The 288,358-nt window shown below is 37.0% G+C and overlaps 1 protein-coding gene across 11 annotated transcripts; it reads left to right on the forward strand.

Moving 5' to 3' along the window:
- Positions 1 to 4,124: 4,124 nt before the first annotated feature.
- TAFA2 (TAFA chemokine like family member 2) lies at positions 4,125 to 199,074 on the forward strand. 11 transcript variants are annotated; one of them, XM_084492880.1, is made up of 8 exons: positions 4,125 to 4,862; positions 139,918 to 140,024; positions 171,571 to 171,723; positions 172,787 to 172,911; positions 184,664 to 184,865; positions 185,370 to 185,488; positions 186,702 to 186,942; positions 196,904 to 199,074. In XM_084492880.1, the coding sequence occupies exons 2-5, from the start codon at positions 139,919 to 139,921 to the stop codon at positions 184,748 to 184,750; spliced, it is 471 nt and encodes a 156-aa protein (XP_084349006.1). In that variant the 5' UTR covers positions 4,125 to 4,862; position 139,918; the 3' UTR covers positions 184,751 to 184,865; positions 185,370 to 185,488; positions 186,702 to 186,942; positions 196,904 to 199,074. The 11 variants fall into 11 exon arrangements, with proteins under 11 accessions (XP_084349006.1, XP_084349008.1, XP_084349007.1 ...); XM_084492882.1 differs by lacking the exon at positions 4,125 to 4,862 and adding an exon at positions 11,652 to 11,671; XM_084492881.1 differs by lacking the exon at positions 4,125 to 4,862 and adding an exon at positions 80,447 to 80,470.
- The last annotated feature ends 89,284 nt before the right edge of the window (positions 199,075 to 288,358 follow it).

The raw sequence follows: 288,358 nt of genomic DNA on the forward strand, positions 1-288,358 counted from the left end.
AGGTGCCTTATGATGATATATAAAAGGCCTAAAAAAGAAAAGCTCACTGGTGACTTGACAAGGTGTAGCAAACGAGAAATGAGTAGTGAAAGTTTTAAAATCTTTCCCCTTTAGGGAGCTTAGGTGCTTTACAAAGTATTAGAAGGAAGCATCCCTGCTTTGAAATAGCTACAATGCTTACAGCCCAGGGAATTTTGCTCTTTTTGATGAAACAGAGTAAGAAGAAAGATCCATTTGCGTCATATTCCATGCAAAATGTCAGACAAACAGCATTCACCCCAGGATTTCTCAATCTTTGTTTAACTCTGCTTTGAGGATGAGTTTGGGGGAGCATAGCACCACCTCTGATAGAGGAAGAACACAGCCCTCTTAAAAAAAAAATAGACTTAAAATAGTCTATGGGACCAGGTGCACTGAGTGCATCCAAGTGGCTGATGCCACTGTGAGACTGCTCTCTATCATCTGTCATCATGGTGACAGGGGAAGACCCCAAATGATTGGAAAATGGCAAATGTGCCCATTTTCAAGAAGGCAAGGAGGATGTGGGGAACTACAGGTCAGCTGCCAGGAAGGTGATGGAGAAAATTATCCTGGAAGACATTTCCACACACACGAAGAACAAGAAGGTGATTTGGAATAGTCGATACAGATTTAACAAGGAAAATCTACAATGAAATGGCTGGCAGTGAGGGGCAGGGGACCACAGTACCTGTTTGTCTTTACTCTGATGAGGCTTTTGACATGGTCTACCATAACATCCTTGCAAACAAATTGGGCAGATATGTACTGGATATCTTATAATGTGGGTGTAATTTGGTTGAAGTGCCAGGCTTAATGAACAGTAGCTAGTCACTTGTGGCATTTCTCAGCGTTCAATACTGGTCGATCTGCTTACAGTCCTCACTAACAACCTACAAGACAGAGTGGAAACACTCCCAGCAGGTGCACTAAACTGGGGGGAGCATTCAAATACACTGGGGGGACAGCACTGACACTCAAGAGGGATCAAAATGGGACATCTGATGCTGCACTTCAGACTCTAAGACACTGTAGGTCTCTTATGCTGAGGTGTTCCTGCTTATCTTGGAACTTAACTCAATGCTTAACTCAATGGAAGGCCCAGGTAAAAAAATATTTTTTTATGAACCAAATGAGAAACTGACAACCTAACTACTAATCTAAAAAGCAGTGCCATCACTGGCACTTTTAATTAAAATAAGTTACTAGCATGGTGGGTAAAGAGAGGGGAAGGATACCATGGTGAAGATAAAGGATCAAACTCGTGGGTAGACATTAGTGAACTTATCAGTTCTTAGAGGCAAAATCTACATGTGTCTACCAACATATACATTTTCTTTTCCACCGCTTAGAAGCTCAGAAACAAGTCTGCCTCTGGGTAAAATCAACATATAAAAATATACTAGATCAACATATATACAACTATTACATTCTGAAACAAATGTTTATTTCCCTGCTTTTTATGCTCTGATGTTCCTCTTCAAATGAAAATGCTGAAGTTGTTCCAAATATTACACCTGTTGTGAGTGCCAATGCCCATTTTTATGTTTTATGCTTTTCTTTCAGTGTGTAGAAGAGCCCTACAAAGTGATGAAAAGTAAGATGTAGTGACACTAACTCAAAAACTAAACAAAATGAGGAAAGAAAGAGAGAGAGGACATTCATACAATAACTGTGTTTTGTAACTGGGCTGCGTTCTAAGGCCACAGCATTCTGTTGGGGATTTTCCAGTCAGAAAGATATAAATACAGGCCGTGTAGGACAAAGACAGCCAATCTGGTATTTCCAGAAAATGGTAAATTTATCATATTGTGTATGTACAGCATGCACAAATGCACCTTTGGAGATGAGTCAGACTTACTAAGTAGGCATCTGTAAAACCAGCTGTACAGCATAGGTGTAATGGATCATTTCAGTTCTTCCCAGGAGTGTTGGACTTAGTATGAAAGTACATAGAAAAGCTTTTGAAAGCACATCTTCCTGAAAGAACATCTTCCTGCACGGTGTCACGCAACCTGTGCCTGAATACTGTGCACACGTTCAGAATTTCATGTGTCAGGCAAAGTGATCAACTGCTCATGTGCAGCAGCATCACACAATAAAGAATAATTACATTTTCCAGAGCAAGTTGTCACTTATCCATTGCTTTGTATGCCTTTTTTTTTTTTTTTTTTTTTTTTTTCCCCTTTTATTTATTTATTTTTATGTGACTTGTTGGTATTGTTTTAACTAGGTTATAATAGTTCTGTGTCTCAGAAGTGTTTGCATAATTCTTGTAACAGCAGGGCAGCAACATGAAACTACTGAGTATTCTCTGGTCTCACCATACACAGTCAGGGTAATGATACATGCAGCTAATATAGGTCTATGTGCTCCTATAATTACAAGGTGCTAGCTATGTCTGAAGTGCAGTAGCTGCTGTAGCTGCATTTTAGCTGCTGTAGTTGCATTTTTGGTGTACTTGGGCTACTTTTAATCTAGTAACAGTGTTTGTGGTCCTACATTGACCCATGCGACAGTAAAAGCTACCCTATTCTATTACATATTCTGGGTCCTCCGTTATTTTGCACTTCTGGGACAGGAGCATCTGGCCCCAGTGGATTCACATTATTTTTGGTCTATCTCAACATACTGAAATTATGCTGCTGATTGCAGATCTGGTTTCAGTTCCTTCTGCATTGTTTTAGCTGCTTGTGATTGCAGAAACACAGCCACTGACTAGGGAAAGTGTGATGTTATTGTATCAGCTTCTAATGAATGAGGTAAGACCACATTTATCTTTATAACCAAACAGGCTTTTAATTTGGCTCCAGTTCACACCCAGGCATGTGTACTGCAGTGCCTGCTGCAAGAGTGTTTGTGACAACCACACACCAGGTTATTTTCCAGGCAACCTTTCCCACACCAGCCTCTTTGTATTTTGTCCTACTTGTGTGCCAGGTAGTCAACATCCTTACTGTTTCTTTATTTTGACTTTTCTTTCTGATTGCATGGACCTTTAGGTCTGTATTTGCTTTGAGAAAAAAAAAAAAAAAAAAGAAAATCAAACATTCTGCAGATCTTTACTCACACAGAAAAACTCTAGCGTGAAGAATAACAATCAGGAGAGTGTTTCACTCCCCTCTTCCATTTCTCAGAGTTGACCATCAGCATCATACAAGATGGGATGACAGCTAAAGGCTCAACAAAGGCTTCTTTTCTCAAAAGTGTGCTGTTATACAAGCTGATGCAAATTACAATATATACATGTATATGAAGACAATGGATAATTAAGTATATCAGCACTACTTAATCCAATATGCATTCATTCCTATTTTAACCCAGGAATGGACAAGCATTCTGGGACAACAGCAAGACTTTGGCCCTCTGTTTTATATCACTGGAATGACTGAGGGCCCTTTCTGCCCACCTCTGGCCCCCTCCCCTCCACTTCTCTGCATCCCCCTTCAGACGGCTCAAACCACGCTGCAGTAAAGGAGCAAGCTGCACTTTCACTTATCCTCAGCCACCACCATTTCCCCTATCCATCAGCAGCCGTGGCGAGCCACCGCTGGGCTCTCCCGGCTTTGGGCAGGAGGAGAAGAGCCCTTCAGGCTCTGACCCCTAACAAATTCCCCTAAAACCCCCCAAGCCCGGCAGCACGGAGCCAGCCCGGGAGCCCACGGGCAGGCACCGCCGGGGGAAAGCGGGCTTCCCCGCTGCCGGGAGTGCCTCCCTTCTCCCTCTGGAGGGAGACACAGTCCAGCTTTTGGCTGCCGGCGCCGCCGCGTCCCTCCTGCCCCTACCCTGCCCCTGCCCCAGCCGCCGCGACCCCTGCCCCGCGCCCCGGGGGAGCCGTCGGGGGTCCCCCTGCCCGTCCCGTCCCCGTGTCCCCATCGCGGCGGTCCCGGGGGAGGTGCGAGGGTGCCCCTCTTCTCCCCGCCGCCTCCCACGTGTGTGTGTGCCGAAACTTGGCAGCCCCCCGCCCGCTGCCCGGCAAGGGAAGGGTGGGCACGGGAGGGGAGGGAGAGCCGTGCCGAGCCCAGCCGAGCCGTGGGGGCGGGCGGCAGGCGGCCGGAGCCCCGCTCCCCGGCCAGACCCTCTCTAAGCGGGCTCAGCAGGGGGCCGACGAGCGGAGAAAGGAGAAGGGGAAGGAGCAGGAGTAGGAGCAGGAGCAGGAGCAAGGCGGGCTCCCCCTCCGCCCCCCGGCTGGGCGGCCCCTGCGCGAAGCTGCTGCTGCTGCTGCTGGTGCTGAAGGTGAAGCTCCGGCTCTCCAATTACTTTTCCCAAGAGGGAGAAGGAGGCAGCAGGAGGGGAAGGCGAGCCGTGTGGGGAAGGCAGGCCAATCAGAGCCGCGGCAACGGAGGGATTGCTGCAGGACGCCGCGGGTTTTCCTCCCGTCCTCCGCCGCCGGGGCTGAATCGGGACCGCACGCAGCTGGCGGAGGGGCCGGAGCCGCACCAGGCTGCAGGACTTCCTCGCCCCACAGCCAGCCCCTACTTCTCCTCCTCCTCTCCGTGTTTTTATTATTATTTTATTATTATTTTTTTTAAATACTCCGAGCCACTTCGAGTCTCCCCTCCCTCCCCACGCACTTCGCCCTCCCTCCCGCATCCTCCCAGCCGGATTCCCGCTCCGTTCCCCGACAGCCGGGGGACAGCCGGGCACCGACCGCCGCCTGCCTGCCTGCCTTTCCCCTCCGTGCCGTGCCGTGCCGTGCAGAGCCGAGCCAAGGGGAGCCGAGGCGGGCGCGGCGCCGCTCCATGCCCCCGGGCGCCGGCGATGCCGGGGCGGTGAGGCCGGGGCTCCCCCTCGCCGGGAGGCGGCCGCTCGCGGGGTGCTGCCAGCTCGGAGCGGGGCTGCAGGTAGGTGAGCCGACAACCGTGGGGCCCAAAAGTTGCGGGAGGCCGGCTGAGGGGGTCAGCTGCCGCCCTCCCACCGCGTTTGATTTTTTTTTTAATTATTATTTTATTTTTATTTTTTTTTCCCTCATCGTTTGGGGTCTTCTTATTCGGGCGCAGTACCTCACCCGCGGGGGCTGGGGGAGCCAGGGGTCTGTCAGCCCCGCTGCTCGTGAGGGAAGGTTGAGCGCTCACTCGCTGCGCCCCCGGGGAGTTGGGGTTTCAGAGACCGGAATCTTTGTCGGACGGCTCCAGACAGGGGTTAAAAAAAAAAAGAGCGTGGAGTCGCCTTGAGAATCCTTTAAAACAAGAGCGATCAAGAGATGGGTCTTGACTCCCTTTCCGTGTGTAGCGCTCCCCAACTTGTGGTGTGTAGGGCATGCAGCCCCTCTGCGTGGCTTTCTTTCCATTTCAGGGAACTCATTTGCCTCCTAAATACACCACAGGTTCGGTATTCTGCAGTGGAAAGGCTCTTCCCTTGCTCCCTGCCATTTATAGCTTTGCAAGAGTGAGTTTTAAAATAACCCGCTTTGTTCCCTTGAACTGTAGGATCGGACACCCCGTTATCTGGGCAAAGGATAAAGAGCAATAGCTTGCACTGCCTGGTTAGGAGTTGCCATTCATGTCCCTGCTGTGTGGTTCATTCTTACCAGGAGTTAAAATCATTGCTTGAAGCACTTGAAATTGTATGTGTACTTACAGTTGTCTCTTTCCAGCTTTTGCTCGGAGATTGTCAGTATTTTTTTAAGGCATGAAGCACTTCACTGCCACCACTCTCCCCCCTAGCATGCTCCAGCTCTGTATTTAAGGAACAGGGCTTTGACTCTTGAAGAACAGCCAATTTGAATAATAAACATACTCAGCCCCTATCCCTGGAAGCCCCATAAAGCATTCGGGGTCTTAGGGTCTTCTCGCAGCACTGGATACATTTAAATGACTATTGACTGAATGATAATTGTTATCTGGTTTCTCTGTCTTACCAAGTGGCTTCAGACATTAGCATTCAGCCTGCTATATGTTTAACACTTCAAAGCTGCTTTATGGGCTGACCTAAGTGATGTCAAATTGATAAATTAAGATTATTTTCTGTAGCATAAGGTACACACTAAAAATGAGCAGTTCAATGGTACTGTGAATATAGCTGAGCTGAAGTTGGGAAAGAGCATACTAAGGCATTTTTATCAGGGGTTGCAAGGGTTACATCTCTTACACTTTTTCTCAGTAATTGCACAGTCATTTCATATTGATGTCTCTAATTTATTTTGTGCGTAATTAAAAGTAGTAAAGTAATTCATATAAATTTCATTATGAAAAAATTATTTTGGGGAGCTGATACTGCTGAGGCAATATTGAAAGCTATGTGTTTTTTGGTTTCATAAAGTCCTGATTCCCCAAACTACACTACTGCTACTGTTATAAACTATACAAGTACCACAATTTTAGTGGAAAGCTTGGCTCAATTAGTTAATTGCAGATCAGGATTACTATTCAGTGTTTCCACATGTTGTCTGAACAGAAGGGGGCTTTCAAAAATGTGGTATTAATTTTAGATATGCTACTGGTAGTGGGTGACTTTGAGATAAAATCTTGATTCCTGTCAGACGGTTTTAATCAGAGAATGACGTCTAATGTGGCAGTGTCTTTTATCATACCAGATATGAGACCAAGTAACCTTTTCCTCCTTCTCTTCCTATGAGCAGAGAGATCTCATGTAGGTGCTTGTGATGCACTTGAGAATTCTGGTGGGGAATACATGAATAACTAGTTCTGTGCGGAAGTAAGTGGATGTGTCTACAGATGGGTATTGGCGATTGCTTTACTGGCAACTTGCAAAGTGATGATTCATTGAACCCCGTCTAGATTTACATAAAGCAAATAATACTTTACACTGAATTGTGACAGCAGAAAAACATGCAGCAGCCAAGAAGTTCCGTAATTTCATCACAGGTGATGACAGGCTTGATAAAGGACCTCTTTACAAATGCAGGCTATGTGTTTCTGATGAGCAAAACATACTATAGAATTTTTTAGATCTGAGCATCTTTGCACTCAAATTTATTGCAGGCTGTATTACTGTTTGCCAACCTGTGTGAGGCATAAATAGTGTATTAGCAATATATTGCATTAATTATATCATATGTTTTACTTACTATAAATAAGTAATAGAAAAATGCTAAATAGTTATCATGTTAAAGGAAATCACTGACTTTGGAAGGCAGAAAAATCACATTACCTAATACTGTACATCTACACAAAAAGGTGATCACCATCTTGAAAAATTGTTCTGAATAGTACAACTATCAGTGAGCAGGCAGTTCTATGTCCCTGTTTTAACTTCTGCAGTATTTTATTAGAAATGCTTCATTAAGTCACATTATTCTGCAGCTGTTTGTTCACTGAAAATTAAAACAAAAATCAGAAAGTTTATCCAGCACAGCAGTAGTATTCCCTTTGTCATGTACTGAAAGTTCAAACAACAACAAATCCTTTAGCCTCACTGTGCCAGAAACACTGAGTACATTCTATTTTTGTGATATATGGATGGCATTTGCTGAAGCAATTCATCAATGTATTTATTAGTCAAACGTCATCAAACAAAGAAAATAAATGAAAGTAAACAAAGACTGCATGATGATACAAAGGCTACAGCAAGTGAAGACTCCACAAATCTAATTAATTAATGTTCAGTCTTATATTTACAGTCTGTATTTAAATATCTCATTCAAATGACATGTTTGTTGTCTTTCTCCCATTGATTTTTTAGTACAGCTCCAGATAATTCAGGTAGCAAGTGCTTTTCATTTGAAAATGCATTTTCCATTTTTGTTTTGAAATGCTGAATTTTAAAGGGATTGAGATGAAAGTTGGGTTTGGATGAATATAACAGAAGGGTCCTCTTGTGTCAGCAGAGCTCAACACTGACCTGTCCCCATTCATGACAATTTTTATGTGTTAAGAGGGGCGTCCTCAACTGATGTGGATTTCCCTTGCTCCATTGAAGTAGTTGAAGCTCTGACATTTTAAAGCAGCTGGAGATTTGCTCCATTATCTTTAGATCACTGAATTTAAGTGTGCCCTTAAAAAAGGATTTCTCTTACTTTTTTTTTAGGGTGAGAAAACATTTACATACTGTACTGAGCTTCACAGAATCAATTGTAAATGGATTTGAAATAGTTTTTAAATACAGAAGCGCAGCGTTGGAGCTGTTTCAGCAGGGAATTTGGCCCAGTTATTCAGTTTTGTGAGCAATCAGTATATACTTCAAAACATTCCTCATAACTAAGTTGGATATATAAAACTCATCAGGCATAGGAATGAATGTGGAAACATCAACAATAATGTCATTTGTTTTCCTGGTGACAGCTACAGAGCTGTTGCCTTTTGCTCTGGGTACAACTTGGAAAGGTAGTGATTTCTGTGCTTTGATTCTTTATACAGCATTGCCAGCCATTCTTATTTACCATACAGAGTCAGTTATTTATCAAAAGAGAAGACAAAATAATAATGGCCACCTAATGTACTTTTTCCTACTGCTACTGGAAAAAGAGTCACATTTTTAAGATAAACAGTTCAAGGTATTTTTTTATAGAGCTTCTTTCATACAGTGTATTTTGAAAAACACTTTCAAAGAAGAGAGAAAAAATAAAGACAATGCTTCACAGTACTAGTTGTGGCAGGACAGTACATACTCAAATAAAATGGGAAAGAGTCACTAAAAAAAGCTTTCTTAGCTTTTTCTTGTGTTTTGCTATGTTGGAATACTGATTTGTAGAAAGCATTGTAGCAGTAGCTATTGCTTGATGTAGCACTAGAAAATGCTTTGTATGGATTTAGAAGCAATTGTGTATATAACTGCATGTGTAAAAATTGGGAAGTTGGGTTTGTCCCTTGTTTAAAGCTCATCAAACCTCATAATCTGAACTATGTTAATGGCTTACATTTTCGAGTAACCCCACTTCACATCTTGCTGATCTTGTAATAGGAAACCTGAATACAGGTCTCATTGCACCAGGACAGCCTTGCATACAGCCTCCTCTACTGCAAGCATCCCTCTAACAATGCCAGGGGGAGAGCCATAGTACAGGGAAGCACACAGATGAAAGCACACAGAGGGTTTTTTTTTTGTTTATTTTTAGACTCTTAGTTGTTTGGTAATCTATGCTTAAATCATGAATCTGAATGAAAGCTGCAAAAGGTGCTTTAGATTGCCAAACATTGCAATCTAATAAATGCATGAGCATGGCTCAATAAACCCCTTTGGTTGTATAAATAACAAAATGATTAAGAAATGAGCTGCTTAGTGCGAAACATTTTTGAAATAAATAACCAAACTTTTCCTTTTGGTAGCATGCTGGCCTCTTGCTGTGTGGAAAATTTCTTGCCTCTGTTGTAATATTAACAGCCACTATTGAAGATGAGGGACAGGACTAGACGGACCATTGGCTTGATCCGATAAAGCAATTTCCTTTTTGAAATGCAAGGAGGTGCAATCGCAGTAGTCTATATTTTGACTGGCTTATTAGAACGAGACTGTAATAGTCTAGCATTCTGTTTTTTTTTTTTTTTTTTTTTTTTAAGAATGATATAATGCATTTTAAAATAAATCTCTCAGTAACATACAGTCTCACACCAGCTCCTTTGGAGACAGGAGCACAGACCTGACAAGTCTCTCACATTTGCCGTGATGCTCCCATGTCAGATTTTTCCTCATGCTCCCCCACTGCAGTTTCTCCATCCCATATTGATAAGACAGAGCGGTGGCCTCCAGCCCATCTCACCACAAACTGGTTAGCTGTGTGGTGTGTGGCTCTCTGCTTGTCTCTTACTTGTCATGTCATGGAATGGGGCAGAAGATAAAGTGCTGCCCCTGGATCACCAGGCTGCATTTCATGCTCCTCTGAGCACATTTATATGGGTCACTCTTCCTGGTCACAGTCTCCCCCTGTGACTTCTGCCTCACCAAAGGACACCACATATGAGGGAACCTGTCCCAAAGCCTCTGATGTGCAGGCTGGGTGTCTCCTGATGCATGGCCACACAAATGAGGGATCTGTGAGCACTGGGTTAAAACCACACACTAGATCCCCTTCCATTTGAGACTTCTCTCGTGTTTGTTCCTATGTAAGATATCCATTTGGCCTTTTGAGTTCTACACTCAACCCTAAGTCATTGCTAGCTGGTGTATCGTTGGACTTCACGACACGCAAAATACGTCACAATGGCTTGGTAGCTCTCAGGAAAGATAAGAGTCTTCTGTGCTGTTTGTATATAGCAGTCTTTGAAATTTGGATCTTTTCCAGCAATGGATGAGCGTTAGTACAATCTGAAGCTTGTTTCATGGTTTATCTGAAACGAGTCAGTAGTCTTAGCTTGGATTCTAGTGTACAACTGCCCAAGCCACAAAAGTCACCACTGGCAAAAATGATCATGTGCACCTGCTGTGTGCACAGCAAGGCAAAAACCGAGCTCTGATCAAGCAAGGCATTTCAGCTGCAAGCATGTAGCTTCAATGGGACTAGTCAAATTAATTATGTGCTTGCAGACTTTTCTGAAGCGAGCCTGAATAAACGTTGCCAACTGTTCAGAGTGATCGATGTTGAAGGCATGTGGGTGGGGTGCTGCTGAAATGGCTATGTTTGTGTCTGTATTCTGGGTATAAATTTAAGACTTGAGCTTTGTTTCGATGGATTGTCAGTCCTACACCTTCTATAAACATCCAATCCCGTTATATTCAGAACAGAGACTGCATATCAGCAGGTCATTCTCAGAAAGGTGCTGCAAGTACCCACCCTGTATTATAGCATTAGAAACTACAATTACAATCATGTAATTCTTCAGATGTGATGTTACTGGCATGGTGCTGAAGTAAAATATCACTTTCTGACAAAGTATATCAGGCTATGGTATTCCTGCAAGAAACGAGGTCATGTTTAAAGCTTAACTGCAGAAAAAGGATCTGTTTCTGTGCCATAGCAGGAGAAGAATAGTCTCTCTGTGTTACCTGTGGTTATTTAGTTTTGATTTTATTTTTATTTATTTTTTTTTTAAATCTATATATTATAACAAATAAGCTATGATTTAAATAAGATGGTAAATTTTTCTTGAGGTCTGGTAACAGTAGTAAATAAAGTGAGATAAGTTCTGGTATATAAGCCTACTGGAATCAAGACAAGAAAGATCGTATTTGTATGCTAACATAACATGCTATAAATTCAGATATGATGTTATCAGCCAATATGGTTAATGTTGCCTGACACTTCTCATTATATGATCCTGCTTTTTTTTCTGTTCAGTCTAAAATCATGAGGGATATCGCTTACATTGGAATTAAGATCATACTTCAAACACACAGCCAAAGTGTCCAGATCTTCATAACCAAGGCATTACACTGGTATTTGTGTAATGCTCAAAGAAATAAGTAGCCATGAATCCAGGCGCTGGCTGAACTCCAGCTATAGGAAATGTTTTTTTCTTTCCCATGTGGATTCATTCTCCTTTAAGGCAACATGATTTTATTATTTTCTGTTTATAAACATGATAATCTGATAGAAGTATTCTTGGTGATTGTACCCCAGTTTTTCCTTTACCACATGGATAATCTTGTGGTCAAAAGCTAACAAGAAAAATGAACGTAACTGTGGGCAACTCTCTTCCTCTTTTCAGATGCATGTGCTTCATCTGGAAATCTGAGCCCACATGCTGCAGTGCATCACTTCATGCTTTTAGATGACTATGTGAAGATGTATGGGGCTTTAGCTCTCATGTTTGTGGAGGTCAGTGTGGCCTGCATGGCCTGATGTGATTGTGACCAAGCTGGTCATGTGCAGCTGCCTTGTCCCATTCTGATCATGTTTGCATCCTTTCATGTAATTGTTGGGGTCACTGCTTGTGTGGAAATCTATTAGGAGAAAATTTGAGCTTAGCTCAGCCTTTCTGAGCTTTTGCTTTGAGGCAGTGATGTAATTTTTTTTTTTTTAATTTTTTTTTTAGCATTATTCCTAAATGTTTCAGAATTTCTTTGGCATTGCTTTGATTTGTTGCATCTGTTATAAATACGTATTTGATGTCTGGCAAATACACACTTCACACTCTTATAAAATGAAGTGTGCTTTTTAAAGCATATCCAGAGCAACTAGTATGTAACAGTTGCTATGTTTTCTTATCAGAAGACAAATTATAGAATTGCTAATTATTCACCTATATGAATCCTAAATAAAACCCTGTGTGGCAAGAGTGCTGACACAGCTATCGCAACAGCTGCATGAATGCACTCTCTTCGATAATTTTGTTCTCATTCCCACTTTAAAAACTGAATCCACAGTAATGACACTTGTATTCTCCTCTTCCTCTTCATCCACCCAGACACTCATAACCTAACTTTTTCGCCTCTAGGTCTCCTTGCCTGTCCTTTTCTCTTCATTGTTCATCTCATCTGCATTGGTGTCATATAATCTTTCCGAATGTCAAGTAAATGTAGTCTGCAGTCAGTATTACCAAATTGCTTTCCTGCCAAAAAGTCTCTTTTCATATGCCATGACCCATCATCTCACAGTTAGCTGCAAGTCATTCTGATTCCCAAATATACAATATATTTTCTATTTAATGAGCTATTAAACATTATGCTCTTTTAAACTTCATCTTTTCTGACTAACTGCATTCCTCCTGATAATTAGAGCTTTAGAGAGAAACAATTAATTTGAAACCAATTCTGTGATAGAAGTGACATTATTTATATAGCATTCCTCCATATCTATGCTCTAGGGATTATCTCATTAGAATATATTTATATTTGGTCCTTAAGACCATTATGTCAGTCCAATAGCCACCATGTTGTCATCAATAATATAGACATGACTAGTGCATATGCTATTTTAATGTGACACACAAAATGAAAATAGATACATGGAAGGGTGAGTAGTTTGGTTTTGTTTTGACTAAATAAAAAAATAAATAAACCAGTTTATATCCTTCCTCCAGCTCAGGAGAACATTTTGAGAAAAACTTAGGTTAAACACAAGCACAAACAATATTTCATACATATTGCACTGAAGTAGTCATTTTGGAATTGGTATGTTATTCCCATGTCTTTTTTTATTAATGGTAATATTCAATTTGTTAGAATAATTTTTCAAATTAAGTAGATATCTAATAAGAATTTTGTAAAAATTGCAGATTACTCAGTGATGATGAGTGAGTTCAATCTTTGTAGCTCATAGCTTACATTACATTAATGTATTTATTAAATCCAATAATGTCTACTAGTTTAGGCTATATAATCCCATTTCTGTCATTGTGGTTAATTATATCTAGTTAATGGATACGAACTAAATGCTGTAAATGCATATGCATTCTGCTAATAGCTTAGCTTGTGACAATCCCAATAACTTTTCCATGAATTCTAATCTTTTTTTTTTTTTTTTTTTCCTCTGCTGCTTAGAGCTACACTGTAGCAAAATATGAAAATGATTAACAGAAGGAAACATTGTCCATGATTTTGCCATGGCAGCAGGTAGAAATGTACATTTTAAAGTTTTCATCTTTCAGCTTTGAACCCTGTGTTCAAGTAGCAGTAACAGTAAGTCTCTAACAGCCTTCCTTTGTTGCCTGACAGAGCTAGTGCCTGGTTCTCACAGTTACTTTGTGGGAACAATATCCAAAATATTACTGGGGGAATTTCTTGTCTCTGAATCGGTAAATACTATCAGGAAATAATACCGTATTAAATACTGGGTTAAAATGAGTACAATATACATATGATACATGTTATACATATGGACACTCTAAGTTCACTGCTTATCTGTTGTTCATTTTAGATGCCTTTCCATTCTCTTTTGAGTGAATAGTTACATGCACAGTTAAGTGGTTCAGTCGGCAGCTTCACTTTTCTCATTTTTCTCGAAGCTGGAATGCTTTGGTCCAGCACTGTTTCAGTTCAGTTGCAAACTTTTCTGGTTTCTTGGCAAAGTAACATGACAGGCCTTATTCTGTCACCTGAGATATTTCTCACCAGTGAACAATTAAGGCAATTCAAAGCTGCATTTATATATATTGCATATATTTTAAGCAAAAAAAAAGTATACCTCTGAACTTCTCAGCAGTTAAACAAAAGGATAAAAGTCTGAGTGTACCAAATCCTACCTAAACTTTATTATTTTATCGGAAAAAAACAACAAATTATTGTTTAATCCTTATGTCCACCGCTATTCTGAGTTGTATATTTCAGTCTCAGTGTGTCTTTCTGTCAGCATTATAACTCAAGCACTTGTTGGTAACTCATGGCCCCCTTCCTGGAGACAAAATTTGAAGCTGTTTCTTTTAAATTCTATAGGTATTCTGGTCTTGACCAGAAGGTATGCATTTATTAGGACCTGGAAATACGTCTTTCAAATTACTGGCCCACATACCGTGACTTCAAAGTCACTGCCTCTGCATATATATATATATTCTTTTTATTTACATTTGGCACTTCCAGTTGCTTACAAAAATCTTTTATGTCACAGTAAGTATAACAATCCCAAGAAAGCTATTAACTGCTTATATTTGAATAGCTATGTGACGTTCAGAAAATTAGTGTGTATCAGTCTACATTATCAACAGAAACCTAGAGAGAAACATGCATAATTTTGCTGTATACACAATACACTACTGATTCAGCAGTGTGCTGTGGAGTTCAGATCACAGTAATGATAGATTATAAGGATTTAGAGAGGTACATTTCTGTTATACCACCTTCGGGGTTGTTGTTTGTTGGCAAAGTACCATTTTCTTAGTTGGTCTTTGCCACGGGATGATGAGTCAGGCCCATCATGAGGGCTTCAGGTATTAGATGGCTGTTAGTTTTGAAGGCAGAGCCAATGCTGGAGCTCACTGCATAATGATATGTTGGCTCCCACAATGTAATTGTTTCTAGTAGAAATTCTCATTTTTTAATCCTTGTTCTTTTTAGTCTGTTCTTTCTCCTCATCTCAGGAGAATTCTTGAACTCATTTAATTGTCCATGAAATAAGAAGCCTGTGATTGGAGCCCGCTAGAAAAGGAAATAGCAAAATGGGCAAATACTTTCTCTGTTTTATTTTGATCAGTTGCAGCTAAGGTTCTCCAGTGACAACGGTCTTGATAAAGACATTTAGTTTTTACCCAGCAGTACTCTTGTGAAGTTGCTCTATTACGGAACTTTAGGTCTGGCTGGAGCCAGAGAACAAATAGGAACAGGCTTTAACTAAAGAAGGATATCAGAAAGTGAGACAGTGAGAGAAACACTGCTTGCTTTGTCATATTCTTTAGATTGTTGGAAACAATGGTGGTAGACAGAGTGTCACGTAACATTGTTATAAGAGGAATTATGTAATGCTAACACTTACAGATATTGAACAGTTGTTCCCATTTTGGAGGAAAGAAACTGTCCCTGACCTCTGTCTTTTGTTCTATTTCTATTTTATTCTCTTTTCATGTTTGTTGAAGTAATTTCATTTGTGTTTCCCAGAAAACTCTAACCATATGTTGGAGAAAAGAGTGCCTGCCTACGACTTTTCCATGGAACCCTGGTTTGTTTCAGGCTAGTTCATTTTTAACCATTGTAAATACTGCCTAACAGTCAGAAAAAAGAAGACAAGACCATAATTGGAGAAGAGGAGAATGAGAAAGAAGAGATTGTGCCCGTCCTTCCTTTTTTAATTTAAGCAATCTTTAGTTTAGGTTCCTGTACAAGAAACGCTTAGAAAAATGAAACCAAATCTTTTTTTTTTTTTTTTTTTTTTTTTTTTTTTTTTTTCCATTAGATGTATTTCCAGCTTTTTTTTTTTTTTTGACTGTGATTGAATGAAAAATTGTCTTTGATCATTACCTTCATACTAACAGTTAAGAACTGTATACTTAGAAATACATGCTTCTACAAAAATTGGATTTCTAAGTTAGATTAATAGTAATGCTGGATTACTTTAGCACTGGTGAAATAATAGAGCACAGCTCCTTGCTTTTCTCTTTTTCTGGGCTTACCAGCATAATAATTTATAGTAGTAATTTTCTACAAGAGTTTTAATTTACCAGTTAAGTTTCCAATAAACTTGTCATGATTCCTGAAGTAAGCCTATTTTTCTTCTCTTCACTATCTGGGAGAATTTCTTCCCATCTCTGAATAATTTCAAGTCTCTATTACTCTTTGAGTGTAGCTATTATTTTGCCAGTCCATTGTACACACAAACCTTCAACACCAGGCTTCCTTGGCAGGTCTAAATGGTCTGCAATTAGTTCTGAATAAAATTATAGTTATTTTTAATACTAGGAATCAAGTATAGCAAAATATAAAATGGATTTTAAAACAGGGACTCTGCTCTCTGTCTTACTTTTCAGTTTCTGTCTTCCAATTGTTAGCCCAGGTTGGCTTGGCTACTGCATTTGTTCTAAGATTGATGTAACATAGCAGTTTTTCAATAAAAAGTTAAAGGGATTCAGCAGCAGGACACAGATGCATCTAATTTTGTAACTGATAACAATCTTGTTAGTGTTGGTTATTAAAATAGCATCATATTCTTTCATGGTTAACTCCATGTGTTCAGTTTCTCTGCTAGAAGATGAAATCTGAAGGGATTTCAGCCTGAGTGCCACATAACTCCTTTTTAATTTTGGTCTCTGAGGTGATGAAGAAACTTGAAAACCTGCTCAGATGGCCTAAATCTGTCAGAGAAAGAAGAGTGGAGCCCTTCACATAACCATTGCAGATACTCTGAAATTCACTCTATGAATCTCAGATAATAAAAGCTGTTGGGGTGGCTGATTGTGATTGAAAAGGTGAAGGTGGAGTCACCTTTCTGCATTTTCAACACTAATAAAATTTGTAGCCGGAATTTATCTTTTAACTTATATGAGCAAGTCTGGAAGCTGGGGAACAGCTACAATTGTGTTTTACCATCATTTTTTGTTACTTGATTGGCCTGAAAATCTTCAGTGATTAAATTTTATGATTTGGAATGATACAGCTAGGTGTAGCAGTAGTCTTATAGCACTATGTTTCCTTGCCTGTCCAAAAGTATTGTGGTAATTTTATTTTTTGAAGTTATTCTTTTTAATTTTGAAGCCTCTGCTCAAAAACATATTCAATCCCCTGGTATTTTGAGAAAAGTAATAACGGTGTATCATCAAATAAAATTCTTGAGCAAGCGTAAGGAATCTAAAATGAAAATTTTTCTAGACATCTTCCTTTCCTCAAACAGACAAACAAATAAAACCCCAAATAAATTACGTGGGATTAAAATTAAATTGGCCTTTAGTTGTGATTTTTTTTATTGCTACCTAAAGAACCTTTGTAATGATACATTCAGAGCTACAATTTCCTAATTTAACAGTAATATAAACTCCTCCTTGAGAGACTTAAGAGATGTGCCAAGGGTAAAAAAAAGTCTATGTGTGTTACCTTTGTGATGTTGTAAAGTCCAGTGCTACTTGTTTTTTGATGGAAATTTGGTCATAGCCTACCAACGAGGACATCAGAGACAGAATTCAAGTTGAGACTAAACCTAAAATATGTTTCTACTTGTAACTATCTACATGTGAGGCGGTTGCTTTAGCTTCATAATGGAGGGAGATCTAGGGTAGGGTTCAAGTGCGTAACATAATTTTAAAGACTCTAGAGCATCTTGTCTGGCCTCCAGGTGCTACTCAAGATGGGTGCAGAACATGATATGCCTTGCCAATTCCTTCCTTGCAGGCATCTCAGCTGACACAACATGGTTTTGTTTAAGTACCTGAACTGCTGAATCCTGTCCCTTATCAACAGATGTGTAGAGTGATTCTAGTTGCCTAAAAGAGATACCTACTTTGTATCAGCTGAACTGTACTTCAAGTCATAGTGAGTTGGTCAAGTTAAATACTTTGCCCTAAACTTGTGATTTAACAATTGGTAGTGAAGTGAGCATTTTATGTGTCAACGTATCTAAGATACTTGGATGGAATGCATAGTACTGTTTCAGATCTATAACATGAGACTCATGGGTACGTCAGATATTGTGTTTAGTCAATTCAAATAAGTACTTACATTTCAATGCCCAAATTTAAGTGTCCTGTCTTGAACTGAATCCCGTCCCAAGACCTGAAGGTAATACGAAGAATGATAGCATCATAGACAACAATTACACAATTAATTAATCTGGGGGACAAGCTCTGCTAAAACTTTGTTTTCATCTCTTTCTTTGTATGCCATTTAGTAATACATGTATAATCTGATGAAAAATCCTAGCTTGTGAAAAAGTACCTCCACACTCAGTTCAAAGTCTGGATCTTCATCTGAGATCTGAAAAAGCTCACAAGAAAGTTAACTTGATTAGCAAACTGGGTAAACTAGATTTAATGTTTCTGATAATTCCAAGAGGAATGAACAGAGATACTTTTTAAAAGTATCTCTGGAAAGGGTTAATTCAGCTTTCATTCTAAACCATCAAGTTCATGGCATTAATTAAATTTTATTTCCGAGGTCAACTTTTGTTGCTGAGAGCATTGTGTAGAAGGATAGTCAACTTCAGAACAAGCATTTATTGTATTGTAGTGTAATAGGTGGAAATGAGAGGAAGAGTTTCCACATGAATGAATAAGTATATACTGAATGAGGGTGAAAATCTACTTGTGGAGTTTTAGAGCAATAAACCAAATTCATAGTCTTAAAAGAGGTATATTCTGTGTTCATTATTTTTGTGACAGTGGCACTTACCAGAACCAGTCAGGACTGTGGTGCTGCACAAATATAAAACAAAAGATTTTGCTGTCATCTATTTCAGTTCAGCTCAAAGACCGACCCCTGCAAGAGAATCTCCTAGTCAGTCCTCATGACAGCTGCCTGCCAGTGGGGCTATAGCTGTAAGTCTTAACATTCTTAATATTGTCCCACATGCAGCAGTGGTCCATGTACCTTGAGCCAGGATTAAGAAGTATATAATTGCCAATGTCTACTAGTATTTGATCAAAACAAACACGGAGACTGTTATAAAAAGTTTCTTTGTGGTTTTGATTTTCACATTAGTGATCTGACTGTGATTCATTAGGTTTCTTTAGTCAGGCTGTTATGTAGAATATACATGTAGATCTACTGGCATCAGTTCCCAAACTCTTTTTGCCCTCATTGGAAATAGAGAGAATCAACCTACAGAACTGGAATTAGAAAGAAAAAAAAAAAAAAACACAAAGCAAAACAAAATACAAATATACACACTACCACCACCACCAAAAACAAAAACCAGAAAACAAAACAAAACAATTCTCTTTTGTCTATAATCAGAGTAAATAATGAAAGAAATAGTAGAAAAAAAGTAGTTTTGCTTGTCATTTTTCTTGTGAAGGGATTCTTAGGGTAGGCAGCAACAGCTGAAATCACTAGTTTAAAAAAAATGCTTGCATCCCAACCCTGCCAGGCAGGGATCAGGCAGTGTACCCTCTCTCCTCATCCCATATCCTCCTCTTTTTTTCTTTCACAGTATTCCTCTCTTCACTCCTTCCTATCAGCAAAATAATTTTTGACTGCATATTAATTTGGTGGGGCTCTTCAAGGCTCCTTACTATTTCTAGACTACTAAAAACATGTCTTGATTTCCCCAGTATCTCTATTTGAGAAGCTCTTGTTGCAGGTCACTTCTATTAGCAGAACGTCAATATGTGACTAATTAGAGATGAAACGTCCAATGAGTATTGAGTAATGTAGTTTTCTAACTTTCTAATTAATGGCAAAACACACAAAAATGTTAATTATGTTTGGAAAGATCCTAAGTACCATTTTGTGAAGAGTTCTTTTAATTTTAATTGCAAGAAATGATGCAAATAACTGAAGATAAAATATAAGAAAAAAAAAAGGTTTCTCATGCTACATATAGTACAGATATAAAATATTTTATAGCATGTAAAATCATAAACTCCTGCTGGAATTTGAGAATATTAATTTTCTCAGGAAATAAACATTATACTTCTTACATACTTAGCAGCCTCCTTTTAGAACAACAGCAAAAAAAGATTTGCTTTTAAAATACTTATAAAATGAAGAAACTTTACAAAATTTCTAGTATATTATCTGTGATAATATGCGATAGCTCTTATTGGAGGTTTCATAACTAATGACCTAATCTGTCTTTAAATGTTAGAGTGGATAGATATATCTAGATTGATGGATACAGTTTAAAACCCTAGGGCCTGTCTATAATAGAAAGAATTAGTGTCAGCAATTTGTACAGCTGAACTGACGCTGAACACTATTTAGGTAAAAATGAATGAAGAACGAACTTTGTACAGCCCTATTTCAAAGTAACTGTTACAGGGTTTTAACCAAGCCAAAAGCCTGCATATGGCTGGAATGTCCATGAACAGTGTGATAACAATTTTAAAACAAGACATCTAACAGTATGTAATAAGGCAATGCTACATCTGCTTTGGGCCTTTTATTTATTTATTTATTTATTTTTGCTGAGTTCATACAAAAACATTTCACAAAAATGAGCACAAACAGCTGCCCAGCAGGACTTGTGCAAAGTGGAACATTTCTGCTGAACTTACTTCATTCCACTCTCTGTGTCATAAATGGGATAAAAGGACTTCAAGGTTATAACACAAAATCATTTCAAAGAAACAGTTCACATGCTGTATACATGCTTACATACCTGCTGTAAACAACCACAGGCTTTGAAAATGAACAGAAAATAAAACTGATTTTTATACTTTTTGACTATTTACATGGGTGTTTTTTGTAGGACACGTATTAATGGGGGTATAGATAGATTGTATTTGTAGTGAATATCTGTCAGGAGTCACTTTCTTTCATATTCATATATATTCATATACATACTCATATATATATATTCATGCAAGTCCTTTCTCCATCTTAAGCTGATTTCTCTATTAACATGGGTTCATTATTTGCATTGAATTTGAGCAGTAACTCTGTAACATTTTGAAAGTTTTATTTCATTGACTATACAGATGCTTTTTTTTTTTTTTTTTTTTTTTTGTAATAAAAAATGAGAGAGGTAACAGAAATTTGGAAGCCTTTCTAATTTGTTTCAACATTTTTTTTTCCTAACAGACATTCCCAAATGAGTACATTAGCATCTTTTCCTGAAAGAAATTTTGCTACTCTTAGTTCTGAATATAGCTCGACTTCTTTTTCATAGCAGTGTAGAAGTGAGCATCAGAAAAATTCTCACTATAATCTTGACTTTCATCCTATTTTGACTCTAAACATAGACCAAGATGTCTGCTTTCTGGTGAGCTTTCTTCATTTTTTTTTTTGTAGTGTCCAGATGACATGCTTATGCTGAGCTACATCAGCAGTACTGCTTAGTGCTAACAGGAATGAAACTTCAACAGGAGGACACAGCAGATTTTACCTTGGGTGATGCAGATGTCTTTCTCAGAGTCAATAAACCCAATCTTACATCTTGCTCCAGTTAAAGTATTTTTGGACATTTTGATGCATGAACATGGTACTTTATGTTGGGGATATCCAGTCCTTATAGCTTCCACTGACCTCAGTTTTAATTTGCAGTTCTGCAATTCCAAGTAGAAACTTTCTATAAACAGAAATTAAGATAGCATGTTTAAATTGTAAGACAGCCTGCATAACTTACTGTCATTTGTGCATGTAAAAAGATTATATACGTACAACAAAGACCCATATGCTAAAAAAGCAACTCTGTATTTTAATCAAATTCCACAACTAAAACCAAATATCATCTACTTGTAACACTATCTGCCCTGAGGAGTCCTATCTCAGATTTGTATGAATTCTTTCTCTACACTAAAGAAGCAAGCATTGCCAGATCAAAATTTTGAAAAAGTACTGGAGATACAGCTTACTCCAAAGGCAGTCAGGAAGCCCTGGAAAAATGAGATGAACCTTAACAAGGTTTGTATTCAAGTAGTCCACTCCAAGAAACTGGTCCCCATCTCCAATCTTCACCTATATAATGTGTTTGCATAGATTTACTATAATGGTAGATGCAGTGGGTTTTAATTCCAAAGACTTCTGCAAAGCATTCCAAAGAGAAAGTAGTTTGCTGACTACAAGTAGTGTTGTGTGCTTAATTCCTTCCTTTCCATCTTTCCATCTTTCCATCTTTCCTTTCTTCCATCTTTCCTTCTTTCCATCCTTCTTCCTCTTCCCTTTTGTCTTTTTCTCTCTCTTTCTCTTTTTCTCTCTCTTTCTCTCTTCCTTCCTTTTTTTTTTTTTCCTTTCTTTCTCTAGCATTTAATTGAAAAATTTGGCTGAAAGCCAAATGCGATTTAGAACATTTTTATGTCTCAATCACTGAACAAGCTGTTGTAAGAACTGCATCCTTAATGCAGAGGGTGAGTTGGCATTTCTAGTTCAGATTAGTTAGTTTGGTGATTGTAAGCAATTCTCAAGTACAGGTGACAAGAAAGACCTTTGCCTTTTCACTGTAGTCAGAAAGCTTAGTTAGCCAGGAGATGCTGTCACGTCAGTGGAGGCTCATCCAAAGCTAAGGATCACTGTGGACTTTGGATGCTTGGGAGAGCTGTTACAGCTCTGAGTTATAATGATGTGGCTCTTTAGTGCTAGATTTGATATTAGATACATTTTTAGCTGTGACATTTACTGTTTCAATCCCTGGTAAACCAACCTTGAAACAATGATCACATTAGCTAATCCCAACAGTATTTGAATTCCTTTTTCTAAACTGGACAAAGCTATCATGACAGCTGTGTACTGTTCTGAGGACCAAATCTGAGTTTTCTGCAGGGACTTTTGATTTGTTGACATAAATATGCCTGAGCTTGGGCTGCATGCAGAAGAATTTCAGCTGATCAAACTTGCTTATTTTCCTGTAGTTCAGGAGTATCACATCTTGGCCCTTGGTATATACTGAGTTGTTCAGAATTCTACAGAGGAGTGCTTTTATGACCTTGCCTGAAATTATTGAAAATGATGTTTCCACATCACAGTTTTGGAGAGCAATTTTCCAAATTGTAGAAAATGAGAGTTTGGATAGCTATGCAGTCACCTGTGATGACCTGGACAATTTGTACTGACCTGTTTTAATTTTAGAGGAAAAAGTATTTCCTTTTACAAATCTTACCTGGCTTACACGTTGTGTTTGATTTCATGGTATTGTTGTATTGTTGATACTTTTGTATATAGGAAGTTTGCCATCTGTAGCTGGGGATATATATGGTACCTCTCAGATCACGTGCAGCAGTGCATTATTGAGCCTTAATGATGACTCACTCAGACTGGAGCACCTCATGTTGCAGAAGGATTGGTGAGTCAGGTTTCCCTTTCTTTTAGGGCTGAGCTGGGGTTACAGTGGTTTGAAGTGCTGAAACTTGTCCAAAAACAGTACAGAAGAGTTGTTATGTATAAAACTTGTTCTTTTACATAGGACTAGTTAAGGTTGAAGGAAAACGTACTCCACTGGAGACAGTGTCTTCCATTTGGGAGCTGCTTGGGGATAGCAGACTTGCAAAATGACTTGGAACTCTCCATAAATACCCAATACTTAGGAATACTCCAGGGCAGTATGCAATTCCTGTGCTCTCTCTGAAGGTGAGTAAGTGCTTTCATCTTTACATTGTCAATTAAAATTACCTACTTCAATTATAATGTGTCCTTCAAAAGGCGTACAGAGAGACAATGTCCATGAGATGGGAGTTTGTAGATGAAGGTCACCCCACGTTAACATAAAGCGTTTTATAGTAAACACGGGGGCTAAGCAATTGAGTCTGTACATCTCAAAAAAGGTGATAGATAGATAGAAGACTGTGACGACATTAAATAAATAAACAAACAAAAAACACATAGTTTTTCTTTTCAGAGCTCAAGACTTGTTTTGAGAATAAAATCTGCCATTGATGACTTGAAACAGAAATGAAAAGAAAGCAGTGAGGATGCTTTTTTTCTTTTCTTTTTTTTTTTTTTTTGACCTTTCCCACTTCATACATCTCAGCATAATGCTGTTTACAATGTAAATATGGTTAAGTATTTTAGGAACAAGAAGCAAGATCTCAGGTTCTGGAAGGAATTGAAAAATGAAGAGAAACTTTTGGCTGCCCTTCAAAAACTTCAGATTCACAAAATCTTAGATCAATGAGCTTAGCTCATCTAGAGACTTCTTAAAAAAGTGCTGTATGTATGGATCTGTGGCCTAAGCAGAGATGTTTTCTGAACCATGCCTGTGAAAAATGGATCAAATGCTAGATTTCATGATCTGCTTTCTTTGATTGACTAAAATAGAAGACTGTTCATAACAGTTTTGCTTTATTTCTGTTTTCAAAAATATATATATATTTTTGTGATTACACGGAAATTACTGAAATTGATATATATATATATATATATATTTTTTTTTGTAATATCCTTGAGGAAGAATTAATATATAACTTTTTTCTTTACTTGGATATTTTGAAGACTTTTAATTGTAAATGTCAAAAGAAAATTGCCATGCCAATATGAATTACCTATCATAAGCTAATGTTGATTAGATTTTTTTCTTGTCTATTGAAATGCTGTAATTTACTTTCTTTGGTTGTTACAGAAGGGAAGAAGAGTCAGCTTCTGTTTTGAGTGCTCTTGGGGTATTTATTTGCAATTCAGCGTCTCTCCAAAATGCAATTTGGGGTGTGGGAGAAGTGATTTCCACGATGACATTTGTGTGTGAAGCCAAACAGATGACAGAGCCCTTTTCACTGTCACATTGAGAACTGACTGAGAGCTGTTGCAAGGGCAGTATGACAGAAGCAACTCTGTCACCATAAGTGCTGGTGATTTTGATCACACTCAGCTAGCTGCTCCCCGGCATGTGGGATGCCTAGCACTAAGGTAAGCATTTGAATAGGCAGTGCAGTGCTAGCTGCTGGAAAGAACACATGAAGGTTAAAAAGAGTCATGGTGGAATGGAGGGAGCAACAAGAATACAAGGGCCAGCACATCAGTAGTTTTTGCTTAGAAGTGTTTTTCAAAGTCAATGAAATGTATTAGTATATAAATTAGAAATAGGGGTTGCAGATGACTCAATTTATTTTTGCAGCGTTTTTATTCCTGAACATATAAATATGTAAGATGTGTATGGACACATAAAAAAATAAAGGTCTAAAGTCATCGCTGGCTGTAGAATTTGATAGGAATTGGAAGTGCTGAAGCAGAGGTGTGTCTGGATGTGTTCTCTTCTCCCTCCCATAGACTACTCACGTCAGCGTAAGCTGCTTTGCTCTCTCCCCACACAGAGCTGACCTTGTTCTGACTGGCCTTGTACTTTCTCATTTCTTTGTCTGTGTTAAAGCCAGCTGGTTCTCTCTATGGAAATTCACAGCTAGGACCCTTTCAGCAGATGTCTACATGGCTTCAGCAGCTCTTTTCCTCTGCCCTTCTGTGGCATCATTAGACTTTTACCCTCACATTACAAAGTGAAAGCTGGGTCACTCAACTTTCTTGAAATGTGTTAGCAATTTGAAGCCTATTTATAGCTGGACTTCAGAGCATATGGAGTGAGCATAGCCTGAGTATTTATGACCTCCAGATCACTGCCCTTTCTTCACTCAACATTCAGATTTACGTAAGACATTGTAGCCTTTTATTTTGGAACAACGATCTGTCCTGGTGCTTATTGTGATTATACAAGAAGGTTTTCTACTGGAAACTGCAGATAAGTTAGACTGCTTTCCAGCTGCATAACTTCACAGTTTTTGCACGGTATATAAAAATACGATAACGGTGAGAAGGGTACTATTTGTTCAGCGTGCAAGAAAGACTTAAGATAGGCTTAGGAGATGGTATCACCTCTGAGACAGACTGAAAAATCAAATAATAGCACTGTCAAGTGGGTGCAGCAAAGATGTCTCTATCTCCACCAGCTTTGGTTAAAAAAAAAAATAAAAAAAATGATGGTATGTACTTGTTACATTTATTGCATGTTATATATAATAAAAGAATGTTTGCTGATTTAGCAAAAGGCAGGCTCAAGTCACAACAAACCTGGTGTTCAGACCTCTTTTAGAACACCTTGCCCATGCCAGACAGTGAGCAAAATTTTGTTTGGCTTTTCAGCTTCCAAGAATGACTGGGAAACTTACCCTTTAATGTTGTGGTGTGAACAGTGATGTCAAGAAGCTTTCTACCTTACACAGCTCAAATTTTACAGCTATGCTTGGAAGCTGGCAAGTTGTGTCCATTTAAAAGACCTCAGACTAACTTTTGAATCCTCAGGTTTAAAGTGTCCATCAGGGGCATTCCAAATGTTCTGTCTGCAGAAGTAACAAGACTTTGAGATCTTGGTACAAATACAAATCTGGGCCAGCCTTGTTTAGAAAATTTCAAATCAAAATTTTGTTTAAGTTTTGTTACAGTTAACAAGAATCTCAGCAAAGCTTCATGTGACAGTCTTTCTCTGATTATACTCTTAGGAGAAAGAAATAGCTTTGTAAATGGACAATAAACCCAATGACATAATGTATAGTAGCAGTAGTAGTAGTAATCATAAGAGCTGAGTGTTTTTTTTTTTTTTTTTTTTTTTTTTTTTTTTTTTTTTAGTATATTATTTTGATGGGCATTTTCAGTGTCTTATCTAGTTTTCACTAGAAGATATCTGGCTAGAGGAATGTTATATATTCAGATCTTCTTATGCTTCCCCCTGTATAGGGGGATATCCTTGAGAGTATTTTTGAGATAGAAGAAGGCAGTGGCTCAAAATTGCTGAGCCTAGGTAGGACCCAGATTCATTTTATGGAATATATTGAGTGCGATTCCCAATGAAAGCTAAAAATAAGAAAAAGAAATCATAACTACTACTGAGAGTACCAACTCCATTTCATATTCAAGCTTTACAAATTTGTTATTATTCTGATATGAAATTGAATAAAATCCCATTTCTTAAAGTTTTCCTCCAAAGTAAAAAATCTATTTTGGACTTCAGCAAGAGATTTTTTGAGATAACAGGTGTCTCGACTAAGGTGGCCTTTTGGTTGTGAGAGGTGCTTAGGCTCAGGTTCACTTAATGTGATCATTCTGGAATGGAGACTGTTTGCAGAAAACTGTTGAAAAGGCATTGTGGAAGGACTTCTTTCTCTGGTTAGTTGCTTGCCATCTGCCTGCAGTGTTATGACCATTTGTAGTTAATTATTCCTTCAGGCTCACAACAGATCTTGTACCTTCCAAGGTGATGCTCTGTGGAGGTTATGGTTTCCTTCAGGCACTAGGCAGAGCATGTTCTCATAGCTGGGGATCTCATTCAGACTCCTGTAATTGAAAATTTTGTCATGGCTCCTAGGTATTTGTCTCATATGCTTAACACTGTGGGTTGTATTGCAACATTCTTCCAAGATTGATTGGCTTTTTGTTCACTTTGGTGTTATGATTCAAGGTGGTGCTATTTGATCTCTGCTGACCTGAGCTCGCATCTTAACTACCTGAGAAACCAGTAAGACAAAAGGTGCAACAGACTGCAACTATATAACCCAAATAAGGTGATTCTGTGACCTACTGTTTCCTCACATAATAAAATTAGACAATGAAAATATTAAAGATGGGAGCCTGAGTGGTCTGTCAGAGGAGTCCTGACATTCATCTTGATTTAAAGATGAACGTTACAGGCAAATGTCATGTGTAATTTACGTTTGGAAGGATCAAGCTTTGTTGTAGGACATCTTTCATGCAGGATTGATCAGCTAAGAATCAGGAGACTTTGAAGTGTCCTGGTTTGAACAGAGCACTGAAAGAGAATGAAAGAAACCCTGGAGCCATTGTGGGAAAGAGGAAGAAGGAGTACAGATTTGGGTTGGGTCTTGCAGGGAGACAGATGATGTTGCATGGTTCTGGTTGAGCTGCAGAACTGCTCACTGAAGCATGCTGTGGGCTCTGAAAGTTTACATTGCTTTGAAAAAGACTTGGCACTTGCATGAAGAACACTCCACCACGTCTTATTACAATAACGCCCTCTCTGCCTGATGAATTTCATGAGGTGCAAATTGCTCACGTTCTGGGGAAATTATCACTCTAGGTTTATACCCTGTTACAAGCTCTACATAAAATTATGAGGCACCTGCTGCTGGCTGACGACAGTTAGAAACTATGTACTGGAGACGTGCTTTCAGTCTGATCCTGTATGATTGTTCTCATGCGCCGGCAGTCTGGGTTTCAACAGTGAGAAATTTGTGAAGAATAGATTTCCCTTTAGTAAGTGGAAGGACTGTCTCATGTCAGTTTTCTGTAGATTATGAAACAAAACAAAAGATATGAATCAGAACTGGAAATTACATGTTTTATTGACAAGAGAGAATGGAAAAATGCCTTTAGCATTTTTATTTTATTATTATATATATACTTTTTTTTTTTTTTTTTTTTTTTTTTTTTTTTTTTTTACCCTGAAAAGGGTGATTCCTGGTACATTTATAGGTTGCATTGGACCATATTCGGTTCCCCTAATGTCTTATTCCAAGATTTGACCCAGTAGAAGCTGTTTCATTGGAGGATCTGTGAGCTTGGTGTCTGGGAGAATGTTTTTAATTTCTCTTGTTCCTCTAGTTAAGCGTGAATGTAAGGAATGATATGGATACAACACATGACCTCTACAACAAACAGGATAAAAAGTGTTTGCACCTTCACTGATGTTTAAGCTGTTGATTTTCTCTAGTAATAAAACTAATATTGAATTATTTTAAATGAATCATACCAGATATTTATTTTTAATGATGGATTTTAAGCACAATTCAAGGTGCCCACTTAAACTGATAATCTCTTGCTGTTTCTTTACTGCAAATGTGATTCCCATTAATTGTAATTTCTTCAAAACTTTGCATCGATCTCTTTTTTGAGGTTCCATAACTGAGATCAAAATAAGCTCAAATCAGAAAGTATCAACCACAAGTGTGAAAAAATCTGCCACTGTACACAGAGGTCCAATTTGAGAAATACAAAGCCAAAATGGACTTTTTAACAGAACGTTAAGGTTAATGAAAGGTTATCTGTTTCAAAACAGGTTCCACAAAGCTTACTCTCAAGTTTTTATTCTGCTCAATCAAAAGTGGATGGCACAAACATTTTGAAATATTTGTTCTCAGTGATTGGGGTTTTAAATTTTGCATTAAGTTTTTGTACTTTTTTGGTGGAGATTTTTTTTTTTTCCTTGAATACAATTTGTCTAAATACAAATATAAGCTTTCATTATATCTAACTACTCAAAAGTTAGTAACCTTTAAATACTTTAAATGTATGCTTGAGGGATTCACTGCTGTCTCTGGAACTTAGCCATGCAACTCTTACAGAAATCTTCCAATGGACTTGGGAAAACAACATCAGAGAAGTGACCAGAGCAAGCAGGCACAAATCATGTGTGCATGATTTTATGCATACCATGATAATATTATTGGTATGGAAGGACATTTACCTATCTCACCCTAAAGTGAATTCCCTTCAGAGCTTGATTGAGCTGAGATTTTTTTTTCCCTGGTCTTCTACTGTTTCCTGTCATGGTTTTGCTTCGTCAAACATCAGATTACCAGTGAGGTTTCTCTATAGATGTCATCACAGGCATTCGACTTACAGGTGACATTTTGCTAATCTTTTATGAGTCATTACATTTGTTTTGACTTGCTCTCTGTATAATCATTGCAGAAGAGAAAAATACTGTTGAGTGTAATGTTTGCCTCACCTCTCCTTCAGCCTTTAAATGCAGTCCTTCAAAAAGGGAATGATAGAAAAGATCAGTGAACAGCAGTATGAAATAACGTAGCAACGATATTTAGAGATTGTAATTTACACAGTGTAGCCTTTTTATTTTACATATCCTGAAACACATTTTCAACTGATTTACAGGTTCAGTGAGATTGTGTAAGGAGAGGCTGAAATATGAAATGGGATGCAATGTGAGAAACACATTCATTTGGGGATAAAAGGGTAGTTTTGAAAACATAAAATTGTTCTTAATTTTTAAGGTAAATGTCTCATGAATACATGGAATGGTCTCATGTTATAGAAATGAAATTATTTGATTTTTACTTTGAAATTACATTTTCCTTTTGAAGTGACCTGAATTCTAAAATGGCTGAATAACCTGACACCAAGACTGTAAAAATCTCCTTGTGAATCGGATGAAACTTCAGAGTTTATACAGAATTTTTGTAGGTCTTTCTGGTTTGCTGAACAGATTTTTTTTTTTTAATTTTAATTTCTTTGACCACTTTCTTTTATTACATATAACTTATTATATTTATTTCTTTTATTATTGTTTGTTCAGACTTACTGAAGAATTTTATTTGATACATTATGTGGGGCCTGACTACTTTATCCTATTTAATAAAAATATGAAGGGATTCTTTTTTTCCATATATGCGAAAATCACGCATAATACTTTTTTTTTTTTTTTTCCTTTATTCTCCCTTTCTCCCTCTTTGTTTTTGTTTTGTTGATTTTTGGTATTGATGCAGATGAAGTAAGGAAATAACTCATATATTCTGGGGTTACTTTCTAAATGATTCTCCAGTTCTGATTACCAGCAGTTTCTCTTGACAGCTGCTACTTTATTTCTGAAGGAGGAGGGGTCAGAAGCACCTCTTCCTTCCCAAAGAACTGTACTGCAAGGTGAGAAAGAGTTTTTGGGAAACATAGGTGGCAAAGCTATAATTTATTAGTTTACATGCCAAATTTTTCAAAGTAAATTTTCTCATACAGTAAGTGTGATGTGAATAATTCAACCCTGACAGATAGTTTTCAGTAAAAAGTAGCAGTAATTTGAATAAACCCAAATTACCAAACCATCAAGTCACTTTGCAGAATCTGTGTTTTTCTTAACATTATGTAGGATTACGACAAGTTCCACAAATCTTTTGGACAATAATTTTCCATGGTAATATCAAAAGTAGATCCCAGGGGATTCCACTAGAAACAACACCACTGGATAAGATTTTTTTTTTTTTTTTTTTTTTTTGAGAACTCTAATTTAATCATATTTTTTAATCCAGTTAAGATGTGCTAAATTGATTTTGTGTAATGCATTTTCATCAGAATGTCAGTTAGTGCTGTGTCAAAGGCCTCATGGATGTCTACCTATGTTGTATCAACTAAATTTGAGAATACCCAGCTTCCGCAGATATATTTCTAGTCTATAAGAAATTTAATTTGGAGATATTTAATGAGATTGGATCTAATAAAATCTACTTTCTGACTGAGGACTTGATCAAACATCTTTAAATCACTTCCAAGCAGACACACCTTGCCATGGCAGCTTATGAATCCTGAAAATATCTCATCGTTTATACAGAAGTAGTAGGGACTGCCGACCTTTCCCTTGTCTTTGTGCATTCCTTCAGGTAAACTCAAGCCATGTTAATCAGAAATAGAATAATATACTGAAAAACTCTTATTATTTTTGGTGACTGACATGCTAATTTTAAACATGGTCATATGATGAAGCCACAGCAAAGTCTTGGTTTTCTCACTCCTGCTATCAGAATGATTACAAATGGTTCCAAAGTGTGTTTATCAATGTGGTGATAGGTGATATATCTATATCTATCTCTCTCTCTCTATATATATATATCTATATATATATAGTGTGCATTGGCTAACCTGTGTTATATGTTCCTGTCATCTGCCTGTTTTAGGAAGTGGTTCACCTAAGATTGCTTTAAGCCTGGAATACTTTATGCCAGACTCCTAAATTTCCTCATATGTTAATATTCCCTGGCTTTAAGCTGAGCCACATTATGGATTCTTCTTCTTGTATGCTGCTACAGAAAAAAGGGTTAGGGTACACTTATAAATTATACTTATTTTATACAAGTTACCTAAACCATTTGAGCTTTCTGTGCAGTTATTTTCAAATATGTGCATGAATGTGTTTGTGAACACATTTAGGAAAGGCTTCCCTGGTACTTATATTTACTGAATGACAGAATAAGATGCCTCTGTAAAAGCAGATATATTCTTCTGCACATTATTCAAACTGACAGAGGAATCACTGAAGAGTCAAAACCTGTCACATCATATATGAATTTAGACTGATATCTATCTGACCCATTTGCACCCATATCTGTATTAAATGTTTCATAATTCTTATAGACATTTTGGTTTTAACTAATCTGTCTTCAAAGCTTCACAGTTCCTTGTTCTCTAAACCTGAGAACTTCTCTGAATTTCCCTGACATAATCCTAGACATTTTGAAGAGTATAAAACCATTGATTACAGAGGCTGTATTCAACAGCTCCTTTTGTCTACCTTTGTACCGAGGTATCGCCGCTAAAACTTGAAGAAATATGTTTGTAGTTCAGTACAATAGATGAAAACTATCCGCAGACTAATGTTTTTCAATGATAGCTTCAATACTGTTGTGTCAGCATTGCTATTCTAGCATAAAAAATAATCTCATCCTTCCTGAAACTTCTGACATATTAATAAAAGCGAACCAAGAGAAAGAAGATATTATTTATTCTTCAGAAGACTCTCTGTCTTACTTGTTGTGTTTAATTTATGGTACAATTTACAAATAAAGATTATATGCACCTATATAGACCAGTCAAATTGTTTTCAAGTAGTGGTCCATACAACTTGTCTTTTGCATACACCTGATACAGTGTATGTCCTGTCGCTAGCATAACCTGATTATAATTTTCTATGGGGGCCAAAATAATTGTTAAAAAAATCTTAATATTTGTAGTTAAAAAGTGTTCAAAATATGTAGTTATTATTATTCTCTGTCATGTTGTTTTTTACTTTTTTCTCTCCTTAATTTTCCTGTTTTAAAATGTGGATTCACTGCATAATCTCCTGTTTCACAAGAGTGTGGAAGGCAATTAAGAATACTTTTGGAATGGTTTGGCTCACAAAAGCCTTCCCCTGAGATAATTTCAACATGCTGAAAGCAAGCTCTGATTCTTGGCAGCAGAAAGAATTGAACCTTTTAAAAAAGCAGGCTCCCAGTAAGCACAATTAAGTTATTCGACCAAGCGAAGGTTGAATTTAGCCTCCCAAATAAACAATTCTGCCAGCTGCATCAGTACTGCATTGGTCCCAAATTCCCTCTTCTTTGATCTGGCATGGCAAATCCATGAAGAGGAACTGGTGTGAATCTGTGTGTGTTTTATAGTCTGTCAGATGGAGCATAGACCAAGGCCAAACTCCAGTGCTCCCTGTAGCATCAAGGGGACTCATGCAGAGATCACGGGGAAAACAGAGTTTGCCTCTGACAATTATTTGTGTGTTTTGTCACTTGGAGTCTCTGCTTCTCACCAGGCCATTACATTCTTCTTCCTGCATTTTGCTTTCTTTTTGCTATCTTTCTCTCCTTTCTTCTGTGTTGAGACTTTTCACCCCTTCCCCTGGTGTTGTTCCTGTACCCTGTGGCTGGAGTGGCTGGTGTGGTTGGCATGGTACTATGGGAGGTGTCTGTGTGACACCCAGGAGGAAGCAAGGGGCAACGAGGCAGTCCCTGCCTCAGGTCCTTGTGCAAACTCAGGCAGCCACAGCTGAGAGGGCCTCCAGATCTGCTCCCCTTTGGCTGCTGTATAGACAGAGCCGGGGGCCAGGTGACAATGTCTTTGTCTCTCCTACGATACACACAGTAGTTAGGTGCTGCGTCGTTAATGTTACAACTTCTAAGGCTGGTAATACTGTGATCTGTCTTTATATGATATTCGTAGAAAAATAATAGTTATGAATGAGATAAGCTGTTTGTACCTCTAACGTCTCTTAATGTTATATTCTTACTGTTTAACAATGTTAAATCTTCACACATAGGACTCCTATATTCAAATACCTGAAAGAATTAAGCAGCATCGGGGCTTGCAGGTCTGCACTGGCACAGGAAAGGGTCTTGGTTCTCCCTTGGTTCCTTATTTTGGACAAAGAAACTCAATTTGGGTTAGAGGGAATTTTCAGCAAAACTAGAAGGAAAAAGAGAAGGTAAAAAACTGGAGTAGCCGAATATTTATTCTTGAATATAATCTTACTAACATTTTGTTAATTTTGTCATTTTGTAATTTTGTTCCATCCCTGTTTCCTAGTGAACATTAAATTTTCTTAGACACTATGTGATAAAGAAGATAGATCTGATTGAACTTAGAGGAGGGTATGGTAAATCTAAGCTTCTGTGTATGGGCACACCTTTGTACATGTCCACTTCCTAAAATGCTTTTGAGAGAAGCAAAAACTCAGCAAAGTACACCTCTGTAGTTACACATAACCACTGTGAGATAGTATGCCAATGCAGTGTAGGACACATTGTCACCTAGTATTTAGGTATCCAAAAATCACTGCTATTTTTCTTAAATTTATTGTTATTTCTATACTCCAAACAGCTATATTAGTCCTTCTATGGCTTTTCTTACAGTCAGTAAAGACCATGGGCTCATCCAGAGGGCAGTTCAGGGCATCCACAGTAGGTGCTCTGAGCTGTCCTTTTTTCCCCCTGCAGATGAACTGTACTTCATCGTCATCAGCCTTCAGTAATAAATCTTTTTATTACAGTGAGCTGCTGAGAATGTCATAAGTTTTGAAGATGATTTTATGTGTTAGCTTTGTGCCACTCTAAAATAGTGACCACCTTTCTCTGTATGAAGGAATGTCTCTTATTTTAGTTGCCTTTTGCAACTGTAGGAGGAAACCTGAACCAAAGAGAAAGTTATGCAGAGCAGCACTAAGCATTATATTCGATTGATTCTTTTCCTTTAATTTTATTTAATAATTCAACCTGAAGAATTCTTGTCTTTTATTTGAGTTTTGTATCGTTGTAGGATGCACTATGCTGCATGGATGAAATAGAAGTTACAGTGGCAGCATCATATTTCAGATCTTTCTTGACAGAGTTTGGTATAACACCAGGCTTTTTTTGTGTGTGTGTGCATGTGTGTGTTTGTGTGTGTGCATGTTCTACCTAAATGATTAAATTGAAGGATAAAAATAATATTTAAAAAAATTGTAAAATGCAAAAGTTTGCCAAATGCAGTCATTTGCCACTTTAATTTTAAACATTTAGTGAATATTTTGCATAGGATAGAATACAATAGGAGATCATCTTCTTCATATGGGATGTGGAAATTCCCAGTGGCCTTAATAGAGGCACTGATATTTCCATTTGATTTCTGCAGTCCATAAAATGAAGCTGACCCCATCTCCTATTCATCTTCATGGCAGTATGTTTCTTGAACTCTGAATTGCTCAAATGACAGTTACAGGAGGGTTTCAAGGGCATGTGACAGAAATGGAAAGAGAAATTGGATTCTTTTTCACTAAGGACAAGGATTAGGTGAGAGTTTCAGAGAAGAACTGGGGTAGAAGATTCCACAGATATCAAAGAAGATTCCTCACCAGCAAATAAAGGACTTAGTGAAATATTATTAATACCCACTCTCATAGAAGACCTCTGAGACAGAGCATAGACAGTCCTGTGTACTTGATCTGAAGCAGTAATAGCTCATATTTACATATCACCTATCCAGGAACATGACAGGATCCCACATTTAAACAGCATACACATAAGGGAAATGTAAGAAGATGATTTTGAACATCTGTATTTCCAGAATATGTATAGTTCATCTAAAAGTATTGAAAATTGAATCAAGTATATACTTAAATATTTTGTGTCCAGACATCATTTTATTCCAGGTATTTGTCATGGGGATAAATAGTACATAGAGAAAAATATTTGAGGTTTATTGGCTTAGACACAGGGATGCAAAGGTAACAGAGCAGATAAGGTGTAATATTGGGTTGAACGTTACAATTTTTACCTGGTTGAATTTATTTCAAGGTTGTGATTATGTGATTATGACGGTGATTGTGGCTTAGTAACTGTTAAAAAGTCAGAATGCTCCAGATAGTGGGAGGAAGATTTTCAATTTCCAGAATGAATGAAAAATAATTTTACACGAATTGGTGAAGATTGCCATAAAGCTTACTAGAAGTTTAAAGCTTATCTAGAAGTTTCTTAATTGCTCATTTTTAAGATGTGTTGTGGGGTATATAATCCTAGCATGCAATCAAAGAATTCTCGAAAATTTTTGGTTGTTAATAAATGTCAAAATAAGGAAAAAAAGTAAGGTGATCATTGAAGTAAAATCTGTAGTAACTGATCTTTATGAGTACAAGAAAAATTTAAAATTTTATCTAATCTTGGAATAGAACAGATGTGCACCTCGGTAGTGCAAAGGTTCATGTGTATTCTTCCTTCTCTTTTAGCTGAGTAAATAACTAAAGAGTTTTTGAAAAGGCCGTCAGATTCTACACGGTCAGTAAATCTTCAAACTGTGGAATATCCAGATGTTTTTCAGAGGTATCATTCATTACCAAGCAGCTGAAAGGTGAGAAATCTATTATCTGTGTGACTATTTTCAAAATAGCAACAGAATTTAGGAATATTTGGCAATATGTTAAATGCCAAAATGGAAGTATTTGAACACAGACGGTGTATTCTTATTTATTAATGTTATTTTTAACTTAGAGAGACATCACTGTTTTCAAATTAATAGAATTTATTTTCTTCCAGCTATTTACCCAGCTCATGTATGCTGTATCCTATAGGAAGGTATCAGAGATATTGGTTATCACTTAATCTTAGGATCATAGTCTCATAGGATATTCAGAGGTCTCAGAAGTCCACTGCTGCTCAAAGCTGGGTCAGGTATGAGGTCAGACTGGGTTGTGCAGGGCTTTATCTAGTCTTGTCTTGTTAATGCCCAAGAAAGTAGACTGCACAACTTCTCTGGGCAATCTGCTCCACTGCCTGACTAGCTCATGATTTTTTATTTTCTTAAATCCAATTTGAACCTCTCTTGTTTCAGCTTATGCCTGAGATCTCATCCTTACACCACGAAGAGCTTGGCTATATCTCGCTAACCTCCCTGTCGGCAGTGACTGGCTGCTGTTAGGTACCCCCAAAACTGTCTCTATTCCAGGCTAAAGAAGCCTTGGTCCCTCAATCTCCCCTTGTGGAGCAAATGCTCAAGCCCTAGCCTCTGTGGGGGTCCTCTGCTGAACTCGTTCCAGTTTATCCATGTTTTGTGTTGGGGGGCCCCAAACTGGAGACAGATAAGGCCTAGTGAGTGCTGAGTAAAGGAGAATGATGCCTTTCCTTTGTCTGTGGCCCTTCAAATACAACCCAGGGCATGTGACTGGCCCATGCTCAGCTGCCCAACAAGGCCCCCAGGGCTGCTCCCTAGCTGGTCTCCCCCAGTCTGGGCTGCTGCAAGGGAGCTCCCCTCCCTGGGGCCATGCTTGGCTTTTCCCCTTGCTGAGTTTCGTGAAGTTCTTGTCAGATCATTTCTCCAGCCCACCTAGGCCTCTCTGAATTGCAGGCTGGCCCTCCAGTATATAAGCTGGCCCTCCACAGTTGGGTGCCATCTGAAAATTTCAGAGTCTGCTCTATTGCCTCCTCCAGGTCACTGATGAAAATATTGAGCAGGGCAGGTACCAGGCTAGGCCCCTGCAGTTCTCCATTTCTTACAGGTCTACAGGCAGAGTAAGACACGTTAATCATTACCCCTCAGAGTCCTCTAGCTGCCCCGTGGGATCCCACCTTTCAAACCACTGAACAACCAGCAGTCTGCTCACCTGAGTTCAGGGCCTGTGCTTGGCTGTGCTCCTTCCTCACTCCTCACAGGGTTTTGGACCCTACTATTGCGTGGTCACTGCAGCTGTAGCTGCCACGTGACTCTTGCTTTCCCAGCTCTTTCTTTTTAGTGAATAGCAGATGCTGGCAAGCATTGCGCTGCTTGGCCCACCCAGTACCCTGACAATTCCCAAAATCTTGACCACTTGTGCTTTTCTGTGTTGCCTTTTCAGCAGACATCAGGGCTTCTTGAGTCATAGAATGAAAAATTTCAGCCACATTTCTTTATCTACTAAAGCAGTTTAAGAATTTCAAAAGATACTTCATTTGTCAGTTTTTAAGACATGAAAATATAGAGATGTGCCTCTTCAAGGAAATTATAATTGTTTTGAAGGTGGGAATAATGGAAAACCACTTCCTATGTCTGAATGCAACTTCTATTGCTTCTACAATATGAATCTTTTATTATATAATTATGAAAATTATGATCTTATATACATTGAAGTTTGTGTCATAAGGCATTCACTTAAGTGCGGGTAAAAGCAAAGAATGAGTTACATTTGTCCACATATGTAGCTTTTCTCCAAAAATGAAGAATGAAGAGGAATTTCATTCTGTGGTATAGATAAGTTCCTAGGTCTGGCCTTAGATTTTTATTTCATTGAATGAAGTAATGTAAGCCAATAATCATTATTGACAGGTTGAAACTTGGTAGATCCCTGGCTATGTATTGTTCATATGAGGAGCAGAGTGTAGACAGGTTCAGCAGAGGAGATATGCTGCATCGAGAATCTTATGCCATCAAAGATTCTGTCCTCAGATCCAGATTCTCTCAAATTTTTTAAACATTGGGGAACAGAATATGGTCAGTTCCAGCCTCAAATTCGGCAGTGAAACTACTGTTTTCCCTATGTAAACAGACTTGAATAAATTGCAGATACCAACCAAATATTGATTCTGTTAAGACTGACTTTGAAATTAATTTCAGTTGTCCTTGTAAAGAGCTTTATGATCAGATTTAAAAACAAAAATGTATTAGAGCTGATAACTAACATTTAAAATAATAAATTGAAGCTTATGATAATATTATAGTATATTTGAGGGTGGCAGAAATATACATTGGAGAGAAACTGTGTGATGCCAATGGTGTTTCAGAATCTCTTAAACATAATATCCATCATTTTTTATTCATAAGAGGTCATCACCATATTCCCTTAACATCCTAAGCTCCTAAAACTCTTAATAGCATTCTAAACAACTGTTGGATTAAACCTTGTTGCTAATTTGCCAATTTAATAGGAGATTGTTATTGCTGGCTAGTAAATGTTTCATGTTTGGAAATTTGTTTCTTTTGCCGATCTTTTCATTAAGTGAAATTGCTGCTTAAATTTGCTGTTCTGATGAACATCCGTTTTTCTCAGGGTGATGGCTACATTATTAGTCTTGTTGAGTTGGATTATTAAAGGGTTTTAAGTTCGAGGAAGAAATAGTTCTCAGGATTCTTGGCTGAGCAGGTATACTGCAGAAAAGTAACACCTTCAATGAAACTTTGAAGAAGCCTTCCAGACCATCATGTTTTATGAAAGCAATTTCCTTTGATTTTGTAAGAACAGATTTCAAGCTAGTGTTTTGGTAGAATCTCCTGTTTTACTGTAAGGATAACTTTGTTGCTGGTCACAAACTGATCTCAATGTAAGTTGATAGGGTGCATGTTTAATGTTTAATTTTATTATTATTATTATTTTCCCTGAGTATAGGTGTGTTTCAGTTTTTGGGCAAAGCTAATTTTTTTTTTTTTTTTTTTTGAGAAAAATTCAAGAGGCCAAGCTGATGACAAGCCAGAATTGTACATGGCACTGCTTTACGTGCTAAATTGTTCCTACAGCTTGAGTATTGACTTAATTTGCCCTTCACAAATATGCACTCTCTCTTAATATGTTGTTTACAATGTACTAATGTTCCCACAAAGCCCACTGAAGTAGAGCGAATTGTCCCATTTCATTAGTACAGGGTTCTAACTTTGAATAATTTTATTTCATGTCAAATAGCTTTTTAGCTCTGCATCGTCAATGTAAGCAGTATTTATTGCTGTGTAGAACAAGTTGTTGCTGTTTCCCATTTGTCATCTTTCTGCCTTGCTGACTCACTCTAGCCTTTATTTTCTTGTCTCAAATCATTCACACTCTCCTAAAGGGATTGCAGCTAAATATAACAGTTTACCTTTATGTTTAATTTTCACTCTTTTTATGTGCATGATATCACATGCAAGTGGAGTCATGCAAAGTGTTGGCTCAGGATATCATCCAGATACAATTTCTGTCTTAATTTAGAGAAGAATAAACACTTTTATTTTTTAATTTTTATTTTTTCCCCGATTTACTCTGTTTAGGACAGATGAAAATTACATTTCTTATATAATTACATGTCATACAGGAGTGATGGGAACACTGTCTTTCCAGAGGCGAGGCCAGCACACTTGTAACAGGTAGTGTTGTGTTTTGCAATGTCTCCAGGCTGGTTCTCTGTCTCTGCTCTGTAGGTGAATGGTTATGGCATCAATGTGTTTATGTCCTTTGGGAATGCATGCTCATTTGATTTATAAGAAGCGATTCATATGCTTAAAGTTAAGAATGCGTTTAGATGAAATTAATAATTACAAATGTGTTTAGGTGTTGGCCTGAGGTGTATGTGGAAGCAGCCTGAGATGTTTTCTGTCAGCCCTGCTCTCGCTGTGTGTATCTGATGGTCCTGTAGGAAAACACGACAGAAATTTTAAGTGTAATGACTATATTTTGCCACTAGATGGTATTGTTATATGAGATTAAGTATTTGTTTTGTACAAGGGGATGCTGAAGGGAAGTGGACCTTTGATGGCTGCTAGTCATGTGGGAAGGTGCCAATGGCTGCTTCTGAGCGAAGTGCAGATGGCCTCAGGAATAAGGCACAGCAGTTAATTAAACCATAATTTATGATTTTGTTTCGTGTTATTTGGAGGATTGGTTGAATAATGCAAGTCATTGCAATTGAGTACCCTCACTATATATGCTGGCAAAATACTGGAATATGGGAAATGTCTTCAACTACTATCGTTGTTTTCACAATATTTTACATAATGTTGTACGCTCATGATTTCGCTTTCAATAAGCGCACATCTCCCATGTTTGAACAAGTGGGAATATTTTCACAGAATTGTAGAACAGCTTTGGCTGAAAGGGACGTTAAGGGTCATCTAGTTCCAACCCCCTACCATGGGCAGCAATGCCACCCACTAGATCAGGCTGCCCGATTTTCTTCAGGAAAGGTATGAGAAGTGCAGATACCAGTACTGAGCAGGAACATGAGCAGTTATGACTTTCAACCTGTGTGAGGCAGTGACATATTTATATGCTATGCATCTGCCAGTGCATTATAACTTCCTAAAAATCCAGCGGGGAAATACGTGTGATCTATTCCATTGCTTGGCTGTTTCTTAAGGAAAAAGATAAGAATTATCAGTTGTTAGTTGCTTGGTTCTTAGGATACTCCATTCTGTGAAGTGCCAGGAAATTCTGCACAAACTGTTTTATCTCACTGCTGTGTGAAAGGCATTATTCACTTAGCTTGGGATAGGGAAGCAGTTCCCCTAAGCATACCAAAGCAGGCTCCTACCTTCATTTGAAAAAAAAAAATCTAAATAAAAGGTGGAGATAAACATTTTGTAGCTTTTGCAATAACTTTGAAACTTTCTTACAGCTTTGCTTTCTTAAAAATATTGAGAGAAAGCATTTAACTTCAGCTGATAGGGGGTTTAAATTGCTTTTTCATGCCAGGCTTTGTTTGGAAATCTGCTGATTTCCTGCTTGAGTCAGAGGCAGATGTATTGCAGGATCTCAGTGCCATGATTGACATTTGTATTTTTCCTGTGTTGTTGCTGTGGCAGTGCTGCAAAGACCAACTTCAGTTTTCCTGGGGACTGCATGAACACAGAACAAAATAAGGTACCTGCCTCAGAATTCATATTAGTTCATGTATTTAGATTCAGTTTTCAATACAGAAAATTGCCAGTCAAATGAATATTTTTTAGTCAAGCTCAGCCTTTCTAGTATCCTCCCCAATCACCAGCAGTTCAATCTAATCTTAGGGTAGATGCATATGCAGAATTTACAGTCTTCTAAGAAAAAGTTGGAGCTCTTCACACTTGCTTCTCTGTGAAGCTTTGTTTTAAGTAGACTTGAAGGTGTAGCATGTTTATGATCTATGCAAAACTAAAACCTAGCTTTTCAGGATGCTTCCCTGCTTGAACGGCAATGTACTCCGGAGTAGCCAATAGCACCGTATAGTTGGTCTTCCTCCTTTCATTCCACTCTGGCACGTGCTGCTGCCTTAAATGCACCCTCCTGCCTGCAGTGAGCATCTACAGGTGAGCCCCCAGGGCTTGTCCACATTCTGCTGGCAACGCTGATGTGGCACTGATGGCTTCCCCTCTGCATGGTGGCCAGGTCTGATCTTGAGAAGGGCCTCTGGGATGCTTAGAGAGACCATGTGGACATAATGATTTCAAGTACCTTACACAAAACAAGATTTAAAGGACTGGTCTTCCCACAGTTATATATCACTCCAGTTCTTAATCCACTGGAGGACCTGGCACAGGAGTCAAGCTGTGAATAATTACTAGGCTAAGATGACCTGCAGACAGGAAAGTCCTAAACAGACATGCTGCATCACACGATGTTGCACACCAACCTGTAACAGATATATTTCATGCAAAAAGTCATGAGTATTTTAGAACATGAAGGCCACTGGGATTATCAAATATCATCATATTTGTTTCCTACATAATTTTCATCTTGCATTTTCTTCCTGTTATTTTTTCCCCATCTATTGGATAGTGCTTTTTCCCTGTATTTTATTTTGCTTCACATTTCAATTAATTTCATGATAGTGTTTGTAAACATCTGAGAGCAAAAATGAAATTTGCCCTTCTGTTTTACCAAGGTCTGTGTTAACTGTTGTGTGTTTTCTCTAACAGTTTCCAGGCATGAATCTTGGAAACTGCTGAAGCAGTTTCATTTTCAGTGAAGGAATCCAATATTTTAGATCATTTTCCACTGTTGAACAGAGATGGATAATAGTTCAGGAGTAATCCCTGAACAAAGTCAGTAGCCATTTCTGAATATGTATTTGTTCTTTAAATCAGTGATTTTTGGATTGACTTTTATTTTATCTTTTAACTACATGTATATACATGTATCTCGGACAGGCAAATGTAATAGGTGAATTTTAACCAAAATAGCAATGAATGTACTGGAAGATTGCACTTCTGATTAATGTAATGATACAATTCAGTTCTACCAAAAGACTTTCAGGAAAACAATTATTTTAAGTGTATTGTAAAAAGACAAAACAAAACAAAACAAAACCAAAAACACACAAAAAACACATACAAAAACAAACAAATAAAAAAAAAAACAACACAAACCCTCCCCCAAATGGATTTTTCTTTTTCTTCCTTCCTTCCTTCCTTCCTTCCTTCCTTCCTTCCTTCCTTCCTTCCTTCCTTCCTTCCTTCCTTCCTTCCTTCCTTCCTTCCTTCCTTCCTTCCTTCCTTCCTTCCTTTCTTTCTCTCTCTCTCCCTCTCTCCCTCTCTCCCTCTCTCCCTCTCTCCCTCTCTCCCTCTCTCCCTCTCTCCCTCTCTCCCTCTCTCCCTTCTGAAACCCATAAAAATGTGACCCAAGAACATTCCATGAAAACTTTAGTAATCTGCAGGGAAGTTCAGTACATTTATGTTAAATGATATCAAAACAGACAGTAGTACAACTCATATATAACTGTTATTTTTTAACAGATGTATCACAGGTATGTGCAGTCTTGGTAATTATAAATTAGATCTCCAGTGACTAGCAGGGAGCTTAACAAAGGCAATAAGGTAAAATCCAGTAATTTCAGAGTAACTTGCTCGCTACCTTAGTAATTAAGGCTGGAGAACACTGCATGTTATGACTGAGGGAAAGGGAAGCATATTTTATACATTTTCCATGATTTGCTGGAGAAGAACAACAATTATTTAAAAATATTATTTATTTATTTATTTATTTATTTGTGAAAGCAAAAGCTCACTCATAGCCAGTCTGTTCTACAGATGTGTTCTGTGATAGTTGTTTCATCACCATCAGTGTTTTTGAAAATATCTGAGTTATCAAGAGCCTTAGAAGTTCTTATGACCCACCTTGCATGGTGTCCATGGGGATGTTCACTCTCAGATTTCTGTTTTACTGTTCTCTGATGCTAGTGCTAAGCTGTACATATCCAAAATTTGAATTGAGCCTAAAACTATTAGTAATCATTCAAATAATCCTTCTTCTAAATAATCAGACTGACTGATTGAAGGACCTCAGATATTGCCTCTGACTTCTAGGTTGATTCTAGACTTGCCTTTGGTATTTTCTTAACTCTTGCTCAACCTGCCCAAAAGTAAGTTGTATTTTCCCTTAGTACATGCGCACTGAAAGTGTACCATGTATTCCCTCTGCAAGTTTAGCTACTGTGTTATTATACTGATAATATCAACAGCTTTGATTTATATTCCTTTAGCAATACTACCTGACTTCTTGTTTGCTTTCTTTGCTACAACTGGATACTTGGCTAAGGGCTTTAAAGGATTTTTCTGTAATAACTTCCAATCTCTTTTTATGCTTCAGAATCTTTCTTTTAGCTGATAGTCTGTCAGGTTTGTTCTTTGTTCCAGGGCTTGTCAGTCTGCATTCATCTACATTTGCTTTTGGCAAGACCAAGGTCTTAAATGATAGAAATCTTTTCCTCTTCAGTTCTGTTTTCTGTATGATATGCTGTGGCTCCTCATCTAATAACACTTACAGACTTTGAAATCTTCCCCTTTAACAGTGTTGTCCAAGTCTTTAAACACAAGAAAAAGACAAAAAAAGTCAAAAAAAAAAAAAAAAAAAGAGAGAAGAAAATAAGACATGCAGACATGCAGGGACACATCTTTGACTTCTGTAATATCTTTTAACTCTACTCTTGTAAATCTGTACATGTCCAGAATTTGACCAAAATCTTAAAAGTGATATAGCCTAGATAAGAAGACCTTCCAGACCAAAATATGCTTTTTTTTTTTTTTTTCTTTTTTTTTCTTTTTTTTTTTTCTTTTTTTTTTTTTTCACTAGATGGTCCACCATTTATTTTTTATGCTATTCTTCCTTCACTGTAAGGATTATGTCTTTTGCTGTAAAAAGCACATCTAAATCTAGTATAGTTTTTTATTTTTTATTTTTGGTCCTAATTCAACATAACATATAGGTCTCTTCCTAACTAGAACGTTCAAATGTGTTTAACATTTCTTGAATGCTGTGGAGTGAATGGACATGGTAGAAAAGCTGAACATATTTCTGAAGGTCCTTCTGGTGCCTTGTTTGAAGCCTGTTGTGAGGACCGTGCAGAGCCATGTTGCAGATGTGGTGGGGGCAGCTATGTGTATTTAAGTCCACTCTGTCCATGTGGGAACAACATGCTGCTGGGACACGTGGTGTAACAGAGACTGGCCTTGCTCAGCCTAGGGCCCAGGCAGTGTCTTTTCCACGTCGGCTGTATATATGTATATATGCTAATAAATAAGATGGGCTGGAGTCTGTGCTTTGGGCCAGGAGCCAAGTGATGTGATTAAACTCATCTTTTCCCATTAAACAGGGTTTTTCATCCTTCTTATTGGGAACACAACTGGCCTGGGCATTGCCTGGAAGACTGCTGGTTGGCACAGACCAAAACCGTGGCAGGGTCTGTGCCAATGCTGAAGCAGTGACAGTGATTGTGGGACATCCCTTGAGCCACGCTTTGGTCCTGTTTAGGTTCCTGGAAGAGTGATGCTGTGGCTGCTCCAGGCATTGGTGTCATTGGACTGCTGTGGTCCTCAGGGGCACTATGGCTTGCACGGGGGAAGAGGCCTTCAGCTCTGTCAGCCTGGCACCTTGAAAATCTCTTTAGCCAAACAGCGTAATTTGGGGGTAGTATAATAGGGTGGGAGGCAGAAGCCAATAGGATAGAGAGCTAAAACCTTCTGATTTTCCAAAAAAAAAAAAAAAAAATTGCTGCCTTTTTTTTTTTTTGTGTGTGTGTGTATTTGCAGTTTTTATTACCAGAGACATGTTAAATAGATGTGCAAAAAATATGTTAATTTCTCACGGCTCAGACATGTTATCTTTCTTATCACACGGTGTTAAAAAAGTTTGCTGAATGAAATGTCTAACACTGAGGGTGAGACAATGCCTGTCCTTAGTTTCTAGGAAGGTATTTTGAACACCTGAGAACAAGAATGGATATAAACAGTGAGAGGTCTCAAAGATATTTCTACTTGAATCTTTTACAGCCCTTCTGAATTCTGCCCTTTGGCCTCCTTCCAGTTCAGTGGATGTCACAGTCCTACACCAGGGAAAGCTTCACACTGCTCCATGAAACTTGTCAAATAATTCTCCAGATAAAATGTAACTGACATTTTTTTTTCACTGCTTCTTTTTCACCCTGTCAGAACAGTCAGAGTGGTGATCAAACCATCAAGCCAGTGGCATGGAAACACACCATGCTGGTATTTTTGGCATGGCCCAGAACATCCTTTCCTAGTAAGGCACGTGGAAGGGACATCTGGGTAGAGACTTCTTCCCATCCGTTCCTGGGGAGATGACTGGGGCATTGCAGGTGATGCCTTTAGCTGGGGTCTCACATGTCCAGTATGACTGTTACATGGAAGGCCTGTCACAGCTTGAGCTCCTTCCCCATGTTTATCTTGCCCCACCATGCACCTCATCGGTCACTTTAGATTATCTGTCAGATCACCTCTGAGAGAGAGCTGTGTTCATCATTCCTCAATGGGAGGGATGAGCAAAGTGTGGGCATTGCCCAAGATTGCATTAATTTTTTTGGTGTTGCCAGTTTGTGGTGGGCATTGGATTCCTGATTATTATTTTGCTGCCCATTTTAATCTCACCTGTCACTCTCTGGTGTCACAGGATTGCATGGAGAGGACTCCAGGGACTGTGGAGGTAGATGTACAACCAACAAGTCTGCAATTCATTCACTGCTTTGGCTTGTGCCGATATCAGTTTAGCATGTGCCATGTTTTCCACTGGATCTGCTCAGCTTGGTTAATCTAACATGTCTCATTTCTGAATTCCCTTTTTCATAAAAAGATGCCTCCTCTGAGTTTTTCTAGCACTTGAAGGGTTTTAATCTCTGTTTTGTAACTGGGTTTGAAGATACTGGGTTACATGGTAGAGAACAAGGGGGAGAAGATGGTTGATAGCTTTTTAAGAAACAGAACTAGGAAAGAGGGTTTTCTTAAGGGCTTTAAAGAGTCAAAGACTTCTTCCTGGTCCAAAGAAGGATTAACTGAATCTCAAGCATTCAGGGCCATATTTGTGTAGCTGGTTCATTCTTAAAAACTTGCAATATTTGGGTTGGCCTCCTTCTATAGGACTTCAGCCTTTATAACAGAAAATGCTCCTCAGGCCAACAAATAGATGGAAGGCAAACAGTAGGATGGCTTTGGGTAGCTTAGACTGAAATCTGAAACTTTTAGGCACAAGATGAGTACTGAGTTACTTGTTCGATTATCCCCTTAGCAAGAAGAGAAGTCCAGAGCAGCATCTGTTGTGACTGTAGCTGAATCAGCGTGAGAGCTTTGTATGTCTGGGAGTCCCCTGCAGCACTGTGCTGCTGCCAGTTGAAACCCTTGTGATGGTGTGGAGCACATCCCTTCTCCATAAACCAGCCTTCATTTGGGGAAATCAAAATTGAATACCTCTGCTATTTCACTTTCTTGCTGCCCCTCTATCTCCATTGCTTTTCTTGGTTTATTTGAAGGTTCCTTACCACAGCAAGGAAGCAATTGCCCAGCCTTCCTTGAAGTGCCAGTGATCTCTAGGTCTCCAAAAGGTTAGTTGGCTGGAGAAGTCCCAGAAGATGTTAAACAGTTTTATGTAGCACTAAACTATGGAAGTTTGCAGGAAGGGAAGAACTGGAAGATGAGGGTATGTGAGCTCTTGCAGTCTGTGCTGTCAGTAAATTTTTATAGAGTTGAGATTTATTCTAGTGTCAACCTCATGTAGCTGCATATAGTGGGGGCAGGATGCAATAGCCTGTCTAAATAAAAGCTGTTTGGCAGTGTGTAAAGCCACTCCTGATTTTTATTTTTTATTTTTATTTTTATTTTTAGTCCTCAACGAGTGTTTCTTCATAGTACTTTTTCATTTTTAGACCCTTTCATCATGCTGTTCTTCATTTGAGCGATCCTGTGCATGTTAATTTTTACTAGAGAGAGATAGTGGGAGACAAATATTTAGTCAAAATTCCTTTTGTTTGGCAATGTACAGAAGTGATGTGTCAGTTAAGAGAGAAAAACATAGCAATTACCAGTCCCTTGCTCTTTTTTTTTTTTTTTTCTTTCCCTATTAGATGTGCTCTTTGCTACCTGATTGATTGATGTTCGCTCCTGAAGCCAGCTAGAGGAAAGCCCACCCTGCCATCAGGGTGCTTAGTGGGCTGCGGAGGCATACCCCTGGCAGCCTGGCCTGAAGGCAGCATCAGGGACTGCTGGGGTAGGAGAAAGAGAAAAATATCTAATGTGGCATCCAATGGCCACCATGCAATGATGTGTGAATCCTTCTCACTGATCACATGAAGCTCTGCAGCTGCAGCACCAGGGAGTTCCTGTGAGCTGGCAATTGCAGAAATGATTTCTTACAGAGTGCAGCCCTTCTGCCAGTGTACAAACACGGTCTTGGTACAAGGAAGATGCTTTAGAAGTAAGGCAAGCAGTACTGCAACAGAGAGCTTTCCTTGTGAAAGCCTATGTATTACTTGAAATAATATGAAGATAATGTACGAAAAAGACAGATGAGTTCAACGGAAGAATCTTCAACCAAGGAGTAGTGTTTATACATAAGGTGAATATGCAGTATGAAATGCAGCCAGAGATTTTGATACATTTTTTTGTAATATAATAAATAGAAATCTGAGATTTTGAAATATTTTTGGTCTAAGGTAGAACTACATAGTTTAAACGAGTGTTTCTTAATACATTTGGAAATTATGGCAATTCTTGATGTTTATTTCAGATTCTCTGCAGACAAATGCTGCAGCAGGAGTTAAGATATAGTCAAATTTAAGAGGAATTTAGTGAGAAAAGTAAAATATATTGAAAATAGAAGGGCCTGGCATTTTATTAAGAAACTATAAATATATGATATAATCAGAGGAAGGTATGACTTGTTTAGAAAAGAAAAATCTATATTTAAAAAAATACAAAGGAGAAAATAACTTCAAATTAAAATCAGCATTGTGCAAGACAGAATTACAGATAGAAAATTGAGAGGAAACATCCTGATCTGCTGAAGTTTAGAAGGAAAAGCATTAGCAACATTGGCATTACAATGATCTTTTAAATTAGCTGTAAGCTCACGTAAATTGAATTATCAGGCTTGATGTAGAGAAGAAAAAATAGCACGTTCTGATTAACTTGTGCTGGTGCTTTCTCTCAGCCCCAACTCCAGAAAATATCTAGCTGTAGTGTTAGAAGGCATCCTCACAAATATAACTAATTTAGCTCCAAGTCCGTGATGCTTTATTCATTTACATGATCAGCTCTCACACTATGTGTGTGTGCTGTGTTTCTTGTCCATATACAAAATAATCATTCTTTTTAGATGACATTGAATTTTCTCACAGTTTTCTAATGATCGCAGCTTTTGTTCCTGGCAAAAAGAGTTTGTCTTGCAAAGAGTTAGATAAAATAACTTTGTCTAATAAGATTTATTTTAAGGAATATAAATGCATCTGCCTTTACTCACTCAAAAATAGACTTTAAAACAAACAAACAAACAAAAAACAGAAAAAGAAGGTCTTACAATCTACTTTTTCTTGCTTTCTCACCTGACCAGAGCTCAGAGCCAGCCAAAGACTCCCACTGACTGAAGCAGCTATAGAGGCTAAATGAAGTTTTAAAGTGAACACTTTAAAATGAAGCTGGCTAGGAGGTTCATAAAGCAATTTGAACTCTCAGTGTGTGCATGTGTACATAGGTAACAGTATTTTACTTTATTATTATCACCTCAGAAAAAACACTGGGAGTTGGTGAAGTTTGTTCAGACATTCTCATGAAGAGATAGGGTGTATATATGTCTGGATTTTCTTGTATGGCTTCTTTGGAAGTTTTATCCAGTCATGTTTTGAATACTTTAAAAATGTGTCTGGGATTTAGGGACACCAAATAATACTAGCCAGATATCCCTGATCCAGCTGCTGCACATAAGCATTACATAGCTGTCTCCGTTGGGACTCTGGGCATAGAAACAGTCATATCTGTAGCTTCTGAACACCTAGGCTGTGTTGTACAGGTACACACTTTAAGTTTGACACTTCTGGAAGGTCTTCTGTGCCTGTACTATCTAGACAGTTTATGCATGTTCAATAGTTTTGATCCCTCTAATTCTGTATACAGAAGTTATACAGAAGTTGATTTTGTTCCCACTGTAGTCCTCAAACATTGTTGTAAGCATCAAGGGTCTTAAGGGTCAGATTCAAGTCCTGTACCTTTTCTGGATGGAAGGATGGAACCTTTTTTTTTTTTTTTTTTTTTTTTGTTAGTCTTTAATTTAGTGTGCTCCTGATAATTGGGCACTCAAGTTAAAAAACAGTTTTCAAAGAAATTGTGTTAAACATAGCAAGTGCATTTATTTCTATAACTGGATCATTCATTCTGGTGGTCAGCACCTTGTAGATGCTGGAAGCTCTTTTCTTACATAGAAATGATGTGTTTGCTGGTATTATCACACATAATGTAGGTGCTGTCAGGAATAAAAAGCATTATCTTTTCCCTGATCAGCCTGTCCCAAGTGGCCTGCATTTCTCCTGACCTGGAAATGAAATACTGAAATAAAACTATAATTCAGTAATGAGTTAATGTGCTGTAGATTCATTACTATTTTTGCAGAAATTATTCTCACTTCATTAGCTTGCTCTCCCCTTCCACCCATTTTTATAAGAATTATTATGAAGTCAGAACTTGATTAGCGCTGCCTTTGTCAATTCAAGTTATTAATGATTAGTTAATTCTCTTAAGGAATCTATTTTCACTGTAGCAGTATTCATTTTAAACCACTGAACCTCATGTTTAAACATTTTTAGCACTTACTTTTCAATTATGTAGCCACAGTAGAGAAAAAAAAAAACACAAAGACCCACAACCTTAATACTTCCTTAAAGGTGACTTGAGAAACATGAATGATTTATATCTTATTTTTACAGCTCTAAAAATAGTGCCCAATGTTATGCAATGTATGGGATGCAGCTCACGAGAAAACAAAGAATAAATGAGATTCTAATAAAAAAACCCTGAATCTCTATTCTGTAGAGGGTCAGAAACCAAGCAACTTCTTATTTAAAAAGAAGCTCTTTACTCCTCAACTAGTAGTAGAAATGCAAAAATGTTAAGGTGTTTTTTTTGGTTAACAATGTAAATCTTGTCAACATTTCCTTAGCTTCTTTAGTGCTAGAAGACATCTTTTCCTCCTAAAATTTGCAGGTAAGAGGATTGGTTGTATGTTTAGAATGACCTGGTACATAAAAATAACTGTACTATACTAAAAGTGACTGAAAATTTAAATATGAATCAGCGAGCAGATAATGTAGGACAAAGTAAAGTAGGGCAACTGCAGGGTGAGTTGTCTTTTTCTTGCATCTTTGTGGAACTACAGTCAAGAATAAATAAGTTATGTATACTTTTTGGAAGTTTCAGACTGACCTATTTGCACTTTGTATACTACGCATGGATGTGGAGAAGAGAGAAAAATAGAACTCCCTGCAGAATGTGTGTGAGAATATGTGGCAGATCTCCAGGGAGTGTTTGTATGGCTGTAGGAAAACAATGCATAGTCTGGGGAGGGACTAGGACAGGTGTCTCAGGAGAATATTTTCTTACTAAGCCTTTGCATTACAGTGCAGAAGGACCAAAAGTGACTCGTGAGGATACTTCATGACAAAGTCTGCAGCTGGAAATCTCTTTCCTCACAGCACCAGGGTAACCAGTCCTTTGAGAGAAGTTATAGAATTTGTATTTGAAATATAACAATGCCTGGGATAGTCTGTTTAAGACTCACTACCTCTTGAACAGCCTGAATGAGAAACACTGTGGAGACAGTGCTCTCTGTGTTTCAGAAGCTATATCCTGTGGCCTTTCTCTGGTTATGTTAAAATTTCATCTGAGCTGAAAGGTCTAAGTAGGACTTTCTGGAGTCACTGCTTAAGAAAACAGGGTTGTCAGGCTCTCTCAGTTGGCTCTGAGTCCTTTTCTATGTCACTCAGAGAAATGAAATAAGTGATTAAGTGCATATTTTTAGTTACTGACTGCAGGATCAGATAATGGAAGGTTGCATGGTGTTTTAGGAGATCATCTGCTTTCAGGCGTTGTTAAAAATACCTATTTCCCCATTTTTTTTTTTCAGTCTTCTCATATTCCTTGGACAAATTACATACAATGCCACCTAATATTTCATGAATTAGTAGTAAACGTTATGGGTGTTCTGCTGGGAAGATTTGCTTGTCTGATAAGGAGGGCCATTGTAAATGTACTGCAGCCATGGAGAATATCATGACTGAATAGGCTGGTATACTACTACTATTATTTTCTTTCTGTCCATTGTTTGCTGATTGTTAATGTCAAAGTTTTGGATATACCAGCCAAATTAACAGAATTCCCTTGCAACAGTTGTACTTCAGGTACTTAAATGGTACATCTGAACTCTCTCTCTCTCTCTTTTTTCTTTTTCTTTTTTTTTTTTTTTTTATTCACATATAGTGTATCTAGTATGAAATTTCATTCATTTTGTCAATTTAAGCAGTTTTCCACTCAAAATTGTTAACCGGCTAGACTCCCCATACAAGTAGGACTTTTGGTGGTATATTTGATATAGGATAGTGGTGATATACACTATGATTTTAAATTTCTGGGGTTTTATCTACCTCCATGGAATGCATCAAGGCAAACAGATTATGTTGTCAATTTTTGACAACATGAAGTTAAAGCCACTGAAACTGACTGTTTCTGAAGGATAGCTCCATTACTTACCTTAGCTTTTGAGATTAGCTTTACTCAATGGCAAATTCTTTTTCTGTCTTAATTCATTTCTCATTTGTGTTCAAATAGGCTATGTGCTATCTGAACCAATTCAGATTTTTGAAATATTCCCAATATGCTTTTTATCAATAGCTATGCTCTACAAAGTTATCACTGCTTTCTAACTCCCTCATCACTTTTTTTTTCTAGCTATTAGATGGGATAAATTTGTTCCATGTTCAGGATTTGTCTTAATTTTGTCTCCTTTTTAATATATATATATATTTCTAATCATGTTTTTAAAATAACTTATTCTTTCCCTTACTCAAGGATTAACTAATTTGGTTTTCATTCTCTCATTTCTCTTGTGGATATTTTACAACTGTGCATATTGCTGCCTATATAAATCACCATTTCCCATTTTCAGCAACATTTCTTTTTATCCTCAAACCTCCAATCAATCTCTCTGAAGCTGAACTGACCTTCTTGTTGAGCACTTATGGAATAAAATCCTGTCCCTATTGAATTCAGTGGAAGTTTTGTCATTCATGTCAATGACTTCAATGCTCCACTCACAGTTAACATGCATTAGGTTTTAATTATAATGCCTTTTAGGCACCTCCAGCCTTCTTCCTACTTCATAGCTTTTAATTACTTCCTAGTGAGCACACTATTTACTCCTCTTAATTCCACTCAGCTTGTATTTTCAAATGCTTACCTTTTCTTATGGCTTGTCAATACACTGGAGAAGGATGATACCTTAGGAAAACATAAAGATAGCCAAAAGGGAGTTATGGAAAACATTTAAGCATTGCTTTTGCAAATCACTGTGTGAAGGCAATATACCCCTTACTTTTGGTGGGCTTTATGGGAAACTGAGACTTCTGCATACCTCCCAGTAGTGGAGTGTAGCCTTACAGAACATGATTATCACATCTCAAACATAAAGTTTGATTAAGGATAAATAAATATAAAAAATAAATGCCTGTGACACACCTCTTGGTCCTAAGAACTTCTAAGCTTCTGTTGCTATCTCTTCTAAGATATGGTAACAAAAATGATAAATAGCAATTACCTGTCAAAATAAGACAAAGTGAACTTTTAATCACTTGCTGTTTTTCATTGTTTTAATAACAATGTAATATTTACCAAAGCACTATGGCTTTCTAGTATTTATTAACTCATTTCTTTTTAACCTTTCATATAGTGTTTAGACACTTTTGCTACCTACATTCATATAGAAATATTCCAAGTTGAAAGAACCGATGCATCTATAGGCTGTCTAAATGAAATAAAATAAACCTGAATCACTGTATATTTTTTTTTTTCTCATGGCTGATCTACAGTTGTGAAGTACATAAATTAAACTAGTAAGAGAAAGAAGATGCTTTTCTACCTTTCTCTGTACTTCTCATGATCATATGGCTTATTTCTTACATGGGACAGTATTTGTTGTTTCTTGCATGTCTATATTATACCTGAAAGAAAAAGATATGGTCTTATTTGTTCCTTCATGTTCTGACCTCTGACATTCCTTAGTATTTACTGCATAAGACAATACTGCCTTAGATCTTGAAAAAGACAGATGTAGTGATGTTAAATTTATTTGAGCAAGATGTCCTTCTAAGAAACAGAGCTGCTGGGAGTAGCAGCTGAATATCTTTTTGCTATGACTTGTAAAAAGGCAGAGGAATAATGTCAGGAATAATGGTAAATGAAAGTACTTCCAGTACTTTCCATGGAAAGGAATATGTTGCCTGTAAATCTCTAAGCAGAGAAAATGACACTGGCTTCTGGTAGGTCAGGTAAGTCTGATAATAAGTATAGTAATCCAATGAGGTTATATTCTTTTTAAAGAACATAGTAAAAGCCTTTGTCATGATCTGTCCCAGAGAACTGAAAGGTTATCAAGAATTGGCATATATTTCTCAGACTTCAGAACAGAGTTAAGTAATTCTTGAAGAAAATTTTCTTGTGTGATGACTAAAGCAACTATTCCCTCGGAGAATTATTATTATTATTATTATTATTATTATTATTATTATTATTATTATTATTATTATTATTCTCTAAAGTATTGCTGGTATCTGGAGTTCTATTGCCTGCAGCCATTCCATGGTCCTGGGGTGTCCTGTCCCTGTCCTGGACGCACTTTAGAAGTAGAGAGGAAAGTATCCTTACAACTCAGTCTAAATACAGTTTTGACAATGATCAGGTGACGATAGCTGTCTTAGTAGTGGGCAGGCCAATAGTGCATTCTCATTTGTTTCTCACCGTGGTTGGTACTCCCTAGCTAATTCATTTTTTCAACAGAACTAATCTCCCCTTTGTCTTTGTCTTTGCAGAATTTAGTTTTTGACAGCCCTGAGGCATACATCAATCACTTTGTCTTTTAAGTACTAAAACGTCAACATCAATATTCTGAGATTTCAGCTTTCTCTTTGATGACTTTTCTTTTCTGATGGATAACATTAAAACGTTAAAGTTGAGTCCTCTGAGTTGAAGTCATTCTGTGGAAACAGCTAGAATTAGGTCAATATGTAGTTACTATTATTTTTCTGATAATTGTCTTTTTGTCTTTTTTTTTTTTTTTTTTTGGTGGTATTGGTAAAGGTGACTTAGCCTCTCTCCATCCTTCCCCATTTTCCTTCAAAACTTAGGAAAGAGATTCCTAGCTAGTTAGAGGCCTATTTCCTGGAACTGAACCCCTGGGAAAGAAAATTCCACTGTGATGCCTTTGTCTGATGCATAAAAGGGAACAGGAAACACTAAAGTACTTCTTATGCACTTAGCTATAACTAGTGATAACTGCTTTGTGAAAGCTATTCTGAGGCTTTAAATTCCCTTGTTTGCCTCTTCTAAGCTATTTCTGGTATGTTGCTGTTTGTTAAGGGAAGCTGCAGATCCACTGAAGAAAAAAATCCTGAAAAAATGTCCTGGGGATTGAGGGGAATACAGGAGACTTAAAACATCTGGATGATGTATTTGCTTTAAAGAAGTCATCTGATCCCTCTTTACTAGCTGGGGGCAGCTGGGTTCTGCATATGGGGTGTAAGAGCAAGCTTCTAGTGAGATGATTATTTATTTATTTATTTATTTATTTATTTATTTTTTTTCTATAAGGATTCATACACACTTTCTAGAGTTTAGAATAATTTAGTGCTCTGAATGTTGCTTTCTGGGACATGAGGACCTCAGAATACTTCCCAATTAATGGACTGGCTAAAAATCATTCTTGGGAAAAAAATATTAATCTACTGCAAGGAAGGAATTTTTTACATAGAGGCGAGATAGGGCAGGTATAGACCAACTCCGTCATTGAGTCTAAACCCATGCAATTACTGAGGATTATTGCAATTATTACAACAGATGTCTTGTTCAGAGGTTCACAGAACAGCTGTCTCACAGGATCGGATGTCTGCAGAACATCTGCTGTGCATATAGTCACATAACATGGACCACAAAATGATTCCTACTGTTCTGTAACAAATGCCAAGTCAAGACCAAAGCAGTAAACGAAGAAACACAGAAAACTACAATGCTGCAGTAAAGAAAACGAGAGAGATTGAAATGATTGCCTATGTTCTGTGTCTCTGGGCTGTCAAGGAATTTGCCAGCTACAACTGGTCCCAGAGGACAATCACACTGTCAATAGTACAGTGACATCAGCTGATTCTTCTGGAGAAAAAGTTCCTTCTGATGTGCAACCTGAGAGTTGTATAAACTTGCTGTGAGGTAGTAGCATCCATGCTATTGGATCCTCTCTGTCTTGTTTTAACTGGGGTGAAACTCCCAATGATTCAGGAAGAAAATTAAACTGTCCCTCAAAACAAGTCCAAAGTCATACCAAAGTAGGACCCAGCTCCCTTGATTTGCAGTGTTTTAACTTCCCCCCATCTCTCTGCTAATATACCATCCATCTTCATTAGTGTGAGATATCTATGGCTGAAAGCTGTCAGAATTACCTAGCAGCACAATTTCATTTGAGAAATTACTAATATCAGCTCTTTTATACTATTGTCCCGAGTCTAGATCCTCATTAATGAAATGACAAACACTTGTTGGCAATGTCAGTACTTTAGCTTATAACTTGTTTGCCTTTTTTTTCCTGAAAAATAAATTCTAAATTCTGCTCATATAAATGTATTTTAAGGAAATGATACAGAAGAATATTTTGTAGGAAAATTTCCTCTAAATCTTTTTCTTTGTCCCATGAGCTGGACATGATATACATATACATATACTATATACATCCAGGGCCTGTTTAGCCTGGAAAAAAGACTGAGGGGAGACCTCATCAATGTGTATAAATATCTGAGGGGAGGAAGTCAAGAGGATGGAGTTGGTCTCTTTTCAGTTGTGCCCAGCAAGAGGACAAGAGGCAATGGGCACAAACTGCAGCACAGGAGGTTCTGGCTCAGTATGAGGGGGCACTTTTTTACTGTGAGGGTGACAGAGCACTGGCATAGGTTGCCCAGAGAGGTTGTGGAGTCTCCTTCTCTGGAGATATTCAAAACCTGCTTGGATGCCTGTAGTAGGTTTATGTGGCAAGGTTTTGGTAGCAGGGGGCCATAGGGGTAGTTTCTGTGAGAAGGATCTAGAAGCTGCCCCATGTTTGGTAAGGGCCCCACTGCTGACCAGAGCTGAGCCAATAAGCGATGTTGTTTTGTGCCTCTGTGAGAGCATATTTAAGACAGGGAAAAAAAACGCTGTGCCACGCAGCAGCTGGGAGAGTGAGAAGAGTGAGGAACAGCCTTGCAGGTGCCAAGGTCAGTGTAGGAGGGGGACAGGTGCTCCAGGTGCTGGAACAGAAGTCCCCTGAGGCCTGTGGTGAGGACCATGGTGAAGCAGGATGTCCCCCTGCAGCCCATGGAGTACCACGGTGGAGCAGGGTTCCACGCTGCAGCCCGTGGAGGAGACCACAGTGGAGCAGGTGGCCCTGCACCGACGGAGGCTGCCGCCTGTGGAAGACCCCTGCCTGAGCAGATTCCAGGCTGGACCTGTAGCCCATGGAGCGGAGACCACGGTGGAGCAGGTGACCTGGCAGGAGCTGCTGCCCGTGGGGGAGCCAGGTTGGAGCAGTTTGCTCTTGAGGGATGGACCCCGTGGTACGGACCCATATCTGGAGCAGTTCTGGAAGAGCTACTGCCTGCGGGAAGCCCACGCCGGATCAGTTCATCAAGGACTGTATCCTGTGGGTGGGACTCCACAGCACAGGGGATGAGAGTGACTGAGAAGGAGCGGCAGAGAAGAAGTGCTGTAGACTGACCATAACCCCCATTCCCCCGTTCCCCTGCAACACTTGGGGGGAGGAGGTGGAAGAGGGTGGATGGGGTGGGAAGGTGCTTTTGGTTTCTTTCCTTTGTTTCTCACTTCTCTAGCTTGTTAGTAATAAGCAATAAATCTTATTATCTCCCTATGCCAAGTCTGTTTTGCCCGTTACAATAATTACTGCGTGATTTGCTTGTCCTTATCTCAAACTTTGAGCCCTTTTCATCTTATTTTCTCCCTGTTCCTCTTTGAGGAGGGGAGTGAGAGAGCAGCTGTGGTGGAGCTTGGCTGCCCACTCGAGCGGAACCACGACAATGCCATCCTGTGCAATGTGCTCTAGGTGATCCTGCTGGGCAAAGGGTTTGGACTAGATGAACTTTTGAGGTCCCTTCCAACCTTGGCCATTCTGTGATTCTATGATTCCGTGATATAACTCCATATACTGCATGTCATTGAACATAATAGTTGGTTTAGTGTTCTTTTACATAAAGACAAAATATTACATTAAAGAAGTGTCCTGTTTTGTTCTTTAATGTTCTGGAGGTTTAAATGCAAAGGAAGATTTTTTTGTAAAATATATACTGGAAAATATGCTTTAAAATAAGCAGTGCTATGGCTGGATGCAGGCATCTTTGTTATCAGTGCTTTTGCATGAAAGAGGGCCCCAGGTGCCAATCTGGTATCTTTTCACACGAGACACAAATCTTTCTAGTTTCCTGTCTTCATGACAGTCACAAACCTTGATGAAACCTGGGGCTCTGAGGTCAGAGGAGGTTCATGAAGCTGGCAGGGAGCTGGAGCACTCGTTCTGTGAGAGAAAAGATGGAAGAATTGGCTGTGTTCAGCACGGAGAAGAGATGGGTTCACAGGATCCTCACAGCAGCTACAGTCTGTCTAATGGAGACGTTAAACAGAAGACAGAGTCAGGCACTTCACAGCGGTGTGTGGTGGGAGGACAGGAACTAATTGACAAAAGTTCCAACCTGAGGGACTCAAACTGGACATAAGGGAAGACTACTCCCGTCAGGACAATCAGGTTGCCTGGAGAGGTTTTGCAATCTTCATCCTTGGAAGTCTCCAAGATCTGACTGGATGAAGTCCTGGGCAATGTGGTGTGACTTTGGGCTCAGCCTTACTTTGTGCAAGAGGTTGAAATAGAAATTTTCTGAGGTTCCTTCCAGCCTGTGTTACTCTGAAGTTTATGAAATTCTTTCTCCCAGATGTAAGGGTTGACCTTCAGCCCCAGGGTGGAGGTAGAGATACACACAGTGCTTATCTGGCCCTAAGCATCTTCTTAATCCTTCCCAGGACTAAAAATGGTGTCAGCTGCTTATTTTAACACACAGTCGGATATGTTGTTGGTGCCATTTTATGTTGCCTTTTATTGTTAGGGCACTTGCCTAAGTGGGAGACTTTATTTGAGGCCACCGGTCTCCTCAGGCTGAGGAGGTTCAAATTTACACCTCTTTTGTTCCAGGAGACTACCCTTACCCCACTGCCATAGTCTGTGTGTACCACACACCTTCTTTCTTAAGCAGTCCAACTGCACAGCTGAGAATTCAAAATCCAAGGATTAGAGAGAGAAGCAGGAAGAGCAAGTGAGATTTGCAGGTGAGTTACCACTGCAAGAACTGTCAGTTTGGGTTGAGTCCTGGGTTCCAGTCTCATTCTCCTATGCTACATCTGACTTTTAGCTGGTAGCCATGATTCCCACATTTAGAAGCACTCATGAAAGAAAAATTTGTGTCTTCCAATCTAAGTAAATACCTTGATATGGGGCAATATTAGTCTTTTCCCACTCAAACTGCAATTTTTGTATAAAAGTGATTATGGATCTTTTAGCTAAACTTTCTTTTGTTATTGCATCCTATATCCTATAGATACTTCTTAGATCATACCTCTCACAGGAACAAGAATGCTTTGCTATGGAATTTCTGTTCCTATCTTGCAACTTTCATTCCAATCAAGTATTTAATATCCCAAATTATGTATAGTGATTGATAGTGACCAATGGTCAGGCCACATTCTCATAAATATTGTTGGTTTTGACCATGAAGGACACCCTCTTATAACATCTGCAATATTCTTGGTGTCTTCAGAGAAAGTAATCTCAACTCAGTGAAGCCACTGCAGGGCAGCCAGCTGTTCCTCTTTGTTTTCACTTGTCAAATGCTGCTCATGGCTTCAGCCCCTGAGAAATCCTTGGGTCTGTTCATTTTGCTTGGGGAACAGAATGTCTTCACTTCCGAGAAGTACTAGATAGACGTAGTTTAATTAGAGGGTGTTAAATTTTATAGTTCCTTCATTACATGTGTCAGATTAGTAGTAAGAAAGTGTTTTAAATGGTTGACTTTAATTAGAAGAATGGTGAAGTCTGTCAACAACAATAATCCATTTTTGGTGACCAAGTGTTTAAGTAGTTTAGAAGTTATTCCATTTAATCTTAATCATTTCCTCATTTATTGAATTTTAATCTATTTGGAAAAACACCAGTCCTAATGATATGCTTCATGGATCATGAAATATGTGACAGAATATTTAAAAAATATATATATTTTTTCATTTTCTAGTCTCTGCCTTTTGCTACTACCTTCTGTGATGCTTTTGCATCATTTGGTACATCTGATCACAAATCATTGTACTGCTCTTACATTTACCATTTGGTAATATTTGCATCTGTTACAAAAGCTCCTTTTTACAGCCTTTGAATAACTGCCAGGCTGAGACCTTGATCAACAGTAAAGATACAGAGATGCCGATTAATTCTTTTGTCATCTCAAGGGTTGATTACTGTAATTCACTCTTTTTGGGTCTTTCAGCCCATGCTGTTAAAAAATTGCAACAGACACATTATGCTGCCATGAGGATTCTCTTAAAATGAGATTATTTGAATGTATTACACTGATTATTAAATTTCAAAGGAATCTGAATTTAAGTAGAAAATATTCATATTAATTATAAAATGTATGTGGGGGATCTTAGAGCATTACCAGTATGAGCCTATCATATGAGTAATCATTTTGTTCTGATCTTTCCTGTAGATCATCCATTTTACTGAGCTGTCCTGATGAAGTCTATTAAGATTTGTACATCATCAAGAGAGTAAATTATCTATTGATATTCTCTAAACTGAATCTGCGTTGCTTTTCAATCAACATCAAAATGCTTTTTATTTACTTGAACATCTGAATAGCAGGTTTTCCCATTCATGTTTTTAATTTGTGAGTATAGAATTATGGGCTTGATGAATCTTCCTGAAAGATGATTAATAATAGATACCGAAATTCAACAAATGACTGTCCAGATCGGATGATAGTTTTGAGTTTTAAAAATTAATAAAAGACCTAAAAAGTGCTATTTTAATATTTTTTTTCTCCAGCTATTTTAAATTTTGTCAGAAAAAGGAGATTTTTTTTTTTTCCTTTCCAGTAATTTTGAAGCATAAAAAAAAATTACATGGGTGAGAAAATCCTGTTTTTTAACTATCCTAAGCAGAATAATCAGTGGTTTTAGCAATATGGGTAATAGTGCTAACCTATTTATGTATGCCAATCAGAATCGTCTCATTAACAACCTTGTGTTAGTGAAGTCTTTTTTTCATTTAAGAGGAAGCTTGAATCTGTAAAAAGTCAATTTAAAAGGTCATTTTCAAAAGAAAAGTGGCTTATGCTTCATATTATACTGACTAGATGAAAGCTTTCCATTCTAATGCATTCTTGTGTACTTATTTTTTGGTCACTTGAAAAAATTAAGGTCAAAAGCAATGCACAGATCTTAGAAAAGCTCAGAGAATCCACTCCAGTGGATTCACTGGATCAAATATAATTCTGAGAGTAGATTTTAGCTTGGACTGTATAGCATCTCACATTAGTCTACTGTATCTCGAGGAAACATCTACTGTATTTTCTCAGTGTGTGAAACATATTATGTCATAATCTCAGAAACAACAACAACACAGATGGGCTCCAAAACCTGGTTAATGCTGAATAACTGGTATCTGGCCTTTTTTCCCATCCCAGGTAGTGTGAGGTGAAGAACCAACAGAAAAAGATGGCCATTTATCAAGTCTTGTCTGTTGAAAAGAATGCCTTATTTGCACTGAAATGAAGAAGGAAGTGAAGTGTGGGAGCTGGGTATGCCATGGAGTGCAGGGCTCAGAGAAAGGGCAAAGGCTCAGAGCCACACTCAGAGGATGGGAGGTAGCTGCATAGATCTCTCCTCTGGCTTCAAGCTCTGAGATGAGTTAAAAGATTTTCCAAATGGGTTGCTATTGGAACCATATAATATTTTCTTTTTGTAGCTTGGTTTCCAGCTTGGTAGTCCAGAGGTTGTCTTGTTAAAATAAAAATATCCTATTCTGTAAAGTATGGTATGAGTCTTAGTAAGGCTGGTAGATGGTATATCTTATCTCTCCAGAGGAAACTAATATAATTAAAGCCAAATACATAGGCATTTTGATCTGCTTAGATGCATTTAAGCACCTTGTATGCTGCAGGGAGCTCAGGGCCTTGCTGAGCACCATGTGGGGCTTGGTCAACTGAGTCAGGCTGCTGGTGCAGCAGGCAGCAGAGCAACAAGACAAACAAACCAATTTTAGAACAGATAATCTTCCACTTACGAGAAAAAGATTTTCTTCTCTTGTATTTGGCATTTAAAACTTACTGAAGAAAATAAAAATAAAAATAAAAATAAAAATTAAAATTAAAAATAAAAACTCATTGGGGGACCCTTTGACTGGGTGGTTGATGTTTCAATGCTTGCCTACTTTGTTATTTTTGTGCTGTAAGTTCTTTAAGGGAGAGATCATATTAATTTACATTTAGTTGAGTGTTGTGTGCTTTTTCTGGAGCTTAAATATTATATTTGGAAGGAGTCATCTGTTGACTAGTGAAATCTGTTTTTCAGCAAAGTTAATGCAGAGCTTGGCCTATATAAGAGCTATGGGATTTGGACATAATATTTTGGACATAATATTTTGGTGAATGTCTAGGTTTAATATCATAGATTATATATATTAATATATAATCTTTATATATTAATATAAATTAGTAAGTTTAGATCCATCTTGGTCATTACCTATATTAGGTTGTTAATGTCGTTTAACAGCATTCCTGAAACTATCAAAGTTGAAACAAACAAGTTTCCATGTCCCAAACTCTTGAAAAAACTGTTTCTCACAAAATAGCTGACACCACTCTGTTTAAAAATATTTTTAAAATATGTTTAAAAATATTTTTAATGATCATTATTTATTCTATAAATGTAATAAGTAAAGGTTAACTTTAGCTTATGTACTGTGGTAATGCTATGTGAAAAAATTCCTCCCCCCACCCAAAACCCGAAAGACTAGATACGAAGACTGTGACCCATTCAAAGTCATAATAAATTGCTGTATAGATATGTGCCAATCTTTCTTAATACCATTAGGTCTTGTTCTGGTTCAGTCATTCCATTTACTTTTACACTTTGTAGAATAGAAATGAAAAAAGCTGGTTTTATTGACATTTTGGGTCATTTCTTTGGCTTGGAATAGAAATTAGGCAGGATTGTCATTGCAGAACTAGTTGAAGATTGCCTCTTTAAACAGACAACTTGTACGTCTGCTCAAATAAACTATTCTTTGACATCATACTTCTTTCTACTGGCTGATTTGCTAAGCTACTTAATTTCTGCTTCAGTTCATTTGACAGCAGTGTGTGTTTTCAGTGACAAAAGCTGTAGGCTTGAATCCTGCTGACAGTCGCGTTGTATCTGTACATGTCATTGTAGCTCTGTACTTAGCTGAACGATGCAGCTGAAGTAAGAGCAGAGGATTGTGGTCATTAACATTTCTTTAGTGTTGTCTAACTTTTTTATTGTTAAGACTTGGCAGAACTTTTGCTATATTGCAGTTCATAGCACTGAATTAAGGAGGTAAAACTTTGCCCTGATATGCTGAATCTCATCACTGAATAATGAAAAAAAGGTACAGAATTATATTGATGAAAGAGGTATGCTTGCAGCTGCATAACTGAAATAAAATTCCTTTTCAGCTTACACAGTATCAGTGGTGTATTGATAAAGGTTATGTTTCCTGTCTGGGAAAAGACTGAGTGTAGCAGATAATGTGCAGCTGCCCTTTTTTATGGAGACGACAGTCTGGGAGGCTCCCAAAGCTGATGGAGCAAGTGTGTCTCTGTCTCACTAAGAGGTTGTTCTACCTTCTGAATGTAGAATAATTTCTGTGTAGTCATTGTTACCTTTTCAGATCTGATAGGAGTCTGTAGTGTTTCACTCAGTGTTGAAATTATTTAGAATATATTCAGAAATTCAGAAAGATATAGCATACAGCAGCAAGTTTCTTAAATAGTGTCCACAGTGCATGTTATATGAGACTATTTGACAGCTTTCAGTTCTTAGTTATATTACACAAGACCGCATTCTGTTCTAAAATAATACTTTTTAATCCTCATGGAAAAGTAAGTAATTTCTTTGTGAATGGCTGATGCAGTGAAACTGAATCCCTTGTACAGCAGAGCTGGAATAGGATTCTTCAGCAAAAGGATGATGTTCACTTGAAAAAAAAGGTTCACTTGAAGCTGTTGAATTTCATGGTATGCAGGGTAGTCTAGCTGCTTGTAGAAGGGTACAATGAGACAGGAACAGTTCCCATTTTTGTGATTGAATGGCTTTATTTATTTAGTCTTGGGTTTAGGCTATGAAGACTGTTCTTATGCTATTCTAGTTTTTACAGTAGTATGTTTTAGTTGATATAAAGGTGCCTTATTTTATAGTAAACATAGTTTAAATTTACCATGTTTCTCTAATGCTCTCCAATTATCCCTGTACCTAGTAAATACACCTTTGAAACATCTTCAAAGTTACTTCTACACCACAAAATTGTCCTTTCATTTGTATGGAATTATGAAATAAAAATTACTAAAGCATTTAAAAACCTTGTACTGTTTCCTAATATTTCAAACAGTCATTTGGATTTCAGTGTCCTTGAAGTAACATTTTTTGCATCCATCATTTTTTCCATTTGCTATATACTAGGATCTGTAGTTGAACCATGGCAGTCTGAGGGCTATGAATGTAATCAGGCACTATAGAGGAGGTAATTGAGTTAGGAAGTTTTTAATGGAGTTTTATTTTTTTTTCATAGTCAAAAGAAAAAAAAATAAAAAAGAGAAAAGCCATTGACATATATAACTAGGGCTGTGATTATGAGCTATTAAATAAAAATGAATATAAAATGCTCCTACTATTATATGTCCCAATGCTACAGTTACGCCCTAGGCAACACAGCTCTTTCTGAGGAGCAGCAATTCAGAAATTTCTGACATTCCTCTTCTAAGATGATACTAGTACTGTCAGACCTGTCTATAGTACAATCTGACCAAGTGACTCAAATAACTATAATCCAATGATTTCAAAGCATGTGCTGAATTTTCTCACAGTAGAAGAAAATTTCAGGATTGTTTTATTTATTTGTGACTACGTTTTCTAAGGAACTGATGTACCAGTCATTTGCAAAACTGAACTTTATGTCTTGAGTCTAGCTTTGCTCATATCCCATAAAATTGTTCATTTGTATCATCCCTCTTTGTGAGTATGGGGCTCATCTGGAGGATCTTCGGACTTGTCTGTGGAATTGTCATCTGAACAGGGGATATAAGAACAACTACATTTTTTTTTCTTTTTTTTTTTTGAAATACAGTTTCTCATGCCCAGTGGTCAGCTTATACTCAGTTTCCAAAAAAGATTTTTATTACTTTTCATAGAATAGTAATCACATTCCAAATATAGCTCTGATATTTTAGTGATTTACAGTTCATTAATGATCCTTTCAGTACACTCAAATCTTCGGCAAAATATATCTTATATTAAGACAATGTCTTTCAATCTGCATGTGAGAGACAGGAAGACAGATAAATAGTCAATTTCTGTAGCCTAGGTAATCATTTACCACAGCCTATCTCAGTGAATATTCAAGAAATTGTAATAAGTTCTTGTTAAGTTGTTATTTCCTTCACAGCAGTCAAAAGTAGATGATAGACATTTTAGACAACAGGGTCCTTGCTTTGGTAAAATAACTAAAATTATACCTTGAGGTAGCTGCATAGTGTCATGATGATGAGCGGAAGAGATGCTGAATGAAATGACAAGAAGTGGATTTTTATCATGAAGTACTCTCTTACGGAATGAAGAAGGTAAGATATTATTTGGCTAAAGTACTTGACTGGGAATCAGAAATCAAGCCCAAATTCCCCAGATCAATTCATTTATTGCACAGTGCTTAATGTAAGAAAACAGGACATGAGGGGACTGACTGGATCATCAGGCAAGCTCCACAGTATAGCATCCTTCCCGTTAATTGATTCTTCTCAAGGGGAAAGCCTAATTTCCTTGTTCTTTGACTCCATAGTTGTAAAATAGGATTAGCATTTTCTTTCTTTATGAGGGGAAGGAATGTGGGAGGATATCTTCATTAATTAAAGCATTATGCTTGACAGAAGAATGATGAAAGTCAGACCAATAAACAAATTGGTAAGACCTATTAATATAAACTAAATTTAAACAATTCAAATGCACATAATAACGTGCTTGACTGTCATAGTGCAACTGTGCCTTTTACTGAACTACTGGATTTGGCTGGTAATTTTAAATTTATCCATGAGCCTTGCTGTGTACTGAGAATATGAGAACAGCTGTACTGGGTCAATCCAGCTTCCTCAGTGGATGGAGAACTGTGAAAGAGCAGAGAACAGAACAGTCTTTCACATGTCCTTTCTGCTAGTATACCCTTGCAACAGTCTGCATTTAGGGACTTTCTGTATCAAAGATTGCATCTTTGAGTTTAATAGACTGTGATAGTTTTCTTCCATGAGTTTATCTAAATGAACCCATATAAACTTTAGATATCTATATATCCTGTGACAGTGATGTCCATAGCTATATGCTCTGGCTAAAGGTTGCTATTTTTATGTTTTTAACATTGTCTTATTTAATCTAATACTTAGTATTTTTATTAGTTATGAAAAATAAATGGGTGATAATTCCCTATTCACTTCTGCATGTCCCTGAAAGCTCATCATTCTTACATTTTGCCATTGTTTTTCATAAAATCATACATTTAATTCCCATTTTCTGTTTCACTGGAGAGAATGGAGAATTCAGGAACTATAGAAGACTGCCCTGTTAAACTGCATACCTTTTGAACACAACAGGGAAAAATGCAGTTTTATTATTTCAAGAGCTGAAAGAAGATAGTTCAAAGAGCGTAAGCAAACAATGAGTGTGTTGACAATGCATGAAATCTCTGATGTGGATTGCTTCATAAAATAAAATGATTTTTTCAGGGATGCAAAGGTGGCTGTTAAAACCTCCAGTTATAAACTCACAAGAGAAAAGAATCATCCTTTGGTTTTAGCATTGCTCCCCAGCTGAAAGAGCAATGAATGTTTTTTGATGAACACCTTGTAGTGTGAAGGAGCATAAGAGAAGATATCCTGATGCTGGTAAACTCTTATTATTTTGTTGCTGTTGTTGTTGTTGTTTGTTTGTTTGTGTCTGATTCTTCGGTCACTTTTTGTAGGAAATTAAAATAAATTAATAGGAAGAAAGATTTTTAGATGAAAGGAGTAGGATTCAGGAAACCAGACTGACAAAACTGTTTATTTACACAGTCATGTAATATTTATCGAAGAAGAATAGACTATTACAACCTATTTCTATATCCACTAAAGAATGAATTATTATCTGTAGAGTGAGTGCCCCAGTGGAATCAATGGAACTCTTATTTATTGTACATACCTTAGGCCCAATTAAGGAATTGAAGTGTCCAGTTTGGTTCTATCTTATAGAAACAGCTCTGCACTGGTTGTGTTGTACTGCATGCTGTGGGAACACCAGAAAGCATTCTGTGTTGGAAAAGTTGTGGTTAAGTCTTCTGCAATTCATGAGAGAGGAATGGAAGTGCTGAAATCTGTCTGCTGCTCTCTGAGGTCATCTAGCACTGCAGAGACCGTTGCCTGTGAGAAACCTTTCTAACAGGTTTGGAGGGATGGATATGTTGCTTCCTGCCTTTCTGGCTACAGAGAAAGTCATCACCAATGTGGTTTATTAAAATGAACAATTGCTTTCTGTAAATAAGCTCCTCAAAAGTCCCATTACTTCCCTGGGTGTAAAGAGGGAATTAAACAAACCCCCATCCCAAATGGATGATGGAGCTCTTGGCACTTAACAGGTGATAGATGTTTGTGCTCCATTTCATAGACAGAGTGATGTGCTCAAATTAATGACCTCTTCTTTACTAAAATAAATAGACTGGATACTTGAAAGTAAAAAATAAAAAATGAAAATGAAAAAAAATAATACTTGGAATGAAAATAGCTGGGAGATGGAGACTGTCTTTCACTTGAGCTTATATTTATGGCTGAGTTCCCTAGAGGGAGATCTAAGTCAACTGACATTGTAATCTTCTGGGAACAGCTCTGGAAAAGTAAAGGTAAGACACGGGGTTGGCACGATCTTAGAGAACTTGATATTCTTTATGGAACCTGTGAAAAGCTTCCTTGAAATACAGTCACACACAGGACCTTACATTGTGGCAGTCAACACAATCATGCCCTCCAACTGGAAATATCTGCCCTGGAAATAACCACAAGTGTTAAGAGAATGCTCTTAAAGGAATAGCGCTGTTTTTGTTGTGCTTACAAGTAAACACCCATCAGTAGTGTGTAGGAATAGCACTGCAAACATGAGTGTGATATTTGAATGATAGCCTCTTTGGAGTGGTAGCTGCATTCAGCACCACAAAACTCACTGCAAATCTCCAGAATTCAGACAAGGAATACATTACATTATGTATTCATTAAGGATTTATTTTGTTGGCACATGCTTACTTTTTTATTCCTAAAATTTGCTCAACATTGTTAGGATCTGGCTGATAAAAACAATGAAATATTTTTATATAGTGTCATGTACAGACAAGCTCTAAACCAGATGCCTTGCTCAAGATATGATGTCCTTATTCATGTGAGTTCTTTAAACAATGCTAGCCCTTCAGCAAACATCTCAGAACAAACACAAATACTACAGGGATATCAGCCCCTGATATTTCTAGTGTTAAAAACAAGCACATAAAACAAATAACCAGGGAAAAAATGACATGTACTCAGCAATATTAAGAAGTTCTCTTTGAATCACTTCAAGAACCTCAGTGTATTTGTACCTCTTGGATACATGCTTTGCAGCAGACTCAATTCCCTGCTGTAAATGAGTTTCATTTTCTTTTTCTGTCTCTCAGTATTTACATGTCTACTTCACAATACATCATATTCATATCTAAACCTAATTGCATGTTTATGTATTAGTGGTGTTGAGGGATTTTTGAGACAGCAAGAATCCCATGGCTTGCTGTAGCTGAGCAAACCAAGCTACCAGGGCAACTATGAGAAGTTCCCATGACAGTGTTCCCACATCGCCCAATTGAGGAATTCAGGAAAATATTGTTACCAGTAGCTGGCCTCAAGGACAAGGTCTATGTGACTGCTAATCACAAGGGGGTTGTTTTCTTGCAGGTGGGGTTGTTTTCTTGTAGTTGTTTGTCTGATTGCTTTTGACCAATAATCTTGTGTGAAACACTGTCTGCCCCTGTTAAGTTCACTATAAAAGTTAGGCTATTCGGGCAATAAAATGGAGCATGATCTGACTCTACTGGTGTCTGTCGTGCTTTCGGCCGTGCTTCCTGCAACATAATGGTACTTATATGACCCACCTTTGTTAACATGGTATTCGTGTTTTACAATTTTACTTTGTTCTATAAGATGTTTGTTTATCTTACTATGCCTTCATAACAGCCAGTTTTATGGATGCAGTCTCCTTGTCTGGCTGAGTTTCATAAAGTTCCACAGAAAACTTGCTGTAGTTTAGAGAACTATGGCAGATTCTTCTAAATTTGCAGCTTCTGGCCCAACCAATGGGCCATCTTTTCTTTCCATCTGTAATAATGCTTGTTTCTCAAGGCCAAGGAAATTGAAATGACTAAGCTTTTACAGACTACTGTGCTGTACTGAAAGTAAGATACATGGAAAGCATTTATAATATGTGACATAAATTATTCTACATCTATTTTCTCTATCTATATCTCCTTTTTTATTTTTATTTTTTATTTTTTTTTTTAATAAAAGACTACGGAAATACAAATACAGAACTCTTTCCTATCAAACATGCAAAAAAGCTCATCAGGCATCTGGTACCTCTGAAAATACCTCAATAGCAAACACTTTGTTATCTCAAGGAAAAGGACATTTTACAGGATGAGAACTGAGATGGCTGGCATTGACAAAGTATTTTGCTGAAAAAGTACTGAGCAATATTCAGTTAGATGAAATGAGAATTTTTTGGAAGACCTGGATTTCTGTCAAAATTAACAATGGAAGGGGTAGAAAATTAAATGACGGGGCAATGTCCTTGATATGATACTTTCATTGCAAAGACAGAGAGGCTGGAAAAAGTGTGTGTGCAAGTAGGTGCAACAGAGAGAGACAGATTGTTAGGTGCAGTAGTACACTTAATTAAAACATTGCAGCTGTTCCATTATTGTTTCACCTTCAGATATGACTGCTTTATATAATACATATTTAAGGGAAGCTCACAGCTCTTAGGATCATAGGGTCACAAGATAATGTAGGCTGGAAGGAATCTTAGGAGGTCAGCCAGTCCCTTCCCAGTCTGTGCTGCTTCCTGCCCAAGGGCAGTGCTTTGCATTTCTCCTTATTGAATTTCATGAAGGTCCTTGAAAGACCAGTCAGACCTTCTCCAGCCTGCCTGGGTCTCTCTGAATGACAGTCTTGCCCTCCAGCATATCAGCTGGCCCTCCACATTTAGGTGATACCTGTAAACTTGAAGAGGCTCCACTCCAATGTCCCCACCAGGTCAATGACAAAGACATTTAGCTGGACAGGTCCCAGGATAGACCCCCACTTCTTACTGGCCCCTAAGCAGGGTATGACCCACTAACCATTACCCTCTGAGCCCTATCATCTCAGCATTTTTTTACGCATCTTGTCTGAACCTCCAGACCATAATGTCCTAACTTGTACACAGGAGTACTGTGGGAGACAATGTTGAAAGCGTTCCAAAAGTTGAGGCAAATTACATCTACTGTTCTCCCGGTGCACATATGCAGCCATTTTCATCTTCACATTTTGTGAAATTTTAATCAGAAAACTAAACTATGATGGAGTTGTTATGCATATGTGGACACACAGAGAACACAAACAGTGAGGATGTGGCAAAGGGCAACTCCTTTTGCCAACAGACCAGCCAGTTCTGTTGTCTGACTTCTTCAGTTCAGCTGGAGAAACCACACGTGGGTAACAACACTTAGGGTGTGTGTTTAACTGTTGAAAAGGGCTGTGCAAACATTAATTTATCCTTCTAATCACTCATGTTGCCTTCCTGAAGACAAGACTGGTTTTAGAAGATGGTCACAGAACATGTGCAATGAAAATACATGCAGAAGAGCCAGTAGTAGCTCTACAACTTTGTTAAATTGTGAATAGGGCTAAAACATTACTGGAGTTGTGGTTGAATAAAGATAAGCCAAACTCAGGCAAGTGATTAGCTACAACATTACAGGAATTGTAGTAAAGTAGAGATTATTGTTTATAGCTGGTGTGATCTTTGAGTGGCAATTGATATCACATCAATGCTCTTGGTGTATGCTTAAGGCGATAACTTAATAGCTCTTAGAGAAACAAATAAACAAACATAAAATAAGGAAAACTAATAGTTTTCCTGTGTTATTGCATTACTAGGAAACAACATACAGAACTTTTAGCTAGAACATAGATTTCTCTTAAAAAAAGTAGCCATGATGCAACAGATTGTCTCTGCCACAGTATATTGGGATTTCAAAGAAGTCTTTTGCTCTGTATCAAGAATTTTCTTCTCAGAAAAGGCAAACCTTTGAACACTTCCCAAATTGTTAAATCCCCTCCAAATTGGATCCATTTAAAATACATGAACGCTATGAAATGATATATTGAAATGCTATGATACTTAATCTATTTTAAAAATATCTGTCACGTTCTTCAAGAAATGTATTCATCTAAAGAAAGGGATTATGCCTGCTGAATCATATGATGAGCTAGGCTGTGACTGAAAGAAGCAAGGGATGAATTTTCCTTTTACCCTCCAATCTGAGAGGGAAAAGTGGATGATGCTTGGAAGAACTCAGATGGCATAAGACGGGAAAAGTGGTTCATTGAAAGAGCTCTCATATATAGCATTGGGACCTGCAGATCTCTATTCAGTAAACAACTGGCTACCTCGGTGTTTGTGCACAGTCACTTTGTGTAATCCAAGAGAAACATTTGAGATTCCCCCAGCTATTGCAAAATACAAACTTGTTTGTGGTCTTTTATTGTTACCTATTGTTTTTATTTTTTCACTGCATTGTTTTTGTCATGTGATGCTAACTTGCTGAATTAAGATGAGTTTTCTATTCAAATTGGCAGTTTTATTCTGTATAAATGTACTATGTGTGGCTGTGTGAGATGGCTGTTAAAGAGCAGTATGACGGTTCTGCCTAGAAAGTGAGGCCTTTGCCACATTTCCTCTCTAAATGCCTGGCTCTTGTATTATTCTTCACAGCTGCCTGTGCATTGATTGCTATGTTAGGATTGCATCCTAATTTAAGTACAGGTAATGTGTTTTAAAAGGCAAAATTAAACAAAAAGTTATATTTTTGCTTAATCAGCCTGCTGAAAAATTTTGTGACAGACATGTTGAGAAAGAGATTAAAATGTACATCCCTTGGGTAATGTATGAGGGTGGCATTTGCAAACTTGTATGCTAGAAGAGTTAGTGCTTATCAGCTGGAAATGTTCTGTATATCCTGGTGGAAGCTAAAATGCTGAAGTAGTGGCTAAGTTTCTTTTCACTGCATCTGAAATAAAGAAGATTAAGAAAAAATGTAAGGCAAGTTAATGTGTGCGTGGAGAATGTCATTAATTGTCTTGGTGGTTTGCAGACAGTCCTTTACAGTAATTTCAGTATCACTAGTAGAATAATAATGGCATGCTGCTTTGACCTGCTATCAATCACCGTGATTTGCATAACATTTGCATAGTATTTTGCATATCAGTCACATCTTAATCACTAGATTATATTGCTAGAGCAGTGGATTTAGAGTATGATTGTAGTAGTGTTGCTCCAGAAAAAGAGATCACTTTTCAAGTTTCTCTCCTTTTTTCCTAATAATTACCAAAATATTTAATTACAATATTTTTAGAAAGTGAATGTTATTTTTATCATGATTAATAGCAAGTCTGGATAGACTATATCAATATAGTTCACTGTTAGTCTCATTCTTAGTTCCAGTGCACAAATAAACCACAAGCTGATGATTCTTGTAGATCATTATTATTATTTTGCTTTGGCTTCCTGTCAAGCAACCTCTTGGGACCTATGCTCAGAAGCCAAGACTGTGTTGGAGAGTTTTTAACTTTGTCTGGCTTGTGAGAACATTGCAGGCCTCTGAGCACTGACCCTGTGCCTTGGGAGAGCTGAGCATGGGCTTACTATGCATAGGTTGATGTTAAGTGCACTTGGTCATGACCTTGTCTCATTGCTCAGACCTTGTAAATAAGAATCTTGTTCTAGCTGTATTTAAGTTTTTGATCTCTCTATATTAGTTTGTATTAGTTTTTTTTTTTTTTTTTTTTTTTTTTTTCCTTGACAGTGGGAGTAACGTACCTTGAGAATGGGTTGAATGTAATAGAATGTGTCATAATTCTTGAGACATCAATCTCAAGGACAGCTTTTACATTTAGCTAAGTAGTGATAGGAAGATGGCTTAATGTGTAGTACTTCGCTTGACCCTGTGTATCTAGATTTTTACAGGGATTTGTTGTGACTAGGTACTGAATATGTTGTGAGTAGGTCCAGAGTGGCTAGAAATTTCCTTTTACTTCAGTGTGAGGGAAAATTATTGCTGCAGAATGCCTTTCTTCCTGACTTTTGAAGAGTGTAATATACAGCAAATTTGAATTCCATTGGCCTGTGGTAAAAATCCTGGTTGTGCCAGGTCATTGCATCAAGTTCAAATAATGTATATGCTGAAGAGATCACCTGTGAAGCATTTATTTCTTTTTAGTTGAAAGGTTACGTACATTTGCATTGACATGATGGGGTTTAAGTTAATGTAAGTGCTTTTATAATGTCAATAGACTATTTTTTACCCTTCTATTTTTTTATATATTCTGAAAGAGCTATTACAATTCTCAGTGGAGCTGTCTCCTGGAGTTCCAGTGACATCAAAGCTGTTTTGTTGTTAATAAACTTTCCTCATGGCCATGCTTTGACATCATGAAAGTTTCCAAAGAGTCTTTTGGCTTTCAATGGAATATGCATGAATACTTTTCAACCATTTGTTTTTTAAATCATTTTTACCATCTTTATTTAAAGAAATATATTTTTAAACATCCCCAAAGACCTCTCCTTAAGCAATGTCTGCATTTTTTTTTTTTTGTCATTAAGAAATTTGTTACACAAATCTTGCTTTGCATTAGTTTATAAGAAACATTTTACACTGAAGCCAGCTATTTTTGATGCCCAGTATTGGAGGTACTTTTAGTAGGCCATATCTAGACTTCTGCTGCTCCCTTAACTGCTCACCAGTTAGCTGGGAGGTGTCAAGAGCTCTTCAGTGAGGGAAATTAGAGTTGAAATGGGTGTCTTCTTTCTTCTGCCAGATCCACTTGTGTCACTGCTGCCTAGATAAACTTTTTTCCATGAATCAGGACAAATATTGTCCAAAGATTACTTCTTCTTTTCATAGTTCAGAACCAATCACTTTTGGCTGGCCAATGCAGGTGTTAAACCCTGCAAAGACTTGTCTATGCTGGTCTTTTCATATGGCTACATGTTTGTAGGCTGCTACAGGTCATCTGCTACCTTCAAGTAGTTGGAACCTGTGCCATTACCTGTTTTACTGTTTTTGTACAACTGTGCAGAGCAGCTACAATAATAATTCACTTTCTAACCTTATTCAAGCAGTCTTGTGGTATGCCTGGGTGCAAAACAAACTGGTAATGCCAGTTTGCCTTAAATCGGGCAGGCTGCATGGAGGAAACATTATGTTACACGAGTAGGCCTTCCTGCAGCACCGGGGTGGACTAACATACTATTAATGGTACTATATTGTGTTTGCATTTTCAATAGGACTTCAGCAATCGTAGTATAAATGGAAAAAAAATGGGAAAAAATTGCACAGGCAGGTTGGGAGTGTTTTATTTATATGACTAAAATTTTGCCAGGAAATATTAAATTGCATCTTTTTTTGGTGTGTGTGTGAGGTGGGGGATGGGGGTGGTGGAAGGCATCTAGAGAAAGGATTAGCAGTGAAAAAGATAGGTGTAACAACAGAGTCAGTTTAACCTCAGAACTCAAACTGTTATTCCAAGATCTGATGCACACAGTGGATGTGAAACTTCTGTATTCAGAATATAGTAAAATAGCTTTTCTTTATATTAAATAAAAAATGTATATGTCTGTCTTATAGCATGGTTGAACAAAAGTCTCTAGTCTGCTCCCACAGGATTTGCTCTCAAGCTTTTAACAATTTTTTGTTTTATTTTGAAATATTATAGATGCTACTTTTTTTTTTTTTTTTTTTCCTTTACAAATACCCAAAGGGATAAATTTAGAACAATATTAGAGTATTTAATTTTAGAACATAAACATGCATTTTTAGCATAAAAAAATAATTAGAATGGATCTACATTTTCACCAAGATGGATCTTGCATTGAAACAATGATAGTTTTTTTTTTTATTTATAAAATCCTGAATATCACTGTAGTAGAGATTAAAGTAATATAGAATTACATTTTTTCCTGTTTAATTTCACAGACTTTGTACTATGTATTTGCACAGCTCTACTTTGCTCAAATAATTACCTTTAATTCAAATAATTACCTTTAATTCAGATCCAGTATTAACTGAACCAAACATTATTAACAACATTTTAGATTACAAATACTAATTTAATAAAGCACGATGGATTCATTTAACTCAGCATAGTCTTCCTCTTTGGAGAGTTCACTACTTTGTTTTTAGTTTGCAGAGGCTTGTGGCAAAAATCAGGAATAGGTCATGCATGGTTGCTTACTGGTTTCTTAATTAGTAATTCATTTGAATTTGCAAATATTGTATTTCATTTTGCTGAGGAATCATCAGCACAGAAATTCAAGAATAAGCCCACTAGGGAACCAATAGAAATGAAACTCTGTGTAATCTTGCAAAACATATTTGTTGTATTCTGTTATCACAGTGAACATTTTGCATCATAGCCTTCTGGTCTGTTTTTCTGTGACACTTGGGCTGACATACAATCAGACTGCCAGTCTGTATCTTTAAAGATGGTGCTATCATTCACTGTGGCTTTAGCTAGGACGTATCAAAGGAAAAAAATCTTGCTACAGGTTGGCTAAATATGTAATCTCTGTTAGATTTTTCATTTTTACTAAGAAAGAAAAGTAGAGTGTTATCAGAAAGAAAGCACCCATAGTGTGGAAACATGACTGCACTGCTTGCTGTCTGAAAGCTTTCTTAAAGCATCTTCCATTACATTGCTGAGAAATCCACATGATGATTTTGCATGGTATTGGGAAGCTAGAGGTTGTGTCATTCCAAGTCCTACATCTTGTGGGCACAGGTTAACTGCAGCTTCATGAAGTACACAACTGTGCAGGCATTCCTGCAGGCAGAGCTGACCCCTGTGCTCAGTGCAAAGTGAGGCTTTGGGAGTCCCCCAAATATTAGAGAATAATAATTTCATCTTTTATTAAGACAGAGAAATAAGTGCAGTTGAGATGTATTACCCGAACTGGTCTTGTTTAATGTTAGTCTTGTTGGTCTTGTTTAATGTTAGTTCATTGGATCATGACGGAGGTACAGAGCGCACTGCAGTGCGCTCGCTCAGCACTTGGTCGAAGATTTAGTTGAAGCTCAAGCTGCACAGATGGGTAATAGTTGAAAGCACAGATGGAATTTAAAGAGCAGCAAATTCAGTGGGAAAACTGCTGTATTGAAGAGAGGGCAAAAACTGAATGAACCAACAGCTTGAGACAGAAATATTCAGATCCAGCTGGTTATTACACAAATTATTTCAGCCTCTCCTAGAGTATAAACTGTGAAGACAACTGGCAAATATTTTAGAAGAATTGGCTGCTTCCTCGCTATTCTCTTAAATAAGAAGTGCCTCTCATCTTATTATTTTTTTTTTTTGAATAGTGTTTTATTGGGAACTAATGGAAGAGAGAGACAAGAAAGGGCCTAAAAAGCAAGGCAGAACTAAAGCACATGAGTAGAACAAAATCAAGTGGCTGTAGATCTTAATCCCAGGATTTTTTAATCACAAAACTAAAAGACCAGCCTGCTGAGAAAAAAAGTGGGAAAGACAAGTTGCTGATCTCATCAGTCTGCACGTCCTTCTTGTGTAGAGATCTTGCCCCTTAGCAGGAGTGGTTTATGCCTGAATGTTTCAACAGCATTTTCCTTGCACAACCTCCTGGTAGAGGCAGAGCCCAGAAAAATGTCTTGCTTCCCTTTTCTGAGAAGAGGAAGAATAATCCCAGACAGTTTTTACCTACCTGCTTTTTACCCTGGGCTGTGTCCACTCATTAATCCTTTTGCATGTACCTGGTTTCTGATAATGCCAAAATTAAGTTGTGTCTGAAGTGACTTAATCTCATGCCAGTGCACTGTAGATTTTAGTTCTTGACTCTTTTTGTTACCTAGGGATCTGTTTAATCTAAACCTCCCAGTCAACTTTAGCTGAAAAGTACAGTCTCTCATTGTAATCAAGAAACTGTACTACTGTTTACTTTCTCATTGTCATATCATTTTTTTTTTTTTTTTAATAAAGAAAAGTTTCATTCAATAAATAAATAAGATCTGTTAGGCAAAAAAGAGTAAAGTTTGATAAAAACATGTCTTCTTAGAACATTTACATATTTTATATTATTTTCCAGTTCAATGATTTTCTGTCTGTAATAAGTATGTGGCAGATGTTTTTAGCTAAGCCATGAAAAAAAGAAAATTATTTTTGAAGCACTAAATTCCATATATATGAAATTCCAAGAATAATGTGAGATCCATCATTCAGAACAGGAAGAGAAGCTCAGCAATAAATTTATTCCTTCAAGCACTGATTTAAAAAGAGAGAGAAAGAGAAGACTAAAATTATATAATCAGATGAATTAACACTATAATTTATTGCTGTGCTTTGATTTCTCTCCTGCTGCTAGAGATTGCCTCATAAGTGAAGTCTCTGTGGTCGAGCATTTAAATCCAGAGTTTTTGAACCTGATTTTTTTTTTTCCTTCGAAGTTATTTGATTTCTATACATTTAAACTTTAGCTTATTTAAAACACAGAGCTTTCAAGGTTATTTGCTGAATGTAACTAATTTTGTATGCATATTTTCATAACAAAGATGGCTAATAAGTGTACAAGCCCCAAACAAATGATTCTGCATCACAGTACGTTAATGTCCTATTTCAAATAAACATTCTTTATGACAATGTTTCTGTGGAGCCCTGCTGTCAGAATTAAGTCTTTCTTCATAAATTAGAGGAAATAATATTAAGTTGGTAAGGATTTTTGTATTAGTTTATTGGATCTAATACTCTGGAAGAAACAGTTTCTGGTTTCTGTCTTTCTATAAACTGGGATATTTCTTCCAGAACTGCATTGAAATTTAATGTGATGGTTTATCATTCTGTGATAGTTTATCATTTTTTTTAAATGAATGATTTTTTTTTTTTTCTGTAAAGTGTTTGTTATTTTTTCAACATTAGTAGTAATGACATTTTTGTGGAGTCGGTTTGTTGGTAGCATTACTGCCCTTAATGGTCATGATGAAAAAAGAAATGTTTTTAATTATCAAATTTTAACACTTGTAAAAATGACCTTTTTTTTTTTTTTTTTTTTTTTCTTTTTCCAATCTATTGAGGATTTTTTTATCATAGAGTTTATACTTCCTATCAGACAATAAAGAAAGTGAAGACTATTTGTTTTCTTTTTGAAGGAAATGTTGAAGCTGACAGGATCAGAGAAGAGCTGCTTTTTGAAAGAATCACAGCATGTGATTGTACCTTCTAGCTAAAAGTTTATGATTGAAAACAGAACTGGAGAGGACCTTGCAAGGTCATCTTCCAGAATTTAATAGCGGAAGATCCAAGCATTTATATCAAGGATCCATTGATTCATTTTCAGGACATAAGATAATAATGGTGTTTTCAACTCTCACAAAGAGTCCTCTGAGCATCTAGAAGGCATCTGAAAATGAAAAAAATAATTGCTGGTGCCATTCATGGAAAGAATTCTAATCCTGCAAAGTTAGCATCTGGTAAAAAAAAATCTTGTAAGGGTGCCAGTGACCTAAGATAGTTTTGTCCATGCCAACGTGAACATTTCTGCATGGGACTGCTCAGAGCTGTGCATACTGTGGGTTGGTAGAGACAGCTTCTTTGAAGACTTGGAGATACCGGAACTATCTTTAGCCAAACACAGACAGTTAGACACCACTGCTTCCCGCTCCCTGTATGTGTCACTATGGAAAATTTCCTGCCTGTATTAGACCAGGCTGTACTCGCTGTCCTTTCTGTGGATTTGGTTGCACTTCCAAAGAAATGTGACACTGATTTTAAAATGGTTGTTGTGATGCCTCAAAGCAGAAGTAGTTTTCTGCTAAGCTTGCAGAGTAATGTACGGAGGTCCCACAGTGTGAATCTACATCTGCCTGACATTTAGAGAACAGACACTTGCAAGAAACATTCCTTAGCAGAAGCTGACTGACCTAATCTCATTAGTATAATTAGATAGCACCATCATTTATCAATCCCAGTCATCAGCTTGTAAGAAAATAGCAAGGAATTTCTGCCTAAGAGAAATTGATTGGAACTGGCTGTTAACACTTTGATAACAACCGAAGCAGAGGCTTTATAAATAGTGAGACTGGTCTCCACTGTCTTCTGCTAAACCTGACTGTAAGAAGGGGATTGGGATGAATAAGGTTAAAAACTCTGGAAGATATTTATATTACTAGGCTTTTGGCATGTCAGGTTCCCCATATAGCTATTGGGCAGTGTTCAGCAGCTCATGAGGATGAAGGAAAATCCAGATGCTGGTCAGCCACCAGGCTTTCACCCTTGGTGCTGGGGTCTGTGAAGAACCATCTTTTGCTGTCAGTCATACAGTTGCTCACACAGGAGCCAAAAATTATATGGCATGAATAAACAGAATTGCTCCTGACTTGCTTATGAACATAGGACATATGACTGCAGCTCCCTTGTTCTACAAGAATTCTGGCCACCAACGATGAGTGGCTCTTTCATACAGCCTTCCTGACTTCTGTCATTATTTATGAGTTCTATTTCTTTTCTTTCTTTCTTTTTTCTTTTTTTTTTTTTTCTTCTTTTTGCTTTCTTTTCTTTTTGATGGCAACACAATATCATCAGCTGTTTCTCTGCTATTTCTGTATTATATTTATATATTATATAATATATATAGTTTATATAATGCATATTATAGTTATATATGATATTTAAATATCTTTTTTTTTCCTCCCCCACAATCTTCTTTTGTCATAGTTGAAGAGTGACAAAGGAAAAAAGAATATTCATGAAGTATAGAGGTACATTCTTTTTTCCCCTGCATGGTTGAATATCATTTCTAAAGTCCTGTTGCCTTCTCCACTGGATTGCAGGGCAGTACTTCCTTGTTCTCACAATCCTGAAACAGAAAAAAAAGACTGTGCTTTCAGAAAAAATTTGATGTGCCCTTAAGGCCTACTTGTGTGAAGTAACCCAATTTAAAAGTCATAATTCTTACTAATTTCTTAGTGCAAGAAGAAAAGGCCCTGATTCCCCAGCCTGAGTAAGCAAACAGTGTGTGCATGTGTATGGAGCAGGGATGTTGGCTTGCCCTTGTCATTTCAACCTACCAAGCAGTTTCTGTCACATTCAGTTCTGACTTGGGCTGTGGAAAGGAAAGGTCTCTCTCTAATGGAGAGCACTGCAGAGTTCCCATTTTGGGGGGCCATCGCAAGCAGCATTAAGATGCTGTAATGTCAGTGATCTTGTCTTTGCTAATATCTCCATTGAGCACTGAACTGTTTGGGAAACCACAAGTGACTTCTGTGTAAGCCTGTACATTTTTGCTCTTTTCTATGTTTTTCAAAGAGGAATCAGGGAAGTACTGTATCCTTTTCTATCAAATTTATTTTTTCTATCAGATTTATTTATTTTTTGACCTATGTGGTGTCAAAGTTCTCTCAAGGTACAGAAGAAAAAAGATTAAAAATATGTATAACTTTCAGTCTTCTTTTCTGATACAAAACCCAACTTTTTTGTCAGTCAAGTGTTTTGTAATTAAGTATTTTAAGAAGAAAAGGGTATGTACTTTGAAGTAATTTGATAAATCAAGGAGGATGGGAATTCAATGGGTTTTAAATACAGGCTTCAAGGAGGTCTTCAGGGATTTTACCAAGGGTGGTTTTAGTGGAGTGCAAACAATTGATACAACTGAAAGGGGTTGCACAAGGATAACTTTATATGCTGTATGTCCCTGAAAATAAGATTTTTAAAGTATATTGGAGATAAAATGATGAAGCGTCAAAATCACATCAAAGAATTAAATATTTTTATAAGATAAGAAAACTGTGTGTAATTTTATGTTAAAAAAGTAGAAAGCGTTAAAATACATATAACGTTCTCTTAAGATTAAGCTCATCTTTAGCAATTTAAATCCACTTTTTATTATTTTATTTTATTTTATTTTATTATTTTATTTTATTTTATTTTATTATTTTATTTTATTTTATTTTATTTTATTTTATTTTATTTTATTTTATTTTATTTTATTTTATTTTATTTTATTTTTATTTTATTTTATTATTTTTTTCCCCTATCTGTTTTTACAGTGTGCTAGGGCTTCTGCTATTTTATCACTGACGTACCTGAATTTTTTGCCATATATCATTTTAACCATATTTAACAGACTTAAAGAACTTTTACAAAATCATTTTATTTCTGTCTGATTTTGGAAACGTGCAATAGGCAAGTGGCCCTAGTGTATTCTGCTTTCCCGATTTAAAAAAAATGTTACCAAGAAAATGTTTTTTCTACCAAAGCTACAAAAGATTTAAAATGTTGATAAATTTTCATATTGATGACAAATAACTCATAAATTCCAACTTTCTATAATATTAGAGATTAATATGAGAGAGCTCAGTTTTTCACTGTCCATAGTTGTCCTGCTTTTGAATGTACATCTGTACAACTACTACTTTGCTAATCAGTAGATAAGCAATGAAGCCATATCTTGTGGAGAGGGGTTCTTCAGGTTGACTCCCTGTTTCTTATAATGTTTACACATAAAACAATTGTTGAATAATATGTACTGGAAGAAGACAATAGAATCCAGGATTTGAATTTGCAGATTATGTGCCCATTGAGGAATGGCAGAAATTTGGATGCAGGGATTTTGTAGATGTCCCACTATGACTAAATTGATTAAATGGTGTCCTATTGTTGACATAGACATTAGCTCTTTTGGAAGACAAGTAGGCATTCCCCTGCAGGCTGTCTGCATCTTTAGGTAATTAATCTTAAAATCTTATGTGCCTACGTTACAATTCGTAAAAAAATAGTAGATGATAAATCTTTTTTCAATTCCAGTTGTGGATCAAATTCAAAGGACACTTTCTACAAAAATATTTAATTACAAATACCTGTTTTTCTGCAGATAGTTTCTAACTGATCCAATAAAATTGTAACTCCAACCTGTAATCACTGTCTTGCTATTCCAGCAAAGGGTATATGTGTCCAGAAGTGCAGAAGTGACATCTTGACATCAGCCAGTCTGCATTTTTGGAAGTAAAGAATATGTTGCTTGTAAAAGGGGTTCAGTTATCTTTTCACATATACATATTGAGTTTGGTGTAGTAACTCCTGACAGCAAAGCAAGACATATTTCTCTTCACACTCTAATTTCTGTTATTTCATCTTGAAATTGTTCTTTTTTTTTTTTTTTTTTTTTTTTATTACACAAGCTATTACACAATTACACAAGTAAGAAATTTTTGGGGGTGATTCTTTATAAAGTACTATAAATAAAATTCATTTTAAGATTACAATCTCTAGGAAAAAAAGTCGTGAAACAATTTTTGTGAACAGAAATTTGTTTTATAAGAATGAAGAAAATAGTAGCTTTCACGTAAACTAATTTATTTATAGTGAGAAACAGATTTCCCCAATCAAAGAGCAACTTTACTTATAGCAGTTTTAAAATGTGTTTTTGACACACACAAAGTGTGTTAAAGAAGATAAACTATCTTAAATCTTAATCTAATGGCAAAAGAATACTATTTATAAAAAAAATGTAATTTAGCAGTTGGAGACACGTGAATCCTAATCATTTGTACTCACATTTGTCTCAGCAACCAAAAGAAAAGGGCCACATTTCTGAAATAGTGTTGAAATGGTCCAAATGTTTCACAAACTCTCTGAACTGAGAGCATTGGCTTAATTGTTGTTAATAAATATGAATAACCAATTGCATTTCTGGTATATTTGTTTATTCCATGCTGCCCAAAAATAATCATGGAAGGAACTATTCCTAAAAATATTTCTACTGTTGTTGTACGACTATAAACCACCTTTTGACCATTTTGAATTTGCTTTGGACAGGACATCAACTATGACTTAACAGGAGGAGATCTGAAGCATGGTAAATGAAGCATGGTGTTGTGCCAATATAAAATTTGTATGACCAAAATACTTAAAGGACCATTAGTAATGATAGCTTTTTGTCAGTAAAGTAGTAATTATTGCATAGCAATAATATCTCTCCGCACATTTGACAGCAGTTCTCATTGTATTCAGACTTCCTATTAGCAACATGAATTTTAGTCAGAAGCATTAGCAAAAGAGCTCAGCTTCTATAAATACAATATCCAGATACTCAGATGTTCCCTGCTCTCAGCAGTGTTCATGCTTCATCTTTCATAGGAATAATGGAAACTTCTGGTTGTCAAATGTTTAAGAAAACAGAGTATCCTAATTTGTGTGTCTAACCAGAAGATGATTTCATCTTAAACTCTGCTACTTTGGTAATTAATTGTCCACAGCTTCTTCTGTTTCTCTCATTCTCAATGTGGTGCCGTAGTGATGGTTGACATTTGGTAGCTTGTCAACCCACTGAAGCAAACTTTTAAAAAATGTGCTTGGTAGTAAAGTGGAATTAATGTTTTGTTTGCTATAAAATAGTTGCTCAGGAGCCATGATCATGCAGAGAAATAAACAGTGCAGGTGTCTAGTCTTTCTTGAGTTGTTTTATTTCTGCTGACTTTTTATTTTCATCCTTATGGAAGAAAACTCAGGTCAGAATTTTACCATTGGTGTTTTGAGATGTCAAATGTCTAAGAAAATAGTATTTAATCATTACCAAAGTGCAACTAAGGGGCAAATATGTCATGTTCCATTTGCTGAATATGCAGTGTAATTCAATCTTCAGTATTTGTTCTATTTAATTGTGCACTGTGACCTCTATGTAAACCTGTAAACGGCTCTCCTGTGGCTATGGAAATTGCTTAGTGCAAGTCAACTTTACAGCACTGTATGTTGCTTTTGTACCCCAATTGTTTAAAGTACTTCTTCCAAAATAAAACTAGAAGAAAGAAACATCTGACAAATTCTCACCCTAGAAAGGTTAGAAACCTATATTCTTTCAATTTTCTTAGCATGTCTTATCCTGGCTGGATTGTGCAAACACTTCTTGCCAACTCCAGGGTGCCTGAGTGACAAAACAATATGCCAAGACTTAATCTTTTTTCTTATTATGAAACAGTTATAGCTATTGCGCAGGTAAGGTTGAAGCTAGTTTCCATTACAAACCTGATCTACAACTCCCCATCAACTACTTGTCCCCAAAACAAGCCATTCCCTGTGAAATTTCACATCACATCTCATGCAGAGTTAAATATTTCTATGAAGACTAAGAAAAGAATACAAAAAAAGGACTTTTAAACTTACAAAGCATGATTTTAAACTACAAAACATGATTGTCTGTTGCCCTGAAGAGGTGAACAATGAACATGTACCCTGAGTTTGTATACATACTGGAATTGGGATTGCTAGCCCTGTTTATTGTAAGATTCCATAGTAAGTCCTATCATAGGACTTTTCAGTTTCTTACAGATTATATTAACATTTACTGTCTTGGGTTTTGTTTCAGCTTGATGTTGGTGTTTATGCATTGAGCTATGTGGAAAATGTCAGCCAGCTCAACACAGTTATGGAGAAGATGGGCACTTATGTGGCAGATTGGTCCTTAGTTTTTATAAAATATTAAAATCAAATTTTGGCTTATGAAATTAAATGTAAATGACACTTGGACCAAAGCAATTTCAAAATGAGATCTCACAAAATGTTTTAGAAGAAGAAGAAATGTATAGTGGTCCTGAGGCTTGTGTGTAATGTCCTTTGTTGGCATGGGCAGAGAATAAGCATTGTGTTCTGCTTTGTGGAGCTTACAGCAGATTTCAAAGGGTCCATGTACATAATACTGGAGGTAAACTAGCTTCTAAAAATATTCAAACTGTAATTTATAATAACTTTTTGACAATTTCAGGGCAAAATGACAATTTTGCCCTGAAATCACCTTCTTTTATTCCAACAAGATCTATAGAACAAGCTATCAATGACAAATTGATGGTTTCTTCTGAAGCTCAGAGACTTCCTATGGATTAGCTGGATGAGAACAGTAAAGATAATTTTCAGTCTGGATTTGAACTCAGTAACAAAGAGCTTTTGCTCTTAACCCTCTGAGTCACCTATCTTCTCATTAACAACTTTTCTGTAATGCATATATGAATAAGACTCTTGGTATCATTCTTCAAAATCTGTTCCGTGTTAGACTAAAAGAATTCTCAACTTTTAGCAACTCAGGAAATATCAGCCATCTATCATCTTCATACATTTAATAATGCATTCAGCTATTTTGCACTAAGGGATAAAATAAATTGCTTGTTATGTTGTAGTACTGAGGAAGACAAATAGCAGAAGATATGTCTCCTTATGTATTTGGAATGGGTATATCATGAAAATTATCTAAACCAAATAATAACAAATACACCAAACTAGGTCTTTTACACTCCTCAATATACAGCTATATTGCTATATTGCAGAAATGTAATTACTGTGACTGATAATAGCAGCCAATAGCAGCATGTCTTAGGGAAGCAAGACATGTATTGCTTGAATTTTGTTTGGACATATTAAGTATTAATTTGCTGATTTTTTTTGTTTGCTGTTCTACTTAAACATTGATGGTGTGAAAGGAGATGGTTTTATCAGAGCTGAGATTAAAGCAAAGCTCATAAATTGGTTTAAAACTGTAAGGTGTAGCAGACTGTGATCTTCTTGGGATGACACCACTGGCAAATAGATGTTGAACTGTAGTTCCCTGCCTAAGAAATTAAGACATTACTTTTTTCTCCATTAACTTTACTATTCACATACATTAGAGTGGAATGGTACATTTTTTAGCAATGGGAACTCCTCTTTTTTCCTCTTTTTGTCTTCTGTACATTTATTGAATTTATTTATTTATAAAAAAATGTTTTACCATGAAAAATTCTTGTTCTACTATTAAGTTGATCTATGAGGATATAATAAAATATACGTGGGAGTATAAATCTTGATTTCCTTAGTGCATTCAGAGATCAATGTATCTTCTTCAGGATTTCCAAAGTTTGAATTAATTTATTATTTTCTTATAAACTGTAATCTTGCTAGATTTAATGTCCTGTATTTTCCTTGCTATTTATGAAAGACAGCCCCAGCGAAGCTTGTAGGTGTCTGACAGTGAAATGCGAACACTCAACAATAGACTTAATTTGCTTGACAGCATCTTTAGATAACATAAACATTTCCTTTCAGAAAATGTATAAATTTAATTGTAGGGCCATGAAAGCCTCCTGGGCAAGGAATTAATTTTCAACATTGCAATAGAAAAGCAGTGTGTGTGTCAAGGGTATGCGACTCTTTTGTTAACTGGGAAAATTTTACTGCAGTGTTTGTCTCCAGCACTATACTTGCATATCTGTTCTGCAGTGAAGGTACAATCCTCTCAATCCTCTCATCAGATTTAAAGGATTTTATTTTTTTTTTTTTTTCAGAATCTCAAGGAAGTGGTGAAAAGGAATTTGTAAAATGTCTTTCTAAAACAGAACCCAGAGGCTTTGTTTATTTTTCACTAGTTGGGAAACCTCTTGTCTTCATCAAGGCATTTTATCTAAGAGAGGCTGAAGAAGAAGGGAATGAAGCACTGAAGAATGACATTAATATATTTGTTTCCCTCTTTGGGCAATATCTGGTGACTAATTTTTTCTTTGTCTTTTTTTTTTTTTTTGTGGAAAAATTTTGGGATCTGTGTCAAGATTCTGTGTTTGTAATGATTTGAGGTTTTGCCTTTTTCAATATTTAGGTATGATTATTTACATAGTGTTTTTGAAAGGAAAAATACAGGCAAGACTGTCATTAGTTTTGTAATAATGAAAGCAGTAGTCATTGGTTTGAGAGGCATCCATGAATCTAAACAGGAAAGCAATTTAAAGTGTACAGCATAAATTGAAGGAATATCTTTTCTATTTACTTTATTTTCATATCTGTAGTCTGGAAACTGAAGTGTTAGTGTTACTAACTGAATTATGTTAGCATTAACAAACAAAATTTTAAGTGATTTTGAAAGCTGGGTATGTGAAAGAGAGAGAATATATACATATGCATACATACACACATAAAAATTAAGTCAGTATTTAGTTAAGATAGCAGACATTTTTGAAGAGGGTATTAAATAAGTTGCAATAATGTTAGCACTGCAGTGTCTAATATTTGGGTATATAAGCCACACCCTTCACTATGAAGGTGTTTTGCTATGGCCTAAAATTTTTTCATATGTATCTAACAGAAAGGACTTTTAAATTCATTCATCCAGCAGAGTTCACCTAATCAGTGCCAGAGGAGATTGGCCCCAAAACATGATCCTAAATAATGACAGCTCAGTTTGGCTGCCCTTTTGTTGCTTTCTCTCTTTTGTTCCATGCAAAAGAAGAAATGTTATTGCTGACTGAGCATTTCCACATTTAGCAAATAAAAGGCAGCTTACATCAGTCAGCTTCATCATGCCATGCATAAGAATGTGATAGCATGGTGATTGCTGTTTGATCCATCTGCATATCATGATTCATATTAATGACACATACAAATGTTCTGATGAAGAACTTAGAGCACAAATTCATTTAAAAGACTTCCTCCAAAAGTCTCATGTTCTTTCAGTACTTGAAGATTTTTGTTTGACTAGAACAGTGACACCATGAGGTCAGTTCATCATCTGGGGTAGGTCAATTGATAAGTCAATTGATAAGTCAGTTGTGCAGAGGATAAGGATCTGGGGGTGCTGATTGATGCTCTCCTGAACATGAGCCAGCAGTGTGCTCAGGTGGCCAAGAAGGCCAATGGCATCCTGGCTTATATCAGGAACAGTGTAGCCAGCAGGACCATGGAGGTGATTGTTCCCCTGTACTTGGCTCTGGTGAGTACTCCTTGAGTACTGTGTTCGGTTTTGGGCCCTGCACTGCAAGAAAGACATCGAGACCCTGCAGCATGTCCCAAGAAGGACTACAAAGCTGGTGAAGGGCCTGGATCACAAGTCCTATGAGGAGCAGCTGAGGGAACTGGGGTTGTTTATTCTTGAGAAGAGGAGGCTCAGGGGAGACCTTATTGCTCTTCACAAGTACCTGAAAGAAAGTTGTGGGGAGATGGAGATCAGCTTCATCTTGCAGATAACTAGTGATAGGACAAGAAGAATGGTCTCAAGTTCCGTCATGGGAGGTTTAGGTTGGAAATTAAGAGAAATTTCTTCTCAGATAGAGTAATCAGACATTGGAATGGGTTGCCTGGGAAGGTGATGGAGTCACTATCCCCAGGGGTGTTCAAGGAAATGTTGAACATGGTGCTTGGGTACATTGTTTAGTGCGTAATATTGGTGGTAGGAAGATGGTTGGACCAGATGATCTTGGAGGTCTTTTCCAACCTTAATTATTCTATGATTCTATGAACAGTAGTCTCACATTCACTATCACACATTGATACAATTGAAATAGAATTATTTTCTCAAAGGTTTCTGTGTCTTTCCTCCCATTCAAAGAATATTATCCTTTTAGTATATTATTCAAATGTTATCCTATCCTATCCTATCTATCCTAAGGTCTTCTAGGATATTATCCTTATAGATATCTCCTACATGTTCAAGGCTCTAATTTACATATGAAGTTGTTTGTATACAAATTTTGGTTAACCATTAGGGAATGCTGATATGTCTCCAAACAGTATTAAAGGCTGTGGGACAGTGTGCAACTTCTGCACACACAGATGCAGCATTGCATGTGCAAAACAGCTGCCCTGGTGTGAGAGGGAGAAACCTGCCCTGTTGCAAGGCAGCACATGAGGTGCCCTGGCTGCTCTTTCTGTGATCCTGTAGAGTGTTTCACTCTTAGCATGATCTAAAGAAGCAGAGAGGAACAAGCTGGAAGGTGGGAAGGCAGTTACCGACTTCTTAGCTTTTGTGTGACCACCCCTGCTGGCAGAAGACAAATGAGTGTTGCTACAGCAGAGGTATGAAAATGGAAACTATTTTAAATGCGAACCTTGATCATTAATTAAATTGATAAATAAAAATGACTCAATGTATATTAGAATAATGCTAAATTCTGTCACATTTAATTTGATTTGACATTCTAGTTCTGGACTTATTTTTCAATATTTCATTTGTTTGTTTTTAATTACATAGTAATAATATTTAAACACATTATACAAATAATACAAATATAAAGAGTATTTTATTATTTATTTATTTATTTATTTTTTAAATTAAGGCACAGAAAATGGCAGTTTCTTACTTGTATATTATTTTATTGGGTGACTTTTCCTAGAGCTTGTCAGAGCAGAAGGTCTTTAACAAAGAAGGAATGTGGTGGTGGGTAATTTGAACTGTGCTGCTGATTGGGAATGATTAGCAAGAACTCTGTTCTTGGTTTACAGGTTGACTAGGGCTACTAAAAATGCGAAATCACAATGAAAGATTCACAAGAATCACATATTATGGTTTTGAGCTAAAAGTTAAAAACTGTTGTGTTTTGAATGAAAATGAAATACTTTGGTTTTTGAATATTCTAAACTTTTAAATAATAAGATGTTTTTGTAGGTGCATTTTGAAATGACATAGTCTTTAATAAGTTACTAATCATAGCAGATGCTTGTTTAAAAATTTTTGATTAATTCAACATGAATTCACAAATTAGTTAGTTAATCTGCTTAGAAAATTTTCTGCAAAAAAGTTTTCCTGGAAGGTTTCATGGAGCTGTATTTACACTACAGAGTATTTTTCATTCTGTATACAGCACGTATAGCTGTCACATTCCAAAGCTCTTGTTAAAGATAGACTCAGTCTAAATAAAGTAATGAGATTTTTACAGCTGCCATTAATTTTAGTGAACTCTTTTTGCTGTTGGGTGGTCAAATATTTCTTTCTATATTGATACATGCAGACAATCTTAATAATGTGACCAGTACAGGATACTAAACAATGTGTAAAAATGTGTACTTCTAATCTAGGTTTTATTATTGTATTGTTATTTATAACTCCTATGGATTATTAGGATGGGAGAATGGATTGCTCAGTGAAATAGTAACAGGATTTGAAGACTGTCACTTCTGGGTCACTGATTTATGTTCCAGACTACATTGGCACTGTCTAAATGGAGTTACCACCTCTGTGTTTTGTTTGGCCTGTGTGAAATGCGTCTTAAATTTTTAGTGGAAAGCTGTACAAGTCACAAAAACACCATCAACTTTTGTGCTAATTATGGACTTTGCAGTTTCAGCAAGGAGGCAGAGGATCAAGTAGACACTGAAACTTCCCTCATATGCCTGGTGAATGATGTTCTTTGTTAAGACACTTTCTCAGTATATCCTTGACAGTCATGCTGCTGTCACCATGCCAAAACCTGTTCAATTGGTAACAAAAAAACCTTCAAGACTCAAACAACCATAACACTAATTTAAAAAAGAAAAGAAAAAAAAAGAAAAGAAAAGCCATAGAAAAGTTTTAGGACTAGAATTTTCAACCAAATAGAAAACTATTATCTCTCAAAGACCTGGGAACTGGGAACTCAGTCACCTCAAATAGTTGATTATCACCTATCGGAATTCAGTGAAGAACCAGTAATGCATGCCTACACATTTATATGTTTGTATCTGCTTCATTACAGACTAATGCAATATAGTAGGTTCACTGGATGGAAACAATTCATGCTGGAATATGATAAAAGTTCTACTCCAAATTTGCCCAGGAGAGTATTAAATGCAAGAATAGTACCTGGTCTGCTGAAGAAGGCTTTGCATCTTAGATCATAACATAGTAGGAGAAATATTAAAGCTTTCTTCTGAATTTTCTAAAGATGAATTAGCCTGGGGAGCAAGAATGTGGATCTGACTGAAGCACTCCCTAAGAAAGGTTAATTACCTATGAGAAGACAGAGTCACACTCTTCCTGGAGATGCACAGTGGTAGGATGAGAGACAATGGATGCAAGTTTGAAAATGAGAAATTAGGCTTAGGTAAGAATAATTATTTACTGATTTATTTATTTTGCCAGAAGGATGGTCAAACAGTGCAATAGATACCCAAGCAATGGCCAGTTTCATAAATCAGGATGTATCTTCCTGTTGGGCTGGCAAGAAAAGAAACAGCTCTTGTCATGTGCTGTAACCTTGCCATAATCCTCCTTTTATTGAGGCATAGGGTCTTCCACTATTGAGTCATCTGTGCTGTGTTCTTAGCAGAACACATGCAGAACACATTCTTGATGAAAACATCATGTCCCTGAGTGTTGTGTCCTTGGTTATAAGGACAGGCCATACTTCTTTCAACCTTATTCTTCTCTTTCCTCTGGTATGCACTTACACATTAATTCATTCCACTTAATTCAAACCAGTATAATAATCCTGTTACAAATCTCTACAAGTGTTGTTCAGGGCATGTGTGTTCTGTTGGGCAGGAAGGAAAAACAGAGGAAAATACAAACATTTGAGAGGTCTAACTTTGAATTTTGTATGTTCCTGTGGTATGTAGAAGTGGAGTTTTACACTCTATGAACATGAATAGTGAGCATTTTCGCAGAATAGCTCTGGGGCAAAAAACCTCATCAGTGCTGTGCAAGGTGAATCAGTTGCGTATTCAGGACTTGACAGTCTTCCAGTAGACATCAGTGATTTATTTATTTTTCCTGTAGAATTGGAACACAAAAATGCAATAATATTTCACATTGCAAACCAGAAGGCAGGCTCTCTTTTGTCTCCTTAAACTTGAAAAATGCTGCATTTTTTACAGTTGTTTCTCTAGCTGATTAATTTTGCCAATTAAATCACATCTTGTAGATGCTGCTACTATATTTACAACTATATTTACATCACCATCTCTTTTTATTGTGTAAGCTACTAAATTGATGATTGGTTCTTTGAAATTAATTGTTTATTACCTCATTTGGGTATTTCTTCTCTATCTTTTTTATTTGCTGTAAGTCACCAAATTGCCTCATTTTTATGAAAGCCAGCTTTTAACATAGGCTGGTTTGTTGGTTTCATTAAATAAAAGACGTTAAATGATTACTGCAGTTGTAGGGAGTTATACAGTGTAGCTCCAACCTTTAGTGAGTAAAACTTACTACATATGCAAAATTTTGCTAGTGAAATCTGTTTCTAGCTTCATCAGCTGGCACTGCAATATACTGGCAAAAAAAACCTGATTCTGTTGGGGTAGTGCAGTGATAAAGTATATAGCATAGTCTTTTGGAGAAAACAAAGCTCAAAAGGAAATACACTGTGGCTTTTGTTGCTCCTTGCTTTTTTTTTTTTTTTTTTTTTCACCTCTTTTCCATGCTCTAGTTTTTTTTTTAATGCCTTGAGAAGATTTTTGGCTGTACATTTTGTATAGATCTAAATGGATTTCCCCCCACGGGTTTTATCTTTGCTAGGGACCTTCAATCCCTGCTGACAAGCCTCTCTTTTTAGGTCACTGTGCAACACACGATGTGGCAGGGCCAGTTAGGGTTAGAGAAAATAGTTGCTGTAGCAACAAAATTGACCTGGCCACACAATTGGGGTTTCTGAACTGTAAATTACTTGTATTTCTGAGGCAGTTGTGTTGGGTGAATGCCCCAGGGCACTGGTTTGTACAGGTGAGGGGCAGGTCCTTGGGCTCAGAACTACTGCAGCCCACATGCAGTTGCCTCATCATGGGGTTGTATCCATACTGATGTCACCTCTCATGGTCTGGGCTGCCATTGGGATGTGCTGGGAGGGAGCAGTGGAAGGGCAGGGCCATGGTATTATGGCTTGAATAAAAGAGAAGGAATACACAGCTTACCTGTTGCTTGGTGAGCAGACACCACTGCTCTGCATGTGCATGTGAAAGGTGTAACACTAGGTCTCAGTCAACACTTCCTGTTTCTCCATAGGTCTGTTTGAAAAGATTTGTCACTAAAGCAACTCTATCTACAGCTTCTGGTTGGAGATTCAGCCTGGAGTGTGAGTTCGGGTAGCCCATGACTGCTTGCAAAACAGATATTTCCCATACTGAGCTTACTGAAGAAAGATTTACCTATTTTGCAGGCAGATAAAAGACCTTAATCTCCTGGAGTTGCTGTCAGAGTATTTTGTGATTACACTGAGGTACCTTAGAATAACAGTTAATCATGTTCAGCTCTTAGGATGGGCTCCGTGTTGCTCTCATCACATTAAGGGCTAACAAGGTGACTGTTTTCTCTCTGAGTTCCTTGTTGGACTCTGCCTACTGAGATTGCTGTTTCCACTCCATTTGATAGCCTTAAGCAAGCCTTTGAGTTGCTGTCTACACCCTTCTTTGGTTTGCCTGAGGCAGCAAGTGCAGGAACAGTGACTGGAGCTGGTTCTGTGGGTGCTGCTGCTGCTCTGACCCTGCTGTAAAATTGAGTGGTGGTGTTGGACCTTTGCCCAAGATATTGCAAGAGATTCTGTTGCCCTTATTGGTGTTGATCTCAGTTATCCATTTTAGCAAGGTGTTTAGAGGTGTTTACTAATTCAATGAGGAGAAATGCAAGCACTGCCCCTGAGAAGGAAGCTTCCTTGTGTGGGACTGGCCAGGGAGCAGCTTTCTGGGACCTTGGTGGGCAGCTGAGCATGGGCCAGCCATGTGTCCTGGTAGCAAGGATGGCCAACAGCCTCCTCAGCTATGTGAACAGGGGCACAGCCAATAGATGGAGATCATCCTCCTTTATTCAGCACTCATTAGACCATGTCTAACTGTGTCCAGTTTCGGGCCCCCCAGTAACAGAAGGACATGGACAACTTAGAGTGGACTCAGTAGAAGATCACCATGATGGCTGGGGCTCAAGCACTTGCCCTGAGAGGACAAGCTGAAGGACTGGGTCTTGTTCCACCTGGAGAAAAGGTGGCTCTGGAAGAAGCTAACAATAGTTTGCCAGTACCTACATGGAGGTTAATGATGGATCCAGGCTCTTTGGAAGACTGAGAGATAATGGACATTAATTAAAAGAGGAAAGGTTCAGACTGGACTTATGGAAAAACTTTTTTCACCATGAGGCTGCCCTAGGAGGTTATGTTCTCCGGTGGTTTTTAAGACCTGACTAGATGAAACCCTGAGCAGTCTCATCTGATCTAAGAGCAGACCTTGCTTTTAGCAGGGGGTTGTGCTAGAGACCTCCTCATGTCCCAGCCTTGCCTGGCTAAAACAACCTTTCCTTTGCAGAAGGGAAATGAAGAGGGAAACTGTGCTTGTATATCCTACTTGTGCCTACACCACCAGATATAGCTTTGACATGGTGTTGCCATTGCCTATGTCTTGGACTATTCTGCTAGTCTGACAGACAGGTGCTTTCATAAGGGTTTAACCCTATGGATGGCTCAGTGAAAGTCTGTTTCCTGGAGGATTATTGATGATTCTGAGGAAACTAGGTCCTAATGAACTCATATAAAAACATGACATGATTTTGTTTCCTTTTACTCTGTGTCAGTGTTGCAACCTTTAGGTCAAGTAATGTTTCCAATAGAGGCCAGCTGTTCTCCAGCCTGGGACTGGCTGTCTGTGGCTTTGCCATAAAGAGGGTGGTGTTATTTTCTGTGTAGACATTTATTTGCTCCTATGCTTTTTCTTTTTCTTTATCTTTTTCTTTTTCTTTTTCTTTTTCTTCCTTTTTTTTTTTTTTTTTTTTTTTTTTTTTTTTTTTTCTTTTTCCTGCTGTTTTATTACCTGGCAATGCTGTATTCTATTCATTCTATGAAATACTTTTGTTCTCCAGTACTGTCTTTTGCATGCCTGTGCCTCAAAAATATACCTTTTACCTAATCAAATACTTTGCAGTTCCTTTAATGCTTATGGATCATGGAACATTAGGCACCAAATAAGGGCTGTCTCTAATAGTGCAGAATGAATGGTCCTCCTGCTGCAAGGCCTCACTTATCACTGTCATAAAAGAAGCAAAACAATATAGTGCGGTGGGCGCTGTTTTTTGCTGCTGAAAGAAATCAGCAAGACACTTGGAGCAAGAGTTGGGAAATGAGAGAGAGCCTTGCAGCTGTGTCACAGGTGTTGTGTACTCTGTAACAAAATGCAGCTCCTTTCACAGGGACATGTGAGTACAAAGCTTTGGCACCTGTATCCTTGTGAAACCTCAGCTGCTTTTGTTAAGGGCTAGGATGGAAAAACAAGAGGCTAAGAAAGGAGGTAGCTTTATTTTTTATTACATAAAATCTCTCTGGTCAGAAGTCTTTTGGTTTTGATGAAAAAAGTGCTCATCATTTGTATATTGCTGTCCTCAAATTCAGAAAACAAAGCAATAGATTTATTTTGGAGGCTTTTGATCCAGTAATGCTTTCAACAATCCTAGGAAACAGGTTATGCCATCACATGGATTTGCACTAGAGAATACAGAATTTATTTGATCGTGTTTCAAATGTCTAACCTGTAGATAACTTTTTCTGATTTTGACAGTCTGCAGACAGAACAAAGGAAATAAACAAAAAACAAAACAAAAACCCCAAACATTTGTTACCTTGTCTCAGTGATTATTGAACAGATACCAATGCGTTTTTTTTCAGTAATCGGTTGACAAAATTAACTCAAAAACAACCTACAGTCTCTAGCTATGAAATATAATAGTGTTTCCTTCAGATTGCTTTCATGGTCTTTTAGACACCAACTTCACTTGAAAGAGGTTTTGTCAATACACATCATACTAAATGCAAGTAGTGCTGCACACTTTTTTTTTTTTTCTTTTATTTAAACTAATTTTACTTATATTCAAGGATGCATTGTTTTCTAAGTATTTTTTAGGTAATTTTTAAAATCTCTCCTCTCAATTAAAGACAAACCAATCTGTTCCTTTATTTCAGGAAAACCTATGATTTGTTATATAAAACAGCAACAATACACCTTCATCTCAACAAAAGTTCTATTTTTCTCAAAATTAAATCTTATCAATGAAAGGGTTGGTTGGAATTGCCACTTGCTTTGTCAGAAGGAATCTTTCTGCTATAGTTTATTGTTCTTCTGTAGACGTGTTCACACACACACAAACACACTTCATACATACTATCCTGACTTTAATAGAGTTACAGTCTAAAGATATGATGTTGGATGCTGCAAACTACCTGAATTTTCCATATGTGGAGCTGATCCTTTATAGGATCTGATTTTCAGGCAAATATTTAGATAGTTCTAAGCTCAAATTTGTGATTCAGTTCTCTAAAGGACTGTTAAGTTCTCACCTAAAATAAGATATGAAGTGTAATGAAGAATGAATCTTTTACTGTTTTTCAGTACTTGTTAAGAAATATAGAGTTCACTTCCTTCAGTGTTAAATTTTGTCAATGTTGAGCTCTTTGAACATCCTTTTATCTTGGAAAAAATACACGATTAGATGCCTAATATAATTCAGTGTGCTCTGATATAAAACAAGAAATCCTAACAGTTGCTTAAGTGTTATACAAATAAAAAGAAGGCTTAATTGTATGAAAGACAATAATATTGATTATGAAAGTCAGTTATGACTTTCCTCTGGCCTATGGATTGTGCATATTATTTGCATTTTAATCACTAAAGCAAATGCTTCATTACCAATACTGTAAACTTTTTAGAACAAACAAGCTGGAAAAGATCTCATTAGAAGACTTACATATCACAACATCATCAATAATATATAAGTTAGAGTAGATCAGAGTAATTTTTTGATGAAATATTTTTTAGTTGGAAAACAATGATGGGACTGAACTCAAACTGCCTGTAAGAATTTCAAAATTGTGGAAACATCCTTTTTTGCCATTTTCTTTATGAAGATTTTGGTTTTTCTTACTTGACACAATTGCTTTGAAATGTTTATTTATTATATTGTAGTATCAACAATGTAAAGAGAATTTAAAATTGAAATATTTTGCTTAGCCAAAATATGTCCTCTGCTGGCATTTTCAAATTGCAGAATATATTTGAAGTTTTGGCCTTTATTTTCCTGTCTAATGAAGAGGAAGGCTGCTGAAATCATGAATGTTTTTGTTCAGTAGGAAATTAGTTTCCTATTTGAAATCTGCTACAATACATCCAAAGAGACAGCATGCATCTACCCTAAGGAATCCTCTGCATGGATAACCATGAGGGGAGCTTGAGGCATGTGTGGACACTGCTTTCCCCACATATTTAGTGCTTCTTGTTTATTGTTCTCAGGTATTTCATGAGCAAACATAAGGTGAATACACAACTGATGGTGGGAAAATATGGGGAGAAAAAAAAGGGGTTGAGGCTCCAAAATGGATTGAATGGATACAGAAGGAAAGCAAGAAGCAGGACATGTCTGAGAGAGCCCATTGCTTCTAGAAGATATCTGAGAGTGTTTTGCTCAGAGAGGTGAGGCAACTAAGGATCCTTGCTGTTATTTATTTCCTCCTGGTGGTGTTGATCATCAGCATGCCAAGAGGAGGTGCAATGATTTGTTGGGATCCCAGAGATAACATGAAGAGGTGAGGAGATCTGCACAGTCTGAGTATCTTCAAGAGGATCTGGAGATGCAGGAAGGGAGAAAATGATCTGTAGCTCATGAGATATATGGGTCAGGTCTTTGTCCAGTGAATGGATATGGGTCAGGAATCTCTGAACCACTCCACAAACAACACGTCTGTGCCTTCAGTTTTGGGTGGGATTTGCCCAATGATTTTTTGTCATGCCATGGGAAGACATCTAAGCAGAGGCTTAGGGAATTGCAAGTTCTTTGCCAGTAGAGGGGAAAGAAAGTAGGTACTTATGATAAATCAATGTTGTTTGGAAGATAGAAAGAGAGAAATAGACATGTAGAAATTTAGGAATCTGCCAGGGGAAGATAGAGGATATGGCAGGAGATAAATGTATTGTAATATAGAGAAAGTGTGGAACATAAAGGTGGAAGGAAAGAGAAACAATAAATAGGTGTTATAGCTAGGGTACAACTCTAAACCTACTCAGTTAAGTACAGAATAATAGAAACTAAGAAGCACAAGGAGTCTACTAATGCATACCCCTGCTTCACTGCAAGGTTATTGCCTAACAATGCATATTTAAATCACTTACAGTACTATATTTCTGGTGAGATTTCATGAGAAGCATTCAGCATCATTTTAACAAGTACTGTACTGTCTAAGAGGTTTTTCTCCTTGGACAGGCACAGAACTACCTTCAGACATTATTTTTTATTGTCTTGCAGCAGCATCCAAAATTATCTTTCCAAATGAAATTAAAACAAACAGATATGAAATATCTTCACTAAAAATCTGGAGAAAGAATACTTGGTCAGTGCAATACCTGGAGAATTTAAGCTGTGTAAGTGATCCAAATGAATAACTGAGAGAGCAAAGAGAATTATAATAGAACAGAGGTGCAAGCATATACTGTTTAGAATGAATTCTGCCCAGGCAGAGTGTTACTGTTTGCTGTAAGAGAAGAAATTTTCTTTCTTTATATTTTTATCTTGAGTATTATGCTTTTAGATTTGATCTTCATCAAATGAATTAATGTGGCCTTTGTAAACAAATAGGAAAATCAAATTGTGTTGTTATATATGCCAGTGAGATGAATCAATAATTACTGCAACCTCTAGATTAATTTGCTTTCTTCTACTGACTTGGTCTTTGGAGGAAAAGCAGATTAGCCCTTGATTACTAGGAGTTGAGCAATTCACAGTGAATAATTTATTTGGTAAATAACTTATGACTCAGAATAATTTATTTTCCTAAATGCATCCATTATATTTTGTACAAGGCTTTTATGTGAACAATTTTAATTCTATAGAATATTCATAATTGGTTATACAATTTTCATAATTAGATAAATTTGTAAGATGCAAGTAAGGTAACAGATCAAGTTATTCAAGTCTCTTTGCCCTGCTATTAGATGCCCTGCTATGCCAGAGGCTGAGAAAAGGTGGACATCTGTAACAATCAATAGGAAATCTACCATCTGGGTTCAAATTAAACATTTTCCATGAGTTTCTTGCTATTCCATGTATGTATTTTTGCTAGTAAATATTTAATTTCAACTTGTATCTGGTCAGCATGGATAAATGTTTATTGCAACTATGGAGCTATTTGTGTGCTATATTTGCTGTTTATCTGCAGGTGGCTTAAGGAAAATGTTTACTACTAGTATTGAGCAGTTTTGTGGTAGTTTTGGCAGCTGCTTGTAGTGGCTGAAGCAGCAGTAGAGTGCTGGAGAGCAAGGACAGTGCGCAGAAAAGGAACACAAACAACAACTGTATTGAAGGACTATGTCTTAGATCAGTTTTGTTTAAGGCAAAATGGTGGGAAGAATGGGCTGGTAGGTGCCAACGATGGTGAAGATCGAGAATACTGAGCGGTTTCCAAATATGAGAGTAACCGAGGCTATGTCTTTAAAATTTCTGGAGCTGAGCGTAAAGCCATACTCCACTATGAGATCTCAAATTATTTAAGAGTATGTGGTAACACTGTCCGGAATTGCTACCATTCATATTAGTCTGCAGGTAGCAGGTAAATTGTAGGTAGATATACTGTTTAAGCTTGTGGGATGGATATATATGTTGACAGAGAAACCAGTACTCAAGCACTGGTTCAGGCATTTGTAGATTTGAGAATGTGTGATTGCAGAATTACAGTAGATAAAACCCTGCTGATAGAACCCTATGCATATGAGTTTGTTAAGAGAAAGATGTAATTTTCCATTGAGCTGCAAGGTACAATTGATCACATTTGCAAGGTACAATTGATCACATAAGAAGACTAATTTTTTTTTTTTTTTTTTGGGGGGGTAAGGGAGGAGGAAGAACTCAGTTCTTCATTTGGTGGACATTAATTGTTGTGATTCTTGCTGCTGTTCTGGGTGAAGCAATGACCTTTCACTATCTTAACTGAGTCTTGTTATACAATTGGATTGAGGAAAAGGGTTACTTAACTGCTACCTGCACCCTGGGCAACTGTGCATCTGTGAGAATGTAAGGGAAATGGTGCTACCTACTGACAAAGGTAGGATTTTCTGAACAGTAGTGCCTGGAACCATGACTGCAAAATACCTGGGAGTGCAGAGAAAGCTTTACTACAGTTTGAGAAATAATTTTGGAGACTTTCCAAGACTTACGGGTGACCACTGAGACATTGATGCAAAATTAAAATCGCTAGGGATACCTCATCAGGAATATTTTTTATTTTTGTTTCAAGCAAGTAAAAAGATTAAAAAAAATAAGTAAAATTTCTTTCATTTATATTTAATATTTATGGAAATATCAGCAATCATGAAGCAAATACATGAATGCTTCAGGGACTATATCACAAATTGTTCAGATGTCACTGAAATGCTTTGAGTATGAGCACACTTACCTAATGGGAATTTGCATAGCTGACACTTAATGACTGTATTCATACTATTCTCTTTATGAGTTATTACAGGATTTGTAAAAGAACTAAAGATGGTCATGAGATGTTGCACAGCTTGTGATAGGAGCTCATCTTCCCACTTCAAACTTTATTTATTTTCATAATGTTTTGTGTAGCTTCTCTTGCTTTACTTATGAATATTTCATGAAGAAAATCAAGGAACATTTCTTGTACCTTTAAATATTTTTAAATGAAAATTTGTTCATATGAGATTATATTTTCCTTCTTGGGAATTTTAATGGCACTTTATACAGATTTTATGGCAGTTTTATTAGATTAAAAAATAATCAGACTGAAACTAAAAGTAACAATGAAAATACTTTTATTGCCCTCAGAACCTATGCGAGTATACTGAATTAGAATAGGAAAAAAATAAACAGCTAACTGGAACAACAAGTCTATATCTTAAACCAAAAACGTCTACTAAAACAGTTTGAAATTAGCAATTAGACACTTAGAGGCAGAATGAAATTTGCAGGGCTGAAGACTTTCAGCTCACAAGAAGGAGCTGCCATATGCTCTGTGATTGACTGCCTCAGGAGAACCTGAAAGTCTGAAATGCATTTAGCTTGGATGGCTGCTGATTTTGGGGAGTTGCTTGGAGAGATCTGTACAGGTTACTGATTAAATTTTGGAAAGTTCTCTGCATATAGTAGTACAGGATCTGAAAGCAGTGGTGGCATAAAGCAGAGGAGAAGATTAAACTCTATTGCTACAGCTTCATTCTGTTCATGACAAATATGTTTTTATTTTCCTCAATTCATTACCTCCCTTTATTTCCTCATCCCTGAGACTCTGACCTCTCATTCTCACATCTCCCTGTTTTAGCTTAACCTAGCCTTGTTTATTTGAGAATTTGAGGAGTTCACCTATTGTCGTGCAATTTCATTTTTTTCTCTTCCTTCTCCTACAATTGGCCAGATACTAGTTTAGGTGCCACATCTTTGGAGTTTTGGCCTAGCTCACCACAGTTCCTGTGGAAAGCAAGAGGCACAGCAAGAGAGTGAGTTTGCAGTCTGTTCTGTTCCATGTCACAAAAAATATTTTTCCTCATATTTTTTTAGTATACACCTTCAATTTCCACTGTCTATACACTTTTGAATTTTGTTCATGTGAGTTACTACTCTTGCTGCTGAATTGAAGTACCCTGAGGTGTATGGTTTGTTTTGATATTGAGAAAACTGAGCAGTTAAGGCCACTGGTGGTTTGAGGGGAACAGGTGAGTAATTGGACTTGAACGCCTTACAGTGTTTTGTGTTTTGGGAAGTGTATAGCTACTCCCTGTGGTCAGAAAGCAAAGAAGGTACCTGTCCAGGAAAGCAAAGGGAAGCACTGACACGGATGTCATTAACCAGAATAGTTCTTCTAACTTCCCCTCATAATTGGAAAGACTATCTCTTTTGGACTGAGTGACAAGGTTAGTTTACTCTATAGCATTTCAAGTACTACTGAAAAATTTCAATAGCTAAAAGTCCTGAATTTTCTGTGAAGTAACTGTCTTACAGCAACTGCTGAGGTTTCATATTTGCCTTGTTACAAAGACTGCAAGAAAGCATGCTGACTGAGCTCAATTTGTATATTGATTAGGGGTATGAAGGCTGTGACCAAGCAGAGACATTTTCATTTTTCCTTTGTGATGCTTCAATGACTGAAACAGAGAAATCTCTGCATACAGTTTTACAAATCCTATATATATTTTGTTCATAAAATGTAGCACTACAGATTCAACTGCTGATTTGAAAAGCAAAAGCACAAGGAGGTACTACATGCACACATCATCCAAGTTTGGTATTTGTTTGGCAGTCTTGAAAGGGTATTATGAAACCGCAAGATATACAAATCATGTGGCTGCTCCAAAGCAGAAAAAAAAAAAAGTTTTAAAAGCTCTGAGAAAATAAAGGTTTTACAAAGTTCAGCTAATCTCATGATACAAACACTTTAATGTTGTGGGATTTGTATTTAAGAAGTGGCAACATATTTATAAATTTTAGAATTATAGTGAGTTAAAACGTGGTTAGCATAAAATAGTTTGAAGCTATAGTACTAGCAAACATTTAAATCATAGGAGAGGAGCTAACAATGGCCTGTGCTCCTGGTCTTTTTGCAGTTTACTAATGGTACATTTTCATGCATTTAAGAAATATTTTATTTGTTGCTAAGTTTTACACCAACACTTTGATAGTAAACTTTTGTTTTGTTTTGTTTTGTGTGTGTGTGTGTGTATTGAAGAAGGAGTGGTAAGGAGTAATATTCTTATTATGGGGGAATTAGTTTTGAAACCATATAATAGTGTCCTGGTAAGGCAGCATTATGAGTATATAATGCAAGAAGTAAGCATGTCATTGTGGGACAGGAAAGAGTGAGGCCCATCAGTGACATGCTTTTCAAGATTTGTAAATAAATATGTAACCACTGAATCATTAGTTCATGATAGGATTTCCTCTATTGTAAAATTGCCATTTTTAGCAGTTAACAAGAATATTAGTACTTGGACATTCTACTAACTGCTACTAATGTAGCAGCATCCAGCATGCACAAAGATCCAGAGTTAAAAGGGGATGAGTCCAGAGGGGAATGAGCCAGCAGTAATTCTTTCCTTGAGCTGCTGTGGTGTATCTGTATACCATCCTTTTATATTTCCAGTATCCTCTTGGACTTTCATGTAATGGAGGGGCCCTTTTGACTATTTGCATTCCTATTGGTATTGGAATCCTTGCCATCCTCTACTCACTTGGCATTTTCTCTATTAAACTATATCTCACAGCAATATCCTTGGAAAAAATCATAATGTGATTCCTTTTACATATAGAACAGTGCTGTGAGCATTACTATTTTTAGAACTTAGCTAAAGCTTCTAGGTTGTTCTGTATTCTTTGGTCTTGATCTGGTACTCCTAGGTGTCCTCAGTTCTGACTACTCCATGCCACTGGTTTTGGTAAAGTTTAAAAAGATTTCTCAATGATGATTTTATCATCTCACTAGTAAATTACTTATAAATAATTACATGGAATGTGGTCATTTCAATGTGTAGAAAGTGAAATTACTGAGAACTTGCATCCGCTCACCTACTGCCGTGTATGCAAACCTCTGACCCCTCTCCTCCGTCCTCTCCCCCTTTATTACCTTATTGCTTAGCCCAATTTGTAAAAAAGTTCAGTCTTGTGAAGTACTTTTCTGAAGTACTTCCTTGAATAGAACTACTCATATACTTGAAGTAAAGCTTCTTGCCAAATGGAGACCAGAGAGCTTTCAAAGAGGTCTCTGGAGCACTTCCAGAGCAAATACTGTTATGAATCTCTCTTTATTTTTGGATTTGTAATGTAGCTTCTGCTTTCCTTGAATATTACAAGAAAGATATACTTAACAAATCTGCATGAGTAAAAAAAAAAAAAAAAAAAAAAAAAAGGACATTGTATAATATTACCGAAACGAGCTGCTAGGGTACAAAAAGGCCCAGAAATATATATATATATTTGTTGTATTCAGCTAGCTCAGCTGTTGGCCAACACATAATTCAGCCATCTACTTTCAAGTAGTTGTATTGCTTGCCCATCAAAAAAAAAAAAAGAAAATGTCTAACTGACCTAAGATTTCTGTCTAAGAAAAACTTTATTATAATACAGCTATAACTTATAAGGAATAGCTTATCTGAGAAGATTAACTGAAAATTACTATAATTACTATTCTCATTATTGGATAATGAAACCAAGCAAGACTATATGATCCTGTGTTTTGACTGGTTTAAGCGTCATGTCACAATGGATAAAACTGTACCAGAAGATCATTCTGAGGCAACAAAGTAAGCAAGAATGAAACAGAAATGAAGACTATCATCAAAGTATTTGATTTGAAACATATGTAGTTTTATGGAAAAACAATTTGGTCAAAAATTCAGAAAATGATGTTCAAATTCACAAATAAGTATATTTTTGCCAAAATCACACAAAATATTTGCAAATTATTTCTCCGCTCTATTCTGAAGAGAGAGGTTTCTAGAAAGCCAGTGCAAAACTAAGCTACAGAGAGATAAGAGGGAAGATATTCTCTAAGACTAAGAAATGGTTAAATGTTAGGAAAAAAAAAAATAATTATTATTATTATTATTTTTCAGTAGGGAAAGAGGGCTGGTGGAGTCTAGAAAGAATCTGTGATAAGCCTGTCTGTTCATAAATGATCTGGAAGAAGAGGAAAATAAGGTGAAAAAACGTGCTGATACTAATCTATTCAGTGATGTAAAACTGGAAATTAACAGCAGAGAGTTGCAAAAAATTTTACAATACAGATGAACTGTGTGAAAAAATGTCAGATAAAATTCAGTATTGATAGATGTATAGTGATGCACAATGGGAAAAAAAGCTAACTTTACATACATAATGATGGAGTCTGGATGAACTATTTTCACTGAAGGAAAAAATCTTGGATTTACACGTATAATAGATTGTTCTATGAACAAGTCAGTTCAGTGCTTAGAAATAGGCAATGATTCAACACTGTACAAAGAAGGCACATAAAATGAGAAGAAGTTCTAGGAAAGGAATGGAGAATAAAGCCTGCAACATCATTACAGCATTGTACAAATCTCTTGTCTGTATTTATCCTTCATAATTTGTACAGTTCTAAGGTCCTAGTCTTTAAAACCATATATGAGAATTAGAAAAGCTAAAGAGAAGAATGATGTGACTAATGAATCGTAGAATATCCTGAGTTGGAAGGAACCCACAAGCATCATCGAGTCCAGCTCCTGTATCCACATAGGTCTACCCAAAAACTCAGACTATGTGACTGCAAGCACAGTCCAAACGCTCCTTAAACTCCAACAGGCTTGGTGCAATGACTACGTACATGGGGAGCCTGTTCTAGTGCATGACCACCCTTTCGGTGAAGAGCCTTTTCCTGATATCCAGCCTGAACCTCCCCTGTTGCAGCTTGACTCCGTTCCCTCAGGTCTTGTCACTGGTCACTATAGAGAATAGATCGGTGCCTGCCTCTCCACTCCTTGTGAGGAAGCTGTAGACTGTGATGAGATCTCCCCTCAGCCTCTTCTTTTCCAGGCCGAACAGGCCAAGTGACTCAACTGCTTCTTGTACATCTGCCCCTCTGGGCCTTTCACTATTTTTGTAGTCCTTCTGTGGGCACTCTCCAATAGTTTCATTTCCTTTTTGTATTGTGGTGCCCAGAACTGCACACAGTACTCGAGGTGAGGCCGCACCAGCGCAGAGCAGAGTGGGACAATCACTTCCCTCGTCTGACTAGCAATGCCATGCTTGATGCACCCCAGGATACTCTTGGCCCTCCTGGCTGCCAGGGCACACTGTTAGCTCATAGTCAACTTACTATCAACCAAAACCTTCAGATCCCTCTCTGCGGGGGTGCTTTCCAGCATCTCGTCGTCTAGTCTGTATGTATAATCAGGGTTGCCCCTCCCCAGGTGCAGGACCCAGCACTTGCTCTTGTTAAAATGAAAGGTATGAAAGGAATTTAAACCTATGAAAAGTGACTGTGCCAATCTACTTCAATCTGAAAATGAGACATTTGACTAACCTCATAAAGAAGGCTTTGGCAGGTAGGGAGAGTTTATCATGAAATTACCGTTATGTGCTTTCTCTTATACTGTTCATTATTCTAGGCATCGTTATTCACCATTTCCAGAGACAGGATATTGAGTTATATGAATGTTTGGTCTGACATGCATGCCTCTTCTCCTTTTGTTATGTCATGTTACTATGAAGAGAAGCAAGATTAAACATCTTCTTGTGATCCAGTGTTCACTTGTCACTGAGATTGGACCAGTAATTCTGGACTGAAAAAAAAAAAAAAGCAAAAAAAAAGCTAGATGTCTGTTTATCTGTCTATATATCTGCACAAAATTATCTTGACCTTGACAATATAATCTTTATAATCAGTATTTTCTGTTGTATGCTTGAAAGGCAGAGATTTCTCTCCAGATATGACATGGTAATAGCATGTACGAGGGACTGAGAACCAGTGAAGTGCATATAGAGGAAAAGATTTTATCTTATTCTCAACCTCAGTTTGAAATGTAATATTCATAGTATACATGTAAACCTTCATTTTATCTACCACTTCACTATTGCAGATTATTTTTTGATTAGTTGCAGTTTGACCAGTTTACTGTTGTGATTAAGCTTTCATTTAAGATTTCCATTCAAATAAAAGATTCAACATAAATTAATATTGCACAACTTGAATTAATAAAAGGACAATGGAGTTACACAGCCATAACTTTTTGCAAGAGAGTAGAAGTCTGTAGAAAGCATATTTTAGTGTCACAGCTTGACTGTGACTTGACTGTGACTTCAACTACATGAAGTGACACAAGTGTAACACAGTTTTTATTTTGTGTACATTCTTAGAGAAAAAAAAAAAAAGATGTAATTGAATATTTATAAACCAAATAAATTAAGAATTTGGTTGATGAGGGATATTTCTGAAAAAATGTTTGCATATATACATACACACACACATGTATATACTTTTTTTTTTTTTCTTTTTTGGAAATTAATTATTTTGTACCTCTTGTTTTAAAATAAGAAGACCAACACATGGAATTAATCTGATATAGTTGACTGGTAAATAAACACCTTTTTTCCCAGTTAATGTTTGTTTCTAGTCTTTGGAATAGCTAATAATCTTGCACTTAACTTGAGTAATTAGAAATAAAATGATATTCCATATACCTCCCTGTGTATGCCTTCCAGGTTCATTTCCATTTCTGCATTTCAGGTCTAGCCACCCAGACTAATACATGAAAATGGCTAGTATTAAATGAGCATATCAGTATAAGAGGCATCTTTGAAGTAAAATGGAAAGAAGATAATCAGAGCAAATTGTATTGGTGGAGGAGAAAGTAAATAGAAATGACATAGTAAGTCATGATATGGTTCAGTAGGAGGATTAATTCATGTAAGATACCTTTATTAAAATAAATCACAGTTTTGCTATAGGCTGACATGGCATGCCTAAATAAGAAAAGTTTTGTAATACTGTTTTAATGAATACCTAACCTAAATGCTGACAGTGAATTCCATATTCTGAAGAAATACTGGATGAAAAGGGGGCCCTTCCCATTGCCTATTGTCAAGTTGGTATTTGACAATTTCACTTGAATTTGTGAAAACAGAAAACACAAGAATGTTTAGAGATTTAACTTGCCATTTTATTATCTAAAAATGATAAAATGTTATACTGTACTATTAAGATTAAAAAGATGACTTATGAGAAATATGAAATGTAAAGAAGATCACTGAAGAGAGCAAGAACAAGAACAAAAATGCTTGCAGGTAACCTTGATACATTTAAATAAATGACAATACTAATTAGCGAATAATTTCAAAATACTGAAAAGGTGTAAATAGCAAACAGATATAAACTGTTAGAACATCCATGTCATGTCCAAATGAGGAAAGTAGAAATAAATGTAAACTTACCAATTTAAATATAAAATTGTAATGAAACAAGCCAAAAACATTTTGAGGGACATCTTGCTGAAGGAGACCTACAAATTAAAACCAAACACATGAAAAAGGCACAAAATAACAAATCAGAAATGGGAAGTATGCTACAGAGTCTCTGAGACAGCTAGATAAGTACAAAATCAAACTCAGTATATGTAAGAAAGTCATTGTGCAGAAAACCTGAATAATGGTATACATTTATATTCACTGCAGAGAAGGTTAGGAAAGTAGGAAAATACCTACTTCTGAGTCACTGTTTATGGATGACAAGTCTGAGGAACTGTCTCAAATTTAAGTGTCAATAAAAGACATTTTGGAGCAAGTCATTAAAATAAATAGTAATAAATCTTCATGATCTCATGGCTTTCATCCAAATGTTATATGGAACTTAAATATAATATGCAACCTACAATTTTGAATGAATAGAAAGTAGAAAACGTGATGCCTGTTTTTAAAATAGGGTCCCAGGACAACCTTGTGAATTTACGTACCAAGAAATCTGACATTTGCATTAAACAATTTGATAGATGTTATGACAAAGAATAGAGTTAGTGGGCACAAAGATAAGCATCAAAATGGCTTGGATACTAGAGGAGATTCATGACTCAAAAAGATGCTAGAGTTCTTTGAACTTGTTAACAAGCATGAGGTAAAGGTTATCCAGATGATAAAATGTAGTTAGAACAGCAAAAGACTTTATGACAAGTTCCTTCAACGAAGACCCATACACTGCCAATTTATTAAATTGCTAGATAGAAATCAGTGGTTTCTTCTTATAATGGAGTGTAGTTAAATAAAATCCTGTAGAAGTCTGTACTGAGCCTGTGTAACTCAGTATATTCATAACTTGGAATTTAACAAACATAAATTATTCAGAAAAAGAGATGAGCATTGTAACGCTGTAATGACAAAGTCTGCAGACAAAACAAAATGATGCCTAGCATTTATAAGTCTATTATGAGATTCCAATGGTACAATACTGAGTTACTGGGTATTAAAATAGCAGATGAATCATAGAATCATTAAGGTGGGAAAAGACCTTCAAAATCATCCGGTCCAACCATCCCCCTACCACCAGTATCACTGACTAATCCTTGTCTCTAAGTACCAAGTCCAACCTTTCCTTAAACACCCCCAGGGACGGTGACTCCACCACCTCCCCAGGCAACCTGCTCTGATGCCTGACCACTCTTTCTGAGAAGTTTCTCCTAATTTCCAACCTAAACCTCCTCTGGTGCTACTTGAGGCCATTCTCTCTGGTCCTTTCTCTAGTTACCTGTGAGAAGAGGCTGACTCCCAGCTCCTCACACCTTTTTTTTCAGGTGCTTGTACAGAGCCTCTCCCCTCAGCGTCCTCTTCTCCAGACTAAACAACGCCAGTTCCCTCAGCCGTTCCTCATAGGACTTGTGTTCCAGGCCCTTCACCAGCTTTGTAGCCCTTCTCTGGACATGCTCCAGGGTCCTGATGTCTTTCTTGCAGTGAGACGCCCAAACCTGAGCACAGTACTTGGAGTGTGGCCTCACCAGAGCTGAGTAAAAGGGGACGATCACCTCCCTGTTCCTGCTGGCCACTCTATTCCTGATCCAAGCCAGGATGCCTTGGTCTTCTTGGCCACCTGGGCACACTGCTGGCTCATGCTCACGTGAGCATTGACCAACACCCCCAGATCCTTTTCCTCTACACAACTTTTGAGCCACTCTGCCCCAAGCCTGCAGTGTTGCATGGGGTTACTGTGGCCAAAGTGCAGGACCCAGTGTCAATAAATACAAGGTGATGCATGCAGAGGAAATGGTCTTAATTACACATTCAGAATAATGACCTCAATAGTAGTGTTAGTATTATCATTTAGCAAGATTAGAATCACAGCAGATATTTCACACAGAATGTGGTGTCAATGCTGAACACTGGAAAGTGAAAGTAGCTGTTGGAAATTTAGAATTAAGGTTTTGAGAACAAGCATCCAAACTTCATTAAATTGCTATGATAACATTTTACATGCAAAGTTCATTTATTCTGTTACAAAAAGGTGTAGCAGAACTAGAAAGGTCATAGAGGATTTAACCAAATATGGAGTAGAGGCCTGGAGCAGCTTTCCAATTAGAAAAAACAAAGTAGATCAAGACTAATTTGTTAAACAAGCAGCTGTGAAGAAATGCGAAAATATGTAAGAAATCATAAATGACCACTCTTTCCTGTTATATTGCAACTAAGGAGCACCAACTTAATTTAGCAGTTTAAGATAATGGAACTGCTTTTTCCTACAGCTACTAAGTAAATTCTAAAACTCTCTGATATAGTATGTTCTGAAGGGCAAACACGGACAGTTTCTGAAACCGATAAACCTAATTCATGGAAAATAAGATATTTATAGTTGTTATCCTCAATGGTCTTGTTACAATACAAGACCCAGACAGTCCATACACTGCAGTCTGGGGGAAACATTAGGTGTGACCTCTGTCTTTTACTGATGATTTTTCAATACAGAACAGTGGCCAGATCTTGCAGGTCTTAAGTTGATAACATTCAAGTTCACAACCAAAGTAGACAACCAAATTCTCAGCAGCCTTGTGCTCTCCTCCCCATGCAGTAATCAGCACTTATGCAAAGTATATCTAATATACTGCCATTCTTTGGCAGTTTTACAGTATGGGCAGACTTGCAATGATGTTTCCAAAGAACAGAGAGTTGAGTACAACATCTTGTTTTCTACGATGATTTAGGTATTTAGTCACATCTGTTCATTGTGTAAGAATCCATTCAACAATGAATGCATTTAGTACCATGCAAATGATTTTTAATGGCTTGTTGTACTGAAGAATAAACAAATTCATTTTAACCAAAAATATCTGACAGCATAGGTTCATCATGCATTTAAAATTTTACTCCAGCTAACAGAGTATACATGTATATAAGGCAATGCATACTTGTACATCACAGAGATATCATGTACATGTTGTTTACTTATAAGGTAATATTAATACTTAATTATGTGTAAAATGATGACAAAGGTGGCTAATTATGCTGAAAGGACAATGTAATTATCCAGGTCCAGGCCTCTCCTCCCTTTGAGGAAAGTAAAGGAACAGAAAGTTTATAGTCTGATAGCTGTATTTTATCTACAAGGAATTTCCTCAGCACTTGGTCTCTCATTAAAGTTACCAAGGGACTTGGCCTTAAGTCTCATTTGTGCAATGTAGAGATACTTAATATCTTGCTAAATGAACTAACTTGAGTAACAGAAGTAGTCCAGTTGCAGTGGCATGGCTGGTCCACTACATATAATGTATGGACTGTCTCAGGTATTGGGATTGGTAGTTCCAGAGAGACAAGTGAGACTGAAGGAAAACCAATTATATTTCTTCACAGTGCTACTTCAGTGGAACAAGGTATTCGCTATGTTTCATTTAAATTATAGGTATGAGTGAGATACATATTTGGAAGTATGTGCCATTTGAAAGGGAAAGACTGTTTAGAGCCAACTGTATTTAAATAAAAGTATCTCATTCTTTTATTCTTACATGTGTCCAAAGTTCTGGCAATATGGAACTCTCCTTGAAGGATATCTAAATTACAGTTTCCAAGCAATGAAGGGATAACAGTCTCGGAAGAGGGGAGCATAAGAGGAATGCTTCAGGTCACCAGCACTGTGTCCCTACACGGTGCTTTTGTCCATCAGAAGCCAAATGTATCTGTTGTGTTCATGTGCATGTAGTTAGATTAACTTGAGTAGGAGTTTTATAAGGCTGATTATGCAAAAGAGAATCCCACAAATCTTATTTACAATTGGTACTTTCCAAATAATTTCAGAATCAAAATTTATCATTTATACACACTGGTGATTGAAAAAAAAAGTACTCTAATTCACACCCAAACCCCAAATGAAATAAAAACTGCATCTGCATCTGTCAGTGTTACACACCGTGATAAAATATAGAGGAACCAGGACTGATTTCTGTGTGGGTGCTGTTTTGCTTTGCTTCTGTCTCTGAGTAAGAGGGAATGTAAATTAATTGAATGTTGTTCTTGAAAAACAAAAACAAAAACAAAAACAGAGCAGCAAATGAACCCCTCCTAGATAACAAAATCTTCTGGATTTTTAAAACTTCATATTACCTGGCCTAAAAACTGGGATGAATACTGCAGTGCATTTTTCTTCTTGGATGAGGTTCGGGGCTATATTACTGGAAGGAATGTCTCAGTTGGTAGAACTTGCTGGTGGTTGCAACTCAAGGAAGAATCAGTACTGTTCACTAGTTTAATGAATAAGCTCAGTCTTATGCTTGTGGAGTAAAATACATCTCTTTCTTAGTATGTCTGATGACTTCCTGAGTATTTTTGCAAAATAAAAAAGTCAATACTTAAGAAAAGCAACATCCAAAGAACTAAGTCCTCTCTTTGTTAGTATCTAGTTTGTTGCCTGAAAATATACTGTCATTTTTAGCGTCTGTATTGCTATCATTATGGTCAGAATCTTTGGGTAGGCCTGTGTGAATACAGGAGTTGGACTCAATGGTCCTTATGGGTCCCTTCCAACTTGGGATATTCTATGATTCTATGATTTTGTATTTTTTTTTTTTTTTGGAGGATGGGGACAGGACGGGACTAAAATTTTGTGAGTCAGACCATTGTAGTAATGGCCAAACTTTAGCCAAACTATGTGCCCAGTGAATACCCGCATTGAAGCTGCTGGAACTAGTTCTTAAAATCCACCTGTGGAAATTCTGTGTCACTTCCCACAGATGTAGAAGAAACCAGCCTCTGGTATTGCTTCACTGAAAAGTTGACATAGGCAGCATGTCACAAATGATGCTATCCTCTACTGCCTTACTGGGGGAGTTACCATGTGTGCCAAAGTTTAGTAATGCCATTTAGATGACAATAGATTTTGACTTTGTAAACAATAAGCTTGTAGTGTTCTGTGGTTAACAGGTAGATGAAAACACATATCACATCAATTGAAATTTACATCTGACAGTTTTGAAGACTACAAGTCTTTCCCTGGCAAATTATTTTGATATCCTATTCCCTCTGCATGCTCAAATGTAAAGACTTGCCATAGCTAAAATGGCATTGTTCTGTTGACTGTAGGTTGTGCCCATAATCTGGCATTCATCAGATCTTCTGACAGGCTTATGCATGGCTGTTTATATTTACAGGACCTAACATATTCTGAACATTTAATTGGCTGCATGACTTCCTTATTTTAGTATACAGATTTCTGTTTGACAGCATTTGCAACTGCAGGTAAAACGACCTGGTAGCAACCGATGCTATTACCAGGCAGTTAGTTTGCAAGGGGCTAAGAATTACCAGTTTTGCTATTTATGTGGCACACTAATTTTTCTGCATAAGGAAGTCCACCTTGATGAATAATTTAAATCCCTGTCTCCCTGCAAGTCTATAATCACGTGCCCTATGGAGACTGGAGTACATTTTATTGTGAGCATTGTGCAAAAGATTAGTACCTATGTGGCAGCAATGCTGCTATAACAGTATGAATTGCACTTTTAATTTGTCTTCTCATCTGACAGAGCATCTCATTATACTTTACAAAATCTATTTTAAATTATACTTTTTAAATTCTCATTTGAAGTATATTTACATAAAAAGGTGAACATTAAATAAATTGTTTTAAGTCATATCAGCAAATCATTTTAATGAGAATATCCTTTCTTCCTGCATTTGAAAAAGACTGTGCATTTTGTTCCAACCATATTTAGTTCCAGTCAGTCAAAATTAGCTATGACTGGATACAATTTCTTTACAATACAGTCTAGATGTTAAATGTATGATAAGCCCTACTTTGTGTTATAAAATTATGCAAGCTCTCTAATAACTAACTTGTTAGCTATTTTCAGTTTGAAAAACATTTTATACAAAAGACGAAAACTTTCCTTTCACAAGTAGCACTGAGCAGAAAATTATTACTTTTTGTTAATCAGATTAAATTATGAAGGGGTATACATGCATACTCCTTATGCACAGATTTTAAATAACAATGTTACATTTCTTTCATTCCTTTTAGCCATATTCTTTTTTTTTTTTTTTTCTTTTTTCTTTTTTCTTTTTTCTTTTTTTTCTTTTTGGGTCTGATCTATTTAATGGCATATCATTATCTTCCCATAACATAATGCGTATTATTCATCCTCCTGTATTATTCATTAATCCATTATATTTTTTCTCTTAGTCTTTGTGTGACTGTGTAAAGAATTAGACTTTAGAATTAGAATGGATAGCATTTTCCCAATACTTAAAGATCCCAGTTAATATTAGTGACCTGTTATTTAGATGGCTCATTTGATGGTAAGATTTCATGTTACTTGGACAGTATTTTTTATAGTTCTTGTTAATTTCTCTGGGTATCTATATATTAGAGTTTAGTGCTGTGCTAAGTGTGGTGCAGAAGCCATGGACTGACAGTCTCAAAAATACTGCAAACTCATTGTAAATACCAGTGACATGTTAACAGCCAATGGACATTTTTTATAAGACTTCTGTGTGAATAAGGTTATATTTATGTGAAACAATTGTTTTTAATACTTTTTCTTATAAAATATATGGGCCAGGCCCCTCAAGGTAAGAGGGGGTTTAGGAGGTTGTTGCCAGGGCAAGTTGCTTCTAGCAATGCTTTTCCAGCAAGCACACCTTGTGGGCTTCTAAGGTGGCCTTTGCCAAAGGCTGCCCATGCCTCATTGGCAAGCAGGAGCTTGCTTTGCTGGGGGGACAGAGTCTGAGAGCTCTGGGGTCAGGGAAAGACAGATTGCTCTATGTCTTGTCCCTGTCCCTGTCCCTGTCCCTGTCCCTGTCCCTGTTCTTGTCCCTGTCCCTGTCCCTGTTCCTGTTCCTGTTCCTGTTCCTGTTCCTGTTCCTGTTCCTGTTCCTGTTCCTGTTCCTGTTCCTGTTCCTGTTCCTGTTCCTTCCTTCCTTCCTTTCTCTCTTACTTTTTTTTTTTTTTTTTTTTACACACAAGTTGTGTTAACATATTACTTCACAGCTATTAACAATTGGTAAGGCACAGTGTTGGGGTTCAGATCCAGATTTAAACTTCAGAGACTGCTAGGAGATATTTGGACCATACTTCTGATTGATGTCACCTAATAGGGTTTTTCATATCTCTCATCTGCTAAGGTTAAAAAAAAAAAAAAAAAAAAAAAGTATGTAAATTATTTTTTTTCATCATTGTCTTAGGTTACTTCATTTTGCAGTACCCAAACATTTAGGTTGGGATTTGAAGTAGAATTCATGTAAAAATGATTTTTTATTATATACTTTTTTGAGATAGATTGCTGTAAATTACCCATATTTAAAACTAATAGCAAAAGATATGTATAATGAAAGGGAAATAATAAAGTCCGAAATGGGTACAATTATCATTAAGACCACATGCCTCCCAGGAACACAAGCAGCAGTCCTAGTTCCACAGATACTGGAACATATGCTGAGGTTTAGGTACAAGAAATTGTCCCAGTGTAGACATCTGGGCTAGAATACTTAGTGCTTTGCATATTTGGCCCCTAACGTGCTTATGAACTGATCTTTTGTGTGTGTACTGAACAGAGAGTAGACTTAATAAAGCTATGCAAGCATTTTGGAAAAGAAATCTCACTACAGTGTTAAAAACAACTTCTACCATCTGCTTGGGAAAAGCACGGGATCGTTTCTTGTAAATTTGGCAATTAAATATGCTAAAATATAGTAGTAGCAGGATAAAATGTCTGCCATACCTATTAGCAACAACAACTAAAATCTAGTTAAATAACAACAAAACCTGAGAGAAAGAGCTGCCATCTGGTTACCAGGTAAAAACAAAACTCTTGATACTCTTAAAACAAACACCCTCATTGAAATATATTTTTTGTGAGGAATTTTAGAGCAACAGGAATTAAGTTCAGACTAGAAAAGCAAATTTCTTATTTGAAGTCTTTAAAAAGTTGTAAAATATTTAAGGCTGTGTGGTATGTGCTGCTTCATTTAGACTGCATTTTTCTGTCTCTAAAAAGATGAGAGCAAAAACTGCAGAAATTGCAGCAGCTCTCTGAATTTTTTACAAGCTGAGATCTGTGCAGAGGCATAGTAGACTTAGTGCTCAAACTCTTGGAACAACAAAATCACAGCTTTCACTGAGTGAAATGTAATTTCTATTCCTTACTTACCTTAGCCTTCCTTGCTAAGGAAAGCTACCAAACTTTTTAAGGATATGTCAGATATCCTGGAAAATGGTGTCAAGGACTAGACTGCCATCTAACACTCACTGGATTGTTCAGTTTCCAGAATCAGTGCGTTAAGGTATTCTGTGAAGATTATTTCACTGAAGTAGAAATATTATACATTAGAAATGCATATACAAGTAGAAATATACAAGTAGAAATAGTATACATGATTTCACTATGTATAGTAGAAGAAGAATACCGTAAACATAGTGCTCTCAAACAAATACTTTTTAGTAGCTGGCATTAAGTATGCTGTTCATTGCTGCTGCTTCTACCAGGAGGAGGTAGTTGTCATAACAATGTGAAAGGAAGAGGTCACAGCTCTTTAATCTACCCCTGCTGAATAAGGACTCAGCGAGTGGGCTACAAGGCAGATGTGTCTGCCCATACTGGCTTCTTTAATTCCATTTGTAATCAATGGAGAGAATCTAGCAACTGCAGGTATTATTCAGCAGACCTTAAACACCTATGTTAAGCTGCCATGAACAAGCTTCTGAATGTCTTCTCCCCTCCATCAACTATAAGAGAAAAGTACTTTCTTAGATACCCAATGTGTAAAGTTTTTTGTTAGAACAAGCAAATCCCAGTTTATGTTGCTAAAACTATGTTGGCTGTATGTGAAGAGCAGACTACAGCATGGCTGAGACTGCAGCTGTATTTCCAGCAGTGTACTTGCAGGCTGTTTCCAAATGCCTTCCATAAACACTTATTTCCTGGCTAATGTCTAATTGCTGTGTTTAATAGGGCAAAGGGTACTAGTACATACCTCAGCTCAGTGACATGCGCTTAAATGTTCTGAACCAGTTTGCCTGAAGGTGTTCTCACCACTTCAAGCTGCTTATCCTTTCTGGTGATGTGACCCTCGTGGCCTAATGTCCCTTGGCGGAATCTGTTGTTGAATGTGGCTTTTCTTCTGGATGTTCAGCCATTGAAATATGCTTTTATAGTCTTTGGAGGAGTGCCGGATGAGTCCATGGTCTTAGTTCTGCCTTCCCTCTAGTTTAACACATTCCGATGTAGCACTGAGATTAAATCCATGACCCTGACTTGGCTGGGAGAGAGTGGCAGTTTTTGCAGGCAAAATGTTATTGCACATCATAGTCAAGCGTGTCAACTACTGAACTAAAAGATGTCCCCTCATAATCTATCCTGCACTTAAGAGAGTATTTGCATTTTCTCACTGGAGTCGGAAAAAATATATATATATTTGCACATGATTGGCACCAGATCTCATTTCTTCAGTTAGAAATGATTTCTTCATTCAGTGTTTTTGGGATTACTCTTGCTTTGTCACTTTAGTTTAGCTAAGCTAAATGCAATATAAGTACATCTAATTGCATATTCATGAACATGCCATCAACCTACTTTAATGAAAACAAACTGAAAATTTAGATGTTTTTAAAGAGAGTGCTTCCATGTCATTTGGTATACCATGCATAGGAAGACATGTCAAAAAGCTCAATTAAATCTTTACCAATCTTTGATGAATGACCTGATCTCATGAAAACAAACTTGCAAATAATATCAGTACTTATTTCAAACCTTCAGTGTGTGTCTGCTGTGTAGGTTCTCTGCAGCCTTCTGAACAGTATTTTTTCATCTCATGAAGTGTTAAAACTCAATAATTTTCACAAAAAAGTTGACAGGCTTCTTGTCATTGTGTATGTTTTCAATTTATATTAATACTACTCTGATACTCAATGACACAATCAAAAGTGGTGATTCAGTTTCCCAAATTACTTCTCCAAATTCCCAGATTACTTCTCCCCAGACTGCTCTCTCTACAGAATATCTAGATAAACTTTCTGAGAAATAAGAATCATATTCATTGACTGTTATGACACATCCAGAGATTTATCTTAAATATCGTCTCTCTCCTTGCTCAATGGATCAAAATTTAAAAGCAAGAACAAGTCAAAGTATTTGCAGAAAAGTTAAAAAGTTCAGATTAATTTAAAGCATATTGACAGCATTTCTGTATTTTTCCTAGAGAAATGAAGTTTTATAGAATTGAATGTTCTTTTCTTCAAATTGTGAAGTGCCAGTACTTTGTCTCAAAAGTACTTTTCCTGTCTATAGCCAGACAAAGGCTTTGTGTACAGTTAAAACTTTAATGTGAGAGATACCAGAATTCTGTGTTGTGTGGTCATCAGAGATTTACATTAAAGATGTAAAATGCATTAACGGAATATCTAGTTAATGAGAACTCTTTAAGTTCATGAAAGAAAAAAGTCTGATCTACTTCATCTCCTGTACTCCCTGGTAGATATTGTGGTGGAAACAGGATTAGCATTCTACTCCATCCTCGTTAGGATGTTTATAAATTCTGAGCTATTCTGCATTGTCAGCTAAAAGGTTCCTGGGGTGCATCAAGGAAAAAATTGTCACGCTTTACTCTATGCTGGTGTGACCTATCCTGAGTTCTGTGTGTAGTTTTGGACACCACAATATAAGAAGGATATAAAACTATTAGAGAGTATCAAAGGTGGGCAACAAAGATGGTGAAGGGTCTAGAGGAGAAGACATGAGAAGTCAGTTGGTATGTTCAGGCTAGAGAAGAGGTGACTGAGGGGAGACATCGTAGTGGCCTGCAGCTTCCTTATGAGGAGGAAAGGAGGAGCAGATGCTGACCTCTTCTTTCTGGTGACAGAAATAGGACCCGAAGGAATAGCATGAGGCTGTGTCAGGGGATGTTCAGGCTGGATATTAGGAAAAGGTGACAACACCAACAGGGTTGTCACACACTGGAACAAGCTCATCTGGGAAGTAGTCACTGCTCCAAGCCTGTCTGAATTTAAAAAGCGATTGTACTGTACACTTAGTCACATGGTCTAAACTTTTGGGTAAAGCTGTGCTGTGCCAGAAGTTGTACTTAGTGATCCCTTTGGCTCCTTTCTAACTTGGGATATTCTATGATTCTATAGGTTTGATTTTTGTTGGTCCCGTGTGGTTCCAGGAGTTGGACATGATGATTCTTGTGGTTCCCTTCCAGATTGGGATATTTTATGATTCTGTGATTCTATGACGGTGTTGAAGCAGTGGGAACTTTTGAGAGTGTAGGTAGATGTGCGTGGCTCAGATTTCTTTTTAGTAAGTCTAATCACAGAATCACAGAATCACAGAATCACAGAATTGTCTAGGTTGGAAGGGAACTCAAGATCATCGAGTCCAACCTCTGACCTAACACTAACAAGTCCTCCACTAAACCATATCACTAAGTTCAACATCTAAATGTCTTTTAAAGACCTCCAGGGATGGTGACTCCACCACTTCCCTGGGCAGCCTGTTCCAATGCCTCACAACCCTCTCAGTAAAGAAGTTCTTCCTAATATCTAGCCTAAAACACCCATGGTTCAACTTTAGCCCACTCCCCCTCATCCTGTCACCAGGCACGTGGGAGAATAGACCAACCCCCACTTCGCTACAGCCTCCTTTAATGTACTTATAAAGAGCAATAAGGTTGCCCCTGAGCCTCCTTTTCTCCAAGCTGAACAAACCCAGCTCCCCCAGCTGCTCCTCACAGGACTTGTTCTCCAGACCCCTCACCAGCTTCGTTGCCCTTCTCTGGGCTCTTTTGAGCACCTTGATGTCCTTTTTGTAGCGAGGGGCCCAAAACTGAACACAGTACTCGAGGTGCGGCCTCACCAGAGCGGAGTACAGGGGGACAATCACTTCCCTAGCCCTGCTAGCCACACTGCTTGTTATGCAAGCCAGAATGCTGTTGGCTGCCTTGGCCACCTGAGCACACTGCTGGCTCATATTCAGCTGACTATCCACCAATACTCCCAGGTCCTTCTCTGCCAGGCAGCTTTCCAACCACTCATCTCCCAGCCTGTAGCTCTGCTTGGGGTTATTGTGCCCCAGGTGCAGGACCCGGCACTTGGCCTTGTTGAACTTCATACAGGTGACCTCAGCCCATCGGTGCAGCCTATCCAGATCCTCCTCCAGAGCCTTCCTACCCTCAAGCAGAATAAAACACGCACCTAACTTGGTGTCATCTGCAAACTTACTGAGGGTGCACTCGATCCCCTCATCCAGATCATTGGTAAAGATATTAAAGAGGACCGGCCTCAGTACCGAGCCCTGGGGAATGCCACTAGTGACTGGCCTCCAACTGGATTTGACTCCATTCACCACAACTCTTTGGGCCCGGCTACCCAGCCAGTTTTTAACCCAACGAAGTGTGCGCCATTCCAAGCCATGAGCAGACAGTTTCTTGAGGAGAATGTTGTGGGAAACAGTGTCAAAAGCCTTACTGAAGTCAATGTAGACCACATCCACAGCCTTTATCACCTAATCACTTTTGAAAAACCTTTATTAAAAAAAACCAAACATATATATATATTTTTTTTTTTTTTTCAACTGAGGGAATGCTATAGGGATAAGAAATATTGTGAGTTTTAAAATTGTTTCTCTCTTTCTCTCTCTTTAAAAGTAACAGATTTTAAAAATCTAAATGCCTTTTGTAATCACACTGAATATTTTTCAAGAATGAAAGTTTGCAGAGAGACTGAGTGGATTTTAAATCAGCATTACACAGCACACTAGATACATCATAGACTCATAAAAAGAGAGGTGAATTATTTCCTTGATTCTTGGGTTATAATGGCATTTTGGTGTAGTATCTTTTTTGATTAATATAACTAGGTGATTCTTTTTTTTCTGATGAGCTATGAGGTGGCAGTTGCTTTGCACTGATTCTTCTACTGATAGAAAAATAGTACCTCTGGGAATGCCAATTTGAACCATTTGTAATCATTCTGATACTTTCATTTCTTGGCATGCATTATTGAATATATAGTTAAATATATTTTTCATACTATATATATATTTACAATGTAGCTATAGCACCTATTCTTAGTGCTTGAAGTATGCTGTGCCTTGACTTTTAAATTGTATCTATATCCAAACTTGGCTTTAGCTGTAGCCAACTAATGCATTTTTCTATAGATACTCTAGAATTCTGCAAAAAGGGGGGAAACTGCCTATGAGATTTAACAGGGACTAGATTCACAAGTGTATAGTAGTGTTTAAGACCTTCCACTGGTCAAAAATTAGCAGCTAGATTCTAGAGGTTTTGGGTCACCTTCTGAGAGGTCACATTTATGCAGCAGATTTCTTTTCATTGTTATCCAGTGCTGGCATGGAATGGGTATGTCCCATCTTCTTCCTTCACACACATTCAGATACAGTGGCAATAACTATGCTTATCTGTGGGCAGTAGTTTTGTCCCCCAGAAATGCTGAAAAAAGAAAGTAGGGCAAGTATAAGTAGGACAAATAAAGAAACCTTCAAGATAGATTCATTATGGAGCTCCCTGGTTGGACCATGATAAGGGTATCATGGAACCTGATGAGATACACCCATGAGGGAACTGGTGGATGTAGTCACTAAACCATTATCCATCATATTGGAGAAGTCGTCACAGTCCAGTGAAGTCCACTGACTGGAAGAAGGGAAATATAACTCCTATTTTTCAAAATGAAAAAAAGGAGGACCTGGGAAATTACAGGCCAGTCAGTCTCACCTCTGTGCTTGGCAAGATCATGGAGCAGATCCTCCTGGAAACTATGCTAAAGCACATGGAAAGTAAATAGGTGACTGGTGAAGCCAACATGACTTCACTAAGGCCAGATTGTGCCCAACAAATCTGGTGGCCTTCTATGAAGGGGTTACAGCATTGGTGGATGAGGGAAGAGAAACTGACATCATCTTCCTGGACTTGTAAAAAGCATTTGACGCTGTCCCCCATGATATCCTTGTCTCTAAATCGGAGAGACATGGATTTGACAGATCACAGAATCATAGAATGGCTTGAGTTAGAAGGGACCTTAAAGATAATGTAGTTCATACCCCCCTATCCTTTAATTATCCTATTGAGCAGAGAGTCTCTCTCCATCTTTTTTTATACATCTTCTTTAAGTACTGAAAAGCCACAACGAGGTCACTCCAGAGCCTTCTCTTCTTTAAGTGGAACAACCCAGCTCTTTCAGCCTTTCTTCAAAGGAGAGGTGCCCCAGCCTCTTGATCATCTTCATGGTTCTTCTCTGGACCCACTCTAACAGATCAACATCCTTCTTATATTGGGGGCTCCAGACCTGGATGCAGTACTCCAAGTATCTACTCTGCCTCACGTGCAGAGTAGAAGGCGACAAGCAAAGTAGAGAGGACACCTCTCCTATGAGGCTGAGGGAGTTAGGGTTGTTCAGCCTGGAGAAGAGGAGGCTCCAGGGAGACCTTATAGTGGTCTTCCAAGGGGAGCCTACAGGAAAGCAGGAGAGGGGTTTTCTGTCAGGGAATGTAGTGATAGGACAAGGAGTAATGGTTTTAAACTAAAAAAAAATAGGGTAGATCCAGATTAGACATTAGGAAGAAGTTCTATACTATGAGGCTGGTGAGGCACTGGAACAGGTTGTGGATGAAGTTGTGGATGCCCCATCCATGGAAGTGTTCAAGCCACAGAATTTTCCTCCTTCTAGAAAAAAATAAATTCTACCCGTCTTTTAATGCATTTCATATGCTGAAAACAGGAGTTAGGCTTTTATTTTTAGCTAGTTTGGATTAAGGTCCTCTTCTGGTTTTGAGCTTTGCTAAGACATTGTGGTTCTTTGATCTCAAGGTGTAATGTGGGTTCATCTTTATTTTTATCCCCTAATTTTGAGATCATTAAAGGATATATACCTCTAGGAATCACTCAAACTAGAATAGAAAAATAATAAAACATAACATTTACATAACATTTTCATTTTTAAAATAATATTTGGCAACAACTGTATTTAGAGGAACAAAATAGGAAAAAAAAAAATAAAATAAAAGAGACCCAGAGAGAAACTTTCTTTTGATGTGGAAACTCCTTTTCATGCTGCATTCAGGTGAGTATTTCTGAATTACAACAATCATGAGAATGTCGCATTTGTCTTTTGTTCCATTTAAAAGTTCTTCATCATAATTGAGAAAGAATTGATATTTGATGAGCTTAGTCTGCCTGAGAGTACACTGCACTTTATTTTTATGGAAGCAATACATGTTTGACTGAGTTGTTTTCCCACTACATTCCATAGTTTGTACACGTATATGTTTTGCACATCTTGTATTTAATAAAACGAAGAATAGTGTGCGATGACCAGTAAACTTTCAGGTCATGGCACACAACTTAGGTTCATCAGTCCTTTTATAACTTGGGTGAAATACAAGGAACACATACAACTAGATAATGATACTGGTCTCATTTATTGTGCAAGAAGTGTCCTTTAGACACTTTTCTTTCAACTAGTATTTGCTCTTATTTGTTCTACTGAGGAAGCCTGAATTGCCACCATCAAATACAGTATATTAGGATGAGCATACAAAAACATCCCAGGTACCACTGAAAATATCTGAAAGCAGTAACTGTAAAATTTTGTGGCTCTTCTTTCTCCAGAAGCATGCCCATGGGAATTCATCCCCATTCCTGCCATCCACATGATACTGAGTTTTAATAGCATTTGGTTTTGATGGTGAAACCAGTACACGTATTTCTGTGATTGCAGCAAGCAGAAGGAGTAATTATTACCTTGTATTAAAAAATAACAGAACAGGAGAGGTGAAAGAAATAGTCTAATTTAATAAAATTTTAATTTCCATTCTCCTGATTAATCCACTTATTTTAGTGGCTTTTAAAAAAGGTATGTATTTCTGAATTAAGTACTTTTAATAGTTTTGACAGTATTTTTGAATTCACTTGTGGGTTAAGCCATTTGACCTTAAATTTTAATTCCACTTTCCTCTGAGGAAGTTCAAAACTTATATAGGGAAATGAGGGGATAATTCCTCTCTCCTGAATTTGTTACTTGTTTTATACAAATCCTTCCTATTCCCAGTTGGGCATTTATATTAATTAGACATGAACAATAGTGATGAAAGTGAATTCATCATAGTTAATCTAGCTATTCAGAATAAATTTTCATTCTGCACCTGTAGAAAATTTAAATAAAGAAGCATAAAACAAATACATAACCTCCACTAATTGTTTCCAAACCCAAAATTTGGTAATACTTGCCAAATTTGATTGTACAGAAATTTAGGTTCATTGTTCTTAAATTCTCAAGCCTTTAATACAAGAAAATAGACCCTTTTGATTTGAAGCCTTTAGAAATAACATATATATATATACATATATATATATATTTTTTTGCATCTACAAAAGATAATTAAAATTGCAGTTCCTATCTAATTATTGGACTCTTAGAACTTTCAGAGAAACACCAAATATCAAAGGACTTAAAAAAAAATGGGGAAAACTGTGCTTGGTTACAGAAATAGGGACTTGTTAGCAATTGCAACTGCAAATTATGCAAGGAGGAATATACAAACAGCATACAAAGAGCAAACATCCTTTATTGCATCAGTGTTGTAAGAAAAGTTTTCACCTTTCACTAACAAGGACTGTGGGAAATGCAAGGTAGATAGCTCTTGATATGAAAAAGAGAATTAACTGATGCAGAAGGAAATACAGGTTAGCCTAGACTGTGTTTTGTTTCTCTTTGAGTTATGAAAGTTCTGATTTTACAAAATTATAACAACATATAATGAACTCAGTGTGATGAATATAGTTTCCTGCAAGTCTGGCAAACACATAATAATTTATTTTGGTGGTGATTGCTTTGCAATATCTATAACTGTGGCTGAAATGAAAGGAGAATATTATAATATTCTTTTTTCTTCGTAGGTAGCATATATACAGTATTATACCTGTGCTGTAGAAAATCTTAATGCTCCCTCATTAAAATTAAACCTTGATTTCATAACAGCAACCTTCTAAACCTTTCCATCTTACCATTTATCTTCAGAATTTTGTATAATTTCATGCTATTTTTCATTCATGGCTGTTCCCATATTGTACTATCTAATTATCATTGTTATTTAAAGACAGTCTTCAAGTCTCGAACATTTAGAGAACTATTCCCTCTCTTAGTGTAGAAGAAACATAGAAATCCTTTTTAAGACAGCAGCAAAAGAATTGTAGTGGACTGCAGGTGCTTTTGTGTTACCAAATGTAGATTGTTACAGGAAGCAGGATAGGCATTATTTGACTTTGTTTCTACATAGTGCAAATTAATTATTTTAAAATGATAATTGAAAAAATAAAAAATAGCTCTCTTTAATCATCAATGCTACAAATGCTGGCTTTACCCCTACTTTTAAAACAAAATGTACAGAGCCCTAAACAAACTTATATCTAACAATGGTGGTGTTAATGAAATTATTATGAAAGTATAATGACATAATCTTCTTTAATAATGAAATACAAATGAAGGCAAATAATATTTTTGTTCCACTGAGCATGAATAAGAATGCAAATGTGGAGTTTATTAGAAACAGTTAATCCTGTTGTAAATATGGTAACATCTGAGGATATCCTTGGCTAAGGCTGTATTAGGAAAAAAAAAACAACACCACATTCCTGATTCAGATTTAATTTAATAAACTTCTAATATAAGAACAGTTTAGATGGCTAGGCAGGAGTAAAATAATTTTATTGTAATTATGAATATGACTTTTATTTTTTTGGATAAAGCAAGATGAATTGTACTTGGACTTGGTTAAGTCAAATCCTGTCTGCTAAGGACCACAAAGTGGCTCCCTGTGGGCCAAGGGGCTTAGGGGGGTCCCTATGGAGTTTCAGCCATTGATTTTTTAGACTTTTTTTTTTTTTTTTTTTTTTAACAGTCATTTACTGTACATTTAAATAGGTCCACCCATGCATCTTAACAGTGTGGTAGTGTTTCCCAGACTCAGGGAAATACTGTCAACAGTCTAATATCAGTGAGTGACAGGTATGAAGCCAGTAAAGTATCCAGTCTGACAGTTTTATAATGAGCTGTACTTTTCTTCGACAATAGAGTTTCTTTTAGATTAGGTAGTACTCAATGTGAAAAAAGACAGCAAAACTCTGGTCTTTAATTTTCTTCATTGAAAAACAAGAGATGTGCTGTTTTATAAAATAGGAACAATTCACTGAATAATTTGAAGTAATTTATTCTGTAGTCAGTGCTCTAAATGAGGGGGATGCACTGCAGGTAGCTGTTCCCTGAGTTTGGTACACAAGCTGTCCTTCCCTTTGGTCTAATGTCATGGTAGGACTAATGACCCCAAAATGCAGTTTAGAACTTGTTTAAGGGCCTCCTGAGTGACACAAACAAGTTCCTTTCAGTGACACAAACAAGTTCCTTTCAACACACTGTTGAGATATGCTGAGGATCTGGAAATGCTTTTAAGATTAATCACAACCATAAGGGCATTTTATCCAAGCATAAAATAATAATAATAATAATAATCTCCTTCCTCATAAGACTGTAAGACTGTGTCTACTTTAGCAAATAGTTTATTCTTATAGAAGGGATTCTGCAGACCTGAAACAGCAACTGTTTTTGCTGAGTGTACAAAGTCCAAATTATATTCATTTGTTGGAAAAGAAGGTTGTTTTCAACTAACTTGTCCTCTGAACTGAACAATCCTGAGGAATTGTAGTGTATTAGGTGCACTCCTCGAGCTCATCATTAATTTCATTTATAGATTATTTATTTCATGTCCTTCACATTGTTTCAGATTCCATGATGTGAACCAGATCGTAACAAATGGAGAGAATTGGGAAATTTGTTTGAAAAGTGCAGTCCAGGTCCAAACTGAAAAGCTAACATAAATGCACCCCATTGCAATTATGCGATCTCTGATCCAGGACAATAGAGGAACTGAACACTGTATTTACTGATTTGTTGTGTCATTCATTCTACTGTTGTTTTTCACCTGCAAAACCCAAGCTATACATCACAGAGCAAGAAGCTGAGTATAGACATCTGTAATAGACATAAAATTAGCATTTGAAGGGAGGCAACAAGAAAAGTCAAAGCTCGACTTGAGTTGATGTTGGCCAGTATGGTGTCTGACTAAAACAGAAAAAGCTTTATTAAATATAACAGAAGGTCTAAGGAAAACATTTGATGGATGCTTAATGTAGATGGTCGCTTAACAAGTAGGGATAAGGAAAAGGCAGAGAGGCATTTAATGCCTTTTTTGACTTAGTTTTTACCTTTAATAATAGGTCTCGGACTGCCTGATCCTACGAGTTGGAGGATCATGACTGGAGGAGCAGCAGCTTTCCATTTGTGGTCACCAAAATTGAAAGTGACCAGTTATGCAAGCTGAACATTTTTAAGTCCATCTAGATGGCATTCACCCCAGAGTACTGAAGGAGTTAGCGGATGTTATACCTGGACCCCTCTCAGCAGTTTACAAAAGGTCTTAGGAATCTGAGGAGGTCCTTGCTGACTGGAAGCTAGCTGATGTTTTATTAATCTGCAAGAAAGGCATGAGACACCCAGAAAACTACATAGTAATTTGATATCCTTCTACTATAAGTTCACCTGCATATTGGAAGGAAGTGGGAAGGGAGGCAGTGGATGTAATCTTTCAGGATTTTAGTAAGGTACTTGACACCGTCACTGACAACATAATTCTGGACAAATTGTCCAACTGTGAGATGAACAGACTTATGCTATGCTGGATGATGAACTGGCTCAATGGTAGAGCTCAAAGGGTTTTAGTGAGTGAGACTACATCTGACTGGCAGCCAGTCACCAGAGGTATACTCCAAGGGTCAATTCCAGGGCTGGAGGGCATCCTTAGCAAGTTTGCTGATGACACTAAACCAGGAGGTGCTATTGATTCCCTGGAGGGATGAGAGGCCTTGCAGAGGGATCTTGATACAGTGGAACATTGGGCAGTCATCAACAGCACAAAGTTCAACAAAGTTCAAAATGGCAGGTGCTGCACCTGGGGTGGAGTAATGCCAGACACAGGTACAGACCAGGAGACAAATGGCTGGAGAAAGGGGTGGGGGGATGCTGGTCAACAGCAGGCTCAGCATGAGCAGCTCCTGGCAGCTAGGAGAGCAAACTATGATTTGGGATGCATTAAACACAGCATAGCCAGCCAGTAAAAAGAGGTGATTCACTTAGTGTTGGTGTGACCTCACCTTGAATATTGTGTACAGTTCTGGTCTCTACAATATAAAAAGATTAAGATACTTGAATGCATCTGGAGGAGAGCAAGAAAGCTGGTAAAAGGGCTGGAAGGTAGGTGCCATGAGGAGAGGCTAAAGATGCTTGGTTGTCTAGCTTGGAGAAAAGGAAGCTGAGAGGTGACCTCATTGTTTTCTACAGCTTGGGGGGGGGCGGGGGGGATAGGGGGAGAGAGGAGGAAATAGAGAGGGATGTGCCGATCTCTTTTCCTTTGTAACCAATGACAGGACATGCAGGAATGGCACAAAGTTGTGCAAAGGAAGGTTCAGGCTGGATATTAGGAATAAATTCTTTATTGTGATCTTTACTGTGATCAAGCATTGGAAGTGGCTTCTTAGAGAGGTGAATGATGCCTAATGTTTGCAAATATTCAAGAGACATTTGGATAATACACTTAACAATCTACTTTAACTTTGATTAATCCTGAAGTGGTCGGGCAGTTGGACTAGATGATTTTTGAAGATTCTTTCCAACTGAACTATTCCATTCCATTCCATTCCATTCCATTCCATTCCATTCCATTCCACTCCACTCCACTCCACTCCACTCCACTCCACTCCACTCCACTCCACTCCACTCCACTCCATTTAGGAAGCATGGTTTTTGTCTGGTTTTTAATGAGTTCCTGACCATATTAAAATACCACTGCAAGGCTAACATAATACATGACGAAGTGAGCTTTGTTTCTGGGGGTACGCTTCCCCACATGAAACTCAGTATTGTACAGTCAATATGTTTCTTATATAGCTGTCAGTACCCTTCAAGAGAGGGTGTTTGAAAAGGGGCTGGTAAATGAATAGGATTTTTCAAGGAAGACTGGGTGCCATTTATATACTTTAGCCATCATTATGCAAATCCTGACCTGACTTGAATCTATTCCTAGCAAGCCATAACAGGAATACTCTGATTTTATTTTCAGCATGAGCTGGTTATTAATATTTTCTCCACTGTTTCAGAACACTGATGAGGAAATAGATACTGAAAGGAGACTGTAAAATTGTGCGTTGTATAGCTTGATTCTCAAGACAGCATCAGTAATTATAGTGTATGTGACATTAGATAGCATGCCAGGGCCAAAATACCTAATATTTGATAAAACCCTGTGCACAGACAGAAAAGCTGCCATATTCTCTATCAGTAATTTAAGAATAGAGGTTGTCCTTGTGTGTGTATGTGGGCATACCTTTGCTGAATACAAGGTACTGTTTCTGGATTAGTTGCTGGACTTTATGTTCCACTTCTCAGCTGTCAGCTGAATGTTTGTGCATCCTAGCTTCTTTTCTTTATCATCTCTCATGTTTGCCTATGCATTCACTTCAAGTCATAGAGACTTGCTTTGAGAACCAGAACCATGGGATATCTGGGAAGAACCTGGCCTAACTTTGGCATGCTCTATTTTCCATGGAAGTGGTGCCTCCGCTGGCCTGGTCATATCATAGAATCATATCACAAAATGGCCTGGGTTGGAAGGGAATGTAAAGATCATCTAGTTCCAGATGAATGAGCATGAGTTAGGACTTGATATTAAAAGAGTAGGGGAATGTGTTCTAACTATGTTTCAACTACCTAGTCAGCAGTTTTTCTGTCTTCCTAGTGTATTATGTGATCTCTTAGAGCTATTTGGTCATCGTACAAGAGGCTTATATTTCTGTGATTTGAGCAACCCTCCTTTTTTTACTTACCCTTCAACCCTTACCTTAAAGTGTGACCCAAAATGAGACAGAAGGCAGAAATAAAACATAGATGGGGTTCAGACATGCCTACTGTTTGTCAGAAGTGCTACTGTGTCTACTGACAGATGTAATTGTCGTGAACATAGCAGGAGAGAACTTAGTCTGACTCTTGCTTCCCTGTTCATGTGCAGAGATCTGTCGCAATATTATTTCCCAGAAGAATATTTGGGAAACAACAACAACAACTAACAACAAAATTTAATCTTCAGCAGGGAAGTCGTGCAGTAGAAACTGAATGGGCCTGTGGACACACTAAACTTCAGCCTGTCAAGACTGTGTAACATACATGTAGTCATAGTACTTCATCCATACTCTTGAATACATGTAAGAATCCCAGAAACAAGCATCCAATATTGCTTAAGAGGCATTAAGTTTAGGGTGGTATTCTCTTTAAATAGATTTAATAATAACAGAAATTTAAAATGTATTCACAATTTTAAAACGCTTTTAATTTTGGACTAAAATGTTACTTTTTTTTTTTTTTTTTTTTTTTAAAAAAAAACCTTAAAATGCTTAATTAATTCTTGAAATCATGTAGTTTTTGTTTTCTACATTTGGGCTCTTGAAGAAAATAAGACACCTTCATACCTTCATAATTGTGCTGCTTGCCAGTTTTATGTTTTGATGATGTCAGACTTAAAAACATGAGGATAATATGATTTTCAATTTAAAGCAAGAGTGATGGAAAAGAAGATGAGTTCTAAACAAAGTGAGGGAGTGTTAATCATGGAATGATCACCCATGTTCAACAGTATTACATTAATTTACTGAACTTAGTCAAAAAATAATTTTAGTACTGAATAGTCTTCCAATAAAATTACTATAAATGGGTCGACTTAAATCTTATGAAACAGACTGCAAGTGCACTTTGATAATGTTGAAAAATAAAAGGAGGGATATTCATCTTAATCAGATATTCATCAGCATGGCCTTACTTCAGTGAATTCAGTTACAAAGCTGGTATGGTTGCAGATACAAAGCAAGTATTAAAAATAATAATTCCAGAGGAAAATAGAGATGCAGAACAATTTTTAAAAAGTCCATCAAAAAAAGCTCATCAAAAAAAGTCGAAGAAGTTTTGAAAGTGGAGCTTAAGATCTGTATTTGACATTTTAATATATGTATATTTTTTATGGAAGTCAACATGAGTAAAGGTATTAGGGAGGAGTCTCATGTTTGTTCTTACATAAGATATCATAGACAGAAATGCTGTGATGTTTCTTTGAGGAGAGTGAAATGATTTGGAAAAAAAAAACACTGCACTAAAGCACTTAGAAAGAACTGGCTTATTGCTTTCTTCATGAAAGAACACTAGCACTTGACTTCCCGTACTAACATACAAAAAAGGGATCATGGTATTGATGTAGAAATAAGACTGAAAGTGGCTTCCTGAATCACTGAGCTGAGCGTTCTGATCCTTCCTGCTGGCAAGTTCCTATTTAATCCATTTCTTATGGATATATATTTTTTTTCTCTCACTGTGTTTATTTTCTTTACTCAATCTCTCTGTTTTCCTTCAGCCTTTGCTTTGCTCCTTTGCTTTGCTGCACAAACCAGGCTCTTTTAATCTCCTGCTGGGTTAGTCTTCATTTCTTTGATCATCTTAGAAGACTGTCCTCATATGTTTTGCAGGTTCAGTTTTTCTTTCAACAAGATAGTTGGCTAGAATTATATAGATAAATCTTGGGTGATAGTTTAAGAAATTGCATGTTAACCCATCAATATCGTTATTAGAACTATAAAATTTAGTAATTTGTAAGATTTGTCTTTTTGCCTTGCAGTGGTTTTACCCTGCTGGACTCCACCACAGCTGCTCTATTGCTCCTCTTTTTCCTCTGAAGAAGAGGAGCGGAAAGTATTCTGGAAAGAAAAAAAAAGGCTCATGGGTTGTGATTTGAGATAAGGATAATTTAATTAAAGGGAAAAGGAAGAGGGAAAACAAACAAACAAACAAACAAACAAAATCTGTACAAAAGCCCAGAGAGAGAAAAGTAAAATCATTCTCAACTTCCCACCAATGAATGATGGGAAGCAGGGCCTCAATATATGTAGTGACTGTTTGGGAAGACAGACATCTTCATAACAAGAGCCCCCCTCCCCCACCTTCATCCCCTTTCTCACCTTTTATTGCTGAATGTGACATCAGATGGCATGGAATATCTTGATTGATTTAGGTTAGCTGCCCTGGTTATGTCCCCTCCCCACTTCTTACTCACCCCCAGTCTTCTGGCTCAGCAATAGACAAAACACTGGTGTGATACCAGTGTTGTTCTAGTTACAAGTGCAGAGCACAACACTATATGGGCTGCTGCAGGGAAACTTAACTCCATCCCAGTCAGACCCAGTACAACAATCACCTCATGTCACCTTGATCCTAATGTATTGTTGGTGATCAATTAAAACAAACTAGTTGTTTTTTATATGAGTTGTTTCCAATGATGAATTCCCAACGTATATCAGAAATGTCATTGATCTCTGATACCCCCTTCCAGTATTACTTGCCGTTATCACACTAGATCCACCTTTCAATTCTTAAAGTAATTCACAGAGTCTCCAGCTTAATGTGTAAGTTCCAGAGTGACACTGGAGGAAAAGCTTCATCTAAATCCAGACAAATTATACTTACTTTATTTCTTTGTCTAGGAAATCAGTTACCTTATCAAAAAAGCTGTCAGGCTTGTCTGGCACAATCTACCCTTGCTAACACTGCTGCATTTTATCCCATGTTCTATTTACTTCTCTGGCTTTAATTTATCTTTTTCTTCAAAGCCTATTCTAAGGTCTTGCAAACTGAAGAGGTCATACTAATAGGCTTAGGCTTGCCCAGATCATTTCCGTGTTGCTTTTAAATATGGGCACTTCAGTTGCCATTCTCCACAAATATTTGATGCTTTCTCTGCCTTGATAGTTTTGGAGGCTTATCTCTGCCACTGCAATGGCCTTTATGAAATCATGGTATACTTAACAATTCATGTCTCAGTGAGACATTTTGTTCAAAGCCTATTGAACTTTTTTTTCTTTTTTTCTTTTTTTTTTTTTTTTTCTCTCCATTTAAACTTTTGATTGGTTAGTAAGATATGAATAAAGAAAATTTAAATAACCATCTACAAAAGGATCACATGTAAGATATAAGCAAATACTACTGCCTTGATGATTAAGTGAATAGATAATACCCCCTACAACTTAAAGCCCCTTAAGCCCAGAAACTGGGAGAGAAAGAGCTTAAAGTGGCATAATCATATCAGAGAAAATGATGTGAATTGGAGCCTAAGTACCTTCTGATACTGAACACTTTACTGTGAGAACTTATTTCACAAGGGTGTAGATCATCCCTAAACAGATTAAAGACGGTAGAATATTTTGGATGTTTAAGTATTTTGTATATGTTAGGCACATAAAAGCACAATAAATGGAAAGTGCAGGTCTAGTGCAAGACTATTACTGTTAATTTTATACTTTTATTTTCATAAATACATAGAAGTACAGAATCTAACCCTACAGAAATTTATGACATGTTCTTCCTGTGTATTTAGTAACGTGCCAGCATCATTATTCATTCAAATGAACAATCTTTTGCTTGTCCTGATGAAATGACAAAGAAAGAAATGTAATATATATATATGCAGCTAAATATATCTGTATTGTTTGAATTGAAGCTGGCTAGGAGGACAGTACATTTCTTGTTTGTTCTTTCTTTGTTTTCTTTATTGCTTTCAGTTAGGTGTTGCATCTGAAAATTAATGAAGGTGAAAATTGCAATCAATTGTGTCTACAAAGAACTGGTGTTAATCTGAAAGCTAGTGAGATTAACATTGATAACACTTTAGAGGGAAGACCATTCATCAGTAACATATGAATTTTCAAGGCAATATCATCACAACCATACATACCCATTTGGAAGTAAAAGTTTCCGCTATATTGTCTGTAAGACACATAGGGGTTTTAGCTGTGGCAGTTTACATTTAGGTGGCTACAGAATTTTATAACTCTGGCAACTTAAGTATATCAGATTTTGGAAACAATATATATATGTAAACTTAACATCCAAGTGCTATGAGATACTATAAGTATGTGTAATGCCTGTCTCCAGAGTTCCAGCTAAAGGGAAAGTAATTGCAGTGTGTAAAAAACTATATTTATTTATTGCATATTTTCATATATTCTGTAACTTTTCATATATTCTGTAACTTTTCAGATACTAGAGATATTTTCCTTTCTTCAGACTGTTCAAACTGTCTTCTTACAAAGTTCACTCTGTAAATACTTCAAAAATACTCATGTACATCTATCTCTGTTTGGGAAAGTATGTGCTTAAGTCACAGAGATTTAAATAAAAGTTAAGTATGGGCATGTATGTCAATCATATGCTTATTTACTTTTGCAAAGAATTCATTTGCCTCAGTGTCTTAAGTTTTACCTTTCAAAAACCCTTCTTATGCCTTTAACCTAAAATTCTTCAATATGCTTCCACTACATTTTAGCTGAAAGTAACTGAAAATGTTACCTGTATTGACCTGCCAGCAATGCTTTAACTATTTCTGAATATTACTCAATAGCAGGGCTAAGATCCCTAGTGCTAATTATCCTATGGATAGGATCCCGTGGATCCCATTAAAGGATTCACACTAGTAAATAACTTTTTGAAAAAAAAAAAAAAAAAGTCAAAAAAGAAAAAGCAAAAAACAAACAAAAAAAAACAAACAAACAAGCACAACCTACCACTTCTGCTTTGTATACAGAGAATTCCTGTCTGACTCCCATCTAAGACTTGCACATATTACTAATCCAACCACCTTTTCTCTTTCTTTTCTTACCCACCTAGATCTAACACAGTAGCTCATGAGAATGGGTCTGTAATTTTTCCCCCAGCTTCATTTCAGAATCAGAATGCACTTTGTGTCTGTTACAGGCTGTGATGTATGAAGCAGAAAGAAGATTGATTTTCACAAGCTACCTGGTACCTGAAGTAATGAGAGTGGCAAATTACTTGTTCACTGAGCAAACATGACAGGAATGTCATAGAGGGAATTTATATATATGCAAACACACAGGGGTCACATCGGTGTTACTTTTACAAAGTGACCTTATCCACCAGAGGGGCATTTTTAAATCTGCATTAGCTTACACAGGAAAGGCTAAATAAAGCTGCAAATACCTGCATTGCGTGGGATGATGAAACTAACACAGCTAATAAATAATGTAAGATTCAACACAGCATGGAACATAATTTAAATAGCTGCATTATTTCTGCAGGAGAGATGTGGGGTCAGAAATGATTTCTACTAATTTAGGGTTTCTCTGAAGTAGAAAATAAAATATCTGTTGTAAAAAGAAAAATGAGAGAATGTGGCGCTAATTTTCTATCAAGTTTTTGTCTCGTGTTTTATCAGGATTCAGTAGAGAAATAGGCTTACGCTTCTCTTTATGAACACTTGCATTCAAAGGGTATATGTGTTTGCAGAAGACAAATGGATCTCACTGACACTGAAAGTTTCTGCATATGTGAAACAAGAAAGAATGAATTCTGAAAAGCTTCACAGAATCAGATGCTTGTAAAGAAGAGAAACAAAAGGAGAAACAGAAAATTGCTGTTACTCTTGTGAGAGTTTTATTTGTATATGAGCTCTAAGGGGAAGAATTAGAGCTATTATTTTCTTACATTTTTCCCTCCTCAACAATAAAGATTACATGAGGTAATGTAATTATTTCCTAATGATTCATATTTTCACTTAAAACAGGAATGCAAGGCAATTTAGCATTGGCTAACATACAATGTAAGGCAACTCCCATGTGATTCTCCTCTATTTCTGAACCATTGGCAAGGTGGCTGATCTCAAGCCCAGATGCAAAGAAGGAGGAATGTAGGAGCTCAAAAGGTTATGGAAGCTTCATTCTGCAGTGGATATTGAAAATATACATCTGCGCACGGTAGTTTTAGTATAGCCAAATAGTTGATCCACGTCTGCTGTTGGGAGGGGGCTGAGAGTGAGATGGAGCACCAATGAGGGCAGCCTGTGCAGCCTATTAGCGCAATTACAGTTGGCATCTGATGAATCACAGAGACTGGGCAGAAGGGTTTCTGCTGACATGGTGATCTACAAAGCTTCTCTGCAGCATCAGATGTGGTTTCACCCCGGGAGAAAATCCTGCAATTTTTAAGCCTTTTGTTTATTTATTTATTTATTTATTTATTTATTTATGTTATTTATTGCCAAAATAGTCTATCCTTAAGTCCCTGATACCAGGCTGATGATGGTCTAGTGGGTACATCAGGGGAAAGGAATGTTCTGGAGCAAAAATTAGCAAATTTATTCATTTTGTTATAGTATTGGTGAAGAGCTGGTCACAGCACAATCATCTCATTCTTGAGTCACCACCTGTTTGAATTGTGCTGGTGACATTTATTTGTTTATTTTGAGTGTATTCCTGGGACCAACCACAAAAGGACCTTTCTTTTTCCTTGCCTCTCAGCACATTGAAAATGAACTCAAAAAAAATTAAAAAAATAAGCCTTTTATTTTCTTGTCTGAGTGAACGATCTGAGAATTCATTGGGCTTATTTCTAATACTTTAGGGCTAAAGATTGAAGGAAATTTTTGTTACACATAAAGATTGTATTTTTTTTTTGTGTGTGTGTAAAACTGATTTTCAAATGTAAACATCTTCTATAACATGGCTGTTCTCAGTTTTGTTCACCTCTATGTTATATGGCATTACTGAGGGTTGTAAGGATCACGGTGAGAGAGGTTCTGCAGAAAGAAAGGAAAATAGAAGAGAAAAATGTCTCACAGAGAAAACCATTCAGGTTAACAGCTATAGTTTGTGCATCTCTGAATCACCTCTAGGAAAAATAGACCTCATTTCAGACCTCATTTGTTCCATTTAACACAGCCTGTTATGTTAGTGTAATAATGGTACAGTAATAGACTGAATTTTATTTCCTGGATCCACTTAACTTGACATGGAGCAGGGTTGCAAGGGGCTAATAGTTATGTTTCAAAGATGAGGCCAAATGCTGCCTTGTTGCACTGTCTTCTCAGTGGTACATCTTAGGCTTCTTTGCAAATCTGCAAAAAATAACCAAAATCACAGTTTCTGAGTTCATGTGGTAAGGCATACACTGAGATACTGAGCATAGGTATGCTCAGTAGTCTCTCCTTGTTATCTGTTTGCCTGCTTTTTCTCAGAACTGGGAAACCTGGCAATAGCAATCAGCCCAGGGTTGCTGCATCAAAGCTAAAACCTTCTTCTGCTTTGCAGAACAGTCTCTGCTAGATTCATTGCTGGTTTATTCCCTGTTGGTGTGCTGGGCAGTGGGGAGAGGTTTGTATCCTCACTCTTCCACTTGTCCTGAGGGGCTGTTGTTCACAGGCAGATATGTTTGTTTTCTCTTTTTGCTCCTACTGCTACTGTTTTTCATTGTGTATTTACATTTGCTGCTGTACATTTTCTGCTAGCCTTGCAGCACAGCAAGTGAATCCTGCATCAGCAGAGAGTACAGGAAGTGACTACATTAGAGTCAGCTTTGCTTAATGGTGCAAATCCTACAGGGCTTTGGGTAGGGATGAGTAGGTGAGGAAGAAAAATTTGATTTTAATGAGAGATGACTTGGCACCAGCATTGTAACAGGTGCAGTAAGAGAATGAAGGGAGTGAAAGAGTTAATTCATATTCTGTTCACAGCAATAGCTGTGGAAGAACATATGCTGAATGTGCATTCCAGTTTAATCTTTTTTTGTTCTTATTTACAGTGACAAATAATATATTTCCCTTTAGCTTTGGGTGCTTCGTAAACCTGGAGGTGATGATGAATATGTAGTTTACACTATGAAGGCACTGGAATCAGTGCAAGGAGGCAGAACTTGGTGTGGTTCACAGCCCACTGTGACCTCCACTGTGATTATTAATCAGTCAGGCTTTCATGAGCACATTCACAATCCTAGATACAACACTTGCTTATTCCTCTCTCTTTTTCCTTGATAAATGTGGTATCTGATCTGGGAAACACGCTATAGTAGTGTGATTTCTGTCAAAGTGTGACTTCTGTCAAAGGATGCTGAGTTGTATTTGCTCTGATTTCAGGTTTAAAGGGGTTTGGAATGCTCCTCAGTGGGTTGTTAATTTGAGTCATAATGTATTGTTGCACATAGCCTGGTGTAGAATCTCATCAATGTTTAACAAGATTGTATCAATCTCCTGGAGAGCAAGGTAGACAGTTTTGGGAGAAGTGGTCTGGTTATGAGTCTGGGAACTATGAGCTGTGGGGGTGTTGTGGCTTGCCTCAACAGCATATAGTGTTTTGTTAGAAAGCACTTTGCTCAGAGGAAAGGAATTGCTTTGAAGGATTAAAAAGAATTTTGGGACTTTGAACGGGCTACTGGTTATTTCTACACTACAGCAGTCTGCCTTTCACAAAGCTTGTCATTGCCCAAGATATTGTTGTACATGAACAAAAAGAGATACTTTCAAATTCTTCCAGACTTCTTACGAATGGGAGACATGTGCAATCATGGTGAAGCAATGAAGTTTTTTTTTTTTTTTTTTTTTTCCTCAGAAAGAGAAGTCAGCCTAGCTCCAGGCATTATAGAACAGAAATAATTTTGTTCAAGTGATCAAGTTTGCACCTTTGCTAGTATAAGTGATGTGGAATAGGCATCATTGTTCTATTGACTTATCGGCAGAAACCTGACCATCGTGCAGAGCTGTTTCTTAGCCAGCTCCCTAGGGCTCTCCTGCAAAGAATGAAAAGTGAGAGAAGGTTTCATTATTATACCTCTTGCCACTCTCTGCAGAGCTGTAATCCTTAAGCACCAGAGCCTGTGTTCTTGAACTTGTCTTCTTGGCAGGTGGAGAGGTATTTTGTCTTTGAAGGAGGTTACTGAGAAATAAGCCATGTTACCATGTACTTGAACCACTACAGTAGCCTGCTGGCACAGTGAAAACATTACTGAAGGTAGCTGTGTGCAATTTCTGTGGGTGCAGTAACTCAAATTCTTTCATTACCCCTGGACAGATAGGAGAGAGACTAGAGAATCTGCCCGGTATTTCCAAATCTGCCTATTTGTATTTCCAAACTACTAACATCTTCCTAACAGGATTTCTCCTGTGGACCCATTGGTATAAATGTTGGAGGTTTATTCAAATCCGTTTTCTCCTTGTGACACATGGGCAGAATCCAAAGAGAGCTGCAATGCCAAAAGCTAAAGATTCCACTGCACATGGGCACCTGATTGGCTATGACTGGCCCAAATGCACCAGTGGAACTGCACTTTTCAGGGAAATCTATTGCATAGCTACAACTGCTTCTGTATGGGTATAAATCTGATGCGTGGAGGCCTTGAATCCTCCTGGTACTGACCAGGGTAGAGAAATGCTGATGAACCAGGGAGAGAGGTTGTACTGATGTTGTATATGACATAGCTTATTTAGAGCTAAGCAGAATATAAGACTTAGAGGATATCAGCCAGAAAATTCTAAAAAATTATTGAATTCTCCTTAATTTAAGGAAAAAAGAAAAGAATTCTTAAGAGAAATACTTATTTTTGTGTATTTTTGTTTGCAGGATGAATAAGAGATACTTACAGAAAGCAACAAAAGGAAAGCTGCTAATTATAATATTTGTTGTAACTCTGTGGGGGAAATTAGCATCTGGGGCAAATCATCATAAAGGTAAGAGATTTTTTTAAACTATACTGTTGTATCTGAAGTTTCTGTCAACAAATTCAGAGGTGTTTGGTTTGTGGGCCACTTTTTTTTTCCTAGTGTATATTTGTATGTCCTGGCATTGGTTCACAAATCAGTATCTAAGGGAGGATGTTTTCAATTGATAGACTTTGATCACTTTTTTTTTTTTTTTTTTTTTAATTTAAGTATTTCAGAACCATTTTCAGCATTCTCTTGCTTCATCATCTTCAGCATCTTCTTGGTCACTTTCTAATGATGGTACAGTTGAAAAGATAGTAAAAGAAGACAGTAAAGTCAAGAAATCAAATGATAAAATATGCTTCTATCATAAAAATAGATATGTTAGATAATACCTATATATGCCCCTGAGGAATTCCTGGAAAGAACCTTAGAAACATGTATACTGATACTGTATGTAGTTATCTGCCAAGGTTAACTCCATGGACACTGTGTGTTAAATGTGCTTTTTTCATCATGAATAACAGATCATCGTTTTCCAGTGTTGTCTATCTCCTGTGCTTCATTCCTAACACTGTAACAAAAACTAGAACTAAACTTTGACAATGTGAAGTTTGTTTCCTCCTGGTTGTTCCAGCCCTTACAATGTATACACACAAGGGCAGGACAAGTACCTGTTTAAAAATAATTGTAATATATTTATTTATTTATTTTTGTTGGTGTGGCTGTGAACCCCTAATGCAAGAAACAGGGTCTCTGGATTCATGAACAACTTGTATGCCAATAGAGCTAGAAATGTGATCTGCAGTATAATGTGATTTTGCAGTCTACTTCTCATGTTCATATAGTGACTGTTTACTGTTCATCATCTTATTCAAGACCAGAATAAACTCTAACTACTTAAGAAAAGGGAGAGAGGGACATACTTTTTACTAAGAGCTCAGGAGTTAAATATTACAGAATGATTCTAATGAAGCAAAACATTTTATCTGACTTCATTTTATAATGCTCCCTTTGATGAGAGAATTTTTGGGAGAAGGTATTTCATATGTCTAGCTGTTAGATATTTTTCTGCTATGTGAAGATATTTTTCTTAAAAATACCTCACTGTTTAAAGACTTCAGGATGCAGAGGAACTTTCTGCAAAGTGTTTTGTGAGTTATGATTTGGCTACAGTCAAAACAGATTTCTGATGCAGTCCTGCAGGCCACCAGAGATAGGCATCATGCCAAAGAGGAACGATGCTGACACCTTTTCTCAGCCTTTGTTCTCTCTCTGAACTAGAATGTGGATTTGTGCTCTAGCTTGCCAGTTTGGTTTTCAATTGGAAAAAAGCCAAGATATCTTAGCATGGATTCGAATTTATTTTGTCTTTGATATGGGTATAGGCTTTTTGATTTCTAAAGAAAGATAATCAAAGCAGCTACAGTCAAGGTATTTGAGTGTATTATTCTTTTAAAGCACAAATCAGAGATAGGCAACTCAACTATCACTGATTGTCAACAATACTGGGAGTTTAACTTCCTTTGGGCCAAAGGAAATCTTCCTCCTGCTCTAGAAACAGAAAAGTAGCTAAGGTGCAGTCAAGGAGAACTTGGCACTATTCTCCTTTGCCCAGTGTCCACATACTGAGAAATGTGTGAGTTTCTTCAGAAATAATTATCCCTAGCATCATTAATCTTTATTTATAGAAGTCCTTACTAATATATTGACATGACAAACCCTAATGGCTTTGAAGGAGCCCTTACAATTTTACAGATCAATAATCTACATTTAAAAAAATCTTTACTTTCCTATTGACTTAGTCATATTATGCATCAGTTGCACCAACTCTTAAACCCATCTCTTTTTCTGAAGACTAGAGAAAAGAGAGGAAAAAAAAAGATCATCAGTGTGTGAAAAAATGTTTAATGAGCATTCTGCTCTCCAGACAGACTTCAGCTGACTCTGACAGGCTTGTTGGGCTTATTTCAAGGATGTGGTACAAACAAGTAGTTCCAGGCCAGTAGCAAGAAAAACAGAGGCTCAAGAAGGGGATAGGGAACCAGGCTAGGAGGTTGAGGCTGCAACCACCAAAACTGCAGTCTGGGATTTCAGATTACAGCTTTTTAGTGTCAGGTGAGTGGGTAGCAAGTACACCCTTTTTTCTTTTGAGAAGACTGTCTTACAGACAGTCCTGTTCCCATGTTGTCTTTGCTGATTGTTAAAGGTCCTTCAGCCTGGACAGAAAGACTAAGAGCTAAAAGAAATAAGCACTCATGATGTTCAAAACAAAACACAAAGCCTTTTTTTTTTTTTTTTTTTTTTTTTTTTAATCCTGTATTCTGTAAAGAGGCAGGAATTCTACTTTTTTCTTTTCATTGTACTAGGGTCTTTGACAGTATGGAGATGTGTGCCTTACCTGAACAAGTGTGTCTATGAATCAGCTTGCAGTACCAGATACATTTGTGATGCAGTAGCTGTGCAGAAGACAAGTAAAGCGTGGAATATCAGTATACAAAAGGATGTTGTCAAGGTTATGAGCCTGAAAACTGATATACCTTGAGGGTGGCTGAAAGATTTTTACCTCAAGAAATCCATAAGGGTATTATATTATAAGAGTGATCCTGATCCTCCTACTCATTGCTAGCCCTTGGAAAACAAATAAACCTGTGCAAACATATCATGTTCACTGACAGATATGGCAGGCAGGCATCCGTTCAGCTTCACTGCCTGCTTGCTCTTTCTATCATGGGGAACATGAAATGATTTGGTGATGGTTGTATCACAACCTGCTTTAAGGTTTCAGGTGTAGGAGCGGTCCTTTGGAGAAAGAAGTATACTCTTTGTATGCACTCCTTTGTAGACAAGAAGCTGCTGTGAGACACAGTTTCTAACTTAAAAATAAAAGCTCTCTCGGAATTGGAATTTCTTTGAGCTTTTTGTGATTACTAAGTCTTCTAGTTTGATAATACCACAAAATAATAAAATAAATTAAGCATGTTTTATATCTGACCATAGTTAAATAATTGTCAAAATAGCAAACAATAAACTTAATATTAAGTTTTACATCCCTGGACAAAACTAACATTTATTCAAAAATATAGCTAATCATGAATGCCTACCTGCATAGGGAAAAAAAAAAGTAACCAGAAACCACTCCAGGTGGATAAATAATGTAACTGAGTATTTTTGAACTTACTAAATGAAACTGCAAGATAATTTATTTTCATTTAAAATGTTTCAATTAGAAGCTGAAATTATTTATCTGATGTTTGTCATGTAGTTAAAACAAACTAAACTCCTTATAGTTTGTGATGCAGAATTGTTGCTCCTACTTGTCTGTGGATTTGCATTAAATTAGGTAGAAGTTTGCGGGAATGTCTTGGAGAAAATGAGTCTCGTTTTCTCTCTTAAGTGGTGTAGCTTTTCTGAAGCCCCAAATTTCTGTACTGGTGAAAGGAGCTAGTGAGCCACTGATGCTGCTAAAAATAATGGCAAGAACAAGCTTTGGACATGAGTAAGATGCAAAACTGTGACATTGTACTCAAATTGCTGCCTTCAACACCAGTAAGCTGGTCAATAGAAGCTTCTGTTTAAAAGACAGCATTCTGTTTAAAACACTGCCCCATCGAAGTGAATAAGGCCATTTTGGACCTTCTTTGAGGCCATGGTCTGGCATTCTCTCCACCCATATTGAAATAATAGCAGGATAGTTCAGTCAGAAGATTTTTGTTCTAAGTTAGATTACCTTTCCTGTGAGAGTCTGCCTTTCTCGGTTGTCTTGCTGGGGCAGAAGTACTACTGACACCAATGTTGTGATGTAAGATATAGCCTGTGCTATGGATGTGCCTGGGGTTTGGGGACAGTAATGACTATATAAAATGGTAGCAGCGGCGTACTTTCAAGATGTGTTTTTTGACATGGCTGGACTTCCATTAGCTGTCATCCTTTTGTCTGATCACCAGTTCCCTTTCCATTAGGTTGTGAAAAGAATACAAATAAAAAGTGCAGGACAGTCTGGGAAATCCCAAGGAACTGGATGAAAATTCTGAATTTTTATGGAACTGAGTTAGAAATGAAGATTAATTGTAATTATTGGCCTCAAGTGTTTCATATTCTTAGGATAATTCATCATTACTGTTTGCTCTGGAAGAGCTTTTAAGTCTTGTATCTAGATTTGTCATGTTTTCTATTAGGAAAATGAACCACAGTGTTGCAAGCCCTGAATAAGGCTCCATACAGGCTAACAGAAATACCACATGTATTTTGCATTGTGAATGTAAATGTTTTTTTTTTTTAGGGAACAAAGCCTCATAGGAATGAAAAAATGATCAAATGTGATACCTTAGAACAAACAGTGTGGGCAGAACTATGACTGGTTCTGGAGAGCCACTGGAAGGACTTGTGGCCCCTGAAGGTAAATAGGGCGAGGCAGGTTTGTTCTTTTGGCTTCTAGCACTCAGTGGGGTTCTCTTAGGGAGTGCAATAATGCTAACACTGCGCTGAATCAGCATGTGACAGTCTCCTGACTCTGCCTGACCCCTGGACTGTGGAATTGATCTGTTCTGAGGAGAGATAATATAGCACTTTGTTAAAAAGTACAGTAATGGTCTGTGTGCATTGCCTTGGTGCCCTCGTATTTGATCCTGCACAAAGGTTAAAATTCATTGGTGATTTAGGACAGCTTTCTAGGTGGCTTAATCGGTGATTTATGTCATATTTATTGTTTCCTTGTATCACAAAAAAGTGTGAGGGACTTGAGGCATGATGGTGAATCTTGTGCAATGCTTTGCAAACTCTTAGTGTTGTGAATTGCACCTTAAAGATACAATTGACCATCTGATCCTTGCAGTACATTTTCTTCTAGCTAAACTTTCTCTTTACAGTTATCCATTGACTGACATTCATCTCATCGCTCTTGTGTAACTAACACTAATACACGTTTAGCACAAATGTCAGTGTTTGAAGTCTAGTATTGGCTTGCACACACTGGGCTCCCTGGACAACACCTAACCATCAGAAGTATCATATATTATAGACATAAGTAAATGTACCTTTATATACTCTATGTACTCTATATTATAGACACATGTAAATGTGCATTTGTAGTTCACTAAAGATGATGCATAAGTGGAGATGATTCTGAACACAGATGATTAGTTCTGCTTATTTTTCTTCCTGCTTTGCTGTTCGCTGTATGTTTAAATCTGAAGCAGCAGAGCAGAAGACACTGCCTTTTGCTGACTACTTGCTACAGGCCAAATGAAACTTCCTTGAGTGGGCTGGGAGGAAGGCTCCAGAAGACATGGGTGGTCAGGTAGGAAAGAAAAGAGACCAGTGTGCAGAATGTCTACAGAAGGAACAAAGACTTGAGGATGGCTGAAATCAAAGAACAGACAAATAGCTAGACTTTTGAGGTGATGGAAATAAAGGTACTTAAGGAGCCACATGTGACTGTATTAAAGGTTTCTGCTCTGAGGGCAGACTTGGAGAAAATAATCTGTCAGACTAAGGGCAAATTTGTTTATAAGATTTTTTTTTTTTTTTTTTTAATCTGTTGAGCTTTAATCAGCACCACTGAGTATTCTCTGCTTTAAAGTATTTATTTATTTATTTATTTATTTATTACTAATGACTTTGAAATCAAAGTTCTGCTGAAGTTTTAGAGTATTCTATGAAAAAAGACCCACCATAGACCTGTGACTTTGATCTGGTTACATTTTGTATGCAAAATCATATCAAAAGTTCTTGAATATTATGTAAACTGCAATACTGCAGAATATGTATAACTGTTTCTACTGTTGATAATCACAGAGGAGGTAACAGTAATTCAGAAAAGCAGACTTTGTCCTTTATCAGTCCTTTACTCTGGTGTCTTGTTATTGAGTTCAGACAGTGCAGGTTTTTGGCAGTGATGTTCAGAATCTTGGGTGAATACCTGCAGCACATTGCAGCTATATAATGCTGTCTATCTTGCTTTAATTAGACAAAATAGGGGGTTGCCTGTCTTTCTGGTGTTTAAGATCTATATTCCTAGTATTTAGAGTCTCAATGTCTAGATAAGAATAGCCCTAATTGAAATGTGGGAGTCCTCTGAAGTATTCAAATTTTTATCTTTTTATAGAAGTATCTTAATCATGAGGCTATACTGATTTAGTATTAATGTACCTATATCCTTTCTGTTGAGGATTTTACACTGTGTAGAAGGCAGTATTGATAATGCAGAAATAGTGTGTTTGCATTGAATTTTAAAAGCAATATCTACTGTGGAGGACATATCCAGGTCACAGATATCCCTCCTTCCAGCTAAGTAAGAACAAGATAGCCACATGTTCCTTCCTGAAGGAGCCCTATTGAATGTAATGGCATTCTCTGGGGACATAAGAAGTGCAGTTTGAACATTTTTGAGCTAAGGGGTGCACTGAATGCAGATCTCCCAGTTCCATGTTATGGGCTCTAATAGAAAGGATTGGCAGCAGCAGTACCATGTCTCTCAGTTTACACTTTTTGGAAGTGTCTGTACTATAGCATTTTGTGAGGGATCTGATCCCATGGGTAAATTGTATGTATCCAACATGTGTCTTGATGTGTGGGCCTATCAAAGGATGTAAAAGTTGTTCTCCAGGTTCTTGACTGGAATTAGGTGAGAGAAAACAGAATTTTTAGATGAGGGAAGTTGCAAGTATGCGGAGATGTGTGTGGATGCATTAGGAGCTATCAGGTGAGGCTGAAAAATGTCAGTGGGGTCTGTCAAAATATTAGATGGAGGCATCCATTCCTCTATTGTTGACCTGTCAGTCCCGCTTTATGAAAATCTTTTGTCATATTTGCTAAATGTGCTCAAACATAGATAATCTTATCTCTTGTGGAAGTTTGTCCCAGAGATAGATTCTCTTAAATGAGAATGCTTTGTCCGCATCTTTCACTAACTTAATTCTGAGTGTAATTAATGTTTAAATATAGAAACAAAGGAATATGATAGTCATTTTAGCAGACATGGGGAAGAAGGCTATTAGATGTTCTTATCTGGCTTCAGCATTAATTGAAACTTTCAGTTATATCAGGATCAGAACCTGATCCCAAAATTGCCATTTGCTTGAAGATAAAATAAAACACTGTCAGTCAAACACTTTTGTATCAGTATCCGTCATTACAATCTAAAATGTTAATATAGTATCTGTTAGAATTCCATAGATAGTACTCCTCGGCCTTCTGCCATGGTATAAAAAAAAATAATTTTCTCTGATCACCAAGATACCAATAGTTTTGATGGTTCATGGGGACGTATGTACAGAAGTCATGGCAATAGCAAAATTATACCTATTTATTCTCTATGTTACCAGTTCCATCACAATAAATGGCTGCCTTTATTTTTGTCTCCTTTTCCACTACCATCTTTAGAAATATAGTTGACTGTCCTTGAGGTAGCCATGGATAGAGAAGTTGGAGAGTTTCAAAGAGATATCATGCATTTGCTTTTATACTGAACATTTTTTTTTTCTCCTGTTTATATTTAGTTAGTGTCATGGATTCTTGATGCTTTTCTGAGACAAGTGAAAAGGAAGTGCATTGGGGTTCTTTATTTTGGGCCTGATTTTGTAATCCCAGTGTCAATTTTTTTATTGGATATCCATGAGTGAGTACCCAGAATCTTTTCCATAAATACATTCAGATTTTATGTTACAGTGGGAAGGAGAGGATTGCACAAAAGATTATAATCTTGTAAAAGTTACATACTTCATTGATTTTACAGTTAGAAATACCAGACTTTTTAACATTTTTCAGCCCTTTCATTTAATTCTAATGTTATCTTCCCTTGGGTATCTAGTCCACCAGTCATATAATTTTTTACCTGATTTTGGGAGACAAGTCTTTCCCTTGCTTTTTTTTTTTTTTTTTTTTTTTTTTTTTTTTTTTTTTTGTGTGTGTGTGTGTGTTAGGAAAATACTGGAGAATGTCAGAACTGGAAAAACACTGATAGGTACCTGTCTATTACTTGTCCTATCATGGGTAAATATTACTCTTTTCCTAATACTGGAATATGATCTACTTTTCCAGTTTCATATTCTTGGTTTCAAACTAATCCTGCTGATTTGTTATGTATACTAAGCATTCTGCTAAATTTATCTTTTACTTAAGAAAACATCATGCTTACATTTGCATGCCACAGTTTTGATGGACTGTGTTTTGCCAGAGTTTTGACCACAAAAATAGTATGAAAGACATTTTTAGGCCCCTAGATAGTAGTCTTTATTAAATTTATCTTGTTTTACTAGGACAGTAAACACTGGGAGTATGGGTGCATAGTTGGCTGAATATGATCCAGTGGTGTGCTCAGGTGGCCAAGAAGGCCAACAGCATCTTGGCTTGGATAAGAAGCAGTGTGGCCAGCAGGGCTAGGGAAGTGATTGTCCCCATGTACTCAGCTCTGGTGAGGCCGCACCTCGAGTACTGTGTTCAGTTTTGGGTCTCTCACTACAAGAAGGACATTGAGGTGCTTGAAAGAGTCCAGAGAAGGGCGACGAAGCTGGTGAGGGGTCTGGAGAACAAGTCCTATGAGGAGCAGCTAGGGGAGCTGGGTTTGTTCAGCTTGGAGAAAAGGAGGCTCAGGGGCAACCTTATTGCTCTTTATAAGTACATTAAAGGAGGCTGTAGCGAAGTGGGGGTTGGTCTATTCTCCCACGTGCCTGGTGACAAGATGAAGAGAAATGGGCTAAAGTTGAACCATGGGTGTTTTAGGCTAGATATTAGGAAGAACTTCTTTACTGAGAGGGTTGTGAGGCAATGGAATGGGCTGCCCAGGGAAGTGGTGGAGTCACCATCCCTGGAGGTCTTTAAAAGACATTTAGATGTTGAACTTAGTGATATGGTTTAGTGGAGGACTTGTTAGTGTTAGGTCAGAGGTTGGACTCGATCTTGAGTTCCCTTCCAACCTAGACAATTCTGTGATTCTGTGACAGCTACAGCTGTCCTAGTATATAGCTATATATCTATATCTATATCTATCTATCTATATATATAGCTATATACCAGGACAGCTGTGTATATATATATATATATATATATATATATATATATATGTCCTGTATATAGCTATATATTCTACCTTTGACTTCAAGTCTAGTCTTATGGTCTCCTGCACTACTCCTCAGATTTTCAACTTGCATTCCGTACACGCAGTGATGACTACCCCATACATATCTATTGCACACACCTGTTATCCTACTCGGAGGATTTCACATACTGAGGTTAGGAGGTTTGTGCTTGGAAAGTTTTGTCCCACATGGAGATTACTTCTATAGCATCTGGGGGTATGTTAATCTAACTTTCATCTGCATTAATTTTCTGCTGATGATATCTAAAGATTATGCCCTTCTCTCCTGACACTCTTCACTGAATTTACACTATAGCAGCATTAAGTGATTGCTTGTACAATGTCATATTTTAGAACAGCTGTTCTTTAGTCATGCAAGTGCCAAGAAAATGTTCAGAATCAGTCAGCTATTCTGGGGAATAACAGGAGAAAAATCCTTTATGTGTTTCTGGGTTGCAATTTATAAAGTTTCCTCCGGCTACAATTTCTTTAGTTTTGTTCTTTGGGGGATTGGGAGGGATTTACCATTTTAATGCTCACTGCGGCAGTCTTCACTGTAGCTGAGATTTGTAAAAGATCAGGGGATTGATCTGAGCCAAAGCTGCACAAATGAACAGCTCCAAAGCAGCAAAGCCTGTGTCTGTATGCATTCATATGTGCAAGCATATGAATGCAAAGATAGGAGACTTGGATGATAGAGAAAAATGCAAGGTCTTCACTGAAGAAATAGCTGATGTAGACAATTTCAGTGTTTTAAAAATGCTTTTCATCTGTTTATGATAGCTTTGCAAAAAATTATGTGCTTTTCAAACATAACTGAAGACTTGGAGAATTATTCATATCTGGTTTTAAATGTCTCACTTAGGTTCTCTGAAACACCTTTCAGAGCTCATCTCTTTCACAAAGAAGGAGTTTAAACCTTTAGTCTAGGTGTGAATACTTCCCAGAAATCAATGAGCCTACAAACTATTGTAAACAGTCTGGAAATTTTGGAATGTCTCTTAGCAGGAGGTCTGTTTGGATGCTCTTCTTTTATCTGCCTAAAAAGTTTCCTTCTGTTACAGTCATAATGTCCAAATAAAATTGTAAAGATCTTATTTTATTTCCACCGTTCAAATGGAGTCATGTGTTACAGGTCAGAAGCCAATGAAATTTGGTCTGTGATGGGTCTGCTTATATCTGCATAAGATAAGGTGGGAAAGCGTTTGTTGTAAAACCTAGATTTGTCATATGCTTCATATCTCCTTGCTGAGCTAAAATACACAGAAATACAGGAAGAAATATTGAAATTTTCAGAGAGATAATAATGAAATGTTACCTTCACAGCTCAATTGGAAGGTCACCTCTTGACACAGAGGTGACTTCGACTGAGAAAAACTTACTTCTCCACATAGGTGGGAACAAAGCTACAGCATACTGACTGGAGAATGGAGGCTGGCTTGGGGTTTAGATGACAGAAAGCAGGAAAATCATAAAAGAGCAGTCTGCTTTATGCAGCTTTCTTTTGCTAGGCTGAGCAAGATTTCTGTCTGTAGTGATGAGGAGGCTGAGGCAGGAGCTGCCAAGTCTGTCTTGTTCTTTTTTTTCCCCATAGATTTGTATAACTCTTGTACTAAAATTGTTCTCAAGTAAATGCAATAGACTTAGAATTCTTTTTGCAAAATACTTGTGGCTTCAATATCAAGTGTCCTTGAATGACTGAAGTATAAAGCTGAATGCATAGGTTATTCTGAGGAGCTGTGGAAAAGATATGCCAGAGAAAAGCATTCTGTTAAGTCCAACACAAATCTTGGGTTCATTATACCATTGGATTTTCAGGTGCAAGTTGTAAGAATTGCTTTGGCTGAGTCTGTGCTCCAGGACTATGTGTGAGAGGAGAGTTAGGGCTCAAAGGAGGCTGTCTGAGTTACTTGGAAGGCCAGAATTGTTCTGAACCCAGTATTTGAATCCAGGTCTATGTATGTGTCCAGTGAGAGGGGAACAGGGTTAAAGCAGGTAAGACTACAGTTTAGTTTCAGTGAATTGTAGCATGAATCATAGAAAAGATTAGAAACAGCATTAAACCCTTCAGTAAGCTGAAAGGTTATGCAAAGCCAAAGTTGAGTTTTTAAAAAATGACAACAGAAAACATTGTATCTATGAACAACAAAATGAAAGGATTTTCATTTTGAAAGGAAAATAAAATCCATATTCAAAGCTTTGTGTGGTTTTGTTATGTTATGTAAATTTACTACCAGTTGAAAAAAAAAAAAAAAAAAGATTACTGATGCTTAACATTCATCTAAAATGCATTGGCATGTGTCAGATTAACTGTGGAAATTTTGTAAAATGGAACCCAGAAGGTGTGCTAACTGCTAGACACCACAGAGTGGAAAGTAAATATATTTCCACTGACTGAATATTTAGAAAATAAGCATCTGGAAGCAATGGGAATTTTGGATTCTTAATTGCATCATTCACACCAGAACATCTGCCAGAGATACCAAGAGCATATATAACTGTATCTGAGAGAAGTTATAAGTTTAAATAAGGAAAGAGGAAGAGTAATATTGTGTCATCTTGTTACACTGCTGCACACTGTGCATATGAAGGCTGTGTTAATCTCTCCTCTCCTTTTCATTTTGGTTCAAAAACACGTTAGGAAAATAAAAGTACAGTTTCCATGAATAGGTTTACCTTTCCAGAACACTGGAAAATCCAGAAAAGCTCATCTGTAATGAGTAAATAATCCAATTTCTTGCATATTTTGTCCCGCACTATTACAGTACACAATATACTGAAAGGTTAGATTGCAGAAGACAAAAGGCATCCTGCATACCCTGGAAACAGCTGAGAAAAGAATTAACCTTTCATTCTATCTATGCCACTCCTGTTCATTAATAGGTTAGATGAGCACAGATGAGCCTTTAACTTTAGATGCCTTTAGATGAGCCTTTACCCTTCACTCTCACAGTAGCCCATGGAACTGACCTGTGGGGACTGCAGGAAGGCAGGGCAGTCAGGACCCTTGCCTAATGTTGGAGAAGAAGGTGTGATGGTTCTTGCACTTGCTTCCGGGTGCAAGGCACTGAATCTGAGCCAGGGTAATCCCAGACAGGAATACAGACTGGGAGAAGAACTCATTGAGAGCAGCCCTGCAGAGAAGGACTTGGAGGGTTCTGGTGGATGAAAGGCTTGACACGAGCCAGCAGTGTGTGCTTACAGCCCAGCAGGCCAACTGCCTCTTGGGCTGCATCAGCAGAGGAGTGGTGATCAGGTCAAAGGAGGTCACTGTCAACTTCTATTCTGCCCTTGTGAGGCCTCACCTGTGTCCAGGTTTGGGGCCCCCAGAAAAAGAAAAATATAGACCTTTTAGAGCTAGTCCAGAGGAGGGCTATGAAGATGATCAGAGCACCTCTCCCATGAGGAAAGGCTGAGGGAGTTGGGGATGTTCAGCCTGGAGAAGAGAAGGCTCCAAGGAGACCTCATTGTGGCCTTTCAGTACTTGAAGGGGTTTTATAAAAAGGATGGAGAAGGATCCTTTATTTGAGTAAATAATGACAAGAGAAGGGTGAATGGTCTTAAATTAAAAGGATAGATTTAGAATAGAGGAAAGGAATAAATTCTTCACTGTAAGGGTAATGAGGCACTGGCACAGGTTCCCGGAGAAGTTGTGGATGCCCCGTTCCTGGAGATGTTCCAGGCCAGGCCAGAGGGAGCTCAGGGCAACCTTATCTAGTGGGTGGTGTCCTTGCCAATGTCAGGAGGGTTGGAGTCAGATGATTTTTAAGGTCACTTCCAACCCAAGCCATTCTATCATTCTATGACAAGTCTATGATGAGATGTAAACGGCTAAAATGTGAGAAATATGGAGGATGACCATTATGCCAGTGGACCATTATGGACAGTGCTCATCTCATCCCAGTTTTGACTTTCCAGTTTTTGCTTTACATCATTAGATGTGCTTTTCTGCTATGCAATTTAAGGACAATATATATTTCCCATTCTCCTTTTGTAATGACATTAGCTTCATCACATTTTTTTCTGGGTTTATTCTGAAAAACATCTTTTGTAGAGGCTGAAAAAAATGAGCTTAGCTACCACAGGAGACTTAAGATATTGTGCTTCACAGATATGAAATAAAACCTGAACTTTAGAGAAAAAGAAAAGATTTTTAAAATGGAGCCATATAATTTTTATTTTCATTATTTTGTTTAATACCAGAAGGACCACTGCATATTACTGCCTATAACAATGCCATATTCTAGAACAGCTGTTATTTAGTTATACAAAATGTTCAGAATCAGTCAGCTATTTTTGGAAATAGCAAAATAAAAAAAATCTTGAAGTATTTTTAGATATTAATAGATTATTAAATTTTATGTTCATGTTATAGGCATTTTCAACTTCAGCTTATATACAAAAGCCAAAGAAAAATTCAGTGAGTAGTCTGAATAGCACACGGAAGTAATATTCCTATTTTTTCCAGCTCATGTGGTTTATTTCATCACGAGTGACATTTTTTCATCATAATTTTTTTTTTGTTAACTTTTTGAAATAAACAATGCTAGTCTGTTGGTTACTACTGAATGTAAATACTGAAAGTACTTCTAAAAATAAAGAATTGAGGCAAATGACTTCCTCGAGTCTAGTTCTTGCTTCTATTAGCAAACATTTCTTAGTCTACTGAGGATTTTTTAAACTGTATATGTAATAATTATTGTGAAACACTCACACTTAAAACCATTACAAGACTTTTGCTCATGAGCTAAACAGCAGTGCAAGGCAAGATTCTAGATGTTGGAAAAGCTCTCCCAAAATCTGTTCTATTGTCTGAACAGGTTTGTAGGAGTGATTATAAACTAATTTGCTGTTTTGCTTGGTGCTAGGAATACAACAGTTTATACTTAAACAGCATGATGACACTGTAACATTAAAAATATGAGAAAATGCTATATTATGGCTCATCCTAATGGACTCATTGTAGGAGACGAGTATTAAACTATAAAATATCACTCAATTTTTCACAACAATGATCACTGGGAGGTAACAGTTTCAATAGCTGTAAATGAAGTTTTTGTTTGCCATTTATTTTGTTCTTTATTTATCATATGGAAAAATCTCGTAGGTTTCATAGCAAAAATGAATAATTAAAGAGGAGGCAGATGAGATGCATGAGATTTTTTTTCTTACAGACAACCTGCAGAAAAATGTGGAAATATTATTTGACAGTTGTAGAGTGGGATTTGAAAGCTTCAGACTGAGTCCGTGTCCCCTTAATAAAATCAGTTTACAGTGAGTAAGTAAACGAATGATGTATTTTACATCCAGGAAATTTGAGATATTGAATCCTCTCCGTATATTTTTTTTTTTCTTTGAAGGAGGAGGTTCATCATATAAAGAGAGCTTTGAAAATTTGTCTAGATAAGCTGCTCCCATAACTAGTAACATTTTAAAAGCCCCTGAAATAATAGCTAGGAGAGTATATTCCTCAAATGTCCTTTTGCTTCTTCCTCTGATTGTAGTGTTATATTTGGACCTGAAAGTCATCCCTCTGCTGAGTCTTGGCAAATGTCTGAGATCTTAGAGGTCAACTTTACAGTGGGGGCTGAATCAGTGGATATATTTTAGCTTTTTTTTAGTTATACACCTATACTATCAGTGATAAAGCTGATGTGGTTGTACAGCAGTGACCTTCTGTTAAGTCTGTTTCAGTGTAATGGTAATAACAGATTCTTATGGGGGCGACCTCTTGAAAAAAATTACTAACCAAAGACCACCTCAATAGCAAATTCCTGTCTCTGCTGATGTATATCTTTCCCTTAGAGTTTTTCCTTATAATGGATCAAAACCACATCCCTCAGGGAGGGATGCAATCTTGCGCAGTTAAAAATTATGTATTACCTCCTGGGGGTGCTTCTGTCTATACCTCTGCATTGATTATATGAACATATCCAACTTAGATTAAATACCAAAGTCATAGATATCCAAGATATGGAGATGTGTATCTTTGCTTTTGTAGAAAACCATGGAAATCTCACTTGGTTGTTATAATAATATACTAAATGATGGTCTAAACACTCAGAAAGTGAATAAAAATGCCTGTTGTTTAACCCAACAAGCAGCTAAATACCGCACAGCTGCTTGCTCACTCTCCCCAGGTGAGATGGGGGAGAGAATCTGAAAGGTAAAAGTATGAGAACTCATGGGTTGGGATAAAGATGATTTACTAGGTAAAGCAAAAGCTGTATATGCAAGCAAAGCAAAACAAGGAATTTGTTTGCTACTTCTCAGCAGCAGGCAGGTGTTCAGCCACTTCCAGGAGAGCAGGGCTCATCATGTATAACAGTTTTTTGGGATGACAAATGCCATCAATTTGAACATTCTCCCCCTCCTCCTTTCCTCCAGCTGTTACTGCTGAGCATGACACCATGTGGTATGGCACATCCCTTTGGTCAGCCTGGGCCAGGTGTCCTGGCTGTGTCCCCTCACAGCTCCCTGTGCACCCCCAACCCTCTCACTGGCAGGGCAGCACAAGAAGCTGAAGTGTCCTTGGCTCTGTGTAAGCTCTGCTCTGCAACAACTGAAACGCTGGTGTGTTAACAACATTATTTTCACCAAAAATACAAAACACAGGATTGTGTGAGCTTCTGTGAAGAAAATTAACCTTGTCAAAACCATGACAATGCTGTGGTATGTTGCCGTGTTAATGTTTTGTATCCTTCTACTTAGAGATCCTTATATGGCAATGACTGTAACTGTATGCATATATGTAATACTTGATAAAAATAATGAGGGAAAGAACTCTGGCAGTCTCTTAGGTTTGCAGACTTCAGATGTTGCTGTGTATTGCTTTCAGAGCTCTGAACCTTGCATGCACTACTGAAATATGGTTTCTGTTCATTCAGTTGGCAAGACCTTTATGCAATACATGTATTGATAGGCTCCACAAATGATGGTGGGGGAAAGGAAATATGCATGAACATGCCATTCCCTTGAAGAGGTGAGACAAATTATCAGAAATAATCATCTAGCATCCATTTTGTGGAACATATTTGCCAAAGTGAAAATCCAGATGAAGAACAGAGTGTCCATGTTTACTCTGTTGTGGTTTTTGTTTCTTAGAAATTATAGGTGTCCATGCATAACTCCTAGGCATTGCAGTAGTTTCACATAAAGAATCAGCTATTAAAGCAAAGCTGTGCCACTGAAGTCAGGAAAGGCTGGCTCACTCCACCTGCATCTTCTATTTCTGATTTCACTTTCTTTTTATTTTGTGTTAAAATGCTCTACTGACTATGCCTACACCTGAGGGATGTGTGCTAAGATTATTCTCAAAAGTTACCTGAGTTGTGAATCCTGTGAAGATGAAACTCCTGCTAGATTTGTGTATGCGATTTGTGTATGTGACAAAGTACCTCATGAATAGCTTTTTGTCAAATCCTACAGTGTATCCCTTGCTGTTCGGCTTTTTAAAGTGGTGAATTGAAGGGGAAGACAATTCTTGTTTTGCAACAGTCTTCTACACATTAAAGATTACTTTTGGCTCTCAACATATCAGTGCCATGGACCTGAACAGTTATTTAATGATCATTTATTTTTTTCTGGCTTGTATTTTAGAATTAAAATGGTATAATATTTGTTATGAGTCAATGTAGGTATTCCTAAGGAACTACGGGTAATGGTTATTTACCCATAATAATTTCATTTAATCTTAAAAATATGCATGGCCCTGTAGATATTTATAAATGGCCACTCATCTGTCATTTTTTTTTTTTTTTGAAGAAAAATACATTGTATTATGTGTTGTGCATGGCATTCAACTTCATCTGTGGGACTTTGAAAGTGTACATGTAAACTATTCCACAGATAATCTCCATCTACTGATCTTTCAGTTATTTAACTAAACTTCAAACAGTTCAAAGCAATCTGAAGGGTAAAGTTTTGAGGTTCTAATATTGACCTCTGTGAGAAAAATCTGTTAAAATAAAATACGTTGAAGTATCAAAAAGATCAAAGAATTTTCAGTCCTTAAAATGTGTACAGCTAGAATATGGACACTGTATATTCTGTGCAGATTTTCAGTTACCTATACATTAAGTCTGATTCGTTGCAAACTCTTATTAGCAATATTTGAATTAAAATTCGATCATTACATTTATTTTTCATAACCTTTTCATTGCTCTCTGAGGGCCCATCCATCTCTTTTTGCCCTCTCACAGTGGTGAGAAAGATGTGAGAATTATGGATTCCCTCTTCAGACTCTCTCTTTGGCAAAAGAAGTGTCTTTGGTGTGGACATCTTGGAGGGTTCCTCATTCCCTGCATCTGATGAGCATTGCTTTGGCCCTTGTGGGAGGAGGATGCATCTTGGCAGCGGATGACATGGAGAGGAGATGCTGTGGGAACTGGACCTCGGGAGGTGTGGGAAGCTTGTCTTGAACAGAGGCAATTAGTTTACTAGTAATTTACTTACATAGTGCTGCAGGTGTGTTTTTTCTGTTCCTGGAAAGCTTATGCCTGAAGGATACAAGGTGAGCTCTGCTGTGCTCTGTGCTTGTATTTCAGCAGTGGCCTAGGCACACACGGTGCCTGGCTTATTTCATGGAAGGGCAGTAACCAGAACGGATCACCAGTTGGCCTGACCTGGCCTCTCACATCCCAATATGCAATGGATGAGAAGATACAGATACCTTCTGTAGAGATACATGGTAAAATATCAAGCCCAGAACCATGCTCTCATTCCCTGAAAAGGTCCCTGAATAATTATATTTTTTATGTGTTTTTTTTTTTTTTTTTTTTTTTTTTTTAAGTTTTCTCTTGAAGGTGTGAATTACTTCAGATGCTTTCATTATCTAACCATTGTTGCAAAGCATGCTTATGGTGTTCTGGGAATGGTGATGCTTCTGCAGCTTCTGGCTTTGGATAGCAATGAGAGCGGTATTTATGTTTCCTATCAACCAGGATTCCTTCAGAAACAAGTGCCAGGGAGTCTGCTCGGAGCATCTTAAAAGATACCTGTTCAGCAGGAAGAGATAACCGAAAATACTATCTACTGGGAATCCTTGAGCAAAAATATTCTTGATTGTGCAGCTCTGAATGGTTCTCCTGGCACTTTCTCCCCTTTTATTTTGCTTGTTGAAATATACTTACTTTTTCTCCATCTTGAAGGATGCCAGCTTCTTCCCAGGCCATCCAGTTTCAACGCACAGCCTCTGTCTAGATACTTATTGATTCATCATGCTTACAGACTTGCTATTTATATGGAATCAATAATGTAGAGAGAAGGTTGTAGCCAGGGAGATCACTCTAAAAGAGGGGATTTCACAGGACTAGACATGTGCCTTGTTAGCATTTTTTTTTTCTAAAGGCCTGAGTTAAGTTCCTCCCCTGACTCTGTGCTTCAAAGAGCTTGCCTGGGGCTCTACAGAAGCAAGCTGAAACTTAAAATTAAGATCTTTCTTTCAGATGGTGAACTGTGTACTGGGACATCCTACAGAGCTTCTCTTAATACATGTGGGGGAGTCTGAAGTACAGTAGTAAGTCTTACAAGGCAGGGGTAGAAAAGAATAAGGAAACAGACAAACAAACACACAAAAAATCACCTCTGTAACATTCAGAAGGCAAGCGTGCATATATGTGCTTGCAGTTAATGGGAAGAATATTTCAAGATAGATATTTGATATTTAGGTTAAATGGACAGACTAAGGGAAAATGTGTTATAGAGCTGCAAAATAGTATGTGAAGTAGTTTAAAAATATGTTATAGAATTCAAAAAAAAACTTTAAATTAATATAGATACACCATTCTATCCAGACATGAAAATAGTTAAAGCAAAGCAAAGTCAAAACACACCCCAAAAGAAAAAGTTTGACATACCAACTAAAGCTATCTGTAAAAGACAACAAACCAACCAAAAATCTTGGAGAATTTTAGAAGTGTGGAAATATGAATATAAAAAATCAAATGTTTTTTCTAGTCAAGTTTTGTTAAATTTCATCACATATGTATGTGCTCATTTTACACACATGAATCCAAAAATATTTTCAGATTCTTTCAATGTTTCAATGTATTTTTATTTATTTATTTATTTATTAATAGATAAATGGGTGCACAAGTGTTATGCAAATACCTTTCTGTGACTGTATTATGCATATTGTGTCAGGAAAAATTCTGCAAGAAAATGTGAATCTTGAAGTTGGGAGAATTTTTGGAAGTTCACCTTGACTTCACTGCGTGGTTTGTATCAGGTCATTGCTAGAGTGCTTCTAATGCAATGTGTATTCTAGGTTTAATCAGCTTAATGATCCTTCAGTACAGATATTACCTGTTAAATAAGCAATGTTGCATATGGTTTCATATGGGGTAGAGTTAATTTTTTTCATAGTGGCAGGTATGGTGCAGTTCTTTGTATTTAGGTGGAAAATAATGTTGATAACACATAGATGATTTCAGTTGTTGAAGAGCAGGGCTTTCACAGAGTCAAAGAGGTTTCAGCTCCTCATCATCCCCTACCAGTGGGGAGGCTGGGGGTGCACAGGGAGTTGGGAGGGAGGGGACACAGCCAGGACAGCTGGCCCAAACTAACCAAAGGGATACTATGTCCTCTGTTGTGTCGCCCCCCCCACGCACTTGAAGAATCCTAGTGTGGGGTGAATAAAAGGGGTGTTAAGCACCTTTTTTTTTTTTTTTTTTTTTTTTTTTTTTAAGAAAAGTGGAAAAAAATGTAAAGATTTTGATAACAGAATTCATGGTAACATTCGTGTGCTTAAGTATGAATCAAGCTTATCAAAGATATCTATTACCTAAATAGACTTCTGCACCTCACTAAATAAATAAAAACCTTATCTGTGTAAACATCACCTGCAAGCAGCTAGATGTTTGTTGAGATGGAAATAGAGCACAGGGACTTAGACACATTTTTCTTTGATGAAACCATGTTTGTCCTTCCCTAAGCTTCACTGCTCTTTCCACAGAGACACCTAAAGCCTACTGAGGTGCTTGAGCTATTTTCTAATAAGTGTGAGTAGCCTGGAAACAGGCAGTTCAAAAGAACTATTGAATTTACCTCTCCACCTTGTTACACTAATCCTATTTTATAAAGACTCCCATTCACAGCACTTTTCTTAAGATGTTACTTCAGGCGAGGGCTATGTGCCAGAGGGTCATTCAAATATGTGAGGGTAGAGAAAACCTTTCTTTTTTCCTCTGATGCATGCCTGAGATCATGTTAATTTGTCATAGAGTACAATGTACCCCGAGACCATTTGGGTCAGCTGGAAAAAAAAGAAGATTAATAATGAGAGTCATCTAAGGAAGCAGGGGAAACATATTTCCCATAAACTGTGTAAACTACAGGTTTCTGAAGCCCTGAGAATGAGGATTTTTATTTATTTATTTATTTATTTATTTATTTATTTTATTTTTTTTAGTATTCAGTCAGATGCTGAAGACTGCTCTGAGACATGTGCTACTGCTTCTTGCTGAGTTGAAATATTTGGCAGAAGGCCCACAGAGAGAGTAAGAGAGAATAAAAAGTCTTTGTGCCAAATGTTCTTTTGAGTGCCTGAGAGCTCGACTGGTCTTTTTTCTCTGAGAAATCATATAATTAGTAATCTCAAACCTCAGCCTGTTAATTTACAAAATGTCTGCACACTTTAATATATCGTTTGCTTAACATGTTTGATAACAACCTTGGAGATACTGGGGCTTTTGACTTCTTGTAGTATTTATAAACTGCATCTCTCCCTGGGTGTTTCTCTGCCAGTTCTGCACAGGCTTCTCTTGTGGTTGGTGTCAGCCTGAAGCAGCTAGGAGGAAAGGCAGGAAGTGTTTTGCCTGCAAAAAGCAAAGTTTCCATTTCTGGCCCATAAGGAAACACACAGCCTTTGCTGCCATCAGCATCTTCTCCCGCCCAACAAATGAGACGGTGAAGGTGCAGCCTTGGTGGTAAGTGGTGAGCTACCTCACATGCTGGCTCCAGCAGGGGAGCTGAGCTTTTCTTGAAGTCTCAGCAAATGTGCAAAAGCCTTTTATTCTCTTCCCCTTCCAGTGGGTTGTGCTGCACCAAAGGTCTAGGGTTGGCAGCTGGCAAGAATCCACAGAGTAGCCAAAAGATACAACACTGTTTATTTCCACCTCTGATGTGGACAATCCTGAAAACTGCAATGGAAACCCTGGAAGCCCTGCCACAATGAGTGGAGCCATCAGGCACTGCAGAGCATTGCCCCATGGCTGAGGCTTGCTCCTACTAAAAGGACAGCCCTTTTCTAGTAACAGTTTGTGCATATTCATGTTTTGGGCTTGAGGCCACATCAGGTAGACCAGTGGGGTCACTTTTACATTGGGTATCCTGTGTGATAAGATTCCACATCTGGGAAAGTTAATATAGGGGTAAGCTCATATAAAGAATAGGTAATCAAGAGCATTGTGTGGGTCTGACCCTTGGCCTAGTAAGATATGGCTGGCTACTTGAAATACATAAGAGAGAGAGAGAGAAGCAATAAAAGTCCTTGGCCAATTACCTTACTCCTCGCAGGATTTTGTGCCATAGCCTGTACACTGGGTCAATACACAATGATCTGCAAGAACCCTTATGATCTTTGCAAGTGATCTTGACTCTGAACTGTCTGTGGTTTCAAAAACCTGGCAATCACCTGATTCCAAAGTTGTAAGGGGGGCAACCCTTACAACCTATGAAGGGCAACCCTGTAGGCTGACGGGATCATTTGAAAAGGAGGAGGTTGTCCTTCAGTTTACCTGAAAACTGCTCGTGTTTTAAGTTCCTGTGTTTTTGGAGAAAAGTTTGCCCTGAAGCTCTCATTTGTAGCCACTACCATAAAAAGACCCTGGCTACTGTGAGAGTGGAGATAAGCTTATTTGAGTAACACTGGCTCGCTCCTGCCAAAGGACTGATTAAATAATTAGCCCGAGTAAGGCCAGGAAGATAAAGTCACATGGCTGTGAGCTTTTCAGGTCCGAGAGATCCTACATGAAGTTCTCCATCTGTGATTTTATGTTTGTAAAGATTTTATGTCCAGCTGGGACCGTGCCAGCTTGCTGTGCTATTCCAGTAAGTCTTTTTCTCTCAGTGGGGATAACTCAATCCTTCAGACCATGGCAGATAGTGCCATGGGGATATCTGAGGCTTGATCTCTGGGTCATTAGTGAATTACTGAGCTCTTCTCAGGGGTAATGATTAGATTGTAGTTTTATTTTTTATTTTTTCTTTTCCCCCGAAAGGGAAAAACTCTTCCCACACAGATGGCTATAACCAGTGGCTGGCAGACAAGCTGATGGATGAGACTTTTCTTTGGCACCATGCAGCAGAGTATGCTTGGCAATGTGACTGTGGAAATCCATTCATTAGCTCAGTTTTGAAAAGCTACCAGAGATGCTGTCAGCATAGTGTTTTCATACGGACTCTGCTAGCCATTTTCACCCAAGCGGACTAAGTCGGTTAAATGCGGTAGAGGCAGACCTGCAAGAAGAGCTGGGCTAGCATTTGCAGGATAAACACTTATCAAGAATTGCTCTTGTAATTTTAAAGTGGTTCTCTCAGGAGAGAAAACACCATATTGAATCCAAGGAATCTGGGAAGGGCAGGATCTTTTGTGAATGTGTTGCCAACAGGTGGCAGTACAAAAATAATTTGTCCAAACAGGCAGCTCAGTTTTCAAACAATACACCTGAGGACCTGTGCCAAGTTCCAAGAGACATCACAGCAAAACAGAAATGAAAACCAATGCCGTACTTTTAAGCTAAACTTATTCTCCAGTGATGTAAGTAGTGCATAGCATGCATTCTGTTTTTCTGGATTTTGCAAGAGCTCAAGGTGACCAAGTGGCTTTTAATAGCTATAGCTGGAGTGCAAGGCATGGAAAGGTGCAAGCAGATAAATAAGACCTCAAAGCACTGTCAATAAGGTGCGCTTGTAGGGACTTAGGAGATATTTGCACGGGAAGGAGTTATTCATATCATAGCATTACTCAAATCAAGCATAAAAGAGGTTGCATGGCCTCTGGCATGGAATGGGCTGCTCTGATCGAACAGCGTGACTCTTTGGCTGAGCTCACTGCAATGATTTGGCATGTGCCTCTCTACAGATATTGATCCGCTTATCTAGCAGGTACGAGAGGATTATCTTGACAGTCAGTGTGCATTTCTTAGAAGGAAAGGTTGAAGGTTAAATGTTATTTTGCCAAATGCCATCTCTGTCTTCCTTGTTTAATTTTTCTTTCCAAAAGATTTCTAATGCTCATGTCTGTTACAGGCTGATGAATCCAGTAGCTGGGTAGATATGAGGCTGCTGCAGCTCCCTATTCCCAGTTTTTGTCGATGGAGAGGCTGAACATCTATGCTCCTTAGAAAGTAGTTGAACACAGACAGACATGCATGCCATACACACTCAGCCAGCTGCGCAGATCGGTGCAGACATAGCAAACCACCTTTCCTGGCAGCCATGTCCATACACACAGTAATCACTCCGTGGATGGGCCAATCCTCTTCCTCATCCCCATCTATCAGAACTGAAATCTGCTGGCAGAGAGAGCTACATGTACATGCATATATATGCACATACACATGTAAAATGGGTCACTCGGAAGATGGTCTAAGACAGTCAGCCTGACTGGTAGCTGATCCGAGGTGCCTTCATGTCACTAGTTGCTTTCACTTGGATTTACAATGTTTGTGATCTCACTCCAGTTGCTTGTAATCAGATCTCTTAATTTATCACCAACTAATCTGGCTTGAATTTCCCTAGTATTAATGCATATCCACTCAGAGAAGAGAGTACGCACACACACACACAAAAAGATAGAAATAAGATTTAATAAGAATGTAGCAGAACTCGCAGTGTTTGAGCACAGGGCTCAGCTAGACTGGCCCCTGTTTATAATTCACTGGCCCATTTTATCCTTACCCCTTTATTTATTCATGCTCATTCCTCTCCAGTCCACCCTGACATCCCTCCCTTTCCCTTCTTTTGGTCCTTCTGCTAAACATCTCATAGTGAGCCTCACATGTTTCCACAAAATATCTGATGGAAAAATTTATGATCCTTAGGTTCTGTTCCCCCTTCATCCAATAACAGGTCCAGTACTCCTGCAGGTTGTAACGCCCTTTAGTCTGCAAGATTTCTGGGGAGGCAGTTTATTGGGTTGACCCATCTCAGTGGCTTTCCCACCAGGCCCAGGAGCTGATCACTCCCCATGGATGGCTCTGGGAGCACTGAGTGAAGGTGCCCTGTTGGTAGACACTGGCTTGTTGGGCTCCTCTGGTCCCCTGGGGCCTTGTGTTTAGCTTTTGGTCATGCTGGCTAAAGGTATCATTGGCCATCTGGTGCACAAACACAGTCTTCAAACAAGTTTTGGTGTTTCTGAATGCCTTTATCTCTACCCTCTCAACTCCAGCCTGATCTCATCACGGGGCAGTTACATTATTTATTGCAGCCAAAATCCATTCCTTTGAGATCTGCCCACAGCTCTTTCCCAGTTATATATTCTCCTGTAGCATGGTTGTGAAGTATCTTTGGTTTTAGTTATTTGGAAAATGGATGATCAAGACACTTAAAGAGCATCTTCTCTCTCCAGATGTTGTCTTTTCAAAGGAAAATTTGGTGTTTGTTTTCAGCTTTACAGTAGTTTTGAATTACCTGAATGTTTTAAATGCACATGGCATCAGTGGAATAGATAACTAAATAATTTTAATTAGTCAAGTGAAATGTAAAGATAAAGTATAATAAGATAACATAAAATTATCATTTTTTCCTGCTGATTCTATAGTGCTACCCCATGTGTCATCTGGAAAATAAAGCAGCATGAATGCCTTTCCTAAGATGCACTACAACCGTAGCATGCCTCATGCCTCATTGTCAACACTGAGGACACAGGAATTACTGCTGTGTCTGTAATTGATTTTTTAGTTCACTGGCCAAACATTGGGGAAAAAAAAAAAAAGAAAAAGTGCTTTTTTTTTTTTTTTTCCAGGTAAAATTAAATATTTTGCTTTGCTTTGAAAAAAAAATACAGCTGTAAAAATACCTTAAGTTTGCATTAGCATTTTAAAAAATAAATTTACAAATTGTAAAAAGTCATGTGGAAACAATTTTTTTTTTTTTTCCCTTTCTGAGGGTATTTACTTTTAGATTCAATGTGTACCCAAATTTAACTAGATTTCAGAAATAGTTATATTGGTTGGATACTGTAGTTTTAGCAAATGAACTCTTCAATGAAAAACATGACACCTTTAGTGATGGTTTAAAACAAGATTTAATAATTATTATTTATCATATTTTTCAGTCACATATATATATATCATATATATATAATATATATCATCATTTGTTCAATCACTATAATAGATGCTAAATAAGCAATCAACAGAATAAGTATCTTAAGTTGCAAATCTAAATGCCACTTTCATTGACAATACACATTTTTAATTCTATCTCTGAAATTCTTACTCAAAACCACTGATCAAGCCGGAATCATTGAGTTCAAAGGGCTTTGAATCTCATCTCCAAAGGTCATCCTTAGTGAAGTTCCTGTCAATGCTCTTCAAGTGCTTCTTTGGGAATCGGTGGCTTGCTGCATGCCAGAGGTAATGAGATGATGACTGGTATAGGAGAAACCTCTGCTTTTTTGCCTTCTGTGCTGCCCGCTCTCCATCTGGCCTATGGAGCAAATGTTTTATATTCACATAATGAAACTGAAGCTTGTGTCCCTGAAAGTTTGTCTGTTTTTTTTTTTTTTTTTTTTTTTTTTTTTTTTTTTTCCCCAAATGTACTGATGGCTAATCAAGGAAAAGATCTTACCTCTGACAAAGAGCTTTGTGTTGCTTATGTTCTTAGATCACCACAACTGCAACAATATCACCCCTAGTACCAACAGAGTATGATTAAACCAAATTCAGTTTCTTCTTTACCTGCTTTTAGGTATAACAGAAGGATAATGAAATTAATGAAATGAAGGAACTGGACAATTTGTTTCTTTTCAAAGATATCCATCTATCTTTTAATAGAAAAACTGTCAGTGTAAATATTGGCTTAACTGTTGCACAGTATTTTAATTGCTTAGCTGTAGCAGCTACTAACACTTCTAAAACTACCAACAATATGCAACAATACCATGTCTGTGTGCTTGTGTGTGAGAGAGATTTTGCAAGTTTATTTGTAATCCTTCCTATCTACAATGACACAGTGAGACTGATGTGACATACTGAAATTGCTGAAGTGTAGCAGAAATATAACCTACATTTGTTTTCTACATCAATCAGAATAAAGAAAGCAAATAGACTATGTGAACAAGAAAACCTACTTTTTTGTGGTTACTCTAGAGTAGGACAGTGATTTAGAGCCTATTGTGGAAAATACTACATCATAACCACTAATTTTATTTTTATTTTTTTATGTCGGTACACTCCACCACCCCTCAGTTTAAATATTTTGGTGGTTACAATGACAGATGACTTAGTAGGAAAGGACACATTGGTAATCTGCTGAAATATTGTTTGTTTTCCCTTGTAGATGGTTATTAAAAACAAAAAAAAACATCATCAACAACAAAAAAAAATAGTAGTTGTATTATAGTCCTTAATGTGAGTACAAATTTGAATATGGTTCACGTAAATAAAGACTACTTATGTGCATAGTTTGAAAGACTGGCTCCCTATAGTATTTCATATGGGATATATTCCTGATTATCCTCAAGATAGGCAAAAAATCCTCAAATTGGCCAAAGTCTGATTAACATTAGATGTAATTTGGACTGAAACTCATGGCTAAAAGTCAATCCTGTTTCTCTCCTCATTGGTGATCCGTTGCTTCTTGTTTAAACTAAAGATTTGTTTTTGTGAAGAGCTTTAGAAAACGCACAGATGCATGTAAATAAAGCTTTGTACATTTTACATAGGCTCACTGATCTCACAGGAATTACCTGGAATGTAATAAAAGAAGATGCACTTATCTCATATAAGGGTACAGAGCTTGTAAGCCGATACAGAACAGGTTTCTACAGGAGGAGGTGATCACGCGTCAGTGGTTGCTTGCTCCTGCTGTTTCTCTTTGGCTGAAACTGCTTCTCACTGGTCTCTGCACTCAGGAGTAAGAGCTAAAGTGGTAGAGAACTAACCCTACAGAAGAGAGGTTATTTTTCTGTTCATCTAAATACTTGGCTTACTATTATCATTGTTAAATGGCACTGTTCAGGCAAGCAAAGGATCAGTGTAGGAAAAGAGGCAATGTATTTTATTTTTTAGTACTGTTAGTCATTATGTTGGCTTTGCTGTATTACCCAATTATACCTGTCTTTGCAGAGAACATATAAATGAGACTATTATTACTATTATTATTATTATTATTATTATTATTATTATCATCACTAATTTATTTGTACAGTGGCTACTACAATGATGGAGAACCTGAATATAGATATGGTCTGTGGTTTTATTTTATCTAGGCCATGGCAACATGTTCGTTTTTTTTTTTTTTTTTTTTTTTTTTAACGGTCCATGTATATGTATATGCATTACCTATGCAACTTTCAGCAAAGAAAAGATTCAAACTGCCTAGCAGAGAGTTGTCAGATTTGGTCATGAATGATCAGGTGACAAGGCTGAGAAATAGTGATCATAATGAAGAGTGGAATTCAGAAACCTTTACTTGATTTAATGCTAGATTTATCTATGATGCTACATTTATGATAAATATATATATATATATATATATATATATTTGTGAGTTACAAAATAATAATCTGGAACAATATCTTGTCTTCTGGTCTGGAACAAATTTCTCAGAAGTAAAGGAGTCAGAGCTACAATTTAGTGTCATATGTGCTGTGCAAATATGACTAAAAAATTCACTCATCTAAACAAAAGAAATGTAAAGAAATGTGAAAGAACAAGAATAGGTAGAAATTATATATATTTAAAGTTATTTACTGTGTTTGTTTAAACATACTCTTTAAGCACATTCAATGTTTTGTGCTGTTGCATACAGTGAGGAATAATAATTACTCAGCTTTATATTTCCTAGGATCATAATTGTGAGCACTCAAGTTTTTGTAGCAATAACACACTGATTAATGAGATAGCTATTCACAATTTCACTACATGAGAAAATGCTGTAAAAGTGGCAGGCTAATTACAGGATATACTGTTAATGAGTAAGATATGATTATATCTGTTTTCCAAGTTACATGCTCATATTACAGTGTTTCATCTTCTGTAACGTAATGTATACATATATTACGTTATACATAATAATTGGGAAAACTTCACAGTCTGTACACATAGATATATCTCAGTCTCTTTCTTCAGTCCTTCTTCACATTGATTTCAGGCAGGATTACTTGCATTAGCAGGACTGAGGATGCAGGACTGAGGGTTTGCAGTGGTTCTGAATAATGAATTTCCGAAGGATTCCAGAAATGACAGTTCTGTAAACATTTTCTGCAAAGCAAACAGCACACTTTGAAGTCTGTGCTTGGAGAAGAAGAAACAAAACCGAACTGCGAATCTTCAAAAGTTCTATCTCCTTTTTGTGGAATGGTTCAGTGCCTTAATGAGGTTAATTTGTATTAGGTTGTGGGGAAATCCTTTATCTGCAGCATAGAGGCTTTCATTTTGCATGAATGTGACAGATACTGTACTTACTGCACAGGAACTTAATTATTTGATAGCATAAAGACCTGAAATCCCTGCATTTCCTTTCAAGGAATATTCATAGCATACTCTAGATGGTAAACAGAAACTAGTGGATGGCTAGCCTAGATATTCAGTGATTGAAATATATATATGCTTTAGTAGGTTGTTTTGTTTTTATATCTAGAAAATTTCAAAGCAGTTTTATTAATGACAAGACACTATCAGTAGTATATGGTTATCTTTTATTCTATCCCATTTTCACATATCTTTTCATCCCTTGAAGTGCTTTTCTGTAATGTACATGGATATAAGTGACCATTTCTTCTAATTATAGTCTTTTTTCAGATAAGAGCCTTTAAATGCCTGATTTCCTGTTTAGGACAAAGTGAGTTTCTTTCAAAAGTTTTGTTTTAGAATGAACATTTCTCTCAAAGCTTTTAAAAACAACTCTTTTAACTGGCTTCCATTCCAGATGGCTATTGGTGTACATAATACCAATATGCTTAGCAGGTATATTATGACATTTCACAGTATCATGGAAAGATTTAAGTTGGAATCAACCTTAAAAACCACCCAGTTTCACCCCACCTGCTACAGGCAGGGACACCTCCCACCAGACCAGGTTGCCCAAAGCCCCACCCAGCCTGGCCTTGAACGCCTCCAGGGATGGGGCATCCACAATTTCTCTGGGCAACCTGTTCCAGTGCCTCACCACCCTCAGAGTAAAAATTTTTTCCTAATATCTTATTTAAATTTACCCTCTTTTATTTTAAAGATATTCCTTATCGTATCACTATTCTCCCTAATATGCTACCATTCATTTCTAGAGACATGGTAGAGCTGTGTAAAACTATGAAATGAGACACTGAAAGGACAAAATTTCAAGATCACTGAGACACATCAGAATACAGAAAAGAACTGAAATCTAATATAGTGAAAAATTACGCGGGAAGAAATTCACTACGTTTTCTTTTTAGACTCAGTGTCTTTTTTTTTTTTAATGTACCTTTCATAACACAAAAATCATTGAATTTTTGTTAGCATGTGTGTGTAGAAAATATGCAATTGCCTATCAAAATAAAGATGAATGTGAATTTACAGAAGCAGTATGTGCTTGCTCTCTTATATATTATGCATATGAAAGATATCCTAGATTATTTTTTATTATATTCACAAAAACAAAAACAAAAACCAACCCTTATAGTAATTGTATTAAGAAAAATGAATTTATTTGGATTTTCTTATTGGCAGAGCAACCTGTGAAATGGTTTGGAAAATAATTAAAGTACTTAAAATATAAAAATATTCACTCAGCATCAAAAGAATCAAAATATCAGAGTTCATATCATCATATAAAAATATGCAAAGTGCTTTCCTTGCAATTGAATTAAAAATGATATTTTTTTCCCTAGATTTCTGATTTATGTGCTATATTTCAATATCTCACAATATGATGGATCATGGGTTAATTGTGTTTCACTGTGTTACATAGTTTCATCTGTAGTACAGCATGATATGAGAGAGTATAATCTAACCTGATGTAGCACGATGTAGTGAGTGACTACAAAGATCACAGGATGTTCCACGGACTTTGTTCTACTGAAAAATGCATAATTGCCTGAATGAAATGTTTAGTAGTTTATGTTTTGTTAATGAAGACCCAGAGTCTAATTGCTGCCTGTGGCTTTTGTCTCTAGGCACATTCTTGGGGGCCATATCTTACATCAAGTATACTCTCTTTCCTCAGCCCTTTTGAGAGCTGATACTGTGCAATAACAGCTGAGCAGATCCAGTCATAGATGTTGGGTTCCTGAAAGCTGATTGGTAGGGCCTTTACCTTGTAAAAACTCTCAATTTTGCCATTAGGGTGTGAAAGGTAGATGTACTGCTCAGTACACAGGCTTTGCATAAAGCATACAAAAAGTTAACCAGCAGATGAAATAGAGGGGCTGCCAAAATACATATTGTTTTGCATAATTCGTAGTCCTTGCTGTACAAAGTAGTAGGTCAATACCAGTTAAAATTTCAGATTCTTTCTCTATTTCTTCTGATGGAAATGAACTATCCCCGGAAATACCTTGTCTGTTTCTTATTTTCTTTACCAGTGACCACTGCAAGTTCTGTTAAAATTATTTTTCTGATTTCTGGATCCTCTCATAACTGACTGCTGAACCAGAAAGGTAGTTTTCTTACCAGTCTTACCAAACTGGTCCTCTTATAGGACTCCAGTAATATGACTCTAGTAATTGGTTAGATCACCAAGTGGATACTGGATAATGAAGATTGTCCTGTTGCAGGGCTTTGAAAAGCTTTGATTCCTCATGTTTCCAGATTACCTTTGCAGTGCCAGGCAGAGAGACTTAAAATGTGATTCCCTAGTTTGTTTGTTTATTTATTTTATTTTATTTTATTTTATTTTATTTTATTTTATTTTATTTTATTTTATTTTATTTTATTTTATTTTATTTTATTTTATTTTATTTTAATTTAATTTAATTTAATTTTATTTATTGGGATGTGGCTATAGAAAATACACAAGTGTTTATGGGAGTCCAGAAATTAATATAGTGTCTAGGTTAGTTTTATAATGTCTCCCCACTTCACTGGAACAGTCCTGTATGCAACATTCTCCAATTTTTCTTTAGCCAACATTTTCTGCCTGAGATAGTCATACTACATTTGGAAAAGAAATCATCTTCACATTCTACTGTTAGTATCATTGTAATTCTATTTTCATGCTTGGCCTTACAGAGCCTAGTTTAATGCATTTCTGATTAAAAACAAACAAACAAACAAACAACAACAAAACAGAAAAACAAACAGTATGAGCCTACCTTGCAATGTTATCAAATTGCTCATCTTATTTTCACAGCTCACCATGTTAAAACCGGGACCTGTGAAGTGGTGGCACTCCATAGATGTTGCAATAAGAACAAGATAGAAGAAAGATCACAGACAGTGAAGTGCTCCTGCTTCCCTGGGCAGGTAGCAGGTACCACCCGGGCAGCTCCTTCTTGTGTTGATGGTGCGACTATTTTTATTGCTTCCTTTGGTTGCATGTTCCTAGGGGGTTTTGTTAGCTTAGAGACATCAATAAAAAAAAGTTTATTATAGTTAGCTATTTAAAATAAGAGGAAGAAGGCTTCTGCATTTTGAAGGGCATGCCCAAGGTGAACGAGAGGAAGATGGGAAAAATGAATTATTTGCTATTACTCTGTGGAAATGCTAAGTGAAATTATTAGATGCCAATGAAAGAGACCTCTTGAGAGGCTAAATTTGATCTAACTAACAGAATGCCCTCAGAGTTGTATGAAATTTACTTAATTAAAAGTGTTTACACAAAATCTACATGAGCATATCATTTTCATATGCTGCAGTCTTACATTTTATTTATATATCTATCTTTATCATAAAGCAGTATACAAACAAACAAACAGAACAGAGTGTTGTTTTTTTTTTTTAATCTTTGTAGGTGAATATATATATATATTTCTGTTCAGAGTACAGTATTAATGTTTTACTTAACAAATCTGGCATTGTATTTTATGTTTTAATTGGGAAAATACCAGCTCATTTTCCACATCTATTTCTCTGAAAGAGGAGCAGGATGGATTCACCCTTTACATGATCTCTTTACTGTTGATATGTTGTTGGCTGTCAGAGAAGCAGTAAATATGTCATCTTTGGGGAATAAATTTAATCAGCCTGTGCTAGACTATAGTGTAGATCAGGCAAAATATACTAACTCAAAAGAAGAAGAGAGCTGGCTTAAAACTTTGAAATCTGTCTGAGCAAGAAAAAATGAGAGTTGGAAAGGAATTCTCTGAAATTACTTTCTGAACTGCAGTAAATTAGAAAACAACAACAGCAAAAAACACCACCACACTACAGAAATCAACTTTGAACCTTGTGCAAATTGCGGCTTCATTTCTTATGGAGATTCTGAGCTGGCTGCAAATTGCAGAATAGCTGTCACTTAATATATTTCCAACATTTTCCTGGAAAACAAAAGAAATGTTGCAATATAATGACATATTAATATGTCCATTCTGAGAACATGCAGATATGGTTATTTTCTTCTGTTGTAGCTTCAATAGTGGAGCAGAAATGGTGGTGCCACATGCAACCATGTCTTGAAGGGGAGGAATGTAAGGTTCTTCCAGATCGTAAGGGATGGAGCTGTTCCTCTGGGAATAAAGTGAAAACAACTAGGGTAGGTATGATACCAAATTTACATGCTACCAACAGGTAAAAAAAAAAAAAAAAAAAAAAAAAAGTGCACAGGAAATTGGGTTCACATGGAAGACAGCAGTTGAGAAGAATAGAAAAGTGTGACAAGAAGCTTACTGGGATTGGACTTCCTGGTCCTGCACACTTGTCTCAGCATACTTTGCAATTGCTTGATCATGGTAAGCAGTATGCCAGACCTTCTCAGGTGAGCAGTGGAGTTGAGCTCTTTTTCACCTTCTGGTAAAGATCACATGCATTATAATCTGATATCTATTTCTCTCTGAAACCGGTTGCACAAAATCTATAGACCCTGCTAAGCTGTTTATTTACAGGATAGCAAAAGAACATTTTATCAGTAACATGGAATTGCCATGTTTCAACGTTGAAACGGCTGAGTATGGTAAGCATTAGATGTGTAATATAATACGAGCTGGTTCTTTCTGTCTGGAATGACTGATTTACTACAGAATTTTGTCAGAATTTCAGTAAATTTTTTTTCTCCATTTGACATTTTTTGTTTCATTGGTTCAAAATTAGATTAACAGAAGAATAACATTCATCAAATACAAAGTCATAAAACAAAGTAAACCTGCTGTCACCTAAGCTTTTTAGTACCTAATAGAAACACAAGATTAACAGATTCTTCAAATAAGCAGTAAGCACTCAAACTTCCTAAAACTCCAGAATTGTATCTCTACATGGTCAGTAGTTCTCCATCCACATAAAACATTAAAGATGTGCTCTGAAGATACGCATGCATGTGTGTAAGCATAAACACATTCACCCGTCCACTCCTCCACCTGCACTGGATGATTGTTTTGCTTATAGGTATTTAGTAATTGTTTGTAGAGTCAGGCTATAACTTGCTAGTGTGGCGTATTCTTTATGTAGATGTGCCTGAGTGTCTATGTCATTTGAATGATATGTGCCTTATGTGGGCACTAAATTTCTGGTACACCTCAGTTGTAGTGATGTAGTGTGTACTGGCTGAATTATATTCCTTTTGTTCATCAGAGAGATCTGCATGTCTCAGTTTCTGTATGCATAAGACTTTTGTCATTTTGACATTCTTCAAAGGAAGGATGCTTCCTAGATATTTGATATACAATTGCACTCCTGTATCCTCTTTCAAATGTATTTCTTCTGAAGCTAACCTTGCTTGAATTCTGCCCACGCATAACCTTGTACATGCCAACACAAACCTGAATTTATGCACGTAAGATGTGTGCATGTAATACAGCTGAAAAAACTTCATAACCATCAATAATAACAATAGAAATAGGAAAAGAAGTGTGTGTCTGTGTGGCATGCATGTGTGTGTGTTTTGAAATTTGTTGCAGTTGCTACTACATTATATATGGCACTATTAGTGTTAAAGAATACATTACACTTCATATTTAATATGACTCTTTAACAAGCAGTAAATAAAAGTGTGGGTCTGGATTACCCTCCTGTAGGAAAAAAAAAAGTCACAAAAAGGGGAGACATCAATAAGAATCTCTCTGAGGATATTTCTTTCTCTCTTCCTCCCATTTTGTCAAAAGATTATTATTATTATTTATTTATTTATTTATTTATTTATTTTGTATTGGTCAAGGCTATGAAGTTCCACCCTTAGGAATACAAAGAAACATGACTCTTGTCCTCAAGGGCTAATGCCTCTGCTACAGACTTGTAGGTTTGGCTCTTTGCAGGAGTTAGTCTCTTCTTGCCCTTGATGGTTGGTGGCAATCCTTAGGACTCATTTTAAGGCTTTTCAGAAGAGATGCTATGAAAAAAAAAGGCCATCTGGGACACTGATTCAATACAATGGCCACCATAACCTGCTTGCCAAACTATCAACAGCAAAAGGAAAATACAAATCCCCTTAAATTCCCCACCATTCATTTTACCTTCTAGTTTGTCCAGATACTATGCGTTTCTTCCTTCTCGCTTCATTTCCTGTGCTGTTTTCAGACATTCCAAGTTTGAATTAATATTTCTGGCTGAGAGTTGGTCTCAGTCATTGACACCAGGTAGTAGGGGAATGAAGGTTTCTATCTTTCTGGTTAAAAAATCTCAGGAGAGTGAGATTTTAAGACATGCCATTCTGATGCCCAGGAAAATATACATTGCTATTAGGAATGCCAATGATTGTGTTGAGCTTGCTTTCAAAAGCAAGTACTTTTCCCTAATACGTAGTGACTACAATTATTTTTGTAGCTCCTCTTTCTGCTCTCCCAAGTCTATAAATAAAAGGAAAAATTCTAAAGTGCTTGGTGGTTTCAAAACCTCTTTTTTTTTGAGAAAAATGTAAAAGAACTGTACAGGGAGTCAGTATTAAGAAGTCATGAATAATAACCTTCTGATTGTCAAATGAAATAACCCATATGTGATTATCATGTATAATGTAAAAGCATAAAGAAACAAAGGGAACTGAACAGCCTGGGTGAGTTAAGTGTACTCCAGAGGAGCCTTGTGAAAGCCTTCCTGAAATGTCTAAGTAGGTCTATATTCACCTCCAAATGTTTATGTAAGTTTGCCTCCTTCGTGTGCAGAAAAGGTAACCCAATTAACTGATGAAGCTACAGGACACCGGATTCAAAAGCAGCACCTACATTTTCACATCTCAACCTGTTAATAGTTAAGCATTATACTATAGATAAAAGCAGTAATAGAAAAGAATGTATTTATCTTGTCCACATCTGTTAGCATATTTAGTCACAGTGCTTTAAAGCCTGGTGGCACCAACTTCTTGATATTTATCAGTCACTAAGCAAAAAGGCCAAATGAATGATAAGAAAAAAAAATTGATTTTTAAAAATGTGGTTTACTTCAGGTTTTGCATCTTGTTCAGAAATGGGGACCTAATAAGGTTATATATTAATAATAAATTGGAAATAGAATGAACTTTATGGTACTCAGAATTCACATAAGAAAAGTAATGTGGCAATTATTTACCTTAGAAATGCAAAATAATATAGTATTGAAAAATTAAATTTTATTTCCTAATTTGTCTACGTATTAATGGGAGATTCAGATGTTCGGGTTTAACCATAGAAAAATAATGAAAATGAGGTGGGGAAAGCGTGCGTGAGCAAACTGAATACCAAATAAACTTATGCTAGTTTAGAATTGATAATTTTGGACCTGGGTAACATGCAAGTGGGGAAGGATATAAAAGGGAGTAACAAATTAACCAAAACACTATTAAAAAAAAATAATACTATTTTCATATAGAAAAATGCATGTTCCTGAGCATTTTACAAAAAAAAGAAAAAAAAAAAACAAAACAGAAAGGAAATATGAACTTTTATTAAACAAAGGAGCCCTTTACAAAGACTGGAAAGCATTCACATAACGTCTGAAGAGAAAAAATCCTATTTCTTATTTCTCTCCAGTACATGGCGTACCTCTTCCACATCTGAGGCCTCTCGTAGGGACTTTTTAAAGGGAAATCCAAACGCCAGGCTTTACTTTTATTTTTAAGAATAAAAGTAACGATATAAAAAGATATAAAGATATAAAAAATAAAGATAGTGTTGTCCACTATCTTTATAATGCAGGCTTACCTCAGATAAGAGCAGAAGCTATACGTGCCTTGTGTGAACGTGCAAGCTTAAATGCTTCCTGGGGTCCTGGTTCTCCAGTCATCCACCTTAGGAGTAGATTGGTCATAGCTTCTGGACAGCCTGTAAATCCAGGTGTCTTTTCTGCAGAAACTGGGATGCAGGAAAATGTGAAATGGTGCACTATAAATCTTACATTCAAATCCAGGAGCTTTGACTGAGGAAGTGGGAAAATTCTCCCCCATTCACACCTGGGAGTCGGGAAATGTCCCTGGACTTCAGTTCAGGGACAGTCTGAGATTCTGTTTCAGAGAAGGTGGGCTGGTATTCTACAAAAATGTAGAGAAATGTGTATTAATGTTTTGCATATGAAGTACTACCTTGTCCTTAAACTTTTAACTTGATTTGTTAGAACTGCAGGGGGAATAAGGGGAATAATTTAATGCTAAGTTCTGGTTAAATTACTCAAAGTGGAATTCACCTGGCTTTGCTTAGGATAGGACTGTCTAGCTTAAATTGTAGGCTTTCTTACTAGTATTGGAGAGAACTGTCTGCTTCCAGAGGTCAATTTGTTTTGTTCTATGATAAGTCAGATGAATTTGGATATGCTTATGTCGCCCTATAACTCTGAAGGAAAGCTATGATGATTAGCCTAGGGTCTAAAATTTAGATGCTTTTCTTTGAAAAGAAAGATGCTGTCTAGGACACTTTCACTGATGTAGTCTTCAGTAGGAAGCTGATCAAAAACTTCCTTAATTCTCTGTCTGTTTGGGAATTTTTGGGCTTTGACCACTATCAAATGCAATATAATGTAAAAGAAGCTTCAGAACTCTTCATGCTCTGAAGATATACAGTGATATGCTAAAAAAGTGAATCATACTCTGGTGAGCAACATCACCAGTATCTGTTATTCAGCAGAAATTGGTAACCAGTGCCTATCCTTTTGGGACAGTCTAGTTGGTGTAACAATAACAGTATAAATGAACCAAAATGATCAGGTGTATTTCATTGCAGGTGTTAATAATTAACTTCTGAAAATGTCTAGAAGGTGAAAGTGAACAAAGTAGTGTTTTCCTATTAACAAATACTAACAGTATTTTCACACAGGTTGTATAAGGCCATCTTTTGGAAATGTACATGTAACTTCTGGAATAGCTGGATACTCACACTTTTTTTGAGAAGCAGAAGAAACTGCAATTGTCACTCAGAAAACTAGGTATTATTTTTAATGTGAGGGGAAAAAATATAGTCCAGAACAGAAAGAAATCAATAGCTAATATATTACTATATGACAAACCAATATTAGAAATAGAGTGCTGTAAAAAATAAAATAAAGTAAAATAAAGTAAAATAAAATAAAATAAAATAAAATAAAATAAAATAAAATAAAATAAAATAAAATAAATATTCCAGGGACAGAGAGAAATAAAAGAGAAATATTACAAGGCCAAAAATAAATCCATATTGAATCCATTTATCTGCATTCCAAATCCAAATCTGCTTTCCAAATCAATACCAGAGATAGATGACTAGTGAGAGAAGAATAAAAATATTGCCAGGATGTAGAGAAATCCATACTGAGAGTGTTTATCTACATTCCAAACAATATTGGAGAGAGCCTGAAGTCAGATATTTGTAATATTCCATTTAATCTAATTTTGCATTATGGCGTCCAGAATTTAAAGCAAACTAAAAATTGAATAACGTTCTTGGAAAAAGGAGAAAGTATACTATCCAAACATACCAACTGGCTGTGTGTGAAGCCAAATGGTGTTCAGCATGTGAATTCCACTACTCTGCAGTTCTCCTGTTACCTATAAATTCAGCTTACATTTTTACTCTTTCTCACTTGCCGATGCTGGAATGTTTCTAAACTGATTACAGTTGCTGATAGGAGAGGCAGTAATTGTGTTTTTGTTTCAATTTATAAAATATGTTGTTCATAACTGTTTCAGAACAAAGAATGAAAGAGCTTCCTTCAGATACCTTTACGTAGTAATGCTTTGTAGTGGGCTAAAGGAGGAGGGCTGAAGGCCTGAGACAGATTCCTGAGATTCCCAGTATCAGAAGGCAGCATTAATGGTGACTCAACTATTACCAGTGCTGTCATAACCAACACATGAATAAGACAACACAATAATATAGAGAGAAAATATGTCCTGGGATTCAAGAAGGAAAGGACATTATTTTTTCTTGAAACTGAGCTTGATATCTATGTTAGTAATGCACCTGTTGTTGATCTTTGCTCCTCCCTATCAGCAAAAGATGCATTGTGTCTTTAAGAGGCAGCAGAAAAAAAAAAAAAGAAAAAAAAAAAAAGTATTACTGTTTTCTTCTGTCAAAGTTGAATAGAAATATTGCTATTGTGGTAGCTTCTTCCCTTTTATCGTTATTCTTCTTCCTCCAAGCTTTTCAAAAACAGCACTGGTGATGAAGTAACTAAAAAAATCAGAAATTATAAGCATTGTGTATAGGGTATTTTAGGATGTTTCCGATAGGCTGGATGTATGGTAATTGTGGTCAGTCTGTTCTAATAAGGCAGTGCATTTCTTGTGTGACATTTATTTCAGTGTAAAACTACTGTTAACCTCCATCACATGGAACACTTTGCCTTTTGCTTTGACCACTGTGAAACCTGAAGTACTTACAAGATAAATCAATAATGTGTCTGTAGTAAATAATTACAGGAAGTGTTTCTTCTAATGTGTTTAAGGAACTGTATTAATAAATTTAGAGACTACCTTGCTTTAAAACTGCTATGTCCCCCTGCCTTACTTCAGTCTCAATCTATAAGTCTATACCTCACCTTCTACCTTAAGTTTGGGTGAAGATCTACAGGAATAACTCACAAATAGTGACTAACTATACTTTGTGGTTCATAAAAAGCATGCAATTGCAATACACGTAAGTGTACAGACCATAGCAAAATATTAGGCATGGAAAGGAGTGATTGCACTTGTGACAGCCTCTTTGTTGCTATGGTATCTCTTTCCATGCCTTTGGCTAATATGTCACTAGCAGAAATTTGCAGCTGTCTCAGCATGTTTCTCATTGCTAACTCAGAGACCTGCTGTATCTAATCTATCATTAAAATAGTCATAAATGCTATGTATACATTTTCTTAAAAAATGCACACAAGTCTCAGGGAGCAAATGAACTGGGAATAGAAAAGATAACATTTTCTGAAGTCAAGCTAGCTTTTTGTATTTGTCAGTGATGATTGTTTTGATATACCATCACGATTCTTTCCTATTGAAGAACTGTATTTTTTTAGGATGTTGAAACACTAATTTTTTGGACACTTGGACATTTTGATGGAAATAGCATCCCTGGATCACACATGTAGTAAGCTAAGTATAGCTTTCAAGAAAGTTTGAGTGAATTACCAGTTTTCAGGGCTATGCAAATCACTGAATCCCTTAAAAATAGCTACTGTATGCCAAATTTACTTTAACATGGAGTTGGCAGGCGTAGTTCTACCCTATGAAAAGGTTCCTGTTTCAAGTCTGGTTCAAGTCTGGTTCTGTTTCAAGTCTGAATAGGTTCCTTTTTCAGTGCATTTGGCCCACAGAAATCTAGGCAAGCCATATTCCACCCCCCTCCCCAAAAAAAAGCATACTAAAAAAAAAAAAGCAAAATAATAAAATATAAAACAAGTTATAATGAAAAGGGTTAGAGGAGGTATTAAAAGGGGATTAAGGTAGTGAAAGAGGCCACTTTTAGTGAAAGAACATGCATAGAGAGTTTGCCACAAGACCAGATAACAGAGATAGTACAATGTGCTATGCAAATGCTTTGAGGTGGAAGTAATAGTTCAGTACTGAATTTTCTCAAAAACATTTGACCCTAAATACAGGAAATCTAAATCATTTACTAAATTAATTACAAAACATAGTGAAATGCAGAAGTCAGCAATCCAGTGCTGTATGATGTCACATGCTGGACCTAGTTTCCAGTTTTGCCTTAATTATCTTTCATTTCATACTTGCCACTTCTGCAACATAAATATGGACTTCTTGACTTGATTATCAGGTGTAAAAAAGGAACTGTCCCAAATCCACTGAAATATGACAAAACAAACAAACAAACAAAAAAGCAAGTCCAATGCATCCCAGAAAGTTATGAAATAGGCTCATAAAAATTGGAATGATGAAAATTTTAATTGCTTTTTATTTAAAGTGTTAAATGTTTTAAGCAAAATCATAGACTGCAAAAGGCAGTGAAGCTTGTTGGACACATCAAGGTATGCAAATATTCAACCCAGAAAATTTTCTATCTCAAATTTTGTTTGATTTGAGTCCTAAAGATACCGATATTAAGGACTGAAAGTGAAGAACATCAAAAGAGAGACTGGGTTAAGGGCAACATTTATAGGTATAGCTCTTTTGAGCAGAAGGCATTTCTATTTTTTTCAAAGTAGCAGAATTTAATTGCCTAGGTTTGCAAAGGTTTTTTTTTTTTTTTTTTTTTTTTTAATATATTTCTGTCCCCAGCTGTAACTCCTTGTGAGTACTCTGGGTCTTGTCTCTGGGTTACACAGGGCTATTCTTTTTTTTATTATTATTATTATTATTATTTTTTTTTTTTTTTTTGAGCAGGTACGCTGTACAAATCATGAAAAATGAAATCTTTTGCAATCCTTTCATCACACTCATAGTGTTAGTAATATATGTTATAGAATATGCATTTTTATGAGGGGATAGTTTTCCTTAAGGTAAGACTAGCATCCATTGTAAATAAGTATTTTAACTTCTCCAGAACCTGAAAATTAATGGAATTAATGTGAAATCAAATGAAAATATTTTGCCACTGCTACAGAAAAAACACAAATGGATTCAGTTGCATGTCACTAATTAAATAATTGCTGATTTTTGCAAGCATTACTTTCTTCCACGTGGGAATCCTCCAATCCATCAGTCCAGTTGAGAGGTTTTCTGCCTTTGTCCCAAAAGATTCTACCTGTGATTTTTTTTTTATAATTTTTTCTTCTTCTTCTTTTTATTTTTTCTTTATTTTTTTTTTCTCCCCAGTTTTTCCTTTGCTGGCACATTTGAGCAAACTAACCTCATGTCTGAAGAATAATTTTCTGCCTCTATGATGGAAAGTAAGAATGAGTTCTGAAAGCTGTATGAAAATTACTGGTTTTCTCCACTACTCTACAAAGTAGAAAAGGTCTGACACCAAAATCAAAGATGTTTCCACTCTCATTTGCAGTTTCCTTGCCCTTTCAGAACTGTGCAGAGGATATTCTTTGAATATCTAGCAGTCCTTTTAAATTGTCATGGGAAATCTTTATCATCTTCTAGAACCTCATAAGTTACCATATAGGAAGATGATTTTCAAATGCCAGTATGATATGAGTCATGCTGGGATGCTCTAAAACTAGTGCCCTTCCTTGTCTCATCCTCTTTTTTGGTCTGTGATGGCTTTGGATCATTTCTGCAAGTTAGAAACATTGCATTTCAGCTCAGAAGGATGAGAGTATTCTGAAACTTGGCATTACATGCAAAAATAGCTGCAGGCAGAAGTCTTGCCTCTGTATGGCAGAGGCAAACTATACATCACTGATCATCTATAGAAATGATCTGAGGGGTGGAAAGGTGGCCCCCAACTGTCCAAAAGGTATCACTTTAAATTCTCCCAAATCTCATAATTTTCTTGAGGTATTTCTTTACTCATTTGGACTATTTATAAAATCTCAGATGTTCTATCCTGTTTCAGATCTGCTTTTCTGCCTTCTAATAGTCAGACAGAAATAGATAGTAATGAATACCAATTAGAGAAAGTGTCATACAAAGCATTTTACACAATCATCTTGTGGAGTAGTGAAAAGTTCTCAAACCAGTTGGAATCAGATTATTATTATTACAGTAATGAAGATAGTCCTGTCCTATAAAAGAATTCAAATTTAAGCAAAAAATGTATTTCTGGCAAGAACAAGTGAAAGATTGATCTCTAGGACTCAATTAAAAGAAAAAAAAAAAAAGAAAAAAAAAAGAACAGGAACAACATCAAATTTATTTCCATAAGAATTTCAAAATTGTTTATGTTTTCATAGCCTATCATTTACTCCTTCTTCCACCTTAATGAAGATCATGTTCATCTCAGGAAAGACACTACTGCTGTACATAGAGAAAAGACTCCAAAGGACTACATATGTTTTAAAAGTAGATGTGTCTCAGAAACTACAGTCCTAATAACTATCATTGAACACCTTCCATATCTGCAGTGAGAAATGTCACAGAGCTCTAAAGTGGAGATTTGGGGTAAAGCTATGAAATACCCAGTTCACCATGACTTCTTTGTATCATGTGACCATATGACCTGTAGCATTATGTTGGCAAGACCTCTAAAACCAGAAGTGAATATATGTCTCCCAGTTTATGAAGTTGGATATGATATCAAGTGAACAATGAGTTATGTCTCAACAACCTGTATCTACACACTCAAGACAAATAGAAGATTCAAGAATTTTCATGGAGCTTCATATTTTAAGAGGTCCAAAGCATCTGTGCCTCTTCAGGTTTAAGAATACCAGGAAATATTTTACTAATGCCAGAAAGAAGAAAAACAGCTTTTTCCTATATCTTGAATTCAAGCTTTGTGGCTCAGCAACATATCCCTGCTAGAAGCAGATTTATCTCTGCTTGTTCTTTTATCAACTTTGGCAAATGCACTGAAAAATCACAGAAGTTGTTCTAGAATTTTGAGATCCCTCTCTCCTGCCTTGTTTTTAGAGTGATATTGGAAAGAAAAGAAAAAGCATATTTATCATCTTCAAGGCATCTTTCTAATTCCAGTTGCCAATACTTATTGTTCAACATTATACACAATAAAAGGAACAAGAAACATTTTTCTAGAATGCAACTCGTCATCTTTGAAGCTGATGACTTGCAAAGCCAATTTATTCTGGAGTCATTCAAGAGATTACTATTCAAGAGTCCTTTTTATTTCTCTTGACCTTAAATCACAGCATTGTTACTTACCTTCCAGAAATTTTTGAGCCTTTCACTTTTTCCTTCTTTACTTGAGAATTCTGGTAATTAATTGTGATTAGCTACTCTGATTCATTCAAGCTTATCTTGTCTCGGGTTGTGTACTAGTCAGGGGATAATGAGAAGACACGGGTATGTCCAGGTTCTTTAAGAAACACAAATTAAATGGAATACCAAAGCAAGTTCTTAGTTAAATGTATAGTTTGTCTTTTCCTTAGACAGGATACATCTTTTCTGTGTACTATGAAGTCCAAAAAAATAGTATTAAAGTGATCCCCAGTACACAGGAGTTATACAAAGTTGTAACTTTCACTTGGAAATTTCCATAATACTCAAGCAAGAAAATATTTCTGCACAGTTCATGAGTGATGACAGTAACTTGCATCAGTTTATCTTAAGTTTGGGAAAAATGTCAGGGAAGACCATCAAAGCCATCATTTTCGGAAACTAATATCAACACGATATGCTATCTGCTTCCAAGAATGTCACAGAAACTTGTGAGTTCTACATGTCAGAAGTGCAAAACAATGACAGTGAAATTTGTTGTCTACATGCTACTTCAAGCATGGATGGTACATTCACTCTGTTTTGTGCTTTATGTATTTATTTACTTTATTTAAATCAACAATAGTGGTTTCTCTTTTTCATTCTTTTTCTCTAACGACCAAGATGACGACGATAATTAGTTGGGAATGAGCAACTCTGACTACTTCCTATTGAACCAGACTTTACATATTTTTCCCTAGGCAGTGAGAGATCATACTAATTGTTCATCTATGAGAGCTTTTAGGTGAAAAGCCTTTCAATCTTCACTTTTCCTGCTTCTATTAAGACTTCTATTAAGGGTGACAGGGATTTTTCTGTTATCCTTTAAATCTGCCACCTTTCTTCTATTTCTTACCCGTATTAGAATGATAGTGTGATGGGTACTCAGACTGGAGAAAGGTAAAATTAGATTCCCTTAAAATAATTTTATATTCTCTAGATGGGTACCCACTACTCTGTCAGCACCCACTACTTTGCCTAAAATTTCTCTGATCATGGGAAAGTCTTTTCATTTGGAGATTCTAAATGGATAGAAAAAGAGGAAAATGATCGAAGTGTTTCAAGTTGATGACTGATTCATTGTTTTTAAACATTTTTTTTTTTCCTGCCTGGATATTGCTCTGCTGTTTTCTAACTTGTTTTTTAGTTGTCTTATATTCCCTCAGCTGTGGCAGTATTCGTGGAGCCAAATCTGAGTGCACTACCTCAAAATGCCAGCAGTGGAAGCTGGTAATCAAGAGGGGAAAAATCACCAAAGGAATCTCTGACGCTTGGGACAAAGGCAGAAAACACATCAGTACTGCACTAGCAGAGCAGCAGGTACCCTCATAGAGAAGATAAAATTACAGGTAAGGAAATAATTTATGTTTCTCTTTTGATCTCATCCAAATGGCTTATTGTCCATTCAAAATCCCTGGAAAAATAACACACCTAGGGATAACACATTACTGGGAATAATTTGAAATTGAATCTTACCCAATTTCTGGAAAAATACATTACAAGTTGGAAATACAGTTTACGTAGTAGGCAATTTAAAACCTGATTATTTATTTATTTACTTTTTTAATATTAGAATATTGGTTTGTTAGAGGTTTCCCTTTCCAGTCATTAAAGTAGGTTAGTCAGGTTAGTTAGGTTCTTTAGGTTAGTCAGATAAGATTAGTGAAAGACTCTGTTCCCATCTCTGCTTTTCCCTTCACTTTTCTCACAGTTGGTAGGGTAGTATGACTCTTTATAATGCTTCAGTTTGCCTATCTGTTAAAAGGAATGAGTTTATTTTTATCTTCCATTTGAGGTGACTAGATGATGTAAAAGAGAAGAAAATTACATTTATTTAATTAATTGTCTTGCAGTCTTTTATGCCGCTATGCCGCAGTCCCACTATGGAGTTGTGATCACCACAAAAACCACAAGAGGATATATCCTTGTCTGAATTACAACAGTTATTATCTGTTACAGAAAGTAAAATAAGGTTTATGTTTAAGTCTTCTTTCAATATAAAACTGTTGCCTGTAAATGAAAAATTTTGTGAAGTTATAAGAATTTTAACATAAACTTGATTTCTCTGCTGAGTTATAGAATCATTGAGAAAGTTTAGTTATTTGCATTGTAGTGGCACTAATTTTTGGAAAAAATAATAATGAAATGTATTTGAAAAAGTAATGAATTAGATTTATCCTTAACATAACTCATATGTCTTCATCACTTATACACTATAATAATTGTCCCAGTGAGCTGTATCAATTACGTTGATTTTGTAAACTATCAGGTTCAAGGAAATATAAATCCAGAGCCATATTTACTTTTTTTATAGTATTGAAATGTGTACATATCTTGTTAAATCAACATGCTATCCAAGTTATCAGTTTAAGATTGTAATAGAGGTTTCTAATGATCTACAGCAGGACTTTTAAGTTTAAAGGCATAAAAGAAAAAGAAGAAAAAAGAGAAGAAGAAAATAATTATCTATCTGTTGTAAGCATTGTTTAAAGAAATTTAGGTGACTTTTTGAGGTATTGTGTACCCCTTTTCAGAAGAAATCTTTATCAGCAGGTCCAAAAACTATCTCAAATACCTACATCGGGAAGTAGCTGCCTGAATTGAATAGCGTGTTTTGAAATGTGAAATGTCATCTGTTCCTTTCCTGTAGCTTAATAACCATAGAAATGACTATAAGTAGAGTTGTCCTCAGAATGATCAAATTTTTCAAACTTTACACTTTTTTTGTTGTTGTTTGCTTTGTTATTATATATATAGAAAGAACACACTCAAATCTTTCATTTGAAAGAAAACACATTCTGACCTCATGCCTCTTTTCTGTGTCACAGGTCTATTCATGGATTTATTTTCAAATATCTTTTCAATTACTGTTTTATAATAGTTAAGAATTGCTGATATGCTTGCAAAAGTGAGAACCAATGCTACCTGTCCGCTTCTATTTGATTTTGGTGACAGATCAGTGAGTTTGAGTTTGAGTATGTTTAAAACTTTTCCTTTGAGATTATTGTTATTGTTTGGGGTATTTTTTGTGACCATGCTAAGTGAATTTACTCTGGTTATGAAATGTTTTTTCCTGTCTTTCTGCACTTTTACTTATAAGTTAAAGAAAATTCCATCTATCCCAATTTTGTGTTCTATAACTAATTCCATAATAGTGTAGTACTTGACATGTGTTTGTTTCTTAGGCAAACGTGTAAAACTCTTCAAGTCCGAATGGAGAAGTAGAGAAAGGAGGTTTCTGCTGTGCCTGATGACAATTTTTGATTTTTCCACACACACAAAATATTCTGGCTCCACGTTGGAGCACTAGTTGCACTAGTCTTGGTCGGATTCTAAGGAAGGGCCAGAACGTTCGTTGAGGAATAAAGAGTCAAACCACTCCAGAAAATGTGTTCCAGCCCTGGTTTATTACTCACAGAGCAGCAGGTGTGTACAAATACAGGTTTACACAGTATTAACAGGAATTGTTGTACCTTACTCTTCATTGTAGTTACTGAGTTTGCTACAGATGCCCAGGAATCATTGTTTATCTGGGCAGAACTCCAGGAGGGTGGTTGTGCTGTTAAGCAGCTCCAGTGCATCAGTCAGATGCTTTTGGGAGCCTTTAAACATCTTTCTTCACTCCCTCTCCTTTCAAATTGATGAACGTGTGTTTCTCACTCTCATAGGAAAGCATGAAAAGAGAACAGTGCTTAAAAAGGAAGTACTTGGTACATTCAGCTCGGTGGTGCTTCATAGTTGAAAGTTCAGTATTTCATATCGGATTACTTGCAATTTAGAAAAAGATGGGAAAGGGGATTTCTACTATATCCCCATGATACAGTAGATGATGTCTGTTTAATCTTAAAACCATGCTTAATATGAAGAACTTGGTTGTTTTCAGAAATGTATGCCATGCTCTAAACCACTTTACTTCTACCTATTTTTCCAGACCTAGCTGTAAGATCGCTTGGCACATGCTTAGTATACATGGAGCAGATGGAAAACTCAATTTACATATGAAAGCCCTTTTAAATTTTTAACAGTGATTGTCTAGGTTCACATTTTTTAACCCCCAAAATTTCCTGCTGAAATCATTAAGAGTAGTGGAAATGGAATATCTGTATCACTAAATACAGAATTATTCTTCAAATAGCATGGTGTGCAATGAGTTTTCAATATTTTGTTTCTTTCTAATGGACAGTCCTAAGCATGAGAATTATCACAAATGCAATTCTGATTAGTCACAGTGTAATAAAAGCAAGAAAGAATTAAGAACTTTAGAGTCTGGTACTTATCAAAACCATTAAAAACTTCGGGGCCATTTAACTCTACTGGGAAATGCCCTATTTAATTAATAAAATGAGCTAGATTTGTTTGCCAAAAGACATACCTGAGGATCTAGAATTCTAAAGTGTTCTGTTACAGGCTTTCAAATATGTTTAGACATGCTTTTCATACTGCAGTGCCTAAAATAAACTTGAGAGAAACAATTAATGCTTTTGAGTCTTGATATCAAAAGATAGGTATGGCTGAAGTATTATGGGGCAGGAATAAAACATTTGAAGACTTGAAAAAATGTCTATGAATACTTAACCCTCACTGAAGGTAAATGAATTCATATAGTTGTCATTACATATTTTTTCAAAACTGCTCAGAAATCACTTAATTTTTGCCTCTTCTCACTAACCCAAGCAAAATAATGGTCTGTGATATTGAAAGAATGACCTGTTTCACAATGCTCAGTTCTCTGCTGCAGTTACTTTATCAAACATACCCCTGAAATATGGTTGAACCACTTTAACTATTGTCAGACTTTTGAAATGGTTTCTTGTGCCTCCAGAAACTATCATAGACATCCAGATCCTAGATTCTACATTCTAGATCCACACCTATCTACTATTAATTGCATATTTTTGCCCTATTGCAAAAATATCTTTTACATCTCTTTTTGTCCAGCTTCACCATTAATTAGAAAATAAATTACAGGATTTTCATGCTGTGAGGAAATTGTGAGCCTGTTCTTTTGTGATCCTGTACATTTGCTAAGTACTTTTGAGTATCACAGGTACAAGCTAGCACTTTCCAAGTCTAGAATGCTGATCTGTCTCAGGAAATAAACACGCGCAAGTTGCAAAGCAAATTGTCACTTGCCTTCATAAGCCACATATGAATAACAGTGCATGACAAACACACTGTATGGATTTTGAAGTCACAGGAATTAGTAGGCTTCCATCTGTTCAAAATATTAATTTCCATCCTGGACTTTCATTTTCAGAGGGCATAAGAAGAAAAAAATCCATTGACAGATACTTGTTTCTGGTTATATGGGCACTTCTGGGCATTTTAATATTGATATTAAGCTTTCAGTACCAAAACAAGTTGTTTCTGTCATGGAAAAATATGACTGATATAACGCTCTTAAAGTCTATTCTGTTTTAGGAAATATTTGCTAAATAATTTTTTTTTTTTGGCTCTGTTTTACTGATTTTTCGGGTGCTTCTTGATGTTCATTGTGAGGAAGAATATAAAAATAAGGGCACAAAGGACATCGAAGTGAACTGCATAAAAATAAGGGCTTTCTTGGTACATGATCTCTGTCTAATCTCCAAGACGTGTCTTGGAGGACAATCCATAGCTAGGCATTCTCATAATGTGTTTAAAAAAATTATTTAAGGGGTTCTTGTGACATTCCCCATATTTAGCTTGTCTCATGTTGTCCATTAAATATATTTGTGAGATCCTTTTTATTTTTTAAGAAATATCCCCAGCATTTTTGTTTTCCATGATCTTTTAAAATTTTGCAGAAGAATGCTATGGGTGCCAAGATGGCTTTTCTTTGCCTCATGAAATTACACATAGCACAGTGTGAGCTGGTCATTGTTAAAAATATGTGATTTTGTTTCTCTGTCTTACGTATCTGAAAAAGAAGAAGAAGATAGCTTGATAATTCCTGAGTATACTCAGACAACACACAGGATATGACCATACACATAATCCTATGCTATAAAGTTGATGGAACAATTCTGATTAAAAAGGAAACAAACAAACAAACATACAAACCCTCCCCCCCCCCCCAATAAAACTATATTAAGTTCTTCCTGTCTCTTACATTTGTTTATGTCCTTTGGCTAAAATCCAGAACAGAGGGTCAGTCCATTATACTGCTCAATCATATTAGGGTTGCAAAAGCACCCATAGATGTCAAGTTCCTAACTTTTAAGCACTGAACTTACAAACTCATGAGTTTGTTTTAATATACATGTAGACTTTGTGTATAGTCTGTGGTAAACATATAAGAAAAGTTGATAGAGCTGACAGTCAAAAAATTAGTAATGTAAAAAAGTATGTTATGAAATATTCCATCATACACTGACTTTAACATATCTTCCCTTCTTCTAATAATTATTAAACAATTAATAATTAATTTCATGCCTCATTTGCATGTGAGTGCTATTCCATAGTTAGAAAATATTTTATGATAGATTTATTTCTATAAGAAATAAATGATTTGTGCTATGCCTAATTGTGACCCTGTAACTTTGATGCCTGGGGGTATGACAGTTAGGAAAAGTACTTTTCTATTTCAAAAACATTCACTCAGTCATTCTTTACATCCTATAATCTTGATTAGAATGGAGGCTGTCCAGAAGATCTCTTGAGCTGTTAGTTTTTCTAACGTGCTGCCTCTGAGATCACTTCATCTCTGGTCCATTCTGGGTTACACTGACAAATATGTTTTACTGAAAGACTGAATCTGTTTGGAACATTTATTGACAAGAAGAAATATGAAAAAAATCTGCTATGTTTATTTTATATATTTTTGTTTTAAAATGAAACAAGTGAGTTCACATACAATTACAGCCCGTTTACAGTGGCCACTCACTAATTTAAATTAAAAGCCTGCAACTGCAAAGTAATTATATTTTAATTGTACATTTAGCACAAGAAAGTGAAGAGAGTCTAATGCATTACATTTGTGATATAACAACAGTGTGGAAAAAATATTAGCATAAAGGGAGTAATTATGTTCCAAGAATGAACAAATTAATTAAAATCAATATCTAGGATGCTTAAAGGTATAAGTATTTTTTTTTATTATTTTTTTTTTACTATTTTTTTATTTGTGCTGTTAAGCAGCAGCAAAGCTAATATTCATACATACTAATTATTAACTGAAAAAGTGATTAGACTTGATTTGCACCCATTCACTATATTACAGTTCTCTTAGGATTTTAGAGATCAGACATACCACTCTCAGTCCCTCTTTCATTTTAAAGACCTTTGGCACAATACCTTGCTTCCCAGATACTCAAACCAAACAGCTTTTACTTTGTCCAAAATTAAGCATTTCTGGGAATAACATCACTAGATATTAGCTAAAATTTCCCTTCTTCACTATGAAATTTTCCTTAACATCAGAGAGGTCTATTCTCTCCTTAATGTGTATGGATGTATAAGTTCCATTAATGGCAATGGCTGATATGTACTTGCTTATTACAGGTATTACCGTACTACATAGAGGCCAATGCGGACCACTATGTGTGTTACTCAGAGTAGCAATGTATGAACTGTACATTAAGGAAGAAAAAAAAAAAAGAAAAAGGAGGGCAAGTGGAATAATAAAAATTCTGTTAAGGTGTTAAGTTAAAAACTCCAATTATGTAATTGTAAAATCTAGGAATACACAGCTTGACTTCCTATGATGTTTGTATAAACAAGATGACCTTTGTATAGTGTTAGACACCTTATGTAAACCAGAGACTTGAATGGTTATCAGATTTTTTTTTCTTTATTTCAGCTGTTTATCCTATGCAGTAGTGTTTGTTGCTTGTATATATTGTTGTTTGTTGCTTGTATATATTTTCACAACACCATTGTAGAGCTAAATGCAGGGAGCAGATAGGCCTGCAGATTATGATTTTAATGTGTTTCACTCTGTCTTCAGTGACTGAAGAGGACACATTTAGACTTTCAAACAGACATGTGACTGAGCAGTCATGTATGTCTGAAATTACTTTCTGCTAGCTACCCATACCTTAGTGCATACATTGGTAGAGCTGGACGTTATAGAAATAATAATGGTTGAGGTTGGGATCTGGTCCAACCCTATATTCAAGCAGGGGCACCTAGAGCAGGCTGTCCAGGACAATGTTCAGGCAGCTATTAAATGTCTCCACAGCCTTGGTGGACAGCCTGCTCCTGTGCTCAGTCACCTTCAGAGTGAAATGTTTTCTCATGTTCAAAGGGAACCTCCTGTGTTTCAGTTTTTGTCCTGGCATGGAGCACCACAGAAAAGATCCTGGCTCTCTTCACCCTCCCTTTTCGCCCTCCCATTAGGTATTTTTATATATATATATATACAAGATTGCCCCCTGACCTTCCTCTTCTCCAAGCTGAATAGGCCCAAGTCTCCCAGCCTCTCAAAGGACTGGTGCTTTTGTCCCTTGATCATCTTGATGGCCCTACATTGGACTCTGTCCTATATGTGCATGATTCTCTGCTTGGGGGCCCTGAACTGGACACAGCCCTCCAAGTGTGGCCTCAACAGTGCTGAAAAAAGGAGAAAGAGCACCTCCCTTGACCTTGCTTAATACAGCTTGGATTACCTTTAGCCTTCTTTGCTACCAGTGCACATTGCTGGTTCATGAGCAACTTGGTCTCAAAAGAGAACTGTTATCCTCTCTTTTCAATAACAAATATTTATTTGTTATTTTTTTATCTGCATGCATGTAGGCAGAACAGATAATTTGACTGAGTTGCTGTGACTGTGCCTGTCCAGTTATGCCTTTGGGGAAACCTTCTTCTGGTTCTGCTTAGTTTCTGGTCTAGAAACATGTGGTATAGAAATGTGGTGTAGAAAGTACAGGTTTCTACAGGATCAAACGTGCTTTGATCCTGCATCTATATGGCCTTTCTGGGAGTCTCACATCATTTTATCTGTCTTCAGTGTGCTTTGCATCAGCCGATTTACCAAAGTTTTTTATATACCTATATCTGTATATCAAGCAAAGCTAATAAAATTCGACCTGCAGATAGGATCAAACTCCATATTTTACATTACATATCTCAGTGACACCTGGATCCAGTCACAGAATCACAGAATTTCTAGGTTGGAAGAGACCTCAAGATCATCAAGTCCAACCTCTGACCTAACGCTAACAGTCCCCACTAAACCATATCCCTAAGCTCTACATCTAAACATCTTTTAAAGACTTCCAGGGATGGTGATTCCACCACTTCCCTGGGCAGCCTGTTCCAATGTCTAACAACCCTTTCGGTAAAGAAGTTATTCCTAACATCCAACCTAAAACTCCCCTGGCTCAACTTAAGCCCATTCCCCCTTGTCCTGTCACCAGGCACGTGGGAGAACAGACCAACCCCCACGTCACTAGAGCCTCCTTTAAGGTATCTGTAGAGAGCAATAAGGTCACCCCTGAGCCTCCTTTTCTTCAGGCTGAACAAGCCCAGCTCCCTCAGCCGCTCCTCGTAGGACTTGTTCTCCAGGCCCCTCACCAGCTTCGTTGCCCTTCTCTGGACTTGTTTGAGCACCTCGATGTCCTTCTTGTAGCGAGGGGCCCAAAACTGAACACAGTACTCAAGGTGCGGCCTAACCAGAGCCGAGTACAGGGGGATAATCACTTCCGTAGCCCTGCTGGTCACACTGCTTCTTATGCAAGCCAGGATGCTGTTGGCCTTCTTGGCCACCTGAGCACACTGCTGGCTCATATTCAGCTGACTATCAACCATCACTCCCAGGTCCTTCTCTGCCTGGCAGCTCTCTAACCACTCATCTCCCAGCCTGTAGCTCTGCTCGGGGTTATTGCGCCCTAGGTGCAGGACCCGGCACTTGGCCTTGTTGAACTTCATGCAGTTGACCTCAGCCCATCGGTGCAGCCTGTCCAGATCCTCCTGCAGAACCTTCCTACCCTCGAGCAGATCGACACACGCACCTAACTTGCTGTCATCTGCAAACTTACTGAGCGTGCACTCAATGCCCTCATCCAGATCATCGATGAAGATATTAAAGAGGACTGGCCCCAGCACCGAGCCCTGGGGAACGTCACTAGTAACCGGCCTCCAACTGGATTTGACCCCATTCACCACGACTCTTTGGGCCCGGCTATCCAGCCAATTTCTAAGCCAACGAAGCGTGCGCCAGTCCAAGCCAAGAGCAGCCAGTTTCTTGAGGAGAATGCTGTGGGAGACAGTGTCAAAAGCCTTGCTGAAGTCAAGGTAGACCACATCCACAGCCTTTCCCTCATCCACCAAGCACGTCACTTTGTCATAGAAGGAGATCAGGTTCGTCAAGCAGGACCTGCCTTTCATAAACCCATGCTGACTGGGCCTGATCACGTGCTTGCCTTGCAAGTGCTGCGTGGTGACTCTCAAGAGGATCTGCTCCATGAGCTTCCCTGGCACTGAGGTCAAACTGATAGGCCTATTGTTCCCCGGGTCTGCCCTCTGGCCCTTCTTGTAGATGGGCGTCACGTTTGCTAGCAGCCAGTCTGCTGGGACCTCCCCCGATAGCCAGGACTGCTGATAAATGATGGATAGTGGCTTGGCCAGCTCCTCTGCCACTTCTCTCAGTACCCTTGGGTGGATCCCATCCGGCCCCATCGACTTGTGCACATCCAAGCGCCGTACCAGGTCGCCAACCATTTCTTCGTGGATAGTGAGGGCCACATTCTGCTCCCCATCCCCTTCTGCCAGCTCAGGGTACTGAGTATCCAGAGAACAACCGGTATTGCCACTAAAGACTTAGGCAAAGAAGGCATTAAGCACCTCCGCCTTTTCCTCATCTTTTGTAAAAAGGTTTCCTTCCGCATCCAGTAAAGGATGGAGATTCTCCTTAGTCCTTCGTTTTGCGTTGATGTATTTGTAAAAAGATTTTTTGTTATCTTTAACAGCAGTAGCCAGATTGAGCTCCAGATGAGCTTTGGCCTTTCTAATTTTGTCCCTGCACAGCCTCGCAACATCCTTGTAGTTCTCCTCAGTGGCCCGCCCTTTTTTTCAAAGATTATAAACCCTCTTTTTTCTACTAAGCTCAAGCTGCAACTCTCTGTTGAGCCAGGCTGGTCTTCTTCCCCGACGGCTCGTCTTTGGGCACGTGGGGACAGACCGCTCCTGCGCCATTAAGATTTCCCTCTTGAAGAGTGCCCAGCCTTCCTGGACTCCTCTGCCCTTCAGAACTGCCTCCCAAGTGACTCTATCAACCAGTGTCCTGAGCAGCACAGAGTCAGCCCTCCAGAAGTCCAATACAGCGGTTTTACTGGTCCCCTTCCTGGCCTTGCCAAGAATAGAGAACTCCACAATTTCGTGGTCACTCTGCCCAAGACAGATCCCAACCACCACATCTCCCACCAGTCCTTCTCTGTTTGTGAAGAGAAGGTCTAGCGGGGCACCACCCCTGGTAGGCTCACTAACCAGCTGCGCCAGGAAGCTATCTTCCACGCTCTCCAGAAACCTCCTAGACTGCTTTCTCTGGGCTGTGTTGTGCTTCCAGGATATGTCAGGGAAGTTGAAGTTCCCCATGAGAACAAGCGCCGATGATTTCGCAACTTCTGTCAGCTGCCTGTAGAACTCCTCATCTGTCTCCTCATCCTGGTTCAGCGGTCTATAACAGACCTGACCAGGACGCTAGCCTTGTTGGCCTCCCCGCCAGTCCTAACCTTCCCGCCGATCCTAACCTTCCTGCTGATCCTAACCCATGAGTAGAATTCCAGTAACACACACAGGCAAAACCCCAAACAAAACAAAGCAAAGCACAAAACAACTACCAAAGCAAGCAAGCAAGCAAACAAACAAAAACCCCCAACTAACCAACCAACCAACAACAACAACAACAAAAACACAATAAGATGATGTGTCAGCCTTTTGAGCTTTGTTACAGAGCATAGAAATATGTTGCTTGACTTTTAAATTAATTCTTTATTATTTATTCAGGCAATCTTCCACTATAGAAAGGATCACATGAGGCAGTTTCCAACAGTAAGAACAAAAAGAAGAGCAATGAAATAAACTAACTCCTGTATCATAAAACCCACATAGCACAATTTTATTATGGCCTCCCTAAATGCAGTTCCTAAGCAAAAATATAGTGAAGGCAAACTGAAGTAATGAACTCCTTAAACAATCCATTTAATATTCTGCTCCATGTTCTCTGCAGAGCTGATGAGAGCTGTATGCAAACAGTTTTGCTGAGGGCAAAAGAATGTTTCATCATTAAGGAGCATGACCCTTCTCTCTGAGATCAAAATGAAGAGCATATGCCCTTTGATGTCCTAAAGTGTTATTGTGACCGATTCTATTGGGTTGTTCATCACAAGTTGGAATGTTGCCCCCTGACACTACTAGATATTAAAATGCTACGTGATCATTAATTGTACCCACTGACACAGCAGAAATATTCCTCAATGTTATGTTTCTTTTATATGATGGATTTTTAATATATTTCCTTTCTTTTTCTTTTTCTTTCTTTCTTTCTTTCTTTCTTTCTTTCTTTCTTTCTTTCTTTCTTTCTTTCTTTCTTTCTTTCTTTCTTTCTTTCTTTCTTTCTTTCTTTCTTTCTTTCTTTCTTTCTTTCTTTCTTTCTTTCTTTCTTTCTTTCTTTCTTTCTTTCTTTCTTTCTTTCTTTCTTTCTTTCTTTCTTTCTTCTTTTCCCAGTGTTTAAAATCCTAACAGGAAAAGTCCAATTACTGTGAAATGCTTTGCTTTCCTCTCTTTTTCTGTGATCCTTCTGTTCCACTCTTGTTTCATGCTAGGCTGGGTGAAACCACTCTAAGTGAAATCCTTGATAGCTATTTTCTACCTTGCATATATCAAGATTTATCTATCTTTTGTTTATGTATGCATGATTTTTGTTCTGTTTCACCACTAAGTGGTTATTGCTTGTTAAAATATATTTAGCAGTTAACAGAACACTGCATTGTCAAGTAGCATGCAAGGAATGGAAGAATACATCTCCAATATCAGTCACTGTTATACCGAATGGCTAACATTTTAAAAGCATTTTTGTTACTATGCAGTTCTAACCCTGAAAAAGATGCACAAGATATGGAAAGTTTCCTTAAAACCAATGCTTTTAACATTTGTGGGTTGATGATTTGGGACCTTCAGATTTTATTTTCAATTATATTTTTATGTATGGTCACATTTTGGTTTCTCCTTGTCAGGTCCAACTCCAACAAAGCACTTAAACACACATTTTAACTTGGGGAGCATCCCTGTCTAATATAATTGGGAATTTTTCACTTATTTAAAAACAATTGAAAGTCCTTTGCTGGATAGAGATCTTATTTTTCAGTCTCAGTTTCCAGTACTTCAGAAGTAGATTCTCTATGTACATTTTGATCTTCTGATTTTTTTTTTTTTTTTTTTTTTTTTTTTTTTTTTTTTGTCTTTACAGGTAACCCGATAGCTAAAGACAAATCAAGTCTCAAGGCTGATAACATTAATTCCTCCAGGCAATCGCTGAAGTGAAATTTTATACTGCTGGGGTGTATCCTTCAGAATCAATTGTTTCAATGAGAACCTGGTTTGCAATCAGCAACAGCCTTGAGATCAAAACTACAGGAAAGTTATTTTGAACTTCTTTGTCACAAAGATTTCAATGGATTGAACTGTATTCACTTGCAAAATTGCACTTGCTGAGGAATTTGCAGCTGTAACCTCAAGAGGTGATATTCAAAATGTGCAGAAAAGCAGCAATCATTTGGATTCTCCATTCCAGACTGGTGACTTTTCATCCTGAAGAAACCAACCTCCAAAATGTATTGGTTCCTTCTGTTTAAAATGGTCCACCTGGTCCACCATTCAGATTGCTGGTGGGACTGCACACTGCTTTAATTAATTTCCGTTGCAGAATTTGTCCTCTGGCATGGAGCAGTTTTAGACGTTTTTATTTGTATTCTAATCTTGGAGCTCTGAAGGGTACATATTTCAACATCTTGAAGTTGCTTTTGTTATAGGAATGAAAATATATATCCATTGTTAATAATTATTGTTGACAAGTAATAGTTATCTGAATACACCAGTCATATTATAATGTATAGTCAGGTTGACATGTTTCCCTAAGGCTAACCAACTACTGCAGCTCTTTGGCAGTTAAAAAAGTAGTGGTCAAAACTCAATTACCACTTCCATTATAAGGCATTTTATACCGTTAAGATATACATTTTAATTTAGTTTGAAGGAGATGAGTGTTCCTGTACTTTACTTTCCTAACCTTTAATTCATTGAAATTCATGGTAAGCAGTCAAAGACAGTATTTCATCCCTTTTTCTAAAGGTAGGCAGGGTTATAAATGAGGTTTGCAATTATGAAATTAGATGGTAATCATTCAGAATTTTTCTCTTTTTGTTAAAAAATAAAATCTCTTGCTTGAAACTAAGTACTGTTGGATGCTTAAGTAGATGTCTGCTCACTCTCTTTGGTATAAAGGAAAAAAGTCCTAGTGCCCCCCCAGATTCACAGTTCATCAGTATTTTGCTTGTTTACTGTCATTCAATTCATACCTGATCCATGCCAAATTCACATTTGCTTTTTCTTTAATTTTCTATTTCAGTAGCATTTTTTTTGAACTTTGTGATGTGCTGTTACATTTTAAAAAATCCTCAATATTTAAAGGCCTTAAACATCTATGAGCTTTTTTTCTAAGTTATTACAGAATGTATAATTTTATACTCCATTTAATGTATATTGTACCATCTGTAATATTGATAGAACTGAAATTTGGCAATTTCTTTTAGTGACACTACATAAGCATGCTGGCTTACAGAGTAAGGGAGTTCTGACTGTATGCTTTGGTGCATTAAATAAAAACCACACACACTTAGTGGTAGTCAAAATATATATATGGCGTCAAGCTTATTTAAAAGTCCTGTGTGATTACCAGACTCTCAGAAGAAGAGAGAAACAATTTTATCATTACAAGCCATTGACATGGCTAGGTAGTTTTATATTAAGTTCCATGATGGATGAACACCCTGGAGTGCTCTGCCTCTCACAGTATCCCCTGCTGTTCCCAAACCATTTCATTACCTCTGTTGTATTACTGCACAGGAGAGTTAAATAAAATAAATGATTGTTCAGAATAAAATTGAGAAGTATATTCTATCATTCTGCTGAAAAATAATCAGAAATGTTGTCAGATAAAGATATTCTTTTCTGATTAAGTTTTAATTGGGATAAACTGTAGCAACAACTAGGTATCTCAGTATGTTAGGATGGATTAATATTGTATGGATTTGTGCTAGCAGGTGCAGGACAGAAGGTAGCATCTTAAAAAGATTGAGACGGTACCAAGTATAAATGTGCTATTTTGTAAAATCTGGATATGGCCTGTCTTTGGTCAAAAATCTGCATCATGCTTCTCAAAATTTGTTTTATTTGGTTCTTTGTTCTTAAACCAACATTGAAAATACTGTATTATATACAAGTGTAACAAATGCATATCAATAAGTGAAAATAAATGGATTTTCAAATATACTGAATAGATTATCTGCAGTAGATTACTGTTGTGAATATTCATGACAAGTAAATAAAATTGTGATATAAAATAGAGTAACCTACATGGATGTTCGCTTTGAAGATCTATTCTGTTTGCCCATGTAACAAATAACTTTGTTCAGGGAGTAGGAATCTCAAGGGTTAATTAATTTTGTATTTCTTCAGTAGGGCGGGGAATATCTCCCACCACTTTGAAAGGTCCTTCTCCAAAAGAAATTGATCAAATGCAACTGTTTTAGCATTATCATGGGGAATTCAAGTGAGCATATTGTTGTTTTCGGACAATATTAAATAAAACTTTTTTTTTTTTTTTTCCACCTACAAAATTCCTGAAAAACTTAAATTTACACCTTTTCAGTATCAATGTAACATGGTAGATATTCTTAAAATGGTAATGTTTCAGTTTAATTTGTTGAACTGTTAAAAAACAATCAAACCAGTCCAACACTGGTCTCTGGTGGTCTGTCTCAGAGCAAACTGGAAAGTTGGGATATCCATAGTGTCTGTTTTAGTAGACAGTGCCTGTCTTTGGACAGAGTATGTGTGACTAGATCAGTTATGGGTATTCATATCATAGGAATCTGGAGATAAATTCTGCTTCAATTTATTTTGTGTTTTATTCCTTATATTCTACTTTCTAGATTATTTGATGTACCCAGCTTCATCTGATGGCAAAGATGATCGGGCATAATAATCAGAGGAAAATCCATGTTACCTTTCGAATTTAGTAATCATCAAGAGCTCTGAATCATAGGAGATTATGTGGTCTCAGTCTGCAGTTCCATATGGCAATGCACCATCAGGGAAAGAAAATTTACTGCTTTGTTCAAGCTTTTTGAAATGAAATGCATTGGATTAGTTCAACTAAACAAAAAGAAAATCTTGATACAAGTCTTAATGAAAAAACTTCCAAACCAAATCTAGTAAATATAAAATAGGGCTTAAAAAAAACATTAAAAAAAAATGCATTAGGTAGGTCTGTTCTGAAACTAAAATTGTATTATAAAGCTTGATATTTGGTTAGGTTTCATAAAAATATAAGCAGTTTTGTTGTTGATATTGCTTTTTTCCACATGATGATTGTATGGCTGGCTTTTATAGCTGTCCAGATAATGCATGGATGTCTGTAACAACAACAACAACAAAAGGTGATTGGCATCCTTTTCTGTTGATTTACTGCCTCCTCCTTCATGCCCTGAATTTTACAAATCTGTTGTTAACCAAGATAAGGGAACATAGTTTTGGTCTATAACAGCAAAGTTGCCTTAATCTCTAGTTTCTTTCTGCCAATAGATAGGTAGCTCTATAGCAAAACATGTCACACCTGAACAATCCAATGTCACTAAATGATTTCTCATGGTTTCAGTGGTATTAAATGGAATAATGAGAATTACCTAATCACTTGGTTAGTCTTCATAATACAGTTTGTGTCCTGAAAATCTTTTGTTTATACTTTTTTAGCATGATAAACTATTTCCACATTACATCTTTGAACTTCTTTCCATAAGATGTTACATAATTTTCAGCTACCACTTTACAGTCATTCATTGCAAATATTTTAGAAAAAATGTCTTCCATGGCTGGCTGTTTTGAATCTTCTGTATTCATGCACTTGTTATGTGGTGATTACAAGAGGTAGTATATAAAAAGGCTTAATTATCCACAACTTTTTTTTGACAGGTGATGGCAAGTGTTGCCAATATCTGTTAATCCAAAACTAACTTGAGACTGTCTGGCAAGAGGACCATTGCTAGTGACAGCTGTGAACTATTTTATAAGGCAATGATTCTGTTCTTCTTTGTCAGACTTCTGTCAGTGGGATGTCAGGCCAGGCAAAACCATTGTAGTATATTTTCATCACCAGAGAAGTGGGTTATGGGCTGTGGATTCTTCATACTGTTAGCATCATGTAGAAGTCTGGGCTGGGGCTTTGTGTGGTGGTGGCAGAAGGTCCTTTGGTCTGTTCTCCAGAATGGTAGAAAGGTCTGTCTTCTGTCTTCAGGGTTTGCTCCAAAACCAGACTAAATAAATGGCATGGTGCCTTGGTGATTCCAGCCAGGTGTGGATAAGGCCTTCAGCTGAAGTTAAGAGTGTTCATCATTTTGCTTAGAAAATTCTGAATGAGCAAGTTTATTAAAGTTCATATGCCTATTGAGATTAATGATTAAACAGCCTTCCCTCTATTTCCGGTTCCTCCTTGCTACCACACAGGTAATGTTATATGGCAATGGGAAGAGAAATCCATTTATTCTTTGCTCATATATTTTCTTGACTAAATATCACTAATCAAAACAATATTAGCTATGGCTGAACATATAGACATGAAATATAGCTGGTTTTTAGCTCTGAAAACAGTTATTGCCTAACCAAGTTCAAGAAATAGCTTCTGTAATAGAAGTATTATTGCCCATATATAACCCTCACTGTTAAAGTTCCATATTAAAATCTTTAAATTACATTTATATTAATAACTATAAAATTGTATTTAGATTTTCTACAACAACAGGGCTATTCTCTCCCCCCTATACCCTAAAGACACTGTAGTTTGAGATTTATGGCTTGGCTTAAATTACTGCAACTGCACCATGGGAAAAAACACATGTAAAAATTCTGATACTACCTGTATTGCTGAGACAATACAAGTTTTATCTTGGAAATGAAGAGTAGGTGGAGTTTCAAGTTTATCCCATATCAGCATATTGTTTGATTCTCTTGATGTCTTTTCTCCTTACTGTTAGAACAAACATGATGAAAACTAATTTTAAATTCTCCTGCCTTTTGTCTTAGTATTTCAATTTCATATCAAGAACTTACAAAATGTATACTGGTTGCTCTAGTCACTATGTTTCTATATAAAGGAGTTTTTCTTTTCTCTTCTTCTCTCTTTATAATTAATCGTGAATGCCTTGCCAATATTTGGGTGTACATAATATGACTTTTCCTCTTACTGATTTAGAGTTTGAGCCTCTTTTGTTTTGTTCTTTTTATTTTTCTTCAGACTTTTTCTCCTTTGTTGGGATCCATTCAAAATATTTAAGATAAAAATTTCTTTTATAAATAGTGGCCTGGAAATGAACACAGGCCACTTGTGTAGTTCTTCTTGGAGAAGAGAGAAGAGATGATGTGTATCTATCATTAGCTTTTAAAATGGCTTCCAGCTGAAACTGTTCTGTCTGAATAGGAACATACATATCTATATATTTTTTTCCAACTATAAATTGTCTGTGTTTCAATATGCTCTCTGATCATAAAGCTGATGAAATGGTCCTATCTGTATGGCAGATTACCTCAGCAGAATTTACAAATGGAAGATGATGATTTTGCTAATGTCCATGGGCAGGTAGACAGAATCTGGTCCCAGATGCTCTGCCTAATGTTCATGGCAAAAGCGACTCAAAAACAATGCCTCCATATGCCATAATTGCTCAAATTATTTCTCAGGCATATTCCCTTGTCATCCCTCATATGTAGAACTCATTAGATACCTAGTGGGAGAACATATGGAGAGAAGAGATGATGGAAAACATTGTAAAACAGATTGTGTATTTAAATTTATGTTATAAAAGACCTCTGTGCACAGGCAAACTTAGTGGAGAAAGTCCAAACTCATTCGTCCAACTTCATCAGCAAGTCAACATTTATGGAGCAAGTCAACATTTATTTATCTAAGAACACTGAAATGCATGATGGGTTAAAGCCTGATACTAGTGGGAATTTCCAAATATTTATTTAAACCATAGATGTGTCATTTATTTTGACTAATAGAAATGACCAGTAGTCAAACATCATACACAAATCTTTTGGCAAGATCAGGTCTTTTACTGTGGGTTTGTGAATTGGATGTCAAAACAACGACTTTAAGAGCTATTTTTTTCACAAAAAGAAAAAGAAAAAAAAAAGAATAAAGAGGAAAAGGAAAAGGAAAAGGAAAGAGAAAAAGACAAAGACAAAGACAATGAAAAAGAAAAAAGAAAAAAGTTCCCTTCATCCAGCTCAGCTCATTGATGAATGGGGATCCATATCCAGTGTGGAGATAATGACTAATGAATATTAATAATTAATTATTTATATTTATTTTTAAATTAAAGAAAAATAAGCTAATAATACTTGAATTCAATTATTATATGCAGAATTTTGTGATGTTTTTTTTTTTTTTTTTTTTTTTAAATTATACTTGAGTCCTTCTTGTTTTGTTTTGGCATTTTATTTTTCTGATTTTTGACTCACTGCTGACCATGAAGCTGATTTCAATAAGAAATATTTGGGGTATTGTAAAAGGTCCCAGAAGTCGAAGTGGGCACTAGCAAAACTTGTCCAGTGGACAGGTTGGAGTTGGATAGACACATGTCTGGGAACACTGTGACTTTAGTGCTGTGGTTGGTAAAATATAGCTATCACCTACAGAAATAATTCTGCAAACGTTGTTACCCAGTTCTTAAAGAAACTATTGTGACAAATGTCTTAGAGCATGCAGATGAATCACATGTCATACCTAAATGAATTTTGGAAGGACAGAGAGGAAGAGTGTGGACATCTCTTACAATGTGACTCCATGCCTTAAAAATGTCAGATACATCCACAGGATGTTTCTATATAGGTTGTTGCCTTTCTGAAAGGAAAGACAAAATGGCTGTTGAAGTAGAATTTGCAATGGAGGCATGTGTGCTGGCATATATCCCTATCAAAACACAAGATTTTGTGTCATGTCTTGAGAGATGGCCTCTGGAAATGCAGATCTAACCCTTCTCAATTACTGCTAAAATTAGACTGCATTTCTATACTGTTCTAAATCAGAGCTGCATGGTATGCTGCTGGCAAGCTGCACCACTTGGCCTTCACCTTTCAGAGGAGAATAGTTGTTCTGATGAACCTCGTCAGGAAGCAAACCTTTACATGCTCTTGTCTTACACTAACAACCCTGATTGTTTTCTGTTTTTACAGTTTATATATGTATTAGCCTTTCTTTTACTGATGATACCTAGTAAAATACTGTCATAATTTAGGGACTGTTTAGACAGCAGGAAAATGCTGTTTAAGTTGTGTTGTAAGTCTTTCATTAACATGTTGTGGTTTTCTGTTCCCTCAGTAGCAGCATTAGAAACTAGATGATGAAATAGTAAAAGAACCTTGAAGATGTACTGATTTGTTTACTCTCAGGCAAGCAGCTAGACCTTGCTCAGTGAAGGAAGTTACAGCTCCTATGTGTATGATCGTGTTCTGTCAGTCTTAATATCCAGCCCTGTGCTTTGATTGAACTTTGATTATACAGAAATTTGTGTGGTAGTAATATTAATGTAAAAGATTAATAGCTACTTGAAAGATGGACCCTTAAGTATCGATGCATGCAGTGAAGTATCCAGGACTTCCAAATTCAGGGTTTTACTTAATGTTCCTGATGACTAGATCAGCATAGTACTAATTATTTTCCCCTTTTTTATGTCTTTGTAAAGATACACAAATATACCAGACGACTGGAAGCTAAAATGCTGACTTAACTGGACTTCAGTTAATAATGTGTTTATTAGCCAAATCCATATAACTCGACTCTTCCCTCACATGTTGTTAAAGCATCTAACATAAGGACCTTATACTGCAATTATAGTTCTGAGAGGAAACACAATAAGGAACGACAAGGCAGTTTGTGTCTGTGTCTCTTTACTAAACGTACTCACTGAGCATATCCATTTATAAGCATTCTAGCTCTATAATTTAGAAAAATAAGCTGCAGTTCATTAGAACGTGTAGATGAAAAAGCATATTGAAAATCAAAGGTTCAGGTAAGAAAAAAAAATGCAGGTGAAAAAAAACTTGAATCTGGTTTACAGTTTTACCAGATGTCATATTGCTGAGTTGAGTCTGGGAAGTATGTAGTCTTGGTCCTGCCTCCAACAAAGCAACACATGAATACCATTCCTTCCCTTGTCCTACCATAAAACATACCTTAGGCAATTTAAGAAAGGCAATGTACCTCTCAGTACAAGGTCTCTGTTCAATGTCTTTGCTCCTTAAATCCTGAAAACAGAGCTTTCTGAGAACCTTACTGGTGACTAAAGCTTCTTATGGACTTTTGTTCAGGTTTAAATTTCATGCTGTCTACCTGTGCCAGCCATTTGAAAAGCTTTCTCATTGGTTCAGACACCCTCCAGGCCCCACTTTGTTGTTGCTCAATATGGTCAAAAGCATACTTTGTAAATACCGTGTTTATATTTGATGTTTTTGCTTGTCTGCAGGAATTCCAAAATGGCATTTCTTGCTTTGTGTCAAACTTGAAAGTTATTAAAATATCCTGAATAGTCATAAACTCAGTCGACTCGTTCATAATAAAGAGCTGTGATGCCTTAAGCTACTTTTTACAAGTCAGGGTATTGTCAAGGTGACCTTTCATGCTGTTTCAATTGCATAGCCTTGCCATTATTTAACTATTAGAATGATGGAAAGCTTGCACTTTGCTATTTGAGTGGCAACATTTCCAGACACAGGGACCTGAAAGAATGAACATAAGAGAGGCTATAATTAATGTGCCACATTAACAAGTTAAGGATAAGAAGCCAAAGCAAGACTAACTTGGTGGAGCAAAGCAGTTGAATTCGAGTCTTGAAAACTAAAAATCCATTTGCAGTGCTTTCTAGAATCCTAATATCTCCTACTGGTGACAAATTGTTAATGATAGCTCCTTTTTCCTGCACTTTGTGTTGACCATCCATCATTATTGAAATGAACAGGAAAATGGAGACTCTGGAATGCTATTAAAATTCCTCTCAAATTTAAATGTTAGTGAAGTTACAGCACAAAATATATTTTTCCTTCTATATACAAAAAAAAAGTTTATTTTAAAATGTCCATATATAGTTATAGAAATAAAAATTCATAAAATACTTGTGTGTGTGTGTGTATGTGTGAATAAGTAACGAGTGAAAAAAAAAAAGCTTTAAGCTTTAGAAGCCACAAAAAAGCCCGCTACATACTAATATATTAGGACAGAATTAATGATATACTGTGTGGTCTAATATTATCTGGCCTACTCAGGACTGACCCAATGTGTAAAGAGGAAAAGTGAGCTAAAACAAATAGGACCAATTTTACACCACTGTAATTCTGCCCCTGGATGTCTGTGTATGTCTTCTTTGTAGGGCAAGAGATTTTCTATGATGATAAGGTAATGTGAGAAGCAATCATAGATGGGAGTGAAAAACACATCATCTTGGAGGACAGGATAAAAAAAGGAAAATAACTCTTTTTAAAAAAAGTTAAAATGCAAATTTAGGAAAATTAATGTTTGTTTTTGTTTGTGAATTTAAAAGAAAAACAGGTATTGTTAATGTGATTTCTAAACAAAAATGGGAAATAATTATTTGACTTATATGAAATGATTTCACTGAATTTTAAGCCCATTCATAACCATGTAAAACCAGAATTTTTTTATGACTGCATAGTTAAATGTATTCTGTCTACATGAATCTTGACTCATGTTGACATAAAGCAAAATCTCTGGAAAGATGTGGCTGTTGGAAACACTTTTGTCTTCAAAATGCTGTTGGAGGAGTGTGAACATCACAGACTGTGGAAGCTGCGTAAAAAGCAGAACAGAAAAAGGTTTATTTTTTCATCAGTGGTTAGGTGATTTATATGCACGACTCTCATTAACATTAATGGGACTTATCTGCCTCATTTTTTATGAGCCTGATGTGAAGTTAATGGCAGTCTTCCCATTGTCTCTAGTGGGCTGTGGATCAACCACTAAGTGCATAAATGAGTTTGTTTGAAATATTGGTGTTTGTAGACTCAGAATGTCAACATGCTACATTCACATTTCCAACAAAAAAATGTGGTGGGAATACCTCAGTGTGAACTGAGGAGTTAAATACTGCAGTGTGCGCTGATCTGCATGCACTTTGGAACATCTACACAGCAGACTGTAGAGATGCCTGAGCCAGCTCTCAGTGAGCTAGTGTGAGCAGAAGCAGTAATCTGCTAAGCAGCATGAGCTGATTTACTCCTCAGAGATCTGATCAGGGGTAGGTGTACTGGGATATGTGGTCCAGACCAAGTGATGGGGGAGTTGCTCTGTCATACTACACTGTATTCCCATCAATAACATGGTAATAAGCAAACCTGTTTTTTTGAAATCTACCCTTACATGTGTATAAACTGAGCTCTCTCTCTCTTTTCTTTCTTTCTTTCTTTCTTTCTTTCTTTCTTTCTTTCTTTCTTTCTTTCTTTCTTTCTTTCTTTCTTTCTTTCTTTCTTTCTTTCTTTCTTTTTTCCATCCTTTATTTTTTATTTCTTATTTAATATTGTAGGAGTAATAGAGGAATCTTATTTATTTATTTATTTATTTATTTATTTATTTTTGTCAATAACCCTTTCATTGAGTATGTATGTTTTTCAGTTTTAATGAAACTAAACTGCACTACCTTTTTCTTCTGTGGGGTAGGGAAAGAGTCCTGATATTTTCAGCACAACTGGAAGGATTTCTATTCAAATCCAGGTTCCTTATTAACCCAATCACTACAGACAGCAATGACCTGCCTGATCATCTGCAGAGAATGTCTGTGGACACACACAGAGTAGCCTGTATAGCTTGGCTGTGGACTGGGAACTCTTCTGGCTCAGCTTAATGCTGGTAGATCCCCAGCAGTGACAGGTTTCTCCTTATCATAAAGTTGCATTGGCGTATATGTGCAAAACTGGCCTCCAGAAGAATTTGCATTTTGAAGCTGATCTTCTGTTAGTGTTAAGGGAAGCTAGATCCTGAGTCTTTAAACATATGGGATTTCTCCTCCCAGTCATACATGTCTGCTGCTGGTCCCAATTCCAGGATCAGCCTGTAGTAAGGCTACAAAATGAAGACACAAATTGAAGATACAAATGTACACACAATAAAAACATGGCCAGACACAGAGCTTAATGCAGACTGGAGACTGGTGCCTTTGAAGACCTACTTAGAAACTGATAAAGCATGCACATAACCACGCACAACACAGATCGCCAAATCCCTCCTTCTTCTCTGATCAGGACTGAAATTTGCTAGTGGGGCCTACACACACCCTCAGTCTCCCAGTTTCCAGTCACTAACACATCTGATACTCCTTTGGTTGATAGTGTGGACTTTAAGTCAGTCTAATATCCTTGCTTGGACACTGATCCCCTGCCCAGTTACAGTCTATGACCCTGGTGCTTTCCAAGCAGTGGTGATCAGACTTGGATAGGCAAGTGTATTGACCAGAAATCAGCTTGCACATACCCTTGTATTCTCACCCCTCTCCGATTTTCCAATGTCTGTTCCTCCATGATCTCTCCCTTTTCCTTTTTTTTCCCTTTTCATTTTTTTCCCTCTTTTTTTTTTTTTTTATCTACTTTTTTTTTTATTTTATTTATTATTATTATTTTTTCCCCAGAAATCCCTTAAGTATCATAGGCTCTTGCAATCCCCTTGAAATATATTTTAATAAGCTTAGCTTGGTTCCATACTCCCTCTGAAATATACTGGAGTTTGCACTTTCACATAATTATCTTTTTCCCCACTTGCTTATCAGTTACACAGTTTTGGTTGAACCTGACCAAGGTCATGTCTGAGCAGCTCCTTCAGTGGCCCATCAATCAGATGTAAGAGTTCTGGCTTTTAGTGTGACCTCAATTATGTACTGTTCTTTAAACTTGATATATGTATATGTTTAATCCACTGCTTTTCCCATCTCTCTCTCTCTCTGTCTCTTTCTCTCTCTCTCTCTTTTATTTTTTATCTATTTATTTATTTATTTTATTCTGCTGAATAGCTGTTAATCAGATATCCTTACAAATCAGATATTCTTAAATTTTAGCCACGTCCTTACAGCTAGGTTTATTTAGTTTAGAGAGTGGCTGCTGACCTGAATTCCTTTGTGCACCCTCACTTTGTCCTCCCTGTGGAAAGTCTCACCTCCTCAGTGTGGTATGTACAGTACAAAAAAAGTAGGGAGAATACTTCTTTCCTTTAAAATAAAAAGGTTGGATTTTTCCTTTCCTTTCCAGGTCCTCTGAGATCAGATGGACCAGACATGCTGCCCTGAAGCCTGAGTATGAAGCTGACATTCAAATCTTCAAAGAGGTATTAAAAAGAGATGCAGAACAAATTCTCTTCATGACCTGAAAGTAATGAGAGCATGGAAACCTGAACAGGTTTGTGGAGCAGAGGTCTATAAAGCAGAGCAGGTGCTCAGGATGCTTTCATCACAGCCATTGATTCAACACATCCTTGTGCAAGCACATGGGTTTTGCTCCCTTCAGAGATAATCTCAACTCTATTGATAGTTTATCTTTAGGATCAGCCTCATATTGTTTCCTGGAACAGGCTCAGGAAGACTTAAGTCTTCATAAGCTATCGAGCAGGTATGTGACTGTCCCATCTGACTTATGCAGGATTGGTGGTCCTTCATTTTACCAGTGCAAGTCAAGCCTCTCAGCTTAATTTAGGCAGACTAAAAAAAAAAAGGCTTAATCCAAATGACCTAAAGGCACCCATGCAGACTGCTGCAGCTGAAAGGCACAACAAAATATGATTAATCTCCATCTCAGGTTGAGATCTTTCTCTGGTTGTTCTATCCATACAACACCTTGGAATGTCAGCTTTTGCAGATGAATTGAATTTCCCCTGGCTCTGGATTCCTCACAAATTTCCAAAATACGAGCAAAGAGAATCAGGAAGGTTACTGCTCTACAGTATTGGTAAATCCACTAGGTAGGGTACAAGCAAGTAGACAGATATTGGATTTACTGGCTACATTCACATATTTTAGGGTATGTAGAGCTCAAGTAACTACAAGAGGAACAGAGAAAATACTCCTCACTTATTCATCTCTGAGATGACTTCACATTGTACATAAGAGAAAAGGTAGGAGCATGGAAGAAAATAGATCACTGCCATTGAGTTTGCCTACAGCAAATTTAAAATTTTTATTTACAAGCTGTGCTTTAGTTTTAATTAACACTTTTTTATTATTTTTAGATTAAACATTGTTTCATTGTTTGATAATTTTAAAAGTCATTCTACATCTTGTTAACAATCAGCAGGTTGGACTGCAGTGATGCAGAGTTTCTTCTTGCATATACATGTATTCACCAGTTTAATAAAGCTCTGCATTTGTATTAAAGACTTGTAGTCTGCTTAATTGTAAGGAAATGGGAAACCACAGTAATGCCAAAGGGTTTTATTAAAGTATCAAAAATCAGCAAGCAATACACAAACCAATTAAATAGCACTCTATGTCCCTGAAGTAGAAAGCATAGAGGTTTGCGCTTAAATTGAGATTTTCTGTGACAATGAAATCAACCCTTACCTAATCTAATCTGTAAAATTTATCAGATGCAATATGCCAAATGCCGTCCTTCCACCACAAAAATTAAAATAAAATAAACACAGTCCCCTAAAAACATATCCAGCAGTTTTAAAGTATTTCCATTAAAAATATGCATTTACAGTCAATGACTGATCTAGATCACTGTGTGCACTATATGGATCCAGGCATACATCTTAGTGTCAGAGTTCACGTGTCTGCATTCACCCTGGGACTGTGCTGCTTCTAGGGTGGTTTCTAGGTGGTGGATATCTCTGGGGAGTGCACTGCAGTACGTGGAGCGGATTCCACAAGAAAAATTTCTGCCCTTAGTGATGCAGGAGATTCTTTGGTGCCTGAAAGTTGGTGCAACTGCTCTGAAAGGAGGCTCTCTGTGATTAACTTTGGAGTATACTTGCAGAAAGCTCTTCCAGAAGATCATGCTTTTGACTTCATAGAAGAGACAGATAGTAGAATAAATGAGTGTGTTTAGCTAACAAAAAGTCCTATCACACTAAGAGCCCTTCTCATCATATGCATTCTTTGTACAGTGCTGTATTTTACCGGTAAACTGGGGATGGTCCTCACAGCAATCTTGTGTTAGATATGAGAATCAGCAGGAGTATTTGAATGTGGGTACTCAGTACTATGTATTTTCTTACACATTTCTTGAGGATGTATTGGAGGTATTTTGCTCATTGTCTATGTGCTGGATATGGTTTTAGTAAGCCTTTCCAGGGCTAGAGTAAAATTTAGCGTAGAGTTAATAAGCTAATTACAAGTTAATTACAAACTGAACAAATTCCTTGTGGTCTGACTGTGAATCAGAAAGTGTTTTCCAACTCATGTATATATATTTTTGCAATGTATCTTGCAAATTTCTATTGTATGGATGTTTGTATTTCAAAGCAGTCATCATTAACATACTTTGCTGGCAGATTTGTCCCAAAGGGTAGAACAAACATGAATTTTTCAGTTTTCACTCCTGAGATGACCCTTTACTGTTTGACAGAAGCGAACAGCGTGATCTGTGGACACTATCTGCATGCACTAAAAGTCGCTTAGCACTTTAGTAGATTGGCAGACATTTTTAAATCTCATGACCATTAATAATCAGCTGGGTAACCAAAAGCATTAAGGCAAATTTATTTTATTATTTCCTTAAATATTAAGAGCAAGAAAACTATTGAATCTCTTAAAATGTTTAACAAGTAAATGGGGATTTTGTCTGTTGTTACATCATCCCTACAGTGTCCTGTTTTCTTTCATAAAAACATTAGAAATGAGACTCAAAATCCAATTAATGTTCATTTACCCCAGCAATGTTTAATATCCTCAGTCCATGAGATGTGAACTGATATACTTTAACGTATGTTAATATATTAATAATTATCACAACTGACCAATGAAATATGTACCATTATTTGATCCACTCACATTTAATATAAATTTCAGATTTGCTAGAGAAAAAGATTGGCCTCCAGAAAGCTGTGAAACTGTCTAATTTGACAGGATTTAAAACACACATAAGATTCTGAGTGGGAAATTAATATATAAAGACTAAACACCAGTGTATAAAATAGATTTATGATTTACATCTATGTATTTACTGTTCCATATGTTTATCTTCTAATATTTTTAACTCCCTATTCTGTATTATCTTTGCAAAATCCTTCTACATATATTAATAGATAACATGCTTTCTTTGAAGAAGAGCCATGAAAAACACACATTGACAGGCAACCATAAAAGTACTCCATACCATTGTAAGAAAGTCCTGTACTACTGCAACCATCCAATTGAAATGATAAGTAATAAGAGAAGAAAGAGCCTCTAGAAAAAAAATTATATGCTTTTCCAACTAAGGCAAGGTACTTAGACTTTCTTGATGCATATATACATTCACCAGTACCAAACGCTTTCTCAGCTGTTTCATAGCTCTTACCGTGGCCATAATTTAAATGGAAAGAATAACCTTGCTCTCAGGACAACATTAAGAAGTGTAAATCTCCCACACTACAAAACACTCCTTAACTCTTTGTTACTTTTAATATATTTACTCTTCAAGGCTTTCACGTTCTAACAGAGAAAGCATGACATTTGAGCATCCTACCAGCTGCTGAATGTTCAGCATAGTGAGATTTTCGCCATGTCATGAATGGATGCCTTTAAAGGGCATCAATTTCTCGCCTGAGTGGAAATCATAATCTTGTACACAGTATGTCTTGTCATCGTTCCTGTCAATACTCAACACTATATTTATGGAAAGGACATCGTTTTGTTAGTAACCGTTCCTATTGTTCTTAATCCTTTCATTGTTTTATATCTCTTGAATTTTCTTCCACATTTAGAGAGACTTTTAAGGTAGGACTAAAGAAAGTTGGAATAAAAATATGAGCTATTCACAAACAGTGTGCCTGTTTGTGAAAAACCTAACCAAATTAAATAGGGACAGCAGGAGCATAGTTTTATTTACATCTGAGCTTTACTTGGCTGCAGTGAGGAGATGTTTACAGCTTTTCATTTGTGCTTCCTATTGCTGGTAAAACAGTTCCCAAGAAGCATTTAGTTACTTCATGAGTACATCTTTCTCAGCTGACTTTATGCACTGTTTCAGCACCGTTTCATCACCATCACTGTGAACTTTTTCTTCTTATCCAATACACTAAATAGGAAGCCATGGGAAGTGGCAATTCCACCATCACCATATTTCTGCAAATGGAGTGTTCCTTGGCATAGACATAGTTCTCCCCAGCAGTCAGTCATAACCTTGAATAGTGGAAAGTAGGTTTAGCTGACAGAAGAGCCCATCCAGGAGGTCACAATGAACTGGAAAAAATAATGCAAATATGAACTTTGCAACAACACTGTTATGGCAGCCTTAAAAAGCAAGAATCTACTCATAGGGGATTGTCAAGAGAGGAGCTTTTGGTACATGTCCAGGATCTGTTGCCTCATCCCTGTATGATAAAGAGGTTTATAGCTCCTCTGAGTGGATGACTCCTCCCCCAAACTCACCCTCTTCTTGTGTAATACTGTGATGACATTTATATTGTGACAGATGTCACAGAAATGACATTCTAAGATAATTTGGATTCAGGCTCAACTAGACTGTTCAAATTCAAAAGTTCCTGAGGTAAAAACACCCCAAACCTCTATGTCATGCATCCATGTGGAATGCTTATGTCACAGTCATAACTGACTGTCTGCAGAAAGAGACATCCATGGATATGATATGCTTACAAACTTTCCAAAATATGCTTGCTGCCTTGGCTGCTTTCAGGTATTTAAATTAAATTTCTGATGTACCAAGTTTTTTGAGGATCACAAAACCACAGGACAACTCAGGCTGGAAGAATCCTCTAGTGCAACTTCCAACACAAAGCAGGGTCTGAAGTCAGACCAGGTTACTCAGGTCTTCATAGAATAGTTTTAAAAATCTCCAGGGATGGAGACTTCATAAGACTTAAAACAAAACAAACAAACAAACAAGCAAACAAATGAACAAAAAACTAACAAGAAAAAAAAAACACAAACAAAAAAATACAACAAAATACACTTTCCATTAGCATTTTCATAGGGTGTGTAATGAGAAAAAAGGGATGTGATTGTATCTTTACACACAGAAGATTAGTATAGAGAAAAAATTTATGACAAAATGAACTTGACACCTTTTCCCTCTCCAATAGCTCAAAATGTCCATTTCTATTACACTTTCCTTTTGTTTGCCTTTCACTTGTGCAGGCTTCTCCTCCATTACATATAAAATGTTGCAAAGAGGCATGAGGCATGTATAAATCGGCAGACATCTGGCTGGCTTTCTTTGGTGTGAGCTGTAGGGCATCTCCCATGTTTTATAAATATCACAGTCCCACATTTTCTTTTCAAGTAATGGTTCAGAATTTTATTTTTTACGTATGTTTTTTTTCTTCAATTCCAATCAAATTTTTAGAGAAGTAACTAGGATGAGTAACATTACAAAATACCAGTCTGAGCTTCTGCGGATGGCATGTTTTAGGAAAGCAAACAGGCGTCTATTCAAACCATAAGTGTTCTCAGGGGGATAGATGTTTTCTCTGTTTTCAAAACTAAACCAAATCCATAAAACCCTGTCTGTTTTATTCTGCTTTTGTTGAAGAACCTTCACCTTTTCTGAAGATTCCCCTTCCCTCCTTTATACTCCTGAATGTTCTTCTCTCCTGCCTAATTGCCTACCTCCCTCCCATTTCTGAACATGGTCTCTGTCTTCCCTCTGTTTGGTTATGTGATAAAAGCATTTGCTTGTGCAAAAAGGAGCACAAAGAGGCAACAGTAGATGGGAGATCCAAAATAATGCCCTGTCCGTGCTACTCCCAGGACCTTCACAGGCCTATCTTCAGGTAGGAGTACAGGTGCCCAATGGCTGGTGGGGAACCCAAATTAAGGACTCAGAGGAAGTAAGGCCTGACAGGGCTGTTGGAGGAGGAGGCCCTCAGCCCCAGGTTCCATCCAGATGAGTCAATGCTGTATTAATGTTTGGATGAGGGTGGGATTGCTGACTGGGGGTATGGGGCACAACGTGGGCTGCAAGGGAAGATCATTTCAGGATTTCACAAGACTTATTAAGGGATGTATGGAGGAGGAATTGGGGAAAATAAAGGGATAATGGGAGGGCTATTTATGTTTGAATAGTTTGCTAGTTGGGATGCTTGGGGCTTATATATGCCCAGGTGCTATTAGCTGAAGATACTGAGGATTACATGGGCCAGTTACTGGGCAGACTGGGTGTCTAAGCCCAGCTGCTGTCTGTGTTTGTGTGAATATCGTGTGTGCTATCTCTGTGACCAGACATGCAATGCATACACGTGCCTACTGGGAATCCATGCTTAGCCTCACTATTGACTGGACCTTGGTCACAGAGATGCAACAGCCTCACCACTCTTCAGCTGCCAGATCCAGCCTGATTCCTCATAACATTCTTCCTTTCACTGTGGGCTTTCTGCTTGGGAGCTGATAACACTGCCTCATTTCAAGAGCTTTTTCACTCCTTCAACATGGTTATATGTTTCAAATTCTCATAAAATGTGGAGCTCACTGCACTGGTAACTATGAATAGGAGAATCCCTGATTATCAGAAAAGAAACAACCTGATTTAGGAGCACTTAAGATATCCGTCTTCTTTATTCTCTTGTCTCTCTTTCTCTCTCATCTTCCCCTCTCCCCATTAGAAACAATTACCTTACTGCTTCTTTCTTTCTATTTATTTATACACCTGTCTACCTTGGATTCCCTACCAAATAATGAAGATGTGCTAGATGAGCTATTGTACCAGACAGCAGCTCAGAGAAGAACAACAATACAAGAAAACCAAAATTTACTTCCAAAATTCTAAAATAACTTTCCAGTTCTTATTCATGTGTCTTTGTGAGTCCTCACTCTGTCCTAGTCAAATTTCCAGAGGGTAGGAAGACTTGTCTGCATGTCAAGTATAGTGTGAAATCTGAAGGCACTCTTTACCATAAAGTAAAACCAAAACAGAAAAGAAAATACAGGCTTACCCTAAAATATCTGAAGAGAAACATCATTACCTGACCGAACAGTCAGCTTTGCAGATTGTCCATGTATAGCACAAATTTCCCAGCTTTTATCTGATTTGTATCTGAACAAATAAAATGTTCCTTTTGACTTTATCCTTACTGAAAAAAAGTTCAATACCACATCTAAGTCATTGCATACAGGATGATGTGGTGCCATTCCTCCATCTTCACCTTCCAACCTAAATGTGGGATTATGATCTATCTCCCAGCTGAAATACCTTACTTATTGAAAAAGTTGATAAGATGTGAGGGTTATTACCATGTACCTCAAATCTTGTAATGAACTTTACTGTGCTCAAGTATCACTAATGAGCAAGGTTACTTCTGTGAAAATGCACAATTTGTTTATGGTACAGTGGGAGTAAGGTAGCTTCAAAGTGGAAATCAGATGAGAAACGTCATTCCAATTGATATGATTTTGGAGCTGATTTAGAATAGTTTCTGATAATAGGATGTACTTTCACTTTTATCTTGCATATTTTAAGGATCAAGTGTATTATCAAGTATCTAATCCTAAAAATTACAGAGCAGTTTTGCTGATAAAAGACCCAGTTAATAAATCATGTACTGAACTAAATCTCAATGGTGATGCTTAGTTCTGCTTTTACAAAGGCAGATTAATTTACATGCTAGGCACAAGGTTATTAAGAAGAGCTGAAAGAAATTAGGATTTAGGTGCAAAAGTCTAAATATGGGAGAGTTGTCTTGTCAAAGCAAAGGAGGTATTTCAATTTTAATTCTCTCAGCTACTGGTTTGCTGGTAATATGGAAGAATGTAGTCTAGATTATTATTATTATTATTTTTAAACTGACAAAAAAAAAAAAAAGAGAGAGACTCAGGAGGAGACAGCTGAGCCATGAGGATTGTGTCAGACCATGGAACAACAATGATGGTGATCTTGCTCTCCCTTTTGACTTTTCCAGCCTAGAAATATTCTGTTCTTTCAATCTCTTATAGTTTGATTTTTCTAGACCATTTCATTGTTACTGCCGTCTTCTGCATTTTCTCTGGTTTATCTGTGTTTTCTGAAAGTGTGCTACTGAAAACTGAACTCAAGTGGATTCCCCTGTGGTTACTTGTAGAACAGAATGCTTGCCTTCTTATATGCCACACTCCCCAAATTAATGCATCCCCAAATTATATTTACCTTCTTTACAAGGGCAACACACTGTTGACTTGTGTCTAGTTTGTGGTTCTTCTGTCTCCCAGATCCTATTCTGCAGTGTAGTTACATAGTCATTTCTTTCCCATGTCATCCCAGGCTGGATGTGGCTCTGGGCAGCCCTGCTCTAGAGGTTGGCAACCCTGCCCAGAGCAGGGGATTTGAAACTATCCTCTTGATGACATTTGAGGTATTTTTCAACCCAGGCAATTCTATGATTCTATGATTCTATGATTCTATGATTCTATGATATGTGTGTATTGAGCTTCCTGTAGTGTTTTGCAGGTGTTGTTGTTCAATTTTATTGCATCAGTCTCAACCCATTTCACCAATTAATTATGATTATTTTGAATTTTAAGTTTACTCTCCAAAATGCTTGCAGTCCCTCTCAGCTTTATTATCCACAAATTTTATAAGCAGCTTTTCCTTTCCGTAATTCACATTGTTCATGAAAACACTCTCTAGAAGTGTGGTTTCCACTCAATACCATCTTCCAGTGGGATGCAGCCTACAGATAATTGCCTTAAAAATGGCTCTTTGACCAGCAATGCATCTGTGTTCAGGCAAAAACTAAAATGTCAGGCACTGATGATTCTTATTAACTCTTTCTGTGCCTGGGGGAATGTCATGGCAGACTATTTCTGCTGCTTATTCTCCTGAGAGAGCTATTGCAAAAATATTTCCAAGCTTCACATGCAGCTTGGCTTGTTCTTCCTCTCTGTTCATTGGGCAAGAAACAGCCAGAAAAAGCAAATGTTGTCATGATTCTGTCTCAATAAATGGATAGTGGATTCTTAATGTTACTTGTTTTTAGGTAGTTACAAATTGATTGCTTAATCATTTGTTTTGGTATAATTCTGCATAACAAAGTTATATTTACTGATCTTTAATGTCCCAAGTGTTTATTTTATTTTTTCTTAAAGGTAAGATCAATACCTATCCTTCTCCATCCCTTTCAGATGTCATCTATTTTCCATGAAGTCCAGAAAATAATCACTAGAGTGAAGCAAAGATTGCTTTGCTGTAGGATAAATTTCCTCAGGCCTTATGACTTGAATACATACATACCTTTCCTGTATACCTAAATATTCTATGATGTGTTCTTTTTCTTGTCTGGCTTATGTTCACATCCCTATGTTGTTAATAACAATCTTGTGAAGCATCTGATCACTATTAACCTTTTTGTAAAAAAGGAAGCAAAAAAGCCTGAGACATATCTGCCTTCACCATGTCTTCTGTCAATAGGTCACCTTCCCCATAAAGCTCAGGAAATTTTGCCTTGCCATGTTCTCTAATGTTTTTATAAAGTCTTTTTCTTTGTTTGTTTGTTTTATTCTTATCTATCTTTTGTTAGATTATTATCTATTACTTAATTTTACACATTTGCACTTATCCATTCCCGTTTTTTGTCTGTACATACTTCTGTACTATTTTCTTAATCACCTTAAGCAACTTTTCTCTGGTCATATTTTTTGGAGAACCCATTTTTGTTTCTGAAGTACTTAGAGAGTGCTCTGTGATTTCATATCATTTTTACTGCACTTCCATTTTGGAACTGTATTAACTTGTTGGTTTTATATGTGTTGCCTTCCCAACTATCATTTTCTCCATTATTCCCTTGCCCAGGACTTTACTTACCAAATACTGAGTTTATTTAAATCTGCTTTTTTTTTTTTTTTTTTTTTTTTTTTTTTTTTTTATTATTATTACCAATAATTTTTAATTTTCTACTCTAATTTTTGCTTTCTCAGAAATCACAGTTTCTGTAGAAATGAAAGCTGCTGTTGCAGGAGCTGTGGTTTTGAAAAAGCTTGGGTGTTTTTTTTTCCAGTGTTCCTGCTGGGGCATCATGCTACTGAACAGAATTAATCTGCCATGGTAGGTACTTTGTGACACTGAACATAAGAGAGAAAAAGGATATTCCGCAATGTGACAGCTGAAAAATGCTAACTCTGCTTTATGAAGAATGGTCTGGAAGAAACTAATAATAAAAATGACATTCTATTAACATGGTAGGTTTTTTGGTGTATGTATTAGGGAGGATATTATTTCACCTCTCATTGAAATGCAACCATTCCAGAGTGGGCAGAATGCAACAATACCATATATTTTAACAGTGAAAATGAAACAATAGAGCCATTATCAAGAAGGATGAAATCCCTTTGTGGAATTGGAGTTCACAGATTATTGTATTTGAAACAAACTGACCAGGAGTTCAGCTCCTCCTTCTGAAAATGGATATGCTACTTATTGATACTTCATATTAGAAAATGAGTTTTGCATTCAAATGTACTATAATTATTATATGTTGAAAGCAGTGCAATTTCCTCCAAATGTGAAGTAAGAATTCCTAATTGAGTCTGGAAATCGAGGTATTATTGCTGGCAGAGAGTTTATGAGCTCTGGGAGTACATACCCTGTTTCACTCTGGGAATGGAACTGAAGAAGACCATGTAGTGTATGGCAGTCCATGTTTCTTCAGATCTGACCAGGATTGTCGGTATCACTGCACTCAAAATTCAGTTATCAGCAAAAGGCAACATCATGTATATGTAAAATTTTTCTAATAGGTAATATTTATATATTTAAAATAGGTATTTATAATAGTTAAATTTTTATTGCTAGCCCAATTAATGTTTTAACAGCCTAATAGTCCATACTAACATGAAGGATCTTCATCAATAACATTAAAGTTTTTTATTAAAAAAAAAATCCTATTATCTCTCCCTGTTGACTGGTGTTTTGTTCATCCTTTCAATGTCCCTCTATTGTCAAGGCTGACGCTCTGGTACTCCTGAAGGAAAATGGTGGTGGTGTTTTTGGTGGTGGTCAAGTCATCAGACTCCTGAGGTATTTGTCAAATGAAGGGTTGATGTTTAACATGGTTTTCTTCTTCAGTCTTGCATCTGCTTGTATTCATTTTTATACATTTTCTTCACACAGTCTTATTATATGTTTCTTATTTTAATTGGTTCCAGATTACTTTTTTTTTTTTTTTTTTTTTTTTTTTAATATAGTTACTGCTGGTTGCCCATTTTCATCGGTATAAATATCATCCTATTGGTCTGGAACCTCTGATCACTCTTCCACATCACTTTTTGTACTGGTGTCCTAAATTGCATAATCTCCACAGAATAACTACATGCTGTTATTATAAACTAAAGATAAGCTAAAATAAATTTAGACAATAGCTACATTACTCATAGAGAACAGTTGTTATAGCTAAGCCAGAAAAAAAATCACCTCATACCAATAAAAACCCTGGCAGGTCCTCAGACCCTTAAGATCCTTAAGGACAGTGAAAAGTCTCTGACTGTTTGCCATAGACTGGCAATAAAGACAAAATCATATTGATTGGGCTGCTCTCTATCTGGGAATGTGGTTTGACTGTACTCCTAACTTGATCCCGTGAAGTGCTGTTAAATGAATCTGTGCCATCATCTGTTGGTTTTGGTCTCTTACTAGATTCACTATTTATGTTTGGTTTAATAGCATCTCTATTCCTCAGTTTCCTTAGTAAAATGCAAATAATGTTATTTCCTGGACACTTATTTGTAAAGTAATTTAGCAGCCCTTGAGGATATGTGTCTTATTAACTATGAATATTACCAATGTTCCAATATAGGAAAGGTCCTAAAATAAGTTTCTAACCTCTGTTTTAGACAACTTAATTATCTGGTATGATATTTAGAGGCTTATACCTATATACCTATATACCTATATATTAAATATAACCTTTAAGGGTTATATTAATATAACCCTTCTCTTTCCAACAGTCATTTGTGTTTAGGGTACCAAGAGAACTAGTGGAGCTCTGGGAGACAGAGCATACATTGCAGCTGACTGATTTTATTTGAGAATTCTGAAACAGGTAATAATAACAGAGTAAGTCTGTTGAATCAGTTTGTCATATGGTATTAATTTATCTTGGGTAAAGGAACTGCAAATTGTGGTATATACTATAATTTTTTGGCAGCTATAAAATGCATTTTATCTAAGTATTGAAAAAAAGAAAGAAACGATGAGAAATCTTAAATCTTCATCTACTGTAGAATTAGTTATTACTTTTCATCTTGCCTTTGGGCATGAAAATCAGCCAAGAGTCAGATGGGCACTATTACATTGCTACCACATACATTTCTGCTGAAAATGTTTCTTATACCTGTCAGTGGTATCATGAGGCCAGTTACCCAGACACTTCTGGTAAACACGGTGTTAATGATCTGTGGTGAGATCAAGCAGTTCCACCCCAATATATCACTAAGGAAATCAGATTTAAGGGAAGGAAAAGACAAACTCTGAGCAAATGGAACAGGAGAGAACACAGTCTCATGGGTAGTGCTGAGGCAGGACTGCTTAAAACAACTGTCTCTGCAGTGGCTGTTTACTTGTGTGCTTTTGCAGATGGAGCACGGTTCCTGTGGCCTAACCCATAATTCAGGCCATTAGTCCCACCAGACAATCTCTAAGGGACAAGATTTTTGCTTTCTACTTAGTTCTGCATCTGTTTTCCTTCTGATTACTGGAAAGGAAAGACTTTCACGTCAATAGCTGGAGGCCTAAGTTTCCTGTAGTAATAGTAGAGGACCTTTCAGATGATGCAGGCTCGATTCTGGATGAAGACAAAACCTTTTTATCCCTTTAAAGTGTCAGGAGAGGGAGCCCATTAGAGCCATGAAACAATCTGCAGTTAGCATGCAATTGGACTAGGAGCAAAAAATGATTGATTTTATTCATTAACGCAACCATAAGAAATGCTGTCAGATTCCCTCTAGAAACAAACGTCTCCCTGATCTCTAGTGGCTCCAAATTATATTCTGACTTATAAGATGCATTATTGCACATATTTACATTTTATATTATTTAGTATATGTATGTTTACCAGTTATACAATTTTGCCATTATATCTGTAGTACTCTACAGCTTCTAAATGATTGTATGAAGTAATTATGTTCAATGTGGTATCTACACAAGTGCAGCAGCCTTTCTGAAGATCAACATTTTTTTAATAAAAGAAACAACCAGAAAAGGGCACAAGAGGACATTTTAAAAAATACTTGAAATCAGACATGAAAAACACCACTTCTGTACTTATAAATGCTGGTTGAAACGCTGTGTGCTCTCCTTCCATCTCTTCCCAGCCTTCTCTGATTATGAAGGCTGAATCATTAAAAGAGAAAGGCTTAGCCTCTGGATTCACACTGGTAGTTTGTTAAAAGGAAGGGCTTAGCTAGTGTTCTTACAGTAGTGTTTAATGAGCTGATATGTCTATAATCAGAGGAGAGAAAGGTACCAAATGTACCTGTAACATTACATGAGTGAGTTATTAGCCATTTTTAACTACTGCATTTGGTACATGGGAGTAGAATCAGTGAGATGACATATACTTAGCAATTGGGTATTTGTATGAAAAGCAATCCTGAAATATAATTGGTGATAAAAAATCTATTAATGTCTTACTATATGTTAAGAGGGTCTTATCACTGAGCTGGTGAATGATGTAAGTAAAAGATAATAATTAAGAAGTCAGAGGTTAGAATGTTATTAGCAACCATATGCATGGATATAGAAAACCCCCAAGGAAGAGATCATAGAGTTTGACTATGTGCAGCAGATCTATACATGCTGACTCAGGGTGAGATGGAAATATCGTGTCATGTCACGGGCAATTTTTAAGGACATTTTTTTTTTTATTCTCTACTTTCTGCAGCAATAGAGATGCAGATTTTAAAGCATGCTTCAATTTCTATTAGCAGCAAAATGCATTTCTAAAATACTCACTAGAGAGGATGAGAAACCCTGAATCCTCATTTACTGGGAAGCTTGTTATCACTGCTCATCTTGCTTTTGGCCAGGAAAATCATCCAAGTATAAGATGGCCACTCTACTGTTTACTACTTCATATGTGGCTACCATAATTCTTCTGCAAATAAATTGTACCCTGTAACTCTGTTAATAAGAAGCACTAATTGATTGTAACCATGAGTAGCATCCAACCAAAACTCTAAAACAAGCAAATACTATACAGCTGGAAAGAGGACAGGTAAGAGCTTTGGGAAGGTAGACTGGCTAGCAGAAGTCTCTATTGAATCAGAATGGTTTCTGATCTTCCTTCCTTTATTGGGTGATGTATCAGTTCTTTGGGTCTGTAAATGTAACTGCAGACATTGCTGGTCTTGCTTTCAGTTCTTAGAATTTATTGTGTGATTTCAATATTTCTACTCTCAGCTTTCCAAGGACATTGATAGAAATAGAAAATTTGTTATGAGAGAAGCTAAACTGATGTAACACTTGTGAATCAACATGCACATGGGGTTGTGGTATCTTATCAAGCTCCATGGTATCTGTACGCAAATTGGAGATTAATTGTTTAAAAAGTACATAGCAAACCTCTGTGTTACCACTGTCTTCATCCATAGTGCTCCAAAGCAGAGAGTCAAAAGTGATGCATTTACCCCACAAAAGCAGCCAGTTATACCCCTGACTCTCTCTGAAACTAGGATCACTGGTAAACCATAATAAAAAACAGCACAAAGTAAGGCTTACTGCTACCTGCTGAACTCCCCAAATAGATTTAACTGAGTCCACTCCTGAGCTTTCTGTATTTCTATTGACCTTCCTACCTTCTGTCTGGATCATATTTAGGACAGAACTGAATGAAGCTTCATAGATGTGAGGCTGAATTTTCTCTTTTACCACCAAAGGAATCCTTTTGGTTTAACAGGTCAAAAATTAATGCCCTAGATTGGAAACACTTGTCACAGAATCGCAGCCAAGAACAAAACCCAACTTCCTTGCCAATATTGTATGCTAGCAAAGACGGCTAATAAAAGCAAGCACAGCAACATTAGTGGCTTCCCCAAACTGCAGATTAGAGTGCAGTCTTCTGGGACACCCTTGGTTCCTGTCAGGCTGGGACAGAAGGTTTAATAGGGGAGAACATATTGCAAAAATAATCCACTTGACTCACTAATCCACTAAAGCAGCCAGCCATAAATGAGTGTTTTTTGAAATGCTGTCATACTTATAGTAACATGTCATACATTTCAATAGCGGAGGAGACATAAAGTGAGCTCAGACATGAGTTTTGAAGCAGAAACTACATAATGCTTAACTAAATTATCTCCTCCTGTGATTTCTTTATGACTCCCCATGACTGCTTCTTTTGTCCAAGGAATTTTTCTCAATTTTAGGGTTATATGAGCTCACAGAGAGAGTGTGTAGGACAAAGACTCTACCTGTACTACCCAAACAAAAACTTACAAAGACAAGTCAGAGCGATACAGTATCACCTGGCAAAAAGTTATTTTGCATACATTTTCTAGTTCTGTGATCACAGAAAGATCCTGAATATGAAAGACCTAAAAACTCATCATACATGTAATCTAGTAGGGGAAGATTAACATGTTTAAACTAGATTATAGAAAATACTCCCCCTTCCTCTAGAGCTTTGTTTAAGTGCCAGCTAGGTATCAGGAAGAATAATAAGAATTGTCTTTAGATGCAGGCAATGAAATTCAACTGCTCTTGCTGCTGCATTCTAATGTGATAGATTGAATTGACTCTAGAGCTTTTCTGCTACAGCACTCTACTTTGTAGAGTAGATAGATTTTTATTTTTTTTTTTTTCCAAAAAAAAAATCCAGGCTAAATTTAGTCACAGACACTGTATTTTTAACACTGTATTTGTTATCCCTCTGTTCTGATAACATGTATCATCACTCTGTTAGGCTAGGCTAAACAACCTCCTTTTCATTTACCATTCTAGTGACCATGCTCTGTAACAGCTCTATTTTGAATGTATCTTTCTTAAACACGTCATGTACAATTATATTCAGAATCCAAATTTCTCATTTTCATTTTGTTTCCCTAACTAAAATGTAACAGGCTCAGTATATCTTCTGCGGGGTAAGCATTTGGACTCCTCCAAAATTTGGATAACTTTACCTGAGAAACAGATATTAAAAAATTACTCTTCAGAAAACTCCAGGAACTTGCTCTCTGAGTACTCTAAAAGCTATCTGAGTACTCAAGGGCCCTAAGTTCCTAATACTCTAAGATGCTAAATCTACTTAGGTATTTATAGTTGATCCATGTCAACCTCATTACTAAAGTGTTTATTTGTATGTATATTGCTCTCTGGATAAATAATGGAATTCTTAGTTTGTTGATAACACCGTATATTAACTCTTGGAAATGGCAAAAGGAAAACAAACAAACAAACAAAAAATAAACAACATACAAGATCCATGCTCTGAAATGGTGTTAACTAGTGTATTTACTGGCTTGAAATCATAGCAGTTCATTCTAGCATAGCACTTTGACACTGCCAAAAAAAAGTATTTGACTTTTTTCTGACCTGAAACATGATGTTGTCCTTGATCAATTTAACTTTAATTTTATTGCACCATGGGGAAATAACTGAGTAATAAGTTGAAGATTTAAATCCTGTTCAGACAGACATATACACTTAAAACCTTGACCAGAGTGGACATAAACTGTGTGAGAATGTGGAAAACAGAAAGCTGAACAAGTGTATTACAGAGAAGAGAAGGTTTTAGTTCAGGAAGGTATTTGTTCTTTGACCATTGATCAAGTACATAGGAGCACTTGTCAGTGGTGGATGTTGTTGTGTGGCACCCTTTCTCACTTAGTCCTGTTCCTTTGCATATCTGGGTGCAATATCTCTTTTCTGAGTGTGTGCATCTCCCAAATGGTGCTTGGATACTATTCTTGAATGATGAGACAAGGGATGACTGTGCTTGCACTGGAACAGGCCAATTGGCATACTCCTCACTTCTCAAGGTGTCAGAGAAGGTGCAGGCTCATGTCGTGCTGACAGTGGGACGTAGGAATTAATTGTGTGGAAAGAGTGGATTTTGGAGTCACAAATCGGAACTAAAGAAAGGAAAGATATTTTTCCCAGGGGCACGGGGAGGGTGTGCCAAGTTTCTAGATCTGGCTGTAGTCATGAGTTCCAAGCTGTTATGGATTCAAGATATACATTATTTCTTTTTATCTGTATATATGTATGATAAACAAAGAAATTTTGTTATTTAATTTCTATGTGTTAAGAATTTTCCTTTCTGTATTTCCTTATTTGGGGTTGGTACCCCCAACTATTAGACTACATTTAGATTATAGTATAAGATTCACCCTTACATCCTACACTTCATACTCTTTCCCCATGTTCTCTGTGAATTCTACCTTAGTCTCTAGGACAGAATAGAAATAGAATAGAGTAGATTCTCTCTTAGCATCCAAATCCAGACTAAATGGGAGAAAGTTATAACAAACTTTAGAAATTGAATTTTTAATGAAATTAATCCCATAGAATAAGAAGCAAACCCATAATATCATATTTGTGGGGCAAAAGAGGTAAATAGTGAAGAAAAAATGTCTCTTGGTACACAAATAGTTTAATACTATCTCCCTTTAAAAGAAATGAAAACCCAGGAGATACAACTGCTCTGGTAATAATCACTTTGAGCCATCCAAAACAAGTAAATCACTTGTTGCCCTCTATTATTTTGAATTAAATATCTCTGGAGAAGTTACTTCTGATAAAAGGATGCCAAACAAAAATCAAAAAAATCTTGGAAGAGAGAGCTGTTTTACACTGGCAAATATGATAGCCATTATACCATCTCCACCAGAAGCTGGGAAACCATCACAGGAGATATTTTTATTTGCAATGAGCTGTAAAGAGTATGGAGTTGAAGATTTTTTACCCATCAGAATTTTATTTAGCTTTTTAAAATAAGTTTCCCTGCAAGTTGCCTCCTCAGACTTTTCTGTAGACGTAGTACCAATGTAGAAGAATTAACAACAACAACAACAACAAAAGCAGGTAATGTCTCTATATGATTTCAAAATTGATTTTATAGGAAAGAATGAGACACAGCAGTAGAAAGTGCTTTTTCCACCAAAAGGGGATTATCAAAATTGTTACTAAGCGTGAAAGAGTAAGGAGTAATCATTCATTGTTTTGGTCGAATTAACCGGAGTTAAATAAAGCTGAAGAAGGCATGTTTCTTCACTGAACTCTCCTTTTCTGTTTAATACCTAGAGGGCTACATTTCGCTAAAAAGGAAAATAAAAGGAAACAAGTCCCTTTCCTTCTTTTACATCGTATCAGAATTTTTAGACCAGGAACAGGTTGTGTTTCCTCTTGTGCTCAGACTGGGTTTTGTTTTTATCATTCTTTCTTGAATCTGAAATTCATTGGATGTTTTCCATTGAGATGTATCTGTTGCAGTTTTGGGTCAGTGTTGAATTCAGTTATGTGCTTAGTAAATGCCTGCTGGTATACAAAGCCAGTAGGAGGTGATAGATGCAACACTTGGGCTGACAAAGTCAGCTGAGTCAGTGTACTGGGTCCAGCTGGGATGGAACTAACTTTCCCTGCAGCAGCCCATACAGTGCTGTGCTCTGCACTTGTAGCTAGAACAGCACTGGTATCAATCACACCAGTGTTTTGTCTATTGCTGAGCAATGCTGGCACCGTATCAGGACTCCCTCCCTGCCAAAAGCCAGCAAGCTGGGGCTGGGCAAGCAGCAGGGAGAGGACATCACCAGGGCAGCAGACCTATACCAACCAAAGAGATATTCCATGCCAACTGATGTCATACTCAGCAATAAAAGGTGGGAAAGGGTGGGGGCTCCTGTTATGAATACATCTCATGTGTCCTTCCAAAAAACTGCTACATGTATTGAGTCCCTCCTTCCTGGAACATGGCTGAACATTGTTTGTTGATGGGAAGTAGTGAGTAATTTCTTTTCTCTCTCTGTACTCTGTACTCTCTCTCTGATTCCCCACCCCCCACCCCGCTCCCCCATCTTCCACCCCTCAGTCTTCCTTTTCCCTCTAATTTAAATCACCCTTCCTTATTTTAACCCATGAGTTTTACTGTTCTTTCCAGCATACTTTCTTCTCTCCCTCTTCTTTTAAGGAGGGGGAGCGAGAGAGCAGTTGTGTTGTTCAGCTGCTCAGCAGGGTAAAACCACCACAGTCAGTCACTGTCAGTGTGACCACCTCCACTCCACCAACCTCAGCATGGTAATGGCAGTGCCCAGTTGAACCAGTTTGTTGTCTTCCTCCCTGTGCTCAGTGACCAAATACCTCATGTTTTGTCATTTAGCAACACCCATGTCTTGTCACTTCCCAGTACACAGGCCTGATATCAGTGACAGGATGGCACAAGGTTATTTTGCTGTCCCCCATGAAACTCCAAGTACTGCATCCTCTTTCAAGAAGTGGCAGTAAACCTGGACTCTATTTTCTGTCTTTCTGTAGCAGTTTGTTGGCTTCCAATGACTGACGTATTAATAAACTATTAAAAGACTTCTCCAAAGAACAGCAATGGAATGATTGTTCAGTATATGCCTATCGTTTGTTTATGTTCCTCTGTGCATGTCAAAAATTTTATTTTATCTTTTAATTACAAAATCAAAGTTACTATTTTTTTGCTACATTATTCCATACCAGACACATCTACACTTCTCTGCTGCATTTACATGCAATAGAACATTCTTGTTTGAATAAAGCCTAAACTTTTTCAGTCTGTGTAGGTGAGCAGTCCATATTACACATTGCTATCTTCAAAAATGAAAAATGAAAAAGATATTGTGCTGTCACTCTCCTGTATCATTCTAATAGTACAAATAACTTGGCTAAATTACAAGACACAGTAAAATCCTATAATTGTGAATGCTAACAGAATAGAGAGAAACTACAATTTTATTTGAAATGGAAAATACTAATTTATTAACTGCAAGAAATTTCCTCAAATGATATATTAATAGACTTTTTTTTTTTCATTCTTGTTCCTTAAGTCTCCCCAGAACTACTACTGTTATTAAAACTTTATAGGTGTGCATCTGTGTACATATTATGTCAGGGAAGAGGACGACAAAAAAGACGCTCTCCTAGATAGAAAAAAAAAAGTTAAGGACAATCTTAATATCAGTTTTTGAGATTGATGATTTTTCAGTTACATTCATAAAAGCTTGGTAATTATATGCTACCTAACACTGAGTTACAATGTTCACATAAAATTTTATGAAAATATGACAATTTTAATTAGAATGTACTTTATTATTATACATATAAGTTTGTTATATTTTCTAGTCATTTTGCCTTTAGAATAATTTAGCTTTTTTACTATATCTTTTATGTTAAAGCAGCATTATAAAAATATTGTATACAAACTGGCCAAATAATTTATGCTTATGTATCTTGCTTTTTAAAATTATATAGTATTTTATATTGTTCCCGCCTCCCCCCCCCCAAAAAAAAAAAAAAAAAAAAGAAGAAAAAAATGACTATGTTTGTAAAGATGACAGATGATGAAATTGGTGAAGCACTACCCTTTGTTTTCCAGTTTTCATTAAGGAAGACTTGCCTTAGACAGCCTACTCTACTGGTCTTAATTTTCTCTTGAGAGGAAAATAAAAGAAGAGATTCTATTTATCTACCTGTCTCTCTGTCTGTCTGTCTATTTATTGCTATGTGTCCCTCTTTGTTTTTTGGTCATCCAGATTTCTGTACTCAATTGTGAGAAATCCTACTTGTCAAGCTGTACGGGCAATAGCTTGTGCTCGTCATTTCTCAAACAAACAAACAAAAAAAAAAGATGTGTCCTTCAGCAGGACTTTTCTTGGACTGCTAACCCTGCTAAGAAAGATTTCCTAACCACACAGCACAGCACCACAGCTTCACTCCTCTTCCTCAAGAGGATTGTGCCAGATGTGGAATATCACTGAACATAAGTGGGAACAATTGCATTCATCACAGAAAGTCTGAGTCTTGATACACTTCTAAAACACACAAGAAACCAATGTAGAAAACATTTGTGATGTTTGCAAATCCACAGACTGATCCCCCTGCTTGTACTGTTGTGCATGTTTTCCGTACTCTGAACCATTGTGCTCCGTGTGAAATAGAAGACCTTTTAGGGATGACCTCTGTCAATCTTTGCTTGTAAAATCCCTAGTTTAATATAATTCTTGTCTAAGTTTTCATCATTATTGATAGCAGTGTTAAAAATGTAGAAGTAAGCATATGAATTTAAGGTTCCAACTGGCCTGAATTTACCTCGTAATGCCTTTGTTTCCCAATTCTCACACATTGAAAAAACCACCACTAGTTACTGATTTTTTTCTTAGTTTAGCTGTTTAAAACAGCAAAATACCAATATAATTACTTAAACAGCATGCTGGTAGAGTGGTAAAATGTGAAAAAGTAAGTAAATCTTAGCACTGCAGCACAGTCTGTGTTCTGCCAGTCTCCTTAAATTTTATATATGTTAAAAGCCCATGTGACTGAAGTTCCTCAGTATACATACATCAATAACAGAATGCTGTTCTGTAGTCACAAAAATGATAGTCAAGGTATCTGCCCATGAGTAGTCAAACTGAAACATACAGTTATTCATAGAAATAGTCTCATTTGAGATGCAATGGTGTTGCCTAATTAAGGCAGTCAGGATATGGACCCCTAAAACAATGGCATTTAAAAGGCAAAAATAATACATATTATTCATGAAAACATATATATATTTTAATAACCCGTGTCATATAATAGTTTCTGTGAAAATGTTACCAAAAGCATCTTAATTTTATAAAGATAACATATTTAAAATTACTCTTTAGACTCAATTTTAGGTGTTATACAAATGAATACAATTGTTATATTTGTATTTGGCACTTATAATTGCAAAAATAAAAATGTTACAGAAGACAAAAAATAATATTTTATACAATTATATCAAAACATTATGATACACTACTATATAGAATGTCATAGTCATAAGTGTAAATATCTGGGAGTTGACACAAAGTTCTCAAAGACACAATGAATCAGTTTCAGGATGATTAAAACACAATCACACTTTAAGGACTTTTATTACAAATATGTAATATGAGTAAAGAAGAATAAAAAAAGATAAAAAGAAACAAGTAGAAAACATTTTCATGTCACTATTTTATAGAGTTCATACTTGTCTTACCCACCTTAGAAGAAATGGTAGTTCAGGCAAAAACAGGATAAAAACTGTAAGGCTATGTGGATGGAGAGAACAGCTACTCCCCTAAGTGTAACTTGCAAAGGACCTGTTCCCTACAGAAAACGATAATAAGAAAGGAGGAAGCAATAAATAGAATATATAGAAACATAGACGTGACAGAGGAAAATAAGGGACACAAAGGCAAGAACAGACCTTGTCAGGCCTGCTAACTGATGGGTTACATAGAACCTGCAGGCAAACCTGCAGGAAAACCAGTACTTTGCAAGGGTGCAAACCTAAGGGTCCAGGATTATGTATGTGGGGGTTGGTGGGGCACTGCAAGCTGATGGAATAAGCAGGGGAAGAGGAGCAGGGAGAAATAAAGGTGAACAGACAAAAAGTGAAGTAAATTGGCTGGCTGCCTCTAAAACAAGGCTGGTCAGGACACGTATCTGGCTTAGGCTTGTGCTTGATCACTCCAACCAGTGCTAAAAAGATGCTAAATAAGAAATCATAGAATCATAGAATATCCTGAGTTGGAAGGGACCCTTAAGGATCATTAAGTCCAACTCATTATTTAATAAAAATTAAATCCTTTCTGGACCATAGTCTGTGTAATCTCACTCTCTGTTACCTGTGTGTGCCTTGCAAGGGTTCAGTGTCAGCTAATGGGCATGAGGGACAAGCTGCCAACCTCTGGAGTTGGTCCAGGCTGTGGGTACCTCAGGCTGTGCTGGCAGCTGCTGGAGCCAGTGGAATCTTGGTCTCAGCTGCTGAAGTAGGGGGCTGTCTCTGCATCCCACCACTGAGGTGGGAGTAATGTGTGTCCCCAGAACCAGATATGGGGGCACAGGCAAGTCTGAGGCTCCCCACTGGCAGATGGAGTGAGTCACAGCCTGTGCCTGGTGCTGGCTGCTGTGGGAGCCAACCATGTGAATCTTCCCCAACCTGTTGTGGGTTGGGGATGTGTGTATATTCACCAGCAAACCACAAGCTGGACCATACAGTGAGAAGGGGTCCTGGGTGTAGGCTGAGGAATCTGGTGTATGGGGAGTCCATGCTGGTGTTCAGGGGATCTGCAAATGTGTGCATGCATGCAAATTCAGACTACCTTTACTAGTATTTTTACTAGTGCATGTGTGGGGGACGTGTGCTCGGTTTCACTGGTTGAACTGGCAAACACTGGTCTGGGCCTAGTAGTTGGGCAGAAGTGGTCCTGGGTCACAGGATCAGTGAGGCAGCTCCTCCCAGCATCCCTTAACAAGAACCACAAAAAAGCTTCTAAATAAGAAGAAAATTGAGCACAAGTCCAGCTTGGAAAAGGGATATGATAGAGAGTTATAAAACCATGAATGGTTTGGATAAGGTGAATAGGTGTTGATTGCTTTGTTGATTGCTTATGATTACTTTTAATCATATGGAGAAGTGAGGAGCAAACAGTTGGGCCTGGCAAGACAGACTCTTCTTTCACATATTTGTAATAAAAGTATTGCATTTCTTGTCATAGGATGCTGTGGAGGCCAGGAGCAAAAATAGATTCAAAGACAGATTAGACTAGCTCATGGAACACAGTTCCCTTGGTAGCTATTAAATGTGATGGCCAGAGGCAATGTCCAGCTCATGAAACCCCTAAGCACTTGTTGCTGTAAGCTGAAAGGCTATGCTTGGATCACACTGCTCCCATTACAACCTTTCCTAAAGAATCTGTTAGCAGACTTACTATTGGAAGCAGGACTGGTCTAGTCTCTTGGTTTTTATGCCCTTATATTACTGGGGCCTGAGAAAGTTGGCAGTTCTGAATTAATCTTAACTCACCCTGAGTATTGCTATAAAAGCTTTGAATCTAATCCACCAGGACTGAGAACAGATGAGTCTTGCAAGTCTTTTGCCAGGGGATAATGTTAACCTGGTGTGCAACAGCCTGTATTTAAACTTGTCTGTTCTCTATGTGTTGTATTTAACTGGTGAATATGCTCCTTTAAAAGTCCGTAGTTTAGGAGAAGAGAGACAGGCTGCCTTTTTCCTTTGTCAAATGGAGTCCTGTCAAGGCAGAAGATGAGAGCCTTTTTCTCAGCAGATGGACATGGAGGCTGGAAGAGGGAGCCACAAGAGAGAGAGACACATTCTGCGGGGCACTGCAGTGGGAGTCAGGCTGAGAAGTTACTGAGGAGAGACACAAACAGAAACACAGATAAAGCTGTGCTGAAGAGCTGTTTGATTTTTATTTTATTTTTTTCCCCCATGGACCACAGGAGTCTTATTAGAGAAAGCCATTGCAAGTTTCTGAGAACAAAGCTGATCTATGAAGTCCACAGGACCAGGGGAATTTGGTTATTTTTAACTCTGCAGAGCAGTGTTTTTCTATTTAAAATGTTGATTTTATTTTATTTTTTCCTATTTTGAGTTCAAATAAAATGCACTGTTTGAAATTCAGATTTGCTGAAGGGACCGAAGTGTGTTGCGCTTTAGGTATAACATGCTGGAAACCCATCTCAAAGCTCTGGCTGACCTGGAGTCCTGTCACATGGTTCAATATAAATTGGATGCTACAGAAAGGGGTTTGCTGAAAGACACAAACCTAGACCATACTGAATAGAGCATTTATTAAATTTGCTGTTGTCCAGCTAATTTTCCTTCCTTGAAGCTTTGACTTGGGTTCATCCATAACACGACTCTTTAATGGTAACTGACTGTTCAAATAGCATTAAACTATCAATGACGAACTTTAGGTGTTGGCATACTATCATTTAGTTCATCCTTGTAGATAAATTCCAACACACTGTGGGTGTTAGGAATCAAATTATTTTCCTTTTTGTAGCCTTAATTTGTGGCAAGGATAGGATTAGAAGTGAGGAGAGATATGTATTTTGTAAGCAGCAGCAATTTAACCTAGAAAAAAAAAGATCTCTAGAAGGAGGGTTTTGGAACAGAGAGAGCTAATATGTATGTGCATGGGTTGAATGCTGTCTGCAATTCCCATAAGTCATTCTTATAGTGGGGAGTCAGTTTAGTTCTGGGAGACCTTTTCTTTGATTAGTCTGCATGTATACAAAATGTAGCAACAGTCAGTCAAGTGAGACTCACAGCAGGGAGGAGAGAGGTATGAGAGAGAACAGCAGTTAGAAACAGAGCAGGTCAGCATCCTTAGGAAAAGATGGACTTCTGGACAAAAAGTTCTGCATAGGATTTCAAAACAGGGGAAACAAAAACTGAATCAGTGTGCAGAATTGACCACTGGAAATAAAAGTGAAGGAAAAAAAAGTTATCATTGCCAGGAGTAAGGCTGCTGTTGTGGTAAAGACTGATAACAGTATATGTGTATTCAATTGAGACTGTATAGAGAGAGCTTACTTTGATTTGATTTTTTATTTTTTAAATCTGAAATGAAGAAATAGATTATTTAGTTAATACATTAGAGAAATTAGCATCATTCTGTCACATCTAGTTGTTTCTCTGAAACCTTCTACTATGAAATCCTCTAATTTGAGGGAGGCGTGATTGCAGAAAACTTGAGTCCATGTTATGCAAGAAACTGTTGTTTCTTGCAACTCTGTTGAGTGGAAGAGAGCTAGACCTAAGTATCAGACCCCAAACAGCAAGACTTTTAAGGCTTTTGAGCTATCCCAGGAAAGGATTAGTACAAAGACATCTGGCAGTGGAAACCCCTGTTTGTTGAAAGAAATCTTGCATTTGGAACAGGGGCAGACTGTGATGATGTTCCTATTGCAAACTTTAGTGAAAGGAACAAAGAGGAATGCCGAGTTTACAGTAACATTGCTGGGATTATGGGACACAAGAGCCCTTTCTTTATCTTCTAGTATTGCACGAATGAGAGGAAGCTGATGGAATAACTGGAAGCACAGGCCTTTTTCACTGTTGGTTTATAGCTGCAGGGTTACTTGACAGATCCAAAGTTTCTTGAAATACATGTGAAGATTTCTGGTCTTTATGCTGTGTTCACATGGCTCTAGAGCTGAACTGAATTTTTTAAATCCTAGTGAGAAGCTGAACCTTGTGGGTCTTCTGAATGACAGTTAACTTGAGGATATTTTCACTGAGCTCTGCTGCATGATTCAAACACATACAGTAATTTTATGGGTAGTGAAAAAATCTTTATAGAGGAAATCATTTAAGTCTTGCAGAAAAGCTAGTAATTGAAAGATAAAGGCAGTGGAATTCATGGAGACACTAGTTACTAATTTTTAATTAACTGAAAGATTATTTTATTCTTTAATATGATGAATTATATATCATGTGAAAATTTCAGATCAAGATTCAACATCTTTCTAAAGGTACAAGCACTATCTGGCCTGAGGTTATTGATTTGATGCAGGAAAGAGTAGGTGGAATTCAGTGACATATATTATGCAGGTCAGATTACATGAGCCCATTAATGCCTGTTGGCTTCAATATCCTTGAATCTATAGAACTTTGTGCAGTGGAGTAGCTAACAATGCTGACATTTTAAATTGTCATCTTCAGATTTCAGAGCTGGAAAAAATGGGGCAGTTCATCCGTGTGTTTTTTGTTTTCTTAGCAAGCATGAAGGTCAGAAACTTTTCAAATATAAAATCTTTGATTATATAGCAAGAGGTCTTTGTGCTAGACAGGAGGAAGAATTCTTACTCTGGTATTGTTAAGTGCAATATCATGTTAAAAACAACCTGTTTTAGGGGGAAGACTTATAAGAGCATCATGGTTTGCTAGCTATACAAAAGTGATTACATTAAACCCTGTTGTGATTCTGGTCCATTAGGATTCTGTAGCAGGCTAACTCCATTTTAGCATGGTATATGCAATGGAACATTGTCCTGAATTGGAAGAAGACCTGTATAAATACGGGGCTCCTATTCAAAGTGTCTGGGTTATGGTAATTCCCTGACCTCTGGTGAGTCATAGAAAGAATATAGATACAGGAACTAAAGATAGAGAAATTCAGTCAATTCAGTCATGAAAGTATGTTACAAAGGTTTGGTAGTTAAAAACAGCAAGAAGCAGTCTGTCCAACGTGTCGATCTACACTGCATAATGACAACAGAAGCCAGTATGACCTAGTCTGGCAGTGTGGGCCAAATAGGATTTCCGTGGCTTCATTTGCTCCTTGTGCTTCTCAAACATGGCAGTTAAACATTATAAAGCAGTACAGGTGTCCATTACTGTTTTGCATAACTACAATATGTTATGCCACTATTCCCTACAAACAAGATTCAGGAAATTCCTACAAATGAGAAACAGGACAGTTCTTATGGGTCTGCCAACTTTATTTACTCTTGAATGATAGGTATGTGGTATTCATCCACCAAATGTCTTTCTTTTGACAAGAAACAAAACTTACAGTCTGTTTCTTCATCATATTAAAACTCTTACATTATTGCAAGTTTAATTTAATCCTTTAAGACATGGTATAAACTGTTAATGTTAGAAATAAACACATTTCATTTGATTTTCATCACACTTGAGTCAACTGTAAAGCTATTTTGATAATGAATCAGTGATGCTGCTATGACTAATAAATACTGGTGGCAGAAAATTGTATACCAGAAAACTGTGTCTATGTGCACCTGTAGATATATATATCCAATGGATTTTTTTTTTTTTTTTTTAGACATAAACTCTTCAATGCCTCTAGAACACAGATGCATGCACGCCTAAGTTATGTTAATAAAACTTTAAGGTGTGTTATCAGGAAGCTACAGCCTGAAGGCCATTGAAGAGAAACAGATGGTAGCAAGAACTTTAAAAGCACAAACATGGACTGATAACAGAGGTCCCAGGGCTATAAACACAAATCACAGACACTAAAGGAATGTAACCTTGTGAGCTGGGTAAACCTGGTTCTAGGGATGAAAAAGAAAGCAAAGAAAAATTCTCCACATATCATACAAAGTGAAACTCAGATATAACATTGAATTAGAGCAAATAGCCTGTGTAGCAAACATAAAGATAACCCTGAACAAACCCAGGAGACACAAAGAGAAACCTCTCCCCATCGATTTCTTGTTCCTTATGGTAAAGAGCTTGGGATGTTGACAGCTCACTACAGAACCGTTCACCTTAAGGCAGACTAGCACCTTCAAACTTACCATCATGAAGGACATAAGAAAGGTGAGCAGAACACTTCAGGAGAAGGAGGAGATAACAGAAAGTTTGCTTACATCATTTCAATTATATCATTACTAGTAATGAGCTGCAGAAATTTCATTTGTGTTAGTATTATTGTAACAGGATCTAATCTTTGATTAGATTGTCTTTTATATTATACTAACAATTTCTATTATAGTAACAATGAAATCTTGGTTTTGCATATAAGGTATGTTTCTTTAGCTCACTGAATTACATGGGATGTTTAGCCTTGTACTTGTCCATGAATCTTGATTATAATTTCTATGCAAAAAGTATCTTGGGGCATGAAAGTTAAACAATAATAATTTCAAATTTTCATTCTAAATGAGAAAGGTTATTCTAGATAAAATAGGGGAAAGAAAAAAAGGAAAAGGAGAGAAAGTGTAGGAAAAGCGTAGAAATAAAAACTACATTTGATTCTCCACTACACTTTGATTTAAAATAGGAACTAAAAGACATTTCACATTTATAGAGAATTTAGAGTATCCTGTACCGTACATAGCATTTTCTTAGTCTTCAGTGATATGTGCCTGAACCCTTCTCAAAGCATGCTCTTTGTGCTTGCTTCAGAGATCTTGTCCATGTTTGAAGGTAGCTGACCATAAGTGAAAGTGATTAATCAGTCAGCTGATTAAGAAAGACTTAATCAGTCAGCTGAACCTTGGCAGCTGATACTGAGCCAGTTGTTACAGGCACCTGATGTGTCTGTAAAGTAAAGCCTTCTGACCTTACCTATCTTTTGATGGAAATGATTGGGAGCAAAGGAGAAAGGAAAGATTGAAATGCGTTTAACTTTTTTGGAGGAATTTTCATTTGATGTCTTTATTCATGTATTATTTTTGAGTGTTTCTTTGTTTCGCTTAGTGTATAAATATTTAATTGTTATAGCAGTATGAATAGCACCTGCTAACTCTGTTATCACCTTAAGGTACAGGCAAAAATCTAAGGGATTCAACCATGGAATGTATAAATATCTCAACTTTATATTGAAGGTGTTCAGCAGAATGTAACATTGTTGGCTTCTATGGAGGAAATCTTATAATTACTTGAAAAAAACTATGCAATAATTGAGTAGTTTTAATAATTCTCTGGGAAATCATGAAAAAAATTCATGTTTTACGGTGTTTAGTGTGCCTAAGAAGTACTGTCTTACCAGAAAGTCTTGTTTATGACAATAGATATGCAATAGTTTTATTATCCAAAGCATAATATCCGACATGATGAGAAGTGATGTAGTAGCAACATTCCCATAAGTTTTATACATGTAATATTTGATAAAGAATTGAAAGAAAAGGAAAATTCTAGAATTGTGTACATAACCTTATTTATGGATGATTTAAAAAAGGAAAAAAAAAAAAAAAGTATTTTTCTGCCAAAAGACTATACTCAGATCATTATGATAAGCAACAGATCTTTGCACTTAGATGTGAGGTAGAGGTAGGAAAAAAGTGACTGATGAGGTAAAGTTTCATGTTTATAGAAGACTGATGTGACTTTTTAATGGCAATATTTTCCAACATACTTTTAAAGTGTTCAGGCAAATAGGTCACTTAAATGATTTTTCAAAATTATTTTTCAGATAAGCTGGTGTTCACTGAGCTCCATGAGAATTACTACATATTTGTAAATCTAGTGCCTTTATGAAAAATTTAGTTCCTTCCTTGAGAGTTTTCAGCTTGGCTGCCTTTTCTTATTTTGTTATTGAAATTAATAGGGAAATTGGTTGGTGCGGATAGATTTAAATATAAGGAACAGACAATTGTCTTTTTCTTGGCAAAGGTAAGATGGTTTCCAATAATTTTGTTTTCTAAACTTCCAGGGCTTCTAGCAAAGCACAACCTGATGGATCTCATTTCTTGTAAAGAATGTGCAACCCAACATTGTATTCTGCCTAATTTGATCTTAACTTTTTTTTTTTATTATTTTATTTTATTTTTTTTCCCTCTCCACCCATGTAACTTCAGGCATTTTTTCTTAATCAATCTATGGATATTTCATGCTCTGACTCTTTCCTCTTAAATTATTCTGTTCACACTCAGATTGCTTTCATGCTTTTGGCCAAACTCCCCTCAGTTTTCTAATGTTGATTGGGCTGTGTTTCTTAAAATTGAATACGTTAATTTAAATTCTGCTAGTTTTGTAAAAAAAGATTATTGCTTCTTTGCTGTAAATAAAGATAGTTCTATGTGTTGCCCAAAGTCATATTGACCTTTTTGTGTAATATGTTATTCACAAAATTCTATTCTGAAATTATATTGTATTAGTTTACTCACGTTTTGATAAATAACTTCATCTTGTTTCTCCATCTTCCACCTGTTTGGTCAAACATGAAGAAATTCTATATATTCTTTGTCTTTGTTGCAGAAGTCTTTTACCATATTTCACAATTTATTATCATCTGCTAATTTAATTATTATGCTGTTTAACCTCTTCCCAATTGTTAATGAAAATGCATCTCACATCTTCTCTATCTTTGATGATCAATTTATTTTTAAAGAGTATTTAACAAATACAAACCTAGAAAAACACTTCTGAGCTCATCTGATTGGTATTTATTTCACTATTCAGCTTTATTTTCCTCATTCAGTTTTCCTGTGACGACCTGATTATTTCCAGGTCAGCCTGACTGACTGTCACCTTACAGACCAAAAATATGAGCAACATTTTTCAAAAATTCAGAATTCCCTCCACCTACTCATAGCATATTAAGTATGTACAGCATAATAAGCTTCTATTAAAAAAACAAGATATTTTCTCCTTATTGCTCAGTTAATGTCTACAGTACAAGCATTATTATTTTTTAATTTTTATTTTCTTGATCTGAAGTTAAGTTTTCCGGACAGCAACTAGCAGACTCATTTACTCATTTTTGAATACTGATTCCTCATTTGTCATGTCTCAGATTACTCAGAACCTGCATGTTTCTATGTGTCCTCCAACTGGAGGACAGGGAGGGTAGGGAGTTCATTTACTAATGTGTCTAATGGATTTGCTAATTTGCTAATCTGACTGCTTTCCCATTTCCTTGTATTCCTCTCCCTGCTCATTATTTCTAGATATGTTTATTTTCTTGTCAGTTTTCTCTTGCTAAGAAAGTCAAGAAGAATGTTTAGAGGGCAGTTCAGCCTTTCTGCTCTGAAAGGTAGTTTTTGATTTCCTTGCCCAAACAGTGCTCTCTAAGGTCTTAAAGTGATGTCAGTTCACAGTAGCATGAACTTGCAGTTTTCTTGCAGTAATAAACCAATGTTCTGGGATATCTTCTTCACGGGTTTATCCTCTCCATTATAAAGCTTTCCCCTTGCATACCTCCTTCTCAAAGAAATTAAAATGCAATAATTATTTGTGATAATTGAAATTTATCACAAATGAGTTGAGGTGAGTTGAAAATGGCTAGCCCAAATTCTCTTTTGGGAGTAGAATAAGAGAAATAAGTTCCTGTTCCTAGGCAGCCTGTTGCACAGAGCGAGCCCAGAGGAGGAAGGACTGATGCAGGTAGTTCTCCATTCTAGTTGAGAGAATAAGTAGTAGCAGCAGCTACTGAAAAATGCATCGAAAAGATAAAACTCTTTTCTGATTACTCTCTTGATGAGATTTGCGGAGATGTCCATTTTCAGTAGACATTCAGCAACGTTTAGGCTCCTGAGCCTTCTGTTGTCATGATTGCAGAAGAATGTAGGTCATTACTTATGAGATCTAGGCTGGCAAGTCTAACTTAGGTATTTCTATAGTTTATGGACAGAAAAATACTCTTTCAGGGAATTATTTGAAAGAGAATCCTATCTGAGATGCTCCCTTTGATAAAGCCTATTTTGTTTTAGAATGTACATTCTAAATGTACATTCTAGCTGCTAGCCTTTGGTGGCTAGCAGCTACAGTAGGTGGTGTAGGTGTCCCACTACAACTTTAGCAAATCTCATATTTTACAACGCTCCTAGTCGTGTAATGAATTAATGAGTTTTTAAAACACAATACAAGATTAACTCACAGATGCAGTGTCGTGAATAGCTTGTGTAGAAGTGTAAGCATTCAATAGATGTGGGAAGGCCTTGAGGAAAAAATAATACAGAGAGCAGAGAATTTTTAGTTGCATCAACAAACGAAATCACATCAGAAACATAAGGATTAAGTTATTAACAGAGGAAAATCGAGGAAAATCCAGTAACTTCAAACCAGTCTTTCTTGGCTTATCTTTAATCAAATGTCACATTGATGCTGGTAATAAAAATTGTGGTTCAAATGCCTTGAAGATCTTCATCTATAAGGAAAAATGTCATAGGAGATCAATGAAATGAAATGTTACAAGAGAACATTGTCTTCTCAGCTTGTTGTTCATGGGCTTCTCCATTCATATTAGTACATTTCCTCTGGTGAAGAGTTTTATATAGAGTATGGGAAATTAAATGGTGTCACTCAGAGATCAATAACTGCTGTCTGATGTTGATGGCTCATTAGGTTTTTGAAGTTTAGCTAGGTCCATTACCACCTAAGACATATGTAAGGATATCTGTCAAGAAACTATATGTGTTTCTGAACCTAAATTGGAAATTATCACTCTGTAGTAGGAGAATGCTGTATCATTTTAAAGCCATATCCTTTAATTCACCTGCAACGTTGCAGAAATTAAAGATTCATGTTATGGCAGCTTTGATTTTCAAAATGTATGTTTCTGTTTAGATGACTTAACAGAAGCATTGTCTATTTTCTAAAAGCAGCAACAGCAGAAGCTTTTCCAAGATTTAGGAACATTTAATAGTATATGAAAAGCGGGGATTACCCATATATTAGCGAAAAGTCAATTACACTTCTGCTTGTAATAGTAGGTAAGGATTAATAGTAGATTTTCTCAAATGCTAAAGTGGGACAGAAAACACAATCTGATAGTTAATTAAAAGAAATTAGGTCATTTTGAGGAACCATCAAGTACCATTGAAACTACTTGCCTTACTGTTCTGTTAAAGCTTCCCCTTCAAGCAGCTCACAAGGTGTGCCTTTTGAACAGACTCTGATATGCTAAAAAACATTTCAGCTTAAAAATGTTTGTCAGCAGTTTTAAAACATTAAAAATTCAACTCCTCATTCCAATTGCTTTCCCAGGGTTTAGCAGTATGCTTGGGAGCATCTGTCACAAAGCTTTTCCATAAAGAATCACAGTGTGGTAGCTTCATTCTTGTTTCTGGTGATAAAGCAAAACAATAAATAGTATGAGGTAAAGTGATTTCACATAAAATTATTCTGTTGAACACTTCTCATAGAAACAGTTACTCTGACATTCAGCAACTGAAAGTATCCTCAAAGTAATGGACCATCTCCTCAGCTGTTGTATACTCAGAGCTTCACTGACTGTGTATTTATATGAGGTTTAGTGTAATTCACAGAATTCTACTGATATGGTCCAGTAAGAGAATGTAAACAGTTAAACATACTCAATACCTTTTTTTTTTTTTTTTTTTAAAACAGGTTTTACCCCATAGTACTGTTTACAACAGTATCTAACCTCAAATTTATTACTTTTCATTTCATTTATTACTTTTCATTTATTTTATTTATTTTATTTCATTTATTTTATTACTTTTCATTTATTACATTCATTTTCTCACTTGGTCAGGTCTCTTTGGGTTGATTGCCTACATTTACACTCCTGTTTAGAGCATCTTCAATTTGGCCTTAAGGCAAAGCAGCAAATTATATGCTGAGAGCACCAGTCTTGAGATCTGTGACGGGCTGCTCCTGCTTGACTTCTGAGATGAAACCCTGGGTGCAATCATGTCTACTGGGAGGCATGAGTGACATGGAGGACTGGCAGCTGCAGTCCATGGAGGACAGCACTGTCCCATCTGCCTATTCTGAGGATGACAGACAGGCACACGTGTGTGCCTCCTATGAAGTGTGATGGGGCATTCAGGCTGCTGGATCTTAGGTGAGTGAAACCCACTTGCACCAGAGCTGGATTGATCTTGTGAGCAGCCTGAGAATGTGTTAATGAATAATATGGTTGTAGCCACCTTGCAGGTTTGTCTGCACTTCAGAGTTTTCCTGGCGTGGCTTATACATAGCTATGCTGAAAGCCCCCTGGATAGACCCAATGTCTTACCCAGGCAAGAACAGTTGTTCCAGGGCTGTTTACTCTTTGCAAAGAGCTCAGAGACAAAGTGAGATGATTATTTATTGATCAACATAGATGTCAACCATTACTTTTGGCAATCCTACTCTTGTAGCATATTTACCTGGTGTATTGTCCATATGACTACTTAAAGTAATTTGTAAACTAGTTTACATGCAGTTTCCATAGCTCTCATGTTGGAAAACACTGTTATTAATCTTGTATAAGCTACAGCAGCAGTCAAAATATTGTCATATCAACAAAATTCTGGTAAGTGCAGATTAGCCTTAGAAAGCTGTGATGTCTTTGCAAAGTTAACAGACTGACAGCTCTAAGACAAAATAAATAAATAAATGAAATCAGTTAAACTTAAAGCCAGCAAATTTGGACTGGATAGAACACTATAATGGATTTCTCATGTAGCTGCTGATGAAAACTGGACAAACTGAGTGGCCATCATGAAAGTCATGACCATGCATAGCCAGCTCACCCAAGTGGAACCACTAATTTTATCCCTACTAGCTTGAAGAAATTAAGGTACATTTGTTGACATAAACAGCACTGAGATAGCACTGCTCTCTATCTGCGTATTCTACAGATTGTGGACAAAATTGAAGATGATCTCTCCAGAGTGGTAAAAATGTCACTTGTTAGAAGTGACAAATATAAGGTAAAAGTACCATTCTTTCAGAGGAGGATCCTAATCATGGAATTCTTCATGCACTAAGGCACAATCTCTTACCCAAGAAAAAAACAGTATATAGAAAAAAAAGTGTATTACCTAACCAACTGCATATATTATCATCTAATGATAATATAAAGGACTGCAGAGGAAGAAAAGATAAAATAGCTGTACCCTGTTCTTGTAGGCAACTTTTTTGATCTAATCATAGAGCACATGCCTAAATGTGATGTTACCCTTTACAGAGACTTCCCAAAAAGCTATTATAAGTATTATACAGCAGGGTTTTGCTTGTTTATTTTGCACTCTTTGGGTATTTGTATTCAGACTTCTGAAGACAGATTTTTCATGTCAAATAGTGAATACTGGAAAGTCTTTTTTTTTTTTTTTTTTTTCTTTCATAGTTAGCACTAGTTTTCATTAGCAGAGTCATTCATATGTCCCATTAAAATGTGGGTTTATTATTTTCAGAAGCTTCTTGTGTGAGGATTTTTTTCAGTGTTTTCAGCATCTGAGAATAGGTGTGCAGGTGCATTGGAAACTGCCGCAGAAGGTAAAGTACTTTCAAATGTGTGACTTCTCTTTCTGTCTTTACCTTTCACTTTCTGGTCTTTTCCTGCTGTTTTAGTTCAGATTCTGAATTCTTGCTCCTTCAACAGTGCTTTTGTGTCTCTTTTAAATTTGTTGACCTACTCAAGGTACGGGGCTTCCTTGTGAGCTGTGATCTCAGACTGCTTTCTTCTTTGTTGCAACATGTGCATTTGGATGATTTTTTTTTTTTTGGTGGGGGGGGAGGGAGAGTTTTTATTTTTATTTATTTTATATATATATATTTTATTTTTATTTACTTATTTTTAAAATTAGGTTAACAGATTTCATCCATATGTGAAAAATGCTAAAAGTAATATGTCACTGCTTTCTCAGAATGAGGCTAGTGTAGCTCAGCTGAGTAGGCAGGGGAACTTTTGAAAAGGTTCACCTTTAATGTGCTACATTCTTGAAATGTAACACAGGACTAGTGTGCCCTTCACCATGACCCTTTGTCACCAAGATGTGAATGTATCTTACTGGGAATACCAAATCTTTATGCTTGAACTCACCTTGATATGTGCAGACTGTTTGAGCCTGTGCTCCTGAGCCAGCTCTCCAAATTGCCCTGTGCTTTTAATTGCCTGGATTTCAACATGCTTGTTTCTGCGTCTCCTTCTCCATTTCTGAAGACTGTTGAATACCTGTCTCTGATTATTTTTCATTTCATGTAGCCTCCTATATTCTAAACATGGTTCTAATAAACTGGGGATATCTGATCAACAAGTTTTAAATTAGATAGAGGATCATACCAGATTCTGGTTAATCTTTGGTAGGAACTGTGTGAGTTCCTAACTTTGGAAATGCCTATGCAATGAGATGTCAACAACTGGAATAATTAGCAGATGAGCTGAAATGATTTTCTTTATAGGGAATGGGTTAATCACTTGGATGGAATGAAAATTAGGGATTAAGAAATTTAAGTTTGTGAGTCTACAAGTCAGTGATGTCCAGACTTCTGTTACAGCAAATGAATAGCCAGTCAGTGGAGCTTAAAGGAGATATTTGGGTGGTCAGATGTTGAATGCAAACTTTGTGATGAGTTACATTGTTCCACTGACTGTAATGGTTATATTGTGAGTTTAGACATACATTTTGTATATAGACATTGACTTTCATATCCTTTAATTTGGAGTTATCTCAACATTTGGATGTATTCCAGTTGTCTAAATATAGGTCTCTTAGTGCCATTAGAAATGGCCTTATGATAACCAAAACATCCACACAGGTGTGTCATACAGGATGTAATATCTACAGGAGAATCCTGTCCTCAGGAGTGGCAGCTGGAGACCAGCCAATGCACATTAGTGCATATGAAATGCCACCAGACATTTGTGTTCATGCAACTGAATCCTACCTTCTATGTCTATTTATCAAGACCAAAGTGGTAGAAATGGTAAGTGTTCCTGATGACAGTTTGTACTGTAAAGAACTGAGGTGTATATTGCTTTCAGTGCAAATACATGCAGAGTAGTTCTCTCTGATCTAATACATGCAGACAATATACTCTTCAGACTGGAGGGAATCAATCCAGAAATGGTATGAATAATAAATCTCAGAGCTGAGCTTATTTTGAGGACAAGGTATTCTAGACAGGTGCCACAACCAAACAGAAAGAGTTTTGAGTGTTTTACAATTCCGCTTGTGAACTGCAGCAGTGTTGGTTACTATATAACTAGCATTAGTCTACAGCATGATTTGCAGAGAAATTAGTGGATTTGGACATTTTACTGTTTTCTGCTGTAGTCAACAGACATCAGAGATAGAGAGGGAGGAGGGTAGAAGTTTCTTTGCAAAATGTTCATGTCCATTGCCTGCCACACTACAGTATATGGTCATTAGTGTCTTTATGGAAGACCTTAGGGTCAGGAATCCACTACTTACACATTACTTAGCTCTGTAGCACACATAGGAAAATGCAGAAAATGTGCCTTTAATTCTGGTGTTCAATGCAGTGAGAATTATTTGATGCCATGACACTTGGTGAACCTAATACTTCTACAAAAGTTTTTCTGCTTTAAAATTTCCAGGCATCTCTATTCTCACAGCAGTACAAGTTTTCTTCATTATAATATTTCAATGACTGTAATTATATGAAAGAATTTAGCTCTTAGTTATAACAGTGGGAAAGTCTTAGTCATTACAGTACAAGGAAATTTAACAGAAGCATAACATCATATTCATTGTAAATGATTTTCATGTTTGCAGTCAGTCTTTGCAGATGAGTGCTGAAGATTCCTTCCTGCTGTAAATAAAGACTGTAAATAGAGACTTTCATTAATTTTTGGCATAACCCAAATATCAGCCCAAGAGAAAGGTGGGAGACAGGGAGAGAGCATGTGAGGATTTTTGTATCACAGTGGCTGTATTGCAGTACCAGAATAAACATTCTTGTGTGCTGTTATCTTTCAATAGCTTAATAGACTGAGTATTGAAACATTAATGCATAGTAAAGTCTTACTGTAGCCATAAGTAAGCCATCAGATATTTGAGTCCCAGATGTTTTCTTCATTCCAGGAAAGTGCTGCAGTGGCAGTTCATTGCGTCAGTTGACTCAGCTTCTGGAGGTGTCAGTGCCACTGGTATCATATATGCTAAACACTAAAGCAGATCTGCTTGTGAATAGCAATAGAAAATCGAAATGTATTAAGATAAAACCCTCATGCTATTTTCAGATTAAAATAAATTTTTTGCTATCCTTTTTTCTTCTCCTATAATCTTTGACTGCTCCCAGAAGAGTAAATTAAAGGTAGTGGCCTAAATTTCAGAAGCAGATTAGTAAATTGGTGGTTTACTTTCATGGGACCCAACCTCTGTTACCCAAAGAAGTCCGAGTTTTTGAGGAAGTACATGCCTTCTCTGTAACGTATAACATAATGTTAGCTTTTACTAACATTTAAGTTTTTTTAAGCTTAAAGCTTCTGGAAGCAGAAATTTTAGACACCTTTTTGTTATTATGTGTTCTAGCTTAAGATCCCTATATGACAGAAATAGGCAAATGAATAAACAAATCTCTGCTGGATGGAAGTAGCATGCATTTATATAACCCCCCTATGCTTATAATCCTTGGTCCTTCTTTCCCCCTTGAACAATCCTGTCCACACACCTACAAACACAAATTGTGCCTTCAATGTTTTCTTTTCTGTGCTAGGCCAGTATAGTACAAGTGGGCATGACATTTATGTCAGTTTTGTCCTGGATGAACTCTAATAGCTGGAGCATCCTGGCATTTGAATCTGCCCTCCCCCCCCTTAAAAAAAAAAAAAAAAAAAAAAAAGTGCCAACCTCTAATGAGTACTCTGTGCAGATACCTGTAGCAGTGTGAAAATAATATTGACATATTTTATCTTAACTGTTCTTTGGGCCCAGGAAAGGGGCCTGAAGAACTGGTGCTATTCAGATGAGGGTCCTTAAATCCCTTCAACCATGGCCCCTTCTCAAGACCTTCCTCTTCAGATAAGACTCATGGGGTGTGGGAGTGTGTGGCCACAGGTGGGAGAAAGGAAAAAAGGATAGGGAGAAAGGTCACTAGTTTTTCTGTGAGGAGAGCTTGGCACAGCTAGGCAAGGGAAGATAGTAAGGAGGTGAAAGAGGCATATTAGGGGTAGTAAGGTAATGGAGGGCTAAAGCAACTGAAGCTATTTGTTTAGCATTTGGATAATTCCTTGGCTAACTTAAAACTAATGTACTGTTTGCTTCAATAGTAAGAAATTTTAAGTACTTCCTTTGTAATGTCCTTTCTCAGCTAAGCATAATGCTGGTAACAGCCCTTATAGGTATGGTGTAGAATGCTCTGGGGCACTGGATTCTGAAAAGACCTGACAAACTGTTGTATTTTGGTCACCCTATATCTTGGAGTATCCAGCATAGCCCCACTGTGACCCAAGATAATTTCTGTGTCAGAGGAATGATAGGGAACTTTAGATACAGGGGCTTGGAGGAATAAATAAATAAATAAATAAATAAATAAATAAATAAATAAAAGTATTATTTACCTGGTCTCAGGGTTGGAGAATAAACAATACACTCCATAGTGACTATTTCTGTTGTCGCTGACAGATTAGACAAGATGATGTTTTAGTGTAACTTCCAAGACTCTAAGACCATTTCAGAAGAGAGTCAGAGGATACACAAGGTATGCTGAATTGGGCATAAATTATCTTTTCATTTCCTTGGCAAAAATGTTGGTACGTAAGTCTCAGTAAGACAAATGAAGGAGCTGCATAAGCTCTTCAAAGATGAAAGATAGCAAACTTTTTTATGCATAGCCTAACTAATCTGTTTTCAACTTTGTAGTTTTTGACTTAACCCCTTCCTGCTCATAAATATGTGCACTGCATATGATGTATACCCAAACTGGAAACCTGAGACCTCTTCACTCTCCCTCATGCTCATCCATGCTGCTTCTGTCAGCCTCCCACTTTTGTCTTACTTTGGGAAAATGTGGTATTCAGTTTTTGAATCATCCATTTTACTTTCAAAGCACTTAGAGAAGGGGGAAAAAATATGCATACTATATGGTTTCAAAAATACAATGATGAGAAAAGAGGAAAGGGCTAGGGTTCCAGCTGATATCTAGCACTTCATTGTGCTTAGAAATGTTTGCTGCTCTGTGCTGTTTGACTGACACAGCCAAGGAAGCAGTATTTTTAATTGCCAACTGCCTGTCCTAGTTTTGTGCTGATGTAAACCACTGCCACTAATTATCTTATTACAATAAAGTGTTTTTATTTTTTTCCCCCCTCTTTCTCTCTCTCCAAATCCCTCCTTAATTAAGACCCTGTCCTTGTTGAAATACACCCTACATTATTTATTTCCCTTGTTAGTAGCTGGCTGTCCCCTCTTCTCTTCTGCATTATTCTTGTATCTTTTGTGTGAATGTTGACAGTATCGTAGGTTTAAATTGTTTGGGGGGCAGAGAGGGTAGTTATTTCCTCCCCCTGAATTCTGAAAACATTGCTTTTCAGTGCTGCAAGGACTTGCATTTGGAAGCTTCTCAAAAATGCAACTTTATGATCGATAACTAGAGTAAAAAATATAAAATAATTGTATTTTAATTTTTACTTCTATTGAAAAACAATCCAGAAAGAATCATTCCAGGAAAAATACAGGTAAATGTATCATGTTTCTTTTTGGAGTTCTAAATTAAATCAAATCAAAGTGATAGAAATGAAAGAATGAAAATTATTTTTATAAACAGTAAGGAGATAAAGGTGCTACCTTTTATGCACAAGAAGGCATTTAGGCAGGAGAGACCTTGGTACTGATCAAATACTGGTTAGTACCTGTTGGTTCTTTCACCATACAAATGTACAGGAACTGAAACACAGCTTTAGTAGATTCTTTGAAGAGGGTGGTGATGATGACCCAGCCTATTGCAAGACTCTGATGCTATTCTGAAAGGGTAGTCAGTTTCCTGTAACTTTGTAAAGAAAACACTACTAAAGCTATCTCACACTGTAGAGACAGGAAATTAACAGAACTCTTTTCTGCTATGTGGGGTGTATATATAATTTTGACAGTTAGTAACAAAATCTTCAAGAGACACAATTGATTATCATTATTTCTATTTTTATTTTTCACTTACTATAAGTGTAATACAGAAGTCCATCTATGATATATTATGAATCCCAAGTGCAATTCCTCCCCTTTGGATGGTGACCTCAGATGGTGACCTGATTTAAATAATTTTCAAATTTCAGCAATATTAATATCAGATATACTGTAAAATATCCTTTCTCCTGTGCTTTATAATGGATGCTAAGAACAACAAATGACTTTCAAAGCATCCACCTTGAACTGCTTCTATTATCCAGGCAGTTGACAGAGAATAAGAGGCTCTCCCATGCTAGCAGTTTTTTTAAATGGGGAGACTTTTCACATTTCACATTATGGTGGTAGAATCGTGAGGAAAATGTTAGTAACACCAGTGCGTTTCATATCTCATTCTCCAAAGAGAGATGAAAACTCTCAGGAGAAGGCTCAGGGCAATCTTATCAAGGTGTATAAATATCTGAAGGTATTTAGTACAAACTAGACAGAACCAAGCTCTTTTCAGTGGTTCCCTGTGATAAGTCAAGAGGCCATGATCACAAACTGGAAGACTAGAGGTTTGTCTAAATATCCAGAAAACCTTTACTGTGCATGTGGCTAGCACTGGCACAGGTTGCTCAGAAAGTTTGTGCAGTCTCCCTCCTTGGACCCAAAAGCTGTCTGGACATGGTCCTGTGAACCTGCTCAGGGTGCCCCTGCTTGAGGAGGGGAGTTGTACCAGGTGGCCTCCAGAGGACCCTTCCAATCTCAGCCATTCTGTGATTCTGTAAATTGCATTAGAGAGTTGGTTATAGCTAATACTTCTTACTGAAAATAGATTATCTGAGCAGCAGAAGCCTAATAGAAACATGGTATAGGATTGTACTTAGACTCAAAGGAGTTAAAACCACTAGTAGAAGCCAACAGAGATGTGACTTGGGAAAGAGGTGTAATACATACATGTGGTATGTGTTTTGCCTCTTGCTATTCACTTGGGTAAGTAAAAGGTTTAATTACTCCTGGCATTTCTTCATTTGTGTTCTGATCCTTCTGTTCCTCTTTTGTGAGGGTCAAGGATGATGAACCTAAATGTAGGCTTTTTCTGCCTGTACAGTGGGGACAGTATTGACTCATGAGTAGCCTGTGAACTGTGGTATAGTAATTTACTGACAATCATTTTTTTCTCATGCATTTTTACTCAGGATTAACAAATGTCAGGTTTTACATTTAATTATTTATCTTTTTTTGTTGTTGTTGTTTTATTGTGTCAATGAGGTGTCACCCAAATTGCAGCAAAATGTATTTGAGAAGCTCTTAGCACTTCTTTTTTTCAAATTTACATTTTAGTATTATATAGCTACTTTTTTTTTTTTTTTTACTCTAATAATCTGTAACTAATTTCTTTTCTCAAAAAAAAATAGCATCTGTTTATATACAATTACAATTGTAGACATGTAGAATATTACCTCAAACTTATTATTTGGCTAAAAGCTTGGGACTCTGAAATGATATTAAAATTAATTTGCAACTTGTTATGCTTGGACATTGGTTTAGAAAAGTGCATTGAATTACATAGCATGTCTGTTGACACATTACAATCTCATTTTAGTTCTAAACTTTTTAGACTATAATTAGTATTAAAAACAAAACAAAAACAAACTAACAAAAAACAAACAAACAAACCAAACCAAAACAAAAAACCACGAAGCAGTAATCCTAAAAATTCATCTCTGTTATTTTAATTTAAAGAATTTTTAAATACTTAAAACTAGTTGAGCTTCTGAGTAATCTCTCTAACAATTCAGGCATATTTTGATATTGCTTTAGTAATCTAGAGAGGAAAAAAAACTGTAAAAGGGAAAATATATGGCGACTACCTAGTATACTAGTTTTCTAACAAAAAAAAAAGAAAAAAAAAAAGAAAAAAAAAGGCAAAAAAAATTATTTCATTCTACAATTTTTTTTTTTTTTTTTTTTTTTTTTCTGTACAAAAGCACTCCTCTTTCAAGGGATGGAAGTTTAAAATCAAGTCTACGGTAATGCACAGAGATTACAAACTGGAAGTGACCCATGAGTTCTTATTCTCCAAAGTAACTAAACTGTAGAAACAATCTTTTTTTTTTTTTTTTCTTTTCATAATTTCAGTTTGCACAGGCTAAAGAATAAAACCTAACCAGAGTAGAATTCTCTTTCTCTCTCTCTTTCTCTCTCTCTCTGTTTCCTTCCTTCCTTCCTTCCTTCCTTCCTTCCTTCCTTCCTTCCTTCCTTCCTTCCTTCCTTCCTTCCTTCCTTCCTTCCTTCCTTCCTTCCTTCCTTCCTTCCTTCCTTCCTTCCTTCCTTCCTTTCTTTCTTTTTCTTTCTTCAGCATTCCTTTAAATTAACACTCATGATTTTTTTCATTTTCTAATGTAATGTAACATGAAGTGTGGAAAGAAAAAAAGTTTATCCATAACTATTTATTCAATAGGTATGTAAAAGAGAAGGAAAATTTGTTTCTGCAGTTATGGAAGAAGGTAAAACTGGATTCTGTTTGGGGTTTTCTCGCATATTAAATGTACATCTGTGCTAACAATGGATTGTGATGAAGTTGTGGAGATTCTTTCTGCTGTCATTGGCACTTATATTTCTATTCATGGCAGACTGAGCCTGCTGTGAATATATGGCATGGTTGCAGGTATGAGACTATGAAGATGGCAATGTTAGCTCAGCAGGTGGAAGTTCTGTTAATTACTCCATGTTCTTTGACTTTGCTGTAGCTTTGAAGTTTTTTAGGATTTTATTCTTTCTTTCAGCTGTCACAAACTGTTTTTATCTGTACTCAGCAAGGCTATTATAATATGATACTTAAATTTTATCTTAATTCAGAAAAGGAGTCTGAATTCAGACCATGACTAGGTGATTGGTAGCTTGCAAAATTACATTTTGATCAAGTCAATGCAGTCATCAAGGCATACTTACTCTTGGGTTAATAAATATGTTGTAATGAAAAAATCTTTTCAACTGAAATGTAATTTATCATCTACATATTGTATGCACCCCTTTGAGCATCTACTCTTTATTTATTCATTCAAAAATCAGATTTTAGTTCTTAATTCCACAGGGACCAGAAATACTGACAATAGATATTTGTTCTTCAACCTTGTAACTGAACTCAGAAATGATCTTTGCCTTTCTTCTTTCCTAAAATAGTGGTGATCAAGCTGTCTGTAACTAGACCATTCTTCATATTGTTAATAGTCATGATGGAAGAAAACAAGAAATTAACCTGATGCACTCTAGTAACTTTTAGAGACGGACGCCTGTTTTGCCTGACTGATTTTTCAGGTCTTCTACAAAAGCATTCCTTCAAATGTCGTTCTAGAATGTGTATCACAAAGTATTTCACTCTGAGATACAAAAGTATAAAATCTGTAATAGAGTATCTGGGATTTTGGGGCATCATGTCTATTTCTGATTATCTTTTTTCACAGAAGCAGAATTTTGTCTAGTTTTGGGACATAGATGGACAACTAGCATAACAAGACAACAAATAATAGATATGGTCTAAAGAATGAGAGAAATTTCTTTCCCTCTTCCATTTCTTAACACAGCAAGATGAAGACTTGAAAGGGATACTTTCTATTAAAACATCAAGCGACTTCAACAGATCTTCCTTTCAGTAATGAATAAATCTATGAGATTTGCCCCAGGTTCAAAGGAGTTTAATTTTTAGTCTGAAAACAAGAAAACTTCTGATCAAAGTATGAGGTCTTGGAAGAGGTATTGAAAGGAGAAATATCACAATGACAAACGTCATTTTCATACATTAAAATGGAGTTTTCATGGAAGAGACTTAATGATGCAATTGCTCTTGTTTAGAGGTTTTACCCCAGTAAAACCCATGCTGATAGTAGAGACCTGTATGAAATGCTCTACAGGGCCTTATCAAGAGGTGCATTCTTGTGGAAGATTGATGATATCGTATCTGTTTAGTATTAAAAATGGGCCAATACTGTGGGATAAAGACTGATCATAAAGGCAGTGAAGGCATATTTCATTATTTTATTTTATTTTATTTTATTTTATTTTATTTTATTTTATTTTATTTTATTTTATTTTATTTTATTTTATTGTGAAGGAGACTCTCTTGTGAGTCACTGAACTTTGGACCATATGTGCATGCAAGTCATTCTCTTGCTTTCTGCCTTGATCAATCACAGTCAGATCACATTAAATAAGTCTTCAATTTGGGGGGGTAGGAGTGAGAATTCAAGCCAATTCCCTTCGTGAATGACACTTAGCACTTAATCCAAAAAGTGCTGATAAGACTTTCTTCCCTTGAGCCCTCTCTGGGATGCTTAAAAATAAAGCACTGGCATGAAAAATGCTGTAAGGTTATTCTGTCTCTGTCTTAGTGTCTGTGGTGTTTAAACACAAAATAAATATTTGAATTTACAAGTGCTGATCTGAGATTTTTTGTCTTGTTTTTTTTTTTTTTTTTTTCAGTCCTAGAGAATTTCTACTGACATTTCAAAATCCTTTGGAATGCCATCTGAAGAACTGCTGTTTAGGAGCCTTAAGCCTCTTAAAGTCTGTGTGGCAATAGAATCTGAGAGCTTTGATTTCTCTGCTTTAGTACCAAATAAAATCCCTGGCAATTTCCTTTTTCTTCTTCTCCTTTTTTTTTCCTCTTTTTTTTTTTTTTTTTTATTTTATTTTTTTTTTCCATTGGAGGCTTTTGTTTCCTATGTATGATGGCTCAAACTGTCCTCTTCTGTTTTCTCTCTTTTTTCTTCCTTCCTTTTACCTTCTGTCTTTTTTATTCCTCTATTCTGTAATACTTTAATTTTATTTTTGCAAATGATTAATATAAGGTGATACAAATCCTTCTTGAAGAATTCTACTCATGATTTTATTAGAGATCTGTTTGTTCAAGCTGCAGTTTATCTGTAATCTCCAGTATTGCAAAGCACTATCATGACTGATCTGTAGTCTTGTTGATGAGTCATGTTACTTCCCTTCATTGACTTGTATAGCTTTCTGTAAGTGATTTCAAATATGGAGTAGGATAATTATAAACACATTTCTATTAAATCTATATTACTGAAGCCCTGGAGGTGAATATCATGCTCTTGTGTTATTTGCAACGGTGTGGTCACAGTAGGTGGTAGAAGAAAATAGGTGGCTTTCACAGGCAAGATTTCTTCATTGGCTACTCCAAAGATAGTACTTCCTGGTACCAGTTTCTTAATTGCTAATAGAGGTAGAAGAACAAACTGGTCTGCTGAACTTGGTAGTACTGAGTTCTGAGTACTGTCAGCATGTCTCAAACCACAATCAATGCAAGAGTCTGCAATGAAAGAAGGCTTAGTATAATTGTGTTGTGTTTGTCATAAACTAAGAGTGTTCATGTGAACAGTGTAATACGTGGTAATGTATTCAGCTACATGACCTGAGCTGAGGTATTGTGCATTCATGTAAAAGGAATGAATTCTTTAGCACTGTGCATTCTCTATGTGTATCCTTTCTCAATATTTAACATATTATATTTATAATGAAAAATATCTAAATGTATTTAATTTCTCGAAATCTAATATTAATGGTCTACCTCAAAATATATCTGATATTTCAGATACAAGAAAACTTGGACAACAGCTGGCTATGCATGTAATTGTTCTTAAAATGGGAAGATATGAAAGGAGATTGGACAAGGCTTGACTAAACTAATTACAATATCAAATGAGCTAAAATCTGTTTCTACACTGAAATCAATGGAAACCTATGCCATTAAAAAAACTTAGTCTAACTACATAGTTAGAAATTTGTAATGCAGAATGATTGTTAACATTTTAATTCACCAAGGTTGCTCAATTGTGACACCATTTTTTTCATGTACATCAACAAAGCATAGATCTATGCAGAACTTCCATGTAATGCTTGTGTGCAGGAATAAACCCTAAAGAAAAGGGCTCTGCTGCAAGCAGTACATACACTCGAGTATGGTTGAGTTAAAACTCTAGCAACTGCTTAAGTGCTGAGTCAGAGCCTCAGAAATCAATACAAGTATCAGACAGCTTCTATAAACTGACACGGTCTAGTTCTTTGCACAGTCTTTCAGAGTTAATTAGACACAAACTGAATTGCAATGGTGTCTTTATCCCCATTCACTCAGACTGCTTACCTCTGCATAGCTCTCATTGCACGAGTTCCTCACTGTAACGTATCCTGTTCTGACTATAAACTGTATGGGTGTGTTGGCTTAGTGTGGGTGAGCAGTCTCCAGAAACTGAGAGGAGAAATAAGGAAGGTGAGGAAAAAGTAAACTTTAGGTGAATGAGTTGATTGATGTGTCAGGTTCATATCTTAAATCAATAACTTGTTTGCTCATTTTCTGAATCAGGTGAGAAAGGATTTCAGCTCTTAAAGTTTGTATACGCTTACATATTTAATTCCATTATTTTTGTGTATTTCTGAGTGCATTTTATCTATATAAAGCCACATGTAAAATCAATCTTTCCATTTCTTGATGTGAGTGAAGGTTTCCTTTCTTTGCCGTATATGTATTTCCTCTGGTATTGTGAACCTTTTTTCCTCTGTGTTATTTATTGTAGCAGAGAGGTTGTCCATTAAGACTTTCTAGGCCAATTCAAAAGCTGTTATTTAGACTCCTGATTCCATTAGTGCTTACATCAGTTAAAATGCCTAGAAGATCATGATGAACAGTATTCCCCTAACCTGCACTCTCCTCTTTGAAAAGCTATCATGTGGAAACTGTTTTTTTCTCCTCTGATAATTTTAGGTAGAGGTTAAAATAGATGAAAGAACTGAAGCAGTGGGATGAGATAACATTGGGTGAATTGTGTAATGCTGTATAGGCAGGTCTGTTTGGCTAGAGAAGGGCCCATATCCTCACTTGATGAAGTGCTCTGTGAGTGTACTATTTTTCAGAAATGTAAAGTGTGTAGGCAGAATAAATGGAATTCAGATGTGGTGAAAAAGATTGTACCTGTACATGAAAATGCAATTTTTTGAATGTAGCAGGAGAAAGCTGAATACTGTGCACCACACAAAGTCAATAGAATTTGTTTCTAGAGAGCTTATACTTTCTTTGTTTTGCTTGTGCTAAAGTACTAAGCTGACTTTAGATATGGCCTCACCAAAATTAGATCATACCTCACCAAAATATCTCTTCCATATAGGAGGAAAAAAAAAAAAAAGGAAAAAAAAGAAAGACTGATTCTCTAATTTCATTAACTATATTTTCTATTCTACCTACTTATATTTCTGACAAAAATCAAAAGTCTTAGGGAGCACATCATGACTCTTGGTTACAATCATAGAATCATTTTGTTTGGAAAAGATCCTTAAGATGATCGTGTCCAACCAACAACCTAACACTACCAAGTCTACCACTAAGCCACGTCCATGTCTCTTCAATACCTCCAGGCTATTCAAGTCCAGTGGGAGCTCCAACAGCTACCTGGGCAGCCTGTTCCAATCCCAACTGCTCTTTCCCTGAAGATATATTTATTTATTTATTTATTTATTTATTTATTTTTTCCCAATTTAAAACTTTCTTTAATGTAGTTGTTGACAGTGATGGGTTGTCCCCTCAGCCTCCTCTTGTCCAGACTAAACTCCAGTTCCCTCAGTCAGTCCTCATATATCTTGTTTTCTAATTCCTTCACCACCTTCCTTTTTCTCTGAATTCAATCCAGCAAAATATCTTTCTTATAGGGAGGGGCCCAAACTGATTACAATACATGAGGTGTTGTCTCACCAGTGCCAACTCTGGATAGACAATCACTTCTCTAGTCCTACTATTTCTGACAGAAGCTTTCTTGGTCACATGGCCATGCTACTGCATCATGTTCAGCTGGCTGTCAACCAACACCTACAGGTCCTTTTCTGTCAGATAACTTTTCATCCACTCTTCCCCATGGCTGTACTACTGCATAGGGTTGTTAGGACCCAAATGCAGAAATGCAGGACCCAGAATTTATAGCCTTGATGAATGCCATACAACTGGATGCAACCCATCAATTCAGCACATACAGATCCCTCTGCAGAACCTTCCTACCCTCAAGCAGATCTCACCCTACTTATTGTCACCTCCAAATTTACTGTGCAGTTGATCCCCTCAACAAAAAAAAATTAAATAAAAATTAAACAAGACTGGCTCCAGTACTGGGCTTTGGGAAACATCTTTTGTAATTAGCTGTGAGCTGGATTGTCCATTCACAACCACCCTTTTGGCCTGACCATCCAGTCAATTTTTCACCCAGTGACCAGTACATCTTTCCAAAACAGCCAGTTTTTCCAGGAGAAAGCTGTGGGCATTAGTGTTAATAAATTAGTATTAGAAAACTCTAATTAAAGAAGGCAGCAATATAATGAGATTTTATTATTTATTTATTTATTTATTTATTTACTTTGTGACCAATTGCAGTCTCTATATTGTATTTCAGTACTGAGTTCCACTGAAAACTGACATATTTTTAGTCATCAGCTTCTGTGCAGCCCATAGCTGAACTTTTTTTCCAGGGAAGATATGGTGTAACAGTTTGAACACATTCCCAAAACTGGTAATGTTTTCCCAGACAAACAAAATACCAGAGTTAATGTTTTCCAAAGTACTCAGCACTAACTCTCCTTCTGACTGAACTAAATCCCATTGGTTTTACCAGAACAGTATTATACTTACAAACCTAGTTGCTTTTGCTATGTTTCTGGACCACATCACACTGTTTTGTTATGGTCTGATTTGAGATCAAAGCCTCTCTGCTTTGATTTAACACAAATACCTATTGTATCTTTCAAGAAAAGAACACTATATTCAGTTTAAACTATTTCTTGTCTTCCTACTTTCTGCTTCATTTGGTCTATCTTTCTTTGAGTCTGTCTTTCTTTGTGCCTTTCTTTCTTTGGGTCTTTGGACTCTTTTCCTTCCCTATTCATCCTTCCATATTAGTTGCTTGTGTCATTGTTTTGTTTCTCCCCATTTCCTCTGAATTCCATCTTCTATTCTCTTTCTTTACTCTTCTTTTTTTTTTTCTTTTCTTTTCTTTTCTTTTCTTTTCTTTTCTTTTCTTTTCTTTTCTTTTCTTTTCTTTTCTTTTCTTTTCTTTTCTTTTCTTTTCTTTTCTTTTCTTTTCTTTTCTTTTCTTTTCTTTTCTTTTCTTTTCTTTTCTTTTCTTTTCTTTTCTTTTCTTTTCTTTTCTTTCTTCCCCCCTCCCCCCCCCAAATTTGTTTTCATTTACATTAGTCTTTTCCTTAAATATTTATTTTATTTTGTTTTGTTTTGTTTTATTTTATTTATTTATTTCTTATCCTTTTATGCTTTCAGTCCTGTATGCTAAATTTTCCTCTGGATCTTCTATCACTTATCTTCATTTAATTTGCAATATCAATTTGAGTCTTCCACTTACTAAGTGAAATGCTGTCAACTCAGTACACACTTTTGTTACCTGTGTTGAATGTCCTTTATTTGACCATTGTCTTCCCTTGTTCCTGAGGTCACCAGCTTTCCCTTTCTGTTTGTCATTCAGCTGTTCCATGGCTTAAAATGGTTATTGGTCAAATCAGTCTGATTTGCTCTTTATTTGATGCTTGCCTCCCTTCTATAGATACGGCTTTTTCTTCCTTTTATTCCTCCTCACTGGTTGGTATATCTTCTGTGTCTAATCAGAAGACACTTCAAGAAACTATTTCCAATTTCACCTTATTCAGAGATTCAGAAATCTATTACTTCCTCTTCTTTTCTAATCCCCTCTATGTGATTCAGCCCATTGGATTTCTTGATTTATTTCATCATTCTTATGCTTTTCTGTTACTCTTTCTATTTATATTCCACCTTCCTCTGTTTCTTTTTTCTATTTTTTTTCTTTTTTTTTTCTTTCCTTTTTTTTTTTTTTTTTTTTTTTTTTTTTCCCCACTTACCATACAAAGGGAATTTTAAAGCTTTCTCCTTTTACAAAACAAAAGGACAAAATACCCACCACTTACTATATCTGACTTTCCAAGGATTACCCCATTTTCCCTCTGCCTTTCATAACTAAATTCTTCTACTATTTAGTTCTACAAGAATGTGTATATTCTCCCTGTGGTTTCTACCCTTCACCTTTTTGAGATTGACCTCTAAGCCTAAAAATGCTCTTGCCAAAAATGCCTAAAAATATCTTCAAAAGTATGTAAATTTAGGATCTTATACTGCCATCACCACATATCATCCTGACCAATGCTATGTTATTGTTTTCTGTACCAGTCTATGTTAAATTTTATATCCTGTATTTACTATTAACTTATGTGATGCAAGGGTAGTGACATTTTGTTTGTTTCTTTTTCAAAGTGTATAGCAGAGTACAATCCTGGATCAAGAATAAGAGTTCTCCAGATTATAGTTGGGGTAACTTATTTTAGCATATACATATTATTATATTATTAAGAACAATGGTGATAGTTTTCAGTGGTGATGTAGTCACATGGTGTATAATAGATTTTGGAACCTCCAGGACTGAAAGGGATTTAAATTTAAAACATCCTCTTTTTCTCCCTATTTGTTCTGATCACGTTTTTGTTTATTTATTTATTTATTTTTTAAATTCCAGTCATTGTTCTTACACTTTTGTTTTTCATTAATGATAAAATTGTGCTAATTTCTGCCAGCACCTGAACTTAACTATGTATTACTAATATCATGCTAGAGGTCACAAATGACTTCAGATAGCTGTACTCCAGTGGGTTATTAAATTGTGAAATGTCCTCAGAATATTTTGCTCCTGCACACATCCCTGGGTTGTCCCTTTAGGTTAGTAACATCTTGTGAGTGAAGACCTGGTGAGCGCTGAGCTTGCTGCCGTATGTGCCACCCAAGGGTACTGAGTGAACTGGCAGAGGAGCTGGCCAAGCCACTATCCATCATTTATCAGCAGTCCTGGCTATCAGGGGAGGTCCCAGTTGACTAGTGGCTAGCAAACATGACGCCCATCTACAAGAAGGGCCAGAGGGCAGACCCGGGAAACTACAGGCCTGTCAGTTTGACCTCAGTGCCAGGGAAGCTCATGGAGCAGATCCTCTTGAGAGTCACCATGCAGCATTTGCAGGGCAAGCAGGCAATCAGGCCCAGTCAGCATGGGTTTATGAAAGGCAGATCCTGCTTGACAAACCTGATCTCCTGTGACAAAGTGACGTGCTTGGTGGATGAGGGAAAGGCTGTGGATGTGGTCTACCTTGACTTCAGCAAGGCTTTTGACACCGTCTCCCACAGCATTCTCCTCAAGAAACTGGCTGCTCTTGGCTTGGACTGGCGCACACTTCATTGGCTTAGAAATTGGCTGGATAGCTGGGCCCAAAGAGTCATGGTGAATGGAGTCAAATCCAGTTGGAGGCCAGTCACTAGTGGCGTCCCCCAGGGCTCAGTGCTGGGGCTGGTCCTCTTTAATATCTTCATTGATGATCTGGACGAGGGCATTGAGTGCACGCTCAGTAAGTTTGCAGATGACACCAAGCTATGCGCATGTGTCGATCTGCTCTAGGGTAGGAAAGCTCTGCAGGAGGATCTGGACAGGCTGCACCGATGGGCTGAGGTCAACTGCATGAAGTTCAACAAGGCCAAGTGCCGGGTCCTGCACCTGGGGCGCAATAACCCCAAGCAGAGCTACAGGCTGGGAGAGGAATGGTTGGAGAGCTGCCAGGCAGAGAAGGACCTGGGAGTGTGCTCAGGCAGAGAAGGACCTGGCAGTGTGCTCAGGTGGCCAAGAAGGCCAACGGCATCCTGGCTTGTATCAGGAACAGTGTGACCAGCAGGGCTAGGGAGGTGATCGTCCCCCTGTACTCAGCTCTGGTGAGGCCGCACCTCGAGCACTGTGTTCAGTTTTGGGCCCCTCGCTACAAGAAGGACATGGAGATGCTTGAGCGGGTTCAGAGAAGGGCAACGAAGCTGCTGAGGGGCCTGGAGAACAAGTCCTACGAGGAGCGGCTGTGGGAGCTGGGCTTGTTCAGCCTGGAGAAGAGGAGGCTCAGAGGCGACCTTATCGCTCTCTATGGGTACCTCAAGGGAGGCTGTAGCGAGGTGGGGGTTGGCCTGTTCTCCCACGTGCCTGGTGACAGGACGAGGGGGAATGGGCTTAAGTTGAGCCAGGGGAGTTTTAGGTTAGATGTTAGGAAGAACTTCTTTACCAAAAGGGTTGTTAGACACTGGAACAGGCTGCCCAGGGAAGTGGTGGAGTCACCATCCCTGGAAGTCTTTAAAAGACGTTTAGATGTAGAGCTTAGGGATATGGTTTAGTGGGGATTGTTAGCGTTAGGTCAGAGGTTGGACTCGATGATCTTGAGGTCTCTTCCAACCTAGAAATTCTGTGATTCTGTGATTCTGTGATTCTGTGATGTGCAAGGGACAGACATCAAATCACCTCTCTGAAGTGTCCTTTGAATCTTCCTCAGAACTGCACTCTGCTAGGCTAAAAGATTTGCAATGGGAATATATATTAGATTTTATTAATACCTAGGACACATGCTACTGGGATGTAGCTTCTTATTATAAGATTGTCTCACCTATTGGCACAAGGGAAAAGTGCATTTGACATGTGACTTGCGGTAGATCAGTAACTGGAAAGTCTTATTGCCCTACATTTATTTATTGAAATTACACCTGAAATATTACAGGAACAGAATGGAATTCCTGCCTTTGATATTACAAAGAAGCATAATTAGGTTATCCAAATATCATTAGCATGTTACCCATAAAAACAAACAAACAAATCAAAATCCACAAATGATTTGAAAAACAAAAAACAAAAATCACCCACCAACCCCCACAAAAGATCTATTATATTTTTTAGACAGAAAAGAAAGTAGCATTAAATACCATCTGGAGTGAACATCCTTAGACTCTTAGCAAAGTGGTGTTTCCAGGACTGATAGTATATTTGAGTATTCTGATTTCTTTCTCAAAGGAATGAAGATGATTATGAAATCTCTGACACATATGCTATATAGATAGTACCTTGCTTTTACAGTTTGAGTACTTTTGCATTTGAAAATTCTTCACTCAGCCTTTTTAAAATATATATATGTTTTAACAGAATCAATTCATGTTTGTTCAGATATGCAGAACAGAAAGATGCATATGTAATCAACAACCCCCAATCCCTTTTTCCCCTCCCTTTAAAAAGCAGAATAATGTACTGTATTCAGCCTGATCATAGCTCACTGGGATCATTTAAGAGAATGAGAGTGTATCTTGCCTACCAATACCTCTATGAGCTTTGCAAAAGGATTGTATTTCCAATGTGTTATTACTTATTTGCTGAACAACACAGTGTTTGAACACTTGGCTATATGTTGCTATCTTACTGTAGTCTTAGCTGAGAAAATTAAATGCATATGATAATTTAATAGGAAACCGAAATATCTGAGAAATGCTGAAAAGAGTCTATTTAGATGTGCCTTAATTTACAGTGAAAGAGTTGCAAGTTTCTAAAATGGATTTTTATTCCACTAGAATGCAATAAACATTATATTCCTGTGTGTACACATATCTGCCTATAGAGTAATAACAGACAAAAGGTGAATATTGTCATATTTGACATTTTGCATTTATTATATGATTAACTTTTCCATAAATTATAGCATTCTTCAATTATGATTGGGTGTGTGCAGTGGTGAATCAGGTAGTACTAATCAAAATCATTTTAAACAGTCACTTATGAGAACACGTATCAGTGCAATGGGGAAAAGGGCATGATGAAGAGAATATTCTAAAACATACCCTTTAGCAGGATGTCATTTTAAACAAGGTGTTAAGAGAGGTAACATGGGTGTGTGTATTAAGCAATGTGCCAGAAATTGAATTCTTAATGATATGAGTTCTGATGAGCTGGCTTAAAGGTTGAAGAAGATATATTAAGCCAAACTGACAACTGAATGCTTTTAGGCTGCTCCTTTTAACTGTAGTATGAGAGAGAAGTGGGAGGGAAGAAAGAAGGAGGAGTGGGGGGAGGGACAGAAAGAGACAGAGAACTTATGAACCCAACAACAGTATGCTGACTACTTGAGATATTGAAGCATGCCATTCCAGCTGCACTTGTGTAATCTTCATCTGTTGAAAGAGTAAAAAGTCAAAGTATGAATAAAAATACAGAATTACACCTCTGCTAAGAACCTTTGATTGGTCATTGACCACCAGGAAAATGAAGGTATTTCTAAAATAATCTGTTCTTCAGCCCAATTTCACTGTCTCTCATAGGCTATGTAGCCGATGTACTTCAGACTGCTGTCTCCCTCTAGCCAATGTAGCAGCCAGGCCTTTATTTCACAGAATCACAGAATCACAGAATTTCTAGGTTGGAAGAGACCTCAAGATCATCGAGTCCAACCTCTGACCTAACGCTAGCAGTCCCCACTAAACAATATCCCTAAGCTCTACATCTAAACGTCTTTTGAAGACTTCCAGGGATGGTGACTCCACCACTTCCCTGGGAAGCCTGTTCCAATGCCTCACAACCCTTTCAGTGAAGAAGTTCTTCCTAACATCTAACCTAAAACTCCCCTGGCTCAACTTAAGCCCATTCCCCCTCGTCCTGTCACCAGGCACGTGGGAGAACAGGCCAACCCCCACCTCGCTACAGCCTCCCTTGAGGTACCCATAGAGAGCGATAAGGTCGCCTCTGAGCCTCCTCTTCTCCAGGCTGAACAAGCCCAGCACCCTCAGCCGCTCCTCGTAGGACTTGTTCTCCAGGCCCCTCAGCAGCTTCGTTGCCCTTCTCTGAACCCGCTCAAGCACCTCAATGTCCTTCTTGTAGCGAGGGGCCCAAAACTGAACACAGTGCTCGAGGTGCGGCCTCACCAGAGCTGAGTACAGGGGGACGATCACCTCTCTAGCCCTGCTGGTCACACTGTTCCTGATACAAGCCAGGATGCTTCCCGGAGAACCTGCTAACAAAAAGTTCTCAGGTAGCCAAGTCTGTAAATTTTAAGTTGTTTTTCATTGTTGGTGCATGCAAATGTATGTTTTCAATGCAAAGCTCATTCTCGTTAGCTCTGTATTCTTCTCAGTGTAGTAAACATTACATACTGATCTTAACTTGATTATGTGGGATTTCAATTTATTTCTATTTATCGGTGATATAGACAAATAGTAGCTATCTAGAAATGCCTTATTTCTTTGGAAGGGGTCCACTGACATGGCCCACATCTGTTTGCTGGCAAAATAATTTAAGTCCTATCTCTGTGGTTCTATTACACTTAGTATAATGTTTATTGATAAAGTGGCATATTCTGTATATGACAATCAAGACCAATCAAAAGGTTTCTTTGTTGATAAACTTGTTCACCTATGAGTTTGGGTTCAGTCATTCTACTTGGTTTGCACAGAAAAAAACTATTTATCAGATAAAGCAGGTAGATTAGCATCTTTGAAATTTTCATTTTATCCACTGATGACGGTTTAGTAGACATAATTTCCCAGCACTCTCCTAATAATATGTCCCAAACTCCAACTGTAGGGCCTTGTTCTTAAAAGATCTATTGAAGCAGTTCAAATCCATAAGTCTTTAGCTAAGATTTTCAAATGATTAAAAATTAATCAGATGGAAAATTATTTTATATATTTACATATATATATAATGTGAAATAAACAGATTGAAATGTCACTTAGTTGTTTAAATATCTTCACAAAGGAGTCAAGAGCCTACATATCTTTTTGAAATTTGAAATCTGAACAGAGGCTATTAGCACTTCATACAGCCCAGCAAACCCATTTTTAAAAAAGATATGATATATATACATGAAAACATCATAACATCACTTAAAAAATATCTCAGTAAAAGTTAACTGTATTTTTTGGGGGTGGTAGGGGAAGGCTTGATTTTAGTTGTATGAAGGTTTGGTACATATATTTATCAGAATAAATTGCATTTTCTTCCCAATGTGCTACAAACAGGAACCTAGTGGTTGTCAACAGCCTTTATTGAAATTCAATTCAGTGCTTAGGATCACTCCTGAGCCTATGTAAGCCCTCCAGCAGCTTTTAAGTGGGGAGATTGGACCTGTGCTCTTAACTCCCTTGGCAGAATGGAGCTGAGAGCCAAATCACCCTGCAGATTTGGGAGAACTTCCTAGTGAAAGGGGGAGTAGCTGATTAGATGGGAAAGTAAAATATCTTTGAATACTGAGACTGTCAGTTGCCAAGAAAACTTAATCCGCTTCACTGTCAATAATGACAATGCTGGAATGACTCTGCTAAAGCTCTGGTAAGACTTCATGGCTTGAAAATTAGCTTCCAAGCAAGCAGAGAACTTGAGCACTGTGTCCTTATTTTATTTTTGCACAGGCAGAGTGGGTTCAACTGTCAGATACTGTAGGGTGCCTTATATGTTACTGCTTCTTTTAAAATTATTATAAAATAAACACCTTAATACACTGTTGTTTCTCTTCAATGTTGTGTTTGTCTTATGGCTGATGACACTTCAAAATTTGTGTAGGAAAGTAGTTTTTTTTTAATTTTATTTTGAACAAAATATTAATCATTGGCCTAGATGCTTTTGCATAGTTATGTGTACTTGTCTAAATCTATGTACACATCTCATACAGAGGTATTTAAAGATTTTTCACTGCAGCTCTCCTATCTTCTTAGAAGACCATGAGACTTCTGCTGTCCTAGATGTGAATGGCGTATTGATTCTGAGGGGATCAAAGCCTCTAGGGTGCTTCATAAATCAGGAAAGCTTTAATGAATCAGCAGAATTTTTATGCCTGGAAGATCTCAAAAGAGAATTTTCTCACTTTTAATGGGAGCTGTTCTCAAGAAATAGGATTAATGCCAATCTAAATAGAAAATCTAAGGGCTGCAGTGAAATTCTGGTTCACTGTCACTAGCAGGGCCGTGAATGAACCTGTGTGACTAGCCTGATGATAAACTCAACCAATATGCTTTGATTTAAATCGCCATTTAGATTGACTATAGTAGTTTATAATCCCCAGTGTCCTCCTTAGTAATGTCAAATATAATTTTGATTTATTTCACTGTGGCTGTCATTACCGGTGATTCATTTAAGCTTCATGCAAAGCATTGACTGAGTTCTTTCATACTGGTATGCAAGTCCTTTAGGAAGTCTGCACATAAAGTATCTGAATATTAAAGTTTAGATGCATGAGGCTTGGAGTGACAAGTTTCATTAAGCATATTTTTAGGTCTGTACAACTTGATTATCGGGCATAGTTTTCTTACATCTTTCTTATAACAGTATCTTGAAACTCCAGTTACAAATTAAATATTAATTGGGATGTTGGCATTTTCCATACTGCCAGACAAATGGATGTTTAGGAAGATGTATATGCCTCAAGTCACTAGAAGCTTAATTAACTAGTAATTTTCATTCCACCAAAGTGCTATAAAACTAACCTGATGAATTAAGAAGTGTTTACAAAGAAGACTGGAAATTAATATTATTTTCTCTTACACCATGAGAGGAGCCTCTTTACAAAGCAGACACATGTTGGGGCAGCAGAAGGAATTCTCTTCAAGTGAGATGATATATTGTCTGGATATTGAGAAAGCATAAAAGACTGTGTGGAGCACGTCAGCTTTTGCTTTAGTTTTTCAGTACACCCTTAAGTATGGAATACAGATATTTTCTTCAGCTTGATTACTTCTGTTTGATAATCAATGTTTACTTTGATAATCAACAATTGAACATTGCAAATAGCTGGTTTCTATCTGGTTGCATTGCTAGCTACATTGTGCTACGTGAAGTTTGATCAGTGGCACGGATTGTTATATTCCTCAGTACTCTGAAAAATTGAATTTGAGAGACTGATCTAGTCTCAAATCACATTAATGGTTTGTGGCTACTTGGGGCTAGAGGCAGCAGTGGAACATGCAGCTGACCTTAGAATATTTATGAATACTTAGGCCTTTTTCAAGCCAGTAGAAGAACCAGACAGTGCCAACAGGATGGAAACATTATGGATGTAGGACTAAGTGCCTAGAATGTCATTATTATCAATGTATGTGTATATCCCTTTCTTTCTTTGTATAGACACATTACCTGCTGTTCTCATTCATTCTCAGCATTGACATTGATTTTTTTTTTTAAACTCTTCTCTGAATTTATTCACACTCACCATAAACCTGTCAGCTGAAAAGCTAAAATAATCCAGAAAGGGAAGAAGAATGTACCAAATGACTGATATATCCAATTAAGCTTGCTCTGTGCAGATATGAGATACTCTAAATGTAATGCTGGTAATCAGTCTACAGGGCAGAACTTAGTTATATGAAATATTATTTTAATAAATGAATTCATCTGGGGAACACTTGATCTAATGACAAACTTTTTTTTTTTTTTCTGTTAACAGGAAAAAGTGAGGTGAGATTGAGAAACAGCACTGCTATTTAATATATTTTCATCTATTCATTGCTTAGCTTAAAATAACAGTTATTATTTATTCTATGAACTTCCTGTGAGTTGTTGCTTCCCTCCAATCCTGATCTGCAGATTTTAATTTATGTAGAAAAAAAAGATAAAACTTCAGTTTCTTCTGGTTCCTTTCAAGCTAGGCATGTTCTGTCCCTGCACACCCTGTGAAGAGTACTTTGAAGATCTCAGTTTCTTGAGTGTTCATTAGTCTTCAGTAGTTGTGTGTGTGACGTTGACAAGTTAATATAGAGCTGTTAACACAAATGATGAGATCTGTGCCATTGGCTTGCCATTAACATTGAAGTGGTATGGAGATGGTGAAACTTGGTATTTTTATATTGCAGAAAAAAGTAGTCTTTGAAAAGTGATTTATTTTGATTCTCAAAGAAAATCAGTTTTTTAAATAGAAAAAACTTTGGAGGCATTTAAAATATGTATTAGAAGAAAGATCATCCCATATTTTTCTTTTAATAGTAGTAATAATGGAACTTCATTTACAACCCTTAAACGGCTACGATGTCCCCAAAGACTCTCTATGCTACCCCAAATTCATGCAGTTCCACAAAGGCAGGGACAGCTGAAGGTACCCATGTTGCTGAGGATCTACATAACCTGAGGAACAGAGTTTTTAGACTGCAATCCATGGCTGCTGACCCCTGACCATAGGAGTCCATGTCTCTCGAGGTGTTAACACAAATCCCATGTCTCCTCTGGAGATGTCCTCAGACAGCTAAGGGCTGCCACGTGTCATGCATCTCTGGGCACTTGATGGACACTGCTCAGTGCACTGCTAGTTCCAATTTCATGATAAGAAATTTGTACACTTAACCTTAGCATCATGAAGTCCTGGAGCACTGAGGCAATCAATCCTCTTGTCAAGGCTTTGAATATAAGCAATTAGACTTTTGAGTGTCTCACTAGATAATTGGGTTGGAGCTCATTTTTCAGTACCTAAACCACTAAGGGGACTTCAGTTCACAAGACATCACTAAAGATGGTCTGAAGTAAAGCAGCCTGAAATGCCTTAGTCCATCAGCACAAGCAATGTTGATTTAGCTAATAATACAATTCAGACTGGGTTTTGTATTAGCATTTCTTTGTTTTGAGGAATTCTTCAGCAAACTGATGAACATCACCACTCCAAAGCATCTCTGGTAGAGGGTCAGAACTAAACAGTATTTTGTGATATCAGTTTTAGAGATTATTGTGATAGCAAATATTTTGGATCTAAGTGCTAACTGAGTACAAGTACTAACGGAAAACCATCTGACTTTGGTAGGAGGACTTGAGATTTTAATTTTTCCCATTTAACTTTATAGACACAATAATCAATTAGATATCTAAATCAGTAATCCCATCTCTTCAATAGATACCTACCCAAAAATCTGAGATTTACCTAATCTCAACCTTATCTATAACTTAATTGTCAACTTCCAGTTCTAACTAATGTAGATTTGTTTATTTGAAAAGGAATGAATACTCTTTACTATTGGCTGGTGTTGGTAGTTTTCTCTTTCATTTGTGAAGGAATTCCATTCCATTTTTCCTTACATTCCCTCTCTTATGCCTGAGGATGCATCACATTTATTAACAATACTTGCTAATGAGTGGAAATAAATATTCTTATACAGTGGAATTGTTAAAGTTCCTTTCTTCCTTGTCTAATAAGTATATATTTGTGGAATTCCTTATTAATTGGGCATTAGGTGTTTTATTTTCATTTGTTATGTGCTGGTATCTCCTAAAGAACAGGTTTATTTCACTAAATGCATGTTTCCTCTTTTTATCCCCTCTAGCTGTACCACCCATTTTAATGTACTTTATTTTCTCCTTATATATGAACCTATTTTTAAAATAATGTGAAACACAGAAATAAAAAAGTGCATGAAATGGACTATAGGTGCCCTTGTCAATAATTTAGAATACAGTGACTAAATAATAATTCACTACTTTGATCGGGTATCAGAACATTGTGACATACAAAGGATTGGTGACAGAATCTCTCCCTTCCAATAAGAGAACTTATTTTTTGTGTCTTTACTGTTAGAAAAAGGATGGACCTAAGTTGAAAATGGATATATCAAATTTATATCTGACTACATAGCTTTTTGGAATTCAGATTCAGGAACTGGAACAGCTGTTGCTTGCTTGGGCAGCTCTTGAGAGTTTGAGTAAAGAAAGCTTAAGACTTTAAAAAAGCTTTAAAAAACAAACAAACAAACAACTTTAGAGAGGCTTGATAACCTATGTCTTTGATTTTGAAATTGCATTTAGGTATATTTAATGCAACATACAACACTGTTGCAAAGTAAGAGTTGAAATTCCACTACTCTAATCTCTTTTCTTACTCTTTATCCACTCATAGAGTTTTTAGGGAAACTGGAAAAGGAACATCTGTTCAGTTTGAAGAGTATTTATGTAACCATTTCTAAACTATGTTTTCTAACCATTATTTCCGTCATTTCAGATGCCATACTGGTTGTTCTGTGAGGGTCAAGCTTCCCTTGTTTCACTGTCAGTATTCCTTTGTTCTGGAAACATTCTGCAGCACAGTGAGTTACTGGTATCGAGACTTAGATGAGAAACTTTTAAACCTATGATAAGAAATGTTGATTTTTTTTCACTGACTCTTCTCCCTCAAGGTACATGTCTTGTCTTCCATATGCATGGTTACCTATGTGAACAAATTCCTTGACATATTCCTAGAATAATTGACTCAACTAAGCATTGACAAACTAATTAAGGGGTTTATGAAAGAAAAGGAAAATCAAATTAATTTCAAATAAATCTTTCTTGTTATAAACAAAAAAATAAAATAGATAACTAAACCTGTTTCCTGATTTATGTGGCTGTCTTTCCAACCCCCCCCCCCAGCCTCCCCCGGCAACTATTTCCCAAATTTTCTGCTTTTATTGTTTGTTTTCTTATTAAAAAATTATTTACCCCCCTTTTATGAAGTTACATTTTTCTAATGTGTTCTGTTTTTATAATACATTTTCAGATGTGCAACATTTTTCCTATGATACCAATTTGTGAATTCAGATAATAATGTTCTCTGATGAAAAAAACATCACTATTAGTTAGCAAAAAGTGGTAAGACAAAATGATAGGCAGTCATTGATGAGCAGGGGAGTCTCTTTGTTGAGGCAGTCCTTGAAACCTGTTCTCAGATATTAGTATGGGGACATTTTTATGTAGCAAAATACAATGAGAATGAGGTGTGGAATATCATTCATTTATTTCAGTCATCTCTTCTGGGGCAAAATCAATAGCCAGGAGCCAAAAACAAACAAACAAACAAACAAACAAAACAACCCAGACTTAAAATAAGTTTGTTCTATGGTGGTATAAATATTGTGTATTTGCAACCAATGCTTACTGTAAGATGTTGGTTTGACTTATAGTCCAAGATTTTTATCTTCATTTTTTTCCCATGATCTTCAATTGTCAATTTTATATTTTTTCTAAATTTTCCATCTTAATCACTTCCCCATTTGTATTTTTTTTAATTATTATTATTATTTGTACATTAAATGCTAACTTTCTGTCTTTTAGTCTGGTCTTTTTTCTGTACATCCTTCCTCTTACATATATTAACCTCTCTATTTTGTCCATGGTATTCAGCATGTTTTATTTATGCAGATGTCCTATTGTCTCCTGTGCCAATTTTGTGCAAGATGATTTTATTTTTTTCTTCACTGACTTCTGAAATAAACTGAATGTATCAGTGCAATCATTAAAAAAAAAAAAAAAAAAAGTACTGAAAATGAAGGAGATGTTGCTTTTAATAAGAATTGTGCCTGAGCTGCTGATTTACAGAATTCACAGAATTCACAGAATTGTCTAGGTTTGAAGAGACCTCAAGATCATCGAGTCCAACCTCTGACAACCTCTGACCTAACACTAACAAGTCCTCCACTAAACCATATCGCTAGGGTTTAGTGGAGGACTTGTAATATCGCTATTACAGTCAATACACTTTAGTAAAATGATTATAACTGTACTTGGTATTTATAGACTGGAAATCTCAGAATACAGAATATATTTCCCAATGCATACCAAAAGTGGATATGAGCTAAAAGCTTACAACAATACCTAATGTGGCTGAGAAAAGGCACTTTAACAATACATGAGCAGTAGGTTCAGTTCCCAGTGAATTTTGGCCTTGTAGATGTTTTTTCCTTAAAAAATAAAGAAGCATTTTGGTGATACTAAAACTCTGATTGTGAGGTGGTCAGCATTGTGAGGTAGTCTTCAAGAACCAACATATGGTAAGCACAAATGTTCCTGCAGAGTGGTGTTTGCTTTCAGCTAAAGCACCCAGCAGGGGTAAGTGTGAATACCATTGAATGTGTCCTGCTCCTTTTTTTTGATGTTCACCATCAAGGTCTCTCTACTGAAGAAGTGAGCATGAAACAAAGAGCACTGAGAAATGCTATTGCATGAATTGTGGTGCCTGAAAGATGTGCTCTCCACTAGTTTTGTTTTGTTTCCCTGACTGCTCATACACAGGACAATGCCATACATTCATGAGTTCTGCTCTGGTGTGGGGAGATGACATTCAAAATTGAAGGAGATAGGGGATGAAGGAAGAAGATGTCTGATTGGCAGGCTATAGAAGTTGCAAATGTCTCAGAGAAATTGAGGTAGACTAAATTTTTCATTTCACCTTCTACAGGAACATCTTGATAATATGCCTGTCTGATCCTTGGCTACCTTTCAACTCCCAATAGCTGTTTTAGAACTCCTTGGTCTGTTACAACTCTGATATTCTCATTGTGCACTTGCATGAAGAAGGACTGTTAATCCATTTCCTCCTTCATCTTGCCTGGGGACTAGTCTTACACAAGTAATAGCTGTGCTTCTTTCTTCTGACTGTTGACAGTGAAACAGGTAAGCACAGATGCTGCCCTTGGAGATGTTCAGATTTAGTGACCCTTTAAGAAATGCAGACAGAGTGGTTTAAAAAATGGGAGTGTTTTAAACTTTGAGTGCTTACAAAAGAATTAGTCAACATTTTTATTATTATTATTTTTCACCTGCATAAATGTAAATTTAAGTGAAGAAGCTTTATCTTCTGTTTTTGGTATCTTTCTTCTGTATACAAATAGGTAGATAAGATAAACCTAATAAAGAAATAATATCATTGCACTACAGGCAGTAGTGAGAGACGACTATTATTAATATTCCTAGAGAATAACACTGTGGCTCAAACAGAGCCACATTCTCTGAATTATGGTGAAAAATTCAAAGAATTAGCTTGCATGTGGGTAAAAAATAAAGTTTTTGAAATTTTGTTAAAAATTTGGATATTGCCTTTCACTGAAAACTGCCAGTAATGTGTCCTTCAAATACATAATTCTTCTGTGACATATCCAGATTTTGTATTCTGTACTAGAGCATCACCTTGAAATAACTATTACAACAGTCTGAGAGTAGAAAAGGGTGGTATCCTTTGCTGTAGCCTTCAGAAAATATATTTAAGTGAAATCTTCTATGGCACTGAGTAAGCTACAGGCTATGGAGAACCCAATGGTACCAGCCTTTCAGAAAGTGGCAAAACTGTGACTACCAGGCAACATTGCAGAAGATTATGCAAAAAAAAATGTTATCATTTATGTTCTTCCTTGTATGCTACCTTCCAGCCTTTTGTCTGAATCTGCAATAAGACTTACATCCATAGTACTCCTTATAGCCTAGGTCCCCTGCACATCTCTGCTATGCAGAGCTACACTTATAAGTTACTACCTCATGTCATTGTAGTGGATTCTTTTTCTTACACAATTACAAAATTATACATTACTTTTTTAGAGTTCCCAGTTAAAGGAACAAATCTTTGGCTTTGTTGCTATGTAACTTAGTTGCTTTGCAACTATGTAAGAGACAAGCAAATACAACACTTGATATATGTTTGATTGAATAATGTCAAGAGAAAATAGTATAACTCATTGAAAAGAAATGGGAAATTTCTTAAAGACATTTCTTAAAGCTCACAGAATTAATTAAAACATTAATTCTAGGTGTAAGACAACATTATATATTCTATGACATTTCTAGGAATCTTGACTCGACTTCTGAGATCGAGATTTGTGTCAGTTTTGTTGTTCAAGGGTCATGCTTCTCAATAGCATATTGAATCACTTTTAATGACAGCTTGGTAACATATTTCTTGGAAACAGCTTAAAATGGAAGATATTGTCAAAATAATCCTTCTGATAATGGTGAAATATAAAACTTTTATTCCCCTCTGATTCTTCTGATTCTTCAGAAACATGGTGACAAATTGTCCTACTACTGTCAAGTTAAACTTCTGATCCTAAATTGCTCATGTCATGCCTTAACTAAAGATTGTGCAGACTCTCAGGTCACGTATTTGAATCAGAATTTCTCAGTGTCCATGTGCAGATTTTTTATCCTGAAAAATACAAGCTCAAATTGGCTGCTACCACCAATTTCATTGCAGGAATGGGACCCCAAATTTTTATGTGTCCATACCTAAATTTCCACAGGTGGGTTTAGAGTAACTATTTTGATTCACCACTGTCTTCTCTCTAATAGACCATAAAGTCAAAATTGCTTCCATATTCTAGTATTTCAAATACACTGCTACCAGGATTACCTTTTTTTTTTTTTTTTTTTCTTGCTATACTGACCAAACATTCGATTTCATGCTTTGTCTTCACCTTGAACAATTCATTTTTTTATCTTTTTTTTTTTTTTTTTTTTTCTCAATTTGCCTATCTCTTATCTATAACTTTTCGCACTGAAGAGTCTAAATGCTTAGGCAAGCAAGATCTGTGTAAAGTGCAATCTAAGGATAGTTAAAATTTATCACATATTTTCAGTTTGTGTTTGCATTATTGCTGGTAGCAATGACACTCAGTTTAAAAGTGCACTTAAATTATTTCATGTAAATAATTTAATTTCTTCTCTCATTTTAGAGGAAAGTGAATATTTTTGTAAAATAGACCTAGTGGACAGAAAAGTAGAAAAAATTAAGTACATTCCTTCCCTACTAAACAAACAATGCTATTTTGTGAAGAGATTTAAATGTAAATTCAAATGGTTTTGTTCTTATGTGCGATATCTCCAGTACTCTGGTTGCCTGTTACTTTAGACTGCAAAGTCTGTGGTGTCATAATACCTATTCTAGTACAGTTCTAATATTAAGGATACTATGCAATAGCTACATACAAATGCGCACACACACACACACACACAAAACAAACACAGAAAAATAGATTATTTTTTTTTCTAAAACAAGAAAAATACAGAAACAACTTTTCTCATTTTATACCCTACAAATTTTAAAAATGTTTCTGATAATTCTTCTAGAATCCAAGTAATGCTAAATTCTGATTAATTTTTTTTTTTTTTTTTTTTCCCCAAACAACAAAACTGTGCTAATTTGAATTTCTTCTGCATATGTCTTGTAGGTATACTTTCAGAACAGTTGTGTTTCTAAAAGGTATTTACCTACAGTAACTTTTAGATGTTTTCTACACTGAAAGAGATCCAAAAGTGTCCTGTGATGTAACATGTTCCAAGTCAATATTATGTGCACAAAACATTTACACAATTGACCAAAATGATTCCTTTGGTCCCCTTATGACATCTTAAAAACACTTCACTGTATATCTGCATAGACGGCCAAAGCACTGCTGAAACCAGGGTTATTAACTGAGCCAATAATTACTGTTTTAAAATGTCATTAAGAGACAGTTGTCTGAGCCTTTGGAGCAATTGGAGTTTGTTCCTCATATGTAAGCTTGACAGGAGATTTCTAACAGCACAATGTCTCATAATAGTTATCAGTACCAATTTTGGTTTTGTTACCACAGAAAAATGTGTGCTTGAGTAAAAACTATCCAAATTCTTGAATAAATCTAATACTGTTTTCATCGGTGGTTTATGATCCACTCAGCTACTGGATGTTTATTACTGTGTGTTATAAGAAGCATCTTCACTGGTTTTGCTGAAGAATGTTCTGACCATTGCATATGATATGTATGACATTTGGTGAAAATGTACAGCTGGGGATAATGTATTATCTCCTTTCCTTGTAAAAGCTGAGAAAAATCGAAATAAGGGATCTAAAACTGAAATGAATGCATTACAGCATGTCTAACTGTATTACAGAGAACTTTGATCAGTTCAAAAAAATGAGACTACTTTTGTTTGTTTGTTTGTTTGTTTTTAATGGAGAGAAACTGCTAACACTGATTGAAGTCATACCTGTAGTTATTTTAACCAATTTTACATGATTAAATAGCAGCACTTAATGTCAAGATCTTTTTACAAAAAGATCTTGAGGCTAACCTGTCTTGTCACTTCTGTAGCAGATTAATTTACTATATTCACTTCCTGAGTTACAAGTGTTCTTGTTTTGCTAGAAAAAATGTAATTATTCTCTAAGGTCCTCCCCAAACTTAATGTTCATTTTATAGAATTTAGTGTCTATACCAGGTTCAGTGATAGAGCTTCTAGAAACCCTGCACAGGTTTTACAGTTTTAGAATCTGCAAGATATTTGTGAACTACATCTGTGGAATTTAAAATCATCTGTATCCAAAACCATACTTTGTATTAGGCTCAGGATTCAGAGGGAGGAGGAGATGAGAGGGAGGTAGTGGTCTTCAGGGGTGTCCTATGTGAAAAGAGTCCAGAAGCTACCCCAAGTTAGATACAAGGCAGCTCTACTTAGCTCAGCAGGAACCAACTGTTGGCAAAAGCTAAGCCCATGAGTGAAACTATTTGTGCTTCTGTGAGAGCAGATTTAAGAAAGGAGAAAAAAAAATCTGCTGCACAACAGCAGCTGGGGGAGAAGAATGAGAAAACGCAGAGAGAAACAGCCCTGCAGACAGCCAGGTCAGTGCAGAAGGAGAACAGGAAGCCTAGAGTAGAAGCTCCCCTGCGGCCTGTGGAGAGGCTCCTGGTGGAGCAGGGTGTCCCCCTGCAGCCCATGGGTCCTACATGGAGCAGATCTCCACGCTGCAGCCCATGGGGGAGCCCCGGGTGGAGCAGGTGGATGTGGCCTGGAGGAGGCTGCGGTCCGTGGAGAGCCCATGCAGGAGCAGGCCCCAGGTCGGAGCTGCAGCCCATGGAGAAGAGGCCATGCAGGAGCAGAGGCTCTGTGGGGGAGCTGCCACCCGTGGGGGACCCACGTTTTGCAGTTTGCTCCTGACAGATGGACCCCATGGTACGGATGTGTACTGGAACAGTTCTTGAAGAGCTGCTGTCTGTGGGAAAGCCCCCACAGGATTAGTTTGGGATGGGTTCCCGTGGGAGGGACGCCACACTGGAGCAGGGGCAGAGGGTAAGTTAGAAAGAGCAGAGATGTTATAGACTGACTGCAGCTCCCATTTTCTGTTCTCCTGCACTGCTTGTGAAGAGCAAGTAGAAGAGGGTTGATGTGGGAGTGACGGGGGTGGAGAGGGGTGGGGAAGAGGGGTGGGGAAGGTGGTTTTAGTTGCTTATTGTTCTCACTGCTCTAGTCTGTTACTAGTTGGCAATACATTACATTTTTCTCCCTTATGCTGAGTCAGTTTTTCTCATGATGATAATTGGTGAATGATCTTCCTGTCCTTATCTCAACCCATGAGCTTTATTTCATCAATTTCATCATATATTCCCTCCGCCCCCTCATCCTTTTTAAGGCAGGGAAGTGGGAGAGAGATGCAGTAGAGCTTAGCACCTATCAGTGTTAAACCATCATGTTTCTCTTACAGGTTTTTTTGTTTGTTTGTTTGTTTCCCCCCCCCCCCCCCCCCCCAGTACTTTGAGCCATTTAATTATAATTGCACAGCTTAAAATCATTGGTCTTTTGCACTTGCAGACTTTGTAACTTTTTTTTTCTTTCTTTTTCCTAACCAAATGTCCTTGCTTTATTAAGTTTATACAATCTACCAACTGTTGAAGAAACCTGTAACATTTAGAGAAGTAATACCTATGCTTAGCTGTTCAAAACTGACCATGACTACATAACATTCTTATGGATAATAACTGAAACTTGGAAATTCAGACTAACACGTACTTGAGATAAATCATAAAATGGCTGGGGTTCAGAAGGGATCGTCTAACTCCAACCCCCCTGTCATAGACAGGTATACCACATTCTAGGTCAGGTTGGCCAAGGCCTCATACAGCTTGGCCTTGAACACCTCTAGGGATGCGGCATCTACAACTTCTCTTGGCAACCTGTTCCAGGTTATAAGTAAATAAAAAGTAAGTAAATAAAAAATAAAATGTAAGTAAAATAAGTAAAAAAAAATAAAATAAAGTAAAAAAAATATATATAAATAAAGTAAGACTGCCTGTTCCAACTTAGTTCTTTTTTAAACACTATTTAGACATGTTTTTTCATTCAGGTCCAACTAAGGGTTTTATTTTATTTGGGGACAGTGTTATACATATTTTAGATAGTAATATTGTTTGCTTTAGAAAAAAATCGAGATGTGATTAACAATAGAAAGAAAATGAAATATTTTCTGATAAAATAAATATTTTCCAATATATAGCTATTTGTTTCAGGAAACTGATAGGTGATAGAGACATAGTTATGTATCCTATAGTCTTTATGTGAGCACTCATGGAGTACATAGGATAACATTCACAGATGCTTTCACAGAGCTCATGGATGTCAACTGTGTTCACCTTCAGTAAATCCAGCTTTGACAAAAATGTAATGATATACCTCTACTTGTTGGAGAGTGATAGATAAACCAAGATATTATACGGACTTTTTAGAAGACTTTTGAAAAAAAAATCAGATTTTTTGGAGAGGAGATGAGGGGAGAGGAGAGGTTATTAGGCTTTGAAAAGAAGAAAACCTGACCATTTGGCTATACGTAAAATTTCAGTGTTGTTCAATAGGTAAAGAAAGAAACCAAAAACAACAACAACAACAACAAAGAAAAAAAAAAGAAAAACAAAACAGAAGGTCTAAGGGGAAAGGACATATGTATCTACATTCTCCAGAAACAATTATTAAATATGTATAGAGATATCAAAACAGGCATTACAATGGAAACTGTTAAATCATAGAGACTTAATTCTCTATGTAGTATTTTGTATTGCATTTTGTGTGTGCTGCAGTATGAGACTGTTACCTGATAGTTGTCTATTATATATGTAGTTTAATATGGAAATTACTTTGTTTTAATGAACAAATGCCCCAGGGATGGGGCATCCACAGCTTCTCTGGGCAACATGTTCCAGTGCCTCACCACCCTTTCAGTGAAGATTTTCCTCCTAAACTCTAATCTATATTTCACTTTTTTTTTTTTTTTTTTTTTTTTTTTTTAAGTTTACAACCAATCCCCCTTGTCCTATTATCTGCCTGAGCAAAAGGTCACTCTCCATCTTTTATAAGTCCCCTTTAAGTATTGAAAAACTGCAATGAGGTCACCCTGGACCTTTCTTTTCTTCAGGCTGAACATCCTTAGTTCTCTCAGCCTTTCTTTATAGGAGAGGTGTTCCTTCCCTTTCATCATCCTCATGGCCCTCCTCTGGATTCTCTTTAACAGATATACATCCTTCTTGTGGTGGGGGCCCTAGCCTTGGATGCAGCACTCCAAGAGGGGCCTTGCAAGGGCAGAGCAGAGGGTTACAATCACCTCTCTTGACCTGCTGGCAACTCCTCTTTTGTTGCAGCTCAGGAAGCAATTGGCCTTCTGGGCTGCAAACACTCACTGCTGGCTCATGTCAAGCTTTTTGTCCACCAGAACCACCCAGTCCTTCTCTGCAGGGCTGCTCTCAATGGGTTTTCCATTCCTTGTATCCTGTCACTTCCTTTCAATCAAAATTGTTGCACATATAACTTTGATTTTCCTGATAGTAGATTTTATCAAAACCAACCATCTTCTTCCTTCCTCTCCCCAATTACACCTGCATTAATTTTACATAAACATGTCTTCCTGAAAAGAACTTCCTGAGGATTATTCCTAGAAAAACCAGATACCAGAATGTCTTTTACATGTTGAAAAGCTGAGGGAGTTGGCCTTCTTTAGTCTAGAGAAGAGAAGGCTGAGGGTGATATCAATGTGTACAAATATCTGAAGGGAGGTTGTGAAGAAGATGGAGCCAGGCTGTTATCAGCAATGCTCACTGAAAAGATGAGAGGCAATAGGTACAAACTGAAACATGGGTGTTTCTATCTGGACATCAGGAAAAAAAGTTTCACTGTGATGGTGAATAAGCTCTTGCAGAGACTGCCTGAAGAGGTTCTGGAGTCTCTTTCCTTGGAGGTATTCAAAAGCTGTCTGGATGTGGTTGGGCAACCTGCTCTGGGTGAACCTGTTTGAATGAGGAGGGGGCAGACAAGAAGACCTGCAGGGGCCCCTTCCAACCTCAGTCGTTCTGTGATTCTGTGAAAGGGGATCAAGCTCAAGAAATCTGATTTTCCCAGTATTTCACCATCATCTTAATGCAATGTGTTGGGCTCTTTTGCTTTTTAAAAATGTTGCCTAACTTGAATGAATTCAAAAAGCTATTAATACAAATAACTATATGATTGAAAGATAGTGACGATTCAGTGCATTTCTTATCTCACTTAAATGTATTTTGTAAGGGTTTGAGTATGCTGCATTACACCTTCCAAATAGAGGATGAAATAACCCCAAATTTTGTCATTTTTAGAAAACACTCAAGAGAACATTACCAAAATTTGTTTTAGTTCTTAGTAGTAATGGCCAATCCAAAGTCTTATCATCATAGAAAAATCTTTGTGTCTGTAAGCTGAACTGTACATTGATATTGATAATAATTTTATTTAAAAACATAAATAAAAAAATGAAAATGCCCTAATGCTAATAGGAAAGAAGAACTACATGTGTTGTTTTTGGATGTTCAGTCTATGCACAGATGATAGTTCTTGCTTTTTACTATAGCTGATGCTATGCTACCTGAAGCATTTGTGTGATTAGGACTGCATGCAGAGATAAATGAGTCACAAAGAGGAGTATGTCTTGATAATGAATCACCCATTTACTTAAAAAATATAAAATGTGAGCTGAGATGACACACGTCTGCACACAAGAAAATTTTCAAAAATTGAAATATGAAGCATTGATGTGCTGAAGAAAATAAACAAGCGATTCAACAAACTGACCAACTGAAGAAGAGGCAGTTTCTCAGATGAAAGCTGCATTACCAGCTGCAGGATTTTTGCATGATTAAGGACTGTACACAAAAGTAAGTCCAAGAACCATCTCCTAAATTTATATGGTACTTTAGATGACTATAAATAAATGACTTTCCTGTGTACATTTTCTCTTTGAAGCACTGTCTAATTATACAAGCAAGACCTGTATTTTCCACATAGGGAGAATTATACTGAATATCAAAAGTCATATAATCTATTGAAACATTTTAAAAATTAGAAAAGACCTGTTCAGAATCATACCTACTGGAGAGGTCCTGTTCTGCTGAGAGGCTGTGTCGAATTTCTTTGTGGATCAAGAGTGTGGTTTATAAAAGAGAATTTTACCAGTCATCTCTTTATTTTTTTTCCTATTGATTTTTAATACCATTGAGGTTTCACATACTTCTGCCAGTGCATTTCTCAGAAGAACTACAAAGATCTTTCAGATAACAAATAGTAACTAATCAACCAAAATAGGATTATGCTGTCATGAAGAATAGCTTCTAAAAGCCCATTTGTATACGTGTTACATTTTAATATATCTTCACTTTTTATGGTGGCTTCAAAAGAATGCTTTGGAGCACAATCACAGTATCAGCTCTTTTTTTTTTCTTTATATGCATAAAATTGCAATTGATTTCTATCATTTTCCTATGTGACAAACTAATAAAGCCGAAATGCAAGTTTTAAAGTGTTTTTTTTTTTTTTTTTTTTTTCCCAATTAAATCACATCATTGTTCAAGATTAAAGTGAGAATTCTAATATCTTGTACGTATATTTGATTTAACTCAATTTACCTGATTTTTATTACTCTGTCTGAATTCAGAGACCTACATTAAAACTTGCTGTTTGAGTGGGGGGCAGTAGGAATCAAAAGACAGAGAAGCAGTATTTCCAATGTGAATATTTGGTCCTTAGAAAAATCAGTAAGTGTATAAACTACGGGGGGAAGGGAAATGGAAACCAACCAACCAGCACCAAACCAATCTAAAAAACAAACAAACAAGCAAACAAACAACAAAAAAAAAGAAACACCCCACCTTTTTAATCACCGGTTTATTTTTTTCACCTGTGGCTAGTGAAGAAGCCCAGACCTCTTCAATTGGAAACCCCTCCCTAATAAAACAGCAAACCAAACTAGAGACGACTAAAGTTTCTTCTGAGGATGAGGCAACAGAAGGCAGGCAGTGGCTTCTTAGGGAGAACACTGAGGGCAGCAGAAGAGTGCAAAAAATGTTGCATGCCAGGAGAGTTTTTCCTGCATTGACTAGCTTTGGTGGAAATGTAATAAAAGATAGGCCAGCCCCCAGAATGTGGAATTCCAGTTCATCCCTTTCTCTGTATGTATTTTTTGATGCTGAATGAACAGTATCATCTTATTTCAGTTCCTGTGTTTGCTGAACACCACACTGCAGAAGCTCAAGAGTTCTGTCCTGAATGTGCTACCCAGCCATGCCCTGCTCTAGGTGATAGAGAGCTGTATAGGCTTGTAGGGATCTTGCCCAAGTTTGTGTGCACACATACCTAACAGTACAGGTTATTAAGAGAACAATATTGCATGAAAAAGAACAGTCTTTATAAGTTATAGTTATATTCAAGATAATATATTGTGTAATTATGATAGTACTAGCAAAATGAAAATAGTTGGAAAATGCTGAAAAACAGGAAAAAGAAAAGGCCATTCTCATGTCAGAAACCTTGTACCTTTCTCCTGTTGCCCCTTATGCTGCTGAGCACAAGTTGTCACGTTTGCTTCTGTAAGCGTGGTGGTTTTACTCAGCTGAACAGCTGAGCTCCACCACAACTGCTTTTCTGACTCCTTCTCCTCAAAGAGAAAGGGGGAGAAAATATGATGAAAAGGGCTCAAGGGTTAAGATAACGAAAGCTAGAGAACACACGACAATTATCAATAAATAAAAATAGACTCAGCATAGAGAGATTAATGTAATTTATTACCCATTACTAACAAGGTATAACAGTGAGAAACTCAAAACAAAATAAAAACACTTTCCTCCTGTCCACCCTTTTCTACGTCCCCCAAGTGATGCAGGGAATGCAGGCTGCAGTCTGTCCCTAACACTTTGTCTCTGGCACTCCTTCACAGTCACTCTGTCCCTGCTCTAGCATTGGATACATTCCATGGGATACCATCCTTTCTAAACTGATCTCTTGAAGAACTGCTCCAACATGGGTCTGTATTATGGGGTTCATCCATCAGGAGCAAATTGCTCCAGCACGGGTCCCCCACAGGTGGTAGCTCCCCCACAGACCCCCAACTCCTGCGTGGGCTCCTCTCCACGGGCTGCAGCGCTGGCCCAGGGCCTGCTCCTGCGGGGGCTCTCCATGGGCTGCAGCCTCCTCCAGGCCACATCCACCTGCTCCACCGGGGGCTCCTCCACGGGCTGCAGTGTGGAGATCTGCTCCATGTGGGACCTGTGGACTGCAGGGGAACAGCCTGCTCCACCAGGAGCCTCTCCGCAGGCCACAAGGGAACTTGTCTTCTGTGCCTGGAGCACCTCCTGCCCTCCTTCTGCACTGACCTAGGGGTCTTCAGGGCTGTTTCTTACTCCTCTCTCCCAGCTGCTGCTGCCCAGCAGTTTTTTTTTCCTTTCTTAAATCTGCTCTCACAGAAGCACAATTAGCATCACCCATGAACTTGACTCTGGGCAGCGGTGGGTCCCTTTAGAGCAGACTGAAACCGGCCCTTATTTAACCTGAGGCAGCTTCTGGACTATTCTCACAGAGGACACCCCTGCAACCTTCTGCTACCAAAACCTTGCTATGTAAACTGAATACAGATAGACAGCAAAATCCCTTCTGAGGGCTGCTACACACGTGCACAAATGTGTGAGAATTGTCAAATTTTATGTCACAAGCAAAAAGCAAACCTAATCCTACCCCCGCAAATTCCTGAGAAAAATGGCTCCATTTTGTAACTTTAAATACCTTCTAACAAGCTGGTATGAGACTTGCAGTTAGCACTTGCTCACTGGACATAAATCTCCTTGGATCTATGCTGCTGCAGCAAGTCACAGAATGCAGAGGAAACATTTTAACAAGGTTTCACAGGTTCTGGTGGAGTTTCCTCTGCTCCCAAGGCAACATCTGCTAATGTAAGAACAGTAACATCTGTCTGGGTGACAGGATGAACTTCTGGTAATATAGAGATCATGGCCATTCTGGTGAGGTCATCATACAATTCTGAGTCATAGCATCTGCACTGGGAGAAAGACGACAGTCATTCTTGTGATGGTCCTTGAGCTGCCTATAATCTTACTAAGCTCTTATCTGAAGTCTTAAAATGTTTAAATGTTTGTGTTTCTTCTATCACTCCTTTTTTTTTTTTTTTTTTTTTTAGTCTCAGTCTTTTGATGGTTAGCATTTTTCTTCTAATATTTATCCTGAATTGTGAATAGCTTGTATTTATTTGTGTCAGCTAGCTGAAGAACCTTCCTTTTTCCATTTCTGACATATTTGCAAATGTTTTCACCTTTTGTTTTGCAACATTAAAAGAACTAAATGCTTCTGTCACCCTCTGGGAAGAAGCATATCTTCTCACTGCAAACATATATTAAGAATAGAGCTGAAAAGTAAAGAAAAATTTGATGATTAAACAGAAACTCAAGTCTTAAAATCAGATTTCCATTTTTGCTGGTACATTCAAACTGTCTGTTTGAAGTAGTAGTAGTTATGAATTAAGAAATGAAATATTTTCTTAAAGACTGCATGCTGTGCACTGAAATAGCAACTGTGACCTTACAATTTGTATTTAATGAGACTTTCTCTTACTTCCAGTATAGATGGACATGGGGCATTGATTTTGATGAGTCTAGAACAATGTTTCACTTGTGTATTTGTGGCTCATTGCAGTGCCAACTCATACGATGTTCAAGCTGTGAAATGAAAAGCAAAAACACATTGTCACTAGCATGTTCCCCCTGACCAATGTTTTGTACAGCAGAATACTGCTACACAGCTCCAGGGGGCTGGTGACTTAACCTACCAAAAAATGTTTGTAATGCTTTAATTACTGATCTACTAAAAAAATAATAGCTATCCTTACTAGGACATTAATGATACAGGAGTAATCCTGGGTACATGTCAAAACTCTTTTGACACTAGTGGAAGATTTATTTCATCAAGAACTCTAATCTGCTGGATTAGATTTAATGAAAAGAAGACATTGCATTTTGCAAGGTATTCTTGTCTTCTAAACCTGTTCAGGGCACACAAAAACAATTCTGATACAGACTTTCATGATCACGGATCAGGACTTTGTGAAAAACTAATTTTTTGAGGTTCAAGAAACATCTGTAAAAATAAAATAACTTCTTTAAATGTTGACCGAGAATTTAAGAGAAATAGCTGTTTCTTGATGATTTCAGTTACTGGATGAAATTCCTTTCTTCTATGCATAAATTTAAAGAACAAAAATGTATGAATGATCCACATAAGGAAGTATAAATATCCTAAAGAAAAGCTTCCAACTATCCTAGAGAAAGCATTCTCTTAAAAATAATTGAAAACTTAAATCTATATAGAAAACAAATTAAACAAAATGACAATCCATCTTTTCCTTTTCTTTTTTAGGTCTTTGGAGATAAAATGAGAATTAAAAAAAAAAAATCAGCATAGGTTGACTTTCTGTTTCCAAAAATAAATTAAAGTAATAAATAAATAAATAAATAAATAAATAAATTTAACCAAACTAATAATGTAGAACATGGAAAGCTTGAGGTTGAAGTAAAATGCATAGATGACAGGCTTTTAAAGATGAAGGGAAAACGGAGAAGGATAAAATGACTACTGTCTTCTGTTTTCAGTACAATTGTGGTACTGAAAGTAGAGCTGATTAGAACTGAAAATACAAAAAATGAGTACCATACCTGAAAATGCTCTAAGAATTTAACACACCATGAATTGAAGACCTGGAGTGAATTCAAATTGTATGTCAGTCTGTATTTTTAACAAATCTGTGAGTTGGGAATAGCTCTTGTTAATGAAGAATCTCTAACAACACTGCATCAATTGGAGAAAGAAGCAGTAACACAGGCAGCTAGAGACTCAGTAGATGATTTTCAAAACAGAACGTGCAGTATTACAGAACTATTTTGGAGGAAAGTAAATTGACATGAAAGTGAAAAGAAAGTAGGTTAAAACAGCATAGTTCATCAAAGACAGTTCACATGTGAAATAATAGGAGATCCTTCTTTGAATAAAATAGCTTTCTAGATAAAGGAAGATAGTAAATCTAATTTATCTGTCACCAGCATATTTGATTTGTTTCTTCACTGGAAAATGTTAGTCAAATTAGAATTGGAACTCTATAATATCATATAATGGAGAAGAATAGCACATGCTGTGATGAAGCATGAAATCTCGGGGAAGAGAGATTTCTGTGGAGTATTTTAAGGATTGACCTTAGGATCAGTCATGATCAATACTTACATGATTGAACTAAAAGTGTTCTAAGATTTTTGTTTTTATTTTTAGATAGCTCATTGTTGATGGAAAGGAAGTTCTAAGCAGATATGAAAAGAGAAATGCTAACAAAAAATTGAAAAAAAATATTTAACAAGGACCTGATTACAGGTCCTCAGGATTACAGGTCCTGATTACAGGGTAATCAGGAGTAATCAGGCACTTGGAGTGGGAATCAATTGAAACTTAATGTATAAATATAACTCTGAACTTGCAAATGGGTGCAGTCTTGGTACCTAGCCCCAGAAGGGCCATAACTACATCATTTTTCCATTTTGGGATATAAGTATTCCCTAGAGTACCTTCATTTTGGTTGTGATGAGCAGGTTTTTTTTTCTTGTTTGTTTGTTTGTTTGTTTTTATTATAAATATATATTTTATAATTTATTAAAATATAATTAATTTATATTTTTAAATAATTTATAAGTTATAATTTAATTATAAAAATTATAATTTCAAAAAATGTAATTTAAAATAAAAAAATCTTAAAAAATAAAAAAACTATAATTTGTTCATTAAAATATCATTTAATTATAATTTAAAATAATTTAAAAAATTTATAAAATTTATAATTGAGTATAATATGTATAAAAGTCCTACAAGGGGGGAGAACTGGATTAATTTCCCAAGAGAATACTGTATTGTACAGTATCTTGTCCTAACTCTTCCTCGTACATGGATCGTTTTTTTCTGACTTAGAGAATGGTGCTTTGCTGCACAGCTTTGCAGAACAGTTGGAGAATCAGTTAGACCCTAATGTGGCCTCAGTGGCAATGGCATTCTCCTGGAAAAAGAGCAGTGGGCATTAGTTTGCTCACCAGAATCAGGGCAACATCCCTGGGCCCCACCTTCCTGGCTGTGCCTGTGGGAACAGTGAACACTGCCATACCTCTTCTACAAAACCATGCACCACAAGAGAATGGCCGAACACTCAGCTCTTTAGAAAAAAGTTATAATCACCATTCCTAGTAGGTTATTCCAAGTCAATATTTTGCAGCTAGACACCAATACCCAGCAACCCTGCATGAGAGCTGTCATTTAGAAAACATCTCCGTTCTTACCTGTATCCTGCTCATTTCACTGCTCACTTTGAATCCCATTTTGATTTTCTTATCTCTTTCTGATGTCAGCTAATGAGTTTAACCTTTTAACTAAGAATTTTAGCTCATGGCAGGGTGTCTTCAGATGCCTCAGGCTTTTGTTGAATCTAGTACTCATAGAGGATTAATTGTAATATGAACAGGAGTGGAAAT

The sequence above is a fragment of the Aythya ferina genome (genome assembly GCF_964211825.1).
Source record: "Aythya ferina genome assembly, chromosome: 1".
Classification (NCBI taxonomy): Eukaryota; Metazoa; Chordata; class Aves; order Anseriformes; family Anatidae; genus Aythya; species Aythya ferina.

Coding starts and splice junctions, on each gene's coding strand:
- TAFA2 (XM_084492880.1), top strand. CDS start 139,919: ATGAATAAGAGATACTTACAGAAAGCAACAAAAGGAAAGCTGCTAATT. Junction 171,724..172,786: donor AGCTCCTTCTTGTGTTGATG/GTGCGACTATTT, acceptor CTTCTGTTGTAG/CTTCAATAGTGGAGCAGAAA. Junction 172,912..184,663: donor ATAAAGTGAAAACAACTAGG/GTAGGTATGATA, acceptor CTTGTTTTTTAG/TTGTCTTATATTCCCTCAGC.